At 40.0% G+C, this 206,924-nt stretch overlaps 2 protein-coding genes, 1 long non-coding RNA gene and 4 pseudogenes across 3 annotated transcripts, besides 10 other annotated features; 3 read left to right on the forward strand and 4 right to left on the reverse strand.

The window, feature by feature from the left end:
• Positions 1,444-1,738: a silencer, noted in NCBI's record as "tiled region #13013; HepG2 Repressive non-DNase unmatched - State 1:Tss". NCBI's record gives its function as "represses a minimal TATA promoter and a strong SV40 promoter by Sharpr-MPRA in HepG2 cells {active_cell/tissue: HepG2}" and the evidence as "EXISTENCE:reporter gene assay evidence [ECO:0000049][PMID:27701403]".
• Positions 5,944-6,238: an enhancer, noted in NCBI's record as "tiled region #11779; HepG2 Activating DNase matched - State 25:Art, and K562 Activating non-DNase unmatched - State 13:Ctcf". NCBI's record gives its function as "activates a minimal TATA promoter and a strong SV40 promoter by Sharpr-MPRA in HepG2 and K562 cells {active_cell/tissue: HepG2 | K562}" and the evidence as "EXISTENCE:reporter gene assay evidence [ECO:0000049][PMID:27701403]".
• Positions 6,034-6,083: an enhancer, noted in NCBI's record as "active region_8231". NCBI's record gives its function as "activates an Ori minimal core promoter by ATAC-STARR-seq in GM12878 lymphoblastoid cells {active_cell/tissue: GM12878}" and the evidence as "EXISTENCE:reporter gene assay evidence [ECO:0000049][PMID:35858748]".
• NARS1P1 (asparaginyl-tRNA synthetase 1 pseudogene 1) lies at positions 21,872-24,125 on the forward strand (annotated as a pseudogene).
• Positions 27,549-156,311, reverse strand: HEATR5A (HEAT repeat containing 5A). Its single transcript, NM_015473.4, has 36 exons — positions 156,233-156,311; positions 138,611-138,810; positions 136,062-136,273; positions 134,434-134,542; positions 130,960-131,109; positions 129,813-129,987; positions 124,606-124,766; positions 122,881-123,136; positions 122,181-122,336; positions 119,282-119,532; positions 116,228-116,339; positions 110,577-110,729; positions 107,571-107,670; positions 99,950-100,059; positions 94,655-94,818; positions 94,398-94,573; positions 86,373-86,478; positions 85,550-85,740; positions 83,509-83,668; positions 80,848-81,037; positions 79,657-79,826; positions 73,237-73,375; positions 61,924-62,103; positions 59,326-59,565; positions 57,260-57,441; positions 53,985-54,053; positions 51,531-51,710; positions 48,729-48,951; positions 44,695-44,943; positions 43,654-43,781; positions 42,493-42,640; positions 40,666-40,938; positions 38,056-38,280; positions 31,670-31,824; positions 29,652-29,865; positions 27,549-29,373 (listed from the first exon to the last, which is right to left on the reverse strand). Exons 2-36 carry the CDS (start codon positions 138,734-138,736, stop codon positions 29,066-29,068), a joined length of 6,141 nt encoding a protein of 2,046 aa, NP_056288.2. The 5' UTR covers positions 138,737-138,810; positions 156,233-156,311; the 3' UTR covers positions 27,549-29,065.
• On the forward strand, positions 42,281-42,361 carry LOC124903438 (uncharacterized; annotated as a pseudogene).
• ATP5MC1P2 (ATP synthase membrane subunit c locus 1 pseudogene 2) lies at positions 55,882-56,449 on the reverse strand (annotated as a pseudogene).
• Positions 155,772-155,891: a silencer, noted in NCBI's record as "silent region_5656". NCBI's record gives its function as "represses an Ori minimal core promoter by ATAC-STARR-seq in GM12878 lymphoblastoid cells {active_cell/tissue: GM12878}" and the evidence as "EXISTENCE:reporter gene assay evidence [ECO:0000049][PMID:35858748]".
• Positions 156,002-156,051: an enhancer, noted in NCBI's record as "active region_8232". NCBI's record gives its function as "activates an Ori minimal core promoter by ATAC-STARR-seq in GM12878 lymphoblastoid cells {active_cell/tissue: GM12878}" and the evidence as "EXISTENCE:reporter gene assay evidence [ECO:0000049][PMID:35858748]".
• Positions 156,482-156,631: an enhancer, noted in NCBI's record as "active region_8233". NCBI's record gives its function as "activates an Ori minimal core promoter by ATAC-STARR-seq in GM12878 lymphoblastoid cells {active_cell/tissue: GM12878}" and the evidence as "EXISTENCE:reporter gene assay evidence [ECO:0000049][PMID:35858748]".
• Positions 156,519-188,644, forward strand: HEATR5A-DT (HEATR5A divergent transcript). Its single transcript, NR_110045.1, has 4 exons — positions 156,519-156,738; positions 157,605-157,729; positions 181,405-181,495; positions 187,868-188,644. It is a non-coding gene; the product is annotated as an HEATR5A divergent transcript (long non-coding RNA).
• DTD2 (D-aminoacyl-tRNA deacylase 2) lies at positions 181,797-193,267 on the reverse strand. The gene is made up of 3 exons (NM_080664.3): positions 193,044-193,267; positions 189,036-189,105; positions 181,797-184,215 (listed from the first exon to the last, which is right to left on the reverse strand). The coding sequence occupies exons 1-3, from the start codon at positions 193,152-193,154 to the stop codon at positions 183,890-183,892; spliced, it is 507 nt and encodes a 168-aa protein (NP_542395.1). The 5' UTR covers positions 193,155-193,267; the 3' UTR covers positions 181,797-183,889.
• Positions 192,286-192,871: an enhancer, noted in NCBI's record as "NANOG-H3K27ac-H3K4me1 hESC enhancer chr14:31925731-31926316 (GRCh37/hg19 assembly coordinates)". NCBI's record gives its function as "activates a minimal SCP1, AML or CMV promoter by ChIP-STARR-seq in primed H9 embryonic stem cells {active_cell/tissue: H9 hESC(primed)}" and the evidence as "EXISTENCE:reporter gene assay evidence [ECO:0000049][PMID:30033119]".
• Positions 192,872-193,457: an enhancer, noted in NCBI's record as "NANOG-H3K27ac-H3K4me1 hESC enhancer chr14:31926317-31926902 (GRCh37/hg19 assembly coordinates)". NCBI's record gives its function as "activates a minimal SCP1, AML or CMV promoter by ChIP-STARR-seq in primed H9 embryonic stem cells {active_cell/tissue: H9 hESC(primed)}" and the evidence as "EXISTENCE:reporter gene assay evidence [ECO:0000049][PMID:30033119]".
• Positions 192,902-193,111: an enhancer, noted in NCBI's record as "active region_8234". NCBI's record gives its function as "activates an Ori minimal core promoter by ATAC-STARR-seq in GM12878 lymphoblastoid cells {active_cell/tissue: GM12878}" and the evidence as "EXISTENCE:reporter gene assay evidence [ECO:0000049][PMID:35858748]".
• Positions 193,252-193,431: an enhancer, noted in NCBI's record as "active region_8235". NCBI's record gives its function as "activates an Ori minimal core promoter by ATAC-STARR-seq in GM12878 lymphoblastoid cells {active_cell/tissue: GM12878}" and the evidence as "EXISTENCE:reporter gene assay evidence [ECO:0000049][PMID:35858748]".
• On the reverse strand, positions 198,140-199,165 carry RPL9P4 (ribosomal protein L9 pseudogene 4; annotated as a pseudogene).

The following is a 206,924-nucleotide window of genomic DNA, read 5'->3' on the forward strand; positions in this document are numbered from 1 at the left end:
TGAAATTTCTGTTGTGGTTGTTTTTTGAGTTCGAAGGATACGCTTTTCACAGATATGATTGTTCCTAATTAGCAATGGATCTCACTCAAGGTCATTGTGAATCAATGGTGAAATCAGTTCTCTACTTCTAGATTCTGAACAGAACAGTGAGAATGAAGGGGAGGGAAGCTTTGTGAGTAATAACACAAGTGGTTAAGCAAACAGAAGGACTGTGCAAAGATGAAGAGACCCTTGTGTGTAGGTTAACCGAGCAACACAGTAGCAGAGAACACAAAGAAATATGGTATAGGTGTAAACACCAAAAAGTAGGAAGTCTTTTCCTGTCCTTAGAGAAAGAGTATGGTAGAAAAAAAGCATTATAGTTCTGGCAAGGGAAGGTAACCATGGAGATACACACACCCCATGTGGCAATGACCACGTGATGAAAAATAATATCACCTGACATTTGTGGTTGTATGTTTTTCAGGGTCAAAAGAACCTAACTCCCGGCAGTATTCTTTGTCCTTCCAGATCTGAGATCTACCCTGTTTTCCCTGCCAGTTTTCTCTCCTGGATCCTGAGTGTTTTGTTTTGTTTTGTTTTGTTTTTTTGAGACAGAGTCTCGCTGTGTCGCCCAGGCTGGAATGCAGCGGCCAGATTCGGCTCACTGCAAGCTCCACCTCCCGGGTTCACACCATTCTCCTGCCTCAGCCTCCCCAGTAGCTGGGACTACAGGCGCCCGCCACTACGCCCGGCTAATTTTTTTTTTTTTTTTTTTTTTTTGTATTTTTAGTAGAGACGGGGTTTCACCGTGTTAGCCAGGATGGTCTCAATCTCCTGACCTCGTGATCCGCCCGCCTCGGCTTCCCAAAGTGCTGGGATTACAGGCGTGAGCCACTGCGCCCGGCCGATCCTGAGTTTTTTATAAACTTGCACAAATTACCAGGGATCATTAGTCTGTGATGCATAGATCTTTATGATCACTTAACTAAACAGTGCTGTATCCTCTTCAATGCTACAGTCTTCTCACCTACAAGAGGCACCAATGTTATATGTATAAGAGAACAGACAAAGCATTAGGGATGTGACTTGCTGAGGATCAAGACTGGAGAAATGGGCCAGGCGCCGTGGCTCACATCTCTAATCCCAGCACTTTGGGAGGCCGAGGCGGGCAGATCACGAGGTGAAGAGATTGAGACCAGCCTAGCCAACATGGTGAAACCCCGTCTCTACTAAAAGTATAAAAATTAGACGGGCATGGTGGCGGGCGCCTTTAGTCCCAGCTACTCGGGAGGCTGAGGCAGGAGAATGGCCTGAACCCGGGAGGCGGAGCTTGCAGTGAGCCGAGATCGCGCCACTGCACTCCAGCCTGGCGACAGAGCGAGACTCTGTCTCAAGAAAAAATAAAAAATAAAAAAGATTGGAGAAATGTCTATTGGAAACAGGAGCTCAGGAACAACCTATTTATCGTGGAAGTCTTCAGCAACTCATTTTGTGAGGTAGTGCTTTGGCACTTGATTTCTTTTATCTGGGATGGAGCCCAAGGAAGTGGTACTTGGAGAGGGAGCAGCATAAACAAAATAGAAGTGACTAAGCTGTTTTGACACCCATTAAGATGGGTGTTACTCCCCAAATGGAAACCAGCTATCTGCTTTTCTATTTGACCACGCCTTTTCCTGCTGGTGATCTGAAACAGGGTTACCTGTTCCTCTGACTAATCCCTAAAAACGCAGGTGAACAGAGGCTGCGATGACCTACTTTGCAAATACCTGTTACAGTGTTAATCAGTGAACTTTGTGGCCAGACGTCCTCACAGTTGTTCTACTTTACACTGAAGGCCAGGTAGGGAGCAGACTTTGGAATGGGCTTGTGGCCATCCATCAGAAGCAAGGGAGTTGGGAAACAAGTGCTGATTAGAAATGCAAATTATTGGCTGGGTCTGGTGCTGTGTGCCTGTAGTCCCAGCTACTCAGGAAGCTAGGCAGGAAGATTGCTTGAGCTCAGGAGTTCGAGGATCTAGTGCACAATCACAGATCACACCTCTGAATAGCCACTGCACTCCAGCCTGGGCAACATAGCGAGCCTCCGTCTCTAGAAAAAGAAAATGCAAATTATTGGACCTTACCTTAGTGTCGTGATTCAGAATTTCTTTTTGTTTTTAATAAAGATTAACATTTAGAATAGTTTTAGATTTACAGAAAAATTGTGAAGATAGTACAGAGTTTCCATATAACACACACCCAGTCTCCCGTTATTAACATCTTACACTACTAGTATGGTACATTTGTCACAAGTGTTGAACCAATATTGATACTTTCTTGTTAACTAAAGTTCATATTTTATTCACATTTTCTTAGTTCTTACCTAATCTCCTTTTTCTGTTCCAGGATCCCATCTAGGATACCATGCTACATTTAGTCATCGTGCCTTCTTAGGCTTCTCTCTGTTATGACAGTTTTTTAGACTTGCCTTGTTTTTGTCATAAGTCTTTTGTTGTTGTTTTTTGAAATAGGGTCTCCTTCTGTTGCCCAGGCTGAAGTGCAGTGATGTAATCATGGCTCACTGTAACCTCGAACTCCTGGACTCAAGCAATCCTTTCACCTCAGCCTCTGGAGTAGCTGGGACTACAGGCGTGTGCCACCATGCCAGGAGAATCTTTTTTTTTTTTTTTTTTCTTTTTGAGATGGAGTCTTGCTGTGTCTCCCAGGCTGCAGTGCGGTGGCACGATCTCAGCTCACTGCACCTCTGCCTCCCAGGTTCAAGAGGTTCTCCTGTCTCAGCCTCCAGAGTAGCTGGGACTACAGCTGCCTGCCACCATGCCCGGCTAATTTTGTAGTTTTAGTAGAGACCGGGTTTCACCATGTTGGCCAGGCTGGTCTTGAACTCTGACTTCAAGTGATCCACCCGCCTCAGCCTCCCAGAGTGCTGGGATTACAGGCATGAGCCACCCAGACCAACAACCCAGGAGAATCTTTTGATTGTAGAGGTGAGATCTTGTTATATTGCCCAGACTAGTCTTGAACTCCTGGCCTTAAGCGACCCTCCTGTCTTGGCCTCCCGAAGTGTTGGAATTACAGGCGTGAGCCACCGTGTCTGGTCCCAGACTTTCCTTGTTTTTTATGACCTTAACAGTTTTGAAAAGTACTGGTCAGGTTTTTTGTTTTTGTTTTAGAGACAGAGTTTTGCTCTTGTTGCCCAGGCTGGAGTGCAGTGGCGCGATGGCTCACCCCAACCTCTGCTTCCCAGGTTCAGGCTATTCTGCTGCCTCAGCCTCCCGAGTAGCTGGGATTACAGGCATGTGCCACCATGCCTGGCTAATTTTGTATTTTTTTTTTTTTTTTTTTTTAGTAGAGACAGGGTTTCTCCATGTTGGTCAGGCTGGTCTTGAACTCCCGACCTCAGGTGATGCGCCCGCCTCGGCCACCCAAAGTGCTGGGATTACAGGTGTGAGCCACTGCGCCCAGCCTGGTCAGGTATTTTTTATAGAATGCCCTTCAACTTGGGTTTGTCTGATGTTCTTCTCGTGATTAGATCGGGGTTATGGGTTTTTGGGAAAAAGACCACAAAGTGCCACTCTTATCATGTAACAAGTGTACACTAAGGTAGTTCTGTCATTTCCCCACAGTATTCTTTTTCCTCTCCCCTTTCCATATGTATTCTTTGGCAGGGGAAATCACCATGTGCAACCCACACATAAGGGGTGGGGAGTTCAGTTTCACCTCCTTGAGGGTAGAATATTTACATAAATTATTTGGAATTCTGCATGGGAGATTGGTCCATTTCCATCATTTATTCATTTATTTATTTATATCAGGAGAGACTTATAGACGTTTATTTTACATTTCGAGTTATAATCCAATAATCTCATTTTCCAGTTTTGGCCTTTTGGGCACTCTTGTGGCCCTGTTGTCCACTTGACACAACCCCACTGTTTGTTTGTTTTAACACTTCGTTACTTTCTGGCATTTAATTTTTTCTTCCAGGCACTTGTTTTTAATTTCCTGCCACTTCTCTTTTTTGACAAGCTTTTCAGATGTTTCTCCCACACTACATTTGAACAGCTATTGACGGGGAAGAGCTCTCTATTTTTGAGATCATAAGAGTCACATTGGGCCCTTGTTAACAATAAGAGTTTCATGCCTCTTCTCTGAAGATTCCAATTTAGTAGTTCTGGAGTGAGCCCTAAGGGTCTGGAATTTATAATAAGTATCTCCAGATGGTTCTTACAATCAGGAATGTTTGGTAAACAGCGCCTTAAGGTCATTTTAATTAAGACTTCTTTGTCAAGCTTAATTTAGATAGATAACCACAATCCGTAGTATTGGAAGAGTGAGTCTCTGTAGTTGGAATTCCAAGTGTTTTCAAATACACTATTTCATTTAATCCTCATTATTCAAATATGAAGTAGGAAGAACATTTTGTAGGTGAGGAAATTTAAACCCCAGATAAGAAGGTGGCTTTCCTAAGATCACACAGTGGAATGCATCGCCATACCATGATCAATAGGCAGAGACAAAAAGTAACACAAAATCTCTTGTGTTTTGGGATTTGGAATAGCATTACTAAGTAAGATGACTAAAAAGATAGGATGTCAGTCTGTTGATAGGACTGATTTTTTAGCAATAAAGATTTATAATCTAATAGTAAAATTGATCTACCTAAGCAAGCCACCGTTTCCAGTACCTTTCCTTCCATCAAAGTGTACCATGTTCACATTTTTTGAGTGACAACTATGTGCCAAGTATAGCCTGCTCTCCTAACTTCTTTTCAACTGGTTCCTTTTTCAAAACTTTAGACATAAGCCAGGTGTGGTGGCTTATGCCTGCAATCCCAGCACTTTGGAAGGCCAGGGTAGATGGATCACTTAAGGTAGGGAGTTCGAGACCAGCCTGCCAACATGGTGAGACCCCGTCTCTACAAAAATTAGCTGGGCATAGTGGCACATGCTTGTAATCCCAACTACTCAGTTGGCTGAGGCAGGAGAATCACTTGAACCCGGGAGGCAGAGGTTGCAGTGAGCCAAGATAGCACTACTGCACTCCAGCCTGGATGACAGAGAGAGACTGTCTCTAAAAAAAAATAAAATAAAATTGAGATATAAATCTCCATGAGTTTCCCACAGCTGCCATAACTAAGTACCACAAACTAACTTGCTTTAGGCAACAGAAATTTATTCCCTCACAGTGCTGAAAGCTAAAAGTCCAAAATCAAGGTGTTGGCAAGACCATGCTCCTCCCCAAACCTCTAAGGGAGGATGTTTCCTTGCTTCTTCCAGCTTCTGCTAGCCCCAGACATTCCTCTGCTTATGGCAACATAACTGCAATCTCTGCTTCTTCTTCACACAGCTGTCTTCTCTCTGTGTTGTGTTTCTGTATCTTCACATTGGGGGCTCCTCTTTTTATAAGAACTCGAGTCAGATTCGATTAAGGGCCCACTCTACTCCAGTATGATTTCATCTTAACTATTTATGTCTGACTCCCCATATCCATTAGCAATCACCTCCCATGCCCCCCTTTTCCAACCCCTAGCAACCACAAATCTACTTCCTGTCTGTATGGATTTGCCTATTCACAGGCATTTCCTATAAATAGACATTTCATGTAAATAGAATCATAATAAGAAGGCTTTTCTGTTTGGCTTCTTCTGTTTTCAAAGTTCATCTACACTGTAGTGATAGCAGCAGGAGGCAGACAAATGCCTAGGCAGTTAGGGGCGGGTCCTTGGTGAAACCCCACCTTCAAGCCCAACATAGTCTGAAGGCTGAAAGATTGGACTCCTGGTTACAGATGAAACCTGCGACCCTGAGTGAGAACTTCTGTTCCTGTTTGCCCACCCTTTCCTGATTGGTTCTTTCTGAATAATGCTTTTAAACCAATCAAATGTTACCTTTTCCAATACTACCTATGGCCCTCCCCTTCCCCATCCTGTGCCTATGAAAACCCCCAGATTCAGCCACACTGGGGAGATGACCCAACCTTCCTGTCCCCTCTCTGCTGAGAGCTGTTTTGTCGCTCAATAAAATTCTCCGCCCTCATCACCCTTCAATTGTCAGCATGACCTCATTCTTCTTGGATGTGGGACAAGAATTCAGGACCCACCAAGCACAGGTACTCAGAAGGCTGTAAACATTGTGGCCCTCTTCCCTCCACCAGCAGAGGGCAGCCTCCCAATGTCACAGGAAGCAATGGTAGGGCCAAGCCAGCCCTGGAGCCAAGGGCCAGAGCTGGGCAAGGGCCTGTCCAAGCTGTTAACACACTGCTGTCCATCAGGCTGCAGATGGTGGGACTAAATGAGCTAATTAGCACGTTGTAACACTGCTTCTGGGGCTTCAGGGTTGTAGGCACCCTTGCCTGGGCACCACTGCATCCCCTTGGGATGTGGCAGGACACACCTCGTCCAGCTGCAAGCACTGCATGGAGCCCACTCCTGTGCTGAAGTTTGGAATGGCTGGTCAGATCCCATACTCACTCACACACACATCCTCTCCTGCCAGGGGCTGAGCATGTAGTCACAGCAGCAGCAGCAGGAGCCATGGGCTGGAGTGCAAGCCAGACATGGCCCGGTGGGCCAAGCAGATGGGATGTCTGCTGCTTCAAACCTGGCAAAGGGGCCAAGAAAAATCCTGCATTAGTAGCATGTATCAATGCTTCATTCATTTTTATGGCTGAGTAATATTCCACTGTTTGGATATAACACATTTTGTTAATACACTCATCAGTTGATGGACACTTGTGTTGTTTCCACTTTTTGGCTATTATAAATAATGCTGCTATAAATGTTCATGTACAAGTTTGTGTGTGAACATTTCAATTTTTTCATACCTAGGAGTGGAATTGCTGGATCATATCATAATTATGTTTAATTTCTTACCATTTAGAGACCTATTATACAGCATGGAGACTACAGTTAATGACAATATAGTGTACTAAAAAAATGCAAATAGAGTGTTCAGATGTCATGGTGCACACCTGTTGTCCCTGCTACTCAGGAGGCTGAGGTGGAAGGATTGCTTCAGCCCAGGGAGTTTGAGGCTGCAGTGAGCTATGATCATACCAGTGCACTACAGCCTGGGTAACAGAGCAAGACCTTGTCTGAAAAAAGAAAAAAGGTAAATGGAGAGGATGATAAGTGTTCTCACCACAAAAGTGATAATTATGTGAGGTAACACATTTGTTAATTAGCTAGATTTAACTATTCCACAATGTATATATACTTCAAAACATTGTGTTCTACACAATACATAAAATTTTCTCTGTTAATTAAAAAAAAATCAGCAATGTACAGAGGTTGTAATTTTTCTACATCCTCCCCAATTCTTTGTATTGTCTGTATTTTTTTTATCATAGCTATGAAAGGAAAATAAATCTTGGGGCCTCAAAATCACTAAGTTAAAGGGTAAAGTCAAGCTGGGAACTGCTTAGGGCAAACCTGCCTCCCATTCTATTCAAAATCACCTGCTCACTGAGATAAATGCATATCTGCTTGCCTCTTTGGAGAGGCCAATCAGAAACTCAAAAGAATGCAACCGTTTTTCTCTTATCTACCTATGACCTAGAAGCCCCCTCCCTGCTTCGAGTGGCCCCGCCTTTGCTTTGAGTTGTCCTCTTTTCCAGGCTGAACCAATGTTCATCTTACATATGCTGATTGATGTCTCATGTCTCCCTAAAATGATAAAACTAAACTGTGCTCTGACCACCTTGGGCACATGTCGTCCGGACCTCCTGAGGCTGTGTCATGGGTGTGTGCCCTCAACCTTGGCAAAATAAACTATCTAAATTAACTGAGGCCGGTCTCACATATGCCGGGTTCACATTTTGGTAACCACGAAGGGATTCTGAGTGGAGGTGCACCTGATCTTTGACGAAGTTCCTATCGGTGCTTGGTACCAGCATGACCTAACCTTATGGCTTAAACCAACAGGACAAATTGCTGAGGTTTGGGAGCACACCCTCCAGAGGACCCCTGATCTCCCAAAATTTGGTTGAGATCTAAAGTTTATTTTGCTGTACAACTCCCCCCAACACCTTTTTTTTTTTTTTTTTTTTGTTTTACTTGCTTCCAACAAGGAATGCAAGATTTCTTGCTGATGTTGGAAGGCAGGCTCCTTTATGGAGTTTGAGCTCGCTCCCAGCAGGGAAGACGAGTTCAAGTGTTTCCTGCTTCAAGGATGGTAGAGAGCAGTCTTCAGCCTGAGACTCATCCCTAGGTAAGTAGCTGAATTGTCTTGGCTAAAGTTTAACAACCAGCTGGTCTTAATTTCTCCTTACCATTAGAGCACTCAGTGACCAAGTCTACCTGACTTCCTCAAATCCAAGAGGGACTTCCAAAGCCTCTCTAATTTGGCTAAAATTCCTTGCAGCTACAAAAGAGGAAAAAAAAACAACCCATGTGTTTGGTTTCTGTGTTTGCTTCCTCCTTAAAAAATGAAATGTTCTTTCATTTACTTTTCTTCCGCCCTGTACCTCCTTCCCTCTTTGCCACCTGTAGTATCAGAAAATCTAGAGAAGGCTTCTAATAACTTGAACCCCTTTAAAGAATTCAGAACAAAGTCATCACTCATCCCTTTTGGGGTGTTCTGTTTTCCTTGTGGTGTTTCAAGAGTCCTGGGCAGATTCTTCTTAGGTCTAAAGCTCTGTTTTCCTGTATTACATGAGCTGACCTCTTTGGCTTTGCAGGTAACCAGAGATGACCTTGTACTGTGAGAGGATTTGACCCTGGCATGTGAAATGGCAGATGAGAGCTAGAAAGGTAAGGGTGGCTGAGCACAGTTTACAGGAAGTGGTCTTCGCTGTTGTTGTTGTTGTTTTTTGACACAGAGTTTCGCTCTTGTTGCCCAGGCTGGAATACAATGGCGTGATCTCAGCTCACTGCAACCTCTGCCTCCTGGATTCAAGCAATTTTCCTGCCTCAGTCTCCTGAGAAGCTGGGATTACAGACATGTGCCACCATGCCTGGCTAATTTTGTATTTTTAGTAGAGACAGGGTTTCTCCATGTTGGTCAGGCTGGTCTTGAACTCCTGACCTCAGGTGATCCTCCCACCTCAGCCTCCCAAAGTGATGGGATTACAGGCGTGAGCCACTGTGCCTGGCTGTTTTTTTTTTTTTTCCTCCTAGGAAGTCGTTGTTTAAGGATCCTAATTCTAGTTTGGAGATGCATTCTAAAGGATCTTCTCTATCCCAAAACTAATTTCGATTTGGCTTGTCTGTGAACAATTGCATGAGGAACTGAACTGTTGTTTTCATAGGTAAATGAGAAACTGAGTTTTCTCAGTTTGAAAGAGAAAGGCATTTTGCTCCTCCCAGACAAATGGTGCCCCTGGGTGACCGGGGGGCTCATGGGAGTGTCTGGGTGATTGACCCCCCAGATGATGTGTAGCAGCCCTACAGGGAAATCCCCAACAAAAATTAATTTTGAAAAAGGCAGCCGGGTGTGGTGGCTCACACCTGTAATCCCAGCGCTTTGGGAGGCCAAGGAGGGCGGATCACCTGAGGTCAGGAGTTTGAGACCAACCTGGCCAACATGGTGAAACCCTGTCTCTACTAAAAATACAAAAGTTAGCTGGGTGTGGTGGCAGGTACCTGTAATCCCAGCTACTCAGGAGGCTGAGGCAGGAGAATCACTTGAATGTGGGAGGTGGAGGTTGCAGTGAGCTGAGATCATGCCACTGCACTCCAGCATGGGTGACAGAGCAAGACTCTGCCTCAAAAAAAAAAAAAAAAAAAAAGAAAAAGAAAAAGCTTGTCCAGGAAATGCATATGAGGGCTGATCACCCAGTGTTTTGAGCTCTCTCAGAGGTCATAGAACTCTGGAGAGAGAAACTGAGATACATAAGAGGGTGGAAATGACTCAGTGGTGACACACTGTGGAGTCCTGCCCACAAGCAGTACACATCAATCTACCACTCAAAAACCTTAGGCTACAGCTCAGTTCCTCCTTTTAGGAAAATAAGTAGGAAACAAATCATCTAAGAATGAGGAGAAAACAAGGAGAATGGCCCCCTTTCAAGTAATCCATAGGTTTTATGGCACCTCTACTTGCCAGAGTTTATGTAAAATAGAACTAATATGGTCTTTGTGCATATTTACATTAAGGAAAAAGAGCTCTAAAATCTGTTTGGGAAAGGACTGTTAATGTCGTTTCAAAGCTAAACTATAAACTAGGTTCCTCCCAAAGTTAGTTTGGCCTATACCCAGGAATGAACAAGGACAGCTTGGAGGTTAGAAGCAAGATGAAGTCAATTAGGTCAGATCTTTTTCACTGTCTCAGTTATAATTTTGCAGTTCCATAGTTATGGTTCCATAACTTTAAATGATGACTATCACAGTTTTCATAAGTAATCTAGGTAAATAATGAAAATAAAATAATTAGGTAAATACAATGGGATAGTTGTAGACAAACTTGTCATAACTTAGAATCTAAAGTTATATTAAATTAAATAATATGGCTGGGCATGGTGGCTCATGCCTGTAATCCCAGCACTTTGGGAGGCTGAGGTGGGCGGTCAGGGGTTCAAGACCTGCTTGGCCAACATAGTGAAATCTTGTCTGTACTAAAAATAATAATAAAAAAAAATTAGCCAGGCATGATGGTGGGTGCCTGTAGTCCCAGCTACTTGGGAGGCTGAGACAGGAGAATTGTTTGAACCTGGGAGGCAGCGGTGGCAGTGAGCTGAGATTGCACCACTGCACTCCAGCCTGGGTGACAGAGGGAGACTCTGTCTCAAAATAATAATAATAAATAATAGGTATTTTATTATTTGGGTATTTTCCAATAAAATTATATTGTAGAAAAACATTCTTTCTGAAAAAATGTGTGTCCTTTTAAAAAGGTGAAAAAGTTTTGTCTGATTCAAAGCTTATTTAAAGGTTATATATAAAGCAAGGTAAAAAGGGGTTGGGCATGGTGGCTCACGCCTGTGATCCCAGAACTTTGGGAGGCTGAGGTGGGCAGATCACCTGAGGTCGGGAGTTCAAGACCAACCTGACTAACATGGAGAAACTCTGTCTCTATTAAAAATACAAAATTAGCTGGGCGTGATGGTGCATGCCTGTAATCCCAGCTACTCGGGAGGCTGGGGCAGGAGAATTGCTTGAACCTGGGAGGTGGAGGTTGTGGTGAGCCAAGATCATGCCATTTCACTCCAGCCTGGGCAACAAGAGCAAAACTCCATCTCAAAAAAAAAAAAAAAAAAAAAGCCAAGCTAAAAAGAATCATGAAATAAGAGAGATGTAAATAAAGTTATAAAAATAAGCCAGGCATGGTGGCTCACAACTGTAATACCAGAACCAGAACTTTGGGAGGCCGAGGCAGACGGGTCACCTGAGGTCAAGAGTTTCAGACCAGCCTGGCCAACATGGTGAAACCCCATCTCTACTAAAAATATGAAAATTAGCCAGGTGTGGTGGTGGACGACTGTAATCCCAAATACTTCGGAGGCTGAGGCAGGAAAATCACTTGAACCCAGGAGGTGGAGGTTGTAGTGTGTTGAGATTGTGCCACTGCACTCCAACCTGGATGACAGAATGAGACTCCATCTTGAAAAAAAAGGAAAAAAAAAAGTTATAAAAATAAAGAGGTTTTTTAGTTTTTTTTGGTAAGAAAACATAAAGAAAAATAATTTCATATGAGAAAGAATCTTGTGTGGCAAATTTAGTCCTAGAATAAAATGACTGTTTAAGAAAGAAGGATGTTCAGGACAAACCAGAAAGTCAAAGCATGTCATGAACAGTCTATGTAAGTCACAATAAGAAGATTTATTAAAAAAAACTTTTATATGATCAAGTTGTCTATAATTAAAGTGAAATTATAATGGTCTTTTCAGAGACTGGGCTTGATGTATAAAAAATCTTATACACTATATAATTGGTTACAACAATGAAATTTTCTTAAGGGATTGATTTACTCTTAATAAATTATGAGAGATTTTAATTTATTTTTTATTTTTATTTTTATTTACTTTTTTGAGACAGAGTCTCACACTGTCACTGAGGCTGGAGTGCAGTGGCACGATCTCGGCTCACTGCAAGCTCCGCCTGCCGGGTTCATGCCATTCTTCTGCCTCAGCCTCCGGAGTAGCTGGGACTACAGGCACCCACCACTACACCCAGCTAATTTTTTGTATTTTTAGTAGAGACGAGGTTTCGCTGTGTTAGCCAGGATGGTCTCGATCTCCTGATCTTATGATCTGCCCACTTTGGTCTCCCAAAGCGTTGGGATTACAGGCATGAGCCACTGTGCCCGGCCAAGAGATTTTAATTTTTTTTAACTCAACGTTCACCTTTATTGGATCTCACCATTTTCATTTTCTGTCCCCTTTTAACCCTTTTAAAGGGCGCAAAATAGTAACACTCTCCTTCAACTCATTTCCAGCTCATATAAGTTTATTTCCTTGAGTTGTGTTTGCTGTTGTGGCCTGATGATAACAATGTTTTTTCTTTCTTTCTTTTTCTTTCTTTCTTTCTTTCTTTCTTTCTTCCTTCCTTCCTTCCTTCCTTCCTTCCTTTCCTTCCTTCCTTCCTTCCTTCCTTCCTTCCTTCCTTCCTTCTTTCTTTCTTTCTTTCTTTCTTTTCTTTCGACAGAATTTTGTTCTTATAGCCCAAGGTGGAGTTCAATGGCACGATCTCAGCTCACTGCAACATCCGCCTCCTGGGTTCAAGCGATTCTCCTGCCTCAGCCTACTGAGTAGCTGGGACTACAGGCGCACGTCACCATGCCCAGCTAATTTTTGTATTTTTAGTAGAGACGGGGCTTCACCATGTTGACCAGGCTGGTCTTGAACTCCTGACCTCAGGCAATCCGCTTGCCTCCTGACCTCAGGCAATCCGCCTGCTTCAGCCTCCAAAAGTGCTGGGATTACAGGTGTGGGCCACCACACCCAGCCCTCGTATGTGCTTTTAAAGTCCTTGTGACAGTGAGTTACAAGGCTTTGACTCCTAGGTCTAAAAAGGACACCAAGTCCTGAGAAATCCTAAACTCTGACAGCAATTAAAGGCTCATCTTCAGGCCTGCTGGAAGATGCCAATCAAAATAAACTGCATTTCCTGTGACACAGGGTCAGAATTTAAAGCTATTCAACTCCACAAGGCCCAGGGACTATTGTGGAAGAGGTGGGTGTGTGACACTGTAAGGGCCAATTTTCAGGAATAAAATAAGTTCAGTTTCTCTATAAGTTAATCAATAATGTGAAAGGCACACTGATGCAAGACCAGCATATGGGCCCCTGTGTCAGATCAACAAGGTTTCTTGAAGCATTAAGTGACTCCTTAATAAAGGTTACAATGTTTATAAAAGGCTTATGGAAGTTATATCTTATGGTCAAGATTAAAATTTTATAGATTGTTTATAAAAATTAAGTCTCCTCAATGAATGAAGGTTTTCACTTTTTTTTTTAATCCCCGAGTTATCACTTTGGTCAAATGAATGAGTTATTTTACAATGAGTGTGATACCAAGTGTTTTAAACCTTTGATATTTGACAACCCAGAATCAAATTATAAATTATGTATTGGCCAGGTGCGATGGCTTATGCCTGTAATCCCAGCACTTTGGGAGGCCAAGGCAGTGAATCACCTGAGGTCAAGAGTTTGGGACCAGCCTGGCCAACATAGTGAAACCCCATCTTTACTAAAAATACAAAAATTAACTGGGTGTGTTGGCACATGCCTGTAGTCCCAGCTACTTGGGAGGCTGAGGCAGAAGAATTGCTTGAACCCAGGAGCCAGAGGTGGCAGTGAGCCACGATCGCACCACTGCACTCCAGCCTGGGTGACAGAGGGAGACTTTGTCTCAAAAAAAAAAAAAAAAAAAAAAAAAAAATATATATATATATATATATATATATATATATACACACACACACACATATATATGTGTGTGTGTGTGTTATGTCTTTTTCTGACCTAATTAATCCTTTAAGATATTAGGTTCCCTAAAGTCCAAAAATGACATAATTTGTCTTATTTGGTATAAAAATTATACAGGAAGCACTGTCAAATATGAAATGGTGTTTGGTTTTCTTTGGGCTGTATTTGTATAAATATGTTATTGGTATGTGTTCCAAAATTATGGGAAACTCCTATAATTCTGATATGACTTAGTATACATTATCAGTGATAATTGTAATCATTATGTTAAATTATTGTCTGCCACAGAGGCAAAAAATTTCCTTGTCAGTTGTGTTTTTTACTATGGCTGCCCTAAAACTTTTTGTCATCCACAGACAATTGTTTTCTTGGTTTGGTCCTCTTTATAAGGTGGCTTTATAATCAATAAAACTCTAACAAGTGCTAACAGGTGCTCTTTTTTTTTTTTTTTTTTTTGAGACAGGCTGGAGTGCAATGGCACAATCTTGGCTCACTGCAACCTCCACCTCCCGGGTTCAAACAATTCTCCTGCCTCAGCCTCCTGAGTAGCTGGGATTACAGGTGCCCACCACCACACCTGGCTAATTTTTATATTTTTAGTAGAGACAGGGTTTCACCATGTTGGCTGGGCTGTTCTCAAACTCCTGACCTCAGGTGATCCACCCACCTCGGCCTCCCCAAAGTGCTGAGATTACAGGCATGAGCCACTGTACCCAGCCTAAAAGGTGCTCTTGAATGCAGGTTTCTGATAACTTTGGAGACTGTGACATCAGAATTGAGGGAAAACTTTCAGGACTCATGGAGAGCTGAAATATTCATGAAAATGAAGTAGACCAGGAATTAACTGCATGGACTGAACTGATAGAGGACTGAAGTAGTCTTTTTGACACTTTGATTAAAACATTTCTGATCCTTTGTTTTGTTTTTTCAGAGTCAAGGAAACATTTCTTTTGAGCTATTGTCAACTTTTAACAAGGAAGTATACTCCTATGAACAAAATTTGGAGCATATTTGTTTCTTTCTACCTGATTTCTCCAGAATTTGGGAACTATTTGTGAGTATTCTTAACTTTTGGCAATATGGTTATTTGCATAAGTTCAATAAGAATCTGTGTTCATTTGTAGTAGGACACAATTGGAGAAACTGGTTATTTTATCAAGGCTTTGACTGAAATGGTGTACTTTCCTTTAAGGAATCAAACGACTAATAGAGCCAATAAAAACCCCTTGGGAAAAGTGGCCTCATACCTTTGTCTACACAGTCCATGTACCGGGTTCCTGACCAGTGAAACAATGTTCCATCGAAGCCAATTTAAAAGACTATGTAAAAAAATTATGGCTGGGCGTGGTGGCTCACGCCTGTAATCCTAGCACTTTGGGAGGCCAAGGTGGGTGGATCACTTGAGGTCGGGAGCTCGAGACCAGCCTGACCAACATGGAGAAACCCTGTCTCTACTAAAAATACAAAATTAGCCAGGTGTGGTGGTGCATGCCTGTAATCCCAGCTGCTCAGGAGGGTGAGGCAGGAGAACTGCTTGAATCTGGGAGGCAGAGGTTGTGGTGAGCCAAGTTTGCATCATTGCACTCTAGCCTGGGCAACAAGAGTGAAATTCCATCTCAAAAAAAAAAATATTCTTGCTGCACTGTATACAAATAATCAGGCCAAGTATAATAAAGCAAATCAGTCCCACTATGATTTGTCTTTAGCAAAAATGGGAAACTGGAGAGAGAAAATTTATGTTTCAAAAACTATAGTTCACCTGTTGTTAGATTCTAGTCTTGCCTAATGTTTTTCAATTTTTATTATTTTCTACAGTTTGGACTGATTTTTTTTTTTTTTTTTGGCTAGAAGTCTTCAAAATAATGTTTTCAATTTTTTTCATTCTTTTTTCCCCCATTTTTCCTAATTTGGAGTCACCAAAAATTAAGCTGTGCTTTCTTAAAGCCCTGTGAACTGAAGCTAGACAACTTAAACTTCAGAAGAAAATAACAGCAACCTATTTACATATATCAGCCACTTTCATACCTGCTACTGATGTATGAACTTCAGAGTAATGTGGCTTATATTGATTTTCCAGGATTCTTCTTTTGTTTCTTGTTGTTTTCCTCCCTTCCTCCTCTTACTTTCTCTTCATAGGACAGGAAACTTCACAACCTGCTAAAAATGAGCTTTCCTAATATCTCTGGACCTACCTGTCTAGGAATCAGATGAAGCCTGAAACCAGAGACTCATTTTCTTCTAAAATGCTTTCTCCAAAAGATTTTTTTAAAAGAGAAGGCGGAAATGTGAAAGGAAACTAAATCTTGGGGCCCCAAAATCACTAAGCTAAAGTGAAAAGTCAAGCTGGTGACTGTTTAGGGCAAACCTGCCTCGCATTCTATTCAAACTCACCCCTCTGTTCACTGAGATAGCCTCTCCAAAGGAGAGGCTAATCAGATAAATGCCTCCTTTGGAGAGGCTAATCAGGTAACTCAAAAGAATGCAAACATTTGTCTCTTATCTACCTATGACCTGGAATCCCCCTCCACACTTTGAGTTATCCCGCCTTTCTGAACCAATATTTATCTTACATATGTTGATTGATGTCTCATGTCTCCCTAAAATGTATAAAACCAAACTGTGCTCTGACCACCTTGGGCACATGTTGTCAGGACCTCCTGAGGTTGTGTCACCAGTGTGTATCCTCAACCTTGGCAAAATAAACTTTCTAAATTAACCGAGGCCTGTCTCAGATACTGGTGTTCACACAGCCATCCTGGTGGATGTGAAGTGGCATCTCATTGTGGTTTTGCATTTCCCTAATGATTAATGATGTTGAGCATCTTTTCATTTGCTTATTGAGCATCTATTATATTCCTTGAAGAAATGTCTATTTAAATCCTTTACCCATTTTTAAATTGGATTGTCTTTTCAGTATTGAGTTTTCTTTTCTTTTATTTTCTTTAAAATAGAGGCAGGGTCTCACCATGTTGCCGAGGCTGGTGTTGAATTCTTGGAGCTCAAGTGATCCTCCCGCCTCAGCCTCTTGGAGTTCTGGGATTACAGGCATGAGTCACCACCCCCGGCCTTCAGTGTTGAGTTTTAAGAGTTCTTGATATATTCTGGATATTAGACTTTTATTAGATATGTGATTTGCCAAGTTCTCCCTCTCATTCTGTGTGTTGCCTTTTCACTTTCTTGATGGTGTCTTTTGAAGTACAAAAGTTTTTAATTTTGAAGTCCAATTTATCTCCTTTTTCTCTGGTCACTTGTGCTTTATGTGTTATATCTAAGAAACCATTACCAAATCCAAGTCACGGAAATTTACGTCTATATTTTCTTCTAAGAGGTTTACAGTTTTAGCTTATATTTAGGTCTTTGATTCATTTTCGTGTAACTTTAGTATATGTGTGAGGTAAAGGTCCAATTTCATTTTTTTTGCATGTGCCTTTCCAGTTGTCTCAGCATGTAACTGACTTCTTGATAAGTAGCTTGGTTGAAATCTGCTTGAGCAAGTGAAAATAAATAATGTATTTGATGAATAAGAGCTACTGCTGTATTCATTGCAATGCTGAGTCTGGAATTCAGGAATTTGGGGCACTGTAGTGGGTAGAATGACGGCCCCTAAGGAGGTATGTCCGTGTTCCAGAACCTGTGAATGTGATTTAATTTGGAAAAGTAGGCTTTTGTAGGTATAATAATTAAGGAACTAGAGAGGAGATTATTTAGGGCCCATCCTGAATTATTCTGGTGGGCCCTAAATCCAATTAAAATTGTCCTTATGAGAGACACATAGAAGAGAGACAGATGGAGGAAACCTTGTGAAGATGGAGGCAGAGACTTGGAGTTATGGCGCTAGAAGCCAGGGAATACCTGGAACACTAGAAGCTAGAAGAGGCAAGAAAGAATTCTTCCCTAGGGCCTTTGAAGTGAGCCTAGGCCTTGATTTCAGACTTCTGGCCTCCAGAATGGGGAGAAAACAAAATTTTGATTGCATAAAGCCATTGGATTTATGGTAGTTTGTTACAGCAGTCCTAGGAAACTAAAACAGACACTTTTAAATGCTTATAGAAAAGATGATTATGGGCCAGGCATGGTGGCTCATGCCTAGCACTTTGGGAGGTGGAGGTGGCTAATCACTTCAGGTCAGGAGTTTGAGATCAGCCTGCCAACATGGTGAAACCCCTCTCTAAAAATACAAAATACAAAATTAGATGGGCATGGTAGTGCACGCCTGTAGTCCCAGCTACTCAGGAGGCTGAGGCAGGAGAATCACTTGAACCTGGGAGGTGGAGGTTGCAGTGAGCCGAGATGGTGCCACTGCACTCCAGCCTGGGCAACAAAGCGAGACTCAGTCCCCCGCCCCCCCCAAAAAATCCAGCCGTTCCTGAAGTCGTCACATGCCCTATCATACCTCAAAAGAAATTGCTTTGATTGGACGCGGCGTCTCACACCTGTAATCCCAGCACTTTGGGAGGCCGAGGCGGGCGAATCACCTGAGGTCAGGAGTTTGAGACCAGCCTGGCCAACATGGTGAAACGCCATCTCTACTAAAAATACAAAAATTAGCTGGGTGTGGTGGTGCATGCCTGTAATCCCAGGTACTCGGGAGGCTGAGGCAGGAGTATCACTTCAACCCAGGAGGCGGAGGTTGCAGTGAGCTGAGATCGTGCCACTGCACTCCAGCCTGGGCAACAGAGTGAGACTCCGTCTCAAAAAAAAAAAAAAAGAATTCATAACTACTCCATTATTCACACAATGAGATACGCTAAATAGGTTATCAAGAAAAAACAATGAAAACTTCCAATCTTTTAGAATAGAATGGGCTGGGCGAGGTGGCTTACACCTGTAATCCTAGCACTTTGGGAGGCCGAGGCCTGCAGATGGCTTGAGCCCAGGAGTTTGAGACCAGCCTGGGTAACACGGTGAACATTAGCCACCATGCCTGGCTAATTTTTATACTTTTAGTAGAGACAGTGTTTTGCCATGTTGGCCAGGGTGGTCTCAACTCCTGGTCTCAAGCAATCCACCCGCCTCAGCCTTCCAAAGTGCTGGCATTACAGGCATGAGCCACCATGCCCAGCCTATGGCTTCTTATTTGCTCAAAAAATACAGAATTCTTGAAATAGTAAGAATCATTTTTAAAATGTTTTTTTGAAATATGCTGTCTGCTTAAAGGGTGATATGTGCCCATCTCTACAAAAAATTAGCTAGACATGGTGATGCACGCCTGTAGTCCCAGCTACTCAGGAGGCTGAGGTGAGAGGATCACTTGAGCCTAGGGAGGTCAAGTCTGCAGTGAGCCATCATCATGCCACTGCACTCCAGCCTGGGCAACAGAGTGAGATCCTGTCTAAAAAAAAAAAAGAATTGTTCTAAATGGTTTAGGCATGTGCTTTCCTAGAGACAGGATCTAGGGTGATTTCTGGAAGTCCCAGTACTGTTAAGAATATAAATCTATCAACTAAGGGAACATATTCATTGTAGAAAATTCTACAAATTTTTTATACATCATTGAGAATCACAATGATCACACTATTATTGAAAAGAGAAAGCATCTGCAATGAAAACTGTAGCAAATGATGATAACTACAGCTGACTGCAGAATAGGAAGTGGAGAATAGGAACCACTTCTCATCTGATGTTGACTCACAATTGATCTGTTGACCACTGAAACAAAAGCATTTCCATAATTTAGAAAATCTATTTTTAAGGAGCTTTTGTGTTTAAACAAAGATCTAGATGATGTGTTTCTAGTACTTGACACCACTAGAGAGGGAAAGGATGTGGGAAGCCCAGTTACCCTGGCAATTCAGAGAGTGGTGAGCACTCCTCCAGCATTTGAATATAAAACAGAAGGCCCAAAACTTTCCCAAGAAAGCAGTAATTAACAGAGAAAACAGTGGGACTTATAGAGTTCATTGTTCAGCCGAGGCCATCAGTTTTGGTTGCACATGCACGTTTTCTTTCTGGGGCCACTTGTACTTCCTCCAATAATAGCACTAGCAAAGCTGCTTTTGCTGTGTCACCGGCATACTTTGCTGTTAAAAAATCTCATTTGTTTTGTTCTTTCTTGGAATATTTTATAAAGCAGTCTGCTATTTCTGACATGTGTGTGTGTTTCTGTGTCTTGTGTCTGTTTTTCTGCTTATAAAGTTTTTTGGCCTGTAGGTATTTTTCCAGGAAAAAGATTAAATTTTGATCCAATTAAGCAAAAACATTGTCAACAGCACTTTTTCATTGGCAGCAATGACCTCTTTTTTCATTTTTATGTTTTCATTTTTTTGACACAGTCTTGCTCTGTCTCCCAGTGGCGCGATCTCAGCTCACTGCAACCTCCACCTCCCAGGTTCAAGTGATGCTCCTGCCTCAGCCTCCTGAGTAGCTGGGACTACAGGCATGCACCACCTCGTCAGGTTAATTTTTGTATTTTTTTGTAGAGACAGAGTTTCACCATGTTGGCCAGGCTGGTCTTAAACTCTTGGCCTCAAGTAATCCACCCACCTCGGCCTCCCGAAGTGTTGGGATTACAGGCGTGAGCCACCGTGCCCAGCCTATGACTTCTTACTATCTCAAAAAATACAGAATACTTGGAATAGTAAGAATCATTTTAAAAATGTTAATTTTTTGAAATACACTCTCTACTTAAAGGATGATATGTGGACACAGGAATTTTCCTCAAGTAGACTGTGGAATTATAATTTTATAATGCCCCAGTTGATAGCGCAGGAGTCCTAACAAAAGAGAAAAACAATTAAAGGAAGCTACACTTTTCAATTTATGCAACCTGGATTGTATTTGTGGTCTATACTGGATATGTTCCAGTTCTATATCACAATACAAAATTTCCTCAAAGCTAACTAGCCCAGACATCAATTAAATAGGCTGGTAAACAGATAGGCCAACATGGGTATAATTCATTAATTGATCACTGCCAGCCAGCCAGCCGTTAGATAACTATATTTCTAGCAAACAGAGATAATTTCTCCTGAATAATTGAGGTCTTGCAAGAGTTAACAAATTAGGCTGGGTGTGGTGGCTCATGCCTGTGATCCCAGCACTTTCGGAGGCCTAGGCGGGTGGATCACTTGAGGTCAGCAGTTCGAGACCAGCCTGGCCAACATGGTGAAACCCCGTCTCTACTAAAAATACAAAAATTAGCTGGGCGTGGTGATGGGCACCTGTAACCCAGCTACTTGGAAGGCTGAGGCAGGAGAATTGCTTGAACCCAGGAGGCTGAGGTTGCAGTGAGCCAAGATTATACCACTGCACTCTAGCCTGGATGACAGCGTGAGATTCTGTCTCAAAAAAAAAGAAAAAAAAGAGCTAACAAATTATTTGTAAAGAGGAAAGTATATTCAATTGATGGAGAAGATGCAATATATATAATTACCTTGATTTTATAGTTATAAATAGTAATGGGCTCTGGAAAGATACATACACAAAATCATTAAACCACCAGAAATGACAGAATGCAAGGCAATCATTAAACTACCAGAACCGACAAGTTTTTTTTTTTTTTTTTTTTTGAGACCGAGTCTCACTCTGTTGCCTAGGCTGGAGTGCAGTGGTGCAATCTTAGCTCATTGCAACTTCCACCTCCTGGGTTCAAGCAATTCACCTGCCTCAGCCTCCCGAGTAGCTGGGATTACAGGTGTGGGCCACCACACATGGCTAATTTTTATTTTTTTAGTAGAAACAAGGTTTCACCATGTTGGCCAGGCTGGTCTCGAACTCCTGGCCTCAAGTGATTGGCCTGCCTCGGCCTCCCAAAATGCTGGCATTACAGGCGTAAGCCACCATGCCCGGCCAAAATGACAACATTTTAGTATTGTACTTTTTTTCAAGAATATACAGTTATTTCAAATATTTTCAATTTTGCATTAACATTATCATAGTTTAGTGGGTTTTTTAATAGTTCAGTAGTTTGAGGGCTGAATTTTTTCCCTCGTAATGAAAAATCTTATAATAAAGATAAAGGGAATTCTTTAGGATGCTGCAAAAAAGATAATTCTTCTCTTAAAATTAATGTTACAAGACTCTTGGTTGCTGTTGACATCCAGATCAACAGACACATGATGATCTTCGGAGAAAACATGTTCAAACTCTGAAAAGCACGATCCATGGCCACCAGGTGCTTTAGAGATCACTTCTTTGATGGGGGTACTGTGACGTTACTCCTCCAAAAATAGTGCAAATACCAGCAGAAGGTGGTGCTACACTTTTTTTATTTGTTTTATTTTTGAGACAGGGTCTCACTCTGTCACCCAGGCTGGCATGCACTGGTGCAATCATTACTCACTGCAGCCTCCATCTCCCAGGTTCAAGTCATTCTCCCACCTCAGCTTCCTAAGTAGCTTGGACTATGGGCATGTACCACCATGCCTAGCAGATTTTCTTTTTTCAGTAGAGACCAGGTCTCACTATGTTACCCAGACTGGTGTTACACTCTTCAAACGACTATTTGGGGGAAGAGGCTTCTTTTTTTTTTTTTTTTTGAGAGAGAGAGTGTCTTGCTTTGTCACCCAGGCTGTAGTGCAGTGGCGTGATATCAGCCTCCCAGGTTCAAGCGATTCTTGTGCCTCAGACTCCCAAGTAATGGGGATTACAGACATGTGCCACTACACCTGGCTCATTTTTGTGTTTTTAGTAGTGATGGGGTTTTGCCATGTTTTCCAGGCTGGTCTTGAAGCGGGATATTTCCCTGACCTCTTCGTGGGATTGGCAACAGGGGTGCCTCATTTACTCAGCCTATAGCTCTCGACTCCTCATGGGAGGGAGCATGTGAGTGAACAAGGTGGGAACCGGAGTGCACGAGTGCTGGAACCTGCTGTTCACTTTGGTGCCAGCAGGGGCAAACTCCACTCACTTGGACCTGCTGCATTCCTCCCCATGTGGGAGGGAGTGCACAGGTGAGCATGTGCAGGAGCTGGGGTGAGCACTTTTGAGGCCCCATAGCATGACTGGGGAGGTGGTGCCCACAACCCTTGAAGCCCCAGAGGGCATGTTACAGTGCTCTTTTAGCTCTGCTGTCCATGGACAGCTCAGGTGTTAACAGGTCCGTGGGCCCTTTTGTTTCCGCGCCTGTGGTTCCCAAGCTCTTGTCCAGCATCCAGGAAAAATGAGGTCGCACAAACAAATTGAAGGATGGTAAGTGTGGGGGATTTTATTGCTGATGAAGTGGCTCTCAGTGGGAAGGGGAGATTAAAGGGGATGGGGGTAGGTAATCTTCCCCTGAAGTCCAGCTGTCTTTGGCCAGATTCTTCTTCAAAGTTATGTCACCAAGCTGTTACTCTGAAGTTAAGCCACTTCTCTCCGATGTCCAGCTGTAGTCTCCTATGTCCAGCTGCTTCTCCTCTCTGCCGGCTGAGTCTGGGGTATTTATAGGCACAGGATGGGGGGTGGACCATGGATGGTTTAGGAAAAGGCAACATTTGAGTGGGAAAACAGGGATAGAAGTTCTCACTTTGGGCCATGGCTTTTCCACGAGGGTGGGGCTTCATCAGGGACCTGCTGTTGTCTGCCTAGAGTTTCTCTACCTCCTGTTGTTACCAATCTCAAACTCCTGGGCTCAAGCAATCCACCTGCCTTGGCCTCCCAAAGTGCTGGGATTACAGGAGTGAGCCACTGTGCCCAGCCCATGAAGAGACATTTTTGACTTAGTTCTCTTAGTTGTACCAGGAGACATGCATTCCAGCCCTAGATGTTTTTTTGTATTGCACAGTCATACAGGGCAGAGCATCCAGAATTTGAAGGCACTTGGCTGAATACACTCATGTGGAAGCTGGGTGCCCTTTTCTGACCTTTGAGGGCCTCCTGAACTGATTGGAGGGCTTGGTTTGTGATGTGGTAGTCTTTAAGTCACTGGCAATGAATATATAACCTGAACCCTTACTTTAAGCCCACCAAACGGCCTTTTAAACAGATGCTATGGTGTGGCTAAAACACAATATAAAGAAAAGATATGGAACTTCCTGGGAATTTGGAGAAAAAGTCCCAAAAGCTCCTGAGACTGATGACAACACCATTAATGAACCAATCTTGCTGTGTTGATTTCCTGTGATCAAGTCCTTCTATATGCACTGACATCCTGAGCATTCCTGTCTTACTGAATCTGTCAGTGTGTTGATGCTGAATGTTGGTGAGACTGTGGGAGGATCAATGCATATCTGGGATAATGAAGAAATGCCTGCAGGTTTATAAAAAGGAAGGGATTGACCCTACTCCCTATTACTGGAATACAGATCAGAGAAAATATGGTATATGTCATCATGGAGGATATGACTTGGGCCTAGAATGATTCTTCTTAAAAAATTATGTTTTTAAGATAGGGTCTCACTTGGTAGCTCAGGCTGCAGTGCAGTGGCACAATTATAGCTTACTGTAACTTCAAACTCCTCAGCTCAGGAGATCCTCTCGCCTTGGCCTCCCAAATTGCTGTGATTACAAGTGTGAGCCACTGTGTCCAGCCCTTGGGATGATTCTTCTCTTGGATTCTGAAGTTATCACATCTAAGATGCATGCTTATACCATTGATTTGTCCAGTGCTGCAGGCCATAACTGATTACTTCTGAAGCATAAAAGAAACAATATGGTTCAGGAAAGAAACAGGCTGCCTCTTTAAAAATAAACAAAAACAAAAAACCCCCAAATATAAAAAGCCAGAATCTTCCCTTTCTTGTTCCACTGGGGTAAAACTGTTTCCATTTTCTCTTTTTTATTCCTAATACCATAAAAAGTAGCCCAGGCTGGGTGTGGTGGCTCAGCCCTGTAATCTTAGCACTTTGGGAGGCCGTGGCCAGCAGATCACTTAAGGTCAGGAGTTTGAGACCAGCCTGGCCAACACGGTGAACCACCATCTCTATTAAAAAAAAAAATTACAAAAATTAGCCAGGCATGGTGGGGCACGCCTGTAATGCTAGCCACTTGGGAGGCTGAGGCAGGAGAATTGCTTGAACCTGAGAGGTGGAGGTTGAAGTGAGCTGAGATCACGCCACTGCATTCCAGCCTGGGCGACAGAGCAAGACTCCATCTCAGAAAACAAACAAAAAACAAAGTTTTGGGGAAATATGTGGTACATAATTCTGTAGTTAGGAATACATTTCAGCATTTTATCTAATAATGGGCCATAATTTTGGGATTATATATATATAATTAAACAATTTTAAATATTGGTTAAAAAAAGTACTCTTGAGTTATGTATCTATTCCATTAAGTCCTATTCTCTAGGCCTGTATCATATGATACTTTCCATAAAGTTGATCTTGGAAGCTCCAGTTTTCTTCTCTGGGCTCCCTTAGCGCTATACTCATAGCTTTTTTTTTTTTTTTTTTTGAGACAGAGTCTCGCTCTGTCACCCAGGCTGGAGTGCAATGGTGCAATCTTGACTCAGTGCAACCTCCGCCTCCCGGGTTCAAGCAATTCTCCGGCCTCAGCCTCCCAAGTAGCTGGAATCACAGGCACCCGCAACCATGCCCGGCTAATTTTTTGTATTTTTAGTAAAGATGGGGTTTCACCGTGTTAGCCAGGATGATCTTGATCTCCTGACCTTGTGATCCACCCGCCTCGGCCTCCCAAAGTGCTGGGATTATAGGCGTGAGCCACCATGCCCGGCCAACTTTTTTTTTAAATAAATAAATTTTAAGCCCAAACCTCACCATCATACCTCTTTTATAGTAGTTACTTATATCTTTTCAAGGGCCTTAATGTTCCCTTAAGTTGACGGTGAAGTTTGTTTTATATAAAATTTAGACTCAATATTTTATTAACAGAAAGGTGTTATATCCAGTGTTATTTTACATAAGCTTTTAAGCAATGGGCTAAATAGAATGACTTAACTAGTAGCTTTGTCTCTATTTCTCCTCTTAGAAAAAAAATTAAGCTCAAGACAAATATTATACCATTTTGATGGTTTCATCCAAGTTGCTAATCAACATTTTTAATTTGTAACGTTACCAAGCTAATTAATATGCAACTGCTTTATTACAACTAGACTCATTAATATCTAAGCATATAATCTATTCCCATAGAAACTGTAGAGGGCAGGCCAGGTACAGTGGCTCATGCCTGTAATCCCAGCACTTTGGGAGGCCGAGGCGGGCGGATCACCTGAGGTCAGGAGTTCAAGACCAGTCTGACCAACATGGACAAACCCCGTCTCCCCTAAAAATACAAAATTAGCCAGATGTGGTGGCACATGCCTATAATCCCGGCTACTTGGGAAGGCTGAGGCAGTAGAATCACTTGAACCTGGGAAGCAGAGGCCATTGCACTCCAGCCTGGGCAACAAGAGCGAAACTCCATCTCAAAAAAAAAAAAAAAAAAAAAAGAAACTGCTGTAGAAAATAATTAAAAAAAAACTTTTTCCCCTATTCTATTAGCGAAAGACTTTTTAGTTGTAATTTGGAGAAATGTAATTGAAAATATCTTCAACAAAGAGTGAGGAAGGCTCCTGAGGGAGCCCGGAGCGCTGAAAGAGGAGAAAAGCTATACCTTGATGGAATCGGGATTGCCAGTTTTCCTGTCTCCAGCATGAATGCTTGGGATCAGAAAGATGAGTTCAAACCCCAGCTGTTAAGCCTTAATTTCATTATCAGTAAAGATACATTTAATAGTTCAGGGTTGTATTAAATAAGGCGATTTAAGGAGATACATTTAAGAGTAGCTCAAATTTCCTAATTCCATTACACTGGACATAAAAGGTTTTTTTCCTAATTACTGACGTTCATATAAGCACCTTTAATCCAAATAATTCAGGATACTAGAGTACTGAGTAGAAATCTTAATGTGTAAGAGCAAACTAAATGAAACAGCTAAAACAGACAAAACACTTTTTTAAAATCCCTAAGTCAAATTAATTAGTTACATCCTGAGAACAACCTAGTTCAGCATTTGCCTTGGCAAAGAAGTTATGAGTCCTCATCCATCCTGTACCAGTGCAATTCAATAGCTATTAAGTGAGCCAAGTTACAGAAGACATAATTTCTCCCTATGAAGTGGTACAGTCTAAGAGGGAGACAAGATAATATTAAAATGCAATGTGAGCTGGGTGTGGTGGCTCACACCTATAATCCTAGCACTTTGGGAGGCCAAGGTGGGAGGACAGCTTGAGCTCAGGAGTTTGAGACTAGACTGGGCAGCATATGAGTGAGACCTCATATCTACAAAAAAAATTTTTAAATTAGGCTTGGAGACACACATCTGTAGTTCCTGCTACTTGGGGGGCTGAGGCAGGAGGATCACTTGAGCATAGTAGGTCAAGGCTGCACTGAGCTGTGTTCACACCATTGCATTCCAGCCTGGGCAACAGAACAAGACCTTGGCTTAAACAAACAAACAAACCACAAATTGCAATGTGATTTTTTATGCATACAAGAATGTATTAAGCACTATGGAAACACAGATGAGGAAGCAGTTAAATTGGTGTAAGAGGAAGTTAAGAAGTGTTAAGGAGAGTTACCAAGGAAAGGTGATATTTAAGCCAGGCCTAAAAGGAGTGGGCAATCACCAGACAGAAGACAGGAGAGAAAAGGACATTTTAGGTAAAGGGAACAATAAATATACACTCAATGCCTAGAGACACTTAGGAAGAGACAGAGAATCTAAACCATCACAAATAATGCTCCAAAGAAAGGGCTCTTCTGAGAAAAAAGGCTGATTTTCTGGAATCCATGTGAGAGAAACCAACCTGCCATCTTTTGTTGGTAAAATAATTTAAAAATACAAGAATGATAATGAAAATTAGCTTTATTTATGTAATTTAGAAAAAATGATTGTAGTGTTAGAGTTTGTCAAATGTTTTCACTCTGAACAATTTACAATAGTATTTATATACAAACATAATAAAATAGGTACATCACATTGTTCTTGCTTCAAAATGTCTTCTCAATTCTGACATGCTTCTATCACTTCGGTTTGTAATTTTTAAGAGGGAAATGCTCTGTTTTGACACAGTGCTTGATTCACACAGTATAACACTGAAGTAGAAGGAGAATCAACAATCATGAACACAGTTAAAAAATATTTTTCAACCAATATGACTTTATCATTAATCTTTTTTCTATAATAAAATGTTTCCTGTTAAAAAAAATACTTGTATTCACCTGATGACCTAAATTTGTTGTACTAAATTTGGCATTTATATAAACCCATAGTTGATCTAAATACAATGTAGATATGAACCTAGGTTAAAACTCATTGATACAAATGTTTGCCACAAATGAAAATGAACAAAATTGGTAAGAACAGAGGTAAACAGAAAAATCCATTTGAAAAATAGTGGAAATGGCTTATTCTATTTAAAATGAGTAAGACTCAATTTCTGAACCCAATATAAACTAAACCAAAAGATGGTGGAAAACCATGATATAGACACCAAATCTTATGTTGCACTGTAAGGCTGTAAGTAATTTGTACTATTGTATACTGGATAATCCTAGACCAGGTTTCCTAAATAGCTCTCCAATCATTTTATCTTCTTGGAGAAATCAGAGAAAGTTTAATACAATTACTGAATAAGGCAGAATTTTTTTTTTTTTTTTTTAGATGGAGTCTCACTCTGTCGCCCAGGCTGGAGTGCAGTGGCACAATCTTGGCTCACTGCAACCTCTGCCTGCCAGGTTCAAGCGATTTTCCTGCCTCGGCCTCCTGAGTAGCTGGGATTACAGGTGTGTGCCACCACACCCGGCTAATTTTTGTATTTTTAGTAGAGACGGGGTTTCACCATGTTGGTCAGGCTGGTCTCAAACTCCCGACTTCGTGATCCGCCCGCCTTGGCCTTCCAAAGTGCTGGAATTACAGGGATGAGCCACTGTGCCGGGCCAAAGCAGAATTTTAAATCAGCAATTGGGATACAATATTAGTGCAGATAATTTACACTAGAGTCATATTTATATCTGTCACAGTATTAAGTATACCACATATGTATGGACTGTTAGAAGAAATTCATTTCATTTTTAAAGCAGTGGATTGTTTAGTAAGTTTAGTTCTTTAGCACTTTCTTAAAATTCCTGGCAAGTTAGCTCCATTGTCTTTTTAAATAGAAAAACAAAACAAAACAAAACACAAACCCCACGCACACACACAAAAATGTTAAGTATGCTGTTACTTTGAAGAGTCACAGCTATTTAAGGTAAAACAATCAACTAGACCTCTAAGGGCACTTGTGTCTACAATGTCCCTTTTGTCACCAAAGGCAATGATCAAGTATTTATTATATTAAGGTGCTTACTATTCCAAAAAAAAAATCAGAGGAAACTGGTCTTTAATTGGATGCTTGAGTTTTTTCCAGGACTCTTAGTATATTTAGATGTTGGTATCTTGACTTTGACACTTTCCTGATTGCCCTTTATAGCAGCCTCAAGGCGGGCTTTTAGGGCTGGAGAAGAAGCCACTAAACTTTTAAAAACAGATGAATACTGAGGTCCAATTTGCATGAGATTTTGTAGAGCAAAGTCATGTAAATTTCTCATTATGGAAGTTGCTGATCCCAGAGAATTTTCATCCAAAAGGAAGGAAATGAGGATGGGCAAAAGACAGGCCACCAGCTGAGCGCCTAGAAAGTAAACAAATAATATAAGTTCAGTGACATAAATGTTTCTAACAAAAGCCTGCAAATGCACTTGATCTGTATACATTTTTCCCCACTAAAGAAAACAATTCGTCCAATCTCTTCTAAATTAATACTAAATAATATCAATACTTGGGATTAACATAACACCTTTCAATGAATGTGAAATACAGATATAATGTGACTGATTGTTTTGCAATTTAAATAACAGTAAAATTCTGATTTTTGTTGAGACTGAGTATGAATTTAGTGCTGACACTTACGATGGTGTTCTTCAGCAACAGTAACCAGTGTTTCTAAGACCTTTATGCCTTCTTGGAAGATCTCAAGCTCAGCAGTGTTTTCAGGTTTTCTCTTGTCTATTTCCTGCAGTTTTTCCATGATACAGGATGCTAAAGAGTAAATGTATGGGTAGGAAACAGCTGGATTTGGATACTGAAAGATGGAATGTAGGAGCTGGTAGGTCTTGATTTGTACCTAATAAGGTAAGAGAAAAGAATAGCAAATACTATAAATAAATTTTTAAAAAGTCCCTGAGGACTCTTTGCTTTTTAAAGTAGTGAAGGTATTTAAATTTATTTCTAATTTGTGTTTAATTTTGAAAGTCCAAGGGCCAACAGGTAATCAAACATCTATGCTAACAGTGGTTGTGACAGTTTGGAATGGGAAAGAGGCATATAGGTAAACAGGGAAGCAAAGCTGAGTGTTAATTTTTCTTCTTTTCTCTAATTCCCATTTTCCCCCTCATGTCTTTCTCTATAATGTAAAAAACAAAAACACCACCAAAACCCCTCCTGTAACATTTTTTTTTTTTTTTGAGTGCCCAGGCTGGAGTGCAGTGGTGTGATCTCAGCTCACTGCAACCTCTGCCTCCTGTGTTCAAGTGATTCTCCTGTTTCAACCTCCCGAGTCGCTGGGACTACAGGCGTGCACCTCCACACCCAGCTAATTTTTTGTATTTTTAGTAGAGACGGGGTTTCACCTCGTTGGTCAGGCTGGTCTCGAACTCCTGACCTCAAGTGATCCACCTGCCTTGGCCTCCCGAAGTGCTGGGATTACAGACATGAGCCACCGTGCCCAACCTCCTAACATTTTTATGGGTAGAAAGCAAAACAAAACAAAACAAAAAAACACCCAAAACAAAACACATACAACCTTGAAAGATATTTTGTTGATTTCAGAAAATGTTTTAGACAAAAATGATGTATTTGATGTTCAAATGTCATGGTCTGAGTGTTTCAAGGAACGTCTGGACCATACTAATGTGTCATCAGGCATCAGAGTCCCGACTTGGAGACTGCTATACAAAGCTGCTGCAGGCAGCAGGCAACAGGACAGACGATAAAAGGAAATGACTATACATCAAAGATATAAATAAACTTTTATTGAGTTAACTGTAATGGTATTTTAATAATTATTTTTTCTGAGAGAAAATCTGGTTCCTGTATCTTCAGGAGTAGATATATGTGTGATCATTGGCTATGAACTCACCTAGAGGCACATAAAAAATAGGACATTACTCAAGCAAATGAAGGGGACATAAAAGAATGGGATAAATTTGTGTGTATTGCTTTTGGAATGGGTCCTGTTATTTCACATTCATATTACTGAAGGTATGTGCTGGAGTCTTTTTTTTGAGACAGCGTCTGGCTCTGTCATCCAGGCTGCGGTGCAGTGGCATGATCGTGGCTCACTGCAGCCTCAAGGTCCCAGGCTCGAGTGATCCTCCTGCCTCAGTCCCCCAGAGCAGCTGGGACTACAGGCCTGCTCCCCCACACCAGGTTAATTTTTGTATTTTTTGTAGGGATGCATTCTCACCATGCTGCAAGGCTGCTCTCGGACTCCTGGCCTCAAGCAATCTGCCCACCGCGTCCTCCCAAAGTGCTGGATGGAATTACAGGTATGAGCCACAGTGCCTGGCCTCCCTTTCTTTTTTTTTTTTTTTTTTTTTTTTAAATAAAATCCACTATAATATGCTACAAAGTATCTTATAAAAGTCCCTTATAAAGTTCCAGTGCTACATCAATCTTAAGATTCCTCCACTTCAAATTCAGTTTCTTAACATTTCCTCTTCTGCCACTATGCTCTACCCTTAGGGCTGAAGAACAAGACTACTGTTATTTGGCTTTGTCACTCCTGAAATAGAAATTAATCTTAAATCTAAAAATAAAAAAATTGTAGTCTAATACTTCCTATTGGAGCCAACAAAATCACACAGAAAATTTTCTAAAGGCCTAGCCATTGTCCTATTACATACATCTTTCTGCTAAAAGACACTTACCACAGGATCTTTTATCTCAAGAGTAGCTTTAAATTTATCAATACAGCGCTTCTGAAGGCATGGGATGGTAGTTACTTCTGGACTGGTAGACAAAATAAACACTGTGATAGCAGTAAGTAGACTGACTTCATCAAGTTCTTGGTGTGTTTCATCAACTAAAGAGAAATGCTCTATTAGAAACAGTTCATATTTACTGCTTTATATACCTGTGTGAAGCTGTCTTCAGTTTGGTAGTAACAGTTTGGTGTACACAACAGATACACACAATGAACGCTGACTAAGAACCCTGGCAAAGGTACATTTTAAGATGTGCATTATAAGTAATTCTAGAGCTAAGAACTACCAAAGTAATTATAATCTTTAAAGGTTAAGACATCAGTAAATAAATACATACATTTACTAGGAATACATATTTATTAGTTGTGTGACTTTGGACATCTAACTCCATCTTCAGTATTCTCATCTGTAAAATGGGAATAACAGCAGTACTCACATTGATAGGGTTGTGAAGATTAAATGAGTTAATCCATGTGAAGCATTTAGAATAGTATGCTACACATGACGCTCAGTATATGCTACTTATCATGTTAATTATTTTTACTGTGAAGCAACACAGAAATGCTTGCACAATTGTTTTCTCTTTGTTAAAGTATTTTTATAATACATGTATCAAGTGAAAATACGTTAGCACTTTACAAATATGATTTCTCAAGAGTAGAGAAAAACCTGAAAACAGCTGTGTAGGCCACAATCATTTGAAGGAATTTTCTATTAGAAGTAATCTACCTTTATTTTCTAGTCATACTCTCATTAAATAATTTTAATGAAACTGCTGTGGAAAAAAAATCACTGTTATTCAAAAAAGAAAGATGTAGCAAATTCAAATATTTAAATTGTTTAAGAATGGGTTGATACTTATGAAGAAATGACATATGTAGTAGTTTTGGTCACATTCATTCAACAAGACTTAAGAAACACTGTGTGCCAGCCCTCTTTTAGGCACAGAGAATACATCTTATAGAGAAGATACACTATAAGCTGAGAAGCAAAGACTTTCAACTAGTGATAAGGTCTAAGCATATAAAAATATATTAAAAAGCTGGCTGGGTGCGGTGGCCTGTAATCCCAGTACTTTGGGAGGCTGAGGCAGGCGGATCACTTGAGGTCAGGGGTTCGAGACCAGCCTGGCCAACATGGTGAAGCCCGGTCTCTACTAAAAATACAAAAATTGTCCAGATGTGGTGGTGCATGACTGTAATCCCAGCTACTCGGGAAGCTGAGGCAGGAGAATCACTTGACATCAGGAGGCGGAGGTTGCAGTGAGCCAAGATTACGCCACTGCACTCCAGCCTGGGCTGCACAGGGAGACTCCGTCTCAATAAAAACAAAACAAAACAAAACAAAACAAACATCACACCAGGAGCAGTGGTGTGTGTCTATAGTCCCAGCTACTTGAGACACTGAGGTGGGAGGACTGGTTGAGTCCAGGAGTTCAAGGCTGCAGTGCACAATGATCGTGCCTGTGAATAGACACTGCACTCCAGCCTGGGTAACACAGCAAGTCCCTGTCTCTTTAAACAAACAAACAAACAAACAAACAACATTCAAAGTAGCTCAGGACAGCCTATCCTGGGTGATCAGAGAAAGCCTTGAGGAGATAATACCTGAGCTGACTATACTCAAGAGGCACAGTAGCAGTGAAAGCAAAATTTTATGGATGAATAGGATTTATTTTATAAAAGACATCTGAGTGATTTTAAGGTAAAATAAGTACACAGTTAATATTTAAAGTTAACATGTAGCACTGTTATAAGCACTTTATATACATTAAATATTTAATCAACATAACAGCATCATGAGGTAGGTACTCTTATTATCTCTCATTTTATGGACAAGAAACACAAATTCAGTCATTTGTCCAAGTCACACAATTAGTAAGGCAGAAAGCTTGATTACAGAGAGTGTACTGTTAACTATAATGCTATACTGCTTCCCTTACAGCAAAGTTATTTTTAACCACCTATAGCAACTTGAAACTGCAACAGAGTCAGCTAATTTGTTTAGTAAAAATGTCTTTATTCTCAGCAAGATAAAGTTCTCCTGGGTTCCTTTTACCATTTCTTCTAAAATATCTTTATTCCTACTCTCTTTTACCTAGGATAGATGCACAATTCACTTAGCTAGCCATATGAATGAGTCATCTTGGAAATGAATCCTCTAGCTGCAGCCCTGGCCAACACCTTAACAGTAATTTCATGAGAGAACCTAAGCTAGAACCACATAGCTAAACTGCTCCTAATCCTGGACCCATAGAAACTGTCAGATAATATAATATGTGTTTGCTCTTTTAAGCCACTAAGTTTTGAGGCAATTTTTTGGGCAGGAAACATTTAACCTGTCATGACCAACTCCTTAATTTCTCTTAGTAGCTAGTCTAAATCCTGTCCTAGCCTAATTCCCTGATACACATCCAAAAACAACAACAACAAAACACAACCCATTTTTTTGTGTGTGAGATGAAAGAAGCAAGCTCATCATAAACCTCAACATGAATTATTATTATTATTTGTAGAGACAGTATCTTGTTATGTTGCCCACACTGGTCTTGAACTCCTGGCCTCAAGCGGTCCTCTTGCCAAGGCCTCCCAAAGTGCTGGGATTACAGGAGTGAGCCACACTGGCCAGCCCTCAACATAAAAACTTGTAGCTATAATATTATTTTCCATCCTTACCTGCTGTTCTTTCCTCATATTGGCAGAGGTCAATCCTGTTAAATGTGCTGTAAATTTTATTCCTTCTGCCTAGACAGGGACGCTGCTTTCCTTTCTAATACTTCTATCTCCAACCCCATGTCCACCTCCTTTTTTTCCCCCGTTAAGTATGAACTCATGCTTGAATGTCACCTTAAAAAAAAGTTATCCCTTGACCTTACACTTTCCATTTAGCTATTTCTCTTCTTCCTGTGAAGAGAAGCCTATACTTGATCTTTCCCATGCCTTACACCTCTCATTTGTGCCTCACCACTGTGAGCTCTATCCCCCACACTGTTTGGCCTCTCTACAGTATTTTATAGTGCTGACCACTCCCTCTTTATTAAAAACTGGCTTATGTAATTACGTTATCTTCTGAATCTCCTCTAACCTTGATTTTGGTCCTCTTCTTGCTCCAGAAACTCAAGCTGGGTGATTTCAATTGTCCCATAGGTTACACTGACAGCTCCCAAATACACACATAGTCCAGAAAGTATCTCTAGCCCAGACTACTTTTGAAATAACCCTCACTTGGTTATTTCTGTTAATCACATTCGAGTGTTCAAGTCATCCTACGCTTTCAACTCCTAAATCAAACTATCAGTAAGTTCTGTTGAAAACTGCTTAACATTTTACTTTTCATCATTTTAATCCTTTTTGTCCATACTATTATTATCTTATCTCCCACAGTTTGGCTTTCTTCTTTACACTGCTGCCAAGAGCGAACCTTTAGAAACGCAAATCCAAGCATATTACTTTCCTTTTTAAAACCCTTTCGTGGCCAGACACAGTGGCTCATGCCTGTAATCCCAGCACTTTGGGAGGCCAAGGTGGGCGGATCATCTGAGGTCAGGAGTTCGAGACCAGCCTGACCAACATGGAGAAACCCCATCTCTACTAAAAATACAAAAAAAATTAGCCAGGCGTGGTGGCACATGCCTGTAATCCCAGCTACTTGGGAGGCTGAGGCAGGAGAATTGCTTGAACCTGGGAGGCAGAGGTTGTGGTGAGCCAAGATCGCGCCATTGCACTCCAGCCTGGGCAACAAGAGCAAAACTCCGTCTCAAAACAAACAAACAAAAAAACCCTTTCGGCCGGGCATGATGGCTCATGTCTGTAATCCCAGCACTTTGGGAGGCTGAGGCAGGCGGATCACGAGGTCAGGAGTTCGAGACCAGCCTGACCAACATGGTGAAACCGTCTCTACTAAAAATACAAAAAAAAAAAATTAGCCAGGCCTGGTGGTGAGCACCTGTAATCCCAGATACTCAGGAGGCTGAGGCAGGAGAATCACTTGAACCTGGGAGGCAGAAGTTGCAGTGAGCCGAGATTGTACCATTGCACTCCAGCCTGGGCAACAGAGCGAGACTCCAACTCAACAACAACCACAACAAAACATTTCATTATTCCACATGCCTATTAAAGGCAGTCCAAATCATGCCAGACCCTCCATAATCTGGCCCCATGTACCATCCAACTTCATTTCTTTCCCTACTAATTGCCATTCACGACTCTTACACACTCTTCCATCCAAATCCACACCCCCTCATTGTTCTACTTGCCTTCCCTAGCTATTTAATTCTCCAAGTTTTTGGTCAAACTGTTGTACCTAGAATCCATTTCTTTTTCTTTTTTTCTTTTTTTTTTGAGACAGTCTCGCTCTGTTGCCCAGGCTGGAGTGCAGAGGTGTGATCTTGGCTCACACGGCAATCTCTACCTCCCGGGTTCAAGCGATTCCTAGAATCCATTTCTATGATGTCCATGTGGAGAAAACTTTCTAATCCTTTAAGGCGTTGACTCTTCTGAGAAGCCTCTAGTGGTGGATACAGAGATGCACCGAGAGATCCCCTTCAAGGGAGAATGTGCTGCCCAGCTGTGGGAAGTGTGATCAAGGGTCAGCTCCTTCCGGATCAGTCTCAGCTAGAGATGGCTGTCTTACCTGAGATCAAATCCTTCCTGGAGCAGTCCACATTTGAAGTCCAGGCCATTTCTGTCATATGTTAAGACACTCTGATGGGCAATCTGGCTCCAGAGCTCCTCAGACAGATTTACTGAGATTTGTTGGGAAACTGTCACAGTTTGACTTCTTTTGCCCAATATTGCCTTCCCCTCTTCCCTTCACAGATGTTGTTTCTTAATAAACTTCTTGCTCCCCAAACTCCCTCTTGGTGAGTACTTTTAGAGAATCCTACTTGTGACACTCTGCCTGATTTCACTTAAACAGTACTAATTACTCCCATTTTTTAAAAAAAACCAGTTAGAATTTTTTTTTATTGTACTAGAAATGCAGCGATAATTAAGACATTACTATTGCCTTTGGGAAATTCTTAACGTAATAATCACACCCTACGGCAATTTATAGGAGCCAGGCTCCACCAGATTCCCAACTTTGGGCAAAGTGGGTGGTCAATAAATGCTGACTGCAGTTGAAAACATTTTATATGTAAAATGAAATATGGCAAATTGTGACATTTATAAACAAAACTGGGAAGGCAGGGAAAATGCATACTGTGTCTAAAGACTTTTTATAATCACTACAACACACTAGTGAAAATAAAAACCTCATAAAAATAAGAAAAAAAGAGAAACAAGTTTTTTTGTTTGTTTGTTTTTCTGAGATGGAGTCTCGCTTTGTGCCCCAGGATGGAGTGCAGTGGCGCAACCTTGGCTCACTGCAACCTCTGCCTCCCAGGTTCAAGTGATTCTCCTGCCTCAGCCTCCTGGGTAGCTAGGATTACAGGTGTGAGCCACTGCACCCGACGAAAAACAAGTTTTAATGGATGCTGAAAATAATACTGGCTATCATTTATTGATATATGCCAGGTAATAAGTGAGATGCGTTTCACATATTAAGTTACTGCTCTAATAATTTCTTGCAACATAATATCCTTATTTATTACTCACTACAAGCTCTGCCTCCTGGGTTTAAGCAATCCTCCTGCCTCCTGCCTCTGCCTTCCGAGAACTGGGACCATAGGTGTGCACTACCACACCTGGGTAATTTTTGTATTTTCAGTAGAGATGGGGTTTCACCATGTTGGCCAGGCTGGCCTTGAACTCCTGACCTCAAGTGATCCGCCAGCTTCGGCTTCCCAAAGTGCTGGGATTGTAGACGTGAGCCACCGTGCCTGGCCCCAGAACACAGCTTTCTTTTTTTTTTTTTTTTTTTTTTTTTTTGAGACAGAGTCTCGCTCTGTTGTCCAGGCTGGAGTGCAATGGCGTGATCTTGGCTCCCTGAAACCTCCACCTCCAGGGTTCAAGCAATTCTCCTGTCTCAGTGGAGTAGCTGAGACAGCATTGGGTAGCTGGGATTATAGGTATGTGCCACCAGAATCGGCTGATTTTTGTATTTTTAGTAGAGATGGGGTTTCACCATGTTGCCCAGCTGGTCCTGAACTCCTGACCTCAGGTGATCCACCTGACTTGGCCTCCCAAAGTGCTGGGCTTACAGGTGTGAGCCACTGCACCCGGCCAATTTTCTATCTACTTATACATATCCTCTAAACACATAGTATTGAATATGGTCTCCTCTAGGTGATATGGCCAAATATGATCAAGTAAAATATCTTATCCTCAAAAAACTCTTCTTCTCACTTTTTAAGACAAACTGAACTGCTTCCAAATAGCCTCAATTACCTGGATCCCAACAGTCAAGAATTGTTGTTAAGGCACTTCGGAGAAGGTCAGTCCAAGCAGTACGGCTCTTTTCTGCCCGGGCCATGGGAGAAGATAATATTCCTTTTAGAGCCTGTAGGGAAGCTGCAACTGTCGAAGATAACTGGCCCCCAGGTAACTTCACAGCAGTCTCTCTGAGGACCCCGATTGTGAGGTACAATATAGTAGGGAGAATTGAGATGCTTCCTGTAAGATACATTTTTTAAAAACACACTGGATTTCAACCTATATATATGGTTTCTAAAAAGAAATCATCAAGGAGTAAGACAATGTCAGATTTTCAGTTTTTAAAAGATGATTTCTAATAAAGAATTATAACTGTTAAGATAATGTAAGTAGCTTTATTAAAATTTTTATGGATGGATTAAATCTTGATGGTTATAACTGGAGATTACGTTTAAATAAATTGTGTGAGTATCATTATGCTTATGCTGTTTTTGTTTTCTTTGGCAGTCGATAAATGAATTTATTTTTATTTATCTTTTACTGTGGTAAAATATATACAACATAAAGTTTACCATTTTAACCATTTTTAGTGTACAGTCCAGTGGCATTAAGTACATTCACAATGTTGCCTGGGCAACACAGTGAGACTTCATCTTTACAAAAAAAAAAAAAAAAAAAAAAAAAATGGCTGGGATGGTGGTGTGCGCCTGTGGTCCCAGCTACTCAGGAGGCTGAGGTGGGAGGACTGCTTGAGCCCAGGGGGTTGAGGCTGCAGTGAGCTGAGATTCTACCACTGAACTCCAGCCTGGGCACAGAGTGAGACCCTGTCTAAAAAAAAAACCAACCAACTAACAAAAAAATAACACCTTTAGTGGCTGAGTGCAGTGGCTCATGCCTGTAATCCCAGCACTTTGGGAGGCCAAGGCGGGTAGATCATGAGGTCAGGAGTTCGAGACCAGCCTGGCCAATATGGTGAAATCCTGTCTCTACTAAAAATACAAAAATTAGCCGGGTGTGGTGGCACGCGCCTGTAGTCCCAGATACTCGGGAGGCTGAGGCAGAAGAACTGCTTGAACCCGGGAGGCAGAGGTTGCAGTGAGCTGAGATCGCGCCACTGCACTGCAGCCTGGGTGACACAGTAAGACTCCATTTCAAAAAACAAACAAACAAAAAACAAAAAAACACCTTTAGCAGAAATATGTTTACCAATTAAGAAGCATCTACTAGGTACTAAATACCTATAATCTGCTAGATTTCACAGAATATACAAGATTTAATTGGAAACAAGACATTTCTCTTTTATATGTAATAATCAATTACACATAATGCCTCTGTAGGACAGATACAAGCTACAGACCTACATATGGAAATAACACATGCATATACACGAAAAAACAAAACTCAGATGAGCTAGAGTTTTTAGGGAAGCCTTTATACATGAGGTAGGCCTGCAGTTGAACCATGAAGAAAAATTTTAAAAAGCAGATAAGGGTCATTTCAGATCAAGTAACGACACGATAGCACAGAACAAGGATGAACATGAAGCCTCTTGGGTTTAGGATTTGCAAAGAAGGAACTGAAAAAAGGTAACGATTAGCAGAGCTACACAGAGAACCTTAAATGCTATGTTAAAGAGTATGGACTTGCTGGGCATGGTGGCTCACACCTGTAGTCCCAGCACTTCGGGATGTCAAGGAAGGAGGATCACTTGAGGCCAGGAGTTCAAGACCAGCCTGGCAACACAGCAAGACCCCATCTCTACAAAAAATTAAAAAAAAAAATTAGCCAGGTATGGTGGCACAGGCCTGAGTCCTAACTACTCAGGAGGCCAAGACAGGAGGATTGCTTAAGCCCAGGAGTTTGACATTATAGTGAACTATGACTGTTCCACTGCACTCCGGCCTAGGTGACAGAGAAAGTACCTGTGTCAAACAAAAACAACAACAAAAAAGAGTATGGAGTCAATTCCAAACAGAACCAGATACAATGACAAACTTGTGCCATCACTGAGGCAGGAAAAGTCTGTTAGAAATTGTATACCAAAACATGCCCAAGCACTAATAATTGCCACTGACTGGTCAGAAGTACTGTCAATCATAGAAGAGCATATCTATAATACTTGCTATCTCTATATTTTCACTCTCTCTTTTTTTTTTAGACATAATTTCACTCTTGTTGCCCAGGCTGGAGTGCAATGGCGTGATCCTGGCTCACTGCAACCTCCGCCTCCCGGGTTCAAGCGATTCTCCTGCCTTAGCCTCTTGAGTAGCTGGGATTACAGGCATGTGCCACCATGCCTGGCTAATTTTGTATTTTTAGTAGAGATGGGGTTTCACCATGTTGGTCAGGCTGGTCTCGAACTCCTGACCTCAGGTGATCCACCCACCTTGGCCTTCCAAAGTGCTGGGATTACAGGCGTGAGCCATTGCGCCTAGCCCTCTATATTTTTACTTTTAGTAAAACAATTTATTAAAATGTAATCCTAATCTTAGAGGATTAAAGACAATACCCAAATGTTTGGGTCAGCATTCATTTAAAAAGAAAAAGATTAGCAACTAGACTCCATTATCTATTAAAACCATTTCTCTTCTAGGTCAAGTCAAGCAATCACATACCACAGCATACCTTCAGGAGAGCACACTGCAGGAAGTTCGGAAAGGATAACCAATGCAGCTGAAACCAATCTACTTCCATCTTCTAATAGTATCTGTGGCTTCGTAGCTTTTACTCCTGGGCTACCTGTCAATTTAGGGTTTAATTCTGGGAGCTGTCTAACTAGAATGCATACACACAATTCCAGTGTTGCAAAGACCAAAGACTTTCCAGGCACAAGTCCTCCGGTGTCCTTTCCCTCTCCAAACTCTGGCAGAGTTTCCTTTTCAGCAGCCCCATCATCAACTAAAAGAAAGAATAGTGTTTAATACTTTGTGCTTGCTCTGCTTCTGGTAGATGGCAATTTAGTTAAATCCTGTTACAGGAAATACATGTATTTTATTTTTTTGAGACAGAGTCTCGCTCTGTCACACAGGCTGGAGTGCAATGGCATGATCTCGGCTCACTGCAACCTCTGCCTTCCAGTTTCAAGCGATTCTTCTGCCTCAGCCTCCCAAGTAGCTGGGATTATAGGCATGCACCATCATGCCCAGCTAATTTTTGTATTTTTAGTAGAGATGAGGTTTCACCATGTTGGTCAGGCTGGTCTCGAACTCCTGACCTCAAGCTATCCGCCTGCCCCGGCCTCCCAAAGTGCCAGGATTACAGGTATGAGCCACTGCGCCCGGCCAGGAAATACATTTAATGACTAAATTTTGGGTGTTAAAGACTGAGGGAGAAAGAAGTTATGAAGGTAAAAGTAATCATCTTTATTATGACTTCCTATTGCAATTGCTCAAAAGAAGTCTTTTTAATCCTGTCAGCCTTACAATATTGCCTGGTTAACTCCTTCTTGCTGTTAAGACTGTAAACCTGATAGCTAGAGCTCCAGAAATTACCATGTGACCTTACGTATCGATGGTGGCTGGACAGAAAGACAGAAAGTCACATCCTTAATGTCTTTAAGAAGGTGCCATGTCAGCCCTAGACTGCCTATCTCTGGCCATCTATTTAGATGAGCAAATAAATCTTTGGGGTTTAAATCCACTGTTATATTGGGTTTTCTATAATATGTAGCCAACTATAATCTTAAGTGGTAAACTCTCCAATACCATATTAGACTTGTAAATGAGCAATCTGCAAACATAAGTTCTTTCCATGCACGTTGGTAAACACAGCTAAAGCAAGTATTCTAGTAGCGTAAGGGATTTATTTCTTCCAGGTTTTGTTAAAATTCTCATTTCACCCAGAGAATAGTAATTTAACTACTGACAATATCTAAACTAACATGTAGAGGTGAATGAGAAGATTTAAAACCATGCCAGGCTAGGCATGATGGCTCATGCCTGTAATCCCAGCACTCTGGGAGGCTGAGGTGGGTGGATTGCCTGAGTCCAGGAGTTCGAGAGACCAGGCTGGGCAACATGGCCACATCCCGTCTCTAATAAAAAATACGAAAAAATTAGCCAGGCATGGTGGCATGTGCCTGATGCCCTAGCTACTCAGGAGGCTAAGGTGGGAGAATCACCTGAGCCTGGGAGGTTGAGGCTGCAGTGAGGCGAGATCGTGCCAATGCACTCCAGCTTGGGCAACTGGAGTGAGACCTTGTCTCACTAAATAAATAAATAAATAAATAAAGCCATGCCTAAAGACTCTACTTTCAGGGATCATTTCTATAGTTCATTACTAGGGAAGTTTCTCTCAATGTGTAGAGCACAAAAAGTAAAATAAGGCCATGCCTAGACATGTTTTATTTGTACCACACACAAAAGATTATCAAAACTATATAGATACATTAAATAATACTTTACAAAAGAATGATGCTATTTGATCAACTCGGCATTAAAGGTTAACATTTACCTTCTGCACTTCGTCTTTTTTCCTTCACATGTTCTTGAGCAGCACAGATAATCTGCCTTACCACTTCAAGTGAAGCCAACTGAATGGAAGGTGATTCTCTGGTTAAAATTACTCGATGTAGAACATTCAGCAATTCTATACCCAAGTCCTATCATGGAAATCATGTACAGGACACTGTATTAGAAATTATACATTTCTTTTGTAAAAAATACCAATGCTAAATGCCATGACAAAATTCAGAAAAACAGAATGTAACAAATTGCTTTAGTGCAATAAAGTTAAGTAACGCTCCATTTTAAATCAACTCCAGAGGCCGGGCACAGTGGCTCATGCCTGCAATCCCAGCACTTTGGGAGGCTGAGGTGAGTGGATTACTTGAGGCCAGGAGTTCGAGATCAAGCCTGGCCAACATGGTGAAACCCTGTCTCAATCTGATTAATGCTTTAAACCTAATAAAAGTTAGTATTAAACACTTAAATAATAGACAGTCTTTGCAGAGGAAATTATACTACTCACTTATCTTAACATCCAAGAGTCAATAACAAAAGTAATCTACTTGATAAAACTTGATATCAAAAGTATCTGCCCAATGCATACTTGCCCTTGAGAAAAGCACTCAAAGAGAAGTACCATACTTTGTACAGGAACCCTTTTCCCATGGCCACACCCAAGTCAGATATTAGTACCTGACTCCACCTGTAGGCTAGCCAGCAATCTCTTAAAAAGACCTGGGGGGAGAACTTAGCCAACAGGAATACTTTGTAATGGACTGTAACTACATGAACCCATTAGATTCTCTCTTGGGGAATGGAATATAAGATACAGGTATATACACAAAAAGCAGGGTATGCAGAAGCAAAAAGAGACAAAGAATAAATGCCACATGTAATTAGTGGCTACTGTCCTGGACAATGCAATATAGAACCCTCCCATCATTGCAGAAAGAAGCAGAGACAGAAAAGCGGCAGAGTAAGAGGCATGATTGTTTTTGGGTCAACACATATGCTTATGGCATTCTGGTTCCAAGGCCTAGCTGTGAGGCTGTATGGTTTAGAAAAAAAATTTCTGTGTGTTTACTTTCTGTTAACTATAGAAACCTGAACATGTTTCTCTTCCTTAAAGACTACAGAAGCCTTACAAAAAAAACCCCAGATAAATCACCTGATCACTGCCAATTTTTGATCTGGGCCAAGGTACATCTAGAAGTGCTTGCAATGCATGTAAACAAGCAGTTATGCTTTCCATGGTTGCATCTGAACGTAAGGAACATAGAAATTCCACGCTGATTCCTGTGGAAAGCAAAAAAAGAGGAGGAGGCTTCTTTCAAATTATTAGTTTATGAAATTAAGTAATTAATCTTATATTTTGGTAAGATATATAAACAAACAGTAAAAAGGTAATACAAATAAATCACAATGAATTTAAGACTAAACAATTAAATGACAAGTCACTTAATAGTCTGTTTCTATCTACATGTACAAAAAAAATAATCTATGCCGGGCATGGTGGCTCACACCTGTAATCCCAGCACTTTGGGAGGCCAAGGTGGGCGGATCATCTGAGGTCAGGAGTTTGAGACCAGCCTGACCAACATGGAGAAACCCCGTCTCGACTAAAAATACAAAATTAGCTGGGCATGGTGGCGCATGCCTGTAATCCTAGCTACTCAGGAGGCTGAGGCAGGTGAATTGTTTGAACCCAGGAGGCAGAGGTTGCGGTGAGCCGAGATCGCTCCATTGCACTCCAGCCTGGGCAACAAGAGCAAAACTCTGTCTAAAAAAAAAAAAAAAAAAAATCTAAACTAGGCTTGTGCACTAGTTGCTTAGTTGCTATGAAACAGTTCAAAGCTGCAAAAATTACAATAAAATTGCACCGGAAAACATATGGAGTTTCATAACTTTACTTTGGCTAAAATTTACTGGGTGATTACCAAGTATCACTGTGCTTTGACATACATCTTTTTATTAAATTCTCGTAATAGTTGACAAAGTAGGCACTATTATTGACACTAATTCTGACATAAATGAGCAGAGAGCTTAAGTAATTTATTTATATTTTTATTTTCAGTTGACAATAATTGTGAGCTTGAGTTGAAATCGTGCCACTGTACTCCAGCCTGGGTGAAAGAGCAAAACTCCATCTCAAAAAAAAAAAAACAAAAAACCCCTAAGGTTGTAAACTTGTAAAAGTGGTTTAACTGACCTAAAATAAGATGGAATCTATCAGTGTAGACATCCTCAGGGGACTTTATGGTAGCCCCAGATGATGAACCCTGACACATGGAAGTTGGTGTTACAGGCCTGGAGAGATTAGATGCTCCTTCATCTGGGTCAGCAACAACAAAACCCGTGCTTGTAAGCCACAATGCTGTAGCATGGAGGATAAGTGCCCAGGAGTTGTAATAATGCAATTTTGCATTTTCACTAGTCTCTGCTGTGTAGAAAGCACCACCTAAAGCAAACAGTTTCAGGAAAAATAAGAGATTAACTTCCAATATATTTTCTCTTTTTTCTGTTACAAGATATAGACCATTTCCATCACTCCGAAAGTTCCCTTGTACCCTTTTTCAGTCAGTTCCCTATACCCTAAGGCAACTACTTTCTAGTTTTTATCAGCACAGATTAGTTCTGCCTATTCTTGAACTTCATATAAATAGAATCACATATACATATGTACTTATTTGTGACTAATATATTGTTAACAAAATAACCTAACAACATTTTTAGAGATTCATTCATGCTGCTGTGTTATCAGTATTTTGTTATCAATGTTCTTATTTTTACTGGGAGTACAACTGATAGGTCATAGGGCTGATCTACTTTTAACTTCATAAAAAGTTTTCAGCCTAATTAGTAACTTTTTATAATTTAATCATAAACATTTTAAAACAAAATATGTGTATATGTGTGATTAAAATAAATACCAATACCCATTTACCGACTTCCAAGATGAACATTAACATTTTCCCTGATTTTCTTAAATCTCTCTTAATTTTTTTCTTTTTTTTTTCAGACAGTCTCACTGCAGTGGCGTGATGTCGGCTCACTGCCAACCTCTGACTTCTGGGTTCAAGCGATTCTCCCGCCTCAGCCTCCTGAGTAGCTGGGACCACAGGTGTGCACCACCACGCCCAGCTAATTTTTTGTATTTTAGTAGAGATGGGGTTTCACCATGTTGCCCAGGTTGGTCTTGAACTTCTGGGCTCAGGCAATCTGCCCACTTCAGCCTCCCAAAGTGCTGGGATTACAGGTGTGAGCCACCGCGCCTGGCCATTTTTTTGCTTAAAAAACCTAAAACTGTTAATACCACTAATTCTTGCCCCTCCTTCCATGACTACTTTCCTGAAGCCAGTAAGAATGACTCCTAGATATGGTCTTATACTTTCACAATAATGTATGTATTCATTAATAACATACGCTATTTTTTTTTGTGTTTAAACGTTTACTTAAAAGGCATCATACTGTATGTATCCTTTTTTTTCTTTGTGTAGATGGGGTTTCACTATGTTGTCCAGGTTGGCCCTGAACTCCTGAGCTCAAGTGACCCTCCCACCTCAGCCTCCTGAGTAGCTGAGACTACCAGCATGCACCACTGTGCCTGGCTTACATGCATCCTTTATTTTTTTTGGCCAGGCACAGTGGCTCATGCCTGTAATCCCAGCACTGTGGGAGGCTGAGGCAGGCAGATCACCTGAGGTCAGGAACTCGAGACCAGCCTGGCTAACATGGAGAAACCCTGTCTCTACTAAAAATACAAAAATTAGCTGGGCGTGGTAGTGCACGCCTGTAGTCCTAGCTACTTGGGAGGCTGAGGCAGGAGAATTGCTTGAACCCAGGAGGTGGAGGTTGCAGTGAGCCGAGATCAAGCCACTGCCCTCCAGAATGGGCCACAGAGCAAGACTCCACCTCAAATAAATAAATAAATAAATAAGTAAATAAATAAATAATTTTTTTTCCACTTAACATTATGTTTTTAAGATTTACTTACAGTTGCTATATGTCTGTCATTCATTTTTCTGTTGTGTAAATAAATCAGTTTATTTTCATGTTGTTTCCATTTTTATGCTACTGAAAAGTACAACAAACACTCCATATATCTTTTTGTGTATAATTCCAATGAAAATTCTAATAGAACTAGGCTGGCCACCATAGTGTACACCATAGTCCCAGATGCTTAGGAGGGTGAGGTGGCAGGATCACTTGAGCCCAGCTGTAGTGCACTATGATTGCTCCTGTGAACAGTCATTGTACTCCAGCCTGGGCAACCCAGCAACACCCTGTCTCTAAAAACCAACCAACCAACCAACCAACCAACCAACCAACCAACCAACCAACCAACCAACCAAATACACACACACAAAACTAGTAGAACTTTACAGGCTCATCCTAAAATTCATATCAAAAAGTAAAAATACAATGATAGCTAAGACATTTTGGAATAACATGAAGAAGATTAAGAGCGGCTACAAAGTAACCAACCCATAAAATGCAGTACTAGTAACTGATTAAAAATAAGAACCCTATCCCTATTTCCACACACACAAAATAAATTCCAGTTTTACCAAAGTTCAAAATGTAAAAGGCAAAACTGTAAAGCTTGTATGTCTTTATGATCTTAAGTTTAAAAATGTATGCGGTAACATACAAAAACACAAACCATAAATGACTGACTGATTACATTCTTTTAATTTTTTTTTTTTAGAGAGGGACTTGCTCTGTCACCCAGGCTGGAGTACAGTGGCACGATGATAGCTGCCTGCAGCCTCCAACTCCTGGGCTCATGAGATCTTCCCACATCAGCCTTCTGAGTAGCTGGGACTATAGGTGTACTACATCACACCCAGCTTATATTAGTTTAAAAAAGGTAAAAGAAAAGGACAAGTTACAGACTGAGAGAAAATACTTACAAGACATGCAACCACAAACGAATAGTGTTGTGTATATATATATATATAAAAAAGATTAAACAATCAGGAAGAAAACAATTGTTATAAATGAATTTCTGATGCTGCAAAAGAAACAGCACTCGGATATAATTTTAATTTCCTCAGCAAGGCAATTTACTTTTGCAAAAGGGTGTCACTCGCATCAATCAAGATCGCAAGTGCACACCAAACAAAGGAGACAAGGGGGTTTTTATATCCTAATGTGATCTGTATCTCTGTGTTCTTCCCCCATGGGCTGTGGACTGCACAATCTGAGCTGACCCGAATGGCCACTTGTATATATTTTTCTAAATATGGAAGGGAGGGGGACGTGAGGTCCAGTGGTGGAGCATGTGGGACGTGCAGTTTCGGGAGGACAATGGGTACAGGTAACCAAAGGAACAGATGTGAGTTATCAATTAAAACTGACAGGGAGAGGGTAGGCTGTTTACAGTAAGTAGAGGCAAGGAGAAACAAGAAAGTTGAGTTTGAGAACAAAGGGTAAGGAAGTTAAAGGCTAAATCTTTTGAAGAGAAACTCAGAAAGATTCATTGTATCTTACAACAAAATAAATACCAAATAGCAGATGGGCAAAGATTATGACTACATTATTTATGGAAGAAACAACTTAAAGATTCTTAATCAAGGAAATAAGAAAATAAAACAATGAAATATTTCATAGCCATCAGATTGGCAAAAATTATTAAGTATGATAATACAGTGTGGAGAAATGAAAACAAGTTGCTGGTGGGTGTGTCCTTTTTTTTTTTTTTTGAGACAGAGTCTCACTCTTGTCACCTAGGCTGGAGTGCAGTGGCACGATCTCAGCTCACTGCAACTTCAGCCTCCCGGGTTCAAGCAATCCTCCTGCCTCAGCCTCCCGAGTTGCAGGGATTACAGGCACTCACCACAACACTTGGCTAACTTTTGTGTTTTTAGTAGAAATGGGGTTTCACCATGTTGGCCATGCTGGTCTCGAACTCAGGACCTCAAGTGATCTGCCTGCCTCAGCTTCCCGAACTGCTGGGATTACAGAAGTTTGAGAACAGCCTGGCAACAAGGCAAAACCCCATCTCTACAAAAGATACAAAAATTAGCTAGGCGTGGTGGTGTGTGCCTGTAGTCCTTGCTACTTGGGAGGCTGAGGTGGGAGGATCGCCTGAGCCCAGGAGGCAGAGGTTGCAGTGAGCCAAAATTGCACCATGGCACTCCAGCCTGGGAAACAAAGTAAGACCCTGTCAAAAACAAAAAAAAAGAAAAGAAAATGTGTTACTGTCACTCTAGGAATTATCTAAGTATTTTATCTCCTTACCTTCAGCAGGAAGTTGGGAGGCAAATTCTGAAGGCAAAGTTAAAAGAGCAAAATCCTGAAGTGCAGCAAGCCAGAGTCTGCTTAGTGTGCCAAGATCTGCATAGACTAAGTCAAGCAGTCCATCTGATGAACATGATCCATTTCTGATACCGTCTTCTAAACAGGTGGTAGTCTTCAAAGGTTGTCTGTGGTTTTTATGTCTTTGCACAGCAATTATGTAGACCTGTTAAAGGTTAATTTAAAAACAGGAAAATCTTTTATCTGCTGAAAAGGTGCTATAAAATTTTTATATCTTCCTGAAGAGGCAGACTTACCTTTGAGCATACTGGACTTGAAATGCACTGTGATATCAAGAAGGCCTGTCTGTGTAACTACACACAGAAAACTGGGGTAGAAAGAGTCAAAAATACTATCTTCAATGAGATGCATTAGGGATAACAAATATCTGGTAAATATGATGCCACTTCTCACATTTACAATCATAATATTATATCACGGCACTCTTTCTCACTAAGCCTGGTATGGCCTAATAATCCATCTTAACATACAGCTACAGGTAGCCATCTCTTAACTGAAATACTGAATATATTTTCATTCAAATGTATCACTAAAGCTCTATAAAAAGTGTACACAAATAGATTTAATATGGATTATAGAATGTTAAAGTAAGCAACACAGTGTATAACATGCACTATCCCTTTATCTACAACTCTAAAATCCAAAAAGCTCTGAAAAAACCTAAGTTTTTGGCAAACTAATCTGGTGGAAAACTGATGAACTTATGTGAGGCCATTTAAATCTATATACACAACACAGTATAAATATTCAAACATTAATGTGTTTGATTATAGATTCTATGGTATTGCCCCAGACTTCCCAGATATATATTGGTCAGTCATTATTTATCTTTATTGAAGAAATAATATGAGGAGGTAACAGGCTTAAGCAAAAGCACAGAGATGTAGATTCAGTCTATTTTATTTTATTTTTATTTTTTTGAGAAGAAGTCTCACCCTGTCACCCAGGCTGGAGTGCAGTGGTGCCATCTCAGCTCACTGCAACCTCCGCCTCCCAGGTTCAAGCAATTCTCCTGCCTCAGCTTCCCAAGTAGCTGGGATTACAGGTGCGCACCACCATGCCTGGCTGGTTTTTGTATTTTTAGTAGAGATGGGGTTTCACCACGTTGACCAGGCTGGTCTTGAACTCCTGACCTCAAGTGATCTGCCCGCCTCAGCCTCCCAAAGTGCTGGGATTATAGGCGTGAGCCACCGCGCTGAGGTTATTTTATTTATTTATTTTCTTTTCTTTGAGATGGAGTTTCGCTCTTGTTCCCCAAGCTGGATGGTGCGATCTTGGCTCACTGCAACCTCTGCCTCCCGGGTTCAAGCAATTCTCCTGCCTCAGCCTTCCGAGTAGCTGGGATTTACAGGCATATGCCACCACGCCTGGCTAATTTTTTTTTTATTTTTAGTAGAGACGGGGTTTCTCCATGTTGGTCAGGCTGGTCTCGAACTCCTGAACTCAGATGATCCGCCCACCTTGGCCTCCCAAAGTGCTGGGATTACAGGTGTGAGCTACCGTGCCGGCCTAATTTATTTATTTTTAAAATTTTATATAGAGATGGGGTCTCAGTATGTTGCCCAGGCTGATCTTGAACTCCTGGCCTCAAGTAATCCTCTTGCCTTGGGCTCCTAAAGTGTTGGGATTACAAGCATGAGCCACTGCACCTGGCCAGACCCAGTTTATTGAATCTAGGCACAACTACTTCCTAATGAAGGTTGTGCTAAATAATGACAAAAATAAAGATTCTACAACTTTCAGGTTTAAAATACCTCTACTGGAGGAAACCCTTTTGTACATGTTGGTTAATCTCTTAGATGAAATCTGAGATTACATACCTTCATTAAAATGGTATGTGAACTGGGCCAGGCGTGGTGGCTCATGCTTGTGATCCGAGCACTTTAAGAGGCAGAGGAGAGTGGATCACTTGAGGTCAGGAGTTCAGGACCAACCTGGCCAACACGATGAAACCCCATCTCTACTAAAAATACAAAACTTAGCTGGGCGTGGTGATGCATACCTGTAGTCCCAGCTACTTGGGAGGTTGAGACACGAGAATCACTTGAAACTGGGAGGTGGAGGCTGCAGTGAGCTGAGATTGCTCCATTTGTACCCCAGCCTCGTCAACAGAGCAAGACTCTGTCTACAAAAAAATTATATGTGAACCAAGATTGGTCATGTTTGGTAACTGCTGAAGCCAGGTGATGGGTATATGTAGATTCATTATAAATACTATTAGGTCTACTTTTGCAAATGCTTAAACATTGCATAGTAAATTAAAAAATACTATAGCTTTCTCCTTTATTAGGAAAGTAAATAAGCATCTTACTGTAAGATTTCTTTATCCTTGGAAAATAAAATAACGACTACTTACTATTCAAAAATCATTCTACGAAAGAGCATTAGAAAGCATTACATGCTACAGAGTTGATAGAAGATACAAGGAGACCCAAATTTCCAATAATTCAGGATTCAATAAATGTTGATTTCCACTGGCTACTGTAAGTCTCTCTGGCTCATAAGTAGCACTGCTTAAAGTAGGAGATAATAGACTACGGAAGACTCTTTAAAATGCTTGACTAACATATTAACATATAAATACATCACATGTTGGAATTCTTTTTGTTTAACCTTAAAAATGAACTTATTTGTAGTTCATTTTAAACAGTAAATTTCAGTTTATGGCCTAAGGTGTTTATTAACAACTTCCAAAATTCCAGTTACAAATTAAGAAATACCAACCTCTGCCCAGGCTTTAAGCACAGCTAAGATCTCCATGGTAGAAGCACTTTCATTATATAAGTGACTTAGAGCTTCTTTTCCAGCCTGTATTTTAGTTAACGATGAAACAAGCAACTGATGAACTCTTCGGAGATCATTAAGGTCACTTACAACTCCACTTGCTATCCAGGCACTGCAAACCTAGTTTTCAAGAAATTAAAAGTTATATTTTAAAATTATAAGTATCTCCCTTGGCTGGGTGTGGTGGCTCATGCCTGTAATCCCAGCACTTTGGGAGGTGACGCAGGCAGATCGCTTGAGCCCAGGAGTTTGAGACAAGCCTGGGCAACATGGCAAAACTCTGTCTAAAAGAAAATACAAAAATTAGCTGGGCATGGTAATGTGCACCTGTAGTACTAGTTACTCAGAAGGCTAAGGCAGGAGGATTGCATGAGCCCATGAGTGTGAGGCCACAGTGAGCTAGGATTGAGCCACGTATCTAGACCTCTAGATTGGGTGGCAGAGTGAGACCCCATCTCTTAAAAAACAAAAAACAAACAAAAAAAGCCCATCTCTTAAAAAAAAAAATCTCCCTTGTGAGTTCAGCAGAGCTCACTCACATTTCAAGAATCTAGTCACTGAGACTATATTGCTATTGCTTTCGAGAAATCCTATGGAAGGAGACTGATAATGATAGTCAAAAGTCAGCATTTCCAAAGGGAACGAAGTCTAAGGCTGAAGCAAGGAAATCAGTGCTAATGAGTATATAAATTAAACATTTCTAGATGTATTAATATGGAGAAATGAAGCTATGAAATAATAAAACCCCAACAAAAATTTTGATTGTTTTGAAGACAGTGTAATTTTAATCTTAAAAACAAAACATCATTAATTCTACAATGCAAAACATTTACTCAAGCTATGGTTTTTCCAGGTGCCATGATATTTCTCTCTCGTTTTTTGGGATAGGATCTTGCTCTGTAGCCCAGGCTGGAATGCAGTGGTGGCATTACAGCTCATGTAGCCTTGACCTCCACAGGGGGATCCTCCCACCTCAGCCTCCTGAGTAGACAGGGCCACAGGCACATACCACCACATCTGGCTAATTTTTTATTTTTTTATAGAGAAAGGATCTCCCCGTGTTGCCCAGGCTGGTCTCAAACTCCTGAACTCAAGTGAGCCACTTGCCTGCGCCTCCCAAAGTGTTGGGATTATAGGAATGAGCCACTGTGTCCAGCTGATATTTCTCTTTTTCTAAGGAAAACTTATTTTTCCTCTTCTGTGTATTTGTTTAGTTCTTGTCTCATCTCACAAAATATTTCAAGTGGCTTACAGCAAGAACACACATAGTAAAGTTATAATAAATTAGAGATTCATACATTTAATGTAGTTCTCTGAATAGTAAAAGCACTCAACTATTTCCCAAGTACAATTAAATAAAAGAAAGTTGAAAGAACTGACTAAAATTAGTTTTTCCCACTATGCTTATAATTAATTTATTCATGCCAGTCCTGCTTTTAATTAGTTCAGGTCATCCCGGGCTAGATTTTTTTTTTTTTTTTTTTTTTTTTTTTGAGATGGAGTCTCCCTCTATCGCCCAGGCTGGAGTGCAGTGGCATGATCTCAGCTCACTGCAGCCTCTGCCTCCCCCAGGTTCAAGTGATCCTCCCACCTCAGCCTCCTGAGTAGCTGGGACAACAGACACCTGCCACCACGCCTAGCTATTTTTAGTAGACTGGGTTTCACCATGTTGGCCAGGCTGGTCTCTAACTCCTGACCTCAAGTGATCCACCTGCCTTGGCCTCCCAAAGTGCTGGGATTACAGGCGTGAGCCACTGTACCTGGCCTAGGGCTGGATATTAAGTGTCTGACAACGCAGTCTGAGAAAAGCAACTGTTTAAAATTGTATATTGTATGGCTCTTAAGTATATGAAAAAGTGCTCAATCTCACTTGAAATACAAATCTAAACTATCCTGAGACAGACTTTTTATTGTATCGTATAGACAAAAATGTAAAAGTTTGATGACTCACAATGTTGCTGGGACTGTGGCAAAACAGGTACTTGTATAACATTGCTGGTGGAAATTTAAATGGTAAACACCTCTAATATCCATCAATTATCCATCAATTCAATTTTGGGGGAATCCATCAATTCAATTTTGGGGAATTTATCTCACAGATATGCTTACACCCAGTGAAATGACCTATGCACAAGGTCACTCATACAGCACTATTCTAATAGCAAAAGAAAAAAACCCAATGTCCGTCAATATGGAACTGGTTAAATAAATTATAACATATCTATATAGTGGATTATCATGCAGTTATCAAAAAGGAAGAGTAAGTTTAAGAAGAAAAGTGTAAGCTATGATTGACGGTAAGACAACCATAAAGAAAAAACATTGGTAAAAAAATACTAACTGGAGGACTGCTTCCCAAGATTATCTCTTAAGCTTCATCTTTTAACCATTTACCTGACATGCTTTGGCAGTGACATCAGGTGGTGTCTCTGAAGTGAAGGCTGGTCTAAGCGCTGCTCCTACCTGGCAAGAAATTACATGACATATCAAACATCAAGAAGTAAGACAGCACAAGTTCTCCCTCTTTTTAATGTTATTTTAAAATTATTTATTTATAACAGGTATTATGGACAGCTGTTGTTTTGTCTACCCAGTGTATCTTCCCCTGTTTTTAGATAACAACATCCCAATTTTACCTTCGGGGAACGATCTTCTCTCCCCCTTTATTTTTTTTTGAGACGGAGTCTCGCCCTGTCGCCCAGGCAGGCTGGAGTGCAGTGGCGCAATCTCGGCTCACTACAGCCTCCGCCTCCCAGGTTCAAGTGATTCTCCTGCCTCAGCCTCCCAAGTAGCTGGGATTACAGGTGCCTGCCACCGCAACCAGCTAATTTTGTATTTTTAGTAGAGACAGGGTTTCACTATGTTGGCCAGGCTGGTCTCCAACTCCTGACCTCAAGTGATCCAACTGCCTCCTCCCAAAGTGCTGGGATTACAGGTGTGAGCCACTGTGCCCAGCCTCTCCCCAACTCTTAATCCATATTGTTGTTTTGGAGCTGACAGCATTGCCTGGCTCCAGGGACTCATGCTGGGATAATGAAGGCTCTCAAGACTTTCACTGGGAGTACTGGGAAAGAAGCACTGTATCTTTCTGAGGCCCTGGGTGCTAAGAGAGCCATCTTGATATCACTTGGAGAGAATAAACCTGAGAATAAGTCCACTGTGGAAGAAAGCAGAGACAATTAAGAGATTCCTAATAATAATTTTCCTTTACTGCTTGAGTTCTAATTGTATTTCTAGCACTTGCGATTGTAAGAGGGCTAAAAATATAACAGAACTCCTCTTAATTAAGTTGAATTATAATATTTCATTCTAATATAATAGTTCTTTTTTTTCTTTTTTTGAGACAAAGTCTCACTCTTGTCCCCCAGGCTGGAGTGCAATGGCATGATCTCGGCTCACTGCAACCTCCACCTTCTGGGTTCAAGTGATTCTCCTGCCTCAGCCTCCGGAGTAGCTGGGATTACAGGCGTCTGTCACCACATCTGGCTAATTTTTGTATTTTTAGTAGAGATGGGGTTTCACCATGTTGGCCAGGCTGGTCTCGAACTCCTGACTTCAGGTGATCCGCCTACCTCGGCCTCCCAAAGTGCTGGGATTACAGGCATGAGCCACCGCGCCCGGCCTCTAATATGACAGTTCTACGTAACTTTAATCCCTTCATTTTGCTTTGTCCCTAAGCATATGTTGGTATTAGCTGAACGAAGTCATGAAGACTGCTAATCAACTGATGAACTGCTCTGGTCTCCCTAACTGCTAGCCATCAGAAGTTGCTTCTGAATAATAATGAGAGATCTCCTTGGATGAATGCTGCTAGAGGATTACAAGACAGCTAATGATTTTGTTATCTTCCTTGTTCTTCTTAAATTGTTCAATGGACCAGTCAAATAATCAGTTAAAAAGATTACAAAACCAGTAATAGAAACCTGAATCCTTGGGCTGGGGCTGGTGGCTCATGCCTGTAGTCCCAGCACGTTGGAGGTGGAGGCAGACAGATCACTTGAGCCCAAGAGTTTGAGACCAGCCTGCGCAACATGGTAAAACCCTGTCTTTACAAAAAAACACAAAAATTAGCCGAGCGTGGTGGCGTGTGGCTGTAGTTACAGCTACTTCAGGTTGCAGTGAGCCAAAATCATGCCACTGCACTCCAGCCTGGGCAACAGGGTAAGACCTTGTCTCAAAAACAACAACAACACAAACCCCACAGAAATCTGAATCATTTCCTAAGTCTAGAAAATAAATGAAAGAGGTTATATATATTATGAAAATTAACCTTTATTTATTTATTTATTTATTTAGAGAAACGTTGTGTTTAATGGTAAAGCTTAGCACACCCCAGCACCAGGAATGGCGCGGAGTTGCAGCTGCAGGGACAGGCAGGTGACCCTCACGGAGCCTCACATGGCGAACAGGATGAAGAAGGAGATCATCAAACAGAAGAGCCCCATGGCCTCAGACAGGGCAAAGCCCAGAATGGCATAGAAGAGGAGTTGCTGCTTGAGAGACAGCTTCCTGGCATAGACAATAATCAAGCTGCCAAACACCGCTCCAATGCCAGCCCCTGAATCAGCCACACCAACTGTGGCTGACCCAGCACCAATAAACTTGGCGGCTGTGTCAGTGTCCCGGGAGACAACACTGGTCTGGAACTCCCGTCTGGCCACCTGGAGTGGGGAGCTGCTGTAGGAAGGCTGTTTAGATGAATTCTCTGGGCTATTCAAGGAGAAGGCAGACACAGGCCTGATTAGACCCCTGGTACAACAGCAGATCAGAGCTGGAGAAATGAGTAATACCCCGGTGGTCTGCATTTTTTCAGTCTCCCAGCTTTAGCCCTTGGTCTCAGCACTCAGCTTCCCCCACCCGGAAAATCAACCTTTAAAGTTACAAAACACTTGTTTTTTTATTTTTGTTTTCTTTAACAGGGCCATTTTTTTTCCCCCTCTCTGGAGATGGAGGTCTCCCTATGATGCCCAGACTGGACTTGAACTTCTGGGCTCAAGTGATCTTCCTGCCTCAGCCTTCTAAGGAGCTGGGACTACAGGCATACTGCCCTGCCCAAAAGACATGTTTTATGTACTTTGCTTTTACTTGAAGCTTTATAAAATATTAGCTGAAAGATTTCTTCTTCAAACACATGTACTTTCTATATATGGAATATACTGGTGATACGTTAGCAGAGATACCTACTCATTTACGAGGTGATATCCCAATTCGGTTCATAGACAGATCCTCCCCCCTTTCTTCCCTCCCTCCCTTGCTCCCTTCCTTCCTCTCTTCCTTTCTCTTTCCCCCTTTCTTCTTCCTCTTTTTTAACTTTCCCATCCTCAGACAGTTTCAGACTTTTTTTTTTGAGACAGGGTCTGGATCTGTCACCTAGGCTGGAGTGCAGTGGCACAATCTCGGCTCACTGCAACCTCCGTCTCCCAGGCTCAAGTGATTCTCCCACCTCAGCCTGAGACTACCGGTGCACTCCACCATGCCAGCTAGTTTTGTATTTTTGGTAGAGATGGGGTTTCGTCATGCTGCCCGGTCTTGAACTCCTGGGCTCAAAGCTACCTACCCGCCTTGGCCTCCCGAAGTGCTGGGATTACAGGCATGAGCCACCATGCCTGGCCTCATAGACTTTTTATCTGTGTGTTTAATAATAAAATTCTCTAAAAGAAAGTGCTTACATTGGCTTGATACTGTTCCAGAATCACATGACCTGGAAACTCTGGTTCTGGAACAGTTGCAAATCGCCGAATAACAACTAACAGCATTTCAAGGCCAGAAAGACGGAGCTGGTCACTGTGATCTGTGGCAGCCATAAAAGCCATGCGAATTAAGTCAGCAAGATGCAGTACCAAAAAGTCATCTATAAGATTAAAAAACATATTGGGAGAAAAAAAGATTAGAAAATATCAAAAAAATGTGCTGGAACTAAGACTTACATTAAGTGATAATTTTTCCTCCTTTAAGTACCTCTGACTTGATATACTGTTTTTGCTGTTTGTTAAATAGAGACTTTAAAGCTGGATTTAATGTACACTGCAAATACACACAAGAAAACTGTCCCAAAGCTAGTAAGTATATCCAGCTACTCAGGGCAGAATTAGCATTTTTTAAGTGTCCTAATAGTATCTTCAATAAAATTTTGTTCAGCTTTTATGATAAAAGTACATTAGTTGGTATGGAGGAGACTTTGGGCTTTGACTAATTAAGCAGAAATTTATTTTCTTTATGTCAGGTTGAAGCTAAGACATAATGTTCCTTTAAAAAAAAGTTTTATGCGGCTCTTTCTATGAACGACAATATCTTATTTTTACATATACTGCCAAACATACAAATGGTGGGAGTATAAAAAACATTTCTAGTCGTAGAAATGATAAATGGTAATTCCTTTCATTCCTACAACACATTGTTTGGTATAACATATCTCCTGTGGAGAGATATAAGAAAATCATTTAACAGAAGAAATCACGTCTTAGTAAATGCCAACTACAACTTTAACTGAGAGCACAGGAATCAGTTAAGTATCTACAGTATGTAAATTTTGTAACTGTAAAGTATCTAGCAAAGTGCTCATCACAAGAGACTCAATAAATGCATACTTAAAAATAATTAAACCAGAGATACCTAATTCATACTCAGACTGGCAACAGCAACATTTTGCTTTGTAATTCTTTTGTCTGGTAAAGAATACTTCTAAGGAATTTAGAAATATGCACTGTGGACAGGTGTGGTGGCTAATGCCTGTAATCCCAGCACTTTGGGAGGCTGAGGTGGGAGAGTCACTTAAGCCCAGAAGTTTGAGACAGCCTGGGCAACATAATAAGATCTCACTTCTACAGAAAAATTAAAAAATTAGATGGGGATGGTGGTATATGCCTGTTGTCCCAGCTACTCGGGAGGCTGGGGTGGGAGGATTGCTTGAGCCTGGAAGGTTGAGGTTACAGTGAGCTGTGATCATGCCACTGCACTCCAGCCTGGGTGACAGAGTGAAATGCTGTCTAAAAAAAAAAAAAAAAAAACACAAATATGTATTGTGTCTTTGAACATATGAGCTTAAGTGAATTTAAAAAATCAGACATCAAACCATAAAGGCAAACATAAATAGGTAAAAATAATACAGTTAAACAGTAAGAGGTGGTCAAAATGGTCTTACAATCAGGTTTACTTAACACTGAGAAAGGCTCAAATGTTTTTTAGTTAATATCTATGATACTAAAATAATCTGTAAGCAAAAACTGGCCCAAGTTACAAACCAGGAAATAATTTTTGAGAACTAGTAAATGTTCATACTATTTCCCAAGAACCAATTATTTTCTATAAACTTAATGCATTGCACCTGCTCATTAAAGTGAATGCCAATATAAGAAGCTTAACCATTAAAAATGTATTTAAACATGAAGTGATGTGAACACGGCTCACTGCAAGCTCAAACTCCTGGGCTCAAGTGATATTCCTGCCTCAGCCTCCCCAGTAGCTGGAACTATAGGTGCATGCCACCATGCCTTGCTAATTAAAAAAATTTTTTTAATAGAGACAATGTTTCATTGTTGCCCAGGCTGGTTTCAAACTCCTGGGCTCAAGTGATCCTCCTGCCTCAGCCTCCCAAAGTGTTAGGATTACAGGTATGAGCCACTGTGTCTGGCTAGTTTCATTTTAAAAAAATATTTTAATATTTTAAATATTAAAACCATAAGCAGACAGCATTTTTACACATATCATTTGGTGTTTTCATCACTATGTCACTTACTTCTTGAATCTCTTTTTTTCATTTCTTGTGCTAAAGCAATGTCAAAATGTGCACTGTTAGCATTCTCACATTGGTTAATTATCCTACAGACACATTCAGCAGCAAAGACTCTAGTAGCCCATCGGGGATTGGTAAAAGGATGGGATTTTTCATCACGTCTGGTGGTCAGGACTGAGGCATCATCCCCTTTATCTCCTTCTTCTTCTTGCATTGTATCCACACAAGTTACAGCTGTAAAATCTTTTATTAAAGGAGAACATATGTAATTATAATCAACTGAAAGATATATATATATATATCAAAAGGAACAAAAAAATGACTTCAAATTCAGACTAGAATTGCTCAACTATCAATTGCTACTGATCAATCATCTTTTTAATAACATCAAATAATTAGGTCTAATAACTACATACAACTAAACAGCTGTCTAAAGGAGATGCTGTTAAGAACTGTTCCAGGTCAAAATGACCAAGCTGTTAAATTATACTCAAAGTAAAAAACAAACACAATAAAAAATATTTAAAAAAACAAACAAACACAATAGTAGATACTGAAATAATTATCAATCCCCTGCAAGTAGATGGATGTACTTAAGGAGACTCAAAATTCTCGGGTGTGGGTGGGATACATTGGGAAGGCTGTTTTAACACTGGAGCCTTGCATGGATTTCAGGAGGTTCCTGAATCTACTGAAATTGTCTGAAAATATTTTTCTTAGGATAGACTCATTGCTACCATTACAGTATCAAAGGTGTAATGATAGCTGGTCACTGAGTAGTGAATTATCTCCTCTACTTATTAACTGTTACACTTACAAACTGTTTAACAACTGAAAATGGAACTAATGCTATGAAACAAACCAAACTGCTTTTCTTATATTATCCCGTATGTCAATATTTTTTTGCACGTTAGAATACCAAACATGTCACAAATAAAGTTATGGTCAAGTTAACAGAGCCTGGAAGGTGTTTTCCTGAGAAGGTATGGAGCCAAACCTCAGAAGATGAAGAATTAATGGCAAGATAAAATTGAGCAAGCTCAGGGAGTATGAATGCAAAATTTAAAAAAGATAATTGAGACACCAGGAAAATGTAATCAGTCTATGCACACATGTATTTTCTTTTTTTTTTTTTTTTTGAGACAAGATCTTGCTCTGTTACACAATCATGGCTCACTGCAGCCTCGAACACCTGGGCTCAGGCGACATTTTCTTTTAAAGAAGTCCTTGCAATTTCTTGAGTAGTGGGGAACAGAAGAGAAAATTAGAAAAATAAAATATGTAAAGCGTAATAGTTGAAACAGCCAGTGTAAACCATTGGAAGAGGGACCAATAAGAATCAAGATAGTCAGAGCAGAGAATACAAAACATTCCAGGAATTTGGTGTTAACTTTTCTCCTATCACACAATTCAGACATGAGAGCTACATTAAATTCTAAGGCTTGGGCAACTGAGTTGGGAGCACTGAAGTACAGTGGAAGGCTTGTGGATTTTAAAAGTTGTGTAGGCGTAGGACTGAATCTGTCTATGTCTTCAGGCAGGTTACCTCTCCAAGCCTATTTTCTCTTCTATAAAACAGAATAAAATTGTCTATGCATAGAATGGGTTAAAGGCTTAAATCAGATAAATTATATACAGTTCTTGGAAAATAACTGGTTTTTCTCTTCTCTCTTCCTCTCATTTATTTTCTCTCTTACTCCAAGGATACAAATTTTAAAGATTTGAATATACTTTCTCATGAACAATTATCTTGTATTACTAAAGACATTAGGGTAATAACAGTTTTCTAATACTACTTGAAATTAACATTATTGTATGTAGTGAAACTGGCTTGCTCAAAATGTCATAACTTTGTATAACTTTCTCTTATGGTGACTAAGTAATTTCATACGGTGCGAGGGGTGGGGTGGGTATGTATGAACATATGTATGTATGTATGTATGTATGTATGTATGTATGTATGTAGAGACAGGGTTTCACTCTGTTGCCCAGGCTGGAGTGCAGTGGTGTGATCTTGGCTCACTGCAACCTCTGCCTCTCGGGCTCAAGCAATCCTCCCATCTTAGCTTCCCGAGCAGCTGGGACTACAGGTGTGAGCCACCAGGCCCAGCTAATTAAAAAAAAAATTTTTTTTTGTAGAGATGGTGTTTTGCCACGTTGCCCAGGCTGGTCTCAAACTCCTGGACTTGAGCAATCTGCCTGCCTCAGCCTCCCAAAGTGCTGGGATTATAGGGGTAAGCCACCACACCTGGTCTCAAATATTTGTTGTATGTATGAAAAGAAATGATGGGAACAATATACATCAAGTCACACCTTTTAGGGCATAAACAATAACTTTACTTTTTAATTTGTTTTATATAGGAAAGTCATCTAAGACAGCCAAAGGGAAAAAGAGCAGGCTTAAGTATTGGATTTATATTGTTCAAATTACAGAGAATTCTAAAACACTAGAAATACAATCTTCATTTGAAGAAAAGCAACAATCAGACAGTCAGAATCCAGCTAGTTAGACAAGACTGATGAATTCTCAGTGGTAAACAATTTTATGTAAAGTTTCAAATTTCAATTTTATTATTTTAACTGATAATGTCCAATACTTACCAGCTGATGCAGCAAGTACATCTTTACAAAGCTTTAACCACAGGGAGAGTTTTTCCACTGCCATAGATGTAAGCATATAATTTAAAGTCTCTTTGATATCATGGCATAATCTCTCATCTGTCTCCTTGTCTAGTAAGATCAACAATGCCCCCTCAAGGCCAACTTCTCTGATGTTAGCATCTGACAAGAAGAAAATCAATTATCTAAGTAATACAGAAAACAAAACTACCATATCAGAAGCTCACACATTCAGTAGTTATTCAAATAGTAGATAAAAATACATCTTAAAGAACTAGCCCAAATACTGTGCTTTAATCTACTGAGATCCATTTTAGTTCACACTTGAATTTTGGGATTTATGATCCTATATAGCAGTATTTTATGTAATGTCACTGAAAAAAAGTATTCATATGTTATTATTAATATGTTTTCTTAATCAGGTAAAAAGTTTTACCCAATTAGTGTCCAATACTTACAAAATTTTTTTTTCTTTATTCGAGACAGAATTTCACTCTTGTTGCCCAGGCTAGAGTGCAATGGCACGATCTTGGCTCACTGCAACCTCCGCCTCCCAGGTTCAAGCAATTCTCCTGCCTCAGCCTCCCTAGTAGCTAGAATTACAGGCACCCGCCACCACGCCCAGCTAATTTTTTTTTATTTTTAGTAGAGATGGGGTTTCACTACGTTGCCCAGGCTGGTCTCAAATTCCTGACCTGAGGCGATCCACCCATCTCAGCCTCCCAAAGTGCTGAGATTACAGGTGTGAGCCACTGAACCCAGCTCAATACTTACAAATTTTATTCAGTGCTTAATTTTTTTTTTTTCCTTTTGAGACAGAGTCTCACTCTGTCACCCAAGATGGAGTGAAGTGGTGCAATCTCGGCTCACTGCAACCTCTGCCTCCCGGGTTGAATTGGTTCTCCTGCCTCAGTCTCCTAAGTAGCTGGGACTACAGGTGCCTGCCACCATGTCTGGCTAATTTTTGTATTTTTAGTAGAGACGGGGTTTCACCATGTTGGTCAGGCTGGTCTTGAACTCCTGACCTCAAGTGATCCACCCACCTTAACCTCCCAAAGTGCTGGGATTATAGGCGTTGAGCCACAGTGCCCAGCCTCCAGTGGCACTTTTTTTTTTTTTTTTTTTTTTTTTGAGACCGAGTCTTGCTCTGTTGCCCAGGCTGGAGTGCAGTGGCATAATCTTGGCTCACTGCAACCTCCGCCTCCTGAGTTCAAGCAATTCTCCTGTCTCAGCCTGCTGAGTAGCTGGGACTAGAGGCGACCACCACCACGCCCTGCTAATTTTTGTATTTTTAGTAGAGACGGGTTTCAACAGTGGCCAGGCTGGTCCCGAACTCCTGACCTTAGGTGATCCACATGCCTAGGCCTCCCAAAGTGCTAGGATTATAGGCATGAGCCACCACGCCTGGCCCAGTATAATTATTTTCTAGTTTTAAAAAAACATAATTAAGTTTTCCTTATTCTGGTATAAAGCTTTAAAATATATTAACGTGAGAGTAAAGCTCAAACAGAAAACAAACACTATATGGAGAACACTGTTTAATTACTACAACTAAGCTATTGTGGACTACTGAATAAACATATATCACTATACAATATTCTCACTACAAAGTAATACCTCAAAGGGGAAATACTAGCCTTGATCTAGCATCTACTATTACCTTTAATTCTGAAAATGCCAAAAGGACAAATACATTTTCTCTTGAAGAGTTAACTCATCTAGCATTTATGAAAGCATGTAGATTTGAAAGGTTATATTATTAGTAGACTATTCTATTTATTTATTGTTTTGGAGACAGAGTCTCGCTCTGTCGCCCAGGTTGGAGTACAGTGGCACAATCTCACTGCAATCTCTGCCTCCTGAGTTCAAGCGATTCTCCTGCCTCAGCCTCTCCAGTAGCTGGGATTACAGGCATGTGCTACCATGCCCAGCTAATTTTTTTTTTTATTACCTTGTAGAGACGAGGTTTCACCATGTTGGCCAGGCTGGTCTCGAACTCCTGACCTCAGATCCACCCGCCTCAGCCTCCCAAAGTGTTGGGATTGTAGGAGTTAGCCACTGTGCCTGGCCTTTGTGGGTGTTTTGTTTTGTTGGTACTAGACTATTTTAAAAGAGAAATTATCTTTTAAATATTAGAAGGAGGTGATAGAAATGTTTCAGATTAGGGATCTAACAAGATATAATAGCTAAGGTAATGTGAGTCATGACTGGATCTTAGATTTAGGTGGCAGTGAGGGGAGAGGAATCATAAAGGACATTTTTTGGATGACTAGGGAAATGTGTGTGAGGGCTGCAAATCAATATTGATTTTCTTAGGTGTGTGATCATGTATGGGTATGTCCTTTGCATTAGTCCATTTTCATACTGCTATAAAGACATACCCAAGACTGGGTAATTTATTTAAAAAAGAGGTTTCAGTCCAGGCACAGTGGCTCACGCCCATAATCCCAGCACTTTGGGAGGCTGAGGCAGGTGGATCACCTGAGGTCAGGAGTTTGAGACTAGCCTGGCCAACATGGTGAAACCCCATCTCACTAAAAATACAAAAAATTAGCCAGGCATGGTGGCAGGTGCCTGTAATCCTAGCTACTTGGGCAGCTGAGGCAGGAGAATCGCTTGAACCCAGGAGGCGGAGCTTGCAGTAGGCCAAGGTTGCACCATTGCACTCCAGCCTGGGAGACGGAGTGAGACTCTGTCTTGAAAGAAAAGGAAAAAAAAAAAAAAGAGGTTTCATTGACTCACAGTTCCACATGATTGGGGAAGCCTCAGGAAACATACAATCATGGTGGAAGGGGAAGACGCATGTCTTACATGGCAGCAAGCAAAAGAGAGCATGTGAAGGAGGCAAAGGGGGAAGAGCCCCTTATAAAACCATCAGATCTTGTGAGAACTCACTATCACGAGAACAGCATGGGGGAAACTGTCCCCATGATCCATTTACCTCCCACCAGGTACCTCCTTCAACAACTGGGGATTCTAATTGAAAATGAGACTTGGGTGGTGACACAAAGCCAAGCCATATCATTCCACCCCTGGCCCCTCCCAAGTCTTATGTCCACATTTCAAAACCAATCATGCCTTCCCAACAGTCTCCCAAAGTCTTAATTCATTTCAGCATTAACTCAAAAGTCCATAGTCCAAAGTCTCATCTGAGACAAGGCCTATGAGCCTGTAAAATCAAAAGCAAGTTAGTTACTTCCTAGATACAATGGGGGTACAGGCATTGGGTAAATACTCTTGTCCCAAATGGGAGAAATTGGGCTGCAGTCCCCACGCAAGTCCAAAATCCAGTGGGGCAGTCATAAAATCTGAAAGCTCCGAAGTGATCTCCTTTGATTCCATGTCTCATATCCAGGGAACACTGATGCAAGAGGTGGGCTCCTACAGCCTTGGGCAGCTCCACCCTGTGGCTTTGCAGGGTATAGCCCCCTGCCCCACCTACTTTCACAGCTGGCGTTGAGTATATGTGGCTTTTTCAGGCGCACAGTGTAAGCTGTCAGTGGATCTACCACTCTGGGGTCTAGAGACCCTCTTCTTTTCTTATTTTTTTGAGATGGAGTCTCGCTCTGTCATCCAGTCTAGAGTGCAATGGCATGGTCTCGGCTCACCGCAACCTCCACCTCCTAGGTTCATGTGATTCTCCTGCCTCAGCCTCCTGAGTAGCTGGGATTACAGGCATGCACCACCATGCCTGGCTAATTTTTCTATTTTTAGTAGAGATGGGGTTTCACCATGTTGCCCAAGCTGGTCTTGAACTCCTGACCTCGTGATCCACCCGCCTTGGCCTCCCAAAGTGCTGGGATTATGGGCGTGAGCCATCATGCCCGGCCTTGACAGTGGTCCTCTTCTTACAGCTCCACTAGGCAGTGCCTCAGTGGGGACTCTGTGTGGGGGCTCTGACCCTTCATTTTCCCTTTGCACTGCCCTAGCAGAGGTTCTCCATGAGGGCTTCACCCCTGCAGCAGACTTCTGCCTGGACATCTGGGCATTTCCATGCATCCTCAGAAATCTAGGTGGAAGTTCCCAAACCTCAGTTCTTGAATTCTGTGCACCAGCAGGCCCAACACCATGTAGAAGCTGCCAAGGTTTGGGGCTTGCACTCTCTGAAGCAATGGCCTGAGCTGTACCTTGGTCCCTTTTAGCCATGGCTGGAACAGCTGGAACACAAGGCAACAATTCCCAAGGCTGCACAGAGCACGGGGACCCTGGGTCTGACCCATAAAACCATTTTTCCCTCCTAGGCCTCTGGGAGGGGCTGTTGTTGAGGTCTTTGACATGCCCTGGAGACATTTTCTTCATTGTCTTGGCAAAAAGATTAACATTCGAGGCCAGCGCCGGTAGCTCACACCTGTAATCCCAGCACTTTGGGAGGCCGAGGTGGGTGGATCACGAGGTCAAAAGATCGAGACCATCCTGGCTAACAAGTAGTGAAACCCTGTCTCTACTAAAAAATACAACAAATTAACTGGGTGTGGTGGCAGGTGCCTGTAGTCCCAGCTATTCGGGAGGCTGAGGCAGGAGAATAGCATGAACCCAGGAGGCAGAGCTTGCAGTGAGCCAAGATTGCGCCACTGTGCTCCAGCCTGGGCGACAGAGTGAGACTCTGTCTCAAAAAAAGAAAGATTAACATTTGACTCCTTGTTACTTGTGAAAATTTCTGCAGTGCGCTTGAATTTCTCCCCAGAAAATGGGGTTTTCTTTTCTATCACATCCTCAGGCTGCAAATTTTCCAAACTTTTATATGCTCTGCTTCCCTCACCTTTTTTTTTTTTTTTTTTTGAGACAGAGTCTCACTTTGTCGCCCAGGCTGGAGTGCAGTGGCGCAACCTCAACTCACTGCAGCCTCTGCCTCCTGGGTTCAAACGATTCTCCTGCCTCAGCCTCCCCAGTAGCTGGGGTTACAGGTGCCACCACCACGCATGGCTAAGTTTTGTATTTTTAGTAGAGATGGGTTTTCATCATTTGACCAGGCTGGTCTCAAACTCCTGACCTCAGGTGATCCACCCACCTCAGCCCCTCAAAGTGCTGGGACTACAGGCATGAGCCACCGCACCCAGCCTCTGATTCCCTTTTAAACATAAATTCCAATTTCAGATAATCTCTCTCAAGTTCAAAGTTTCACAGATCTCTAGGGCAGGAGCAAAACGCTGCCAGTCTCTTTGCTTAAGCATAGCAAGAGTGACCTTTACTACAATTCCTAGAAGTTCCTCAACTCAATCTAAGACCATCTCACCTTGGGCTTCATTGTCCACATTATTATCAGCATTTTGGTCAAAGCCATTCAACAAGTCTCTAGAAGTTCCAGACTTTGCCACATCTTCCTGTCTTCTTCTGAGCCCTCCAAACCATTCCAACCACTGCCTATTACCCAATTCTAAAGCTGCTTCCAAATTTTTGGGTATCTTTATAGCAGTGCCCCACTCCTGGTACCAATTTACTGTATTAGTCTGTTTTCACACTGCTATAAAGAGATACCTGGGACTGGGTAATTTATAAAGGAAAGAGGTTTAATTGACTCACAATTCTGCATTGTTAGGGAGGCCTCAGGAAACTTACAATCATGGTGGAAGGGGAAGAGGCACGTTTTACATGGCAGCAGGTGAGAGTGTGTGTGAAGGAACTGAAGGGGCAAGAGCCCCTTATGAAACCATCAGATCTCATGAGAACGCACTCACTATCATGAGACCACCATGTGGAAAACCGCTCCCATGATCCAATCACCCCCAACTAGGTCCCTCCCTCAACACCTGGGGATTGTAATTCAAGATGAGATTTGGATTGGGACACAAAGCCAAACCATATCCTTCTTCTTGGGAAATGCAAACTTAAGTATTTAGGGTGAACTGTCATGATGTCTGGGGCCTGCTTTAAGATGATTTGGCAAAAGGTTTACGTGTGTATATGGAGGGAGATGTCGATAAAATAAGTGTCATAAAGACATTAAGTAGATGAATCAACATGTTCACTGCATAATTCTTTTGGGTTCAAAAAATTATAATATCTGTTATGATGATCTGTGATCAGTGATCTTTGATTGGTGATCTTTGATGTTACTATTTTAATAGTTTTGGAGTGCCACAAACTATGCCCACGCAAAACAGCAAATTTATTCAATAAATGTTGAGTGTGTTCTGACTGCTCCAAGCCATTTCTCTTTCTCTCCTGGCCATTCCCCATCTCTTTTATTCTAATCAGTCCTCTCTATTTTCTGAGACACAACAGTATCAAAATTAGGCCAATGAATAACACCGCAATGGCCTTGCAGTGTTCATGTGAAAGGAAGAGTCACACGTCCTTCACTTTAAATCAAGAGCTGGAAATGATTTAAGCTTAGTGAGAAAGGCATGTCAAAAGCCAAGACAGATTAAAAGTTAAGTGTCTCTTAGGCCAGTTATCTAAGTTGTGAATGCAAAAGAAAAGTTCTTGAAGGAAATTTAAAAGGCTACTCCAGTGAACACACAAATGATAAGGAAGATAAACAACCTTATTAACCAACACAGAGACAGTTTTAGTGATCTGGACAGAAGTTCAAATCAGGCTCAGGCCTGTAATCCCAGCACTTTGAGAGACCGAGGTGGGCGGATCACCTAAGGTCAGGAGTTCAAGACCAGCCTAGCCAACATGATGAAACCCCGTCTCTGCCAAAAATACAAAAATTAGCCAGGCATGGTGGCGGGCACCTGTAATCCCACCTACTCGGGAGGCTGAGGCAGAAGACTCGCTTGAACCCGGAAGACGGAGGTCGCAGTGAGCCAAGATCGCGCCACTGCACTCCAGCCTGGGTGACACAGCAAGACTCCATCTCAAAAAAAAAAAAAAAAGTTCAAATCAGCCACAACATTGAGCCTGATGCAGAGCAAGGCCCTACCTCTCTTTAATTCTTTGAAGGCTGGGAGAGGTGAGGAAGCTACAGAAGAAAAGGTAGAAACTAGCAGAGGTTGGTTCATGGGGTTAAGGAAATAAGCTGTCTCCATAACATAAAAATGCAAGATAAAGCAGCAAATCCTGATATAGAAGCTTCATCAAGTTAGCCAGAAGACGTAGCTAAGGTCAAAACAACAGTTTTTCTTTTTCTTTCCTTTTTTTGAGACTGAGTCTTGCTCTATCACCCAGGCTGGAGTACAGTGGCGTGATCTTGGCTCACTGCAACCTCTGCCTCCCGGGTTCAAGCTATTCTCGTGCCTCAGTCTCCTGAGTAGCTGGGATTACAGGCACCCACCATCATCACATCCGGCTAATTTTTGTATTTTTAATAGAGATGGGGTTTCACCATGTTGGCCAGGCTGGTCTTGAACTCCTGACCTCAAGTGATCCACCCACCTCGGCCTTCCAAAGTGTTGGGATAACAGGCGAGAGCCCAGCCTAAAACAACAGATTTCAAAGTATATGAAATAGCCTTCTACTGGAAGATGCCATCTGGGACTTTCATAGCTAGAGAGGAGAAGCCAATTCCTAGATTCAAAGGATAGGCTGACTCTCTTGTGATGGGCTAATGCAGCTGGTGACTTTAATGCCAGTGTTCACTGACCATTCCAAATATCCCATGGTTCTTAAGGATTATGCTTAATTGGCCAGGCATGGTGGCTCACACCTGTAATCCCAGCACTTTGGGAGGCTGAGGCAGGTGGATCACTTGAGCCCAGGAGTTCAAGACCAGCCTGGGCAACAAGGTGAGACCCCATCTCTACAAAAAATACAAAAAAAAAAATTTAGCTGGGTGTGGTGACATTCATCTGTGGTCCAGCTACCAAGGAGGCTGAGGTGGAAAGATCACATGAGCCTGGAAAGTAGAGGCTGAAGTGAGCCCAGGTCGTGCCACTGCACTCCAGCCAGGGCGACAGAGACAGACCCTGTCTCAAAAAAAAAAAAAAAAAAAAAGAACTATGCCAAATCTGCCTGGATGATAGCATATCTGTTTACAACTGGGTTTACTGAATATTTTAAGTCCACTGTTAAGACTTACTGCTCAGAAAAAAAAAAAGATTATTTTCAAAATATTACTGCTCACTGACAATGTGCCTAGTTACCCAAGAGCTCTCGTGGAGGCGTACAAGGAGATAAATGTTGTTTTCATGCCTGTTAACACAATATCCATTCGCAGATTAAGGAGTCATTTTGATTTTCAAGTTGTCTTATTTAAAAAATACATTTTATAAGGCTACAGCTGCCACAGACGGATGGATCCAGGCAAAGTAACTGAAAACCTTCTGGAAAGGATTATCATTCTAGATGGTTTCTGCAGATGGAATCTACTCCTGGTGAAGATGCTGTGAACACTGTTGAAATTACAACAAAGGATTCAGAATATTACGTGAATTTAGTTGATAAAGTGGTAGCAGGTTTGAGAGAACTGATTCTAGTTTTCAAAGTTCTACTCTAACTAAAATGCTATCAAAAAGCATTGCATGTTACAGAGTAATCTTTCATGAAAGGAAGTCAATGGATATGGCAAACTTCATTGCTGTCTTATTTTAAGAAATGGCCAGCCGGGTGTGGTGGCTCACGCCTTTAGTCCCAGCACTTTGGGAGGCCGAGGCGAGTGGATCACGAGGTCAGGAGATTGAGACAATCCTGGCTAACATGGTGAAACCCTGTCTCTACTAAAAATATAAAAAATTAGCTGGGTGTGGTGGTGGGCACCTGTAGTCCCAGCTACTTGGGAGGCTGAGGCAGGAGAATGGCGGAAACCCGGGAGGCGGAGCTTGCAGTGAGCCAAGATCGTGCCACTGCACTTCAGCCTGGGTGACAGAGCAAGATTCCATCTCAAAAAAAAAAAAAAAAAAAAGAAAAAGAAATCGCCACAGCCACCCCCTCAAACCTTTAGCAACCACCACCCCTGATTAAGCAGCCATCAACACTGAGGCAAGACCCTCTACCAGCAAAAAGATTATGACTCACTGAAGGCTCAGATGATGGTTAGCATCTTTTAGCAATAAAGAATTTTTAATTTAAGGTATGTACATTGCTTTTTTAGCCATAATGCTATTTCACACTTAGCAGACTACAGTATAGTACAAACATAACTCTGATATGCACTGGAAAACAAAAAAATTCCTGACTTGCTTTATTGCATGGTCTGGAACCAAACCCACAATACTAGGTATTGTGTATAGGTATGCCTATATAGCAGCCCAGCCATGCTGATTAATTCAAGTTGAAGCAAAAGTTTTTATTTTTTTTTTTTGTTAGAGACAAGGTCTCACTATATTGCTCAGGCTGGCCTTGAATTCCTGGGCTAAAGTGATCTTCTCACCTCAGCCTCTAAGGAAGCTGGGACTACAAGTACATGCCGCCACAACTTGGGCCAGCTCCCTAAACATTTTAATGTCCTGAGAATAAAACTGTTACTTAAAGAGCATAGATTACTGATAGTAAAATATATTATGGACCTAAAAGCTTAAGATACTGAAAAGCTCCGTGAAGTCTATAACTTTCTAAAAGTATGATGGTACTTTGAAAACTATATACATAAATTATTATTATTATTTTTTGACACAGATTCTCGCTCTGGTGCCCAGGCTGGAGTGCAGTGGTGCAATTTCGGCCCACTACAACCTCCCCCTCCTGGGTTCAACTGATTCTTGTGCCTCAGCCTCTCAAGTAGCTGGGACTACAGGCGCATGCCACCACACAGATCTAATTTTTTATATTTTTAGTAGAGACGGGGTTTCGCTATGTTGGCCAGGCTGGTCTCGAACTCCTGACCTCCGGTGATCTGCCCACCTCGGCCTCCCGAAGTACTGGGATTACAAGCGTGAGCCACTGTGACCAGCCAGGGTGTAAGATAATTACCTTTTTTTTTTTTTGGAGTCAGTGTTTTGATCTGTAACCCATGCTGCAGTTATTATGCAGTGCATAATAACTCACAGCAACCTCAAACTCCTGGGCTCAAGCAATTCTCTTCTCTCAGCCTCCTGATTAATTAGTAGCTGGGACTACAGATGTGTACCATGACACCTGGCTAATTTTAAAATTTTTTGTAGAGATGGGGTCATGCCATATTGCGCAGGGGGTTATTTTTATATATACATACATACATATATATATATATATATATATATATATATATATATATATATATATAATTTTTAAAAATAGAGATGAGGTCTCACTATGTTGACCAGGCTGATCTTGAACTCCTGGCCTCAGGCCATCCTCCCATCTTGGCCTCCCAAAGTGCTGAGATTACAAGCATGAGCTAGTGTGTCTGGCCCCCAGGGCTGTTTTTGAACTCCTGACCTAAAACAGTCCTCTCGCCTTAGCCTCACAAAGTGCTTAAGATTACAGGTGTGAGCCACCATACCTGGCCTATTATTACTATTTTTGTAGGCTAATAGTTTCTTTGAATTCATATGCAAATTCAGGTTATTCATATCATAGTTTTAAAATGAAGTGATATACACTTAAATCTTACTGGCTAAGAAATCCTTTAATTCAGCTCTAAAATGTAAAAGAAGGGGCATTAAAAACTCTTTAACTTGTAGCAGACGTATCTATAATAAATTTTATGAAAGTGAGATTCTGCGGCAAACAGAGGCAGGTGTGATAAATTATTTAAGGGCTAATCCCATTTCATTTGACTGCGGTGAAAAAACTTGCTCTAGATCAGTGGCTCTCAAACTTTAGTACAGTCATGCATGGCGTAATAGGATTATGTTCTGAAGAATGTGTTGTTAGGCAATTTCATTGTCATGTGAACATCATAGAGTGTACTTACCCAAACCTAGATGGTATAGATTACACACACAGGCTATATGGCATAGCCTATTACTCATAGGCTACAAACCCATAGAACAAGTTACTGTACTGGATACTATAGGCAATTATAACACAATGGTAAACATTTGTGTATCAAAACATAGAAAAAGTACAGTGAAGATATGGTATTATAATCTTATGGGACCACTGTTGTATGTGCAGTCTGTTGTTGACCAAAATGCCATTATGTGGCACACAGCTGTACTAACATAGGGACTGTAAAAATACAGATTTAAAAATACAGATTGCCAGGTAATACTCCCAGATTTCTGGTTCAGTAGGTCTGGGATGGGTCCCAATAATCTGCATTTCTAACAAGTTCCCAGGTAAGGTATACACTGCTGGTTTGAAAACCAGTTTGAGAACCACCACTCTAAATCAGTAACATCACTGGTTGGAATAACTGTTAGCAATTCTTTCTTGTAGCAGGTTTAAGACATATTAACTTTTAAACTGTTTCAAAACTCATGTATATATGGAAAATTTAAAATAAAAATAATCATTTGAGCTGGACATAATCTTGATCAAGAGAATTACCTGGAGTCAACTCTTCTCTGCTATCCTTAGCAAGCATAACAGCATGTTCTGAAACTTCAGCTGCTTCTCTTTGTACAAGCTGACGTAAGCAAGCCAGTACTGCTCTTCTCAGTAACAAGTAGGGGCTACAAAGATTCACCTGAAAAATACCATTTGAGGAACGACAGAGCTAAAATTCTTGTTGGCACTCAGTGAGTCTAATAGATATTCACTGGACCCCTTCCTGATTCTGTCCAGCCCATCAGTGGGCTGGACACAATTTATAAATACATAGGAACTTCTTGAAACCATTCTAGAATATATTTCTGATTCTGTAACTTAGAAACAGCTTAATAGGTAATATGTGTACTAGATTATGCACTACTCATAAATCTAACAAAAGTCTTTTGGCAGTGTCAGAAGGCAGAATTTATATGAGTAAATAGACTTTTAAGAGAAAAAAAGAACTACAATGGAAAGGATTTAGTTGCAGTTCATACATTTGTGTTCATGCAACTATATTATAATGTTTTATCATTCTCTAAGCAGAAATTTATACACATCCATATAGGCAATACAGCATATTGGTTAAAATGGAGGCTCCGGAGTCAAAATGTCTCAGTTTGAGTCCTAGATCCATCACTTACTAGCTGTGTGACTGTGGGCAAATTATTTAACTCCTCTAGAGTGCCTTAGTTTCCTCGTTTGTAACACTACTGCATCTCTCAGGGCTATTGTGACATTAACACAAAGCAACATGCAAAGTGCTTACCACAGTACCTGTCAAATAGTAAATGCTCAATAAATGTTAGTTATTATTAGTGTGGTCTTTTAACAATAATATTTTAATCAGACAACATACAAAGTAAATGCATTTTCAAATAAAGGCAGAAAACATTCACCAAAAATGCTCTCTAGAGACAAGCATTACAGAACACCAAATTTTATATATATATACATATTTATGTATTGATAGAATACATATATGTATACATCTTACAGATGCAATGTAAATCTCAATAGGTTGTATCTACCCATGGCAAATGATAAGACTGGTAATATACTTCAGTTACAAGTCAAAGGTTAATGGATAAAAATTCTTAGTGATTTCATATATGAAATAAAGTTGAGATTTTAAATTTTGTACTATGAAAGTAAAGATCAGTCTGGTATGTTCTACAAAATAAATATGTATATTATGGTAGTGATCTTCAAAGCAAAATTTGAGAAATAATGGCATAATTTTATGGCAATCTTTAGATTTGGCATATGTGGGAAAAACAGGACTGAAGTAGGTGAAGTTTTATAAAGAGCAGAGGCTAAATTTTGGGAGGAAATAAAAGGTAGGTAGTAGGAGCTATTAAGAATATATAAGAAGAGTGTCAGGTGTGGTGGCTTACGTCTGTAACGCTAGCACTTTGGGAGGCCGAGGTAGGCAGATCACTTGAGGTCAGGAGTTCAAAACCACCCTGGCCAACATGGTGAAACCCTGTCTCTGCTAAAAAATACAAAAAAATTAGCCGGGCATGGTGGCAGGTGTCTGTAATCCCTGCTACTCGGGAGGCTGAGGCAGGAGAATTGCTTGAACTTGGGAGGTGGAGGTCGCAGTGAGCCGAGATCACGCCTCTGCACTCCAGCCTGGGCGACACAGACTGTGTCTCAGGAAAAAAAAACAAAAACAAAAACATATATATATGTATGTATGTATGTATGTATATATGAGAAGAGGGCTGGGCATGATGGCTCACACCAAGGGAGGCCGAGGCAGGTGGATCACTTGAGGTCAGGAGTTTGAGACCAGCCTGGCCAACATGGTCAAGCCCTGTCTCTACTAGTAACATAAAAATTAGCTGGGCGTGGTGGCACACACCTGTAGTCCCAGCTACTGGAGAGGCTGAGGCAGGAGAATCGCTTGAACCCGGGAGGCAGAAGTTGCAGTGAGCTGAGATTGCACCACTGCACTCCAGCCTGGGTGACAGAGTGAAACTGTGTCTCAAAAAAAAAAAAAAAAAAAAAAAAAGAATGTACAAGAAGAAACACATGCAAAGAGAGCCAAATTCTACATTTTATCAGAAGCCAAGAAACAGAAAAAATTTGTGCATATATCATCACTGAGTAGTTTTTTGTTGTTGTTGTTGTTGTTTTTTGAGATAGGGTATCGCTCTGTTACCCAGGATAGAGTGCTGGAACAGCTTTATAAGTATGTTCTGTTATACCTTCAAGCTGTATTATGAACCCAAAAGTGGATAGAAAGGAATGCCATTCATAAAAAAGTCTCAAGGTATAATGTAATCCCATGTTTAGAAACTATATTGTTAGCAGGTTAGGATAACAGAGAAGTTAAAATATAAAAAGATTATGTTTACTCATCCCCAAGATTACTGTTGTATTTAACAACAATGACTAAAAAAGCACTTTACAAGACAATTTTAAAGGAAAGTTAATAAATCTACTAGTCATTTCAACTGGAGTTTTACAAGCATATAATACAAAGCAGGTGCAGCATTTATTCAGGCTAGTCAAACATCTTTTAGAAAAAGCATGCTTGGAAGTACCCTTTACTTATTTGGTAGAAAAAAGATTGAAGGCTGTCACACAAAGTAAAATGGGAGGCTTAATGTCTCCATGTCATTCTCCAGCATTTATATTGGGAAGAGGAATACAGTGGCTTAAGGCAAACAAACAAAGCAGGCAAAATACAGAAATTAAATTAAACTGTAACTACAATTATTTTCTGAAATGAATATATTAAATAAAAATGAGACCAAATTTAGTGCAAGGAGTGAGTGCACCAGCTGGAGAAGGTTAGGAAGGATTTGCTTATACTGGTATCAAATAAACACCACGAAACATGCTACACATACTGGACTTAGCATTAATGGTTCGCTTAAAAAAAGAGATGCAGAGGAAACAAACATCTACAACCAAAAAATGACACAAAGAAACAGCACCGCAAAACTCAAAAAAAGTTAGGAATCAAGGGTCAGGGACCTACCAACACAGAATTATCCAACAAGATCTCCTGCACAAAAACAAATGACACACCAGTCATGACAAAACCAAAAGATAAATATTAGGATGACTTTGACAACAGTCAGCTAAGCATTAAAATATAAATGTTGATAGTTATTATTTAAATTGGCTTAGCTTCAGCTTAAAAATTTGCCACAAATATTTTATTTTCCAACAAAATGAGTTGAGCCAAGTTTTTGAAAATAGTCAACTCAAGAACTCTAAGACGTAAATATATAATTTTAAAATGTACATGTGATTAATTTTAGGTTTTTCTTCAGAATCTCTGATTAAGCCTCAGTATCAAACCCAATCAAGTAGACATAAGTGTTGAGAGGAGTGATCTGGATTGCATTCACATGAACAGGTGTCCAGCAAGAGGCAAAGTTAATGGTTTACCTCATCAGAAGTTAATTATAGTTTAACTCTTAGAAGCCAAGTTTTAAAACTAAGAGTATTCAGAATTGCTAGTGTAGCTAAGGCCAAGTTTAGAACGGAAGTTAAAGAGCATGCAGTTAAAGGAAAATACTTCCCAGTAGGATTTTTGCCTAATGATGAAATGCAATTTCCTTACTTTGGTGAATACTCTAAAATATAACAAATTCAATCTAATAAATTCAGAATAAATTACTAACCAAAATATTGAGACACTAAATTAATACACTATAGTGATAATTTTTGACTATGATTGTGTATTAAAAAAATCATTTTACAGCTTGAATATTATGAGTTAACATACGATTTGTAACTGTTACTTCAGATCTTCTCACTTGCTCTAATGTACCCAAAAGAAAAGTCTGATAATATAATAATCTCTATTCTTTTTCATATGTAACTTTTTTTTTGATGCCTATTTTTTTTTCCTGCAGTAAATATGTACCCTTTTTTGATTTGGGAAGGCAAAAAGTTAATAAGTTTGATCAGATTTTATTTATTTATATTTTTGAGACAGTGTCTTGCTCCATTGCCCAGGGTGGAGTGCAGTGGCGCAATCATGGCTCACTGTTGCCTCAACATCCTGGATTCAGGTGATCCTCTCACCTCAGCCTCCCAAGTAGTAGTGGGACTACAGGTGCACACCACCATGCCCGGATAATTTTCTTAAAATTTTTTGTAGAGACAAGGTCTCAGTATGTTCCCCAGGCTGGTTTTGAACTCCTGGGCTCAAATGATCCTTCTACCTTGACCTCCCAAAGCGCTGGAACTACAGGTATGAGCCATTGTGCCCAGCTGATCAGATTTTATTCATCATGAATTAATGGGTTATTCTTGTTCTTCATTTCTCAATAAACTTTAATTAATAAAAAAATCATGTATCAGGTAAAGGAGAAATTTTATAGGTAATTAATGGAAATCTTCTACAAGACAAGAAGAAAAAACGGCAGTATCACTTAATTTAAATGGAGAGTAAAAGATCAAATGCAAAGGAGTGAAAAATTTTTCAATAACTGGTTTTAGGAATGACTCTTCAAATATAAAAGTAATATTCCTGGGGAAGAGTCCCTGAATGGTACAGGTAAAATCCTTTTCCTGTAAGTGCTGTTTTCCCTAATACATGATTGACCCAGATCTAAAAAAATACAGGAACAAAAGTTTCTATCAGAAAGTCAGTCAAATTCTCTTTTTAAAGTTTTATTGGGCTAGGCATGGTGGCTCACACCTCTAATCCCAGCACTTTGTGGGGCTGAGGCAGGAGGATGGCTTGAGACCAGAAGTTCAAGACCAGCCTGGGTAACATAGCAAGACCCTGTCTCTACAAAAAAGAAAAAAAATTAGCTAGGTGTGGTGGTACTTTACTGTAGTCCGAGCTACTTCGGAGGCTGAAGGGGGAGGATCACTTGAGCCCAGGAGTTCGAGGCTACTGTGAGCTATGATTGCACCACCGCACTCCAGCCTGACAAAGTGAGACTGTGCCTCTAAAATAAATAAATAAATAGTTTTATATGACTATCAGTATCAATAATTAATATAATAATATACTGTATGTTGAAGACACATGTCAAGACAGCAAAGGCAACTACCATTATTGAGTACTAACTAAATGCCTGAGACATTTGCCTTTACAAGCAGCATTTTGTGTAATCCTCATGTTTTGCAGACAAGGTAGCTGAGGCTAGAAGAGATTACGGGACTTCCCTAAAGGTGCACAGCTAGGAGGTGGCAGAGTTGAGATAAGATCTATCCATAAAATCTACAAAGGTAGTATGGAATAATGAAATGAGGACTGAAGGAGGAGTCCAGAAACCCACAATGTAGATTTAGCCACCACTTAGGTGAGCTAGATGTGTTACTTTATTTAACTTTTCGGTCTTCAGTTTATCTTTTTACTGAGAAGATTGGTTTTAATAATGCAAACACCATTCTACAAAAGTAGGGATAATCTACACGACAGATTTTTAAGATTCTGAGGTTCTTTCAAGCTCTGAAATGCTGCATATTTTGCCTCAAGCTTGAAAATGAAAGGTCTATATAATGATTTTCAACAGTCACGTTACTAATGGGAGTGTGCTACGAATACTGCAGGAGTAGAAAAATTTGAAAAGCCATGGTGCCAATTTATAATTCCAAATGCAACTCAGTTTTTGAGGCAAGTCCAGATAGAAACTGGTGACATGGTAAATCTTTTTTTTTTTTTTTTTCCTGAGACGGAGTTTCACTCTTGTTGCCCAGGCTGGAGTGCCAATGGCACGATCTCGGCTCACTGCAACCTCCACCTCCCGGGTTCAAGCGATTCTCCTGGCTCAGCCTCCTGAGTAGCTGGGATTACAGGCACCCACCACCACGCCCAGCTAATTTTTGTATTTTTAGTAGAGACGGGGTTTCACCATGTTGGCCAGGCTGATCTGCCCACCTTGGCCTCCCAAAGTGCTGGGATTACAGGCATGAGCCACTGCGCCTGGCCAGGGGAAGTCTTAAAACCAATGACAATGAACCACTTCAAAGGAACTTCTGGTTGATGGCCTTTATCTTTCTACATTCAGTAGATACAATATTAGAAGCCAGATATTGATGCATATGTTGCTGGAATATTAAGGAAAAGTGTTATTTCTCCATCTGGGATGCAAAGAACTTAGAATAGATGAAAAAGAAGAAAAAAAGACAGGTGACCACATAGAGTTTTGCATGTCCTACAGCATTTATATAGTACATGGGACATTATAAGCACACAATATGTTTTCATTGATTTATGAATAAATATTCCAAATATCAAGTACAACAATGGGAGAAAAATTAATAGAAGAGAGACTTAGGAGCTGATTGCATGAAAGCTGCCCCCTACTCCCGAAAAAGACTAGAACTGAGGGGAAATAGCTACGTATATAACACATAACTTTGTACATAGTCTAGAGTATAATTAAAATGTGTACTGGAATAAATCTAAGATTCAAATAAAAGAAACTAAGAGCTCGTTTACAATTCTATACTCACACAGAGGCAGCTAACCAGGCTAGACAAGTTGACATGTCGTGGAGCAAACATATGAAGCTGCTGAAGGCAAGAGATGGCCTGAGCTTGAACAAGGCAGTCTGGGTTATCTTGCATTACTGCACAACCCAGTAGACAGGAAGTCCTTAAGGTAGAAATTGAAGTACTGTTACCTAAAATAAAAAGCAGAAAGCTTTTAATAATTGGCCTATAAAAACATTACTCTTTAAACATATATTACAGGTTTTAAAATTTACTTCCAGTTTAAACATATATTACAGGTTTTAAAATTTACAGTCACTACAAATCTGTGATGTACAATTTCTTCTACAAAAGTAGGGATAATCTAAGTTACAGATTGTTAGATTAGTTATTCTTTTTTTTTTTTTTTTTTTTTTTTTTTGAGACAGAGTCTCAGTCCGTTGCCCAGGCTGGAGTGCGATGGTGCCATTTCGGCTCACAGCAACCCCCGGCTTCCGGGTTCAAGTGATTCTCCTGCCTCCGGTCTCCCGAGTAGCTGGGACTACAGGCGCACACCACCATGCCTGGCTAATTTTTCATATTTTTAGCAGAGACGGGGTTTCACCATGTTGGCCAGGCTGGTCTCGAACTCCTGACCCGATTCAGTGATCCACCTGCCTCAGCTTCCCAAAGTGCTAGGATTACAGGTGAAAGCCACTGCGCCTGACCTACTTTAGTTATTCTTAATCTGAAAAGTTTATTACAACACAAATTATTAGGCAAAGAAGAACCTAAGACTATCAGTAGGTTATACCAAATTTTCATAAAAAGTGGAATTAGAAATTGCCAATAAACTTAGCCTCACTTGTATTAGTTAAGAATTACTTTCATGTATTATAATCATGTAATAGTATGCAATTTGAACAGCTCGTAATATTTGAAATTTTGGACTTAGCCATTTATTTCTTAAATAGAGAACACAGCTCTTTGGATGATTCTGCTTCATGTCTGTCATTTTAACTGTTAAGGAAGGCATCTTTAGGAGATATGTAATTGTCTAAATATTGTACTCTGTCTTTTCAAGGTAAGAGAAATCAGGCTGAATGGCATTTATACATTCATTTAACAAAACATACAGCACCTATCACGTGCCAAGCATACAGACTAGGAACTGAATTCACTTTTATGTGTATTATTTTTAATGTAAAACATCACAAAAGCAGCTATGCACACCTTGTAGCTCTGGACCTAACGTGGTAATAAGGGCATTCAAACAGCGACCAAGGCTTTGGTGAACTTCAGCATGAGTAGGAGGCACATTTAACAACAACATTATAATAAGAGAAAGGGTAGGTTCCACATGCACATAATAGAGTGGGCCAGCAGAATCAATGATCAATGATAGAGAATGTAATGCCCAGGTCTGTAATGACAAAGAAAAACAATTAAAAACATTACAGCAGCATTAAGAAACATAAAATAAATTAACTTGTTCTTTTGTTGAAGCAAGTGATAAAGTAACAGCAAATGTGAATGCTACTACTCATGTGGAAAGAGAAATGGAGGACTTCCAACTCAGAGGCAATCATCCAATTTAGAATGATATAGTTCATCATTAAGAATTGCAAGTAATAGTTGGTACTTCAGCTAACAGTTTGAATCAAATCTAGTTTGTTGAAAAATTGTTTATTGTTTAATCTATAGAAAGAATGAAAATTCAAGTTTTTAAAAAGATTCAACAAAATCTACAATTACATTCAACAATATGGACAAATCTCTTGAACATAATGTTGAGTGAAGAAAACCAGACATAAAAGAATATATGTTGTATGATTCCATTTACATAAAGTATAGAAGCAAGCAAAACTAATTTATGCTGTTGCAAATTAGGATAGTGGTTATCCTTGGTGGGGGCAGGTAGTTAACTAGAAGACAGTATGAGAAGTGTGTATGGGGTATTGATAATGGACTGTTTCTTGATTTCGGGAGGTGGTTACATAATGTACTGTTTGTACATAGATATGTGCATTTATGGCAGGTGCGCACACACATGCACACACGCACACACACACACACAATGGTTTAAATGAAAAAAGACTGGTCATATACTGATAACCACTGAAGTTAGGTGATGAGTATAATAGATTCATTGCAGTATACTTTCTAATTTTGTGTACGTTTTAATGTTCTATAACAAGAAGTAAATTAAAAGCTCTCTCTTCAGAAAATGAACTGAAAAAGTTTTATTCCTCTTATCAATGGATGTATAAGAAAGCTTACAGTACTTTAAATGCTGCAAAAATGAGCTCCTATTTGTTAGGTGAGAGAGAGCAATCAAGAAAATTCAGAAATGACACTGACAGCCACAGAAAGTATATGAATTAATCAACAAAAAAGGTATTCAATATACAACTAGGTACATTCAGAATAGACTTCTTGAAGAGAGAGAAGAAGAATATAATAGAAGCAAAAAGTACTATATATAAAGACGGGTGAAAAATGGAAACCTTGTAAGTCAATTCAGTCAAGTACTAGATGAAGTGGAGGAGGCGAGTAGTAATATGGTAATTCAGAGGGGGAAAGCTAACTGGATTAAAGCTTGGTGAGATGGTGGTTATACTGGATCTTAAAAGACTAAAAGATGTGGAATATCAAATAGGCATGTAAGGAGAGAAGAGAAAAAGAAAAGGTAAATGTAGACATGAGAATGACATGTGGATAAATCATCTGTAGAAGTCAACACTTTGAGGTAGTAACAGAAAACATCTGTGGGGTCAGTTGATGGGACTGGAATAAAGAAGTTGATTCAAGAAGCAATAAGCACTTTGTCAAGCTTTTCTGCAGGAAAGTGGCAAGATGAAAATCTTTTAGGAAAACGAATTTAGCCTTATATCTAGAGAGAGTTCGAAAGAAAAGGACCTAAAAATGTGACGAATTAGGAGGCTATGACAGTAATTTGGCACACATTAATAAGGGAGACAGATAAGACGACAGAAGGGGAGTAAAAGAACGGGAGAAATAAAAATCATTCCATATTTGATTAAGATAGGAGAATGATGATTTTACTGACAGAAATAGGTAAGATATGTACAACGATATGGTAAAGTGGTTAAGAACAGGAGTTTGGAGTCTATGACTTGTGTTCTTGATCTGATTCCATGATTTATTAGCTTTTCAGTTGTGAGCAAGTTGCTTAGCTTCTTAAGCCTCAGTTTTATTTCCCCATAATGGGCTATATACACCCTAATAAATTATTACAAGGACTAAAAGAATTACTATGAGACTTAGAAGAATGTATCGTAACACCTGGTACCTATTAAGCTCTTTAAAATAGTAGATGCTGTTATTATTATTTATTACTATTATTATTATTTTTGAGATAGGGTCTGGCTCTGTTGCCTAGGCTGGAGCATAGTGGCACAATCTGGACTTATGGCAACCTCTGTCTCCCCGGCTCAAGCCATCCTCCCACCTCAGCCTCCTGAGTAGCTGAGACCACAGATGCATACCATCATGCCCGGCTAATTTTTGTATCTTTTGTAGAGACAGTGTTTTACCATGTTGCCCAGACTGGTCTTGAACTCCTGAGCTCAAGCAATCTGCCTGCCTCGGCATCCTGAAGTGTGAGAGTATGTGCGTGAGCCACCACTTCTAGCCCAAAGCTATCATTAAGATGGAACAGAGATACATTTTCAGAAAAACACACTGAAATTGACTTCAGACTCTGAGTGTGGGGGAAGATTTTAATTTTAAAAATCCACCAAGGTTAACAACGGCTTCCACAATTACTATGGGAGGAAACTATATTCATAAATTATTAATGTTCAATATAAACACAATCTGCATCATCTAAAAATCATGAATTTCAAGGGAAGTATCACATGAGGTACCCACCTGCACATCAGGAGAAGTGCTGTCCTGCGCCAAAGTATAAAGGATTCCAATACAAGAATTTAGGTGTTGAGAAGAACTTATTCCTCCTAAATACCTATGTAGGGACCCCAAGGCCAATGAGTGTCCTGTTCTGGTAACCACATCCCTTGCTGATTTCAATCTGTAAATATAAAAATAAAAATAAACGGTAATCACTGCAAAAGAAAAAAAACACAAAAACTAATGCATGTACACTGTCACTTAGGCAAAACTTTTTATATGGATAGTTGCAAAATTTAGAAATACATTTTTGGCTAACTAATAAAAACTTCTGAAGTAACCGAAAGGCATCTTGCAAAGGAAAACATTTTGAATCAAAATGTCCTCATATTATTAATGATTAGTTTAGTATGAGCAGTTTCAATGTCTTTCATATATATACATGAAGAAGGTTTTTAAGATAAGCATTATTATTACTTTATCATTAAGTTACATTTTAAAAACTCAAATGCTGAGATACTTTAATTTCATAGAGTTTCAACTTAATTTTGATGTTAAAATTAAATAGGCTAGGTGTGGTAGCTCACGCCTGTACTCTCAGCACTTTGGGAGGCCAAGGCGGGAGGATCACTTCAACCCAGGAGTTTGAGATCAGCCTGGACAACATAATGAGACCCTGTCTCTACTAAAAAAAAAAATTGTTTTAATTAACTGGGCGTAGTGTCACAAGCCTGTAGTCCCAGTCACTCGGGAGGCTGAGGCTGGAGTATTGCTGGAGTCCAGGAGTTCGAGGCTGCAGTGAGCCACAATCACACCACTGTACTCCAACCTGGGTGACAGAGCAAGACGTTGTATCGAAAATAAATAAAATTAAATACAAGAGAAGTTAATGTTTATTAGGAATTTTCTATGTACTGTGTGCTCATTTAAGTGGTTTATATTTAGCCCTTCTTTAATCCTCTCAACAACCCTGGAATTCATACTATTATCAGTTCCTGTCTATAGATGAGGAAACCAAAATGAAAGCTCAAATAGCTCTCACAAAATAACCAACTATCAAATGGTAGAGTTGGGATTAGAGCCAAGTTAATAACCTGACTCCATCCTTCAAATCAGACACACATATTCAGTAGGCTCCAAGGTCAAAGTGCTATCAATACTACCACCACCACTCCTAATATAACTTATTATACATATATAACTAATATAACCACAAAGTTTTATTTGTAGGCTTTTTTCCCATATTACTTTTATATTTACTATCTCATTTACCTTAACATTCTTAAGTAGGTAGCGCAGTACCTCCTGGAATAGAAGAACACTGGCTGAGAGGATTAAGTAATCTACTAAAAGTTATACAACTGATAGAAATGAAAGTACAGGCCAGGAGCAGTGGTCCACGCTTTTAATCCCAGCACTTTGGGAGGCTGAGGCGGGCGGAACACAAGGTCAGGAGTTCGAGACCAGCCTGGCCAGCATGGAGAAACCCCGTCTCTACTAAAAAAATACAAAAAGTAGCCGGGTGGTGGCACATGCCTGTAATCCCAGCTACTCGCGAGGCTGAGGCTGATGGCGTGAACCTGGGAGGCGGAGCTTGCAGTAAGCCGAGATCGCGCCACTGCACTCCAGCCTGGGCGACAGGGTGAGACTCCGTCTCAAAAAAAAAAAAGACATGAAAGTACCGTTTGTTTCCTCATCTGCAGCCTACAGCCTTTTCTTTTTCCTGTAGTTTGTTCTTATTACTTATCATATATGTTTTACATTATAAAACTGTATAAATATTTCACTATCCTAGAGTCCATCCCATTGATGATCAATTACATCACTCATATAGATTCTGATCTTTCTTATTATATAAAGACTATAGCTGAAATAGTAGTTGTTTTATGTGCCAAGACCAGCCGGCCAATTTTTATTTTCTTTCCTTTAGCAGTCAACATTTGACAATTTTTCTTTTCTTAGTTAAATCTCAGAATGAAGATCTTACTAGTTCCAACAAGCCAGAAAGCTATACCCAGTTTTGAAACATAGCCTCTGAATATTAAATAAGAAATTCACTTACTTGTCAAAGCTAACTTGAGCTAATCCAGCAGTAAAAGCTCCATCATCTACCACTTGGGCTAATCTAGCCCATGACTCTGCAGCTGCACATCTCAGCAAGGGGTTGGGGCTTTCTAGGGCTCCCATAACTAATGTTAAGGCAAATCTTTTCATTTCTTCTGGACCTAAACATCCCTTGGAGCCAGCCACGTACTGAAATATGTAAAGAACAACCCAAACTTACAATTGTAGTAAATTCTCATATCCAGTTAGGAATGTACATTCTGGTTAACCAAATCCAAATATGTTCATACTTGGATTACTACTTAAAAACAAATAAGAACACAAAAATCCACACTGATAATACAAATATAATTTCATTTTTTTTTACAAAGCACTTTAGAATTTTAAACCTCCAGGCAGCAATACGGTAATCAATTATCATTAAGGTATAAATGGTTTGAAAGAACATTAACAGAGATGTCCACAAAATAAGCGACTAATGAAGTCTATTATATTTTACTGTACATAGAAACGGTAAGTCATAAGTAACAATGAGCTGGATTTGGTCCACAGGCCATAGTCTATCAATCCCTGGCCCAGGATATCAGGATTGGTAGGTTAATGCATGGCTCTATGCAGAGATTATAGGTTTGATTTCTAACAAGTTTTATGTGGACAAAAAGTAAAAGGAGAATTCCAAATCCTGAAAACTTTTCATCAAGAGATTAAGAAAAATGAAGGAAAAAAGAGCATTTTAAAAACATCATCCTCCGACAAACTTCATTGGCTACAAATTTTTTAAAAAATGAAGCCAACATTTAAATGAAAAAAATAATAATTACCTTCAAGAAACTAGAAACTGAAGAAACAACATGTAACTGAACCACTTGCTGACGAGCTCCTTTTGTGTGCTTTATACTGTCCAAAAGCTGTTCCAATATAAGAAGCCTACAATCAGAAATAACAGGATTTAAAAGCAAGTAGGTAAGTTTTTGTTTGTTTGTTTGTTTGTTTGTTTGTTTGTTTGAGACGGAGTCTCACTCTGTCACCCAGGCTAGAGTATACTGGCACCATCTCGGCTCACTACAACCTCCACCTTCCTGGCTCAAGAGATTCTCTCACCTCAGTCTCCCAAGTAGCTGGGATTACAGGTGTGCACCACCACACCCGGTTAATTTTTGTATTTTTAGTAGAGTAGTAGTAGTTTCACCATGTTGGCCAGGCTGGTCTTGAACTCCTGATCTCAAGTGATCCGCCCACCTTGGCCTCCCAAAGTGCTGGGATTACAGGTGTGAACCACTGCCCCTGGCCTCTCAATACCATTTAAACTTCACACTTTAGGTTCTTTAAACTACTGCAGTAATTGTAAGCATGAGAATGCACATTCCAATAACTGGAAAACTAAAATTTGAGATAATACCAACAAATGTAGTCAATATTGATATAACTCCACAAATATTATATGTAACACATAGCCTCACAGAATTCAAGGCAGGAAGACTGCTTGAAGCTAGGAGTTTACGACCAGCCTGGGCAACACAGTGAGACCTCTGATGCTACAAGAAATCAAAAAGTTAGCTAGGCATAGTGGCACATGACTGTAGTCCTAGCTACCCAGGAGGCTGAAGCAGAAGGGTCACTTGAGCCCAGGAGTTCAAGGTTACAGTGAGCTATGATCATGCCACTGTACTCCAGCCTGGGTGACAAAGCAAGATCCTGTCTCAGAGAAAGAAAGAAAGAAAAAAAAAAAAACAATAAAAATGATGTGAAAAGTGCTAAAAAGGTAATGTTAAATGAAAAAAGCAAGAGTTAAAATTGTTTTACATATAGTATAGTCCCAAGTATATTTTCAAAGCATAGTTGGGGATCCAAAGAGCTATGGTGCTTCTGGTTAGCTATAGATGCCATCATAGCTCATTGCAGCCTCGACCTCCTGGGCTTAAGTGATCCTCCAGCCTCAGCCACCAAAGTACCTGGGAGTATAGGAACACATTACCCACACCCTGCTAATTTTTTTTTTTTTTTAAAAGAGATGATATCTCACTATGTTGCTTAGGCTGGTCTTGAACTCCTAAGCTCAAGCGATCCTCCAGCCTCGGCCTCTGAAAGTGCTAGGATTATAGGGGTAAACCACTGTGCCTGGTCATTTTTCTTCTTTTATAATGTTTGTGAATCCAAATTTCATTATATACACATACTAAAATTTATTCAACCACTCTGCTACTGGTGAGAAAAATGTTCGAATTTTCACAATTCTAATTAAGATAAATACACACAATATTTCATGTCCTTATAGCACAGAGGTTTTAATTCCTTATGTCAAGATTAAATACATGTAACCATAAAATAAACCACCCCATCTTACCATTAATTTCTCTTTAAAACATTGTTTCTGTGCCCTATACTTCATTTTCCCTCTTTTCTCCCTTTAAATGAGAAACCTGAAATACGCTGAAGATAACTTTTTCAGTTGTAAATTATCTTGATGGCAGGAAGCTTATAATTTTATCTTCATCTCCCTAATATCTTGTGTTTGGCATGTAGTAGGCAGTCAGGTGTGCTTATTAAGCAAGCATAAAAGACAACAGCATCAGGTAATTAAACACACGGCATGACTGGCTGAACATGAAAATATGGATATACTTTCATCTGACCTTCATGTACTTTCAATAATATCCCTAAGTCCTTTAAAACTAGATCTCCATCATTCTGCTGAGGCTACAAGGCAAGCTGTCCTGTAAATGGCAATTTTATTATCAAATCAGAATAGACATGGGGATCGTGCCTTTAAAAAACCTAACTGTACAAGGAGTTAAAGAGTAAAAAGGAAGGTATCGAGGCTATGTGTACATCATAAGGGTTGGGGAAAGCAGTATGTATAAAATCAATTTATAAAATGTAATAAAGGCCAGGCGCAATGGCAAACACCTACAATCCCAGCACTTTAGGAAGCCAAGGTGGGAAGATCACCTGATGTCAGGAGTTTGAGACCAGCCTGGACAACATGGTGAAACTCCATCTCTATTAAAAATATAAAAACTAGCCAGGCGTGGTGGCATGTGCCTGTACTCCCAGCTACTTGGGAGGCTGAGGTAGGAGAACTGCTTGAGCCAAGAGTGGAGGTTGCAGTGAGCTGAGATGGCACCGCTGTACTCCAGCCTGGGTGACAAAGCGAGACTCCATCTCCAAAAATAAAAAATAAAAATAAAAATAAAAATAAAATGTAATAAAAATGGTGGAACACTAAGAATACTTAGAAAAGTACTTATTTCCTTACTTCAAGGTTAATTGTATTTATCGTAATAAATTTGAAAAACTCAGAAAAGCACATTAAAAAAAAAATAAAATTTACCCCAAATCCCACCACCTACAAAGAGCCGCCATTAACATTTTGACATCTTTGTTCTTTTCTCCCTTAGACATATGAGTAAAATTTTTAGAAAACAGAGATTGTATTGTACATACTTTGTTAATAACTTGTTTTGTTTCCCCTAAACAATATTATCAGGGATTTTCCCATCTTATTAACTATTATATGGTTTTACTATAATAGTATTACTGAATAGCTACTAGTATTGTATATTCTGGCAACATAATTTATTTAACCAACTTCCTAGTTTGGGACATTTAGGCTATTTCTAATTTTTCTTATTACAAATAACATGCTAAGTATCTTGCATATGAAAATTTTTCTGGTGGCTCACGCCTGTAATTCTAGCACTTTGGGCGGCAGAGGCAGGAGGATCGCTTGAGCCCATGAGTTCGAGACCAGCCTAGGCAACATAGTGAGACCTTATCTCCACTAAAAAGAAAAAAAATTAGCCAGTGTATTGGTGCCTGACTGTAGACCCAGCTACTTAGGAAGCTGAGGCAGGACGATTGCTTGAGCTTGGGAGACTGAAGCTGCAGTGAGGCAAAATAGCACCACTGCATTCCAGCCTGGATGACAGAATGAGACGCTGCCTCAAAAAAAAATCACAAAAACAAACAAGAAAAGTTTTCTGCCCATTGTTTAAGTCCATATTTAAGGCATTTTTTGTTTTTTTTTGAGATGGAGTCTCGCTCTGTCGCCCAGGCTGGAGTGCAGTGGCGTGATCTCAACTCACTGCAAGCTCTGCCTCCCAGGTTCATGCCATTCTTGTGTCTCAGCCTCCTGAGTAGCTGGGACTACAGGCGCCCACACTACACCTGGCTAATTTTTTTTTATTTTTAGTAGAGACGGGGTTTCACCGTGTTAACCAGGATGGTCTTGATCTCTTGGCCTCGTGATCCGCCCGCCTCGGCTTCCCAAAGTGCTGGGATTACAGGAGTGAGCCACTGCGCCTGGCCGGCATTTTTTTTTTTTTAAGAACATATTTATGTCCAAAGCAACCTACAGGAAGATTACGGAGGGTAAATGTGACAACAATGGGGAATTAAGAATAACTGTATGATCAAGCTCCCAAGTTTAAAAACCTATAACGTCATTATTAGATCATATCCTACATCTGTTATCATGAAATTGTATCGCACTGGAAGTTATAAAAATACGTAAGGTTAGAGATTAAGAATTTGTTGCACTGTACTATAAGTTGACCTATACAATTATTTCTTGACCACATTCATGGACCAAAGACTACAAAACAGGATTGTCAGAGCTCAAAATCTTTTTCTTCATCTTCTGCCCCCCAATCCTGAAAGAGATTGAATACACTATTAACTAATCAAGGATTCAAGATATATGACACCAATTCCTATAGAGATCTCAACAAAAGATTCTGATCTTCAGGAAGATGGAGATGAGTTATTTTTAGTAATACTGAATTAGTACTCATAAGTAGTATCAATTATAACATATAATTATCAGTTTGGAATGAAATGATAGGTACTAAAAGTTTTGAGTCTAGATGGAATAAAAGTGCAGTTAACTGAATAAAGGGTGAAGATGTAACATTTGAAAATGTTGATTTATTTTACATTATACATTTTACATTATAAACCCTTTAGACAGGGGGTACACACAGTATACACAAAACAGTAACCACAAACAAAAACAAAATAATACTTTTTAGAGGGTATATAATGGCAAAATTTTTTACTACTGAGAATTATAACTGTTTAAGCTTTTCCTCTCTGTCCATCCATTCCCAAGTGACATCATTTGTTGAAGCAGTCCATTTATCACAATCACCTAAGGAGTTTAAAAACTTTCAGTGCCCACCACCATAGTATGCATACCATACTAATCAGGATCTTCAGTATCTTAAAAATTTGCCTGGATAATTCCAATGTGCAAGTCAGGGGTGGAACAATCCTCAGGTGAATTAATCAACTCATTCTTTGCAATTAGATGAAAATCTATTTAAAAGCAACCACAAACGCAGGCCAGGAGCAGTAGCTTACACCTGTAATCCCAGGACTTTGGGAGGCTGACGGGGGCAGATCACCTGAGGTCAGGAGTTCAAGAACAGCCTGGCCAACATGGCGAAAGCCCATCTCTACTAAAAATATAAAAATTAGCCAGGCATGGTGGCGTGTGCTGTAGTCCCAGCTACTCGGGAGGCCGAGGCAGGAGAATCACTTGAACCTGGGAGGCGGAGGTTGCAGTGAGCCGAGATGGTGCCACTGCACTCCAGCCTGGTTGACAGAGCAAAACTCTGTCTCAAAACAAAACAAAACAAAAAATAAAGTAACCACACACAGGCTGGGCATAGTGGCTCATGCCTATAATCTCAGCACTTTGGGAGGCCGAGGAGGGCGGATCACCTGAGGTCAGGAGATTGAGACCAGCTTGGCCAACATTATGAAACCCCATCTCCACTAAAAGATGCAAAAATTAGCCAGGCATGGGGGTGCATGCCTGTAATCCCAGCTACTTGGGAGGCTGAGGCAGGAGAATCACTTGAAACCCAGGAGGCGGATGTTGCAGTGAGCCACCGCACTCCAGCCTGGGCTGTCTCAAAGAAAAAAAAAGTAACCACAAACAATACATGATTGAGATCAATATTATTTCTTTTCTGTATAAAATATCTTGACTTTCCAACCGGTAAACATTTTTACGTTAGAACCCTACAGTCAGAATAGAGAGAATCAACTAATTTAAAAGACAATTACATATGCATTAATAAATTGTGCATTAATTTATATTACGTAAGTATTATTTCCAACCTTAGGACAACCACATGTTACACAACTGTTTAAACATAAGGCTAACCACAATAACAACAAAATGGCTTGAAATATTCGGTTGCTGTTTAAATTTAGATACTTTAATTAAGACCTTTCTTCTCTAGAACTCAAATGTAAGGCCAAAAAGCAAACAGCCTGATATTTTACATAAATATCATATCTGGCATAACAGGAAATTAGAAACTTAACTTCCCTATTCATGTAGTTTCTATCTTCTGGTTCTGTAACGACACCTACTGGAGACTGTGGATAACTGCTTATAACCCACTTTCTGTATCTGGGATCTTGCCAGGCCACTTCTTTATAAATATATTTTTGAGACAGTGTCTTGCTCTGTTGCTAAGGCTGGAGTGCAGTGGCGAGATCTTGGCTCACTGCAACCTCTAACTCCCAGTATCAAGCGAACCTCCCACCTCAGCCTCCTCAGTAGCTGGGACTACAGTTGCACACCACCATGCACAGCTAATTTTTTTATTTTTGTAGAGAAGGAGTTTTGCATGTTGCCTAGGCTGCTCTTGAACTGTTGGGCTCAAGCAATTTGCCTGCCTTGGCCTCCCAAAGTGCTTGGTTACAGGTGTAAACTACTGTGCCTGGTCACCTACTATTTTTTTTCCAAAATAGTTAGAATCCTGTTTGTTCCAAATTTGTTAGAATCCAAACAGAATGATAGGGTTTGCTTTTATCTGTTCTCAATGTTTTTATCAAAACAAACAAAATCTCCCCTTCCTTGAATATTCATTATTATTATTATAACTTAGGTGGGGATACAAAAACTATGAGCACATTAAAAAATTCATTAAACTTAGTAAGAAAGGATCTTCCTGAAACTGCAATTGGGCAATAAATCCGAAAAGAAAACTTCTCTAGAATAGTAAAATCACTTTTTTAAGAGGAAAGGCTGTAAAAAGTATATTTTCTTTTTTGCTTTTCCACCTTAGACCCATCAAAGATAGTGGAACCATTTAAGAACAGGCTTAATTTAAATCCTTTGCTTAAAAGGCCAGCCCTGTTTCATCCACAGTAGTTATTGGTATATTAATCCAAATTAATTATTCTAAAGTAATTATATGCTCTATAAAAAGGCAGTTACAGACTAGTTCAAATTTCATCCTCTCCATGAATCTTTCTTTGAATATTCCAAACCACTGTAATTTTCCTCTTCATTCATTAACAATTCAGTCATATATTCTCTTATCACCATAACCTTATAGTTACAGTATTACAGGAAATGCTACAAATACATTTGGAAAAAACACTATCTTTTGAAACTGAAGCTAGTAAAAATCAATATAAATTTCATTCACTTTTCTATGCAATGAAAGCACATCATCCCAAGACCTGTTTCAGAGAGGTGTTGGTGATGAAATTAAAATATTTTTCTAAGTCTTCACCAAAGAGATAAAGGTAAATTGTCTAACTGGTATCCTCTGGAAGATATAACTGGATAAGAAGATATAATAAAAGCTATGATCTAGTCAAATGCATGGTTGTTGGTCGAGAGAGAGGAAATGAATGAATGAATCAGTGCGGATGACAGTGATTTGTAAACTATTATTAGCCACAATAGCCTATGAGAGAGATTCACTTCCCATTTCGTTTTTCAGATAGTAACAAGAATTTCCTGGATAGTGGATTTTGATGCCTGAGAAATGTATATGTCCAGTTACTAATTAAGAAACTATCATTCTCAATGAGAAATCATTATCACCCTTTGGTTTTTCAAAACCAAAGTCCATTTTTTGGGGAGGACATCTTGTATTTATTAATTTTTCACATACAATAGCATAAGATGGAAATCCCTACATAGTATGAGGTATACAACATGATGTTTTTAACGAGGCTTTGCTCATATATACATTGTGAAATAGATTACCACAATCAAGTTAATTAAATATCTATTATCTTTGTGTGTGTATGTGTGTGTGTTCTAAAGCAGGGGGGCCCCAACCAGTGGGCCACGGACTGGTACTGGTCCACGGCCTGTTAGGAATTGGGCCGCACAGCAGGAGGTGAGTGGCGGGCAAGCGAGCATTATCATCTGAGCCAAACTCTTGTCAGATCAGCAGTGGCATTAGATTCTCACAGGAGTGTGAACCCTATTGTCAACTGTGCATGTGAGGGATCTAGGTTGTGCACCCCTCACAATGCCTGATGATCTGAGGTGGAATAGTTTTATCCCAAAACCTCCTCCTATCCCTACGCCATGGACGAACTGTCTTTCGCCATACTGGTCCCTGGTGCCTAAAAGGTTGGGGACCACTGGTCTAAAGTTCATTTTAAGTGAACTGATAAAAACCATTTAAAATCCCTCCAACTGAAGACAAATCCCTGGACCTTTAATGGTTCCAAAAAATTTCCAAGGTAAGAAAGCCTATGAGACCTAGTCTAAGAAAAAACCTAGTATGTGTCTTTGTAATGACTGCTCATAAATCAGTATCTTATGTCATTATTTTTCATTTGTATTTTCAGCTAGATGATAAGCTGTGAGCAAAGTATTGTATCCACAACAGTTCTAGTGGTTTTAGGCATTTAATCATTTCTTATTAAGTATTAGCCAAGTGAATAATTAAACAAAAACTTATATTTCACCTTCACCTGTTATTTATAAGAAATCATTTACGCTAATGAGATCTCTGGCAACATTCTTCTTACCCACCAGTTCTCTATTATCCATTCACTGAACCATTGAAGATATTTACCTTTGAGTTTCTCCCACATGAGCGCATACAACCCCAAAGAGCTTGGATGCAGAACTAATAACTGATAGTGCTGGAGGTAAGGGCTTAGGCACTGAATCTCCCTCTACATCTTTCTCATAAATCGAATAAGGGTCATATTCAAGACTTCCGCAAGCAACACCATTACCAAGCAGGAGCTAAAAGGGAAAAAAAGTATATAAGGTTTTAAAATCACTGATCACAGATTGAATCTAATCAAGAGTAAAAAATGGCCATACCTGTTCTTCAATAAATCTATGGTCAGTCTCTTGTAGGAAAGGACTTAGTATCAAAAGATCATCCTGATGACAGAGGGGTGGAAGTAAAAATGTAGATGCTGCCACCTGAATATCAGGGGCAGTCAAGTCAGCAGCCAGCTCTCTGAGGATAGCACAGAGGTTTCCTGTTGAGTCACAGAAAAAGAGCAATTAGTACTATTAATTATCTGGTGAGAGTATGGGATTTAAAACTCAGGTTGAGCTTTAATGCACCCACTGGCCAACTTTAACATATCACAGCCAAAAGACTGTATTTCTCATCCTTGAAAACTGCCCTAGAAATGACTGGCTCAACTACGTGTTGCTAGTAACAAGGTTAAGAATGGATACTAAAAGAACATCTCAAAGTGTAAGAGTGTGTGTGTGTGTGTGTGTGTGTGTGTGTGTGTGTGTACATACCTTAAGGTATAACATGACATAAAATATAAAAATAGATGTAAAAAAAGATTTACAAAAGCAGATATGTTTTTTAAAAAAGCACAGTCTGAAAAAATGTATAAGAATTAGCCTGAGGCCGGGTGTGGTGGCTCACACCTGTAATCCCAGCACTTTGGGAGGCGAAGGTGGGTGGATCACTTGAGGTCAGGAGTTCAAGACCAGCTTGGCCAACATGGTGAAACCCCATCTTTAGTAAAAACACAAAAATTAGCCGGGCGTGGTGGCAGGTGCCTGTAACCCCAGCTACTCAGAGACTGAGGCAGGAAAATCGCTTGAATCTGGGAGGCAGAGGTTGCAATGAGCCAAGATCAGCCACTGCACTCCAGCCTGGGCAACAGAATGAGTCTCCATCTCAAGACAAAAAAAAAAAAAAAAAAAAAAAAGAATTATCCTGAGAAAACTTAGACATGTTATTATGGAAAATTTCAAACATAAATAAATAATAGTACTATGATGATGCCTGCCCCTATCCCTTCCAGCATATGCTCATTATTCATCTTTACCAGCTGCAACAGTATTATTTCACCTACATCCCCATTCCTGATCCCACATTTCTCCACATTATTTTTAAGAAAACCCTAGGCAGCACATCATTTCATCCATAAATATTTCACCGTGTATCATTAAAGTGAAATACATTTTATTTTGAACATAATCCTGCTATCATAATCTCATGTTGTAAAAAAAAAAAAAGCCACTGAACATCAGGTACCCATTCAGTATTCAAATTTCCAACTATCTCATAAACACCTGTTTTTGTTTGCTTCCGTGTTTGAATCTAGATCTAAGTAAGGTGTACACATTGCAGCTAGTTTATCTTGTCTCTTTCAATTTAGTATTCTCCCTATACCTTTCCCCTCACTGGTAATTTATTTGAAGAAACAAGGTTATTTGTTTTGTACAATTTTCTACAGTCTGGGTTTTTATGATTATAGGCCCCTGGTATAGCTTAATTTGTTCTTCTATCTGTACTTTTTAAAAAAAATAAATTGGTAGTTGTATCTAGACGGGGCTCATTTTTGCTTTTGGTGATGGGCAGGGTGGGGTGCAGGTTAGTTCATAAGTGGTATTGTGTTCTCCAATAACACAGGAGACAACATATGGTTGCCTCTCTAACATATACACTTTGAAAAGCTGATCCATTTATCACATTAACTGCAATGATCACCTCAAAGATGTTTTATCCTAATTTCTGTTAGGTTATCAAAAAATCTTATCCACAGAGAGCTTAAATGGCTTTTGCCAGTTTGTAACTTAAATACTGCAGGAATGAGTAAAAATTCCCTTAGAAAAATGTTTATACTCTTCGAAGTGTTTCTTTGAGCAATTGCACCAGGATGAAATGAGGACTGAGGTGATATCCACTGATCAGAAGTGGTAGGATGAGTTAGGAAGGGTTTACTTGCCATCACTTTCTGTATCATTAGCAGCAGTAACAGTAGTAACAACAAATATTTATTGAAGCTTACTTTTTTTTTTTTAAGAGATGAGGTCTCACAATATTGTCCAGGCTAATCTCTAAATCCAAGCCTCAAGTGATCCTCCTGTCTCAGCCTCCTGAATAGCTGAGATTACACACGGTGCTTGGCTTACTGAATACTTAATACGTGTTGGGAAATGTCCTAAAAACTTTACATATAACCTTCATAGTAACCTAATAAGGTCAGGTTAGTATGTTGTTTTACAGGTAAGGAAACAGGAACAGGGAATTTATTACTTGCCAGAGATCATATGATGATCACATAGCTGTCAGACTGAAACCCAGTTAATCAGGCTCCAGAATTTGAGCTTTTAACCACCGTGCTGAATCACTCATTCATCCAAATTGTGTTTAATATGCTACAGAGAAAAATTTTATTATATTTAATCTTCCTTTCAAGAAGGTATACACTATGGGATACCAATATATACATATAATAGGAAGGTAGGAACTATTATGTTTCATAAAAGATAAAAACAAAAGCACTATTAAATTTAGGGAAGGAGAGATTACATACAGGAATTAGGAAGAATGGACAGGGATCAGTGAAGTCATAATGACTGAGCAAATGACAGTTGCTCAAAGGAATGTCTAAGTTTAATTACCAGCATATGACACTCAGCAAAATAATTCTGTTGGTAGTACAATATAAAAGGTATGCTTGTTCCTATGGCTATGTGTGAAAATAGTAGAAAATCTCTGCTTCTCAGTTGAAAGTGATTACTTTCCCAACTGTCCCTGGAAAAAGTACCTAAAAATAATTAAGATAATTTTGAAATGCAAATAGGCTTTTGTATAAAAATGCATCACTAACTTGCTGGTGAGTTATTTTCAATGTAGAGAATATTAAGATATTTGAAAATAAATCCATACCAAAACTAAGACAGGAAATAAAAACTAAGAACTCAATTTTTACTCCAATCCTTCGGAAAACTAAGTCACTCTAAGACTCTAAATCTACATCTGCTGGATAGTCATGAAGAAAAGTTATTTCAATTCTTAAGTACATTCCACATGGCAAAAGCAATTTCTTACTATGTCCTAGAAACTGACTCTTTGACAACACATTGGAGGAACCAATAAAATCAGAAATTTATTTATTTATTTATTTATTTATTTATTTATTTATTTAGAGATGGAATCTCACTCTGCCACCCAGGCTGCAGTGCAGTGGCACGATCTCGGCTCACTGCAACCTTTGCCTCCCAGGTTCAAACGATTCTCCTGCCTCAGCCTCCTAAGTAGCTGGGACTACAGGCATGTGCCACCATGCCCAGCTAATTATTTTGTGTATTTTTAGTAGAGATGGGATTTCACCATGTTGGCCAGGCTGGTCTCGAATTCCTGACCTCAAATGATCCATTTGTCTTAGCCTCCCAATGTGCTGGGATTATAGATGTGAGCCAATGTACCTGGCCTAGAGTTTGTTTCTTCCAGAAGTTCATAGTAAGTCCTGACTTTGTCTCCTAATGAACACTGTGGAACTGATTTGAAATATATCCTTTAGGACTCCTGATTGCATTTCCAAACTCCAATTCTGAGAAAATCCAAGTTAAAAAAAAAAAAGTAGAAGACTTCAAGACTTTTTCCTCTAATTCAAGTTTTTTTAAGGGTAAGACTTACATTATCAGGCCAGGCCCAGTGGCTCATGACTGTAATCCCAACACTTTGAGAGGCTGAGGTGGGAGGATCACTGAAGCCCAGAAATTTGAGAACAACCTGGGCAGCACAGCAAGACCTCATCTCTACAAATGACAAAAAAAAAAAAAAAAAAAAAAAAACTAGCTGGGAGTGGTGGTGTACACCTGCAGTCCCAGCTACTTGGGAGGCTGAGGTGGGATGACTTGAGCCTGGGAGGTCGAGGCTGCAGTGAGCCATGATCACACAACTGCACTCCAGCCTGGTTGACAGAGTGAGGCCCCATCTCAAAAAAAAAAACAAAAAAAAGACTTCCATTATTTATCAGAAGATACACTGTAGATTTTAAGTCGAGATTCTTGTATTCCTAAATGTTTATTGAAGAGTTGAGCAGCAGTCCTTTTAGCTGGGCACAGTGGCTTATGCCTGCAATCCTAGAACTTTAGGAGGCCAAGGAGGGTGAATCACCTGAGGTCAGGAGTTCACACCTGTAATCCCAGCGCTTTGGGAGGCTGAGGAGGATGGATCATATGAGGTAAGGAGTTTGAGACCAGCCTGGCCAACATGGTGAAACCCCATCTCTATTAAAAATACAAAAAAATTAGCCAGGCATGGTAGCGCATGCCTGTAGTTCCAGCTACTCCGGAGGCTGAGGCAGGAGAATCGTTTGAACACAGGAGGCAGAGGTTTCAGTGAGCCGAGATCATGCCACTGCACTCCAGCCTGGGGGACAGAGCAAGACTCTGTCTCCAAAAAAAAAAAAAAAGTTTATTTTAGTCTGAAAATAAATTTCAAGATACTATTGTAAAAATCTGAAGGAAATTGCTTTTGTCACAACGCAACAGTTATCTGAGCTGTGGAATACAGAAATTATCTCTCAGCTTTTTACTAGATATCTAGCAAGTAACTTTTAAATTGATAGATGGCAAAGAATAAGACATATCACTAAGCTATGATTGTTAAGTCTCTAAATAGGTTACTTAGAAAAGGCAGCAGCACAGCATGAGGCAAACTTATGTTTCAATCCTGATTCCACTCTTTATCTGGTATGTGTTCTTGAGTTGGTTTTGTAACCTAAACCTTTATCTGTCAAATAAGAAAAATGTAACTAGCTCACTGTATCATCCCAGGATAAATGAGATATAATAGATACAATTTCTAACACAGTGCCTGGCCTTAAGAAGGAGGTTTTTTAAAAAAAAGTATTTTAGGCTGGGCTCAATAGCCCACACCTATAATCCCAGCACTTTGGGAGGCCAAGGCAGGAGAATTGCTTGAGCCCAGGAATTCGAGACCAGCTTGGGCAACATGGCGAAACCCTGTCTCTAACGAAAATACAAAAAACTAGCTGAGCGTGGTGGTGTGCCTGTAGTTCCAGCTACCCAGGAGGCTGAGGTTGGAGGGTCATTTGAGCCCAAGGCTGAAGTGAGCCATGATTGCATAACACTGCATACCAGCCTGGGTAAGAGAGTGAGACCCTGTCTCAAAAAAAATTAAAACAAAAACAAAACCCCGAATGTTTTTTTTACTATAAGATGGTGAACACATGGATTAGGACTGAACTCCCTAAACCTCCTAGAAACAAGGCACTAAATAACTGCCATTATAATTCATTTAAATATTTAATGAGTGACAATAACTATTGTTCCAGAAACCATACTAGCCACAAACAAAAAAACATTTTGGTCTAAGGCACATACCTTCATAGGTCTCAGGAGGTAATAAAATCAACAGTTCATAAAGTCTTTGTCTATAAACCACTGACGGTGTTTTCAAAGGACTTCCATACATTTTTAGTATTGAAGAAAGCCTTAAAATAAAAGAAAAAGTGTATCTTAAGTGGTTAAGTTATATAACAATATACAAAAATTGACAGCTTAATATCTTAACATATAAATTAGCTATGTATTTTATTAACAAACATTAGTGCTGCTTTACTTTTATTTTTTGAGACAGGGTCCAGCTCTGTAGCCCAGACCGGGATGCAGTGGCATGATCTTGGCTCACGGCAACCTCTGTCTTGTGGGCTCAAACGATTCTCCCACCTCAGATTCCTAAGTAGCTGGGAACTACAGGGTTGCACTACCATGCCTGGCTAATTTTATTTTGTATTTTTGGTACAGATGGGTTTCGTCATGTTGCCCAGGCTGGTTTCAAACTCATGGGCTCAAGCAATCCTCTCGCCTCAGCCTCCCAAAGTGCTGGGATTACAGGCCCAAGCCACCACACCTGGCCACAAAATATGATCTTTCTTCACACTCTCTCCTTTCATTTTCATGTACTCTTCTTTATCTTCTGTTCACCTTTCCTACTGGTGTTAAGACATCACTTTACCAATGCTCATTCATTTAACAAACATTTGCTAAAGGACTACTACTGTTTTTGGTTTGTTTGTTTTGTTTTGAGATGGAGTCTCACTCTGTTACCCAGGTTGGAGTGGTAGTGGTATGATCTCGGCTCACTGCAACCTCCGCCTCCCGAGTTTAAGCAATTCTTCTGCCTTAGCCTCCCCAATAGCTGGGACTACAGGTGCGCACCACCATGCCCGGCTAATTTTTGTATTATTGGTAGAGACGGGGTTTTACCATATTGGCCAGGGTGGTCTTGGACTCCTGACCTCGTGATCCACCCACCTCAGCCTCCCAAAGTGCTGGGATTACAGGTGTGAGCCACTGCACCCGGCCAGGACTACTACTTTTAACAAGGTATATTATCAACTAGAGTATGGTTTTCATCCTTAGCAATACAGAAGTTTAATGAAATTACTTTTATTATGTCACTAGAATAAATCTGCTAAACTGTTATGGCATGAGGTTTCCTGGTTCTCTAAGAAATTCTGGCAATGTTGAGTCATTTGTACTTTCTTTTTTGTTTTGTTATTTTGCTTTCCGAGATGGAGTCTTGCTCTATTGCCCAGGCTGGAGTGCAGTGACGCGATCTTGGCTCACTGCAACCTCCGCCTCCTGGGTTCAAGTCATTTTCCTGCCTCAGCCTACTGACTAGCTGGGACTACAGGCACGTGCCACCACGCCTGGCTAATTTTTTGTATTTTTAGTAGAGATGGGGTTTCACCATGTTAGCCAGGATGGTCTCGATCTCCTGACCTCGTGATGCACCCACCTCGGCCTCCCAAAGTGCTGGGATACAGGCATGAGCCACCATGCCCAGCGTGTACTTTTTTTGTTGTTGTTGTCGAGACAGGGTCTTGCTCTGTCGCCCAGGCTGGATTGTAGTGGCGTGATCTCAGCTCACTGCAGCCTCAATCTCCTGGGCTCAAGTGATCCTCTCACCTTAGCCTCCCAAGCAGCTGGGACCACAGGTGTGGGCCATCATGTCTGGCTAATTTTTGTATTTTTTGTAGAGATGGGGTTTCACCATGTTGCCCAGGCTGGTCTGAAACTCCTGAGCTCAAGTAATCCACCCATCTCGGCCTCCTCAAGTGTGGGGATTACAGGCATGAGCCACCATGCCTGGCCAACTGTACTTTCTAGAAAACTAATGCTTGCTATTTCTAGTCTCTAGAAGAAAGGAGAGTTATCTATTGACTTATCACTGAATATTTTAAAATGTTGTTTCCATTTAGTATCTTTCAGCTTGGTAAATACTACTTAGCAAACATAATTGTAACACCTGGGTAAGGCCAGGCATGGTGGCTCACACCTGTAATTCCAGCACTTTGGGAGGCTGAGGCCAGATGATCGCTTGAGCCCACGAGTTTGAGGATATGGTGAGCTATGACTGCGCCACTGCACTCAATCCCGGGCGACAGACTGAAATAGTGTCTCAAAACAAAAACAAAAACCTCTGTTTCAGTAGAATTTTTTAGTTACCAAATTTAAGAATAAATCTACTGCACTTTTATATTTCTCTAAGGCCAGATTAGAAATAAATAGCTAACACACAAAAAGTCTTTCAATCATATTCACAAGATGTTAGGAAATTATATTTCTAAAAATCCTGCAACGTTCACTTATTTTAACTATAATAAAATTTAGTTCAGAGAAGTGTATGTACATTTTTTAAAAAAAGATGAATAAAACAAAGTAAGAATTTAGAAAAGCATTTTTATTGGTTTCTGCGTTCATTAGGAGGGCAGATTATAGTCCCTGCAGGGCCTTCCTGCTACTTACTTAGGTAAGTATAAATTAAGTATAAATAAATCTTTTATCAGGATAAAAGATAATTTGCATTGTTAGACTTACAGAAAGAGACTTTTCTGAGGCCAACCAGCCCCTATGCCAATAAAAGCAAGCAAACATACATTTAAAAAAATGAAACAAGACATAAGCTGAAACTAGAGTAGGAACATAAATATCAATACCAACACAAGGATCTGAGACTAGGCTTGCACCCATGGTAGGGGTGTAAAACCCATTCATTTTAAGAAACTTTCACCAAACCAAACTAGGAATAGGAGGTTACTCTCTTAATCTGATAGAGTATCTACTAAAAAAGCTGGAGCAAACACCATCCTATCAGTAAAACATGAAAAGCATTCCCTTTAACCCTATTTAGTTTCAAATGGCAGTTATCTAATAAAGTTAGCACATAAGGAAGAGAGAAACAATATTGTAAAAGGAAAAATCCAGATGAATCTACAAATAAATGTTTCATAGGACAAAATTCAGTAAGGTGGTCAGATACAAAATCAAATACATTTTTATACGGCAGCAATAAACAGACTATATACACTATATACCCATTTATTTAATAATCACAACAAAAATACAAAGAACCTCGGAGTAAATTTTTTAAAAAGACTTATAAGACCTTTATTTAGAAAACAATTTAAACTTTGTAAAATACCTCAATAATAGTAAAGAGGTATCATGTTCAGAGGTATTATAAAACTATGAATTATCTTCAAATTTATCCACAGATTCAATGCAATCTCAAATAAAATTTATCTTATTTATTTATTTATTTTTTGAGATGGAGTCTCACTCTGTTACCCAGGCTGGAGTGCAGTGGCGTGATCTTGACTCACTATGACCTCTGTCTCCTCGTTTCAGACTATTCTCCTGCCTCCACCTCCTGAGTAGCTGGGATTACAGCCATGTGCCACCACTATGCCCAGCTAATTTTTTTTTTTTTTTTTTTTTTTTTTTTTAGTACAGACGGGGTCTCACCATGTTGGCCAGGCTGGTCTTGAACTTCTGACCTCAAATGATCTACCCACCTCAGCCTCCCAAAATGATAGGATTATAGCATGAGCCACTGTGCCCAGCCCCAAATAAAATTTCAATAGAAGATCAAAAGTGCATGAAGGGCCAAAATATGTCTAAAGAGGAGTAACGTCAAAAGGCTTAATCTAACATACAAAATTTATTATAAAGATAACGTGTTGGCATATAAATAAACACACCAATAGAGAGCACAGGCATAGATCATGCATAAATGAGAATATAATACATGACAGAAGTGAATGGCAATCATTGAAGGAAGTATGGATTTTTTTAGTAACGTATGGGACAGTTTGTTATCCATATTTAAAAACAAAACGAAACTGAATCCTGCTATGGGGTCTGAATGTGTCCTCCAAAATTCATGTATTAGAAACTTAATCCCCAATGCAGTACTGCTGGGAGGTAGGGCCTTTTGGTAGGTGTTCAGGTCGTGAAGGCAAAGCCCTCACAAATGGATTAATGTCATTATAAAAGGGCTTCACGGAGGGAGTTTGGCCCTTTTTTTTTGCCCTTCTATCCCTTTGCCAGATGAAGAAGGCACAGAGTTCCTCCCCTCTAGAGAATGTAGCAACAAGGTGCCATCTTGGAGGTAAACAGCAGGCTCTCATCAGACACCCAATCTGCTGGTGTCTTGATCTTAGACTCCTGCCTCCAGAACTGTTAGAAATAAGTGCCCGTTTTTTAATAAATTATCCAGCCTCAGGTATTTTGTGATAGCAGCATAGCAGCACAAATGGACTAAGACAGATCCCTAGCTCACTCCAAATAGAAAAATCGGTTCCAGATGACTTAAATATGAAAGATAAACCTTCAAACACTTCAGAGAGAAATATAAGAAAATATAACTTTGCAGTAAGGAAGACTTCTTTTTTTTTGGAACTGGGGTCTCACTCTGTCATCCAGGCTGGAGAGCAGTGGCGCAATCAAGACTATAGCCTTGAATTGAGGTGCTCAAGCAATCATTCCCGCCTCAGCCTCCTGTGTAGCTAGGACTACTAGTGAGCATCAGTACATCTGACTCTATTTATTTATTTATTTATTTATTTATTTATTTATTTATTTATTTTGGTAGAGATGAGACCTCACTATGTTGCTCAGGCTGGTCTCAAATCCCTGACCTCAAGCAATCCTCTCACCTCAGCCTCCCAAAGCACTAGGATTACAGGCATGAGCCACTGCCCCAGCCAGGAAGAATTTTTAAACAAAAAGAAAAAAAGTACTAACCAAAGAGTAAAAGATTAATACATTTGACATTTAAATAATAAATGTTTATTAATAAAAAACTAGAAGACATTTTTAATATTTTAATGAACAGCTAAAGAATAGTCTCAGAAATATGTAGGCCAGGCATGGTGACTCACAAGATAATCTAAGCACTTTGGGAGGCTGAGGCAGGAACATCGCTTGAGCCTGGAAATTTGAGACCAGTCTAGGCAACATAGTGAGGCCCTGTGTCTACAAAAAAGTAAAAAATTAGCTGGGTGTGGTGGTGCACACCTATAGTTCCAGTTACTTGGGAGGCTTACGTGGGAGGATCACTTAAGCCTGGGAGGATCACTTAAGCCTGGGAGCCTGGGGCTGCAGTGAACCATGTTCACGCCACTGCACTCCAGCCTAGGTGACAGAGTGAGACCCTGTCTCACAAACAAGAAAAAAGGCTGAGCGTGATGGCTCATGCTTGTAATCCCAGCACTTTGGGAGGCTGAGGCCGGCAGATCACTTGAGGCCTGAAGTTCAAAACCAGCCTGGCCAACATGGCAAAATCCTGTCTCTATGAAAAACACAAAAATTAGCCAGGCATAGTGGTGCATGCCTATAATCCCTTACTGGGGAGACCGAAGCAGGAGAATAATTTGAAACCAGGAGGTGGAGATTGCAGTGAGTGGAGATCACACAAATGCACTCCAGCCTGGGCAACAGAGCAAAACTGTCTCAAAAAAAAAAAAAAAAAAAAAAAAAAAACCCAAAAATGGCCTGACGCAGTGGCTCATGCCTGTAATCCCAGCAATTTGGGAGGCCGAGGTGGGTTTATCACCTGAGGTCAGGAGTTTGAGACCAGCCTGGTCAACATGGTGAAACTCCATCTCTATTAAAAACACAAAAATTAGCTGGGTATGGTGGTGCATGCCTGTAATCCCAGCTACTCAGGAAGCTGAGGCAGAAGAATCTCTTGAACGGGGACCCGGGAGACGGAGGTTGCTGTGACCGGAGATCGCGCCACTGCACTCCAGCCTGGGTGACAGTGTAAGACTCTATCTCAAAAAAAAAAAAAGGCCAGGCATGGTGGCTCATGCCTATAATCCTAGCACTTTGGGAGGCCGAGACAGGCGGATAACGGTCAGGAGATCGAGACCATCCTGGCTAACACGGTGAAACCCCATCTCTATTAAAAATACAAAAAATTAGCCAGGCATGGTGGTGGGCGCTTGTAGTCCCAGCTACTCGGGAGGCTGAGGCAGGAGAATGGTGTGAACCCGGGAGGCGGAGGTTGCAGTGAGCCGAGATTGTACCACTGCACTCCAGCCTGGGTGACAGAGCGAGACTACGTCTCAAAAAAAAAAAAGGAAGAATTTCTTATAAATCAATAACAAAAAGACAACCTAAAAGAAAAATAGGTTAAAGATATGAATGAATAGGCATTTTATAGCATGGGGAAGGGAAATATTGAGAAAAAACAAACATATAAAATTATACTTAAACCGTCAGGAAACCGATATACAATTAAAACCATAATGAGATACCATTTTTTACCTATTGGATGGGGTAGAATTGATAACTGAGTAAGTGTTGGTGAAAAAGTGGGTCAAAGGATACTTACACTATTGGTAGAAATACAGAAGAACACTGAAAAATAATTTGGTTTATTTTCTGAAGTTGAACATAAAAATACGTTTTAGCATAGCAATTTCACTACTAGGTACATACCCTAGAGACTTAAACAGCTTGAGTACAAATGGTCACATTATTACCATAAGCTTTAAAAGCAGAAAATTGGAAACAACCCAGAAGTCCATTGACAAGAGAATCAATATGTTGTTGTATATTCACACAATTAAATATTATACAGCAACGAAAATGAATGAACTTAAAACATAGGTAAAACTTAGAAACATAATGTTGAATAACAAAAGCAAGCCCCAGAAACAGGACAGTAATTTTTGCCTGATCAAAACCAAACAAACCTAAACAATGTACTATTTTAAGAAACAAAAATATGTGATACACTTTTTTAAAAGGCAAGGAAATGACAACTATAAAATTCAGATTAGTGGTTGCTTCTAAAGGAAGGCACAAAGAATGGTGCTGGAGAGGGGCACACAGACACCTTCAATAGTATCATTAATGCTCTAGTCCAGTGGTAGCCAAATTATGACCCACTGCCTGTTTTTGTAAATAAAGTTATATTGGAACACAGCCACATTCATTCATTCATTCATTCATTCACCTATTATCCGTGACTGCTTTTGAGCTACGATGAGAGAGTTGAGTAGCTGCAACATAGACTTCATAGTCTGTATATCCTAAAGTATTTACTATCTGGTCCTTCAGAAGAAACAGTCACAAACCTTTGCTCAGGCTGTGTTGGATTCACAAGTGCACATTTTATTATTATACCTTATAAGCCATATCTTAAATGTATTTTCTGTATATATAAAGTGTTAATCATTAGATGCTGTTTTCAAAGAACTTTCACATGTTTTATTAATTTGGAAATTACAAGTGCTCACATTATATACTGGCTTTTCTCTATATGTTCTAATCATATACGTATAACTCAAACTTATGAAAAATATAAACAAACAAAAAACTGAAACTGTTAGAAGCATCTGGTTCTCACGAACACAGAATACTCTAACAAACCAATAAAATGCATAGCTGAAAAGGTTAAGAGGCTTAATAGTTAATTTCTTGTTAAATCTGCCTGTATGTAAGGTAGATTATTCCCCTAAAATTTTCCTTCCCTTTTAATATGTAATTTCTTTCAAGATCCTAGCCTAAAAAAAAATCATATAACTAACTGATTGCCTTCCTCCATAAAATCATTCACCAACTACAGAAATTTGCCTTATTAATGTACTTAAGGAATATTACATAATCAGAGGGCAACTATCAAATCTAAACAGTCGATGCTTACTGAGTTAGCAAATCCACAGCACAAGGAAGTGGTGGAAGAAGACGCTGAGTTACTTCCTCAGTAAGAAGATCACCACAGTGGGAAACAAAGCTCTTGATAGCTGAAAAGGAAAACAGACTTTTACTTGGGCATACTGTAATCAACCATGAAAGGCACATTTGATTATGGTACAACATTAGCATTGTTATTAGAGTAATAAAGCAATTTGCTAAAATAAAAAAATTCTTGAAACTCTAGTATAAAAAGGTATATAGTGCTTTCTACTCCTAATCATACTTAAAAAAACAACAACAACTCTCTAGGAGTACTAAGACGGAGCAATAACCATATTCACAAAATGCTGCTGTTCTAGGGTTTTACTTTTACTCAGCCCTCAAGCTTAGAAGCAAAAAAAAAAAAAAAAACCAGCTTAGACTCTCAAGTTTGCCAGCTCTACAACTAGTTCCGTGGAATCACACTGACTTTCAAGTCAGCATGTTAGGTTTTTACAGATGTTATCTGAAACAAATAGTGTGTGCTACCACCCCTGGATAATTTTTGTATTTTTAGAAGAGAAGGGGTTTCACCATGTTGGCCAGGCTTGGTCTCGAAGTCCTGGCCTCAAGTGATTGATCTGTCTGCCTGGGCCTCCCAAAGTGCTAGGATTATAGGATTGAGACATGGTGTCTGGAATAAATAACTTTCTATAATGAATTACTTTGTATGTAGAATAAGATGAGTATTTTAAAGTCAGACTGGGCCAGGCGCAGTGGCTCACACCCGTAATCCCAGCACTTTGGGAGGCTGAGGAGGGCAGATCACCTGAAGTTGGGAGTTTGAGACCTGCCTGACCAACATGGAGAACCCCATCTCTACTAAAAATACAAAATTAGCTGAGCATGGTGGCGCATGCCTGTAATCCCAGCTACTCAGGAGGCTGAGACAGGAGAATCACTTGAACCCGGAAGGCAGAGGTTGTGGTGAGCCAAGATCATGCCATTGCACTCCAGCCTGGGCAACAAGAGTGAAACTCCGTCTCAAAAACAAAAAAACAAAGTCAGACTGATCAATTCTTTTCTCTCTTTCGCTCTCTCTCTCCCTCTCTCTCTCTCTCCCTCCCTCCCTCCCTCCTTCCCTCCCGACCCCACCTCCCACACCCCTGGACCCTTTGAGACAGAATCTCACTGTTACCCAGGCTGGAATACAGTGGTGCAACCACAACTCAATGAAGCCTCCACCTCCCACGCTCAGGTAATCCTCCCACCCCAGACTACAGGCATGCACCACCATGTCTGGCTAATTTTTGTATTTTTTGTAGAGAGAGCAGTTCACCATGTTGTCCAGGCTGGTCTTGAACTCCTGAGCTCAAGCAATCCACTCATCTCGGCCTCCAAAAATGCTGGGATTGGCCACTGAGCCTGGCCAAAATCAATTTCAAAAGTGGTTTTTCTTTAACAGTAAAAATGCCATGAATAAACAAAACCAAAATCAATGCTTCCATGTCTTTCCAGGGATCTCACCCTTCATGGTGAAACATTACTTTTTTTTTTTTTTTCTGAGATGGAGTTTCACTCTTGTTGTCCAGGCTGGAGTGCAATGGCGCATTCTCAACTCACTATAACCTCTGCCTCTCGGGTTCAAACGATTCTCCTGTCTTAGCCTCCCAAGTAGCTAGGATTACAAGCGCCCACCACCACATCTGGCTAATTTTTTTGTATTTTTAGTAGAGATGGGGTTTCACCATGTTGTCTGGGCTGGTCTCAAACTCCTGACCTCAGGTGATCCACCCACCTCAGCCTCCCAAAGTGCTGAGATTACAAGCGTGAGCCACAGCACCTGGCTGAAACATTACTTTTAACAGTCTACATATTGTAGAAGGTACAACTTTCATATACAGGTGACCCTTGAACAACACAAATGTGAACTTCAAGGGTCTCTTCATACATAGGTTTTTTTCAACAGATGCCACACCGAGTGTGCCTACCTCTCCTGCCTCCCCTTCCACCTGCTCCACCTCTTCTGCATCTGCCCCCAGTGAGAGAAGTAGATCAACCCCTACTCTGCCTTCTCAACATAAAGATGATGAGGATGAAGACCTTTATGATGATCTACTTCTGTGTAATGAATAGTAAATATATTTTCTCTTCCTTATGATTTTCTTAATAACACTTTTTCTTTTCTCTAGCTTACTCCAAGAATACAGTATATAATATATACAACATACAAAATATGTGGGGCTGGGTGTGGTGACTCACGCCTGTAATCCCAACACTTTGGGAGGCTGAGGTGGGAGGACTGCTTGAGGTCAGGGGTTCGAGACCAGCCTGGGCAGCATAGTGAGACTCCATCTCTACAAAAAATTTAAAAATTAGCTGGGCATGGTGGCATGCACCTGTGGTCTCAGCTACTTGGGAGGCTGACGTGAGAGGATCACTAGCCCAGCAGGCCAAGACTGCAGTGAGCTGTGTTCACACCACAACATTCTAGCCTGGGCAACAGTGAGACCCTATCTCAAAAAAAAAAAAAAAAAAAAAGTGGTAATTGACCATTTATGTTATCAGTAAGGCTTCTGGTCAACAGTAGGATATTAGATACATTTTTGGGGAGTTAAAAGCTAGACACAGATTTTTGACTTCGAGGCGCATTGGCATCCCTAACCTCCATGCTGTTCAAGGGTCAACTGTATAGGCTAAATGGAAACGATTCTTAATGGTAATTAAACCAAACCTTAGTATTTCTGAAAAGAGGAATGAATGCTCACCTAAGACAAAACAATGTTGGCAGTTTTAACTGGATTGGACCTAATAAAACATGTATCTTAAGAACTCTCAAATCTGGTTTATTATAACATACACCAGTTATCATTACCAACTAATCGGTTATAATTTTTTTGTTCAGTTACAAAAAAAAATCATTAGTGGCATATCCCCCTGCCTCGTGTTAAATAAAACATACAAGTACATGTTAAAGACAAAGGGTGGGTAAAAAGCCAAAGGAAAGGGAGAGAAAAGACTAAATCCAACCTACCACACAGTGCACCAGCTCGTCCTTCCAGGGTCACCTGCCATGTAAACGAATCTCCTCGGCTCTTTTCTGTTTCTAGATCTTTAGGAGATGCTGGAAAGACACACTTCCACAACAGCAGAACTCGAGCAAGGTGATGGCTAACAACTGCAGGACCTGTAATTTATTCAACTTGTCACTTGTAAGAGAATCCAAGGTTGTCACTCTTTAAAACTCTATTATTAAGCAGCAACTTCTCTCCTAAACATTTTAATTCATTATTGCAACATTTTGTCCCCTTTCTTATCTTCAGGTTCCAAATTATTACTGAATGAATTATTATCTGAAGGTGCTGGAGTACAGAGAGGAAAAACAAAGAACTAATGGTACAGGCTGGGCTCTAGTATCAGCTCCTCCACTACTGCTATGTGCTCTTTGAGACTCAGTTTCGTCTACATATTAAATGAAGCTAAAGCCCCCTGTAATGCTTGTCTTTAAGGGCTTGTCAGGTCCAAATGATAGAATGCACTTTAAAGTACTCTGAAAAGCTGTAATGGACCACATAAATGCAAAGTACAATTATTATAGTAACAAACAACATTGCATGCTTTTTGAGACAGGTTCTTTCTCTGTCCCCCAGGCTGGAGTTTAGTAGTGCAGTGGCATGATCACAGCTCACTGCAATCTCAATCTCAACCCCCCTGAGCTTAAGTGATCCTTCCAGCTCAGCCTCCTGAGTAGCTGGGATTACAGGTACATGCCACCACGCCCAGCTAATTTTTGTATTTTTTGGTAGAGATGGGGTCTCGCCATGTTTCCCAGGCAGGTCTGAACTCCTGGGCTCAAGCAATCCACCCACTTCAGCCTCCCAAAGTGCTGGAATTACAGATGTGAGCCATCTGTATTCTTGATCTTCAGAATAATGCTAACTTCTGATAGCAACTTGTTCCAGGTCAATAATCAGATACAAAATGTCTGAATAGAATACTTTTTGTTAAAAAAAGGTTTCAGAGCAACATTTATGAATTGAAGGAATCATGACACAAACCCAATAATAATACAAAACAATGTACAATGATAACATTATCAATTTTTTAAAAACCCAAACCCATAGCTTTTCTCCCCAGGTACTTTTCTTTAAATTTCTGGAGTTACTTTAAACTTCTCCAGTAAGCGCTCTCTACTTCTTACTCCCACATTCTGCTGACTGTATGTCTTTCTTCTGTTCCAAACCCATAGCTCAGAACTGCATTTGGCTTTGGAGGGAGACTGCCTAGATTAATATCCTGGCTTCATCCACTTATTAGTTGTGTAAACCTGGATGAGTTATTTAACCTTTTTCTGCCTCAATTTCTTCATCCATAAATGGGGAGAATAATAGTATTTTATTCAAAGGACAGTTTCTGAGGCGTATATGAGTTTATACACAGAAGAGTGCTTAAAGCTGGGCACAGTGGGTCATGCCTGTAATCCCAGCACTTTGAGAGGCCGAGGCTGAAGGATTGCTTGAGGCCAGGCATTTGAGACCAGCCAGGTCAACACACCGAAATCTTTCTACAAAAAAGTAAAAAGTTAGTTGGGTGTGGTAGCACATGTCTATAGTCCCAGCTACTTGGGAGGCTGATGCAGGAGGATCATTTGAGCCCAAGAGATCAAGGCTGCAGCAAGCTATGGTCTGACTGCCACTGCAACAGAACAAGATCCTTTCTTTAAATAAATAAATAACAATAATTATAATGTATCTAGCAAACACAACACACATACACGCACACTTTATGAGCCATCCACAGAAAGACAAGATATGGAGGAATCTGGAGATAAATCCAAGTTTTTTCATATGGCATCAGATAAACTGGGAAGTGTATCAAAAAAGGTTTAAGTGTGTAGCTTACATTCAAGGAATGAACATGTTTTGTGTTTACATTAGTTCATAGTGAAATAATGAAGAAAATTATAAATGGTAAAGGGAATGAAAAAAACAGAGAAGACATGTTTAAAATGCAAAGCAAAAATTAACAAAGCACTAAGATTGCTGTCTAAAAATCATTCCCAGCTGGGCACTGTGGCCCATGCCTGTAATTCAAGCACTTTGGAAGGGCAAGACAGGAGGATCACTTGAGCTCTGGAGTTCAAGATCAGCTGGGGAAACAGCAAGATCCCATCTCTACAAAAAAAATTTAAAAATTAGCTGAGTGTAGTGGTGTAAACCTATAGTCCTAGCTACTCATGAGGCCGAGGCAGGAGGACTGCTTGAGCCTGGCATTCAAGGCTGCAGTGAGCTATGATGGTGCCACTGTACTCCAGCCTGGGTAACATGGTGAGACCCTGTCTCTTAAAAAAAAAAAAAAAAAAAAAAATTCCATTTCCTACAAAAGGAATCAAGGCTCCTTGGAGAAACGGCTGATGGCAAGCCTAAGGCAGAAAATGTAGTGTAAAACCTGGGACATCTTGCATGCAAAAACACATTATCAAAGAATACTAGGTTCACGTTAAAAGGACAAATGAACCAACTTGAAGGGACTCCCAATGACCAAAGATGAGACAATTTGAGGATCGAAAGGAATAATGATCGCAAGTGATTAAAACATATAAATATATAAAATTCCATGAGCTCATAATGATACCTAAAAAAAAAACCTCACTGGTCCCCCCTGAAAGTTGCTATGATACTAACGCACTCTAAAAATTGATAATAGCCTGGGTGCAGTGGCTCACTCCTGTAGTCCCAGAACTTTGGGAGGTCAAGGAAGGCAGATTGCTTAAGTCCAGGAGTAACCTGCTTGAGTCCAGGAGTTTAAGACCAACCTGGGCAACATGACAAAACCCCATCTTTACAAAAAATTAGCCAGGCAGGGTGGTGCACACAGTCCCAGCTACTCAAGAGGCTGAGGCAGGTGGATCACCCGAGCCTGCGGAGGTCGAGGCTGCAGTGAATCATGATCGTACCACTGCACTCCAGCCTGGGTGACAGAGTGAGACCCTGTCTCAAAAAATAAATAAGCAAATGAATAAGAATAAAAATAGATAATAAAGGGAAAGAATAGTTAAGAAAAATGAATAAAACCCAAGAAAACAAAGTAATTAAACAAAACCTTAATTAAAACTTTTAATCCCTTTTTGTATGCTGATTATGCATATGCCGTAAAATATGATGTACAGGAGAAAGGACTTCTTGTTGTCTTCCTCCAACACAATTAGCTTGTTTTAAAAGCTCTTGTTTATCAAAATGCATTTATTAGGTAGTTTATTTCCTCCTTAATTCACCAGGAACTTCAATACGGCAGGCATGAACACCCAGCAATAAGCAAATAAAAGCTTGACTACATTATTCCCAGCACACTGTGAAATGATGATCTATGCTTTGGTCTAACAAACACTTTCTGTAAAGGGGCAGATAGTAAACATTTGAGGCTTTGAGAGCCACATACTTCCTGTTGCAATTACTCAACTCTGCCACTGTACACCTAAAGGTCACAGACAATCCACAAACAAGTGTGGTTGTACACAAATAAAACTATGAATGCTGAAATGTGACTTTCACATGATTCTCATGTATTACAAAATATCTTTTTTCCCCAACCACTAATAAATATAAAAACTGTTCTTAGCTCACAGGCTGTATAATAAATATTGGTAGTAGGCCAAATTTGGCTCCTTGAAGCTAAACTTGATCTAGTCCAATAAATCTCTTTAATCATCTTAAGAACACTACTTGGCCAGGTGCGGTGGCTCACGCCTGTAATCCCAGCGCTTTGGGAGGCCGAGGCAGGTGGATCACGAAGTCAGCACATCGAGGCCATCCTGGCTAACATGGTGAAACCCCGTCTCTACTAAAAAATACAAAAAATTAGCCAGGTGTGGTGGTGGGCGCCTGTAGTCCCAGCTACTCGGGAGGCTGAGGCAGGAGAATGGCATGAACCCAGGAGGTAGAGCTTGCAGTGAGCCGAGATCGCGCCACTGCACTCCAGCCTGGGTGACAAAGTGAGACTCCACCTCAAAAAAAAACAAACAAAAAAAAAAAACACTACTTAAAGTAGTTCTTCATTTATGATTGTTTATTCTAATTTAAGCTCCTTTAGGTCAAATTACTTTATAGGTGTCAAAATGATTTATCGGCCAAATCAGGTCAGTTGCTTTATTTTATTATTATTTTTTATTTTTATTTTTTGAGACGGAGTCTTGTTCTGTCACCCAGGCTGGAGTGCAGTGGCATGATCTCAGCTCACTGCAACCTCTGCCTCCTGGGTTCAAGCAATTCTCCTGCCTCAGCCTCCCCTGTAGCTGGGACTACAGGCACATGCCACCATGTCTGGCTAATTTTTGTATTTTTTTTAGTAGAAGCAAGATTTCACCGTGTTGTTGGCCAGGCTGGTCTTGAACTCCTGACCTCAGATGATCCGCCCGCCTAGGCCTCCCAAAGTGCTAGGATTACGGCGTGAGCCACTGCGCCCGAACTATTCATTTTTTGTTTTATTTTGAGAGGGAGTCTTGCTCTGTCACCCAAGCTGGAGTGCAGTGGTGCAATCTCACTTCACTGCAACCTCCACCTCCTGGGTTCAAGCAATTCTCCTGCCTCAGCTTCCCGAGTAGCTGGGACTACAGGCATGCACCACCATGCCCGGCTAATTTTTGTATTTTAGTAGAGATGGGGTTTCACCTTGTTGGCCAGGCTGATCTTGAACTCCTGACCTCAAGTGATCCACCCGCCTCAGCCTCCCAAAGTGCGGGGATTACAAGCGTGAGCCACCATGCCCAGCCTCAGCCAGTTGTTTTATATCTAGCTATAACTTGTATGACAACAGAGACTTAAAATATAGGTGTGATAGAGTAATAAAATTAAGTTTCATTAGCACCATAAGACTGGGCAAAAAATAAATAAATAAAGTTTTCAGTGGCTCATGCTTATAATGCCAACACTTTGGGAGGCCAAGGCGGAAGGACTGCTTGAGCCCACAAGTTCGAGACGAGCCTGGGCAACATAGTGAGACCCCATCTCTACAAAAAAAATTTTTTTAAATTAGCCAGGCATGATGTTGCATGCCTATGGTCCCAGCTACTTGGGAGGCTTAGGTAGGAGGATCACTTGGGCCCAGGAGGTCAAGGCTGCAGTGAGCCATGATCATGCCACTGCACTCCAGCTCGTGTGACAGAGTGAGACCCTGTCTCAAAAATTTAGAGGATATAAATAGTCATGACTGTAAAACAATTACTGTTTTTTAATAAATATAATTTAAGTAAAATTCATCCCCTTCAATGTAGCAACCTTATTGGCTGTTATGAATCCTCAAACAATTATAGAACTGGATTCCCAAGCTATGGGTATGTTCTTTTGCCTATATTGTGGAAATGTTTTTTTCTGAAGATGGATGTCAATGATTTTTGAAAAAGCCACAGTTGTTCAGAGTTAAGCCTGAAAGATGATTAGTAACTCGGCTTATCCTACTTGAGGCTTATCATCTAGCCCGGAAGAGAAAATCAAGAGAGATCTCAAAAGGTTTTAAGCAATGACGAAAGTAAAAGGCTTTTTAAGGTGACTACTACAAGAAAAATGTTTGTGTGGCTATTTAAATTCTGGTATGTATTAAAAGTTCATTTCATCAAATCACATATAAGAATCATTTCACTCAGAAAACACAAAGTATTTCAAGGTATGTAAACCTTCTACAGACTGTTACCTAATGTCATCAGAGCAGAAATCAGCAACCATCCAGCTTGTGTGCGCTGAGCTGAAAGGCGACTGTTTTGAGCAGCAGAACACAGCAAATCCTCTGCTAATGTCATAATAATCTATTTACATATAGAACAAGTTTTAAAAAAAGCATATCAGTTTATAAATTACTAAATGATAGCAGCTAACAATATCTTGAAAAATTAATTCTTACATAAAATAAATGTAAACGATAAAGAACTGTCATTCGTGTAGACTACATAATAGGACTGTCATAAAGGAAACTATAAAAAATTAAGTTTTCAAGGTTAAATACTGGTATATGAGGTAGTACACAACAATCCCATAATTTTTTGTAGAACACATGTGACAACAATGTAAGATTATTCAAGTATAGCTGTATAGAATTTGAATTTACTTTTAGTTTTGAGCAACTATCCTTTTAAATCCATAATTATCCAAAAAAAGTTTTCTTACAGGAGTCTCTCTCTTAAAAATGCTACATACAGCCAGGTGCGGTGGCTCACGCCTGTAATCCCAGCACTTTGGGAGGCTGAGGCGGGTGGATCACAAAGTCAGGAGATCGAGACCATCCTGGCTAGCACAGTGAAACCCCATCTCTACTAAAAATACAAAAAATTAGCCGGGCGTGGTGGCACATGCCTGTAGTCCCAGCTACTCGGGAGGCTGAGGCAGAAGAATCGCTTGAACCCAGGAGGCAGAGGTTGTAGTGAGCTGAGATTATGCCACTGAAACTCCAGCCTGGGCAACAGAGTGAGACTCAGTCTCAACAACAAAAAAAAGCTACATACTACTTTTGTAACTCAGTAGCTGATAATAGTCTTCCAAGAGGTAGTATACTATAGTGGTTAGAGGTAGTCAAAATAGTCTCATACTGAAGAGTGAAATTTATTAAAATGTTATAGTAAAAAAGTCTATGAGGCTGGGCACAGTGGCTCATGCCTGTAATCCCAACGACTCAGAAGGCCAAGGTGGGAGGACCAATTGAGGCCAGAAATTCAAGACCAGCCTAGGAGTGAGCTAGGATCACACCACTGCATTGCAGCCTGGGCAATAAAGAAAGACCATGTCTCCTTGGAAAAAAAAAAAAAAAAAAAAAAAGGACCAGCCTGGGCAACAGAGTGAGATCCTATCTTCACAAAAAAATAAAAAGAATTAGCCAGGCAATGGAATTACGTGCCTGTAGTTTCAGCCACTTGGGAGGCTGAGACGGGAAGATTGCTTGAGCCCTGGCATTTGAGGCTGCAGTGATCTATGATCTCGCCACTGCACTCTGGCCTAGGTGACAAAGCAAGACCCTGTTTCAAAAAAAGGGGTCCATGTTATAAAACAACAGAGAAGAAAAACAGGACATTTCACATTTATGGATAATGTATGCTTACACAGTACAAGGCCAGAGAGCATCTAATATGAGAAAACACCTATTACCAATCACCTCTGAAAAAGCAGGAAGTATTATGAGTTGGCATATAAATTTTCTAAAGAAGAAGGCTAGTGTATTTTAAACCAACCAACCAACTTACTACTAATTTAGGACTCCCTGCAGCTCATACAGTCAATGGATAGCACTCAAAAAGAGTGAGGACAAAACAAACCATTCTAGTCAAATCAGAACAAGTGGATAATTCTCTCGGAAAGAAATTCCAAATATAATATGGGAATGGGAACCTTGTCTGAATTAATGAGATATGAGAATAGGTTTAATTAAATACATTGAATGACAAGTCTTTGCTTAGCAAGATGTGATGTGTTAAGAATATAACTAAAATAATAAATTTAAATAATCTCATCTTCCAAAGTTGTCACCTACCTTATTTCAGTGGCATTGGCAATACTCAAAATATTTTTGGAATTGTTCAAGTTATGGAATGGTCTTCTGCAGAGCCTACACTATGGTGGATATACTATCAAACTCCATAATGACACAGGAGTGGCAATGAGAAAGAAAGGAATAATGGTGTATTTTTTTAAATATATTTACGAGTTTGTGAGAAGTATGGGTTAGAAGGGCTTTCACTGTCAAATAATGTTCTCTGACAACTTACAATTCCTAGCTATTAAAAAAGAAACAAAATTCAAACACCTTGCTTGCCTATGTTGTATTATCTAGGTTTCATTAAAATTTTTCTTTAGTTCTCTTCAAAATTCTTTGTACATTAAAACTGGGTTATTTATTCACTAGGTTTGTGTCATTTATTTGTCTGATTCTAAATTTACTCAGAAAATGACATTTTTTGGTAGCAATACAATTTGGAGAAGTTGAATATCATTATGAACTCATGAAATTTTATATATTATCTAGTATGTTTTAATTCACTGTAGTCATTATTAATTTTGATGTATAAATCATGCCATCTTTGATCAGTGGGAGCCCCTTAAGTTACCTCTTTTTAAAATGAACATAGTATTCCTTGATGACTTCCTTACTTTCTGGCATGACAAGATATCCCAAGTTTATGTTGTGCATTTCCTGCCCCAGACCTGAAACTAGCCATTGCTCCATAGAGTCCTGATTCCTTTTTGGTTGGAAACAGTATTTAGAGCTATAATCTGGGCACTAGGGGTATCCCTGACACTGGGTTATCATTGCTTTTAGGCCTTTTCACTGTACAAAAGGAGGATGTAAGTATTTTCAAAAAAATAAAATGAGTTCATACTGACAATTTCAATTTGAATCTAACGTATGGGACTTTTACTTAACTTCAATTCTACAGTTTTAGTTCTTTCTACTTATATTGAAAACCTTCGTTCCTAAGAACATTAATATAACTATTTGTCTACTTGATCTTAAGATATGTAAACTATTTTTAAAGTAATACCACAAATAATACCACTAACTAAATTATTAAATATTAAGCTTAGTTATTTAAGATTTCTTTTGCAGCTCTATTTATCCTCTAAAATAAAATTGTAAATGTACTTATATGGCAGGGCTAGATGTACAGCAAAATAAAGCATTCAGTAACAAATTCTGTTACTATGTGAAGATACTTCTAACAAAAAGCACCTCATTATCATACATAGAGAATGAAATCATTACCTTGCCTTTTCCATGAGGAATTCCTAAAGGACAATGTTTTACTGCTCCCAACAAAGCTGCTACAGCAAAACTGAAGCCAGTCACTGCTTCAGGTGAAGACTTATGTCCAGTAAGCCGTTCAAGGCAACGATCCAAGAGTGGTGTTAGGTAGGAGGGTAATGCCACGGCAATGCAGTGTAAACACCAAGCTGCTGCTAGTCGAACAGAAATGCTAGGATGAAGAATAACTGACAAGATACTGTCAAGGAGACCTGGAAGGATAAACAAATGATGACTTAGGTACATAGATAAAACTCACCTGACCATAAAATAGTCAAAAGAATACATAGCCACATGGATATAAAATATATTTTTATCAAAAGCCACATTATAATAGAAAAATACATAATTACAAATAATTTTCTTTTAACTTCATTTTTCTCCCTTCTCACCATTCCTATTCAAAATAATTTTCTAACCTAAGAATCACTTCTACTAATATATCTCATGAAAGTTGTCCTAAATTAAGTCCGCGCACAAAAGAAAAACTTTATTTCCTAAATAAGCCAATCTCTTATTTAGCTTCAGATCAATTATTAATTTGGTACTAAAAATTAAAAGTTATCAACAAATAACACCTTGAAAAGAAATGTCACACCCTGGCCAGCTGTGGTGGCTCACGCCTGTAATCCCAGCACTTTGGGAGGCCAAGGCAGGCAGACTGCCTGAGCTCAGGAGTTTGAGACCAGTCTGGGCAACATGACAAAGCCCTGTCTCTACCAAAAATGCAAAAAATTAGCCAGGCATGGTGATGCATGCCTGCTGTCCCAGCTACTAGGGAGGCTGAGGTGGGAGGATCGCTTGAGCCAGGGTGGCGGGACTTGCAGTGAGCCAAGATTGTGCCACTGTACTCCAACGTGGGTGACAGACTGAGACCCTGCCTTGAAAAAAAAAAAAAAGTCATACCCTGCCCCACCCTCTTTTTATTTTTTAATCCTTCTAGTACATTTATCTACATAATTCATATACTTTTTTTTTTTTTTTTGAGATAGCATCTTGCTCTGTCACCCAGGCTGGAATGCAGTGGTGCAATCTTGGTTCACTGCAACCTTCGCCTTCCGGGTTTAAGTGATCCTCTCGCCTCAGCCTCCTGAGCAGCTAGGATCCCAAGTGCGTGCCACTACACCTGGCTAATTTTTGTATTTTTAGTAGAGATGAGGTTTCACCATGTTGGCCAGGTTGGTCTTGAACTCCTGACCTCAGGTGATCCACTCACCTCACCTTCCCAAAGTGCTGGATTACAGGCATGAGCCACCATGCCCAGCCTACATAATTAATACACTTTCTATCCACCATGTTGCTCTTATAAGAATAAAACATTAAAATCAAGGCTTCACTAGGTCCTCAGTGGGCTACTAACCAACTAACTACAAAGACAGTGAAGTAACTGTCACCATCAATAAAAGAAAGGGTATTATTTGCTATGATTCAACATAAACTTTCATGAAACATGTAAGTTTCATGTCAAATGCTATTTAAGTAAGTGTCCCAGATCTAAATAGCTTATAAACACAAATATAATGTAAAGTTTCTCAGCAAGAAATGTGTGCCACGAAGGATAAAAGCCATAATGATATATTTTTTGAAACAGGGTCTCACTCTGTCACCCAGGATGGAATGCAGTGGCATGATAATAGCTCACTGTAGCCTCAGTCTCCTAGGCATAAGTGATGCTCCTGGCTCAGCCTCCCAAAGAGCTAGGACTACTACAAGTGCACACCACCATACCTGGCTAAGTTTTAAAAAATTTTTAGTAGAGAGGAGCTCTCACTATGTTGCCCAGGCTGGTCTTGAACTCAGCTCAAGCAATTCTCCCATTTTGGTCTCCTAAAGTGCTGGGATTACAGGCGTGAGCCACCATGCCAGGCCTAAAAAGTGATTTTTAAAAGTGATTTTTTAAAAAGAAGCAAGTCATTTATGACCATATATTGAATGATTTTTTTTTAACATGAAATATCCAGAATAGGTGGATTCATAGAGACAGAAAGTAAATTCATGGTCGTCAGGGGCTGCGGCAAAGGGAAATGGAAATGACAACTAATGGACTTCTTCCTGGGGTAATGAAAAGACTCTGGAATTAGACAGTGGTAGTGACTGTACAGTATAGCAAATATACTCAAAATCCCTGAATTGTATACCTTATAAGCGTAAACTTCATGGTAAGTGATTTATATCTTTTTTTGTTTTTTGAGACAAAGTCTCTTGTTGCCCAGGCTGGAGTGCAGTGGCGTTATCTTGGCTCACTTCAACTTCCACGTCTGGGGCTCAAGCGATTCTCGTGCCTCAGCCTCCCGAGTAGCTGGGAATACAGGCATGCGCCACCATGACGGGCTAATTTTTCTATTTTTAGTAGAGACGGGGTTTTGCCATGTTGGCCAGGCTGGTCTTGAACTCCTGACCTCAAGTGATATGCCTGCCTCAGCCTCCCAAAGTGCTGGATTATATGCATGAGCCACTGTGCCTAGCCATGAATTATATCTGAATAAAGCTATTATAAAGTGATTAAACACTTAAGAAAGAAAATACTGCTTTAAAGACCTTTGAGGAACTGAATTACTTGTACTGTACTAATGTTTTCACTGCAGATGCAGAGAAAGTTCAGGTTTACTTCTCTGTAAGTTTTTCCATGTTATAAGTCTCTAAATGGGGGGTAGGGTGCAGACTTAGAGAACAATCTTTAATTACAGAAGAAAAAACTAAACAATATACATCTTTTTAATAATCCTGATTATAAATTTTTCATAAAACATTTCTCATAAATCTATAATGGAATCTATAAGTAAGCTATATGAAGATTTCCTTCCTTGGAACAAAGTTATCTAGTGTACAAGGTATTCCAATGAGTCACAAACAGATATACCTGTACTTGAATCCTGTAGCAAAGGTGCCGCTGTGGTGCCAAGATTGTGTATGAGATTTCCAAGTTCTTGTAAAGCACAAACCAGCATATGTTGGCTAGCGGCTACATCTGTGGAACCAAGCCGGGTTTCCAAATTACCATCACTCATTACGGCATCTGATAGAAATGCAAGAATTAACTATGCATAACCACTGTATTAAAATATATTGAAAAGGGTGTGAAGAGTAAAAAGGTATAACGGCAAAAATTTACACATACACTTGATCTATATGAAATACTTGAGGCAATAACTAAAATGCTTAAATGGGGACTTGCATCAATAAAGAGAGAAATGAATTACTATAACCAATTTAGTTCAGGCATTCCAATCAGAGACCCCTTATTACTCCCTTAGCAAGTGGCACTGAGAGAGAGAACTCATGGGAAACTAAAAATGATTTCAACATTATTGATATTTAATATCCAACATTACTGATATTCGAGATAAGCAGAGTAGACTTAAGATGGTACAGGAGCTGAGATAGACAGTTTCAAAAATAATTTATCTTAAATTCTATAGGAAGTACAACATGAATTCTGAGGAACTTCTATCAGCCTTCAAGGTTTCTGTATTAATATAGTATTATATATCAGTCTAGCTTTCCCAAAGGGACAATTCCATTAGCACTGTTAAACAAACTGTCTTAGTAGAGATCCATACCCATAACTTTCTTTAGCTTCCAGATGGCCTGGCAAATATCCTTTACAGCAGCAAGCTGAGCCTTTTCTCCAAGAAGACCACCTATAGTAGTTCGAAGAATAAATGAAACACAACGGCGACAGCAGACGGCATCGATCTGAGTTTGGGTGGCTTTAGGGTGTGACGGTGACGCAAGGCTTAGGATATGAGAAAAAAAGGCAGCAAAATTTTTCTCTAGCCAAGCTCCTCCTAGTGTTGAAACAAATACCACATAAGCCTAAAAAGGAAAAGAGTTTTATTTTCAATATTAAATTGTTTCAATTCTGTATTCTCCCCCACAAAACATGTAGCATTTATTAATATTTTTCTTATTCCTTATAAATTGTATTCTTTCCTAATTTATGCCACTTGAAATATACAAACATAGCACCATTTTGTTTTTGTTTAAGCCAGAACTGAAGTGCATTTTTTTTTTTTTTGAGACGGAGTCTCGCTCTGTCACCCAGGCTGGAATGCAGTGGTGCAATCTCAGCTCACTGCAAGCTCCGCCTCCTGGGTTCACGCCATTCTCCTGCCTCAACCTCTCGAGTAGCTGGGACTACAGGGGCCCGCCACCAAGCCCGGCTAATTTTTTTGTATTTTTAGTAGAGACGGGGTTTCACCATGTTACCCAGGATGGTCTCGATCTCCTGACTTCGTGATCCACCAGCCTCGGCCTCCCAAAGTGCTGGGATTACAGGCGTGAGCCACCGCACCCGGCCTGAAGTGCATAGTCTTTCAATCAAGACTTCATTTCTGTTACCCTCCTGTTTTATTTTGGTCAGACTACAGTTTCAGGATAGTCAGCATACCCAGCTTACATGTAAAATGTATCTGTGGCTTCTGTGAACAACGGCTCCGAGAGATTTAACATTCTGAACAAGAAATCTCAATTTAAACATACAAACACATTATAAGAATTAACTATGCTCCAACATTATAACTCTAAGGAAATTTAGTTCTTTATTTTCATGAATATTAATGGTTTTTCTTACTCCATAGATATAAAGTAGTTTTAAGTTATCTGTTCCTTAGAAACACACAGTTTAATTACAATTATACTGGGAAGCTCATATTTTCATGGAGACTATATGCAGTATAAAACAAAGACAATATATGTGAATTTTTCAAAAATACAAGTTTGCTTTGAATGATAACGGTGTTTAGAAAAAAAAAGATAATCCAAGGAAAGAAGGCAGATATCTCTTTGTTTTATTGTTAAGATAACTCTTCCAAGAGTTTACCTTTTAAAACTCGTTTAGGATGAAAAATTTAAGCACTGAAGTAAACTACATGCTGTACTCCTTGAGGGTTAAAGCCACATAAAATGTTTATTTCACCTATGCTAAACAATTATGTATGTAATAGCTTAAATCTGAACTGCATGAGCACACACAAATACAATGGAAAACATGTTAAACCACAAGATACACAAAAGCACAACAGCTGGAAACAAAAAATCTTTGTGTTTCAAAGAAAATTAAAATGTTCCATTATTAGGAACGCAAAACACATTATAGGTAATAAGGTCCTCTTACTTGCAACCTAGTTTAAAAAAAATGTTTTGGCCTTACCATTTATATCTATTTATAGATATGAGAGCATAAGTGTTGACCTTGCATAGTACCACTTCTGTGGAGTCAGATACTAAAACTTTCATTATAGGCCAGTAAGAGTTAGACTGAGATACTGATTTGTGATTCCAACCTGAGTAACTCCAACTCGAACATCCCTACTGACTGAACTGGTTCCTTTCAGCATATCTCCACTGGCTCGAAGGAATCCTGAACTCCCACGTAGAAACCCTGTTCCTAGTAATTCCAGAACTTCCTCCAAAGATACTCTGCGAATGCTTTGACGTGAGGCTGCTATGACAAAGAACAAAACTGTGATTCATATTTTACAGACTAAATTTTAATGTAAGTTCTTGATTTGCAAAAAGCATGTTAATAGAAACAAAAATAAACTAAAAATTCAAACAAAATGCAAAATTTACAGAACAGTCTACACAGTAACACACAAAGTCACACAAGGGGTCAGAGGTCAAATCAGAATGGACCCTGAAGTGCATGTCAAAAACATCTTAGAGACTATGACTAAGATCATGACCTATTGCTTCCTTTCCTCAAAGAAGTTAAAAGGCTGTCTTCTAAAACAGGGGAAAAACATAAATAAGACTGCCCTAGTCCTCCACAAATGAAAATGCTATACAATGCTTTGAAAATTCTTTTGAAACATGGAAAATGCCAAAATCATAATTTTATTTTTCCAAATGCTGTACAACTGTCAAAGAAGTTTATATAATGTAAATGTCCTATTTTTAAAAATTCTCTATTGGCAATAAAACTTTTGCTATTCCTTCAGTCTCTGAAGAAATCAAAGCTAAATTCATTAAAACTACTCAGTTGGCTCTTAGGCTACAATAACTAAGAGATTAATTAAGGCAGGAATGTTTAAGATCGACTTCAGTTTGACACAGCTGGGTTTCTCCCTGTGACTAGATAATATTATCTCCCCAAAAAAAAGAAGAAACCATTTCTCCCTTGAAAATTAATGGTCACAAGCTCTGACCCTCTACAAGAGTACAGAAATAAACTTTTGTTACAGTTATGAACAAAAAAACCTCCTCCCTAGCCTAAAGAAAACCATCTGAGACAAATGAAAATCTAACTTGGCATTTGGGGAAGAAACATTATTGAATAGTGCAAAATCCATGCTCTGTGGATCATAAATTCTAAGAAAAGACAGCAATAAACGTAATAAATGACTATGTATATTAAACAGTGATTAAAAACCATGCAGAAAACAGAGCAAAATGAGGTCAGGAATATGGGGGTGGAGTGAAGTGTAGTTTGTGACTTTAAATAGGGTATTGGGGTAAGATGCATTGAAATGGTGACATTTTAACACAGTTTGAATGTAGGGAAGAAATTAGTCATGAGGGTATCTGGAGAAAAAGTGTTCTAGGCAGAGGAAATGGCTATGACAAAAAGGCCTTTATAGGATGCCAGGTGAGTTTACACAGAGCAATGGGGATGGAGCAGTGGAGGGGGTAGGTAGGAGACAGGTCAGAGTGTAAGGATGGTAAGAGGGCAGAAGATATAGGACCTTGTAGGTCATTATAATAAGGCTGTGACTGAAATGAGGTGCCAGTGGAAGACCGTGAGCAGACGAGTGATATAATATGTCATGCTGCTGCTGTGTTGAGAGAAGATTATAGAGGGGGGTAAAGATAGAAGCAGGGAAAACCATTAGGAATGATTTATTAATGTAAGCAAGAGATGATAGTGACTTGGATCAAGGTGGTTAAAGTGAAGTGGAGTGAATGGAATCTGGATACACATAAATATATATTTTAAACTTTTTATTAGAAAAACTCAAAATTAGAAAAAAGCTGTAAGAATAGTATAATAAACTTTCATATACAGTCACGTACTACATAAGGACATTTTCTTCAATGACAGAGATCACATATATGACGGTGGTCCTGTAAGATTATAATGGAGCTGAAAAATTCCTATTGCCTTGTGACATTCCAACACATTACTCACGTGTCTGTGGTGATGTTCACGTAAACAACCCTACTACACTGCCAGTCATGTAAAAGTAAAGACCATGTAATTATGTAAAGTACATAATACTTGATAATAAACAACTGTTACTGGTTTATGTATTTATTATACTTTTTATTGTTATTTTAAAATATACTCTTATTTATAAAAAGTTAACTACAAAACAGCTTCAGGTAGGCCCTTTAGGAAGTATTCTAGAACAAGGCATCGCTATTACAGGAGATAACAGCTCCATGCGTGTCACTGCCCTTGAAGACCATCCAGTGGGACAAGATACTAAGGTGAAAGACAGTGAGATTGATGGTTCTGACTCTGTGTAGGCCTGGGCTAATGTGTGTGTTTAAAAGTTAAAAAAAATTTTTTTAATAGAAAAAAGCTTATAGAACAAGGATACAAGGATATAAAGAAAATATTTTTGTAGAGCTGTACAATGTATCTACGTTTTAAGCTAAATGTTACTATTATTTCTAGAGCAGTGGCAGGATCTCAACTCACTGAAACCTCTGCCTCCCATGTTAAAGGGTTCAAGTGATTCTCATGCCTCAGCCTCCCAAGCAGCTGGAACTACAGGCACATGCCACCACGTCCCGCTAATTTTTGCATTTTTAGTAGACAGATGAGGTTTCCCCATCTTGGCCAGGCTGGTCTTGAACTCCTGACTTCAAGCAATCCATCCGCCTTGGCCTCCCAAAGTGCTGGGATTACAAGCATGAGCCACTGCACCTGGCCCCTAAATGTTATTATAAAAATATTCAAAGGAATCAAAAATTTTAAAAATTAAAAAGTTTATAAAGTAAAAAACTTTTAGTAAACAAAGGCTAATTTATTATTAAAGAAAAATACACATTTTTTAAATTTAGCATAGCCTAAGTGTACAGTGTTTGTAACATCTACAGTAGTATACAGTAATATCCTAGGCTTTCACATTCACTCGCCACTCGCTGATTCACCCAGAACAACTTCCAGTCCTGTAAGTTCCAGTCATGGTCAGTGCCGTATAGGTGTGTACCATTTCTTATCTTTTATATCATATTTATACTGTTCCTTTTCTATATTTAGACATGTTTAGATACACAAATACCATTGTATTACAGTTTTCTCAGTATTCAGTATAGTAACATGCTGTAGAGGTGTGTAGTCTAAGAGCAATAGTCTATACCATATAGCCTAGTGTGCAGTAGGCTATACCATCTAGATTTGTGTAAGTTCACTCTATGATGTTCCCACAATGACAAAATCACTTCATGATGCATTTCTCAGAATGTGTCCCTATTATTAAGCTATGCATGACTGCATCTACCTGGACTCATCACATTTTCCTCATTACTTTCTCACTTCTGAAGAATACACTTATGGCCAGTTGTTTTATAGAATGGCCCTTGATATGAGTTTGTCTGGTATTTCCTCCAAATTTTTGACAGAGAACTATGTAAGTGATGTTACATCCTGTTCAATGCATAACATCAAAAAGCACTGCCAGGTGTGGTGTCAGTCTGTCCCTACACAGATGATACTAGCTTTGAACATGTGCACAATGTAAGTCTGCCACATTTTTCCACTGTAAAATTATCATTTATAATTATGATGCAATGTATCTGGCAATACTTTAAGATGGCCTGAGATTGGATAAGACCACAAGACATGCTCTCTTGGCTTTCTTTCCTGCCTTCTCACTGGAAATTTCTGTTTTGTCTTCTTCAATGGTTTCTTGTGTTCTCCAAGAGAAAACTCATGACCTAGTACCTGGTCTGCTCTTCTCTATGTATACTCACTGTCTTGTGATCTTATCCAATCTCATAGCTTAAATTCCATCTCTATATTAGAGATTCCTGAATAATCACTATTAATTTATTCCTAAAATAAATATATTTATTCCTAAAATTTATGAATTTGATGTCCAGTCTTCTCTCCTGGGCACCAGACTCTCATATCCAGCTGTCTATCTGATATCTCTATTTCGATGTCTAGTTAATGTTCCAAATTGTTTTAAACTCAGTGCTTGATCCTCCTCCCTGACACATACACAGCCTGCTCTACTTGCACACTTGCTCAAATCAGTTGATGACAACTCTGTACTTCCAGGTTTTCAGCCCAAAATTCATAAAGTCATCCTGGACTTCTCTTTCACACTCAACATCTATTCTATTTGACTATTCAAAAGATTCAAAAGCAGAACTCCTTAGAGAAATGGCTAATTCTGGGGTTGGGGCGGAGAAAGTAGTAAGCTGTGATTGCACTACTGCTCCACCCTGGGTGGCAGAGTGAGACCCTGTTTCCAAAAACAACAACAATGAAATCACTAAGACAAAGCAAAACTGTCCAAATACAATAAACTACAAGTATCTAGAATTATCTACATTATATGCTCCATTGTACCAATCTAAAAAATGGCAAGCCAAATATATGTAGTCAGATGCATGCTGCTTTAAAAAAAAGAAAATTCAGTATTTAGATCATATCGTTTATTGGATAACACTTCACAATTACTTTAAAAAAAATATATAAAAATAAGGCCATGGCTGGGGGGTGGTGGCTCACGCCTGTAATCCCAGCACTTTGGGAGGCCAAGGAAGGCAGATCACCTGAGCTCAGGAGTTCGAGACCAGCAGAGCTAACATGGTGAAATCCCATCTCCACAAAAAATATAAAAATTTAGCCGGGGATGGCAGTGAAAGCCTGTGGTCCCGCCTACTCAGGAGGCTGAGGTGGGAGGATCACTTGAGACCAGGAGGCAGAGGTTTCAGTGAGCTGAGATGGCACCACTGCTCTCCAGACTGGGTGACAGCAGACCCTGTCACACACACAAAAAAGCTGTAATGTAAAAGGAAGACAATGATTGCATAAAGTACACCACACTTCAAGAGTTCTTGTAAATTTTCCTCAAATTTTTACTGAATTGTTTCAAATGAAATCTCAGGACCTACAGCAATGTTTATGAATTGAAATTGATTTTTTTTTTTTGAGATGAAGTTTCGCTTTGTTGTCCAGGCTGAGATTGTGCAGTGGCGCAATCTCAGCTCACTACAACCTCTGCCTCCTGGGTTCAAGTGATTCTTGTAATCCCAAGTAGGTGGGATTGCAGGCGTGTGCCATCACACCAAGCTAATTTTTGTATTTTTAGTATAGACGGGTCTCACCATGTTGGCCAGACTGGTCTCAAACTTGTGACCTCAGGTGATCCACCCGCCTTGGCCTCCCAAAGTGCTGGGATTACAGGTGTGAGCCACCATGCCTGGCCTGAAATTGATTTATAACGGGTAGCAATAACACTATACATATTTGTTTATATCAACTGGGGAAAAAATTACAGAAGAGACTTTGAAAATAATTACATGTATTTACCTGTTCCTGGATGTTTAGAAATTACAGCTTTAGCTAATATTATGCCTAGTAACTTTGAAACAGAAATCCGCACATCATAATTGGAACCTTCAAAGGACTTAAAACACAGTGTGGCCACACTGTCCAGGTCCGTACTCCACATAAAGATGGCTTCATTCTGAAGTTCAAGGAGACACTATTCAATTGGACAAAGAGAAATTAATGAAAAATAAAATACAAATGTCAGGTTCAGAGCTATGTAAGTTGCAGAAACTATCAGCGTCTAACAAATAATATACAAATTCAAAGTATCTATTATGATTACAGGAATAATAAATGGATACTTATTAAAAGTCATAAAGATTATATTATAGAAGAGAATGAACCTACAAAAGGTGGGAGGAGAACCCATTTCTAACTCCACAGGTTATGAAAAATGCCTTTAGAATCAATCTATTGGCTATGAACAACTGGGAGAATAATTCCAACATTAAAAAAACTCTGGCTGGGCACGGAGGCTCACACCTGTAATCCCAGCACTTTGGGAGGCCAAGGCGGGCGGATCACGAGGTCAGGAGATAGAGACCATCCTGGCTAAGATGGTGGAACCCCGTCTCTACTAAAAATACAAAAAAAAATTAGCTGGGCATGGTGGCAGGCACCTGTAGTCCTGGCTACTCAGGAGGCTGAGGCAGGAGAATGGCGTGAACCCGGGAGGCAGAGCTTGCAGTGAGCCGAGATCGCGCCTCTACACTCCAGCCTGGGCGACAGAGTCTCAAAAAAAAGAACAAACAAAAAAACTTTACTGTATTCTCTTACCAACTATGTTAAGAAGCTATAAATTAAAAATAAAACAAAAAATCACTTTGAAACAACATAAACCTCACATGTAAATTTTAATTTACACAATTACGGAGAAAACATAGTAGAGTAGAATGAATACTTAAGATTCTGGAAACCTGAACTTCCTACCCTCTGACAATGTGTTGCTAACTCTTTGAACCTTGGGAAATTCATATAACTCTGGGCCTTAGTTTCCTCATATGTTAAAATGAGATAGTCCTAGCTGACTACCAAGATCATGTAGCTTTTACTAATGCTTTCACAAAGAAGCTGATTTACTTTTCTTTATATTAATTTTTAAAGTCTGCTTATTAGATCATTTTACCTTTGCAGCAGCACAACGAACAGCCATGGATCTATCTGTCAAGCAGGATCTAGCAGCTTTATAAACATCCCTGTGACAAGGTGCAGCGGCAGCTCCTAGTCCATTCAATATATTTTGCAGACTTAGCATAATCTCATATCGGCCTTGAGACTTCCAAAAAGAAAAAAAATTAAATAGGAAAAATAATTAAACTGCAAAGAACAGGATTAAACATTGATATCTGTCTCTCATACTGAAGAAATATCCAGACTTCTCTACATACTAACCAACCCATTATGACATCAAGAAACAAGTTACTATTTTATGAAATATTATTTGAAAAGTTACTTGTATACACTGATTTTCAACATGATACAAATTTCACAGGGTTGATGTGAAGATTAAACAAAATTACATGAAAAGTGCCTAGCAAAAAGCTTACATGCCATTAAGCATTCAATAAATAGTTGCTATAGTCTAAGCTAACCTATTAAAAATGCAGGGTCTGCCATTTACTAGATAGGACCTTGGGCAAATCTGTTCCTTCATCTAAAAAACAGAGGTAATAGTATCCCTCATAGGCTGTTGTAAGGAATAAATGAGTCATACACACAAAGTGCTTACAACAAGCCCAGACATACAACAAATGTTCAATAGATTTGGTAGCTATACTTTGTTATTATTTATTGGTTGGAACAGCTTAACTCACAGTTTAAAAGTCTTGGCTTTAGAATTGAAAAAACCTGGGTTTGAACTTCTCTGTGACCCGCAGTAACTTTGTGACTTTAAATTGTTCTTATTTCCTCATCTATAAAATGAGGATAAGATGAACCTCATGGGTAAACATTCACCACAGTGCCTGGCACACAGTTAAAAGTCAAGAAATAGTAGCTGCTTGGCTGGGTGCGGTGGCTCACACCTGCAATCTCAGCACTTTGGGAGGCCAAGGTGGGCCGATTGCTTGAGCTCAGGACTTCGAGACCAGCCTGGGCAACATGGTGAAACCTTAACTCTACAAAAAATACAATTTTAGTCAGGAGTGTTAGTGCACATCTCTAGAACCAGCTACTCAGGAGACTGAGGTGGGAGCGTGGTAGTGCACACCTTTAGTCTCAGCTACTGAGAGGCTGAGGTGGGAGGGTGGCTTGAGCCTGGCAAGCAGAGGGTGCAGTGGGAGGCAGAGGGTACAATCGGAGGCAGAGGGTGCAGTGAGTACAGACTGCACCACTGAACTCCAGCCTGGGTGACAGAGCCAGACCCTGTCTTTAAAAAAAAAGAAAAAGAAATAGTAGCTGCTTATTTTATTAATGTTTTACTAAATGCCTCAAATCATATCTATATCCCAGGAAGTTGGGCCACTGAAGGTAGAGAAGTTGGAGTTGGAGGAAGACAAAGATCAGCATCAAGAATCATTTCATAGTAATATTGTTAATTTATCTTTGTTTAAAGGCACTTAAAAGTCATAGGTGAACATAATAAAATAATGCTAACGAGCAACTTCAGAACTTTTCTTTTATTCCAGTTCCAAATGTTGTGTATCACTGGTGAGTGTGGACATCTCTGAAATGTTGTGATACCTGATCAACTAAATCAAAGATCAAAAGTAGGGAATATGGCTCAAGGATGTTAGTTAAAAAAATTTAAAAAATAGGGGAGCAACAATATACTTATCAGTAACTTACAACATTTTCATAACTATAGAGTAATCCTCTATTAACCAAGGGGCCTAAAAAGTGTTAGAACTTAACCAGTGGAATTAGGAGGAAGAAAGTTTAAAATGACTGTATCTTAGTAAATAAAATTTCTTACAGATATCTGCTTTTAAATAAAACCAGACTTACAGGTATTAAAAAAAATCTGTTCTCCTTAATCATTTTCTTCAATCTTTTAGGAAACTATTGCTGAGAAGTGATCTGATGAGCAAATTTTCTCATCAGTTTTACGTTAGAGTCTTCACTTCTTAAAGTTCTTGAATCAGCTACGTCCTTCTTAAAATTTAACCTATTTTTTATTGGAATTTTCCCATGTTTTGCCTTGTTACATTTTTTAAAAATGTGTGTGTGACTTTCCAACATTTCTATAAATTACTTCAGGGCTGTTCTCTAGATTATTTTTGTAAATAAAGTGACAAGAGTAACCAGTGTGATGTTTTTAGATTTTTTTTTTTAAATAAATATTTTTTAAGAGACACGGTCTTGGGCCGGGCATGGTGGCTCATGCCTGTAATCCTAGCACTTTGGGAGGCCGAGGCAGCTGGATCATTTGAGGTCAGGAGTTCAAGAATGGCCTGGTGAACATGGTGAAACCCCGTCTCTACTAAAAATACAAAAAATTAGCTAGGCGTGGTGGCACGCGCCTGTAATCCCAGCTACTTGTGAGGCCGAGGCTGGAGAATTGCTGGAGCCCAGGAGGCGGAGATTGTAGTGAGCTGAGATCGCGCCATTGCACTCAAGCCTGGGTGACACAGCTAGACTCCGTCTCAAAAAAAAAAAAAAAAAAGGGACAGGGTCTTGCTCTGTCACCCAGGATGGAGTCCAGTGGCATGACCATAGCTCACGACAGCCTCGAACTCCTGGGCTCAAGTGATCCTCCTGCCTCAGTCTTCCGAGGGGCTAGAACTACAGGTGTTCACCACCATACCCCAACTAATTTATGTTTTTGTAGAGACAGGGTCTTCCAGTGTTGCCCAGGTGGTCTCAAACTCCTGGCTTTAAGTGATCCTCCCATCTCCTCTCAAGTAGCTGAGATCACAGGTGCGAACTACCATGTCCATGTTTTTATATTTAAAGGTGCTAAGTTGTCCTTACATATTAGGGACCACGGATTTAAACCTTTTGCTAAACAAACATATAAATGCTTTCATTTCAAAACCAGTAAAACCACAGCTGGCAAGAGATTATAGTATCTTAATATCTTAAAGTCAAATGAAGAGACAGTCTCAAAAACAAAGGGTGTTCCAGAGGAGTAAGTGACACAAATATTTCAATGAGGATAAAGTTGAAAATATACTCCCTTGGCAATTAAAAGGTCATCTGGATCTGGTCACACATCCTCTACACTCTTTCCCCTCAGATTATATTCCTTACTACCTTCTGATGCTAGTACAGTAACTCATCTATCCATAAGGTATACAATGTTTATCAACTATGTAGTCCCTGGTGACAAGCAGTTGCACTGGCACCAGTTAAGTACTATCAAATAGAAAAGATGGAGTAAGAGGAGAGAGTAGGGATGGGACTGTAAGTGGAATACGTTAGTTTTCGCCCGCTTGGATTTATATGAATACATGAAATTCTACTGCATTACTATTTTTCTAACTGGGATTCAATATACAGAGTACATACAGTGCATCACCTAGAAATATTAATTTATGGGTACATTTATATTCATATCTACATATGCTTGACATATGTAAAGCTCTTTGATTTGCTCAGGAAAGCATAAACCAATAAAATGCTGTCTTTTCATTCTTTGGCTGAACTTGTAATTACTTACCTCTGCACTCTTCATAGCTTTAAGAATATTCCCCACTGTATCAGTAAAGGTGTTACCCAGTATTCTACCCAACTTCTTGTACAAGGAACCCAAACATACCACAGCAGCACTGAAACAACATTTAAATTAGAAATTAGTCACAGCTGAAAAAATAGGAATAAAAAGATCTTAGGATATGTAAGGATAACTGTTGAAAAATATCCCCCATTCTCTTGTCTTTTTACTTTCTTTGTATTATCCTTTGAAACACAAACATATTTAATTGTGATGAAGTCTCATCTATTTTTTGTCAGTTGTGCTTTTTGGTGCTGTGTCTAAGAAACACTGCCAAAGCCAAGGTCACAAAGATTTACCCCTATGTTTTTTCCTATGAGTTTTACAGTAATAGCTGTTACACTTACATCTATGATCAATTTTGAGTTAATTTTTTATACATGGTGTAACAGAAGAGTCCAAATTCATTCTTTTGCATGTGGACATACAGTTATACTGGCATCATTTGTTGAAAAAGTGACTATTTTAAATTTTGCTTTGAAAGGATAAAATTTCTAAGAATCTATTCTGTGGTTAAATCCTAAGGCACGACACTTAGGTGAATATGATTATACTTTCAATAATAAGGATGTATCAATCTGTGATTACTCTACTATTCAGCCCAAAGATTACACACCCTCAAGTTTGTTACAAAATTCTACAAAATATTTCAACAGAACTCAGCTACATATTAGATAACAAAAAGATAAGCTTAAAGATAAAAATAAAAACAAGAAATAATGTTCTCATCAAGTTTGAAATCTGAAAACTTTATGGGGGAATACATTCTGTTATAAGGTAAAAATGAGACCAACAAAAACTTTATAGAATTATGACATGGTGGCCAGGTGCAATGGCTCATGCCTGTAATCCCAATACTTTGGGAGGCCAAGGTGGGTGGATCACTTGAGGTTAGGAGTTTGAGACCAGCCTGGCCAACATGGTGAAACCCCGTATCTACTAAAAATACAAAAATTAGCTCGAAGTGGTGCCATGTGCCTGTAGTCCCAGCTACTTGGGAGGCTAAGACAGGGGAATCGCTCGAACCCAGGAGGCAGAGGTTGCAGTGAGTCGAGATCACGCCACTGTACTCCAGCCTGGGTGGACAGAGATTCTGTCTCAAAAAACAGGAAAAAAAAGAAATATTACATGGCTCATTGCCTTTTTAAAGATAATAGGTGATAAAATGAACTAAATCCTATAGAGAAACTAAGCTGTTCTTTTTAGGATCTTAGCAAATACTTTTCTACATGATATTTACTATCAATTTTCATAACCAAGAATGAATAAATTATAAAAGCATCCAAAAATGTGAAGAATTTAAAATATCTTTCTTAAACACTCAACTGCTAAAATTTTAGGAAGATGTTTTGAATCTCAAATCTAGACTTCAAATACGTCTAAAGTATTTGTAGAATTGTTTCTCAGCAACTAACATGAAAAGTGTTAGTTTCTTTTTTAAGTTAGATTTTGAAAATGAGTAAAACTGAGTTTGCATTCAGTTTCAAAGTAAATGTCAAGTACTATGGGTACTTCATAAAAATACAACAGGAAGCAATATTTTGTTTTCTGTTCTGTTTTAATGTTTCACTTACAGCTTAGTGGGAAGATAACTTGGAGAATCATCTTTGCTACGAATAAGATCATTACATTTATCGATTGCTTCATGAACGGAGAATGTGTCTCCAATACTATAAAGTATGGCTAGATTCTTAGCAAGCAGTTTGCGGGTAGGAGGCCCTGGGGAGCTGTTCAACAAAGACAGGAGCTGTTCAACAAGAGTCTTCTGTTTCTCCCTTACATCATTCTAGAAAGAAAGATAACACAAAGACAATTCAAAGTCAATATAATTATCTGTAATCCCCTAATATAATTTTTCTTTCATATATTTAAGAACTAAAAAGGCTCTAGAAAAATACAAACTTACTTTGACTGGAAGTTACAAATAAGTTGGTAGTGTGGTCATTATGCCAGACTAATCAGGTAGTTTGCTGCCCTGCTAATAATAAAAAAGCCCTCCAAAAATTCCGAACCACATTACACTGCAATCTCTGTTAACAAATATAAGGGCTCTATGTATTCGAAATCTTTCTTCTTTTGTTTGAAAGGCAGAGCAAATTTGTATTATTATTATTATTGTTTTTTTTTTTTTGAGATGGAGTCTCGCTCTGTCGCCCAGGCTGGAGTGCAGTGGCCCGATCTCCGGTCACTGCAAGCTCCGCCTCCTGGGTTCACGCCATTCTCCTGGCTCAGCCTCCCGAGTAGCTGGGACTACAGGCGCCCGCCACCATGCCCGGCTAATTTTTTGTATTTTCAGTACAGACAGGGTTTCACGGTGTTAGCCAGGATGGTCTCGATCTCCTGACCTTATGATCCACCCACCTCGGCCTCCCAAAGTGCTGGGATTACAGGCGTTAGCCACCGCGTATTATTATTTTTAATAGAGACAATGTGAAATGGTTTGGCTCTGCATCCCCACCCAAATCTCATGCTGAATGGTAATTCCCATGTTTCAGGGGAGGGGCCTGCTAGGAGGTGATTAGATCAAGGGGGTGGATTTCACCCATGCTGTTCTTGTGACAGTGAGTGAGTTCTCACAAGATCTGATGGTTTAAAAGTGTGTGACACTTCCCCGCAACCCTTCCTGCCATGATGTGAAGAAGGTCCTCACTTTCCCTTCGCCTTCTCCCATGACTGTTTAAGTTTCCTGAGGCCTCCCACTCATGCCTGTTAAGCTTGCATATCTGTGCATTAATTAAACCTTTCTTCTTCATAAATTACCCAGTCTCAGGTAGTTCTTTATAGCAGTGTGAGAACGGACTAATACACAAGGTCATACTATGTTGCCTGGGGTAGAGTGCAATGGCTATTCATAGGAGCAATTATAGTGCTACACTACAGCCTCAAATTCCTGGGCTCAAGCAATCCTCCTGCTTCAGCCTACCATGTAACTTGGTCTATAAGCATGCATCACCATGTCCAAATTTGTATTTTCAACTACAGCATCTGAGTTACTAATCCTACACCTCCCTCATATATAGCTGCATAAAGCAGTAAACTATAATCTATAACCAGAGCTGACCTTGTAATGGCTACCTGTTTTATTCAGGTCTATTCCTAAGTGTAGGGCAATTTTCTTTTTGCAAGCTTACGTATATAAATGTTAATAACATTATTCCATTTTCCTTGTCTGCTATCTGAATAAAGAGTACACAGTATCATTATAAAGCTAATGGTATTCAGGTGCTCAATGAGGCCTAAAATTCCACAATAAAATATTTGTCAGTGTATAGAATTTTGTCTTTTGTTTTTTTTTCCCCAAATCTAGAAGTTGCTTTTTTTCCCTCTCTTAAAGATCAGCAAACTTGTCAAATATTTTGATAACTAGAGTCACACAGCTCCCTGTTGTCTCAGAACAAGAATGTGTTTTGGAATGCTACTATTTTAAATTCATAAATAAAATGTCTTCTGTTAAATTCTAAATGTCTCCATGAGTAGTGTTTTTCTACCACTTTGGAACTGCATATAGTACTGTGATTATGTGAAAAAATGTTCTTATTTTTAGGAGACGTAGGCTAAAAGTAAAGTGCCACCTCAATGGCTTAGTAAATTAATCAACCAAACACGGCAAAATGTTACTAATTGCTGAATGTAGGTGAAGGGTATGAGTGATCAGTTTTCCTTTTTCACACTCATGTCATAAGCTTTGAAGAGGGAATCTGTTTATCCATAGGCTCTTGAATTCATACACCTCAAGTCTTCATACCTTTTTAAAGTGAAACTCCCACTACATTGTTTAGCCACTATACTGTACCAGGGCTTTATGTACACGGAGGAACATAGATGCAGACCATAACAAAAACGAAGTATAATAGAAAGTAGTTGTAGTTGGTGTTTCATATATTTTTAAAGTAATACCAAAAACATTAGCTAATTTCTTCCTGCTTTTCTGAATAGCGAAAACTTCTTCTAATAATAAAAATTCTGATGAGGGAACAAAAAATGTAATATACTTCATTAAGTTTTAACAAAGTCTAACATTGTAAAGCTAAATTAGGTTATTCTGGAAAAAACTAGAAAAGCAAACCAAAGGAAGTAAACATGGGCACTTAAACAAAAAAACAGATGTTGTCATTTTACCCACCCTGCTGGTTGCCAACAAGAGCTTCTCCAAGTATCTCAACCACTCAAAAATAAACTCTGCCTTCTGAACTTCACCTAGTTGATTGTATGCTTCTTCATTCAGCAGTAAGCTATGAGCTAATTCCATTCCTTGCAGCAATCCTCCCAGCTGATCACAGTTCTTCTCGTTAAACTTTGGTCAATATACCTAACAATAAAAATCTGCAATACAGGAAAATAATGTATTTTAAAAGGGGGGTAAAAAGGAAGGCAATCATAACGGAAATCAGAAAAGTGAAAACATAATTAAATGTATACATTTTTTATAAATGCTCTAGGGTGAATCTGGGAAAATCCCAATAATGTTCTAGTTAACACTGACATAAAATCCACCCTTATATTCTGTACTCAAGCAGACAGGCAAAAATAGAGTAGCAATATTTGCATTTGTATGCAAAAACTTGCTAAACAGAAGAGACATTCCACTAAAATTCTGAAAATTTTAAGATTAGGCTGTTTATTCTGTGTTGGGTTTTCTTTGTAGTTTAAGTAACTTACTAAAATGGGTAATAGGTACATATTAACAAATGACACCAAACATCCAGACCTTCTACTAGAATTCTATAGTAAAGCTTGCCATCTCTCTGAGCCTTTGCCTAGCTAGGTACATGCCCTGTCATTTACCTGGAGATCCAAGAGGGACTTAAGCCCATTAGCATCAGTTCCCCCAGCCTAATAAAGGCATTGCTTATAGTTTCAGGCTGGGAGTTTAGGAGAGTCCAGTCTTAACTAGGCTTATCTCTGAAAGTCTTGTGAGAGCAAACTTTTTTAAATGGGTATTGTCCAGGAATTATAGCAATCAAGATCATATCTGCTCTGACCTAGATCCAATGCAGCCTTAATTTTGTTGTAGCAAACAATCAACAGAAGACACAGGGTTTGTAAAATTATTGTTTTATTCAACAGCATCTCCTGGGTACACCTTAGTGCTGTTACAGAGCACACGCAGCATATAAGTGTATGTATATACATACATATTCACATTAACATACAAATTTATAAGATGGAATTGTGATTACTAGACAGAATTTTTTATTTTTAGGACATGGATGCTTTACTGCAACTTACTTTTTAAATGGTTAAATCGTGCACTCAACCATAAAATATGGCAAAATGTTAACAGCCGAATACAGGTAGTGGGTATGTGAGTGATCATTTCACTACTCTTCATTTTTCCACATTTTAAAAAGCACAACAAAAAGTAGAAAAAATTATTTAAGAAATAAAACACAAGTTGGCTATTAAAAAATACTACTACTTGCAGGAGTAGCAGCTATCATCAGGAACATTAAAGAACATAGAAGGTACCAGATCATATACAAAAGATGGGTATTCCTATTCACTAGTGTACCTAAATAGAAACATGTTAATTGGAATTTCATAGGAATGTAGATAAAATGCTATGGCTAATTTAACTAAAATATTTAAAATACATATCTTACATTTCCCTAAACAAACCTCATACTTTTACAGAGAAGCCAGTAACTAAAGAGGTATTAGAAAATTAGATGACAGACTTGGGAAAGGCTTTTCATTTTTTCATGTTTTTCTCCAACAGTTTACCTGTTTGAAATTACTTAGAATATCAGCTCATCATAATTATAATATAACTGAAAAAAGCCTCTTTAATAAAAAGACAGTAGTCACAAACTGGTTCCCTGTTGGTCAAGACTGCCTGCAATGCATTGGGGCTAACATTTAAACATAAGAAGATTGCACATAAAAATCTGGGTCCAGGGCCAGGCACAGTGGCTCACACCTGTAATCCCAGCACTTCGGGTAGCTGAGGCAGAAGGATCGCTTGAGTCTTGGGTCCAGGAGTTCGAGACCAGCCTGGGTAACATAGACGGACTTTGTCTCTACAAAAAATTTAAAAATTAGCCAGGCATGGTGGCGCGTGCCTGTAGTCCCCGCTACTTGTGAGACTGAGGTAGGAGGATCACTTGAGCCAGAGAGGTGGAGGCTTCAGTAAGCCATGACCACACCACTGCATTCCAGCCTGGTGAAGAGTGAGACCCTGTCTCAAAATAAAAAAAAGAAAAAATCTGGGTCCAGTGCCATGTGCGATGGCTCATGCCTGTAATCCCAGTACTTTGAGAGGCCCAGGCAGAAGAACTGCTGAGGCCAGGAATTTGAGAGCAGCCTAGGTAACAGTGGGACACTGTCTCCACCAAAAAAAAAAAAAAAAAAAGACGAAAGAGAAAGAAAATATTAGGTCATTTTCAAAAATGTCACTTTTACAGAACAAAGAATATAAACGATGTGACCAGGTGTGGTGGCTCACACCTGTAATCCCAGCACTTTGGGAAGCCAATGCAGGCAGATCACCTGAACTCAGGCGTTTGAGACCAGCCTGGGCAACACGGCAAAACCCCATCTCTACGAAAAATACAAAAATTAGCCAAGCATGGTGGTGTGCACCTGCGGTCCCAGCTGATTGGGAGGTTGAGGCAGGAGTATCGCTCGAGCCCTGAAGGCAGAGGTTGCAGCGAGCCAGGATCACACCACTGCACTCCAGACTGGGGGACAGAGTGAGACTCTGTCTTGAACAACAACAAAAAAGGAATATAAACAATGCTGCTAAACATTCATTTTTACTGAAGCAACAAAAATTCTAGCTTGTTTTAAAAAACCCTCCTTTCCTTTGTTCAATTATCAAAGTGAACTAGCCAAAATATTCACAATTAAGGATACAGTTAATAAATGCTACAGAAATAATTTCTGGAAGAACCCTACTAAATACAGAAAAGGCGAAAAGCAAGTTTGCACTTAGTATCTATGATTGTTTGGGGGGTGGAAATAACCACAGTATCATAGAGAAAATTTCTTATTAATACCAGGGCAAGTCAAAATCCTATCTTCAGAATCAAATTACCCTTTCTAGAAATCATTAAGATCTGCTGAAGAGACATTTTTTTTCCTTAGGCACCAGCAATATTGTGGTGTAAAATGATCTATCAAGAAGCAAAATAGCTAACACAATGTGATGATAAATTATTCAGTAAAAAGCTTGAGATCATAAGCAGGTCATAAAGTCATCTCTAATGCCCTCAATACATTCCTTATGTAAATTACTCCTAAAGGAAGTAGACAATTCATGTTGGTAATCTCGCATCTAAAACTCACAAGTCTAAAATGCACCTGAGAGCTCCACATTCGCACTACCAATGTGATAAGCAAGGGCATTTTGCAAACAGATGGCTGCTGCTCTTATCTGAAGTCTTACCTCATCAGGAAGATGAATACAAATTCAGTCAATGTTATCTGCTATACGTTTTAAAATAACCACAACCCTACATATACCTGAGAAATGCTTATTTTTCTAATTTTTCTCTTAGTTTCCCTTATGTTTCTGTTGAGATTATAAGGTGATTTCCTACAAGTAAACACATATGTCAATATATTTAAATATATTTTTCAAAGTATAGTTAGTTGCCACTTGAAAAAAGGATTTCATAAACCTGCTGCTCCAAATGTAATGCCAGCTATATTTAACAGAAGCAGCTAATATTTACTGCTTACTTATTATAGTCTAAGCAGTACTCTAAGTGCTTTACATTATTTCCTTGAATAATCTGCCAAATTGTCCATGAAGCAGCTATTTTGATTAGCCCTATTTTACAGATGAGGACATTGAAGCACAGAGAAGCTAACTGACTTTCCCAAGGTCACACAGAACCTGGGTGTGCACTTAAGCAATCTGACTTCAGATAAGATTTGTTTTAACCACAACATACTATGCTGCCACCCTTTCATCCAATCAAGCTCCTCAAAAATGTGAGAAGTTAGGCCAGGCCCAGTGGCTCACGCTCATAATCCTAGCACTTTGGGAGGCCAAGGCAGGTGGATCATCTGAGATCAGGAGTTCGAGACCAGCCTGGCCAACATGGTGAAACCCTGTCTCTACCAAAAATACAAAAAATTAGCCGGGCATGGTAGCATATCCCTGTATTCCCCGTTACTCGGGAGGCTGAGGCATAAGAACCGCTTGAACCCAGGAACCCGGGAGGTAGAGGTTGCAGTGAGCCAAGATCACGCCATTGCATTCCATTGCACTCTAGCCTGTGTGACAAGAGTGAACCTCTGTCTCAAAAAAAAAAAAAAAAAAAGCGAGAAGTAGGGCCGGGCACAGTGGCTCACGCCTATAATCCCAGCACTTCGAGAGGACAAAGCAGGAGGGTTGCTTGAGCCCATGAGTTCAAGACCAGCCTGAGCAACATAATGAGACCCCCATCTCTACAAAAAATAAAAAAATTAGCTGGGCATGGTGGTGCACACCTGCAGTCCCAGCTACTCAGGAGGCTGAGGTAAGAAGATCACTTGAGCCCAGGAGGTTGAGGCAACAGCAAGCCGTGATCAAAAAACAAACCCAAAGCAAGTCATTTTTTAAAAAGCTTACATTTTGTACACCATTTGTGGATATACGGAACTAGAGTACACTGTTTCCCAAAGACAGAACATCAGGTTCCTTGGTGTAATAAACTTGGGAATCTTGCATTAAGACAAAGTTAGGGATTTTTACCTACAAGATTTCTCAGGCTATTTAATTAGGTTAATGTATATTATGACTCTCCATGAATGCAATATAGTATGAAGTATTAGTCAAAATGCTGCCAGCACCTAGCAACTTCTAGACCTAAGCAAACTGTTCCAAGGAGAAACATTAACATGTACCTGTTATCATCACTTATTTTATTTATATATATATATATATATATATATATATATATATATATATATATATATATATGTATTTTGGAGATGGAGTTTCACTCTTGTTGTCCAGGCTGGAGTGCAATGGTGCGATCTCGGCTCACTGCAACCTCCACCTCCCAGGTTCAAACAATTCTCCTGCCTCAGCCTCCCAAGTAGCTGGGATTACAGGCATCCACCACCACACCTGGCTAATTTTGTATTTTTAGTAGAGACAGGGTTTCACCATGTTGGTCAGGCTGGTCTCGAACTCCTGAACTCAGGTAATCCATCCGCCTTGGCCTCCCAAAGTGCTGGAATTACAGAGGTGAGCCACCATGCCCGGCCCTATTAATGTATTTTTAAAAGCTACACAAGAATGTTAATTCCATTACTTTACAGCCAAACATTGTATGTGCTTACCCTAAAGCCAATAACTGAACTAAGTTATAAAGGTATTTAAATGCTTTTAGACTAGGTATTTCTCTGGGCACTATTTGCTTCTCTCAAAACTGTCTGTACTTTGTACATGACAGATACTCCTAGTTACTCAGTCATCATTTTCATACCAGAGGTCTTTTATGTTGAGAAAAGTAGGCACTGCAAACTAGACCTAAGGTACCAAGGTAACATCCAAATTATGCTTTTCAAATTGGGATAACTCCAGCATTGTGCCAACAGATTATGAAGCATATTACTATGCTAGAGGTCAAATTTAGACTAAAGGGTCAAATTTTACTTAAAGTTTTCCCTAAGCATTAATTTTTAACATTATTTTATATTAAAATACAGATTTATGCATAATAGAAGGCAAAATTAATAAAACACTTCAAGATAAAACATGAGACTTCAAAGAAATCCTGAGAATGATAATGCCTTTCTAGATGTCCTTTAACAAAAATCACTCCCTTTTGCTGATAAGAATACTATTTTAATGGAAAAATTGAAGAACCACTAAGCTATGAGTAAGTTGAACTATATGAAACTGCCATTTTTATAGGTGAAAAAAAAGGCTGGCTTGACAATTTATGTGATTCAACTTAAGTACCAGTCTTCAAATGTCAGACATAGTGTATGTACTAATGTCTGTACTTTGCATAGTATTCTTTCCTTTCGATTGGCTCTGTATTAAGCCTAGTGACTTTATTAGCCTAGAGTAACACATATGTATATTATTGACTACTAATAGAAAAAGGAACCAGCAGGGCACCAATATTCTAGGGCCAGAGTTTTCTTTTCTTTCCTTTTTTATAAAGATGGAGTCTTCTTTGGGAGGCCGAGGCGGGCGGATCACGAGGTCAGGAGATCGAGACCATCCCGGCTAAAACGGTGAAACCCCGTCTCTACTAAAAATACAAAAAATTAGCCGGGAGGCTGAGGCAGGAGAATGGCGTGAACCCGGGAGGCGGAGCTTGCAGTGAGCCGAGATCCCGCCACTGCACTCCAGCCTGGGCGACAGAGCGAGACTCCGTCTCAAAAAAAAAAAAAGATGGAGTCTTACCCTGTTGCCCAGGCTGGAGTGCAATGGCACAATCTTGGCTCACTGCAACCTCCGCCTCCCGGGTTCAAGTGATTTTCCTGTCTCAGCCTCCAGAGCAGCTGGGACTACAGGCACATGCCACCAGGCCTGGCTAACTTCTGTATTTTTAGTAGAGACAGGGTTTCACCATATTGGTCAGGCTGGTCTTGAACTCCTGACCTCAGGTGATCCAACCGCCTCGGCATCCCAAAGTGCTGGGATTACAGGCGTGAGCCACCATGCCCGGCCTCAGAGTTTTCTTTTCTAAAGTAACTTACTCCAAAACCACATCTAAGAGCAGTTAACAACCGTATTATCAGGCCAGGCGCAGTGGCTCATGCCTGTAATCCCAGCACTTTGGGAAGCCAAGGCTGGCAGATCACTTGAGCCGAGGAGTTCATGACCAACCTGGGCAACATGGCAAAACCCTGTCTCCACAAAACATACAAAAGTTAGCTGGGTGTGGTGGTGCACACCTGTAGTCCCAGCTGTTCGTGAGGCTGAGGTGGGAGGATCCCTTGAGATAGGGAGATGGAGGCTGCAGTGGGCCAAGATCGCGCCACTGCACTCCAGCCTCAGCAAGACCCTGTCTCAAAACAAACAAAACCAACCATATTATCAACAAGGGTTGGTTTTAATTCATTTGGAAATGAGTTAACTTCAATTTTATTTAGGCATGACAGTGTAAGCACCTTCAACAATGTCAACAAATATACAGGCTGCTGATTATTCTGGTCCTGATAGAAACTGCTAATATAATTTTCTCTCTCTAGAGTTTACAGGTCTATTTTGGTATGGACGGAAACATATGTTGAAATTTATTGGGAGAAAAAAGTATTCTAATCTTCTTGGTCATTTTAGTTCCTTAAAATGATTATATCATTTCAAGGGCGGAAAAGGGAAAAATCACAAATAATCAAAGAGGACATTGGACATGAGATAAGATAGGTTTATTGGATTGGTTTGTTAGTGTCTTCCTTCTGGAGCATGAAAATAATTCACAAAACAAAAAAGTTACTAAACAGTAAATGAAACTAATTCCAGAATGTATCAAGTACCTGAAGTGTTGGGATACGTCTCAGACTTAAATTTCAATTATTTTTCTTTGACTTTTACTTCTCTAAAAGACACCGTAACAGCTTCAACTCACCCTATAGTCTTAGTTCCTCAGTTCTGAACAAAAAGCATGAAGTAAACAAACAAAAAAAACCCCAACTGTCAAGAACTCCCACAATTCAAGAAACACAGATAAATCCTAAAATCTAAACCTCTCCCAAAAATACAGTAATTAGCTTTCATCTAGAAGGAAGCTAGATTATTCTACCCTGACCTCAGATTTTCATTTGTGATTTAGGCTTTGCAAAATTATACGTTACAAAAACAGGAACTCACCAGTTACACAGAGCATTAGGCCACACTTGAGATGTTGCTTAAAGAAGGCTGCCCCTGGTATAAAGAAAATTAAGTCCTTTTGTTACAGTACTTTATACATCTCTAGGCAGAATCCTAAAGCTGGTTTGCTGACACTTAACTGGTACACTTTATTAGTTTTAGGGTAAAATGGATAAGAAGCAAGTCATTTATAATGTTAGAGTTCTTTAACACAGTTAAAACTTGATAATTTAAAAATCTTGTCTGTATCAATTCCATCTTTGAATCTGAAATATCTTGCTTCCTTCTTTCTACAATAAAATACTTTAAAATTAGGCTAAAAAAAATCACTTGCCTCAGAAAACAGCAGAAAAATCTCTGAAAATGAAATTCAAACTTAGGATATTATTCTGTATGACCTTAATATTAGTCTTTCTAATTCTCTATAACAACCCTACAAATAAATTGGCTATCATTAGTTAAAAATTTGAAATGTTAACAATATAATAATGATTTAAGCTCAATAGGAAATAATTTGATTGAGCTGAGTGGTTCAAACCTATGCATATTAAATCTAAATATGAAAAATGCAAAAACTTTTATAGCCAATGCTGAAATTTTAGAAAAGCTGATAGTTTAATATAAACAGTGGCAGTACAAATGGTTCAACTCTTTTAGAAAAAAATATTATTTATCAGAGGTTACAAAAATATCAAAACCATTTGACAAAAACATCCAGTTTTTGAAAATTCATAAGAAAAAGGAAAATATAAGTATAAAAGTATTAATTACAGCACTGTAATTAACTGTAATTCCAGTGAAAATTCAAAAGAACTTACAAGTCCAACACAAGAGAAATGGTTAAATTTGACATATTCAAAGAATACTAGGCTGTCATATAAAACCATGAAAACTACAAATGCACAGGAGTGCAAAAGGCTTAATGGGAGGAAAAAAAAGTAAAGAAAACTACGAGTGCAGAAGTTTTACATGTTAAGAGAAACCTTCAGATAAAGCAGTGTTTACCAAGAGTACTTTGTGGAATGCTGCCAGAAGAATGAAAACATGTATTCTGTGGGAAGAGGGGGAAATCCAAGTTGAAATGGTTTTGGGAAATGCCTCGTTGTCAGTTTTCTTCACCAGTTTCTCCATACATGTAACATGGTAATGTGCACTATGTACTGCCAAGAGGGTGTGCAGATAGAGCATTTGATGTTTCTAAACATGTTTTAACCATAGGCTTCTCCTCCACTCCCTTTTTCTTTTTTTCCCAGCCAGGAATCTCATAGAATTGGTGTTCTATAGAATACAATCTTTGAAATACTAATCATTAAAGACTAGCATACGTCAAAAAAATTTAAAATTTTTTTTGTTCATATTATAAAATGATTTCTTTCTTTTTTTTTAAGACAGTCTCGTTCTCTTGCCCAGGCTAGAGTGCAGTGGTGTAATCTTGGCTCATTGCAAGCACTGCCTCCCAGGTTCAAGCTATTCTCGTATCTCAGCCTCCCAAATAGCTGGGATTATAGGCATGTGCCACCATGCCCGGCTAATTTTTGTATTTTTAGTAGAGACAGGGTTTCACCATGTTGACCAGGCTGGTCTCGAACTCCTGGCCTCAAGTGATCTGCCCGTCTTGGCCTCCCAAAGTGCTGGGATTACAGGCGTTGAGTCACTGCATGCAGCCTGAAATGATTTATTGCTAGTAGAAGGATATATAATTTCCACTATCAATGACTATCAATGTCATACTTCTACTTAAAAGAGGGCATTTCTGATTAGTATTTTGGATCAAATTATCTATATAAACAGAATCTTCTCATAAAGATGTAAATAAAGAAAAAAGACGACAGCCAGGTGCGGTGGCCTGTAATCCCAGCACTTTGGGAGGTCGAGGCGGGTGGATCACGAGGTCAAGATTGAGCTCATCCTGGCCAACATGGTGAAACCCCATCTCTACTAAAAATACAAAAATTAGCTGGGCGTGGTGGCACGTGCCTCTAGTCCCAGCTACTCGGGAGCCTGGTGACAGAGCAAGACTCCATCTCAAAAAAAAAAAAAAAGAAGACAAATATATGATGTTTTAACTTTGTATATTTAAGATTTATCAATTCACATAAAAATCTGTGTTAGTCTGTGGCCAGGTGCAGTGGCTCACGCCTGTTAATTCCAGCACTTTGGGAGGCTGAAGCAGGCGGATCACCTGAGGTCAGGAGTTCCATGGAGAAACTCTGTCTCTACTGAAAATATAAAATTAGCTGGGCGTGGTGGCAGGCGCCTGTAATCCCAGCTACTTGGGAGGCTTGAGGCAGGAGAATCGCTTGAACCTGGGAGGTGAAAGTTGTGGTGAGCCAAGATGAGGCCATTGCACTCCAGCCTGGGCAACAAGAGCCAAACTCCATCTCAAAAAAAATTTGTGTTATTCTATAATTGTAAGTAACTTTCACATATACATCCTTTACAAACTAAAAATGCTTGTTGTACTATATATTTTAAAATTTGATTTACGGAATTCTGAATACGAATTCCCACAGTCAAATGAATCCATGTTTTCTAACTCGTACCACAAAAACTTAACTTATGACGAACCCCAGGCACGGCACTAATACTTCTAATTGTAATATATAATGAAAACACATTCAGTGTACCAAGATGCCAAGAATATTTCCTGCAAACTTGGTAGGAACGGGAAGAATGTTGCCGCTCACCACTGCATAATACAAAGCAATATGAACAGCAAATACACACTGCTCTAAGAACTGATGGGGAGCACATCTTATTAGGATGGAGAAGTCAGGGTGGAGTAGGAGAGAAACAGGAGTTACCAAGACAAAGAATTTAACACCGGGACAAGAAATTTATAAGAAGTGGGGTGAAAAAGGGTTACAGGTTGGGGACTGAATTTACTCTGCCTTCTTTTTTTTTTTTTTTTTCCAAAATACTGCATGTTATTGTAAGGAATGAGAAAAATGGTAGAAGCTGGATTCCATGATGGCGAGATTGCCAGTGGGAGCCCTAATTGGACTATAACTGTGTGTAGCAATTCTCCTTCCAGATTACAAAAGAGAACACCCCGGAAGCGTAAAAGAAAGTGTTCTGGGGGGTGGGAGGGGATAAGACTGAGCAGTAGGAACCAACTCTAAGATGTCAGTGACAGAAAAATGATTATTTTTTGAGGATCTACGTACTAAAACCTTTTAATTCACTATCTCATTTAATCCTCGTAATACTGAAACTTAAGATATTATTATTCTAATTTTACATAGAAAGATAATGAGCTAAGAAATTTGTCCGAGGCTGAAATGCTACTTAAGTGGAAGAAGAAGGTAATGTCCATGTCTGTCTGTCTAAACGTCCACATTCTTTCAACTACTTCATATAGTCTCTACAGTAATCACTGCTATTACTAATACAGTTATTGCCATAGCTGGTGAAGCATCCAGTCCTTCTAACTTTGTTGTTCTTTCTCATCACTTCACTTTTATGTCTCCAGTACTTTGAGGCTTTTTGTTAGTGTTATGTCTTCCAGAGACATCAGCTTTCAGAGAGCCCTTTCCATCTAGACGGCAAATCAATAAGTACTAAAAGTATTAGTTTAGTCTTTGGCTATTCTTGACTATTTTTATTATGCTTCATTCCACACACCAATTCTCCCATCTCTCCATGGAAGGGGGATTTCATTCTGGACCTTTAGGAATGCCAGAGGCAGATTTTAAGTTAAGAAGTTTTACTTTTCTTGTATCTCCCACCACACTCTTCTGAAAGTCACTAGCTAGCAATCACACTACTTGGTACCTAACTGAGATTCCAGTAACAGGAAGTAAAAAAACAAAGTCTATAGAGCAATTGTTTCAGAACTCGTGGATTTTACTGACATAAATCCATCAAAGCCTATTCATTCTTAGTTTAGACATGACTAATAATCCAGTTATTTGGATTCTAGATAGAGAAACACATTAAAAGTAAAAGAGCAAACCCACTAAGAGCAGGAAGCTAACAGTGATGAAAGAGACAAATAATATTGAATATAGATATTTTTAAAAGCAGAGCAATATAGGGCTACTTAATACAGGTGCAAAGTGTACAAGATGCCATTATTCCTCCAGCACATCAGGGTTTACAGGAGAGGCCAGAAATTCTTGCCCCCTTTTAAAAATGAGTCAATCCTTGCATCTGTTGCTTGTGCAATCTGCTATCTAGGACTTCCAAGTTTAGGCATTAGACTCTACCTGCTTTGGAATCTTCCTTTTCCCTCTCCTCTAATTGTTCATGTCTCTTACATCCCAGTTAGAATTCACAGATTCACCCTTAATCCACACTATGGTCTAATGTCCTGGCTCTTCCTCATGGTTCCTACATTTATTTATTTATTTGTTTGTTTGTTTGTTTGTGACAGAGTCTCACTCTGTCGCCCCAGCTGGAGAGCAGTGGCACCATCTCAGCTCATTGCAACCTCTGCCTCCCAGGTTCCAGTGATTTTCCTGCCTCAGTCTCCTGAGTAGCTGGGATTAAGGCGCGCACCACCATGCCCAGCTAATTTTTGTATCTTTAGTAGAGACAGGGTTTCACCATGTTGGTCAGGCTGGTTTTGAATTCCTGACCTGGTGATCCGCCTGCCTTGGCCTCCCAAAGTGCTGGGATTATAGGCGTGAGCCACCACGCCCGGCTGGTTCCTACTTTTAATTCACAACCTACCTCATAAAATTTAGCTACCTAACCTAAAATTTAGCTAAATTTCTAACCTCTTGGAGCCTCACCTGAGGGCTTTCCTTGGCAGGCACTGCTTCTCACTCCCTGCCAGATGTCCAGCTAGGCTCTTTGCAACTACAGCTCCCTGGAATAACTCCGTATTATTCTGCCTTCTGACTGCCACTTTCATGTCCTACTCATGGAATACAGTAAACATACCATCTATTCCATCAAATCCCCACAATTGTCTGGAGCAGCACTCTGTAAATCAAACTAACTGATATTTCTGCAGCAAAAGATAGGCAGATTCATATTCACATACGATGGGATAATGACTGCAAATACCTTTGCATCAGTTCAGGTCATGTTTTGCTACCAAATGAATTAAGAAAAAAACTTTTCAGAGCCTTTTAGACTCCAGAATTAGAACTAAGGGATTTTGTACGTGTATATCTGCTTTGCTTTTTTTCTGATTTCCTCCCAAAATAGTTTTTTAAGAGTTTTGGTGATTCAATGGGTAACTTCAGTTTTCTGGTAATTTTATTTACATAAAAAAGGTGTTATTACTTGTTTCGAGTAAGGTATTATTTTGTGTACAGACACACAAATATGCATATATTCAACATGTAGAAACCTCCAAATGCAACAGAAAAGTATATAAATGCTATTGTATATTTACCCATTAAGAAGCATTACTTGGGCAATACAGGACAACTAAGTTACTGAAAAAATACATTACACACATAAAACAACAATTTAGTAAAATTAGCACCATACTATGGGTTTTTTTTTTTCCTTTTCTTTTTTTTTGAGACAGGATCTCAATCTGTCGCCCAGGCTGGAGTGCAGTGGCAGGATCTCAGCTCGCTGCAACCTCTACCTCATGGGTTCAAACGATTCTCCCACCTCAGCCTCCTGAATAGCTGGGACTCCAGGCGTGTACCACCATGCCTGGCTAATTTTTGTTTTTGTTTTTTGAGATGGAGTCTCGCTCTGTCGCCTAGGCTGCAGTGCAGTGGTACGATCTCGGCTCACTGCAACCTCCACCTCTCGAGTTTAAGCAATTATCTGCCTCAGCCTCCTGAGTAGCTGGGATTACAGGCACCGGCCACCACGCCCGGCTAATTTTTTTTTTGTATTTTTAGTAGAGACGGGGTTTCACCCTGTTGGCCAGGCTGATCTCAAACCCCTGACCTCAAGTGATCTGCCCGCCTTGGCCTCCCAAAGTGCCAGGATTGCAGGCATGAGCCACCGCATCTGGTCGATGGTTTTAAGATTGGCAAAAGTATATGTACAGCTTTAAATATTTAAAATTATCACCTTCTTCAAGATTTCCTTCATTTTTGTCACATAACCAGCTCCAATTTCTTAGGCAAATAATTAATATAGTGCTTTAATATGGCCATATTATGCTTCTTTTCTAGAAATAAATATTTTGTGTTGTTACCATTAAAAAAAAAAGAAAAAAAAGCCCAAGCATGATTCAGGATATATACTCCTGTTTCAATCTGTTAGGTATCTGTTTAAAGAGTGCTAACTTTCCATTTGGTTCTCACTGTAAATATGTCTGATTTCTTGTTCAGTTACACTTCCAATAATATTCTGTCTGACCTTATGACCAACTAGGAATCACTAGATTCCTGTTTAAAAAACTCTTTTGAGGCCAGATGTGGTGGCTCCCACCTGTAATTCCAGCACTCTGGGAGGCCGAGATGAGGGGATTCCTTGAGCCCAGGAGTTCGAGAACAGCCTGGGCGACATAGCAAAACCGCCTCTCTACAAAAAATACAAAATATTAGCTGGGCATGGTGGCATGTGCCTGTTGTCCCTGCTACTCAGAGGCTGAGGTAGAAGGATCGCTTGAGTACACTCCAATGACTCTGTCTCAAAAAATAAAATAAAATAAAAATAAACAAATAAATAAAACAAAAAAAACCCTGCTTTGAGTAAAGGTACCTTACTGCTGCTTATGATAAACCCTATGAATGGCATAGTAAAAAGAGAGAAGTTTACTAAACGAAAAAAATTTCCCATACCAGATCTAAATTAAAACTTAACACAGTTGCTAGAGAAAATATAAAAACTCTTCCTCTTCCCTAGACTTACAAAAGGCTAGAGTTGGCCGGGGCGGTGGCTCAAGCCTGTAATCTCAGCACTTTGGGAGGCCGAGGTACGCGGATCACGAGGTCAGAAGATGGGAGGCCATCCTGGCTAACACGGTGAAACCCTATCTCTACTAAAAAACAAAAACAAAAGCAAAAAACAAAACAAAAAAAATTAGCCGGGCGTGGTGGCTAGCACCTGTAATCCCAGCTACTCGGGAGGCTGAGGCAGGAGAATGGCGTGAACCCGGGAGGCGGAGCTTGCAGCAGCCCAGATCGCGCCACTGCACTCTAGCCTGGGTGACAGAACAAGACTCTGTCTCAAAAAAAGAAAAAAAAATTAGATGGGCGTGGTGGCACGCGCCTATAATCCCAGCTACTCCGGAGGCTGAGGCAGGAGAATCGCTTGAACCCAGGAGGCGCAGGTTGCAGTGAGCCTAGATGGCGCTACTGCACTCCAGCCTGGGGGACAGAGCGAGACTCCATCTCAAAAAAAAAAAAAAAGGAGAGAGTTGCCAAAATTATAAAACTTTACACTAGGTAAATGTAGCAGAAAAACCATGCCCTTCCTCTATCATTACACACTGCAGATCCAGAAGCATTTATGAGTCCTACAATTACCTGACATTATAATGAAAAACCAAGATTAATAAGTAAAAGTGAGGCTGGGCGCAGTGGCTCATGACTGTAATATCCCAGCACTTTGGGAGGCCGAGGCGGGCGGATCACCTGAGATCAGGAGTTGGAGACCAGCTTGGCCAACATGGTGAAATCCCGTCTCTACTAAAAATACAAAAATTAGCCTGGCGTGGTGGTGCATGCCTGTACTCCCAGCTACTCGGGAGGCTAAGGCAGGAGAATCACTTGCACCGGGGAGGTAGAGCTTGCAAGTGAGCCAAGATCGCGCCACTGCACTCCAGCCTGGGCTACAGAGCCAGACCCTGTCTCGATAAAAACAAAAACAAACAAACAAACAGAAGAATTAAAACTGAATTTAATCTATTTCCTCCTACAAAAGATTTAGTGATTAAGCACTTAAGAGCTCTAGTTCAGGGGTCCACTAATTTTTTTCTGTAAAGGACCAGACAATACTCTAGGCTTTGGGAGCCATACGGTCTCTATCACAACTACTCAAAAACAAAACATGCACAGCCATAACGAAGGAGCATTGTTGTGTTCAATAAAACTTTTATAAAACTGCCAGCAGAGCAGATTTGACCCACAGGCTGTAGATTGCTGAGCACTATTTTAATTCAAAAATTTAACACTAGAACTAGACAAGGGATCTAATTAAGTGACACAGGCAAGTCTTTACTAAGTTTTTTGGCCCCAGTTAATTGATTTCTCAAATGAGATTTAATAACAGTTTCTCAATGTCTCCTGAAAAAGCAGAAGTGTTATTTATATGAGGACTGTGGTCTCATTAAAGGATTGTTCAAACTCTTCAATTATACTATGGGATAATTAATGAACCACACAAGACTCAATAGAGCTTTTTAAAAAAATGCAGATGTCATTAAACGCTTAATTCAGAATAATTTTAGAATTTAAAAAATTCAGAATTTAACCCTTATGTTATTCATAGTTAAGAAAGACTATTATAAACTACCTCAACCTTTTTGAAACAAAGCAAGAAGAAAGGTAAGTGTATTGGTTAAAGACAAGTAAAAAAATAATTTTTTTCTGTAGATAATATATTCATTAGTTTAATGTAGTTAATTTTAATTAATAATTTAAGAATTAAAAAGGTACTTTGGAGTCATGTATTTTCTGTGACTAAAGTCAGATACAATAATGAATAATACTAAAAAAGTGACCTAATCTAACATCCATAAATAGTGGAGGGAACTTAAGCTAGAATTCAGGTCTCCTGACTTTCAGGTGAGGAGTCTTTTCTTATTCTCCTATTCTATAGTCATCTAGGTAAAACAACTGCATTCCAAGGCACAACAAATCCATACTACAGTATTCTCCAACTGTCACTATTCTTATATTATAAATCCTGCCTGCTTATCAGTGAAGAAAAAAAAAAAGTCAATGGCATTAAAATGTAACACAAATCTCGGCTTCGATACTTTATCTAAAATTACTTTCTCAAAGACATACTTTCTAAAATGTTTGGAAAATTAAACAAAATTCTCCTCTCCCCATCCAACTAATGCTCAATTCTAACCACACTTCTGCTTTCCCTACAGCTTAAGTAATTTCACTGGGAGTATTTTCTCTGGAAGTTCTTAAGTGTACTTGTGGGCCCCTTTTTTTCCTCCTTAAACTTCTAATATCTTTCAGGCTGTAAATTCCTTAAGGGCGCCTAGCCCCAAAAAAGTGCTGCATATTTGTTCAATAAATGAATGCACATAAAAACAATGGATAACTATGACCTTTAATGTAGGAGCTCAAGCCATTTTATTATTATCTGACTTGACAGTCAAGAAAATTATCCCAACTTGCCAGAGGTATCCATTACTGTGATAAATAAACACTATAAAACGCTTTATAAAGTTTCTAAAGACTTTATAATCACTTGAAATAACGCCGCGTTGGCCGAGAGTAGGGTGAAAGAAAATGTTTCCTCACACTAAGCAAATGCCACCAAAGGAAAAGCTTTCTTTCCTGGAGAGAACTGCAACAGTTAGAAAGCAAATATCCACACTCTCCACTGCTCCCTTCTGGGAACTCTCTTTGAGGGTTCCTGCAGAAAACGAACGGGCCTCTGAGGAAGCTCGCCCGAAGGCCGGGCCGGGGCCCGGCTCCTGGCTGACCACTGGCGCAGCGGACGCCGCAGGGCGGGTCCCGGGAGCGGCGAGTTGGCGAGGCGGGCTCCGACTTGCTGACCTTCCCCACACGCCCGGCAACCCCGGCTCCCGCTGGCGGGCAGAGTCCACGCCTACCTGTTGTGCACAGGTGAAGCCAGACTTTCCCGTAGTCCAGGAGGAAGAACGGACCACGCTGTTTATCAGCCGACCCTGTGCCCCAGTCAGCCCCTTCTCGGCGGACTCCAGCCCTTAGGGTCAAGACACCTAGCCCCTCGACCGGTTCTCCCACCGGCTTCTTTCGCGATCACATTGCTGCCGCGACCACCCTCGGGATCCCCGAGCGCTCAACTCATACAGCGGCCCTGGTGCGTTCTCCTTCCCAGCCAACAGGCAGCCCAGACACAGCCCCCTCGCGCCCGGAGGTGTCCCCGCTCCCTGGATCCCCGACTGCCTGCCTTTGGGGGTCCTCCTCAGCTGAGCGTGCGTCCCGGTCCAGCAACGTTACCGGCTGCTCTGCTAACCCTAGCAGAGTCTGGAATTGCCGGCGGCGGCGACAGCGAGGCATTGAGGTGGGCGGGGCGCGCGTGGGGCGTGGCCGGAAAGCTCTCAGCGGCGAGCACCGCGGGAGCTAGCGATTGGGAGCGCGCCCTGCGCCGGGCCGCTGGTCCAAGGCCCCGCCAGCTGGCCGCCGAGCCATCGAGCGCCCACTCTGGCAGGCGTGACTGCTTCACCGTCGAAAGAGCGATGGAGACTGCGGCCCAAGTTAGGATTAGGACAGCGGTTTTTCAGTCCGGAGATTCCGGCCACAACTATTTTTGTCTGTTTTTATCGTAAGCCAGAGTCTTTGGGTGCAGCTCTGGGACACCTAAAGGGCCTGGAGAAATTCAGGCGGGGCCAGTGCTGTGGGGGTAGATGTTAGACGTGGAAGGGACCCTAGAGAGCCTTGACTGTGAGGACTGAGGTAAAGTGACTTGCTCAAGGTCACATACTAAGTCAATGGCAGAACTGAGACTAATAGCCTCTTACCTTGAGTCATGTGCGTTTTCCCACTACACTCAGCGTTTTAAATGTCATTTTTCAAGTTTCATTTTGAATCTATCTCCAGCTTACAAAAAGGTTGCAAGTATAGTACAAAGAACTTTTTTTCCCTGAATTGAGATTTAAATTGCTGACACCATGCCACATTGTCCCTAAGCACCTTCTACATAATCACAATATAACCATCAAAATCAAAACATTTACATAACTCGGCGTTTTACCAATTGTCCCAATAATATTGTTTATGGTAAAAGATTCCGTTCAGAATCAGGCATTGTATTTACTTATCATGTATCTTTCCTACTCTTCAAACTGGAACTCTCAGTCTTGCCTTGCCTTTCATATTCTTGACGCTGTTAAAGATTCCTGGCCAGTTATTTTTGTAGAATGGCCTTCATTTTGGGTCTGTCTGATATTTACTCATGATTACATTTAGCTAGGTATGACAGGACTCTAGAAGTGTTGCTGCTTTCTTCTCATGGCACCCTATCAGGTGGCACGATTTTAACTTCTCTCATTACAGATGTTTACTTTAATAAGGTGATGTCTGTTAGGCTTGTCCAGTGTGGTTACTTTTTTCCCCCCTTTGTAAATTAATAAGTATTTTGTGAGGGAGACTCTGAAACTCTCCTTTCAAGATATTTGTAAATATCTTGTTTCTCATCAAATCTTCAGTTAATGTATTTATATTAATTAGTATGGATCCAGAGGTTTCTATTTTGTTAAATGACTTATAATCCGTTTCTTTCTCTCTTTTCTCTCTCTCTTTTTTTTTTTTTTTTTCTTGAGACAGGGCCTCCTTTGTTGCCCAGGCCGGAGTGCAGTGGCTATTCACAGGTCGATAATGCAATCATGGTGCACACTACAGCCTTGAACTTCTGGGCTCATGTGATCCTTCTGCCTCAGCCTCCCAGGTAAGTAGCTGAGACTGCAGGCATGCACACCACCACACCAGCCAATATTCTGTCTCTATCATTATTTATTTTGATGCTCAATTATCCCAAGTTTGGTGGGTAGGGGCCCCATTCATTCTATCTTCTGTGATATGTGTGTGTGTGTGTGTGTGTGTGTGTGTGTGTGTGTTCAATTTTTTTTTAAGACAAGAAGACAAGGTCTCATATTCATTCTAGCTTCTGTGTTGTGTGTGTGTGTGTGTGTGTGTAATTTTTTTTTTTTTGAGACAAGAAGACAAGGTCTCACTCTGTCACCCAGGCTGGAGTGCAGTAGTCTGATCACAGCTCACTGCAGGCTCAACCTCCTAGGCTCAGGTGATTCTCCCACCTCAGCCACTCAAGTAGCAGGGACAATGGGTGTGCCACTGTGCCTGGCTAATTTTGTTTGTTTGTTTTTGTTTTTGTAGAGACAGGGTTTCACCATTTTGCCCAGGCTGGTCTCGAACTCCTGGGCCCAAGCGATCCACCCGCCTCAGCCTCCCAAAGTGCTGGGATTACAGGTGTGACCCACTGTACCCAGCCTTAAATTCTCTCTCTCTTTTTTTTTTTTTTTTTTGAGACGGAGTCTCGCTCTGTCACCCAGGCTGGAGTGCAGTGGTGTGATCTTGGCTCACTGCAGCCTCCGCCTCCCGGGTTCAAGCAATTCACTGGCCTCAGCTCCTGAGTAGCTGGGATTACAGGCGTGTGCCACCATACCTGGCAAATTTTTGTATTTTTAGTAGAGACGGGGTTTCACTGTGTTGCTCAGGCTGGTCTCAAACTCCTGACCTCATGATCAGCCCGCCTCGGCCTCCCAAAGTGCTGAGATTACAGGCATGAGCCACCGCGCCTGGCCCCAGCCTTAGATTCTGTAAACATTTTATTGTAAAATATTTTTTAATACAGAATAATTAAAAGAGCTTTAAATACCATATACACATAATCCAGATTCAACATTAACAGGTTACCATTCTGAGGCCTTTTGACACATCCCCATCATTCTTTCAGCACTCCCCTAGTTACTAGGGCAATTAGATGTTTCATACTCATCCTGCTCCAGCCTTGGATGTAATCATTTATTCAGGAGCCCTGATTCCTTATAGCGGAGAATGGTATTTAGCACTAGGTATGCTCACTGCTATTGAGATATCCATAGCCCAGGCTGTCTGAGTGGATGCAGTTAGGGAATATTTATACATTCATACACATATACAGCACATCTTTATATGTATCCTTACACACACATTTACAGTTATATTTCTTTGTCTAACAATATATATTGAAAAATCATGTGTTCACAGTAAAACCTCCAATCCAGCATCATACAGTTCATTCTAGTTTTTGCCCTTCCACATTTATAACTACTTTCTCCTACAGAGAGAAGCCTGGCTCCCATTATCCTTGAGATATTTACTTATTTGAACAACCCTGCTATGTGTGAGCAATCATCCATAGTTGCCATCTATTCCTTTGGAGGATACTGCCCTTACCCCACTAAGGTTCTGAAAGCCCCAAATTAGCCATCTCAAGCCCCTCTCTCATCTTTCTTTCCTTACCATCACTCCCACACCCTGTGATCATGCCTAGCCCATAAACCCTGCCGACAATGCTCAGACCCAAACATCCCTTGCCAAGCATCCCCCTTACCTCACTTTATATAGATTAGACATACACTATATATAATCATATATATTAGTTATATATTCTTTACAGCACCCTATATACACATACATACATTCAATATATAGATTAGTTATATATCTCATATATTCATTATATATTAATTTTTATAAAACCCTATATATACACACACTATATATGTTATATATCATATATATTTGTTATATATATTACTTACAGTACCTAAAACATGAATCACATATATAGTGTGTATATCATGTATATATGTATATATATAGTGTGTATATATACAGTGTGTATATGTATATGTAAAGAATAATATGCAAGACATATATTGTGTACATGTATACAGGATATTGTAAAGTACCCTAAAAAAGGAACAAAACTATTATAGGATCCTGAAGGAGAGAGCAATTACTATGAAGTACAGCTGGGAGGCTCATGAAGGGTTTAAAGAGATGACATTTAAAATGGGCTTTGAAGGACACATAAGGATGGATGAGTAGAATATATGCTATTAGATATTGAAAAAACTCTGGACCTTTTAGCAGGCTCAAAGCAGAGAAAGAAATTCATTTTGCCTGAGTACACGGTATGAGAATAACAACATTAGAATTTCAGAATTGGAAGGGATATTATGTATCGAGTCCAACTAATAGTTTTACAACAGATTCAAAGATGGCTCCAGACTTTAAGCTAAGTGACTAAGAGAATGAAATTAGAAGGTGGAGTTTGGAGGGGAAGATAATGAGTTTAATTTTAAACATTTCACATTTGAGGTGACAGTAAGGCATCCAAGGGGAAATGAGGGACTACAGCTTAGAAGAGGGGTCAGAGCTAGAGAAGAGGAGTCAGAGCTAGAGATGTAGAATCCGAATTTTTCCACCTGGTGCTAACAACTGACAGCACTCTGAAACAAACACCAATGTTATCATCTTAACCAAATGGAAATGTGTCCCACTGTTCAACTACCATTATAGTTTGATTATACTTTGTTTAATTTTAAATGGAGATTTTGAGTCACAATAAAGAAGCTGTATTATAGGTAGCAGAAAGAACATAGCTTTGGAATTGGTGACTTGCGTTCAAATTCTAATTACACCACTTAGTAGGCATGACCTAGGGAAAATCACTTCATATCTCAGAAGCTCAATTTCCTCACTTGTAAAGTGAGAATACTATCTCCTTCCCTGAGGTGTTCTAAGGATTTGAGATATAATATATAACTAGCATGTTATATATTACTTACAGAAGGTGCTCATCAGATATTTGATGAAGGAATGGAGAATTTGATATACTTCCTACTTATTTTATACTCACCACTATAAAGCATTATACTGCATTTTCTAGGCTTTGTATAACAGAAAAATTTTCCCACCAATAAATGAAACATTTTTAGAAGTATAACAGTTGGTATTTAATGGTATATGTAAAAATATTGAAGTAAGCCAGTGGTTACCCATTTAACTTGCTATGTGATATCCTGCTATAATTTATTGTTCAAATATAACTAATTCAATGATTTTTGGTTCCAACTAGCATACATTTGGGAAACTGAAAATGATAGATTACCTTTAAGATTACTTCTATTTCTGAAATTGTAAAATTCAATGATGGTAGAACAATATTACTCCAACAATGGAATTCTAGTGTACCCATGGAACTCTAGGGTCCTCCTCTTGATGGTACCCCTCAAGAGGTTAATAGGAGTTCCTTTAAAAAGGCATTCTTGGCCAGGCGCAGTGGCTCACGCCTGTAATGCCAGCACTTTGGGAGGCTGAGGTGGGCGGATCACGAGGTCAGGAGATGGAGATCATCCTGGCTAACACGGTGAAACCCCGCCTGTACTAAAAATACAAAAAAAATTAGCTGGGTGTGGTGGTGGGAGGCTGAGGCAGGAGAATGGTGTGAACCCAGGAGGCGGAGCTTGTAGTGAGCAGAGATCATGCCACTGCACTCCAGCCTGGGCGACAGAGCGAGATTCCATATCAAAAAAAAAAAAAAAAACATTCTTAAATAAGTCTGAGAAGCACTACATATTAATATATTATAGCCATTTCTTAGAGAGTCGTTATGTATATTAGTGGGCTGCATTTGATGCAATGTTTCACAAACTTATTTGGAATATAATATCCTTTTTTTTTAAAAAAGGAATGCATATTAATAAGTTTTAGAATGAATGTTTCTGGGATCAGACTTTGGAAAATGCAGCTTTGGAAGTTTGTTATTAGTGATCTACTCCAGTCATGCCAGGTTGCTCAATGTTGATGGAACCACTGAGGAGACTAGGCTTCACATGTGGCAAACTCATGTCACAAAATTCATGGGTAGGCACAGCTTCCACTCTGTTGATTTCAATGTGATCTGAAGCCTGAGATGACACCAATACCCTACTCTAACAAAAGATCTGCTGGCCCTTTGTGATACAGCTTTCCACTTTGTAGTCTATGAAGCATTATTTGTCAATATACTGCTGAGCTTGCTGTAATCTGTGACAGCTTTTAGCACTAAATTTCTAATGAGAACTTTTGGCAATGGATAGGATTTCCCCCAGTAGCAAACTACCACTATAAATATTCAGTTCAAGAAGTGCTTAAAAACAGAGTAGCAGATCTTGACCTATCATGGCAAGTAAGAGCAAGCCATTTAACCTAGAAAGAAACTGTTAAACTCAGAGCTGGTGCTTCTAAGCAGGAATACTGAACAAAGGTAGATCTGCAACTATGTATTTGGTAACGCTTGACACTAGAAATGACTGCAATTGTGTTCATACCTAACAAGGACTCCTAAGGCCCCTCCCAAATCCTCATTCTCTGATCAGATGAAGAAATACAGTGCTTTATATGTGTGTATAAGCTTTATGGTTTTGTTCCAAACTTGCTGTAATATTTTATAAGAAAGCCACTTAACCTCTTTGAACGGTGCTTTTCTCCTATGGAAAATGAACATGTTATATTAGGGGGTCTCTTAGGGGTTATCCTCTGATTTTATCTTTTTGTTGTTGTTGTTTGTCTTATTTATCCTCTGATTTTATGAAAATCATTCTTCTGGTTTTCATAAAAAAGGGAAAGAGACTTCAGGAAGTCAGTGTTAAGATGCTGTAACCTGGAGTGGGAGAGAAGACCCTGGAGATTGCCTCTGGCTACTGCTTTAATATAGTTTTCACCTTGAAAGGCAGGAAGGATGTGACCCTGAAGGGGTGAGCACCAGGACAGGAAGGTTCCAGTGGAGAGGGGGAGGATCAGGCAGCAACACACCTGCAGTGGCCAGGGACAGCAGGTTCTGCATAATGGAATCTGTAGCAGACTTTAAGAAGTGGGAAGGTGGTGTTTGTGGGGAATCAATAAAAGTCGGGCTAAACGGAATTAAAACAAAGTCCTTGGTCTGCTCATCCATGTTTGCCTGCCAGAAAGTCCCTGATGGGAACCACAGGAAACACTATCATAAGCCAAATTAATCACAAAGTTAATCTATCAAGGTGAAGAAGCAAAAGTTAATGACCTTCCAGCTGAGTTCTAAAAATGAGCCAAAACTCAGAGAATGGGATAGCTCAAGCCAGAGCTAGGACTGAGGAGGAGGGCCATGTTAATTAACTATTATACAAACCCTCAACTTCTGCCACAAGCTCTTTAGGAAAGTCAACTGTTTTACATGCTGACAGGTAACTGAAGAAAGTAAGTTAGTGCTTTTATTCATGGATGCTTCATCCTTTAGGAGTAGCATATAAGGACCCCCACAGAAATCCTATTCACCAGTTGGATATATATTTGATATGAAAACTAATGAAGGATGATCATCCACTTCAAAGTTAAATGTTAGAATAGTAATCACACAAGACAACATTAAGACCCAAATAATTTGTAATAAGATTCATAATTTAAGATTATTTGTCGGCCGGGCGTGGTGGCTCATGCCTGTAATCCCAACACTTTGGGAGGCCGAGGTGGGTGGATCACGAGCTCAGGAGTTCAAGACCAGCCTGGCCAACATGGTGAAACCCCGTCTCTACTAAAAATACAAAAATTAGCAGGGCATGGTGGTGTGCACTTATAGTCCCAGCTACTCGGGAGGCTGAGGCAGGAGAATTGCTTGAAGCTGGGAGGCAGAGGTTGCAGTGAGCCGAGATCACGCCACTGCACTCCAGCCTGGGTGACAGAACGAGACTCGGTCTCAAAAAAAAAAAAAAAAAAAGATTATTTGTCTAATTCAAGAAATTGAACTTATCCAGCAAGCTGGCTCTACATAGTTGATAAATAATATTCTTGTGGAATTATTTTATATATAAGGAAAAACTATATACCTATTATAAAAATACCTATAGAAATTATCAGTTACTATGTTTATGTATATAGATCTATTATTATCTTCTTTGGGACATATGATTCTTGAAGAAAATTCTAATAAAAATTAGTCATATATCAAACTTCTTGTTTAGCTACAAACTTAAAGGCAAAAACCCTATCTAGATGCAAACATTCAACTGACCAGTATGAACAATAGCTAGAAATTGAATTACCCATGTAATATGGTTAAGGTAATCAGTGGAGCCAGAGTCGTAGATCTGGAAGAAAAAGAAAAATGTTAATAATATGGAATAGAATTATATACTCTTGAATTCAATTTGCCAGCCTACAAGCATTCACAGACCAGAGCACAAATCCACTTATAAACCATACTTGCTTATCTTAATAATATTTTATTGACTTACACATTTTCTCCTGTTGTTTGCTTCCTTTCCCTTATATTGTCTGAGACCAAAATCAAGAAAGACATTTTCTTAAATATATGATAAAATATTAAGTTTTTAAAAAGCAAAATATTAAATTCCTTTATTCTAATTGAACTATATTAAAATATGTGTATGGTTATGAACAACAATTATAAGAGATTAAATAAAAAGGAAATAATTGTATTTGAATCATGAGATTAGGAGCTCTTTTATCTTTTCAATATTTGTAGTTGTTTTACTGCCTTTTTTACAAAAAGAAAAAGGGCAAAGCATTTTTTAAAGTTTTCTCTTTGTAATATGCTGATGCAATTTTTCCTACTTTGGAAAGGTACTTGACACAGAGTAAGTGCTCAATGTAAACTTGTTGAGTAAGTATACAAAATGGCAACTAAAATTGCTGGCAGATTTCCTTTAGGGAGAAGCTAAATGATGGTACTCGCCATGCTGAGGTAAGGATAAAATAAGTCAGGATTTACTCATCCACCTAGCCAGGGGCCTCCAATTGCCTATCCTTGCTTCCTTGAGCTGGAATTAGAGATTTATTAGGAGGGTATCCATATAATTTAGTGTCCATGGGGACAGTTCTTAGAGCAAGAAGAGAGCTATTAAACACACTGCTTGGTTCTTAGATATAACACCTAAAACACAAGCAACTAAAGAAAAAAGTTGATAAATCGGACTTCATCAAAATTCAAAACCTTTGTAATTCAAAGGACATTATCAAAAAAAATTAAAAGATAACTCATAAAACAGAACAAAATATTTTCAAATCATTTATTAGATGAGTCTAGTACCCAGAATATAGGGCAGAACTTTTTGGTTTTTTTTTTGTTTGTTTTTGAGACAGAGTGTTGCTCTGTCTAGAGTGCAGTGGCAGGATGTTGGCCCACTACAGCCTCTGCCTCTTGGGTTCAAACGATTCTCCTGCCTCAGCCTCCCGAGTAGCTGGGATTTCAGGCGCCCACCATCACACCCAGCTAATTTTTGTATTTTTAGTAGAGACGGGGTTTCACCATGTTGGCCAGGCTGGTCTAAAACTCCTGACCTCAAGTGATCCACCCTCCTCGGCCTCCCAAAGTGCTGGGATTACAGGCGTGAGCCACCAACCAGCCTGAAAAAACTCTTATTTATTTATTTATTTTTTATTTTTTAAGAGATAGGGTCTCATTCTGTCACCCAGGCTGTAGTGTAGTGGTACAATCATAACTCACTACAGCTTCAAACTCCTGGGCTCAAAGGATTCTCCCACTTGAGCCTTCTGAATAGCTAGGACTACAGGTACATGCCACTACACCTGGCTAAGTTTTTTTATTTTTATTTTTGTAGAGATGGGGTCTATGTTGCTCAGGCTGGTCTCGAACTCCTGGCTTAAGTGATTCTTCTGCCTTGGCCACCCAAAGTGTTGGGACTATAGGCGTGAGCCACCACGTCCAGCCCCAAAGAACTCTTATAATCAACAATAAACCCAATTTAAAAATGGGCAGAAGATATGAATGAACATCTCTCCAAGGAATATATACCAAATGGCCAATAAGCACATGAAAATATGTTCAACTTTGTTAGTCATTAAGGGAACAAATGCATAGCAAAACCACTGTGATACCACTTCACACCCACTATGATGACTATAATTTTTTAAAACTGGAAAATAGGTGTTGGTGAGGAAGTACAGAAACTGGAACTCTCATATACTACTAGCAAAAGTATAAAATGATACAGTTGTTTTGGAAAACATTTTGACAGTTTCTCAAAGAGTTAAACATAGAGTTACTATATGACCTACCAATTCTACGTCTAGGTATATACCCAAGATAATTAAAAACATATATCCACACAAAAACTTGACCTTGAATGTTCATAGCAGAATTACTCCAAAAAGTGGAAACGATGCAAATGTCTGCAGGCATACCTCGTTTTATTGCATTTCACCTTATTGTGCTTCACTTTTTTTCTTTCCTTTTTTTTTTTTTTTTTTTTTTTACAAATTGAAGGCTGTGGCAACTCTGTGTCAAGCAAGTCTAGTGGCACCACTTTCCCAACAGTATATGCTCACTTTGTGTCTCTGTGTCACATTTTGGTCATTCTTACAATATTTCAGACATTTCCATTATTATCAGTTATGGTGATCTGTTATCACTAATCTTTGATGTTACTATCGTAATTGTTTTGGAGCATCACAAACTGTGCCCACAGAAGATGGCAAACTCAATAAATGTTGTGTGTGTTCTGACTGCTCCACCAACCAGCCATTCCCCACATCTCTCTCCCTTTCCTTGTGCTTCACTGTTCCCTGAGACACACAATATTGAAATTAGGCCAATTAATAACCTTGCAATGGACTGTAAGTGTTCAAGTGAAAGGATGAGTCACATATCTCTCACTCTAAACCAAAAACTAGAAATAAATTAAGTTTAGTGAGGAAGACATATCAAAAGCCAACACAGGCTGAAAGCCAGGCCTCCTGGGCCAAACAGCCAAGTTATTAAATGTAAAGGAAAAGTTATTGAAGGAAAATAAAAGTGCTATTCCAGTGAACACATAAACTATAAGAAATCCCAGCACTTTGGGAGGCCAAGGCGGGTGGATACCGAGGTCAAGAGATTGAGACCATCCCGGCCAACATGGTGAAACCCCGTCTCTACTAAAAATACAGAAATTAGCTGAGTGTGGTTGCGTGTGCCTGTAGTCCCAGCTACTCGGGAGGCTGTGGCAGGAGAATCACTTGAAATCAGGAGGCGGAGGTTGCAGTGAGCTGAGATCGCACCACTGCACTCCAGCCTGTTGACACAGTGAGACTCCGTCTAAAAAAAAAAAAAAATGCAAAAGAGGCCGGGTGCAGTGGCTCATGCCTATAATCCTAACACTTTGGGATACGGTGGTAGGCAGATTGCTTGAGCCTAGGAGTTTGAGACCAGCCTGGGTAACATGACAAGACCCTGTCTCTACAAAAAATACAAAAGACAAAACAAAACAAAACAAAAATTTGGTGTAGTGTTGCATGCCTGCAGTCCCAGCTATTCAGGAGGCTGAGGTGGGAGCATCACCACTTCAGCCTAGGAAATCGAGGATACAGTGAGCTGTGATCATACCACTGTACTCCTGCCTGGGTGACAAAGTGAGACCCTGTCTCAAAGGAAAAAAAAAAAAGGAAGGAAAGCAAAACAATGTTATTGCTGATATGGAGAAAGTTTTAGTGGTCTGGATAAAAGAGCAAACCAGCCACAACATTCCCTTAATCCAAAACAAGGCCCTAATTCTCTCCAATTCCATGAAGTTTGAGAGAGATAAGAAGCTGCAGAAGAAAAGTAGGAAGATAGCAGAGGTTGGCTTTTGAAGTTTAAGGAAAGAAACCATCACCAAAACATGAAAGTGCAAGGTGAAGCAGCAAGCGCTGATGGAAGCTGCAGCAAGTTATCCAGAAGACCTAGCTAAGGTTATTGATGAAGGTGGCTACACGAAACAACAGACTTTCAATGTGGACACAACAGCCTTCTATTGGAAGAAGATGCCATCTAGGATATTCATAGCTAGAGAGGAGAACTCAATGCCTCCCTTTAAAGCTTCAGAGGACAAGCTGACTCTCTTGTTAATGGCTAATGTGGCCAGTGACTTTAAGTTAAAGACAATGCTCATTGACCATTCTAAAAATTCTAGGGCCCTTAAGAATTATGCTCAATCTACTCTGCCTGTGCTTTATAAATGGAACAAAACAAAACCTACAAAACAGCATGTCTGTTTACAGCATGGTTTACTGAATATTTTAAGCCCACTGTTGAGATCTACTGCTCAAAGTGAAAGATTCCTTTCAAAGTATTACTGCTTATTGACAATGCACCTCATCACCCAACAGCTCTGATGGAGATGTACAAGGAGATGGATGTTGTTTTCCTACCTGCCAACACAATATCCATTCTGCAGGCCATGGATCAAGGAGTCATTATGACTTTCAAGTTGTCTTATTTAAGAAATACATATTATAAGACTACAGCTATCATAGATAGTAATTCCTCTGATGGATCTTGGCAAAGTCAATGGAAAATCTTCTGGAAAGGATTCACTATTCTAGATGCCATTAAGAACATTCGTGATTCATGGGAGGAGGTCAAAATGTCAATATTAACAGAAGTTTGGAAGAGGTTGATTCCAGCTCTCATGGATGACGTGGAGGGATTCAAGACTTCAGTGGAGGAAGTAACTGCACATGTGGTGAAAATAGCAAAAGAAGAGAATTAGACGTGGAACATAAAGATGGAATTGAGTTGCTGCAATATCATGATAAACTGGAACAAATACAAATAAGGAGTTGCTTCTTTTTTTTTTTTTTTTTTTTTTTAACAGAGTCTCCCTCTGTTGCCTAGGCTGGAGTGCAGTGGCACAATCTCGGCTCACTGCAACCTCCACCTCCCGGGTTCAAGCGATTCTCCTGCCTCAGCCTCCAGAGTAGCTGGGACTACAGGCGTGCACCACCACGCCTGGCTAATTTTTGTATTTTTAGTAGAGACGGGGTTTCACCATATTGGCCAGGCTGGTCTCGAACTCCTGACCTCATCATCCACCTGCCTTAGCCTCCCAAAATGCTGGGATTACAGGCATGAGCCACCGCACCCGGCCAGGAATTGCTTCTTATGGATGAACAAAGAAAATAGTTTCCTGAGATGGTATCTACTCTGTGAAGATGCTGAAAACATTGTTGAAATGACAACAAAGGATCTGGAATATTACATAAACTTGTTGATAAAGCAGTGGCAGGGTTTGAGATCATTGATTCCAGTTTTGAAAGAAGTTCTACTGTGGGTAAAATGCCATCAAACAGCATCACATGCTGCAGAGAAATCTTTCATGAAAGGAAGAATCAATCGATATGGCATACTCCATTTTTGTCTTATTTTAAGAAATTGCCACAGCCACTCCAACCTTCAGTAACTACTACCTTGATCTGTCAGCAGCCATCAACATCAAGGCAACAAGACCCTCCACCAGCAAAAGAATTACAACTTGCTGAAGGCTCAGATGATCATTACCATTTTTTAACAATATTTTAAAATTTAGGTGTGTACATTGTTTTTAGACATAATCTATTGCATACTTAATAGACTACAGTATAGTGCAAACATAACCTTTATGTACACTAGGGAACCAAAAATTTACGTGACTCCTTTTATTTTGATGGTCTGGAACTGAGTCCACAGTATCTCCAAGGTATGCCTATATTGACTGATGAATAAACAAAATGTGGTATAGCCATACAATGGAATATTGTTCAGTTACAAAAAAGAATAACATTCTGATACATGCTACAACATAGATGAACCTTGAAAATATTATGCTAAGTGAAAGAAGTCAGACACAAAAAGACAAGTATTATATGATTCCATTTATATAAAATGTCCAGGATAGTCAAATCAACAGAGACCAAAAGTAGATTAATGGTTGACAGAGGCTGAAGGTAGGGAGGAAATGGGGAGTGACTTTAATGGGTACAGGGTTTTTTTTAGATAAAGAAAATGTTCTGGAATTAGTGGTGATGCACAACCTTGTACAACCTTTTTGCAATATAGTGCAATAAGACAATATTGTACAATCTTGTTTATATACTAAAAGCCATTAAATTACACACTTTAAAGGGGGTGCATTTTATGACATGGGAAGTGTACATTAAAAATAAATAACTATTCCCTAGCAAGCTGACTAAAAATAATAAAAATAAAAAATATATTAATACATAAATAAGTAAGCTAGGACAATGGGATGAACTAAAACTGAATGTATGAATATCCAAGATCTGGCACTTAATGTACTTCCGGTTCCTAAAGATAAATAACTGGAGAATGCTGGGGTTGAAGAAGACGCCCAAATGTTTTCCCCACAACAAAATGTTTAAACCTGAAATCAGAAACTTTAAAGGAGAGGCTATACTAATGTTACATATAGCTTCCAGATCATCTCAATTTTGCTTCATCTCCCTAAACAATATGAAGACAAAATTTAGTGGTTTCATTTGATTTGTGTCACAATCTTTATCTTTCTTAAACAACATTTCAGCTGTAATTAGTGTTTTGGTTGTATTAACATCCCTTCTATCTCTCAATTTCTTTGCTTTGTCTCTCCCAAACAATATTTAGCTGAAAATTAGCATTATCATTCCATTCATATTCCTTCTGTTTCTCATCTCCCTGAAAATTTTGGTTACTTCTCAATGCCCTATCTCCTTCATAAGTCCCTCTAGTCACTTTTTTCTTTTCTTTTTCCCATAATCAGCTTGTTCTTGCTCCTAGTAATTCCATGTTATTTTTCTAAAATACCTTTCTGTTGTTAATAAACTTTCCTATACTCCTAGCCTTTCCTTAACAATCCTTTGATTGTTAAGGAAATCATAATCTGATGTTCTGCTGGTTCTATATTAGGGTTTTCAGGCCCTTACTCTCGTCTACTCCCCCACTGAAGTTCACATCCTCTTGAAACATCACTTTCTCCCCATCCTCAGCTCTACCATTTGCTGACCTTCATACCACACTCTCATAGTGATTAAAGATTTGGGCACAGAATTATGGGTATTTCTGTCTGTTCTGAGTCTTATCATCCCAGATTACCTTTACTGTAAGGTAACCAGTATTTATATTTCTAATATCCAATGACATAGTCATACAACATATTAGCTTTAATTTATTTATTTGAGAAAGAGTCTTGTTCTGTTGCCCAGGCTGGAGTGCAGTGGCGTGATCATGGTTTACTGCTGCCTTGATCTCCTGAGCCCAAGTCATCCTCCTGCCTCAGCTTCCCAAGTAGCTGGGACCACGGGCACATGCCACCGCACCCAGTTAATTTATTTTCATTTTTTTGTAAAGATGGGGTCTTCCTGTGTTGCCCAGGCTGTTCTTGAACTCCTGGGTTCAAGTGACCCTCCCTCCTTGGCCTCCCAAAGTGCTGAAATTACAGGCATGAGCCATCATGCCTGGCCCAACTTCTTAAAAGCACTAGTCTTCTTGAATTCTCTTTGTCTAGTCTGTTAGCTCCTTGCTGATTTTATCCTTCCTTGCCAGTTTGGATTTATGAGATCAGTTGTTTCAGCTACATTCTTACTAGCACTCATAATTCCTTCCACTCCATGACCTTAATACATTGCATCTCTTCTGCCAATCTCTGAATGTGAATCAACTCAACCATCTGCTTTTTCCAATCTGCTCTTGGACTGCCAAGAAAATTGCATAACTGTGCTTTCTACTTTATAGCATTAATTATGATTTAACCACAGCTAGTTGGTTTGATTACCCATTTCCTATAGTAGCTATGTCAAATATTCACTACTGTCCTCAAGCCACTACTTCATGCCATCATCCTCTCTCCAAGATAATCAAGTCCTATGTTTTACCGCAAAAGTAGATGGCACAATGTCTGAACTCCATCAGAGCTCTCACCGGAAACTCAGCCATCTTTCCTCCTACCTGAGAGGATACTCAAAGTTTTCTAATAACATCCCTCTATTTTTGCTTTTGATATGAGATTTTGCTCCATAAGTTATTGTGTCTCTTCTTTCTTCAATTTCACTATCTACTTCCTCTTGCTCTAAAAATATGCTAACATTTTTTGTATCTTAAAAAAAAATCCCCTTAATACTGCTGTCCTACAAAACTACTGTCTTCCATCTCCTTCCCTTCATCTATAACTTCCTGAAAGAATTTTCTACACTTTTCTATTTTTATATAAAAGTCCCATTCATTTCTCGAGATATTTGGCTTACATAATTCCAAGGGACCTGCACTGAATAATGTTCATAGTGACCTCCTAATTGTAAATCCTATTTTTTTTTTAAATAGTACTTTCTTACTCTAGTGGATTGTTCTAGGATTGGACATTGTTCACCACAAACCACTTGGATAGAAATTCTCCCTTCTCTTGGATTCTCTTCTAGTTTTGTTTTGTTTTGTTTCTAGGTTTCTTTCTAGGTTTTTCTTTACGTCATTCTCTTCTAGTTTTTCTCCTACCTCTTTTTCCACCCCTCTTCAGCCTCTCAATATTATCTTTCTTTTGTTGTTTGTTTTTATGTTTAAAATTTTTTTGTAGAGACAGGGTCTTGCTGTGTTGTCCAGGCTGGTCTCAAACTCCTGGCCTCAAATGATCTTCCTGCCTCACCCTCCCAAAGTGCTGGAATTACAGGCATGAACCACCATACCTGGCTGATGTTATCTCTTAATCTACCTCTTTGTTAAACATTTAGTTTCTTATTGTTTCTTAGTTGATATCTTTTCTACACACTCTTTCTGGGTAATGTCATCCATTTTGGTGACTTTTTTTTTTTTTTAAGGGTACAGTTCAGTAGTGGTAAGTATATGGACATTGTGAAACAGATCTCCAGAATTTTTCTTTTTTTTTTTTTTTTTTTATTATACTTTAAGTTTTAGGGTAAGAATTTTTCTTAGTACAGAACAAAATGAAAAGTCTCCCATGTCTACTTCTTTCTACACAGACACGGCAACCATCCGATTTCTCAATCTTTTCCCCACCTCTCCCCCCCCTCCACTCCACAAAACCGCCACTGTCATCATGGCCCGCTCTCAATGAGCTGTTGGGTACACCTCCCAGACGGGGTGGTGGCCGGGCAGAGGGGCTCCTCACTTCCCAGTAGGGACGGCCGGGCAGAGGCGCCCCTCGCCTCCCGGACGGGGCGGCTGGCCGGGCGGGGGGCTGACCCCCCACCTCCCTCCCGGACGGGGCGGCTGCCCGGGCGGCGGGCTGACCCCCCCACCTCCCTCCCGGATGGGGCGGCTGGCCGGGCAGAGGGGCTCCTCACTTCCCAGTAGGGGCAGCTGGGCAGAGGCGCCCCTCACCTCCCAGACAGGGCGGCTGGCCGGACGGGGGACTGACCCCCCGACCTCCCTCCCAGACGGGGCGGCTGGCCGGGCGGGGGGCTGAACCCCCCACCTTCCTCCCGGATGGGGCGGCTGGCCTGGCGGGGGCTGACCCCCACCTCCCTCCCGGACGGGGTGGCTGCCGGGCGGAGACGCTCCTCACTTCCCAGACAGGGTGGCTGCCGGGCGGAGGGGCTCCTCACTTCTCAGACGGGGCGGCTGCTGGGCAGAGGGGCTCCTTACTTCTCAGACGGGGCGGTTGCCAGGCAGAGGGTCTCCTCACTTCTCAGACGGGGCGGCTGGGCAGAGTTGCTCCTCACCTCCCAGATGGGGTTGCGGCTGGGCAGAGGTGCTCCCCACATCTCAGACGATGGGCGGCCGGGCAGAGACGCTCCTCACTTCCTAGATGGGATGGCGGCCGGGAAGAGGCGCTCCTCACTTCCTAGATGGGATGGCGGCGGGGCAGAGACGCTCCTCACTTTCCAGACTGGGCAGCCAGGCAGAGGGGCTGCTCACGTCCCAGACGATGGGCAGCCAGGCAGAGACACTCCTCACTTCCCAGACGGGGTGGCGGCCGGGCAGAGGCTGCACTCTCGGCACTTTGGGAGGCCAAGGCAGGCGGCTGGGAGGTGGAGGTTGTAGCGAGCCGAGATCACGCCACTGCACTCCAGCCTGGGCACCATTGAGCACTGAGTGAACCAGACTCCGTCTGCAATCCCGGCACCTCGGGAGGCCGAGGCTGGCAGATCACTCGCGGTTAGGAGCTGGAGACCAGCCCGGCCAACACAGCGAAACCCCGTTTCCACCAAAAAAATACGAAAACCAGTCAGGCGTGGTGGCGCACGCCTGCAATCGCAGGCACTCGGCAGGCTGAGGCAGGAGAATCAGGCAGGGAGGTTGCAGTGAGCCGAGATGGCAGCAGTACAGTCCAGCTTCGGCTTGGCATCAGAGGGAGACCGTGGAAAGAGAGGGAGAGGGAGACCGTGGGGAGAGGGAGACCGTAGGGAGAGGGAGAGGGAGAGGGGGAGGGGGAGGGGGCCAGAACTTTTCATCTTGCAAAACTGAAAACCCTATACCCCTTAAACAACAACAACAAAAACCCGTTTTCCCCTCCCTCCAGGCCCTGGTAACTATCATTCTACTTTCTATTTCTATAAATTTGACTACTTTAGATATCTCCTATAAGTGAAATTATACAGTGTTTGTCTTTTTGTGACTGGCTTATTTCACTTAGCATAATGTCCTCAAGTCTCATCCATGTTGTAATATGCAACAGGGTTTCCTTTTCAAGTCTGAATAATATTCCATTGTATGTGTATACCACATTTTGTTTATTCACTCTTTGATGGGCACTTGTGTTGCTTCTATGTCTTAGCTATTGTGAATAGTGCTGCAATGAACATGGGTATGCAAATATCTGCTTTCAATTCTTTTGTTTATATACCCAGAAGTGAAATTGCTGGATCATATAGTAGTTCTATTAGTATTTTGAGGAAGCACCATAGTTAACTTTGGTGACTTTAACTACCATATGTGCAGCTAACTTCCAAATCTATATCCCTTGCCTTAATCTGTCTCCTGAAATATACTGATATGAGGCCCAAAAGGAGGGAAATATGTTTTATCTTTGTATCTCTTGTTTTTGTATCTACTTGTATACTTGGTATACAAGTAGACTCTAAATAAATTCTTGTTGAAGAAACTATGCCTTTTTAATTCTGAGTGTGAGGGAGCTAAAGTCCAAATTTTTTTCCATTGATTATTGTGTAAATCACTGTTGTAAGCTTCTTAATGATGGTCACTGCGCAGTATACTTACCTGTTTGGTTATAATGCCTACCAGTGCTTTACACATACAAGGTAGCAAGTATCTCACTCATTAAATCTAGTAATAATTGCAAATATTTATCAAACTGAGTAGCAGTGGTTCAGTATTGAAATGCTTGCAAAATTTCTCTTTCCTGTTTCTAAATTAAAACATAAGGGGAAAATATGGGAATTAATATGGTATCATGATAATCCTATACATATTTTAGGATAAACACAAATCTGTGGGCCATATAGTGATGAACACTTTCTGGTCATAAGACCTCAGTAAAATAGAACATGCCGATAAAATTTTCAGAAAAGTCTAGGAAATAGCAAATTTATATCACCACTGGGGGGAAAGGGATTTTTTAAAAAAAAACCTTGTTGAAGCATATGGGCACTCACTATTATTTATGAGATGATAGCAAGTGTACTGAGTAACATTTTAAACAATATTCTGAAAACATCTTGAAACAAAAATTCAGCGCAGATTTATAAAGCAAAAAAAAGCAATCTAACACCAACGTGATTGAGGACACAAAATTTAATCATTGCTTAAAGATTATCAGATATTTCTCTTTCACTATTGAACGGAGATTTAATACTTGCAGTAACTTCTGCCAACTCAGAACCCTGAGAAAATAAGTCACTTTCTTTACAGAAATAAGAAGAAAAAAAAGGATATTACCAACAATGGAAGAGGAATGCAGAGTGGCAACAGCTCCAAGTGGACCTGGCAGACTATGAACACTAGAATCACCAAGGAAACATGGAGCTATGAAATGGCAAAAGGCTGTGTGAAAACCCTGACGCTTTTTGGTTCAGCCTTTAAAAACCAAATGAAAACTCAAGAGATACAAGAATGTGGTTATTTTGATGAACAACTCACAAACTAGTTGAATTAAAAGAAACTGGTTCAAATGAACACAAACCTAAACATTTTTTCAGTTCGTCTAATTAAAGTCTAACCAATTCCTTCTAATTTAAAAGATCCAGTTTTGGATATATCCAAGACTAAAACACAATCTTATCAAAGTCTATTTAATATGGTGTAAATCTCACGGGAACTGTGACTATCTTCTCTCCCAGTCTAAACCTTGTGGCTTTTCTGATTGCTTTTTATAATGATTGATGTTCATATCTCTCGCTTATTTTATAAGAAATAAAGAAAACAAAGATCATAAACTCACACACAGAAAAATAAAAGACACAGTTTTTTGTTTGTTTTGTTGAGACAAGGTCTCACTGTATTGCCCAGGCTGGTCTTGAACTCCTGGGCTCAAGTGATCCTCCTGCCTTGGCCTCCCAAAGTGCTGGGATTACCACACCTGGCCAGCAATACATTTTTAAATGAAGATTCACTACCCTAGCCAAAAGTGTCTTCTCCTTCTGCAGCTATTTTATTAATAAAACTCACTGATAGCATTGTCCAGACATCAGAGACCACATACTACCTAGTGCATTTTTGTGGCTAATGTGTCCCCTACTAGATGGTAAATTCCTTGGGGCTAGTGATCATATCTTAAACATTTCACACAGCCCCTAGCTACACTGCTGACCTGCAGATTATAAAGACCACAACATTTAAGTGGAAAGCAAGTATCCATTATGCAGTATTAAGCAAATGTTAGATTTTCAACATATGGGTTTTAAAAGGCAAATATGTATATAATGAAAAGAAGTAAAAGCCCTGTGGCTGGGTGGGGTGGCTCACGCTTGTAATCCCAAAACTTTCGAGGCTGAGGTGGGTGGATCACTTGAGGTCCGGAGTTCGAGACCAGCCTGGTCAACATGGTGAAACCCCATGTCTCAGGATGGGGAACATCACACACCGGGGCCTGTCGTGGGGTGTGGGGAGGGGAAGGGATAGCATTAGAAGATATACCTAATGTAAATGACAAGTTAACGGGTGCAGCACACCAACATGGCACATGTATACATATGTAACAAACCTGCACGTTGTGCACATGTACCCTAGAACTTAAAGTATAGCAATAAAAAAAAAAAAAAAAGAAACCCCGTGTCTACAAAAAAATACAAAATTAGGCCAGGCGCAGTGGCTCATACCTGTAATCCCAGCACTTTGGGAGGCCAAGGTGGGCAGATCACGAGGTCAGGAGTTTGAGACCAGCCTGTCCAAAATGGTGAAACCCCATCTCTACTAAAAAAATAAAAAATTAGCCAGGCGTGGTGGCCAGTGCCTGCAATCCCAGCTACTCAGGAGGCTAAGGCAGGAGAATCACTTGAACGTGGGAGGCGGAGGTTGCAGTGAGCCAAGATCACACCATTGCACTCCAGCCTAGGCAACAGAGCAAGACTCTGTCTCAAAAAAACAAAAAGCAAAAAAAACCAAATTAGCCAGGCATGGTGGTAGTCACCTGTAATCCCAGCTACTTGGGAGGCTTAGGCAGGAGAATCGCTTGAAGCCCAGAGGCAGAGGTTGCAGTAAGCCAAGATCGCGCCAAGATCGCACCAAGATCACTCCAGCCTGGGCGACAGTGAAATGTGTCTCAAAAGAAAAAAAAAAAAAAGAAATAAAAGCCCCGAGGACTTTCAGAATGTAATCAGAAGAAAAAATAATGCAGGCATTGAGCAAACTAAACTTAAAAGATGGTCATGTTTGCTCATAGACATACCTTGGGGCTGCTAAGGAAATCAGAAGAATGCCAGGAATAGAAAGTGTGCCTTAGCCTATCTACATTAGTACAAGGTTGAAGTAAACAGTCTCTCAAAGTTGGAGCCAAGGGTTACATTTTCGCTAGTATGATCAGACATTTTCTAAAAAAACTCCATACCTTCCCTTAAAACAAAAAAAAAGCCCACAATTACTTTCCCAACCTCAAATGTTTATGGCAATAATAGCTAATGGTTCTCAGATACTGTTATACAGGGTGTGGTGCATTCTCCACATAAATTCTTCTTTTCACATTCAGATAAAAGGCTGATGTAATAGGTCAAATTTTATTAAGCTTCTTAAGAGAAAAATGCTGACTAACCCAGTGTGAAGAATTCATTCACATGGAAAAGTCCAGTAAAAAGAAGTAGGGTCATATTTATCTTAAAGTTGGCTATTTGTGATGTATCCCACATAACTGCTTTATTTTGTGATTAAATATAGAAGGGTTTTAATAAATCTTGTTTCATCAAAATTCATATTTGTAAACAAAATAAAGATATTTTTGCATCATAGAAAGTTTGCTTTATGAAAAGACTCAAATATAGGTTTGTTTGTTTGTTTTTTTTTCTTATTTTGAGACAGAGTATTGCTCTGTCGCCCAGGCTGGAGTGCGGTAGTGCCATCTCGGCTCACTGCAACCTCTGCCTCCCAGGTTCAAGTGACTGTCCTGCCTCAGCCTCCCGAGTAGCTGGGATTATAGACACCTGCCACCAAGCCCGGCTAATTTTTGTATTTTTAGTAGAGACAGGGCTTAGACAGTATAATGGTAGGCAGATATAATACAGTGTAAACACACTGTACTATGTACACTAACACACTATACTATGTCTTCCTACCATTATACTGTCTCTGCCCAATATTACTTATTCTCTTGCAGTCGACATATTAATATAAAAAATTAAAGCCAAAGTACTTAATCTTATAAAATACATCACAAGCATCAGGAGTGGCACAATCATAACGCCAAAGGTGGTAGAGGCAGAAGAAATTACTATGGGGTCAGAAGAGACTGAGTAATGATGGATTTAGAGTACAGAAAAGGGCAAGTTAGGTAAGGCCATGATCTAAGAAAAATATAAATAGGGCTATACTGGAAAAATACAAATAGAGGTATACTGGGAGTAGCGGGAGAAAAGGTGAGACAGTTGAGCTGGAGCCAGATTATAAACCGTGATACCAGCCTTAGAAGCCTGGGCTTCATTCTGGTTAACAGTGGTTCTGGGATTCCAGTGTACACAAGAATCATCTTGGGGAGAGACTGGTGACTAGACAGATTTTAACTCCTGAGATTCTAATTTAGTATGTTTGGGATGGTCCCAGAAAACTGCATCTTAACAGGTGATTCCAGTACAAAGACACACTTTGAGACACTCCACCATAGGACAAATGATTAAGAAACTCTACTATTAACTATTGCAAATATGCCAATTCCCCATATGCTGTGAAAATATTCAATTGCATCCAATTTTTCTTTGTTATTTGGCACTGACTTTGTCACTGTTTACATCTTGAGTGAATTTGTTTAACAATGCGCTTTTCGGGGTAATATCCACGATCTACAAAGAACTTAAACAAATTTACAAGAAAAAATCAAACAACCCCATCAAAAAGTAGGTGAAAAAAGTAGGATATGAACAGACATTTCTCAAAAGAAGACATTTATGCAGCCAACAGACACATGAAAAAATGCTCATCATCACTGGCCATCAGAGAAATGCAAATCAAAACCACAATGAGATACCATCTCACACCAGTTAGAATGGCAATCATTAAAAAGTCAGGAAACAACAGGTGCTGGAGAGGATGTGGAGAAATAGGAACACTTTTACACTGTTGGTGGGACTGTAAACTAGTTCAACCATTGTGGAAGACAGTGTGGCAATTCCTCAAGGATCTAGAACTAGAAATACCATTTGACCCAGCCATCCCATTACTGGGTATATACCCAAAGGATTATAAATCATGTTGCTATAAAGACACATGCACACGTATGTTTATTGCAGCACTATTCACAATAGCAAAGACTTGGAACCAACCCAAATGTCCAACAATGATAGACTGGATTAAGAAAATGTGGCACATATACACCATGGAATACTATGCAGCCATAAAAAAGGATGAGTTCGTGTCCTTTGTAGGGACATGGATGAAGCTGGAAACCATCATTCTCAGCAAACTATTGCAAGGACAGAAAACCAAACACCGCATGTTCTCACTCATAGGTGGGAACTGAACAATGAGAACACTTGGACACAGGGTGGGGAACATCACACACCAGGGGCTGTCGTGGGGTCGGGGGAGGGGTGAGGGATAGCATTAGGAGATATACCTAATGTAAATGACGAGTTAATGGGTGCAGCACACCAATATGGCACATGTATACATATGTAACAAACCTGCATCTTGTGCACATGTACCCTAGAACTTAAAGTGTAATAAAAAAATTACAAACAAACAAAAAAAACCAATGCGCTTTTCTGGTTCTCTGACTCTCTGAAATCTCTATCGTCTCCTCTGGCCTCTCATACTTTGCCGTTTCTTTACATGTTATTTCTTAAGATTCTGATTTTAGTCCTCTACAGATCTCCTTGAGTGATTTCATTCACTCCTAAGGCGTATAGAGAATGCTGATGCCAACCTCAGAAGATTAGACTTTGTCCTGTCGATAAAGAGGAGTTATAGAAGTTTCTAAGAAGTAGAATATCATAGAGAAAGACATGTTCTGGGAATATAACCTTGGAGATGGTCTGCAGAAAAGGAATGGGGATAGGAGAAACAGGAGGTAGGGAGAATAGTTATGAAACTATCAAAATAACTGTTTAAAGTCATCACCAAGGGATGACTTCAAAACGAAAATGTTACTTTTCTAGTAGTTCTTCCCTTTAAGAAACTAGTCTTATTTCAATAAATTAATAGGCAAGACCCTTCTAAGGACATTGGAATTTCATTATCTTTTTTTTTTGCTATACATTTAACTATAATATAACAAATTAGGTCCTCTGCAATGTTAATCACAGATAGTAAAAATCTGACATGACATTGTTCTATTATAACATCAATGTGAGTTCTTTTCTAAAACAAGTGGCATGAAGGATTTTATAGTATTGATATTGATATCTGATAAATTTAGTTCTTTCATTATGGAGTCAAGAAATCATCACTAGTACAGATACTATTCAGAAATAAATGGTATACCTTCTTTTATGACTTGAACTCATGAAAGAATGGTAAAAGTATGTTTGATTTTACTTTATATGAAAGTACTCAAGCTATTACAACCATATCCATTGTGTCTTATACACAATGGAAAATATAGTATTTTCTATAATTGAATCCAGAGGTTTCTAAATTGGCAGATAAAATAGTACCTGTATTTAGATATTCTATTTGAAACATGCTTTAATCTTAGGAAAACAGAGGCAGAAAGCACCTAAATTAGGTGCAATCCTGTCTGCTCCTAATTTAGAAAATAAACCAATTTATTGGCTATTCTTTCTCAAGTGATCCACATTGAGAGATGCTAGGTCTTTATCAAGATCAATTTCAAAATTTTTTTTTTTTTTGAGACGGAGTCTTGCTCTCTCGCCCAGGCTGGAGTGCAGTGGCGCGATCTCAGCTCACTGCAACCTCTGCCTCCTGGGTTCAAGTGATTCTCCTGCCTCAGTCTCCCAGGTAGCTGGGACTACAGGCGCCCGCCACCACACCTGGCTAATTTTTTGTATTTTTAGTAGAGATGGGGTTTCACCATGTTAGCCAGGATGGTCTCGATCTCCTGACCTCGTGATCCACCCGCCTCGGCCTCCCGAAGTGCTGGGATTACAGGCGTGAGCCACCGCGCCCAGGCCAATTTCAATTTTTAACAACTGTCACTACAAGAAAGTCAAGAAAATAGAAATTAGTCCTCCCTCTTGTGTGACCTTGGGGAAATTCCTTAAGCATTGTCTTACTTTCCACAGCGCTATCCTCATCATACATATACTGTGAAGATAAAATATCTGTTGAAGATTCTTTGAGCACCTTGGGCCAGAAGAGCTACAGAAAGCCAAGGTATAGTTATTTTCATATCCACGACTTCATTTGCCTTTTCCCTTGTTGTAGCCTCTCTGGAAATTAAGCAAAGATGCCTATCACCTTCTGCTTAATAACCCTTCATGTACTTGAAATTGTTATTCTCCCCAGGTACCTCAAGCACATTTTTTAAAGAGGATTGCCTAAACTCTAAAACAGCAATCAAGGGCTATGAGTCAGCATTTCACCTAGACATAAAATCAAAATGGTTTAAAATAGGTAACATTATCTTTTTGAAATATGTACATACCTCTTTGGAGAAACTTTGAGACAACTGGAGTTTGCAAGTTTATGAATAGTTTATTACATTTCAGTAAGTGTATTGTGAATCAATAAAGCAAAAGTTAAGGACAATGAGCTCATTACCAAGCCAGTTATTGATTCTCTGGTTCCAAAATAGAACAGTACAGGAAGGGTATAGAGAAAATAGGATTTTTCATGATAAAAATTTTAAGCATCTTAGGAACACAGACCTAAAGAAACTATAAGACACAACGGAAATTTCAGCAGCTACTTAGGATGTTTATTTATTTACCTTTTTTTGCCAATTAGAATTAGTTATTTGGTTTTTACTCTTAAAAAAAAAAAGTATTTTCAACTCAAGTCAGAGGAGTTTGCCAAAACTGAATATTACCTCTTACTGACTTAATTATTCTTTCAATTTCTTGTATATCTTCCTCTCTTGCCTTTGAAAAGTTTACCTTACTAGCTGTCTATCTTATATCACTGTCGTAGCTCAGACTGCCCTAACAAAATACCATAGGACTGGGTGGTTTAAACACCAGAAATTTATTTCCTCACAGTTCTGGTGATTAGAAGTTCAAACTCAAGGTGTCAGCATGGTCTGTTTCTGGAGACTACTTTCTTTCTGGCTTATATGTTCCAGGATGGGATGGTTGGAGGAGCCCCATCTCCAGATACCATCACATTAATAAGGGCTTCAACATATAAATTTTGGGGACGGGAACATCTAGTCCAAAACATTCACTAACAGAAAAATTGACACTGGCTCCATATCATCAAGCAGATAATATGGAAATGAACAAGTCAATTTGTTTTCAAACTATTCTTATGGGAAGCTTCCCTTTTTCTCCCTTTTACAGCAATCTAATTCAATGGAAAAGGAACTTCTTAAACAATTTATGAACTAACACTAATTTCATGAACCAGTTCTTTAAAAAGCGAAGACAAAAAGTGAGACACATGATTTTGGTAAAAACTGAAAAATAGACCATTAACCCATTTATATAGTATGTTTAATAAAAACAACTTTTAAACCCTTATACTTTGTTCTTATATCAAGTAAAGATTCTTAAAGTAATGTAAAACATTTGAATGTCCCTGGAAAGTAATATAACACACAATAACCCTTCTATATTACATATATATCTATATGTATATGTATATGTTAGAGACTGGGTCTTGCTATTCTGCCCAGGCTGGTCGCAAACTCCTGGGCTCAAGTGATCCTCCCACCTCGGCCTCCCAAAGTGCTGGGATTATAGGCATGAGCCACCACATTTGGCCCTATATTACATTTTCATGCATATTATTAAAAGAAATGGTGACTTACATATGGAAATACAGAAAACTGAAATAGTAAACAAAATTAACAAAGTTATAATTGGGTTGTGCTGAAGTTTACCTAATTTTAATACAAATAGTTATTTTTATTACATGCTACACAAATTTGATGGTATAAGAAATGTGTTTTTCTTGTTTGCATGAATTTCTTCATTGCAAAATACTTAAAATGTACATAATTTTTAAAAAACAACTAAGAGGCCGGGCACGGTGGCTCATGCCTGTAGTCCCAGCACTTTGGGAGGCCGAGGTGGGCGGATCACGAGGTCAGGAGATCGAGACCATCCTGGCCAGCACGGTGAAACCCCATCTCTACTAAAAATACAAAAAAATTAGCTGGGCATGGTGGCATGCGCCTGTAATCCCAGCTACTTGGGAGGCTGAGGCAGGAGAATCGCTTGAATCCAGGAGGTGGAGGTTGCAGTGAGCCGAGATTGCGCCACTGCACTCCAGTCTGGCGACAGAGCAAGACTCCATCTCAAAAAAAAAACAAAAACAAAAAAACAATTAAGAACATTTCCTTAATGACTATGAAGTGAATAGACAGCATATTTCAAATTTTCAAGTAGAAGGGTAGAGGAATGTAGGACAAAAGGTGACTGAGATCCAGAGTTTAGGTGACTTGGCAAAGTCATCCAATTAGCAGGTGCAGAGTTATATATGAAACCCAAGATTTTCCTGTCTAAAAATGCTGAAGATTAGTATATTCAAGATTAAGGGGAAGAAAATCTAATTATACTTTAGATCATTTCATACCAGAAAACAGCTATAGAAACTAGTTTTTCATTTTCAAAACTCAATTAAGTGTGTGAATGGTCCGTTGGTGTCCAGCTTTAACACCTGCCTGTTCCCATAAGTGCCATGTTCCACTACAACCCTAGCTTCAGCACACTTGCTATTAGCAGCTACTTCTTTTTCACATAGAGTCACAAATTGAGAGTAAAGTTCAAACCCTTCTTCTTTTCCAGAGTTAGAGTGATATTGCATGTTTCTTCCTTTTAGTCTTCCTCCAAGGGTAGCTTGAGGGATAATAAGAATGTTGCCAGGTAGATCCAATATAGAGACATGCTTGCCATTTTCTGTCTCACTTAATTTCACATTTAACAGTGTATTAACTGGGTGAGGAAGAAAGGCAAAACATTTTAAAGTGAAAAACAAACATGAAGAAAACCATCAAGTTTTTAGTCAGCAAATCTCATGTTTAAAATTCAGTTTGTCAGCTCATGCCTCTAACCCAAAGTCTCTATTTAGATTTAAAATACTGCTTCACTAAGCTAAATAATCTAAGCATGAAAAATAAGGCAATTTTCATGCAGAAAATGGCATGATATTTTAAATCTGAATTGGCAGTTAAGATAACCTAACAATAAGTTCATCCAGAAAGGTCTAAAGAATTAACTGTACACTGGAACCTCAAATATTGTTCCCCTGGGGGAATACATGAGAAGATTTTACCTTCCTGTTCTTTTTATTTAGTAAGTAAATCCCACTGGAAAAATATGAGGATAACTCCTCCTCACACCAAATTCTGCTTGCTTGCTTGCTTGCTTTATTTATTTATGTATTTATTTAGAGACAGAGTCTCACTCTGTCGCCCAGGCTGGAGTGCAATGGCGTGATCTCTGCTCACTGCAACCTCTGCCTCCTGGGTTCAAGCGATTCTCCTGCCTCAGCCTCCCAAGTAGCTGGGACTACAGGTGCGTGCCACCACACCCGGCTAATTTTTTGTATTTTTAGTAGAGATGGGGTTTCACCATGCTAGCCAGGGTGGTCTCGATCTCCTGACCTCGTGATCCACTCGCCTTGGCCTCCCAAAGCGTTGGGATTACAGGCGTGAGCCACCACGCCCAGCTAAATTCTTCTTTATAATGGAATATCAAATAACAATTTTAGCGCAGTTATTATTTTAAACTTAGTTGCCAAGAGTTTTAAGCAGAGACAAAGGTTCCTGTTTCAATCCCAATATAAACCAGCTAATTTTGTTGTTTAATAACCTTAAAGGCAATATGAACATGGACTAATCATTGTATAAATATTACTCATGAGAGAAGGGTAAAGGTGAAAGCAAGAATCATCAGAAATTCATTGTTACAACTGAAAAAGTAAATAAAAAGATATAAAGCTATGGCATTATCTTCATACACATATACGAAAACGTGATATTATTTTTGTAGCATTCGTGAGATTTCCTATAGCTAATAAGAAGTGTCGAAACCACCATAAATATCCATATATAGCTAAAAGCCTAAACTTAGAAAGCCTTTATACCTCAACATTAACCATTTTTGAAACAATAAGCAAAAGAAGTGTCTAATATAAATAGACCTAGGGTCTCCCTACCTCTATAAAGGTATACATGACTTCTGTTTGCAAAGAATAGTCCTGAGAGGGCAAATGGTAGAAGGAACTACATAAACTTCAAGACACCTGCCCTCAAATTAGGCATTAAAAGGCATGCTTTCTGTTGGGGTAGCTAACGGTTTTAATTATTAGAGGGTCTGTAGTAAGTATTCATATGGTTACCCCTCTCTACAAATCATGGAATTAATCTGGTAAAAACCTGCCAAGGCGAACACCCAAATGAATTCCTAAGCTAGGCATTAAGCATCATCAATTTTCACTTAACTAACATTTATTTTTAAATACCTCTAGTTTTCTCTATTACAAATAGGACTTTGCTGTTTAGCCAGCAGTCTTTATTGACTGCTTGTAAGGAAACTTTCCAGGGCACTTCATTCCACTCGAAATCACTATCTAGCTATCTAGGCCTCCAGCTAGTGACAGAGTAAATAGGCAATTTTGGAATAACAGGCCTGAGAGGTAATGCTACAATTTATTATGTTTCCACATACCTCCCTCTACTGGCTATAATTGAGATTTCAGTTAATGCTGTTGGCATACAAATATCAGTATGTAGATAAATACAATGTAGAAACAGTAAGTAGAATTAAAACGAGACAATGAATTAATGGCATGCTGGAAACTCAAATATCCTAAAACAGGTTATCAATCAAGTATCTCTAATGATGTATAGGAGATGTTAAGCTTTGACAGGTTTCTTGCCCTCTCTGTCCAATTATACTGAAGGTGAATTGAGGAAGATTCTACACATCTCTATGTTAACCATGCTATTTCAGATTTTGCAGATTTAACTGGTTATTATATTCTCAAGTGATATATGCTTTGATTGGAAATATCTGAATCTATGTAATAAATATGAGGTGAGGCTTAAGAGAATCCCACCACATTGACTTACTTAGCCTGCTGGAATAGAGGGAAGTACAAGCTAATACTATTAATAATAGATGGACTTACTTTGCTTACAACTCAAACGAGTAGAATATGATTCTTAGAGTCATATATTTCTTTACTGAAAATCATGATATAAAAAATCATGTGTTAGATAGTGTCAGACCATCCACAAGAGTCAGGGTGGACCTCCTCAGTGTTTTAAATTCACTACAATCTTATGCATGTATTTAAAGTGAACTCACAAAGACAGATATGGAAGCACACAGGATTTAATCACTATAAAATAACATGTGGTTTGGATATGATAGGCATATTTCATCCTATTATGATGAAGAACCATTTGAGAATTCATAAGACAACTTTATGAAGTCAATCTTAAGTCAGAATGACAAATACTTTCTTCCTGTTTTTGAAGATTTCTACATTTTTTATGGACCAAAAAAGATTTAATCCAAGGCAAAATATTAATTTAGGAAAGTGGACAGAATGTGTAACACTCCAGCATTAGGATCTGACAATTATTCTCTGTAATAGGAGTCCTCATTACATTATGTTCTTTTTTTTTTTTTTTTTTGAGATGGAGTCTCCCTCTGTCGCCCAGGCTGGAGTGCAGTGGCGTGATCTCGGCTCACTGCAAACTCCACCTCCTGGGCTCATGCCATTCTCCTGCCTCAGCCTCCCGAGTAGCTGGGACTACAGGCGCCCACCACCACACCCGGCTAATTTTTTTGTATTTTTAGTAGAGACGGGGTTTCACCATGTTAGCCAGGATGGTCTTGATCTCCTGACCTCGTGATCTGCCCACCTAGGCCTCTCAAAGTGCTGGGATTACAGGCGTGAGCCACCGCGCCTGGCCTCTCTCTCTCTCTCTTTTTTTTTCTTTCTTCTTCAGACCAGAACATTATGCTCTTAACCCATCAGAGGTTCCTTATTATCTTCTGGATTCAAATTTCAAACTATTGCAGTTACTGGCTTTCCATTCTCACCTAGCATAGTCTCTTAAGTCTGGTTTTCATCTTTTGACAAAGTTGTCAGACATGTTTGATATGTCAGTATAAAATTCCCTCTAGGAGTTTTAGCTTTTTGTCTAAGCTCTTCCTCATTGGCCTATTTGCCCTTGAAGCTCTTCTAGGTTTTCTGTAAGCTTCAACTGCCCATTTGTATAATTAATATTTCTTATTAATCCAACTTATTAATGGATGCTGTCCTTTACTAATGAGGAGAATACAACCTGTTCCCAACCTTAAGGATAGCTTTTCTTTCAAGTTTGTATGTATGTTTGTTTGTGGATATAATCTTTATATCCAAATACTGTCCTGAGAGGGTATGATTTGATTTGGTATATCTGAACCTATGTAATTATCACATGAATTGCTATAGCTATGTGAGATAGTGTATATATACATATCACTATACAGTGCTATAGCCCGTCCAGGAAACCAGAAAGCTGCAGGTAGGTAAATTACTATTCAGAGATCCCTAACATTGACTCTGTTTTCCATGTCCTTGGAGGAGGTGTGGCTGTGATGACACTGAATTCAGCTCAAGACCCAGGAGAACCTTACATCTATTCTTATTTCCACAAGGAAGTGCACACATGGCTAATGCAAATTCTTCCATAATAATGATATAAACTTGAGTTGTCCAGGTTTGATGAGACCCACATCTTGTATATACAGTGTCATCTACTGCCTCTGTTAGGGGCTCTAGGGGATAAAGGAAACTATATTAAGAAATGCAGCATCTGTTTCTCCCTGTGTGACCACCCTACTTCCAAGAAGTTTCTGTATCCTTGGCTGAAGTGCACTGTGTGTATGTGTATGTGTGTACACTCTTCTACATCAATCTGTAAGTCACTGAAATGCTGCAGATGTTTTAAAAAAATTCCACCATACTTGCTTACTTTAAACTTTGAAACAGGCAAATAGCTAAGGCCAATAACACTAGATAGAATTAAGTAATTAATAATTTAACAGCACAATTTAACATTGTGCTTCTTAGGATGGGCAGGGATTGGTTAATGGATACAAAATTATAGCTAGATAGGAGGAATGAGTTCTGGTGTTCTGGAGCACTGTAGGATGAATATGGCTAACTATAATTTATTGTATACTGTCAAAAGTCTAGAAGAAAGGATTTTAAATGTTCACAACACAAATAATAAATTTTTGAGATAATGCATATCTGGTTTGATTGTTATACATTGTATACAGTATTAAAATATCACTATGTATCCCATGAATATGTAAAATTATTATTTATTATTTTAAAAATAAAAGGGGAGGAAAGAGATTGTGCTTTTTGTCCCTTCGGGTTCATTTGTCTATTACTATTCTTTCTCACTCTCTTTTTTTTTTTTTTTTTGAGACAGGGTCTCACTCTGTTGCCCAGGCTGGAGTGCAGTGGCACCATCTCGGCTCACTGCAGCCTCGACCTCCTGGCCTCAAGTAATCTTCCAGCCTCAGCCTCCTAAGTAGCTAGGACCATAGGCACAGGTCACCGTACCCAGCTACTTTTGTTTATTTTTTGTAGAGAAGAGGTCTTACTATGTTGCCCAGGCTGGCTTCTAACTCCTGGGTTCAAGTAATCCACTTGCCTTGGCCTCCCAACGTGTTGGGATTACAGGTGTGAGCACCATGCTTGGCCTCTCACTCTTAAAAAAGAAACAAAGTCAAACACATACCCATTTTGGGAAGAAGTTCTTTATCAGCTCCCTTGAAAAAGCACACGTAGATCACCAGTCCTCTTTGGACCTATGAGAAATCACCACAGTAAACTCAGATTACAACAATATCTGTAAAGATACAGGGCTAAATGGGTACAGTTTCACAACTATTAATATTATAGACATAGAGGTTAAAAGCACAGAAAATGAACTTTACAAAAGATTTCTCATGTGAGAAAACAAAATATTTTTCAATTTTCAATCATCTCAGTTATTTCTTTCAAATTTAAGTTTAAAATATACCCAAGAGCAGTGAAGACAAGTTATACCTTCAAACATTTATTTCTAATCAAAATCATTAAGAGGATCAACCAGCCTTTTCTCAAGTAAGGGTGACAGACTTAGAAACATTTCGTTTGCTGGGCCCCATTTATTCAATGCCAAGTGAATTCACATTATACCAGATACAGCTGATGGATAAACAACATGTGACTGATATCTTTTGACATCATCTCTCTTTATTTCCCCTAATCCATTTACTTACAAATAATGAAAATAAGGGTCTGATTCTATTTCTATAAGCTCCAGGAAACTGTCCAATTATTTGTTGTTGTTGTTGTTATTGTTGTTAATGCTTTATATAAACATGATTAGGACTTGAAAACTGCATTTGTGATAGTAAATTCTACATTAAAAGGTTGGTTGTTATCAGGAATATAGGCTTATTTATTTTACATAATGGCTTGGATATTTCTTAGATCTTGTAGGACAGAGACTATACAGAAAAGAGACATTTGAATAGTGACTTTGATTCTGCTTCTGAGTGAATCATTAGATTTTTTTGATTCTGTAAATTAATCTTGACTCCAGGAGCTATTAGGAAGATTAAATGAGTTAACATTTGTAAAGTACTTAAACACAGTGCCTGGTTCATAGTAAGTGCTATATTAGTGTTTATTAAATGAGTATGTAAAAATAAATTTAAGGGCAGAGGCACAATTTATTTCACATTTTAACTTCCAAAGCACTTTACAGGCTGTTTTGTACACGATAGGGATTCAGTTTATCTGTTGATTGCATTAACATTCAACTATATGTTCCAGGCTCTATGCGTTATCCAAAGAATTTTCTAGATAAATGTAAATGCAGCTCTGCACTCACACGTGATTTACCTGGAAAAGAAGTGAGTTTTAAAAAGTACAATCGTGCTACTGAAACAATAGGCAAGGGCCTCCAATGCATACCCACGAGAAGCTGGCAAGTTATTATAGGTATTTGCACTACTGTCACAGGCCTCTCCACTAGTATTGTTTTCATCATGAATCGAAATCTTAAGCATATTTATATTTGGACACATGCAATGTCAGAAATAAATACCTAATCATTTGCAGAACGATACCTGTTCTTTCCACTAACATTATCTCCTCATTAAGGTCTTTGCCTTTCATTTATTCCATAATAGATGTTAAGCTGTGACTTCAAGTCAAAAATCACTTTCCTTATAACTTCTTTGGTATAAAACATTTCAAATATATAGAAAAATACAGATAATTCTCACTGTAGCTTTAAAAAGTTCACTTACCAGGAACAAAAACATTAGTCTGTGACAGCAAAGTTCTAAATGAATGAAACTAAGAACAAGCAAAGAAAGTAACCTTCAAATCTTGACAATTAAAATGCTGTTTCTAAAAAAACAAGAACTTTTAATAATAGAACAGGGTAGAGAATATGTAAGAAGAAAGAATTTACATTTTCTCACCATCTAAATTACTTGTCAGCTCTTTAAACTAATTTAGTTATGTGTGTAGGAGTGAAAGGGAAAGCCTTTAAAATAGTTTTTAAGTTTATAAACACAAACTGATAGTTTGGATGCCAGCAATAAAATACATGTGATTTTGCATAAGGAGATGTAGCCTGAACAACATAAAAAAGATAAATAAGCATGGAAGGAAACTAAATGACTGATAGTTTGCAATTATAGTGTCTGGATGCAACTATAAAAATGGATAATTCGGCCGGGCACGGTGGCTCAAGCCTGCAATACCAGCACTTTGGGAGGCCGAGGTGGGCGGACCACAAGGTCAGGAGATCGAGACCATCCTGGCTAGCACGGTGAAACTCCGTCTCTAGTAAAAATACAACAAATTAGCCAGGCGTGGTGGTGGGCGCCTGTGGTCCCAGCTGCTTGGGAGGCTGAGGCAGGAGAATGGCGTGAACCCGGGAGGCGGAGGTTGCAGTGAGCCGAGATTGCGCCATTGCACTCCAGCCTGGGTGACAGAGTGAGACTCTGTCTCAAAAAAAAAAAAAAAAAAAGGATAATTATTTTATTTATTATTTATTTTTGAGATGAGGTTTCACTCTGTGGCTCAGGCTGGAGTGCAGTGGCGTGATCTTGGCTCACTACAACCTCTGCCTCCCGGATTCAAGAGATTCTCCTGCCTCAGCCTCCCGAGTAGCTGGGATTACAGGTGCCCGCCACCAAGCCCGGCTAATTTTTGTATTTTTAGTAGAGACGGGATTTCAACATGTTGGCCAGGCTGGTCTCAAACTCCTGACCTCAAGTGATCCGCCGGCCTTGGCCTCCCAAAGTGCTGGGATTACCGCGCCTGGCAGGTTAATTCTTTAGATAGGATGGCAAAATAAAATAATAAAATTTCAAATAAGGAAATCAAGACCTCACAAAAAATCATGACAAAAATAAGAAATAAGAAAAGTGAATTTCTGGGAAAGGAGAGAGATAAGAATACAGGAATTTCTATGCTTATATTTCCAAATTAGCACAGGGCAACAGATTCTGATTTTAGAATAATCACCCACACATCATATAGTTCACGGGTACTATTTACAATAAGTAGGCGGGGTGCGGTGGCTCAGGCTTGTAATCCCAGCAGTTTGGGAGGCTGAGGCAGGTGGATCACCTGAGGTCAGGAGTTCCAGACAAGCCTGGCCAAAATGGCGAAACCCCGTCTCTGCTAAAAATACAAGTTAGCGTGGTAGCTTGCGCCTGTTGTCCCAGCTACTCGGGAGGCTGAGGAAGGAAAATTGCTTGAACCCGGGAGGCGGAGGTTGCAGTGAGCCGAGATCGTGCCACTGCACTCCAGCCTGGGCGACAGATCGAGAATTCATCTCAAAAAATAAAATAAAATATAAATAAATAAAATATAAAAAATAAAATAAATGTAAAATAATAACTAAAATTGTTTTAAGTAATGCTAGATCTGGGACCGAATTCAGCAGAAAAGGCGAGCGAATGAGATTTTGCTACACTGAAGTTTCTGAGTATCTACAAAAGTCTTAATTATGAACTAATTTTTTTCTTACATTTCAACGTACTCCAAAAATACGTCAGAGGCCTTAAAGAAAATTTTATTTGTTTTTGTATGCAGTGGGGGCAGGCGGTCTTAAAAAGTAAAGTATGTATGAAAGTAGAAGGAACTCATAGTGACATAAATGTTTTAAATTCTTTGGAGAAATGTGTTTGATAAGGCAACATTGTTATAAAAGTAGAGGTCTTTGTTTCTCAGTTGGAAATTGGTCAAAACTTTTAAAAGGCTTCTTGAAATAGAATTGTTTCTTAGGAAATCTCATTTCTATGCTAAGACCAAGTCAACATAGGGGGGAATTCGACGCGATCTGAGGCGTAAGTCAAAGCAGATCATGAACTCTTGCAGCAAACCTGACCTACAAGCTTGCCCCCGACCAGCATAGACCACGAGCTGCAAGGGGTCTGAGACAGTAAGGCCTGAAGTTCACCGAACTCAGTTTCAAATACCTGTGGTCCCCCCAAGAAGGGAGACACGCTCTTCCTCTCGGGTGCTACAACTGGCGCTGGGGAACGGTGATGCTGGACCGAAAAGACAAGCGCAGCCAGGCAGGCCACCGCGGCCAGCTTCAAGCTGACCCGGTATCCCCGCGGCCGGACCGCCGGTCTCAGAGGGAGACACAGAGCGGACGAGTCACCGAGACAACGCGGAAAAAACCGCCCCGCACGCCGGAGGATAACGAGAGCTGCCGGGCTGACGTTACCTCCACCCACTGGGCCGCGACGTCCCCATCGGCTGGGCGAATTTGCAGCCGGGCGTGCAGGCACTGCTGTAGGAGCGCCCGGGCCTGAGGAATCCGGCTACCCTCAGCCATGGCTTAAGCCAGCGCCGCGGCCGGACAGTTACTAGGCCATGTGTCGCTGGCCCCTCCCTCGACGCGCTGGCGGGGCAGACGAGGCGGGGCACGACGAAGGGCCTGCGCCGATTGCCCAGTGGCCCCGCCCTTAGGAGGGCGGGGCCTCGGACTGACTCTCGAATGTCCCGGATGTGCGGTCTTGGAGGCCGGCGTAGCGCTAAGCTTCTCGGCAGCACCTGCCCAACTCTGTAGAAGGCGCTCAGTGTATACTTTTATTAAACGATTGAAAAGACTCGTTAAATCTCTTTCCTACAAACCTTTTAAGAAACATTTTTCACCTCAGAAAGCTTAGGTTCCAACTGTTGAAAAATTTTAAATCTGCTTGATTTAAATTCATGTTATGCCCATATGAAAGTAAGTAAACAAATAATCGAATCATAAAGCAAGCGGAGATGGAACTAAAAGCTATATATACATCCTTCAAAATTTTCCTTATTCCAATCAATAAAAACAATGCTGCCTCCTCTATCGGGAATGCCATAAATTATTCTGATTCCACAGTTGTGAAAAGGTATTGGTATGCTATACGAATACACATTCTTTAGAAGATATCCTTGTTAAAAATGTTCTTATCCAAGAAAGTATGATTGTTAATAACTTAGCCCGCTACTAATACAAAAATAAAACAGCTTATTCTGATGCATATGACGTAAATTCTGTGATGCATTTTCTGGAAGTACATATTAGAATGTAAATAAAACTAAACAAGGGCTTGATTTTCTTTCCCATGTAACGTATTCCTTAAACATGCATCAGATTAGCATTTATTTGTCTATGGGCTTGGATGGTTTAGATGAGGAATAATAGTGTTACCCTGATTGCATTACCCAGGTCATTGATTTGGGCTCAGTTGACACAATGTGCCTATACATTCGGATCTGTTGTTTAAAAAGATGACATCACTGACAGTGTTGCTATCCATACAAAGTAGTGTGACTGAAGAAAATAGTCCATGCATAATCAACAGTCCTTTGTACACAAAATCGAAGCTGCTTGTTTGCTGGTTATCTTGCAGCCAGGTTTACACTTTTAGTAAAAACAGAAAGCAAAATCTCACATGATCTCTGATTGTTGCATTGCAGGGATTCCAACAGTTGTTGACATTTGTCTGCAAAGCACAGACAAGTTGAATTGCTTCATGTCTGCACCTTTATGTCATTATAACTACTGAGTCTCTTTTCTCTCCGGCTCTCAGATTCAGATTTTACAGGCCTGAAAGAAACTTTGACATACAAACCATTAGCTATGTCCCAGAATAAGAAAAGACTTTGGTGTCCATTTGTATGTGGCTGCAGGAAATAGGGAGGTCTATAGAGAATAGGTTATGTGGTTCGCAGAGATCTTTCTACAGAGAGGGTTTCTTTAACAAATTGGGAAACCCTTCCTGTGAGTAGAATAGATGGAGTATGGATGGTAATGGTTAGCTTCTCAAAAATCACTAATTACTTTAAACCCTCCTATTGAGTGAGGATCTCGTGGACATTGCTGTAGGTACTGTAATAGGCTGTGGCTCACTTATTTTTTACTTCTATTTGCAGAAGGCTATAGAGAGTGGCCACCAAAGACAGCATTTCCTTTCTGTATTTTATTTTTTGAACACTTAGTTTCATTCTGCAAATAATTTAAGAAGGAAGGACATGCATGCAATAAAATAGTAAAATGTGAATTAAAGCATTAGAAATAAAGAAACTAGAATTATGTCAGTAAGCCACAATGGGGGAAATTGAAAACAGGTAAGACAGTGGTTCTCAACTGGAGTGCTGAGATGATATAGTATGCAGCAAAATTTTCACAAATGTATAACTTTAATTTTTGTTATAAAACAATTATGTTCATTGTATGTAGTATTGAGGTGCTGTAGGTTGTACAATTTGTTTCAAGTTGGAACTAAAGGCAAAGCATAGCATTAAGTTGGCTTTACAAGAAGATGGTGGTTCACTGGAATGTGAGAGAGCTTTGCCTTGTCATTGTATGAGAAATCATTGAGCAGAGATAATTCTCAAACACCTACAATGCTGAAAGTGTACCATATGGATAGGGGATTAATTGTGGATGGGTTCTATGTCCTCTGAGATGGTACAATAACTAATTTAGTGTTATTTTACCTTCTTTAATTCATTTAAGTTGGCTGCCCTAAATTCTGGCATTCAAAGTATTTCACAAACATGAAAAGTTTGAGAACCATTTCTAAAAGATTCCTTAGAGTTGATGCTAAGCTTCCTGGTTGTAAATAGGAGAGGATAGGGAAGGGCAGTATAATCTATTTCATAGTTCTAGGGATAAGCAGAGCTTTTCCTCAGATTTAGCTCTCAGCTGAGCCTCTTACCTGAGACTTTATATAGGATATGTTAATAAATACAAGTGCAGGCCTGGCGAGGTGGCTGATGCCTGTAATCCCAGCACTTTGGGAGGCTGAGGTGGGTGGATCACGAGGTCAGGAGATGGAGACCATCCTGGCTAACACGGTGAAACCATTTTTAGTCTCTACTAAAAAATACAAAAAATTAGCCAGGCGTGGTGGCGGGCACCTGTAGTACCAGCTACTCGGGAGGCTGAGGCAGGAAAATGGCATGAACCCAGGAGGCAGAACTTGCAGTGAGCCGAGACTGCGCCACTGCACTCCAGCCTGGGCAACAGAGCGAGACTCCGTCTCAAAAAAAAACCAAAACAAAACAAAACAAAAAAAAACCAAAAAAAAACAAGTGCAACTGGAAGAGGTAGGTATCTTATCTTAGGGAAGACAGTATCTAGCCCTCTAGTTTAAAGCCCAGATATTTTTTTTTCTAGTTTAAAGCCCAGAGATTTATTTTTTTTTGAAAAAAAAAATAATAACCAGGTTCTGAGAAATTGGTTAACATTAACTAAAATGCACATTAGATTGGGGTAGAACCAGAATACTAATTTAGTCATTTACAACAAGAAATATTGCCATGACATGGAGTAGAAATTCTCACATAGGGCATGGTCAGCATGTTTCCCCCTGTGGTGAAGCATAGGAAGCTAGATCATATTCAGAAGTCTCTTTATTAATTAACTATGAGAAATACTCAAAATCGGTATGACCAGCATATTATTTTTATGTAGAGAGAGTAACACAGAAATCAGGATGTTGCTTGGTAAATGAGAACTCGAACAAAGAGGGTGAGAAAATTTTTTTGTGGAAGACACCTAACTATGACCCCAAGTACTAAGCACAGGAGACAGTGAGAAATATACTAAACTATGTCCCTACAGCAAATGTAGTATCAGATTTTCTAGGGCAATTTCTTTAATTGTTCCTTGATAAAATCAGAATCCCTTGATATAACCCCACAATAAAAGCAAGCCTTCAGATGTAATATGGTCTAAATATACTAATGTGACGGTCCTACTCTACTAGAGATTAATGCATGAACTTTGTGTACTTCACTTAATCCTAATCAATTTTCTCAACTGGGCTTTTGAGAAGTGTTGAACCATGGGATCGTTCAAGGTTTAGTCCATGGCAAGGGCTTGTGGAGTAGGGTATTTTATATTATTGACCAAGACACTGTGATTTAGAGATCAAAAGAGCAAACAGGGAGGTTACACTGTATATTGAAAAGGGAAAGGCCAAATTAGGACGTGCATTTGGATGAATAGCTATGCTGGTTATATATGAAGGTGGATTTAAGGATTTCTGAAAAAGTAGTTTTGTCTACTATAACACATAAATGAAAAAATTAGGTTCCTAAAGTTCTATACAGTGGCAGATATAATTTTGGCTTGGAAAAATTGTCTAAGCAGTTGTCTTGACAGAAAACAGATGGCACACTTTCAAAAGGTGAAGAGAAGCTGAGCATGGTGGTGGCTCATGCCTGTAATCCCAGCACTTTGGGAGGCTGAGGCTGGAGAATCATTTCAGCCCAAGAGTTTGACACCAGCCTGGGCAAGATGGTGGGACCCCCATCTCTACTGAAAAAAGAAAGAAGGTCGGGCACGGTGACTCACATCTGTAATCCCAGAACTTTGGGAAGCCGAGGCAGATAGATCACTTCAGCTCAGGAGTTCGAGACCAGCCTGGCCAACATGGTGAAACCCCATCTCTACTAAAATACAAAAAGTAGCCGGGCGTGGTGGCTTGTGCCTATAATCCCAGCTATTGGGGAAGCTGAGGTGGGAGAATCGCCTGTACCCAGGAGGTGAGGGTTGCAGTGAGCTGAGATTGAACCACTGCGCTTCAGCCTGGGTGACACAGCAAGACTCCATCTAAAAAAGAAAAGAAAAAAGAGAAGAAAAGAGAGAGAAAGAGAGGAAGGAAGGAAGGAGAGAGGAAGGAAGGAAGGAGAGAAAAAGAAAGAAAGAAAGAAAGTAAGTGACGAGAATAAGAGAGTTGAAAGAAGGTTGAATGAAGGGATCATTAACCAGGTATGTGAAAGGTTAAGGAAAACCATCAGGGGATAGTGAAGGACCCAGGGCTAGCAACAACAGGAAGCAGTTACCATTCTGAAGGGGTAAGAGGAAGGAATAGTTTTCTTCAAGAACCAGCAAGAACTGTGGGTCACACTTGACAGGACCTGTGACCTTCCATAGAGAAATGCAGCCTCTGCCAAACTGCAGCCTGTTTTCCCTCTCCTCCTAGCTTTGATTGTCTGCCATTTCTCTCATTGGCTACACCCAGCTGGAAGTTAGAGTAAGGGTTGATTCAGTACATAAAAAAAGCCTCCTGGGACACAGAATAGGATATAGAAGGATGGAGAGTGGATCTGAAAGGACACACTGAGAAGATCCAGGGCAGCAACTACTTCCAGCTTCTATGGACAGAGAGAAATATCAATACTTACCTTCTACAGGATAATTTAGTGGCAAAATATACCCCTCATCTGTATATCCAGTTTTCTAATTACAAGGGGCTATTTTATGAAGCAATTATATTTTGGGTGATAGCTGTAAAGAATAATTATTTTATTTTGTTTTGTTTTGTTTTTCAGAAAAAGTTCCAAATCAATAGGTATTTTATTACATAATTAAATATCACAAATAAGGCTAGGTGCGGTGGCTCACCCCTGCAATCCCAGCACATTGGAAGGCTGAGGAAGGAGGATTGCTTGAGTCCAGGAGTTTGAGACAAGCCTGGGCAACATAGCAAAACCCTGTCTCTACAAAAAATACAAAAAAATTAGCCAGGCATGTTGGTGCGTGCCTGTAGTCCCAGCTACTTGGGAGGCTGAGGTGGGAGGGTTGCTGGAGCCCAGGAAGTTGAGTCTGCAGTGAGCTGTGATTGTTCCACTGCACTCCAGCCTGCATGACAGGGCAAGACTGTCTAAAAAAAAAAAAAATCACAAATAGATTTTAGGATTCATTGGGCATCTTGTTTCAGAAGCTGGAAAACTCTTAGATCTTATTCATCAGCCGGCTGAACAGTTCCTTTTTCAGAGACATAGATGCCATCCAAAAATTTTCTGATGTCTTTGATTTTAACTGTTGTGGCTTGCTGAATCAAGGCAACTGAATTTGAAACAAGCTCAATGTCATTTCCTTCAAGGATTAATTCATCTTTCTGGGCTTGAGATACTGAACAAACAACATTTATCCTCATTCGAACCCTGCGGATGTATTTTTTACCCAAGAAATTGTGGATTTCAACAAGAGACCTGTTCTCCCAGAATACGATATTGATGAGGAAGTGAGCTTACAGAGACTTCATCTTGTAATGGAAGCCCACAGTAGCACCCTTGATCATGTTCTGTACATGACTACAAATAGTGTGAAGGGTAGCCAGTTCCTTTCTCTTTCCCCACAAGTTGTCAACCTGGAGCCTCTTCCTTTTCTTTCCAAGGAGACTGAGTTCTACATTGGTGTGATTGAAGTCCTTCTGCAGGGTTCTTTTGGGGCCCTTCACAGTAACTGTGTTTCTTCAGAGTGATATCAACATTTTCTGGAATGTTGACTGTCTGATTGCTGAGAATGGTCTTCATTCTGACAGTATACGCCGCAAAGAGAGAATGTCTCATCATCACATTCTTGTAGCCCATAAGGGGATTGTGTATTCAAGAACAATTATTTTAGCTTAAGAATATGGGACAACAATTATCTATTGAGGTGAACACATAATGCTAATAAAACTACATTTGTAAAAGTGAGGCCAGGCATGGTGGCTCACGCCTGTAATCCCAGCACTTTGGGAGGCTGAGGTGGATGGATCACTTGAGGCCAGGAGTTTGAGACCAGCTGGCCAACATGGTGAAACCCCATCTCTACTAAAAATGCGAAAGTTAGCTGGGTATGGTAGCACAGCCTGTAATCCCAGCTACTCAGGAGGCTGAGGCAGGAGAATTGCTTGAACCTGGGAGGCGGAGGCTGCAGTGAGCTGAGATTGCACCACTGCACTCCAGCCTGGGTGACAAAGCAAGACTCAGTCTCAAAGAAAAAAAAAAAGTGAAATTAAGCTTCTGTCTGTTATCGCATCACACAAAAATGTTACAGAATATTTAAGATAATCTGATTGGGCCTGTGCAAATTTCACTTTAGGGGTGTCCAGTATAATCACCGAGAGACAGTCAGTCTTCCACTAGGGCATCTGAAACTGAGGTGTGAGAGGCCCATGTGAATTCTGACTTCAAGACACTTGCCACATACATTAAGACTCTGAGGGAAGGCCAGGCGAGGTGGCTCGTGCTTGTAATCCCAGCACTTTGGGAGGCCAAGGCGGGTGGACCACTTGAACCCAGGAATTCAAGACCAGCCTGGGCAACATGGTGAAACCCCATCTCTACAAAAAATGCAAAAATTAACCAGGCATAGCAGCTCACACCTGTAATCCCAGCACTTTGGGAGGCCAAGGCAGGCAGATCACTTGAGCTCAGAAGTTTGAGACCAGCCTGGGCAACACAGCAAAACCCTGTCTCTACTAAAAATACAACAATTTACTGGGTGTGGTGGCACATGCCTGTAGTCCCGGCTACTCGGGAGGCTGAGGTGAGAGAATCTCTTGAGCCTGGGAGGCGAAGGGTGCAGGGAGCTGAGATGACACCACTGCACTCCAACCTGGGCAACCGAGGGAGACCCTGTCTTAAAAAAAAAAAAAAAAAAATATATATATATATATATATATATATATATGAATACATATTTATATACATTATTTGTATATATATGTGTGTGTGTGTATATATATATACATGGTTGTGGTTTGAAGCATTTGCCCTTGTACTTTTGATTTCAGGCTCTTATTTAAATCTGTTTGTTTCCTCTTCCCTCAGAGTCTTTTTTTTTTGAGACACGTTCTCGCTCTGTGGCCCAGGCGAGAGTGCAGTGGCGTGATCTCGGCTCACTGCAACTTTTGTCTCCCAGGCTCAAGAGATTCTCCCAACTCAGCCTCCTGAGTAGCTGGGACTACAGTCATGCGCTACTATGCCTGGCAAATTTGTGTATTTTTTGTAGAGATGAGATTTCACCATGTTGCCCAGGCTGGTCTCAAGCTCCTGAGCTCAAGTGATCTGGCTGCCTCGGCCTCCCAAAGTGCTGGGATTACAGGCGTGAGCCACCGCCACTGGTCTACAATCATATATTTTATCATAGAGCTGTTTCTTACCATAGGCAGAGACTGAGTCCAGGAGTATCGGTCCTGTGGAAGTCCCTCCACATGAAAATATAAGACCTAGAAAAATAATAGTTTCCACCTAATAGCTGACTCTATATTTAAGATGAATAGTTTGTATAACCAGGAAGGAGATGGATTTTAGATTGAAACTTAATATTGATTGTTACTTTATTCAATTTGCTTTTTTAATTCTTATTTTATTACTGCAACATTTGCTATTGTGTTGCCTAGGTAACATAAACAAGTGCTTTTAACTCTAAGGCAGTGATGTATATCTTTGGCAGTCTGTAGGGTTTCCCAGGGGAGGCTGATAAATTATCTTGATCTTTGGGTTATTTTTCAGTTTACAGTGTTGTAATAACTTAGCAATGCATTCTATGATCTTTTGAATATTTGTGTATGTCTGTTAGCCTTTTTGCCAAGTCAGGCCAGTCTGTTTTAAGGGCTTTTTGTAATTTGGGCCCTGTATCCTTTTTAGAAAGAAATTGTGAAAGATTTTGAATTGGGCAAAAGAGATTTGTGGATATTATTGTAATGGAATGCTGGAGCCTCTGGGAATTACCTGGTCCTATAGGGCTATCTTATAGGGCTTACTTATCTTTGACCAGGCTGTCTTACAACTCTGCAAAGATAGAAGTAAACTTCTATCTTCAAATCATTCCTATCTATAAAAATGTAAAATTGTCTTTAGTGGAATGAAACTGATTATTACCTTGTGGATATTGCCTAGTTTTGCCAGTTTTGCATCCATTTGAAGTTCATTTCAGTATTCTTAACCTGATTATAAATGTGTAGTTCTCTCTCTTGCTCTCTCTCTTTTTTTTTTTTTTTTTTTTTTTTTTTTGAGACAGAGTCTCGCTCTGTCACCCAGTCTGGAGTGCAGTGGCACTATCTTGGCTCACTGCAACTTCCACCTCTAGGTTTTAGTGATTCTTGTGCCTCAGCTTCCCAAGTAGCTGGGATTACAGGTGTACACTACCATGCCCAGCTAATTTTTTTATTTTTAATAGAGATGGGGTTTTGCCATATTGGCCAGCCTGGTCTTGAACTCCTGGCTTCAAGTGATCCGCCTGCCTTGGCCTCCCAAAGGGCTGGGATTACAGGCGTAAGCCCCTGTGCCCTGCCCTCTCTCGCTCTCTCTTTTTTTAAGCTTTTTACTTTTGAATAGGGTTAGGTTTAGATTTACGGAAAAGTTGAAAGATAATAGAGAGTTCTCATATACTCCTTGCCTAGTTTCCCCTACTGTTAACACCTCAAATTACTACGGTACATTTGTGACAACCCAGGAGCCAGTATTCCATACTTTATTTAATTCCATGCTTTATTCAGATTTCACTGGTTTTTCCCTAAAGTCCTTTTTCTGGATCCCATCCAGGATGCCACGTTTTTAGTGGTGGCAAATCCATACAAGTCTGCAGCAACCTCAGTTCTTACCTCCTCAGAAGAACAAATTTGACTGAGGGGCATAGTGAGAGACTGAGGCAAGTTTTAGAGCAGGAGCGAAAGTTTATTAAAAAGTTTTAGGGCAGGAATGAAAGGAAGTAAAGTACACTTGGAAGAGGGCCAAGTGGGCAACTTGAGAGAGTCAAGTGCACGGTTTGACCTTTGACTTAGGGTTTTATATGTTGGCATACTTACTGGGTCTTGTGTCTCTTCTCCCCTGATTCTTTCCTTGGGGTGTGCTGTACACATGTGCAGTGGCCTACTAGCTCTTGGAAGGGGCTGCATGCACAGTGTGTTTACTGGAGTTGTACACGTGCTCACCCGAGGTGTTCTTCCCTTACCAGTCAAATGTTCCTAGAAGGTCATGTACCAGTTAAACTCTGCCACTGTGCCTCTTTAGTGCACATGCCTGAACCCAGTTGCCCAACTCCTGAGATCTTTTTTTTTTTTTGAGATTGAGTTTCGCTCTTGTCTCCTGGGTTCAAGCGATTCTCCCGCAGCCTCCTGAGTAGCTGGGACTACAGGCACGTGCTACCATGCCTGGCTAATTTTTGTATCTTTAGTAGAGACACGGTTTCACCATGTTGGCCAGGCTGGTCTCCAACTCCTGACCTCGAAGTGATCCTCCCGCTTTGGCTTCCCAAAGTGCTTGGATTACCGGAGTGAGCCACTGTATCCAGCCTTGAGATTTTATCAGGCAGCTGCTGATAACCAGTTTCAGGTTTTCTGTATCTATTGGGAGACTGCCTTTCCCTGGCACCGGCTGCAGCCAATTATTATTATTATTAACTTATTATTGTTACAGTGCAACAACTGACACATCACCTGATGGTGGACTGACATTCCTGGTTGGGGAGGTCCCTCCTCTGCCCTGTTCATTTCTGACTGGCTACCTACTGTAACAACATTACATTTAGTCATCATGTTTCTTTAGGCTGTGACAGTTTCTTAGACTTTCCTTGTTTTTAATGACTTTGACAATTTTGAGGAGCACTGGTCAGGTGTATTGTAAAATAACCCTCTATTGGAATTGGATTTTTTTCAATATACATACATACTGTATATATATATATATATATATATATATATATATATATAACCTCTATAATTATACGCAGAGATTATAGATCTTTGGAGGCAGATCACAGAGGTGAAGTGCCATTTTTAACACATTATATGAAGAGTACATGCTGTCAACTGTCTTATTGCTGATGATGTTGACCTTGATCACCTGGCTAAGGCAGTGTTTGTGAGGTTTCTCCTCTATAAATTTATACCTCCTCTCATACTTTACTCTTTTGAAGCAGATCAGTAAACGCAGCTCATACTCAAGGGGTGAGGAGTTAAAATCCATCTCTTTATGTAGGGAGTATCTATATCGATTACTAGGAATTCTTAATTACAAAAGATTCGAGCTGGAGTGCAGTGGCACAATTTTAGCTCACTGCAACCTCTACTCCTGGGCTAAAGCGATCCTCCCACCTCAGCCTCCCTAGTAGCTAGAACTACAGGTGTGTGCCACTGCATCTGGCTAATAGTTTAAAAATATTTTATAGAGATAAGGTTTGCTATGTTACCCAGGCTCATCTTGAATTCCTGGCCTCAAGCAATCCTCCCACCTCAGCCTCCCAAAGCACTAAGATTACAGATGTGAGCCACTGTGCCCAGTGTTTGAGTTCTTCTTTGAACTGATTGTTCTCTATTTCTGGTTCTCTCCTTATTGAGTTGAATATTAATGAAAAAAAATTGATACATGTTGATTTTACATTTGTATGAGAGTTCTGATTTTAATCTCTTTTAAAATTTATTTTTTCATATCTTTCTACCAATAAATGTTATGGGAATAATTTTTTACATAGTTCTTTGAAATCCATAGATAAATGCTATAAACAAATGCATTCCACTTTGGGAGGCTGAGGTGGGCGGATCTTTTTTTTTTTTTTTTTGAGATGGAGTCTCGCTCTGTCGCCCAGGCTGGAGTGCAGTGGCGCGATCTCGGCTCACTGCAAGCTCTGCCTCCTGGGTTCACACCATTCTCGTGCCTCAGCCTCCCGAGTAGCTGGGACTACAGGTGCCCGCCACCACGCCCGGCTAATTTTTTGTATTTTTAGTAGAGACGGGGTTTCACTGTGTTAGCCAGGATGGTCTCGATCTCCTGACCTCGTGATCCGCCTGCCTCAGCCTCCCAAAGTGCTGGGATTACAAGCGTGAGCCACCGCACCAGGCCCGGTGGGTGGATCTTTTGAGCCCACAGATTAGAGACCAGCCTTGGTACTTCAGCTTGGGTGACAGAGTCAGACCCTGTCTCAAAACAAAAAAACAAACACAAACACATCCTTTTGAAAAGAAATAAATATTATTATAGTCAAAGAAAAAAATGTGAATTATTTTATCACATTGACTGTATCAGTCAGGATCCCATCAGCAAGTAAATAACACTCTAAACAGGATAACCTGCGAAAGAAAGGTTTATTTACAGAGACTATTGATGAAGGTGTGGGTGGAGTAGAACCGCAGAGGTTAATGTAGTAACCAAGGACATAGTAGCAGCTGAGATTTTACCATCCCTTGGGCCTAAAGGGAGAAGTGGGGCTTGGGGGAATCTGGAATCCAGAGGTAGAGATTTGCGTAGATACTTGAGAAAAGGAGTCAACCCTCTGCCAAGAAGTACAGCCAACTCCAACTCCAGGTGACCGTTCAGGAAGGAAGCTAGGAGAATGATATGGTTTGGCTCTGTGTCCCCACCCAAATCTCATCTCAAATTGTAATCCCTACATGTTGGACGGAGGGACCTAGTGACAGACGATTGGATCATGGGCGCTGATTCCCCAATGCTGTTCTCATGATAGTGAGTGAATTCTTATGAGATCTGATGGTTTTAAAAGTGGCAGTTTCCCCTGTGCACTCTCTCTCTCTCCTGCCACCTTGTGAAGAAGGTGCTTGCTTCCCCTTCGCCTTCCACCATGTTTTAAGTTTCCTGAGGCCACCCCAGCCATGCAGAACTGTGAGTCAATTAAACCTCTTTATAAATTACCCAGTCTCACGTAGTATATTTATCACAGTGTGAAAACGGACTAATACAGGGAATAAATATGTGGTGTGATGATATATATTGGTTTTCATCCAGGGCTCCTGGCTTATAACTCCCATAGCCTTTATTACAGTCCTTTGTTATGATGTTGGATGTGTTAGGTCTCAGGGGCAGGACTCTGACCTTCTCCGGCCCTCCTTTCACCTGCCCCAAGGCAGGACTCCAGTTTTCTGATTGTGGGCCTTAAGATCCTCCCATGAGAAGGTCCCACCCTAGACCCTGGGGGAAGGGATGCTGACATCATGAAGCTTCCAAAAAAACCCGAGAGGACAGAGTTCAGTGAACTTCTGGAGACCTGAACATGTAGGTATAGCTAAACAATAATGAACACATGAAGGTTCCTGGTGGGTGGTGTGCAGGGCATGGAAGCTCTGCACCCCTTCCTTCATACCTCACTCTTCACTTCTCTTCTTCTGTATTGTTCGCAATAGCCTTTATAATAAACTGGTAAATGGAAGTGTTTCCCTGAGTTCTGTGAGCCACTCTAGCAAATTAATTGAACCCAAAGACAGGGTCATGGGAATCCCAACTTAAAGCTGGTCAGTCAGAAGTTCCAGAGGCTCAGACTTGTGACTGGTGTGTTGGGAGGGGCAGTCTTGGGGACTGAACTGTCAATCTGCAAGATCTGACACTATCTCTGGGTATAGAGCGTTGAAACTGAATTAGAGGACACCCAGCTAGTATCTGCTGTTTGGTGTGTGGGGAAAATATCCCCACACATTGGTCACAGATATCTGTGTTGATGATTATTGTGGTGTGAGGGTAGAGGTAAAACATGGTTAAAGTTTTCCCTTCACAATATACTTGACTATATTTTCCATCTTCTTTCCAATTTCTGCCAGGGCTCCCCATTGGCAAAATCAAACCAGAAAGCATGGAGACCCGTTGATATGATCCATAGAGGGCATCCTCTCAGAACAGAGAGCAATGTAGAAAATGCTCTGGTGTGGATCTGGGGGACAAGCAAGACATATCTAATACACTGATTTAAAAGGCCTCAAAGTCTACAATGGGGACTCTTATGTCATTTTTTTGTTGGAAGATGATAGCTAGGAATATGAAGAAAGAGATGACTACGGTTAATGTTTTTGATGGAAATCTTTAATTTCTCAAAGATTTTAGAGAAGAAATCTTTAATTTCTCAAATATTTTAGAAATTTTTTTTGAGAAAGAGTCTCACTCTTTTGCCCAGGCTGGAGTGCAATGGCACAATTACAATTCACTGCAGCCTCAACCTCCCAGGCTTAAGTGATCCTCCCACTTTAGCCTCACAAGTAGCTGGGACTATAGGTATGCATGACCATGTCCAGCTAATTTTTGTATTTTTTGTATGGATGGGGTTTTGTCATGTTGCCCAGGCTGGTCGTGAACTCCTGGGTTCAAGCAATCTGCCTTCCTTAGCCTCCCAAAGTGCTGGGATTACAGGTGTGAGCCACTGCCCCCAGCCAAGAAGTGAAATTTGACTTAGTGAATCAAGGTCCTTGACTTCCCCATTCCCTTCTTTATTTCAGCCATTGGGAATATGGCAAGACATCAGAAGAGAATGGCTGCTGGGATCCTATTCTTGGTGAGAATGCCCCTGACATGGCCCAACTTGGCATGGCAGGAAGGGATGGAGCCGCTGCCTTTAAGG

Source organism: Homo sapiens, chromosome 14 (genome assembly GCF_000001405.40).
Source record: "Homo sapiens chromosome 14, GRCh38.p14 Primary Assembly".
In the NCBI taxonomy this organism is placed as follows: domain Eukaryota; kingdom Metazoa; phylum Chordata; class Mammalia; order Primates; family Hominidae; genus Homo; species Homo sapiens.

Excerpts from the sequence above, each read along its gene's own strand:
- HEATR5A (NM_015473.4), bottom strand. The coding sequence starts at position 138,736 with ATGGAATTAGCTCATAGCTTACTGCTGAATGAAGAAGCATACAATCAA. Across the intron at positions 129,988-130,959 it reads TTCGTTGTGCTGCTGCAAAG|TGTCTCCTTGAACTTCAGAA; the intron begins GTAAAATGATCT and ends CCAATTGAATAG. Across the intron at positions 54,054-57,259 it reads TGGAACAGTATCAAGCCAAT|GTAGGAGCAGCGCTTAGACC; the intron begins GTAAGCACTTTC and ends ATTTCTTGCCAG.
- DTD2 (NM_080664.3), bottom strand. The coding sequence starts at position 193,154 with ATGGCTGAGGGTAGCCGGATTCCTCAGGCCCGGGCGCTCCTACAGCAG. Across the intron at positions 189,106-193,043 it reads TCGCGGCCCAGTGGGTGGAG|GTCCAAAGAGGACTGGTGAT; the intron begins GTAACGTCAGCC and ends GATTTCTCATAG. Across the intron at positions 184,216-189,035 it reads AGAACTTCTTCCCAAAATGG|TTAATACACTGTTAAATGTG; the intron begins GTATGTGTTTGA and ends TTCCTCACCCAG.